Source organism: Notolepis coatsorum, assembly GCF_963971535.1.
Source record: "Notolepis coatsorum genome assembly, chromosome: 18".
Classification (NCBI taxonomy): domain Eukaryota; kingdom Metazoa; phylum Chordata; class Actinopteri; order Aulopiformes; family Paralepididae; genus Notolepis; species Notolepis coatsorum.
This window is the reverse complement of record NC_140182.1, coordinates 71,654,233-71,942,590: the sequence shown is the minus strand read 5'-3', so window position 1 is coordinate 71,942,590 and position 288,358 is coordinate 71,654,233.

Genomic DNA, 288,358 nt, shown 5'->3' with positions numbered 1-288,358 from the left:
CGAATGAGTAATGAGTAATTTGTAAGACCTTTCTTTATCCACCCTTTAAATCTTCCGTCGGTTTTGTTGGGAGGGAAGTCTGAATCGTATGCACACCATCTCAGCATTCTGAGGGGTCCCCTCACTCCACACAGCTTTATCGTGTCTTGCCAAATTCTCAGTGCAACATTAATCCAGGGGTTGTTTTTCTTTGTCATGTTGTCTATTAATTCGCTGTCTGCCACTATTGCTGCTAGTTGGACCCCTTCTGCTATTTCACATTCAATTTCCGTCCATCTTGCTAAGTACGATGGAGCACACCAGCATACTATTGGCCTCAGTTGGGCTGTGTAATAATAGTCCCGTAGGCAGGGCAGGTGTATTCCCCCCTTTTCTTTTCTTATCTGTAGTGTTTTATATCTGATTCTGGGTTTTTTCCCTTGCCATATGTATCTTGATATTAATCTATCCCACTCCAAGAATTGTTTAGTGGGTATCTCCACTGGGAGGGTCTGGAACAGGTATAACAATCTCGGAAGGATGTTCATCTTAATTGAGTCCACCCTGGAGCTTAGACTTAAGAAAGGGATAAGGCTGGCTCCATCTTAATATATCTGACTTTAGTTTTACATTCAAGGGTCCGTAGTTGAGATCAAATAACCTCGAGACATCTCTTGGCAGGTTAACTCCCAAGTAATTTAATGAGTATACTTCCCATTTCAGTTTGTATTTCCCTCTAATATGGTTGGGGGGGGTTGTAGTTAAACGTAACTATTTGAGTCTTCTGGATATTTAATTTATAGCCTGAAAGTGTCCCATATTCTTCTAGTAAGTTCATTCGTTTTGGAATTGTCTGTGTGGGTTGGGTTAGGTACACCATGACATCATCAGCAAAAACACTGAGGCTGCGGTTATATTAGGGCCATTTAATTTAGTTTCATTTCGCTTTTAAGAACGCTGCGTATTGGCAGGCAAGTTAGAGTTAAGTTAGACGTTGTTTTGTCTCGTCTACTATATACATGTAGTACAATGCCAAAGCAGTAGGTGGCGATGTAGGGCTCGAACCCAGTGTCTCCTGCATTGGTGGCGAGTGCCTTGCCCACTACACCACCTAGCCGCCCCGCTGTTGCCCATTCTAACGCAGGACCCTTGAGCAGACCCGACAGGTAAGCGATTTTAGACTTCTCACTTCGGTAGGTGTGGGGCTGTTGTCCGAATACTAATGCACATTGGAAAATAAAGGCGCGACACTTTGAGACGTCCCCGTCGTAGCGTTCTGGTGCGGGGATATGGGGCTCTCTACAGAGGCGGTACTGGTGGGTCGGGGTCCAAACCCCGTGAGGATGTCTGGGTTGGTTGGGCTGCAATGTATGCGGTAAACTGACTACATAGTTCGTCTTGCTCCGCGGAGCGGACGGTGAGTGCGTGGATAAGGGCATAGAGCTCCGTGAGTGAGTGGGTATGTTGGTTTACCAGTCCGGTTTGACCGTTGAGGATGGTCCGGGTCTTCCTCCATTCTCTGGCGTCCTGTGGTGCTGGGCTCGTTTGTGGTCACAGTGTTCTGTTACGGCAGCGGTGGCTGAGCCCAATAGCAGAACACACAGGGAGAGAGAGAATGGAGCGTTTTAGGTTTGCTTTAATTCCTTGGGTACCATGCAGACAGGACAACAATGTATATGCAGAAATGTGCGGCTTTGGGCGAGCAGGGGCGCTCGCTTGAGATTCCCAGTGACGTCCGAGCGGGCGGCATATCAGGAGACGGCGCGAGCCGGGAGTGATGGTCCTGGGCATAGGGAGAACAGAGTTTAGAGCAAGGCAGGCAAACAACGACAGAGCAGCAAGAGTGAGTACGTCCTCGTACCTAGGTTGATAGGATAACACTGCAACAAGGGACGACAGGATCCGTGGGTTGATATAGGGCCTGCTGATGAGGGAATCCCTCACAGCCGCGCTGATTGATGTCCGTCTGGCAGCGTGGGAATGCTGGGGTCGGATGCTGCCCATATAAGGGTGTGGAAGCAGGAGGGGAGAGAGGCCCTCGCCGTGATTATGACTAATTGAAAATGACATATTTTCCATTATGTATATATCATGAATTACATCTATCCAATCGTCTATTGTGGGTGTATCTGGTTTTAACCATCTTCTCGTGATAGCTTTCTTCATCATCATCATTAGGTGGCTTCTTCGTTCCGAAGGTTGCCTATCACTCTCCAACCCATTCTGTCCCCACTTCTTCTCTCCAACTCTGTGACTCCGCCTCTCACTCCACTCCAATCACAGACGTCGTCTACCCAGCCTCTTGGTCTTCCACTTCCTCTCTTTCCATCCACCTTCCCCATCACCACCTTCTTGAACATCTCCCCGCTGGATCCTCTCAGAACATGCCCGCACAACTCCATCTTTCTCTTTTTCAACCTCTCCAGCAGCTGTCCTCCTTGCATATCCGCTCTTCTCAGTACCTCCTCATTCTTGATCTTATCCTTCCATGTTATCTTCAGCATCTTCCTCGGTGTCCACATTTCAAAAGAGTCTATCATCCTCTTTGCCTCTTCATTCAGCGTCCATGCTTCTGCTCCGTATCAAAAGCATCCTGATCAATTTCTTATCATTGAAATCCCATTTATCAAAGGAAGTGTTTCCTAGGTATAAGGTGTCGAAATCAAAGGGGATGTCAGTCTCAAAAATGGCTTCTAGGTTCCTGTGAATCTCTTGCCAATATGGTGTCAGAGTCTGGCATTCCCAGAATATATGTAAATGATTAGCTTCGTTCAATCCACAGGATCTCCAGCATCCCACCCTGGACCCCTGATGTAGTTTCTGTCGTGGAGTGATAAAGAACCTTACTAGGTTCTTCCATCCGAATTCCCTCCAGTTATTGGAGCATGTTGTTTCCCATTGTTGTATACATAATCGATCCCAAACATCCGCAGAGATTTACATATTACATCCCTTCTCCCATTTCTCCTTTATATACATTGTGTTAGTTGAGTTCAATCTGGCCTGACAGAGTCCACCGTATATTCGAGAGACGATCTTTTGATGACTTTGATGATCTGCATGCTGATGTAAACACTTCCATAATTACTGATTCTGCCATTTCTATTTCTCCCCCAAAATTTGTATTAAAATAGTGTCGTACCTGAAGGTACCTAAAGAAATTGTTTTGTTCTAGTCCGTGTATTCTCTGTAGAGATTCAAAGCTCTGGAACACCCCTTTGTGGATGAATGAGTAATGAGTAATTTGTAAGACCTTTCTTTATCCACCCTTTAAATCTTCCGTCGGTTTTGTTGGGAGGGAAGTCTGAATCGTATGCACACCATCTCAGCATTCTGAGGGGTCCCCTCACTCCACACAGCTTTATCGTGTCTTGCCAAATTCTCAGTGCAACATTAATCCAGGGGTTGTTTTTCTTTGTCATGTTGTCTATTAATTCGCTGTCTGCCACTATTGCTGCTAGTTGGACCCCTTCTGCTATTTCACATTCAATTTCCGTCCATCTTGCTAAGTACGATGGAGCACACCAGCATACTGTTGGCCTCAGTTGGGCTGTGTAATAATAGTCCCGTAGGCAGGGCAGGTGTATTCCCCCCTTTTCTTTTCTTATCTGTAGTGTTTTATATCTGATTCTGGGTTTTTTCCCTTGCCATATGTATCTTTATATTAATCTATCCCACTCCAAGAATTGTTTAGTGGGTATCTCCACTGGGAGGGTCTGGAACAGGTATAACAATCTCGGTAGGATGTTCATCTTAATTGAGTCCACCCTGGAGCTTAGACTTAAGAAAGGGATAAGGCTGGCTCCATCTTAATATATCTGACTTTAGTTTTACATTCAAGGGTCCGTAGTTGAGATCAAATAACCTCGAGACATCTCTTGGCAGGTTAACTCCCAAGTAATTTAATGAGTATACTTCCCATTTCAGTTTGTATTTCCCTCTAATATGGTTGGGGGGGTTGTAGTTAAACGTAACTATTTGAGTCTTCTGGATATTTAATTTATAGCCTGAAAGTGTCCCATATTCTTCTAGTAAGTTCATTCGTTTTGGAATTGTCTGTGTGGGTTGGGTTAGGTACACCATGACATCATCAGCAAAAACACTGAGGCTGCGGTTACATTAGGGCCATTTAATTTAGTTTCATTTCGCTTTTAAGAACGCTGCGTATTGGCAGGCAAGTTAGAGTTAAGTTAGACGTTGTTTTGTCTCGTCTACTATATACATGTAGTACAATGCCAAAGCAGTAGGTGGCGATGTAGGGCTCGAACCCAGCGTCTCCTGCGTTGGTGGCGAGTGCCTTGCCCACTACACCACCTAGCCGCCCCGCTGTTGCCCATTCTAACGCAGGACCCTTGAGCAGACCCGACAGGTAAGCGATTTTAGACTTCTCACTTCGGTAGGTGTGGGGCTGTTGTCCGAATACTAATGCACATTGGAAAATAAAGGCGCGACACTTTGAGACGTCCCCATCGTAGCGTTCTGGTGCGGGGATATGGGGCTCTCTACAGAGGCGGTACTGGTGGGTCGGGGTCCAAACCCTGTGAGGATGTCTGGGTTGGTTGGGCTGCAATGTATGCGGTAAACTGACTACATAGTTCGTCTTGCTCCGCGGAGCGGACGGTGAGTGCGTGGATAAGGGCATAGAGCTCCGTGAGTGAGTGGGTATGTTGGTTTACCAGTCCGGTTTGACCGTTGAGGATGGTCCGGGTCTTCCTCCATTCTCTGGCGTCCTGTGGTGCTGGGCTCGTTTGTGGTCACAGTGTTCTGTTACGGCAGCGGTGGCTGAGCCCAATAGCAGAACACAGGGAGAGAGAGAATGGAGCGTTTTAGGTTTGCTTTAATTCCTTGGGTACCATGCAGACAGGACAACAATGTATATGCAGAAATGTGCGGCTTTGGGCAAGCAGGGGCGCTCGCTTGAGATTCCCAGTGACGTCCGAGCGGGCGGCATATCAGGAGACGGCGCGAGCCGGGAGTGATGGTCCTGGGCATAGGGAGAACAGAGTTTAGAGCAAGGCAGGCAAACAACGACAGAGCAGCAAGAGTGAGTACGTCCTCGTACCTAGGTTGATAGGATAACACTGCGACGAGGGACGACAGGATCCGTGGGTTTATATAGGGCCTGCTGATGAGGGAATCCCTCACAGCCGCGCTGATTGATGTCCGTCTGGCAGCGTGGGAATGCTGGGGTCGGATGCTGCCCATATAACGGTGTGGAAGCAGGAGGGGAGAGAGAGGCCCTCGCCGTGATTATGACTAATTGAAAATGACATCTTTTCCATTATGTATATATCATGAATTACATCTATCCAATCGTCTATTGTGGGTGTCTCTGGTTTTAACCATCTTCTCGTGATAGCTTTCTTGCTTGCTATCAAAAGCATCCTGATCAATTTCTTATCATTGAAATCCCATTTATCAAAGGAAGTGTTTCCTAGGTATAAGGTGTCGAAATCAAAGGGGATGTCAGTCTCAAAAATGGCTTCTAGGTTCCTGTGAATCTCTTGCAAATATGGTGTCAGAGTCTGGCATTCCCAGAATATATGTAAATGATTAGCTTCGTTCAATCCACAGGATCTCCAGCATCCCACCCTGGACCCCTGATGTAGTTTCTGTCGTGGAGTGATAAAGAACCTTACTAGGTTCTTCCATCCGAATTCCCTCCAGTTATTGGAGCATGTTGTTTCCCATTGTTGTATACATAATCGATCCCAAACATCCCCTGAGATTTACATATTACATTCCTTCTCCCATTTCTCCTTTATATACATTGTGTTAGTTGAGTTCAATCTGGCCTGACAGAGTCCACCGTATATTCGAGAGACGATCTTTTGATGACTTTGATGATCTGCATGCTGATGTAAACACTTCCATAATTACTGATTCTCCCATTTCTATTTCTCTCCCAAAATTTGTATTAAAATAGTGTCGTACCTGAAGGTACCTAAAGAAATTGTTTTGTTCTAGTCCGTGTATTCTCTGTAGAGATTCAAAGCTCTGGAACACCCCTTTGTGGACGAATGAGTAATGAGTAATTTGTAAGACCTTTCTTTATCCACCCTTTAAATCTTCCGTCGGTTTTGTTGGGAGGGAAGTCTGAATCGTATGCACACCATCTCAGCATTCTGAGGGGTCCCCTCACTCCACACAGCTTTATCGTGTCTTGCCAAATTCTCAGTGCAACATTAATCCAGGGGTTGTTTTTCTTTGTCATGTTGTCTATTAATTCGCTGTCTGCCACTATTGCTGCTAGTTGGACCCCTTCTGCTATTTCACATTCAATTTCCTTCCATCTTGCTAAGTACGATGGAGCACACCAGCATACTATTGGCCTCAGTTGGGCTATGTAATAATAGTCCCGTAGGCAGGGCAGGCGTATTCCCCCTTTTCTTTTCTTATCTGTAGTGTTTTATATCTGATTCTGGGTTTTTACCCTTGCCATAGGTATCTTGATATTAATCTATCCCACTCCAAGAATTGTTTAGTGGGTATCTCCACTGGGAGGGTCTGGAACAGGTATAACAATCTCGGTAGGATGTTCATCTTAATTGAGTCCACCCTGGAGCTTAGACTTAAGAAAGGGATAAGGCTGGCTCCATCTTAATATATCTGACTTTAGTTTTACATTCAAGGGTCCGTAGTTGAGATCAAATAACCTCGAGACATCTCTTGGCAGGTTAACTCCCAAGTAATTTAATGAGTATACTTCCCATTTCAGTTTGTATTTCCCTCTAATATGGTTGGGGGGGTTGTAGTTAAACATAACTATTTGAGTCTTCTGGATATTTAATTTATAGCCTGAAAGTGTCCCATATTCAAGTTCAAGTTCAAGTTCAAGTTCAAGTTTCTTTATTAGTTGACATGCGTAGATTCTTCTAGTAAGTTCATTCGTTTTGGAATTGTCTGTGTGGGTTGGGTTAGGTACACCATGACATCATCAGCAAAAACACTGAGGCTGCGGTTACATTAGGGCCATTTAATTTCGTTTCATTTCGCTTTTAAGAACGCTGCGTATTGGCAGGCAAGTTAGAGTTAAGTTAGACGTTGTTTTGTCTCGTCTACTATATACATGTAGTACAATGCCAAAGCAGTAGGTGGCGATGTAGTTCAAACATGAAGGCCATTTTCAACCAATCAGAAAGGTTGAACGAGTCACTCCACATCCTGCTCAAAATCTCAGAAAGCCACCATCTTTATACCTCACATGAGCCATTTAGCAACAGCATTTATTTTTCAGCAAGAAATAAAGTGCAATAAACAAAAACGGATACATTCACTGTGTGTTCTGCCTCATTTGTTGATGATTTGTTGTTGAAACAAAACTAACATCAACACAATTGACCACCAAGAGCGGAGTTTAGTCTCACAAAAATATCGCCGATTTTGTTAGCTTACGTGCTAACGTGATTGGGATATGCCATTATAACAGTATAGCATTGTGGCTAGCAGCGTAGTAACGTTAATGCTAGCAGAATTAATGGATGTAAACGTTATTTAACAGATTGCAGAATGGGTACAATACAATACGGCTCAATACAAACAATTGTTAAGGGAATGCAGACTGTTGTAGCTTGGACTGGGTTCCTTATAACAATAACTTGACAACACATGATCTTAGTTTAGCCGCAGCTACAGGCAATCTGAGGAGGACGCAGCAGATATCCTGTATAGGTCCAGCCAGGGGAGAATTTGGCGTCGGTGTTTACTACAGCGCAGACCCGGCGCCATGGGCGGGCATTAGGGGGCCGGGCCCGCCCACTGAGTCAGCTGTGCCCACCCTGGTAAAATCTTTTCTTTTTCTTTTTCTTTTTTTTTTGGTCAATCAAAGTCGACTACCCAAATCCTTAGTCGGGGACAGCCCTAGTGGGCACTGATGTCAACAACAACACTACTGAAGCTAGCACGGCACTCTGTGAGAATTCGTTTTCTACCCTCAAGAACGTCTTTACAGAACATCGCCTTAGTATGCTTCATCGACGCAAGGCCAATTTAATTCAGTTGGCATTTGAGAAGGACTTAACAAAAAAGGGCAGTGTTTTAAGATGATTTCACTCTGTCCCCAAATGCCGCTTGCCGCTCTACTAATGATGGTCAGTAGCCTGTGGAGGAATTTTGTTTGCTTTTTTATGCACCTTATTTATTTTTTATTTTTTTTAACTTTATTTTTTAGCGTTTATCGCTTTCCTGGTCAAGCATGACCGACAGTTGCAGGGTGAAACGGGAGAGAGAGCAGGGGGAGACATTCGGCAAATGACGGCGGGTCCGGGAATCGAACTCGGAGTCAACCAGATCCGTGACGCAGCACGGAGTCCCGCGCGAGCGCGGTAACATGGTGTGCTACTGGAGCACCCTGCACCTTATTTTTGTCAGTTCAGTTCAGTTTGTCAGTGAATTCAGAAGTGTTGAATAAATGGAGACTTTTCAAAGATATAGAATAGAATATAAATGTATTATCCTGAGGGAAATTTGACACTGCAAATCACTCAACATTAAACATTAGACAGAACAAGTCACGAATAAGAATAACAAAACAAATGGCCTAAGAATAGAATAAAATGAAATAGAATAAAAGATACAGTAAATAAATACAGTAAAAATATACTGAAGTCTACAGTAGGTGTACTATTGCACAGTGCTGTTTAAAAAGTAAGAGTCCAGGAAGATGGTAACTGTCACTCTGTGCTCAGTGATGCAGTGAGGCACAGTGATGCATTGTATAGTCTGATGGCTGTTGGAATGAAGGACTTCCTGTGCCATTCAGTGCTGCATTTAGGTAGTGTGAGCCTATAACATGCTCCTCCTGTCAGCCAAGTCTGTGTATAGTGGGTGGGAGGGGTTTTCCCTGATGGCCTGGAGCTTAGCAAGGTTCCTCCTCTCCGCCACCCTCGCTAGAGTCCAGCTCCACCCCAGCCACGCTACTGGCCTTCCTGACCATCTTATCCAGCCTGTTTGTGTCCCCTGCTCTCAGTCCGCTGCCCCAGCAGGTCTGTTATATATATATATCCGTTCAGTCTGTTTTTGTATAAGTGAATGTTCTTAAGAGAGAGAGAAATTAACTTTTTCAATTGCCTCTCTGCTGTTTAGTTCAGCACCGCGGGCAGCGCTAAGCAAGCCACAGCGCCGCTGTCCCAGCTGAAACGTATAAAAGGGAACCTGTGTTGAAAAACCATTGTGCCCCCCCGAGAATATTTTATGCCCCCCCCCACTAATTTGTTTCTGCAGCCTGGTCTGCTACTGCGGATGGGCGTTGGGCAAGAAACGGCTCCGTATCCGGCTCGCGCAAATTACATGGCACCATTGTCGGCGAGTTTCGGCGAGTTTCCAAAACGAAAACACCCTTTCAGCGTTGCCACTAGGAAAACGCGTTTTCCTGCCAAAACTGCGTTTATTTTTTACTTGGACATGCAACCGTAATCATTAGAAAATACAACGTTGCTGTTTTACCCCAGTGTAACCATGGCTTTATGTTGTACAGTGTCCCCCACCCACTCCTCCTACCCAACCCAACCACCTCCAATGAGGAATTTGACCAGAATTGATCTTGGGTGAGCATCTGCTGGCGGCTGTGGCCCGGTGGGCTCTTTCTATCTGTAGACTTGTTGTTTCGGGGATGTCGAGGCTCTCTCGTAATCGTTTTTCCACAAACACAATCATGGACAGGGAGTTCTTTTCTGCCCCCTCGTGGATTCCATATATCCGGATATTGTCTCGCCTGGCACGGCCCTCCAGGTCTGTTAGCTTGTCCTCCATTCTAGCTTGTAGCTTTAGCATCTCCGTCATGATATCTTCCATGTTCTGAATACTCTCCTCTACTTTCATATTTCGCCCCTCCGCCTCGTCCAGTCTTGTGTTTGCTTTTAATTCCTCTTTGATATCGTCAAGTTGTTTCTTGTTGTCTCTTCTAAAGTCTCAGTTCTCAGAGTATCATACCCCAGTCTGCTGCGTCATCCTCGTTGCTATCATAGCTATCCTTAGCCGGGGAGCAGCTTCGACTTTGTTTGTTTTCATTTTGCAACTTTTGCTGTGCTTTGTTTCTTTTCTCTTTTCATTTCTGCCCTCTTTATTTAGTTCTTTAACTTTTCTTTTGGGTAAAAATTTCGCCGTTGAGGGACTTTTAGTCAGTTTTTGAACGGGAGCTCCCTCCCCACACCGCCATCCTGTCTGTGTGAATGAATGAAAACTTTATACACACAATTGTTAAGGGGATGCAGACCAGAGAAAGACGTTTGTCTTGTTTACATCAGGGTCCCCCATTTTCAATTCATAGTGACATTTACATACGGTGGGGAGGAGACTGTACATTAGGAGGGGGTGGGTGGGTGGGAGAGAAATATACATACGGTGGGGAGAGAATATATACATATGGTGGGGAGGAGACTGTATTAGGAGGGGGTGGGGGTGGGGGGGTTTGGACATTTACGGTGGCCAGTTTAGAATTGCAGCCTCCCGTAGGTGCTCTTTAAGAGCGGTTTTGAATGTGGGTAGGGATTCACATTCCTTTACAGCTTTGGGTACAGTAGGGTGTTCCACATTGATGTGGCATAATTGCGAAACCTGTTTAGTCCCTTGTTTGAGCCGAATCTGGGTTTAACATGATTTGTTGAGCTCCCTCTGGTGTTGTGGTCGTGGTATTCACTGACCTCACTGATTCACTGGTGTCTAAACCGGAAGTCTATATGCATGTATTTTATACTTATTTTATGTCTGCACTTCTTTGTAAATGTTGTGCTCATTTTATGCCAATTTTGTATGCCTGTCTTTTTTGCTGCTGTGAGGCACTTTGAGCTGCAATTCCTGTATGAAAGGTGCTATACAAATACAAATGTATTATTATTATTATGATTACTATGTTGGATGAGGGAGTGGCCAAACTGATGCATCACAGAGTGGAGGGAAACTGCTGTCTTTTGTTTTATTGTGTTAGAACCTAATGTAACCATGTGTAACCATCTGTAGCCAATGATTCTGGTTAATGGTAGCTCTGCCTACCTAAACTTGAAAATGTTTCCTTGTTTCTATTGGCTAAATATATGGTGAGTTATGGTCAGTTCCAAAAAGCACCAAAGCGGCTTCTACTTCCTGTCCGTAAAAACCGATACAAATCTGGCATCAGCCTCGTCCAACAGACAAAGACAATCCTTGTTGAAAAATCCGCCTTCAGTGGAGACGTGGTCTCTGGAGGAACACCAGGAGACTGAAAGTCCATTTCTCATGAAGACCTCCAGAGCATTGTCCTGAGGGAGGGTCAGAGCAGAAGAGCAACACGCTGACCTTCCAATAACACAGACAGTGTTTCCATGCAGGTTAATATTCTTGATACTATAGACACTACTCCATTAAGGTCTTAGACAGGCTCAAGTGTTTCCATGCAGGTTAATATCCTGATTGTATGTAAATGGACTGCATTTATATAGCGCTTTTTAGCCAAATCGCTTTACAATTGATTCCTCACATTCACCCATTCACTCACACATTCACACACCGATGGCGACCATGCAAGGTGCCGACCTGCTCACCGGGAGCAGTCATGTATGCAGGGGCGTAGCTGGGGGGGGGGGGGTAGCCTAGGATGATTCCAAGGGCCCAGCACTGGGGGGGGGGGCCCAACATTTTTTTTTTTTTTTTTACTAGACATCACTCAGGTGTATTATTGATGCTCTCATTGATACTATGTTTGTTTCTGAAGTGTGTGTGTGTGTGTGTGTGTGTGTGTGTGTGTGTGTGTGTGTGTGTGTGTGTGTGTGTGTGTGTGTGTGTGTGTGTGTGTGTGTGTGTGTGTGTGTGTGTGTGTGTAGACTATTGCATTGGTCCATTCATTGAAGATGAACGCAATGCGACATCCTTTACTAGGCTTACCCACCAACAGTGCAGGTGCTGAACTGCTGATCCGAATGTATAGGTAAAAACCATATTGACAGAAGAAGACACCACTCTCCTGCAGCATGTCGAGAGGCTATGGACACTAGAGACAATGCCCTTTAAGAACGAAAAGAAAGACATTCGTTCTAAAGAAGACATTTACGCCATAAACCTCCTCGAGCAAGGGACAAAGAGAGTCACAGTCGGCGGAGTGATGAGATACGCAACTCCACTCCTGAGGCGAGAGGGAATGCCCACCTTTCACGCCACGAAAGAAGCTACGGAGCGGTATCTATTGAACACAGAGCGGCGCCTAGCCAAAGACCCCGCTCAAGAGAGTGTGTACCGCGCTGAGATTGAGAAGCTAATCACAGCGAGACACGTAATGAAGATTGACATTAAAGAGGCCGATCAGACGACCGAATCATGGTACGTGCCGCACCACAAGGTCCACCACAACGGCAAGGATTGCATTGTGTTTAACTGCAGCTACCAGATCGGATCCCAGAATCTGAATAAAGAGCTCTTGCCCGGCCCCACACTCGGCCCCTCTCTACTAGGCGTGCTACTACGCTTCCGCCAAGACAGCGGGGATATCAAAGGGATGTTCCTGCAGGTGAGACTAGTGGAGGAGGATAAGCCCCTACTGCGGTTCCTATGGAGAGAGAGGATCGGAGATGAGCACCCAGCCATCCACCAATGGGAAGTCCTCCCCTTCGGAACCACATGCAGCCCGTGCTGTGCTACATTTGCACTGCAGAAACACGTCGCAGAGGACCCAGCAGCAGATGAAGAGGTCCGACACAGTGTGAAGAACAGTTTCTACGTGGACAACTGTTTACAAAGCGTTTCGACCCAAGAAGAAGCCGAGGCTCTCCTACTCAAGCTACGCGCCTCCCTGATCAAAGGCGGCTTTGATCTCAGGCAGTGGGCCAGCAGCGACCCGCAAGTATTGCGCAGCCTCTCCCCCGCGGACAAGGCAGCCAGTAGCGAGACCTGGATGGCGACCATCCCAGGAGAAGCCCAAGAAATGACACTAGGACTAGTCTGGCGCTTCAAAACAGACTCGCTCCACTATAGACACAAACCCCTGACCACGGAGCAGGGAAGGTCGACGGCGATACCGACCACCAGACGGAGTGTGTACAGAACACTCGCCAGACAATATGACCCGTTGGGATGTATTCTACCTTACACCACCAGGGCAAAGATGATTGTACGAGCACTATGGGACAAGGACCAGGGCTGGGACGACCCAATACCCGCACACCTTGCCTCCACATGGAGAGAGTGGGAGACGGAACTCCGCTCACTCCCAGGCGTCAACATACGCCGCAGCTACTTCCCACCCACAGTGAGGCCAGAGACATGCAAGATGGATCTACACGTCTTCAGCGACGCCTCCGAAGTAGCCTATGGATCTGTGGCCTACTTGCGTGCCCAAGAGAAGGGAGGAGAGATACACACCGCTTTCATCCTGGCTCGCTCAAGAATAGCCCCACGAAAGCAACAATCTATCCCGCGTCTAGAGCTCTGCGCAGCCCTAGCAGGAGCGCATCTAGCCACGTTAATCCAACGTGAACTCACCATCCCGGTGCAAAGAACAATCTTGTGGTCAGACTCTACGACAGTACTCACATGGATCAAGTCTGATTCATGCAGATACAAGGTCTTCGTGGGAGTCAGAGTCACAGAGATTCAAGAGTTAACAGAAGCAGCAAGCTGGCGGTATGTGGACACCAAACACAACCCAGCTGACGTCATCACCCGGGGAATGTCCCTAGATGACCTCACCCGTCACAACATCTACAGTGACGGACCAGAGTTCCTCAAGCTCCCGGAAGAAGAGTGGCCTACGCCCACCCCACGGGAGGCGAGTAAAGAGGAGGCTGAAAACAAGAAACCTATGTTCTGTGGATTGAGCACAGTCGCCTCCACAGACCCCAACATAGATGATTGCCTCACCCTACAGAGTGCGCAGCTAAAGACATTCCTGTGGCACCACCCAGAGATTCAGCCCACCACTGACATTTCAGCAGCTGACTACGAAGAAGCAGAACTTCTTCTACTACAAAGAGCCCAGAGAGACTCGTTCCCCGATGAGCTAGACTGTCTACAGGGAGGAAAGCCCGTCCCATCAGACAGCAGACTGCTCCACCTGGCACCCGAGAGTGACGCCCATAATCTCATCAGAGTAGGTGGTCGTCTGCGGAGAGCCCCCGACCTACCGGATGACGTTAAGTACCCGATAGTCTTGAACAGCCGACACAAGGTCACAGAGCTGATCATAAAGAAATACGACGAGGATGTGCACCACGCAGGAGCAGAGAGAGTCTTCGCGGAGATCAGACGTCGCTATTGGATACTTCAAGGGAGAGAAGCAGTGCGACGCTTCCAGCGAACCTGTCTAGACTGCCGAAAGTGGCGCGCGCAGCCCAGCATACCCCGGATGGCTGACCTACCTCCCTGTCGCCTCCGACTCGGCGACAAGCCCTTTCACTCCACAGGCATGGACTGTTTTGGCCCATTGTATATAAAGAAAGGAAGAGGAACCGAGAAGCGGTGGGGTATTGTATTCAAATGCATGACCACCAGAGCGATACATATCGAACTCCTTCCAACCATGAGCACAGACTCATTCCTTATGGCCTTCCGAAGATTCACATCGCGGAAAGGAAAACCGTCTACATTGTTGTCTGATCACGGGACAAACTTCAAAGGCGGAGAAAGAGAGCTGAGAGAGAGCTTCCAAGCTATGGGCCCAGAACTTAAGACCCACCTCGCTCCATCCCAGATTGACTTCCAGTTTAATCCCCCGAACGCACCCCACTTCGGTGGAACCTGGGAACGAGAAGTACGTTCTATAAAGACAGCCCTGTACGCCGTGCTTGGGGTCCAGACTGTGGCGGAAGAAGTCCTAATGACAGTCCTCACAGAGATCGAGGGAGTATTGAACTCCAAGCCCCTCGGTTACGTCTCAAGTGATGTAGCAGATGTCGACCCAGTCACCCCCAACACACTCTTGATGGGGCGGCTGGACCCCGCGCTACCCCAGACAATGTACAGGCCTGAAGAAGCGAACGGCCGAAGAATGTGGAGGTACAGTCAAGTACTGGCTGACAAGTTTTGGAATAGCTTCCTACTCCACTATCTACCGTCTCTACAGACCCGCCAGAAGTGGGTAAAAGAGAGAGACAATTTGACAGAAGGAACAGTCGTCATGATTATCGACCAGTCACTACCCAGAGCTATGTGGCCGGCTGGCCGCGTAAGCAAAGTGATCACCGGTGCCGATGGCAAGGTCCGAGCAGCTGAAGTGCTCGTCCAAGGGCGGACTTACACACGACCCGTGGCGAGGCTAATAGAACTGCCAAGACTCCCAGACACTATCGATGACGACCATGACCCCACGACTTTGTGAGTTGACTGACCCTTACAGCGGACCTTGAGTGGTAGACAGTGCGGTTAATCTGTCTCTGCTTAGCTAATTAGGTGGGACTAATTAGGGGGCAGCTGTTGTGAAGGATCAGATTAAACCGAATATATATATTTGTTTATGGATATTTAATAGTATTTGTATATCGTTTGATATCCCTTGTATATTCTTTGTACATATACACTGAATATCCCTTTAGTCTACTACAGCCCATAATAGTTCATTCTCTCATTGGACAAGAACCTGGCGCCAGCAGACAGGCCCCTTGAGTCAAGTTCAATAGTGCCGACGAACATGTCCCAACTAGCCCCGGTTCCGCGTAGGAATACGGCTACCGAAATACGAATGGTACTATTTGTTCACCGTGCATATATGGCGCAAGTAAAGTAGAACTTTCTTTTAGTCCATTAGTCCTTTACCCTCCAACCTAGTAACAGACGTGAAGCCTCACCCACGACCCACGTGTGGTGCAGTATGGCCTATTTGGCCTCAGAATAGGCATTGAGACCTCGTGTAAATTCATAGCTGAATTGTCATAGTTTGGCACTGTACCGTCGAGTGGGACGTATTTCTATTAAGTTAATAATAGTCTATTATGTATGGTGCATCGTGCGGTATCGAGTTCTAAAGTGAGCAGCACCCCCATCGTTTCCTCGCGTTATCTAGAGTTAACCAGGCTGGGCAGACCACGCGTGGTGCTTTCATCCGAGGAGTTCTGGGCGAGGACGAGTGGACCTGCACATTGGATTACCTACCCGGACGACTGCTGAGCCTATACGGCATGGAATATCTATTTGCTTTGGGTGCTTTGATTTGTGGAGCGGATAACAGCCAACGCCGGTGAGTGTTGGAATTACCCCCGAGAGGAGCCCAGGTGAGACGGCGCTCAACCCAGACCGAGGCCGCCTCGCTTCTCCTTCGTTGTGGACCTACAGCCTACAGCTACCGTCTACAAGAGGGCCCAAGTGTATTCATCTGTGGATCAAGATCCTGCGGGCACTGTGTTCTGTACCTGAATTCTCCCCAGGAATCGTTGGCCAGATGGGATGCAGCTGACGGCTCTCCAAACCCCCCCCCCCCTACTGACTTACAACCAGCAGGACCCCTTTAGTATCCCGCTATAATCCTTAAGTACCATCGCTATAGTTCCCTAAAGAACCAGGTTGTATACTTGCTTCCTGCGTAACCAGAGATTGGACATTCAGTGTTGATTTGCCTACGAATACTCATTTGCCTTACAAGTGCATTCAAATCATAAATGTAATTAAGTGAATGTTGTATATACCTTTTGCTATATTAAACCTTCGACTGTTATATTTGTGTGGACCTGATTTCATATGTGGGAAAGTGTTCATCATACTTAGATATCGTGTACTGTATGGCCAGAAGTTAAAGTACATCAAGCGGTAGTGGTTTAATGGTACCATACTTATCAATACAGTCAGGGAATTGTACCCCTCAGTTACAGCAACACCTTCTGCCACACCAGAGAGTTGTGGAGACACCCCAGACAAAAGAGGCTCCTCCACCTTCGCCACAAGCACACGCTCCTCAATGAGTACAGCCCTCAAAGTATCTAAGGCAGTTGTTTTTAAATGTCTCTCACTGGCAGCAAGCTCAATATCATAGTGTACAGCAAGCTTCAGAATTTGCTCTTTGGTAAACCCCTCCAATAGCTCATCAGAAGGGTCACCAATAAAATCCTCTATGGTAGCCATCCTTACTGTACCAGTCACTACAAACTACTCACTTTACAGTTTGGTACCAAGAGTTGCCAGAGCTCAAAACCACCCTAGTATACACATAATTATTTGAAGAACCACTAAAGAACCACTAAGAACCACCAAGAACCACTGAAGAACCACCAAGAACCACTGAAGAACCACTGAAGAACCACGAAGAACCACGAAGAACCACTAAAGAACCACTGAAGAACCACTGAAGAACCACGAAGAACCGATGACGAACCACGAAGAACCACGAAGAACCACTAAAGAACCACTAAGAACCACCAAGAACCACTGAAGAACCACCAAGAACCACTGAAGAACCACTGAAGAACCACGAAGCACCACGAAGAACCACGAAGAACCGCTGACGAACCACGAAGAACCATGAAGAACCACTGAAGAACCACTGAAGAACCACTGAAGAACCACGACGAACCGCTGACGAACCACGAAGAACCACGAAGAACCACTGAAGAACCACTGAAGAACCACTGAAGAACCACGAAGAACCGCTGAAGAACCACTGAAGAACCACTGAAGCACCCCTGAAGCACCGCCTAAGCACCCCTGAAGCACCCCTTAAGCACCCCTGAAGCACACTTGAAGCACCACCGAAGCACCGCCGAAGCACCACTGAAGCACCGCTGAAGCACCACTGAAGCACCGCTGAAGCACCCCTGAAGCACCGCTGAAGCACCCCTGAAGCACCCCTGAATCACCGCTGAAGCACAGCAAATGGCAAACGGCAAATGGCAAACTATACAAGAGAATCAACGCCCTTCAGTAACACAAACCAAGTGAGGCAAAACCCCCTGTGTTACACTCAAGAAACAACAAACAAATACAAACAGGTGCCCCTTATAATCTGATATGACAACACGTAGCTTCTAACATCTACACTGCAGTCAATGAAGGACTGCTAGGCCCACCACATGTCTAAACTAAAAAAATAACTTACATCAGGCCCTAACACACTAACTATATTTTCTGGCACCCTAACCTACCTATACTGAAATCTAAAGCACTGTAGACCTAACCCTCTTCAACCACACCTGCTACCAGCCAAAGATCATATCGACCACAAACCCGTCAAGTATATGGTATGGTATTAGATGGTACTAATCCCTTCAATGACTGCCCCAGGGTTAAGTGGTACACAGGAAGCTAAAACCAGCCAGAAAACAATGAAACTACCTACTTGTGGTGTCCACTAAACTAAACACTTTAACAGCATACAAGTAGTCAAATCAAATTATAAAGTAAGGGCATACTCACCTGTTTGAAGACCGGCTCAAGCCCCCACGTTACACAACACCTGATCACTAACCAAACTACTTACAAGACCCACCATTCAAGATAACATTAAAAAAAAAATAAAAATAAAGGCAATTGCCTACTCAGGCGCTCCCATAGTCCAGCAGACTGTACACAGAGCAGACTCCGCGGAGGTCCGCGCGGCTCTTTGAGCTTTGATCTCAGCGGACAGCAGACCCACAGGTGCGAAGCTACTATTTTCTGACGCGCGGACATCCGCGCCGCTGACTTGGTGTCACACAAAACGCTGCTCTGCGTTTTGGTTGACATCGAACTGCATTTAATGTGACGCCGATCTGCATTTTACTCTGACCACTCGCTCCGTGCCAAGAGAGATGTTTGAATGGCTTTTCTAAATGAAGTGTGTAAAATTGCCAGTTTTATTTCGAAATATTGGAAACGGAGATAACATAGAATGATATCTCCGTTTCCAATATTTTGAAATAAAACTGGTGCTTTTATTTTATGCAATGCGTCATTTCAGCACCAGCGCGGTCCACCTCAAGCCTATACGGTACATTGCATCTCGCTGCCTATATACCTGTTATTCAAGTGCGTAAAACTGCCCGTTTTATTATCGAAATATTGGAAACGGAGATAACATACTCTTTATTTTGACATCGGATGACGACGACATGACAGAAGTTGAACAGCGTGGGGACAATTGTGTAAACTGGCGCGTGACATGTAGGAAATTGGTCCGCGGAGGTCCGCTCGACTATGAAGGCTCAAAGAGTCCAGTGGACCTCCGCGGAGTCTGCTCTGTGTACAGTCTGCTCGACTATGGGAGGGCCTTAGAGTCTGTGAGCAGGAAGGTGACACACGAGGAAACGCCAAACAGATCAGGGCTGTAGGGGTAATTGAAAGAGAGGTTTGTCAACTACCCCCACAGAAAAGCAGGCTATTCTTGGTCCACAATGGTGGAACAAACTTCCCACCAGTCAGGACAGCTGAAACCCGCCCAATTTTCTGCCGCCAACTAAAAACACACTTCTTCAATCAGTATCTGAAATGAATAAATAAATAAATACAATTAAAATACTAACCTTCTTCTTTTACTATTATGCACTTTGCTAACTAAGTAATCGTCCTTGCCTATATTACTACCTACTATGCTAATATGTCTTTACTACTATGCACTCAGAGTGTAACACCCATGTTTGACACTGTTTGATGAACAATTTGACTTAGCCTTAGCTGCCAGAGTTGTACCCTTCCCTTCCTGCTGACTTGTTGTACACAACTTGTACAGTAAGTCGCTTTGCATAAAAGTGTCAGCTAAATGTGAATGTGGGATCAAGCAGAATGTTCATCTTGATTTTCTTGTTCGACTTCAATGCATGTTATATTGATCTTCTTTCTGTATTTTGTTTTTGTTACTTTTTGTTGGATACGCTTTTGGAAATGTCACAAATACAATTAAAACGTGATATAAACTAAGTTTGTCCTCAGCAGTGTTGTAGTGCTATAATGTAAACTAAGTTTGTCCTGAACTCTGACTCCATTGCCTTTACCCTAGGGCAGGTGTGGTATATTCTGCATAGAAACATGTTTTAAATTCCCAGGAATCTACACTCAGGGATCCCTGTGTAAGTTTGGTAAGAAAGCAGAAAGACAGTTATTTCAGTACTACTTTAATATAGTTTTACTAATGGTTACAGATAGAGGCTCTGGTTTCAAACTGTGTCTCAAACCCCCCTGGAGAGGAGGAGGGAGACCACAGGGTGAGATCACCCTTAAATTACACACAATTCTAAAGAATCTGCATTTATATCTGGCCAAAAACCATAAGAAATATTAATAGACTTCGGTTAGAGATAAAAGAATCACGTAAATGGATAAAGTAAATGACACAGTAACTAAACGTAGCATTGATTAGAAAATACATTATCTGTCTGTCTCTCTGGCAAAGGAGAAGTTATAAGACAACACCCTATTTTGATGACTATTGGGGCCTTGAGGCCAGTAAGTAACAGTTGAACAGATGGTCTTGTTGACCAAGATAGAAACCAATGAATAGGTTGTCAGCTAAATGTAGGTTAGGGTGATTGACAACCGAGCTGCAAAATAGGAAAAGTGCTGAATAGCAGCCCCCCTTTTCAGGCTGGGGGTAGATAAGCCAACTGCTATCTACTTCAAACGAAATGGTTTCCTGTAGCTCCTGAGGGCCCTGAGACAGTGTCATGTTACTCTTACGGGGACAGAATGCTTGTAGGAGGAGCTCTGTCTGCAGAAGACAGAGCTGAAAAAAACAGAATTTGGATTAAACTAGGTTTAAATACAATAAATAGTTATAATAGATACAGAATATTATCAGAAATATTCAGCCCATAGAAAATCAATAATCTTAAGACTATAAGGATACGGATTGATCTTTTAAAAGTTAAGTTAAGCTACAAACATATTATAGAGTAAAATTAGAAGTTGGTTACAATGCTTGAGTATTTGAAAAGGTTAAAACTAAGCCAGAGACTACTTTAAACTAGATAAAACAATAAAGCATGGTTAAAGATCAATAATTAGGTTTAAATAGATGTAGAAGGCCCCAGAATTCGTAACACATAGGAATAGTGATTTGAAGTAAACTGTTGGTTGTGTCTATAATTATAGGAGACTGCCCTCCATTTACGGGCAAACTCAGTCTAACAACTCAATAGTGCCTTACAAGGAAATGCTTCTCAAATACAAGATGATGCGTTCAAAAAATGGATGCCATCTAAAGCAATTCAGCCAATCAGAGAAAGCCATGCTCCTGGGCCTACGTCACATGACGGGACAGGACGAGGGGGGTGGCTTTAGTTTTTTTTTTTTTTTTTTTTTTATTATTGCAAAACAAAATTATTAAAAGTCAGTACTCAACACACAGTGCATAATGAAATTAACAATTAAGGTGGCTAAAATGACATGCAAGTACAGAAACAGAAAACAAAAAAAAGTATATAATAATATTTTACCGTATACAGTGTATATCCAACGAAATTACCAATTATACCAATGTCTTATACAGGATATACCCCTAATACCTATTATCTAAAACCCTACACACATATGCTCCAGCTCAAACCCCCCCCTCCCGGACCCCTCCTTGGATAGTACCTCCATTATCCCTCACTCCTAACCAGACACTACCATTATAAACTAGCTTTTATTCTCTCCACCACTTCTAACCACATTGACATTTTGGATTCGTTGAGACCCAGAATTCTTGCTGTAGATATTTCTTGATAAATCACATCGAGATATGTAAGAAACCAAACCTTCCGGCAAATTTTTTCCGGTTGAAACCAGCGTGATGCGATCCGTTTTTTAGCTACTGTGATACCCGATAAAACCAATCTCTTTAGCTGTGGATTTACTGCAAACTCAAAAACATCATTCAATAGTAATACAGAGGGGTGTACTGGTATATTCCAAGATACGAGTTTTGATAATTGATGGGTCACATCTTTCCAGAATGCCTTAACTGGTGGGCAGTCCCAATACATGTGCATAAATGTCCCTTCGTCTCCATTTGTACATTGGGAGCATTTTGAGTCTTGTTTAAGACCCATTCTGTTCAGTCTTATAGGAGTCAAGTATGTCCTGTGAATATAGTTAAGATTGATTTGTTGATGGTCCGGGTTCCTTGATGTAAGACGGACATTTGCCCATGCTCCTTGCCAATCAAGTCACTTTCCAGGTCTGGTATATCCCTCCTCCAGACAGAGTCTAGTTGGAGGGTTTCATACGAGGACGTTAGTAATTGATAATAAAAACCTGATACAAAACCTCTCGATGTCTCTCTTTCATAGAAGAATTTGTGGTATCTGTGGTGTTCAACTGGTATGTCTAATGGAACACCGTGAGACCTCAAACATAGCCGTAACTGTAAGTAAAAAAGCCATGTGGACTCGGTGAGATTAAATTTTGTGCATATCTCTCTATAACTACAAAAACCCTGGTTGTTAAAAACATCCCCTAATGAGTGGAGGGGGTAACGGTAGCATTGAACTGATGAAGTTGATTCTAGGTAGTACATCCATCTTAACTATTGATATCCTTGCCTGTACTGAGTTTTTAAGTTTTGCCCACCTGTCCAGGTCGTCTTTGATTTTGTTCTGTATTTTTATGTAATTGTGCTTCACCGTTTGTCTTATGGTGGGAAATATTTCCACACCCAAGCATCTAAAATGTTTTACCATAGGTATCTCACCTGGGAGGGTTGTATCTTTTTTTGCATGGGTGTTAAGTGGAAGGAAAGCCGACTTCGGCCAATTTATTTTAAATCCCGATAAATCACCAAAGTTCTCAATCAACTTGAGTAGATGAGGCAATGTGGTGTTGGGGCTTTGCATGAACAATATTACGTCGTCCACATATAAACTAATTTTATGTTGTGTGCCCTTGATTACGATTGGTTCTATGGATTGGGATTGTCTTATATATTGTGCTAAAGGCTCTAATGATAGATCGAATAGTCCGGGACTAAGAGGGCAACCCTGTCTGGCTGAGCGTGATACCGGAAAGATTTTGGAGATGAATGTACCTGTTGTAATCATGGCCGATGGGTCTTTGTATAATACTTTAATCATACCAATGAATCCTTTTCCTAACCCCATCCTTTCTAGTACTGCCCATAGATACGACCATTCCAGCCTGTCAAAGGCTTTCATAGCATCCAGGGACAGCATCGCCTTAGGTATGGTGTCGTCCTTGTCTGCATCAAGTACGTGCAGTATTCGTCTTATGTTATCAGTGATCAGGCGACCTCTTATGAAGCCAGTTTGGTCCGGATGAACTAAAGACGTCATATGCTTTTGTAATCTGATGGCTAATACCTTAGAGTACAGTTTGACATCGGTTCCGAGGAGGCTTAAGGGTCTGTAACTACCGCACTCGGTGGGGTCTTTGTCTTTTTTGAGAAGGACTGAAATGAGTGCAATATTGTCGTGTTTATGGAAGCTCCCCTCCTTGACTGAGTATAAGATCATATTTAGTAATAAGGGTCCAATTATGTCCCAACAAGAAAGGTACATTTCTGATGGGATACCGTCTCTTCCAGGAGCCTTACCATTTTTCATTTCGGATATGGCCTTCTTGAGTTCCTCTAGTGTGATCGGTGTTTTTTTTTTTTTTTTTTTATTGATCTTTTTCCCCCTCCATTTTCCTCCGATTTTCTCCCATCCCAATGTTAGTCGTATGCCAATTCCCAGTCCCTTCCTGGTCGCTGCGCTTTACCCCCCACAGTCAGATCATTTGGGAGAGTGGAGGCTACCACGTGCTTCCTCCGACACACGTCCAGCCAATCACCGCTTCTTTTCACCTGGCAGCGCGGATTCTCATTGAGAAGGCGTAGCGTGTGGGAGGACCACACTATCCCCCTCACGTCCAATCCGCGCTTAGCAGGCGCCCCGACCGAACTGTAGGAGTCGCTGTTTACAACGACCCGGACCCACCCCGCCAGCTTCTCCCACCCTCTGATACAGCCAATTGTATCAGTGCAGACGGCCAGCCAAGCTGGTGACAACCCCGGAGCTGTGAGCTGGATTCGAACAGGCGAACCAAGCTCACAGCTCCGGGGCTGGTGACGAACGCAATGTGATCGGTGTTTCTAACTGTTTAGCGTCATCCTCCGAAAGTTTAGGGAGAATAATTTGATTAAGATATGTGTCCATTTTGTTTTGATCAAAGGTCGTTTCTGATTTATATAAGTCGGAGTAGAATTCTTTGAATGTATCGTTTATTATTTTGGGGTCTGTTTCAAGTACTTGTTGTTTTCTAATGGCAGTTATACCTGCAAATGTTGCATTAATTCTTAATTGCATGGCTAATAGGTGACTAGGTTTAGAACCTTGGGAGTACTGCTGTTGTCTTGTGCTGCGTATTTGCATTTCCGATTGTTGTCTGTATATGGCATTGATCTCTGTTTTTTTTAGTACGTTAACTTGATTTTCTAGTCTAGTTGAGTTGTTGTATTTTAAAGAATTAAATAACGTTGAGTAAAGCGTTTCCAGTTCAGACAGTTTTGTGCATTGATTCTTGCGCATTATGGAGGAAAATCTATCAGTGAAATCCTTGATCATACCCTTTACCGACATCCATATTATTCTGGGGTCTTGCACCGAGTTTGCATTCTCCCGTAGGAATACTGTGAGAGCTTCTTTGAGTTGTGTAATGAATTCCTTGTTATTAAGCAGCATCGAATTAAAACGCCATCTTGGGGCCCGGGAAGATTATACCAAATGTTGCTTTTAGGAGTAAATAACAGTGATCTGATAGTGCATTGGGTATCATTTCCACTTCATATTTATCAAATAGTCTCGGGGATGCAAAGACATAATCAATTCTGGATAATGTGTTATGTCTCGCCGATCGACAAGAGTACTTTCGGGTCGTGGGATTAAGTGAACGCCATAAATCATTTACACCTGTAATCTTTGACCAATCCTTTAATGCTTTAGATGAATTTTTTTGTTCGCTGGAAAAGGCGAGGTAAGATTTGTCCATCCTTGGATTCCAAATGGCATTAAAATCCGCACCTATTATAAATGAGTAATCGGGAATGTCTAACATTGCATTGGTTAGTGTAGTGAAGAAATCCTCTTCGTACAAATTTGGGGCGTATACCGCTACCAACGCTATTTTCCTGTTCTTATGTACAATCTTAGCTATAGTTATCCGACCTTCTACATCAGACCATACTCCCTTTAGTACAATATTCAACTTACGTTTAACGACTATGGCTACACCCAGAGTTCTCGTACCAATAGAAGAGTGACTAATATTATGATATGTGTTGTCCGCTAATTTATCTATGTCTTTCTCTAGAATGTGCGTTTCGCTTAGCAGAGCAATGTCCACATGTTCTTTTTTCATCAGTGTGAGCACGCTTTTGCGTTTGAGTTGGTTATTTATTCCCCCGGTGTTCCATATCATTAGGTTCAAACTAGCCATAATCTATACATGTTGTAGTGTAATTTTTGGTAATGCTTCTGGAGTGTGAGGCAATAATAGATATACATCCCACTAGTGAGGTCCCGTTGAGAGCCGAGCTTAAAAACATACATATATACAAATAAAAAACCCATTCCCTTCCCTCCCACCGAGAGTCGTACAGGATTGTGTTCCATGAACACAACCTTTGCGTATGACTCCCTCCCTTGCACCACCGGATATCCCAGAATGATCCAATTATCCTTAACATTCCTATGTATACCATAGGATCTAACACTCTAAATTCTACCATAAGTAGAATGTCGACTGTGGCTTGGCCACTTTCCCGTTAAATAAAAATTTAAATAAGATAAAACTAAAAATAAAGACCAAAAATAAGCTTCAATTATCATGCCCTAATCACTTACATTTTATATGAACTTGTGTAATTTATAGTAAAGTATGAATAATATGGAGGTATTGAACTGAAGAGAGAGCCTCAATAAATCAGAGGAAACGGATGAAAAAAACAAGTAAAAGGAAGAGATCATTAACTTAGATCTTAAAAGAGCTTTGCTATGCTTAAACATCTAAAGTATAAATTGGAGAAGTAGTGGAAATATTTCCAATTAATAAAAAGCAGTTTTTAAATACATATATGCAGCATTTCCCTGACCGGGGTGGGCGATGATCCGTTGTGTAGAATGTTATTTCAGCCGGCCGCTGCTATGATGGTTCTGTGGTTCTGCATCTAGATGCTGTTGATTATTTCCCCGAGGGGCTTCTGGTAGAATGTCTGACCACGTATTGCTGTTATTCCAGAATGTTCCCTATATCAAAGAATGCTTTAGATGTTCTAGATTATTCCAATATGTCGTTTTTACATTGTTCGAATGTTCCAGTATGTTCTGGAGTGTTCCAATTTTGAATCCAATATGTCCGCAATAATAGAATCCCGACGGGGAAAGCATTCAATAACTCTGAGCACGTAGGTCTCTCTGTCCCAAATCCTCGGTTCATTAAAGATTATACTATTTGGTGTCCTTGCATAACAGAGATTAAAAGGCCATTTATACACTATCCTGCGTGTTGTGCAGACAAGTATTTGGCTGCATCTTCAGGCGAGTTGAGGAAAACCCTTGCTCCTTTTTTATCGACAATGCGAAGTATTGCAGGGTATGTTAATAGGGGTCTGTATTTCTCCAGATAGAGTTGAGACATCACCGTCTTGAACTTGGCACGCAGGTCCACTACATCACGACAATAATCTTCAAAGCAGTGTATTGGTACATCCATGTATTTCAGATTGCCTTTCATCCTGCGAGTTTCACGAATAATCATTTATTTTATTCTGACTTGGCGCAGGATAACCAATATCACTCTGGGCTTAGCGTTATTGTCACTGGATCGGGTCCCCAATCTGTAGCACTGTTCCACCTCTGGTACTTTAGGAAGGATCTGTGTTCCCAAGATTTTCTGTAATTCTGTGGCAAACTCTTCAGGGTGAGCACATCTCACTGACTTGTCCAGACCGACTATACGAATATTCAGCTTGCGTTTTTGATATTCCATCTCGAATATTTTGGCTTTCTGTTCTTCATTGATTCGCTTAAGCTCCATCGTTATATCGCTGAGCTCCGTATTGATTTCTTTGTAGTTTCCATTCATCTCAGCAGTTAGGTTAACGTTGATATCCTCTACTTCTTTGTAGATTCGAACGAAACTTTTTTGGTGGGCTTCCATACCTGTTTCCAGAGCCTCGGTGCGTTTAATATTTGCGTCGGCGTCCGCTCTCAGCGCTTCTATTTTGCCTTCAATAGATTCTTTAATAGCATCTACTTTTTGGGTTATTGCCTTCTCCATTTCCTCCATTCTCCGGATGATATATTCGGTGTCCGCGGAGGTATTTGAAGGGGTTGAACTTGAAGCGGCCACTGTCAAGTCTATATTTTCTGCTGTATGCCGCACAAATCCTGCTTCCTGCGGCGGGACCTCTGCGACTGTTTTTGGTCTCGCTGTGTCTTTCCTTGTGTTTGGCATCTCGATTATTTTGGTCAATATAGTTAGTTAATAATCTCAGTAGATATATGCGTCAAGTTTTAGACGCATTAATGGTTTGTAAATATGTTTTTAACACGAAAAAATAAATAACGGGTGAGCAGCTGTGTCACATGCGACTTACTCCATTCTAACGCTAAACCGGAAGTCGGCTTTAGTTTCTTAAGCAGGGGTGCTCGCTGAAGGAGAGAGAGACAGAAGAATGATCCCTGGAGACGCTACCACCAGGACGGGTCGAGAAAAGAGATGATTGCACGAGACTCAACCAGCCACCCACGAGAAGAAGACGATTTTAGAATAGAAGTCATTTCTGAGCTGTTAAACCTGATGATTGAGCTGTGTTTTCAATAAAACACAGAGGACTTCTGTTTGTACCTGCCGCGCCATCGTGTCGTCTCAGATTCATTTCCAGCGAGCCAATCGAATGAATGAAACAACGTGTCTTCAACGCAGAGAAAAGGAAAATCCACTATACGAGCTAAGACAATCGATTAAAGATACGTTACATAGATCAGATACACGTTAAAGTAGGGCGGGCCATACTTTTTTTTTTTTGGAAAATCAATCGAGTGGGGTGTCTAAAATATGTGTTTTTTTGTGGGGAATTCAAATATGGGATTATTTTTCTAATCGGATAACTCCTACCTACATTGTTTTGGATTTCAAAATGGCCGATTTGACCATTTTTCACCCCTTGGCCATACATGGATGCCAACATGAATCTGAAGGAAATCCTAACATGCAAGGTGTCTAAATGATGTGTTTCTTAATGGGGAATTCAAATATGAGGTCATTTTTGGGATAGGATAACTCTAACCTACATCATTTTGGATTTCAAAATGGCTGATTTTACCATTTTTCACCCCTTGGCCATACATGGATGCCAACATGAATCTGAAGGAAATCCTAACATGCAAGGTGTCTAAATGATGTGTTTCCTAATGGGGAATTCAAATATGAGGTCATTTTTGGGATAGGATAAATATAACCTGCATAATTTTGGATTTCAGAATGGCTGATTTTACCATTTGAACCCATTGGTATTGTATTACAAAATTGCAAAGATAAAAAATATGGGAAATCATTTATAATGACAAAGCCATCAAATGTATTAACAATGAACTGTATATAACTGGATACAACTCCAAAGATCAATAATAATAATACTAACCATAATAAATTGTATTTGTAATGCACACAAACACCTAAGTGCTAAATCTCGATCTCCTGACTTCTTGAACTTTGCCAGGTTCCAATATCTTGATTGGACTCATTCTTGGATAGCAAGATCTCCTACTGTACTGCTTTAGCCACCAACCTACAAACACAAACTTAAAGTCTACGTCAGCCATAAATAGGTGAGCTCTTTCCAGAACTACTCAGCAGAAACCTCTGTAACCATTTTAACAAACGTCTCAATGTATTGAGAAAATCCATGGGGCTCCATCAATCCTCTATCTTCTTAAATTTGATCAGGTTGCACAAGTCCTGCTTGGATTCATTCTTGGACATCAGCCTCCTGCTGGTCTCCTGAGCCCTGATCCCTCTTTTCTTGTGAAAAGTACTTAGCAGAGGCCTCAGTCACCATTTTAACAACCCTCTCGATGCTTTGTGTGTGGCAAGGCCAGTCGAGAACCTCCATGGGGGTGTTGATTAAGTTCTTCACCTCGGAGGTGCTTAGGGAGCAGGTGAGAGGTGGCTCCGACACATTTTCTGACCAGCTGATTCAGCCACCAATGCTGGAAGCGTCACTATTGATGTGAGGTGTTCTTCTGATCCTGACACAGGAGTCTCCCAGCTGAGTGTCTGGATCCCCCTCTCCCCTGATGGCCAGGATTCTCTCCACCCCCTCAATTCTCTCTTTTTGATCCTCAGAGCACAGCAGTGTTTGGAGGATGGCTTCACTGTGGGCATACTAAGCAGATCTTCTCACAGTTGGCATCACAACATCCAGCACCTCCTTCCTCTGAGACTTGAGGCAGTCCAGCTGAAACAGGATGTGCCTAGGCCCTTCGATCCAGGAGTGCTTGACCTTCATGTTGAACCAACATGGATAATACACTCCAATGATGAATTCCACAATGCATTGTAGATTATTCAGGTTCTTTCTTTTAAGTTGATGCTTTGACACCCAGAGCCTGAGGAGTCTGTTTGCTGTGGTGAGCCAGCGGCTGTGGTTTACCGGTCCAATCTCCAGCAGAGCCAGCCTTGCAGAAAGCACTCCATCCCTGATTGCACAGACCAGCTTATAGCCATAGTGTTGATCAGTTGAGAGATCTTGAATGATCTTCTCAGCCAGCTTGATCAGCGGAGGGCCAAGAAAGATCCTGGTGAAGTTAGGATTGATCTCCAAGTCTGTAACAGAATCAAGGAGCTGTCCTATTGGCCCAGACAATTTGTTGTCTGACAGAGTAGCCCCATCAACTTCAACAATGAGACGGCGCAGTGGAAGTTCACCAGTGTGCAGGTTGCACACCAACCAGACCAGCTTTCTCCCCAGGTGCAGCTCCAGCTTCCGCATTACACCTGCCTTCACTCCAGTGTTGACATTGGTCGAGTCTCCTCCAATGGCCCACAAGGTCTTATCAGAACCTCTCTCTTTCAGCCAGGCAAACAGGACCTTAGCAATCTTCTCTGCATGGGACTCCTCTTTAGTTGCTTTCTCTGGTGTAAAGTGGAACAGATAGTTGCTGCCAGGCTCACTAGCAACACTATAGTGTTCTTCCTTGATCTTTGCAGGAAAAGATTGGTCACTGCCCTCAGCTTCCATCATCACATTGGTCCTCCTCCCTGCACTTCTCCTCAAACTCTTCCCCCAGCTCTTGCATCAACTTTTCTTGTGCTCTCTTAACCTTGTTCTTATCAATCACTTTACTTGTGTCATCTTCTAAGATGAGTCCTGCATCAATCAGAGCTGCAGTTGCTATAGCTGCAGTTGGCCTTAGACCTATGCCATACCTTACACTAGCAAGGGCGATGTTTGGAATCTCATCATAATTTTTCCATAGCTTTGCTGAAGCTGCAGGGTCAGTTTCAGGAATGAGCTCAACTTCAGGGACTGTAAGGAAGCTCTCAACATCCTTCCTGGCAACCTCGTCTGCTGCTGCAAAGCTTTCTTCTTTGCCCCTTCTCCTTTTCTCTGCCTTCTTTTCCATCCCCTGCCTTTCCAATGTTTTAAGAAGATAGAGGATTGATGGAGCCCCATGGATTTTCTCAATACATTGAGACGTTTGTTAAAATGGTTACAGAGGTAGTTGTAGTAGTTCTGGAAAGAGCTCACCTATTTATGGCTGACGTTGACTTTAAGTTTGTGTTTGTAGGTTGGTGGCTAAAGCAGTACAGTAGGAGATCTTGCCATCCAAGAATGAGTCCAATCAAGATATTGGAACCTGGCAAAGTTCAAGAAGTCAGGAGATCGAGATTTAGCACTTAGGTGTTTGTGTGCATTACAAATACAATTTATTATTGTTAGTATTATTATTATTGATCTTTGGAGTTGTATCCAGTTATAGTTCACTTGTTAATAAATTTGATGACTTTGTCATTATAAATGATTTCCCATATATTTTTTATCTTTGCAATTTTGTAATACAATACCAATGGGTTCGAATGGTAAAATCAGCCATTTTGAAATCCAAAATTATGCAGGTTATATTTATCCTATCCCAAAAATGACCTCATATTTGAATTCCCCATTAAGAAACACATCATTTAGACACCTTGCATGTTAGGATTTCCTTCAGATTCATGTTGGCATCCATGTATGGCCAAGGGGTGAAAAATGGTAAAATCGGCCATTTTGAAATCCAAAATGATGTAGGTTAGAGTTATCCTATCCCAAAAATGAACTCATGTTTGAATTCCCCATTAAGAAACATATCATTTAGACACCTTGCATGTTAGGATTTCCTTCAGATTCATGTTGGCATCCATGTATGGCCAAGGGGTGAAAAATGGTCAAATCGGCCATTTTGAAATCCAAAACAATGTAGGTAGGAGTTATCCGATTAGAAAAATAATCCCATATTTGAATTCCCCACAAAAAAACACATATTTTAGACACCCCACTCGATTGATTTTCCAAAAAAAAAAAGTATGGCCCGCCCTAACGTTAAAGGCTGTTACCCATACTGTATGGACTTTGAACTCTGTTGCCTATACTCAATTTATACCTACCTACTGCTTACAACTGCTCTACACTGTAATCACAACTACTCATCTACCTTATACTACCACTAGTCGATCATATACGGTATACATACATTTATATTTACTGCATATATGAATATACCTGCATATAACCCTTCTATACACCTGCATATACCTACTGTATAACCCTGTATGATAGCATGTACAATGTTGTATATTTATTTACTTACCGTATTGTAAAGTGTCACAGCCAACTAAGTGACACTGGTTAGTATGACATCCTGTTCTTATATATGATTATGAGGAATGTCTGTAGATTCTTCCTCCCACTTGTGAAAAAAACTGTGAGAACTGTGGACTCTGGAACCGTAACTTGTGTACACTACAATATCTTGCGTGATCTTGGAGAGTGGAGTCAATGGAATCAATACAAAAGGTTTATTGTATATATTTGCTATCATCTAGGTAAACGAGTGACACTTTGTATAATATTCTTATGTTTATTATATATGATTGGAGCTATGTATATGACCTGTATATTCTTTATACACTTTAAAACTAAACTCTGGTTGGAAGACAGTGATTGTGTGAATCTAACCTCTTCTGCTTAAGAACGAATTGCCTGGTCTGCATAAGAGGTGTCTGTAAGAGCAAGCCTGCAGTAGGGAGTTAACCATAAGAATGTGACCTTGCCAGGCAGGGCCCCTTCCCTGAGCTCTCCGGCCGGCAGACGCACAGTTAACAGGCTAACCCTTTGTTTGTTCTGAAAAGTGGAGGGACTTTCTCATACTTAAAAAACTAGGTAACTGAAGGTAACGCAAGTAAAAGAAGGAGGGGAGTCCATCCTTACTACGTATTGTACGTTGGTTTGCTAGTGAAATGACATCCCTGTCAGGGCTCCAGACTAACTTTTTTCACCACCGTCCCAGAACCGTCCCGAAATACAATTTTAACCGTCCCAAAGTGAATGTAACCGTCCCAAAAATACCAGTGCATACATTTTTTTTTAATTAAATTATATAAATTATACTTTTTTTTTATTCAGCTACTGTTTTATATATACTGTTTTTTAGTAATAACTAGAAAGTAATGGTATTTATTCAACAACAGGTGATTGATTATGATACTAATACAAATCTATACACTGAGTATGGGGCTGCAGCACTGCAGATATACCCTACTCCAACGATCCACACGGACATTACACGGTGTTGCACTCGTTACCAAGTGGCTCTGCAGATATACCCTACTCAGCTACAAGGCTCCGTTGGAGAGGATCTATTCTGTTGTGATTTTTGCACAATAAATATTCAACATTCTCTTTTGAGACTCCGCCTCAGACTCTTATCATTTGGCACTAAAAGCTAAACATTGTCACCGATATGGCTGTCCGCAACATGTCATTAATTGTGTACGCGAGGTGGTTCAGTGACGACGCTAACATGAGCTAGGTTAGCTAGCATGTAGCTGCAGATGGAAAGACTAACTTTACTGGTGAAAATGTGATTTACGTTGGAATACTCCTTTGCCAACTTGCTGTACTTTGCTTGCAGGTCTGCAGCCATTATTTCTGGATTATGAATAGTCCCAACTTTAGCCAAGGTAACGTTAAGCTAAAACTAGCTCTTCAGCTAATGCTAACACCAGCAATCGAACCCATCAGAGCTCCCCGTCACACTGCTCTGTCGGGAGGATGGCATTTAAGAAAGTATCTGCTGTTAAAATGACAAACAGCATTGACACTTTAATTCACGGTCGGTTAAACACACGTTTGTTTTATAATGCTCACAGCAGACCGCAGTGTTGTTGATAAATTACGTGGGGATTTAAGTTCCGCAAAAAAAGGTTCCGCACTGTTGCAATCGTACGGTGCACAGCGCGTACTGTACCGGAGGAGAGGTGGGTAGGAACTTGATGCTGGATGAGCGTATTGCTGCGTTGGGAAGCGGAGATAGTCATTGGATTTGGCAAATCACGCTACGTTTAGACTTCAGTGAACTTAGTCAGCACGAGACATTAACCATTTGACAGCAATATATGCGCGCACTGACAGTCGTCCAATTGACATTTCCTGTGAAAAAAAATCCTCTCCGTCCCGGATGCGTCCCAGCAAAGATTTCTGTTCGTCCCAAATCAATATTTGATCGTCCCCGGGACGACGGGACATCGTTAGTCTCGAGCCCTGATCCCTGTGACATCACTGTTTTTAGACCAATCGGAATATGATACAGGATCAATATAAAAATGACTGTTGCTCCTTCGAGAGCCAGATTTTTGAGAGATTCGATGGAGATGACTGAATTCTGATATATTGTGAGCAGAAACCTGTGTACTTATAAACATGAAACTGTGCCTTTAATGTAATCTTGTACTTTTAAAAAATAAAATACCCTTCTTTTGGAACACACCTTTTTGCTTCCATTCTTCTAACTGAAAGACGACGGGTAAGCATTGAAATGTTTTTTGCATTGTAACTTTACCCATTGCTTCCTGATTTATGATGTAAAAACTGTAGAAGTGACCCTTTAACCAGTCGGCAACCACGCGGTCCCGTAATGTTCCTGATTTATGATGGAAAAACTTTAGAAGTGTGGCTTTATCCAGACGGAGACCTAAGGAGAGAAATATATATATGTATATAGATTAAAAGTGGGTTCTGTATAATGTGATTATAAAGTAAAGCCATACAGTGATAATACGTGTAAACGGATAAGGGAAATGGACCTCGTCTGAATAAGAAAAGTCCTTCCCAGTGCAAATAAAATAAATATACTCCGCAACTCCAATCACTCGACCTAAGGCCGATGACTGGGGAGGACGGAGTGGTGCATGTGTCAGGTCTGTCGGTCGGGTTTAACCCCTGCAGTTTGTGGACGCATTGAGTCCTGGATATCACAGACATCGCAGGACGCTGCTTGATGTTGAGATGCGGACCAATGAGTTATTGGGTTATCAATCTGACCGAGGCTTTGCACGGGCATTTATCACGTATATAAATCTATCCTCATCGGTCTGTACATACCTGCATATAATCCTTTGTGCGGCACGGTGGTTAGCACTGCTGCCTCACAGCAAGAAGGGTTTGAACCAGGGGGCAGGCCTTTCTGTGTGGAGTTGGCATGTTCTCCCTGTGTTCGCATGGGTTTCCTCCAGGTACTCTGGTTTCCTCCCACACCATAAAGACATGCATGGTAGGCAGGGACTACAGATGAAAACGAGCTCATTAGCTAATTCTGGCACATTTACATTGATGTGGAAACTGAAGATGTTGATTAATGTGCACTGTTCCTGGGTAAAAAATAACTAACTTTTTACATATCTTTGTATTTTATTTTTTTATTATTTTTTAAACAAACACATAAACAAACATGACAACATACAATTAGATATACAAGCATTAATTAACTGTGCACATCCAATGAAATCACCATTTAGATAAATGTCTTATACAAGTACCTGCTATCTTTTTTTTTGTATTTAATTTTTTTATTCTTTTTTAAACAAACACATATACAAACATGACAACACACGATAAGATATACAAGCATTAGTTGTCAGTGCACATCCAATGAAATCACATTTTAGTTAATTGTCTTATATAGGATATACCCCTAATACCTGTTATCTAAAAACCTACACACATATGCTCCAGCTCGAACCCCCCCCTCCCGGACCCCTCCTTGGATAGTACCTCCATTATCCCTCGCTCCTAACCAGACACTACCATTATAAGCTAGCTTTTATTCTCTCCACCACTTCGAACCACATTGACATTTTGGATTCATTGAGACCCAGAATTCTTGCTGTAGATATTTCTTGATAAATCACATCGAGATATGTAAGAAACCAAACTTTCCGGCAAATTTTTTCCGGTTGAAACCATCGTGATGCGATCAGCTTTTTAGCTACTGTGATACCCGATAAAACCAATCTCTTTAGCTGTATAGGTACTGCACACTCAAAAGCATCATTCAGCAGTAATACAGAGGGGTGTACAGGTATATTCAGAGTTAAGAGATTTGATAATTGCTGGGTCACTTCTTTCAGAATATCTTAACTGGTGGGCAGTCCCAGTACATGTGCATAAATGTCCCCTCGTCCCCATTTGTACATAAGGAGCATTTGGAGTCTTGTTTAAGACCCATTCTGTTCAGTCTTATAGGAGTCAAGTATGTCCTATGAATATAGTTAAGATTGATTTGTTGATGGTCCGGGTTCCTTGATGCAAGTCGAACATTTGCCCAGGCTTCTTGCCAATCAAAATCTATTTCCAGGTCTGGTATATCCCTCCTCCAGACTGAGTCTAGGTGGAGGATTTCATACGAGGACGTTATTAATTGATGATAAAATCTGAAACAAAACCTCTCGATGTCTCTCTTTCATAGAAGAATTTGTGGTATCTGTGGTGTACAATTGGTATCCTTAATGGAACACCGTGAGCCTTCAAACATAACAATAACTGTGTGTAAAAGTAATATGTGGAACTGGTGAGATTAAATTTTTTGCGTATTTCCTCATAACTACAAAATCCCTGTTTGTTGAAAACATCTCCTAATGTGTGTATGCCCTGCTTTTCCCATCTAGGGAATCTTATAGGTCGTTTTCCAATCAGGAGTGCATTGTTATTGAATAAGGGAGTATGATTATGCCATTTATGTGGGTTAGAATATTTTTTTTGTGTTTCACGCCATATCCGGATCGCATGAGTAATAATGGGAATAATGGGGCCAAATTTCAGTTCGCATTGCTTAATTGATAATTTGGTGCGTATACTATGTCCTGCAGTCTATGTGGTGCTACTATATTTACTTCTAAATTTCTCCAGGATACTGATGCTTGGGGATCAAACCAGGTTGTCAGTGGTCTTAAAGTGTACGCCTTAAAATAGTGGAAAAAATCTGGAAATGCCATACCTCCGTCGGCTTTGTTTCTCTGTGCGGTGGATCTTTTTAATCGTGGTGGTTTGTTATTCCAAAAAAATGTGTATGCGGAAGAGTGTAATTTTTTCCAGTAACCATCTGGAGGGGGTAACGGTAGCATTGAGCTGATGAAGTTGATTCTAGGTAAGACATCCATCTTAACTATTGAAACCCGTGCCTGTACTGAGTTTTTAAGTTTTGACCACCTGTCAAAGTCGTATTTTATTTTATTTTGGATTTCTATGTAATTGTGCTTCACCGTTTGGCTTATGGTAGGGAATACTTCAACTCCCAAACATCTAAAGTGTTTAACCATTGGTATTTCTTCTGGAAGGCGTATATTTTTTTCCGGGGCGTTAAGTGGAAGGAAAGCCGACTTTGGCCAATTTATCTTAAATCCCAATAGGTCGCCAAAGTCATCAATCAACTTAAGAAGATGAGGCATTGCGGTGTTAGGGTTTTGCATGAACAGTATTACGTCGTTGGCATATAAACTAATTTTGTGTTGTGTGCCCTTGATTACGATTGGTTCTATGAATTGGGATTGTCTTATATATTGTGCTAAAGGTTCTAATGATAAATCGAATAGTCCGGGACTAAGAGGGCAACCCTGTCTAGAAGAGCGTGATACCGGAAAGATTTCGGAGGTGATTATACCTGTTGTAATCATGGCCGATGGGTCTTTGTATAATACTTTAATCATATCAATGAATCCTTTTCCTAACCCCATCCTTTCTAATACTGCCCAGAGATACGACCATTCCAACCTATCAAAAGCTTTCATTGCATCCAGGGACAGCATCGCCTTAGGTGTGGTGTCGTCCTTGCTGGCATCTAGTACGTGTAGTAATCGTCTTATGTTATCAGTGATCAGGCGGTTTCTTATGAAGCCAGTTTGATCCGGATGAACTAAAGACGTCATATGCTTTTGAAGTCTGATGGCTAATACCTTAGAGTACAGTTTGATATCGGTTCCGAGGAGGCTTAAGGGTCTATAACTACCGCACTCGGTGGGGTCTTTGTCTTTTTTAAGGAGGACTGTTATGAGTGCAATATTGTCGTTCTTATGGAAGTTCCCCTCCTTGACTGAGAATAAAATCATATTAAGTAATAGGGGTCCAATTATGTCCCAGCATGAGAGGTACATTTCTGGTGGGATACCGTCTCTTCCTGGAGCCCTACCACTTTGCATTTCGGATATGGCCTTCCTGAGTTCCTCTAGTGTGATAGGTGTTTCTAACTGTTTAGCGTCATCCTCTGTCAACTTTTTACATATCTGTATACACTATATATATACATTATTTATGTATCTATGATATCGATATCTATCCCCCCCCCCCAACCTTAGGCTTACTTCTTGGTGCAACCTGGAGCACACAGCAGCATTGCAGTTTGCGATGTTGTGAGCATAGTGAATTGCCCTTAAAATTGGGGCATAAACTGTAATTATAGGAGTCAATTTGGCTAACTCTATGAAAATGTGGGATGGTGTATTATTTATTTATTTTATTTATCCTTTATTTATCCAGGAATGTCCCATTGAGATACAAGATCTCTTCTTCCAGGGAGTCCTGACCAACACGGCACACAACAAGTTTCAACATAAAACAGGGCATTAAACAAAAAACATACAATTCAAATATAAATACAGAAGGCCATTTGTGCAGTGGCAAGGAGCATAATCAGATCAGCAATAGCATCAGGTAAAACAGTTATATGTTTCATAAAGGGCTAATCGTAGCATACCTTTAAAAGCATTCACAGTAGGAAGTGCCTCTAGACAAAGTTTTACTTGCAGCGTATTCCATAAAAAGGGAGCATAGTGGGAGAATGCAGCTTTACCAAGCTCTGACTGCATCAAAGGAACATTTAAAAGCATCCCATTTGCTGCTTGTCTGGTATTAAAAAAGCAAGTATAAAAGGACAGAAGTCTGGAGATATATAAGGGCAGCTTACCTAGCAATGACTTAAGGATAAAAATCAACATGTGTGATTGTCTTCTTTGGTACAGAGAGGACCATCCTAAGGACTGATACAAAGTGCAGTGGTGGGTGCGAGAGCCTGCACCCGTTACAAAACGTATGGCAGTATGGTATGCAGAATCCAGCTTTTTAAGCAGGGAGGAAGGAGCATGCATATAGATCACATCACCATAGTCTAATACAGGCAGAAAGGAACTCTGCACAATTCTCTTCCTGGCTTCAGACGGGAAACATTTCTTTAACCGGAAGAAAAAGCCCAGTTTAGGTCTAAGTTTTCTCAGTAGGTTCCCAATATGAACATCAAAGGCCATCTTTTCATCAATCCATATGCCCAGATATTTATAGGATGCTACTTTGTCAAGGCATGTCCCTTCCAGTGTCAGAATTGGAGGGACAGCTGTATTAGCTCGAGAGCGAGAGAAGGTCATTTACTTGGTCTTTTTTGCATTTAGGACCAGTCTTAGCCTTAGCAAGGAGTGTTGCAGTGTATTAAAAGCATCCTGTAGAAGCTCTATGGCCTGAGTTAAAGAGGAAGCCACTGTGTAAACAACTGTATCATCGGCGTATAAATGAAAACGTGCTGGGTTTATCCCATTTCCTAGTTCATTTATAAAGATGGAGAATAAGACAGGGGCCAAAATAGAACCTTGTGGAACACCTTTGTTTACAGTAAGAGCAGCTGAGGTATAATCTTCTACTGAAACACACTGAGTTCTTTCAGATAGATAGTTTTTAAACCAGCTCACAGCCATTTTACCAAGACCTATGCAGCCAAGCCTCTGCAGTAGCAATGCATGATCCACAGAATCAAAAGCTTTAGACAGATCAACAAACAATGCTGCACAGTGTTTTTTCTTGTCCAGTGCTTCAATTATGTCATTTGAGACTAGCATAGTCGCTGAAGTAGTACTATGGCCTGATCTGAAGCCTGACTGAGACTTGTTAAGAATATTATGGTCAGTTAGAAACTTTTTCAGTTGTTCGTTTACAAGAGATTCAAAGACTTTGGCCATTACAGACAGTCTGGAAATAGGGCGATAATTATTTAGGTCAGAGGGGTCTCCGCCCTTTAACAAGGGGAAAACCATGGCCGACTTCCATGAGCTAGGTAATTCACCAGCACAAAGACTGAGATTCAAAATAGCGGTTATGGGTTCTGCAATCAGACCTGCAGCAACTTTGAAGAAGAACGGCTCTAATCTGTCTAGTTTAGTTAGGAAGTTTATTTTCCCCCATGTCTGCTTTTTTGCAGCACCACAAACATGGGAACTCTCTAACTCCTCCCCCCCCCCTTCCCCCCCCCCCTGTCCGCCCACTACAATCACACGAGCTGTCTAACGCCTGTCCCGTCTCCCTGTCCCCCTGTGAGTTGCTGTCCTGGAGTGCTGACCGGAGTGTCGGACGTCCCGTGATGAAGGCCGGGAGGATGCGACCCTCTCTGCGCCGCCCCCTATCTCCCTGTCTCCGGCTGTCCCTGAGCAATGACCGGAGTGTTGAATGTCCCGTGATTAAGACGGGGAGGACGCGACCCTCTTTGCGCCGCCCCTGTGCCTCAAATAGATTCGCTATCAGCTCTATCTTCAATCTTTCAAAATGTTCAGTTGCTATCGCTGTCAACTATATCTTTAATCTTTCAAAATGTTCAGTTGCTATTGCATGCACTCATCTGTGTTTCACTACACACTTGAGTGCATGCTTACCAACTGTTAGTCTGTAACACTACTATCACCGACATCTAAGAAGGGAGATCCCCCCTTGAATGGCCCTTCTAAGGTTTCTCTCCTCCACACTGCCTGTGGAGCATTTTTCCCTATTGTTAGGTTTTAGTGAGTTTTTCCTTACCTTCGCGTGGGGTATGTCTGGGAGTGCTTGCATTCTTTCATTTATTTGCATTTATTTTAAATTTGTTGGACGTTATGGTGTTCTTGTTCTGTTCTTGACTTATTGTTATGTTTTCTTCTTGACTTGTTTAAAGAAGACATGTACGGCCCATGGGGACATTAACGTGTGTTGTCTGGCCTTATAAATAAATTTGATTTGATTTGATCTTGTCTGGGCCTGAAGATTTCTTTACATCTAGGCTCATTAAAGCTTTGTGAACCTGAGAGGTCAAGATGGGGGCAAAGGTGAATAGTTGATCAGGGTCAAGTGGCAGAGGACCTGGCTCTCCTTCTGCAGCGATCATTCCTGAGTTGCTAGAATCAAAGATTGAGCCAGCAGAAATAAAATGATTATTAAAGCTGTCTGCAATATCCATTTTGCCCTTGATTTCACTCTGATTTACCCTTAAGAGATCAGGTAGGCTGTTTGGAGTGATAGAACCTGAGGAGGATTTAACAAGTTTCCAAAACTTTGCAGGGTTATTCAAATTGTCATGCATTGCATTAAGATAGTAGGCACATTTAGAGTTTGTAATCAGCTTAGTGCATTTGTTTCTTAGTGTCCTATACAGATTCCAATCTGATGGAATATTCGATTTCTTTGCTTTAGCCCAGGCAGTGTCTCTCTGTCGAATGAGAGAGGACATAGAATCATTAAACCAGGGGTTGTCTTTACCTATTATGTTACATAATGGTAAGTTATAGGGCAGCTGATTGATCAGATCTTCACTAATATAAGTACAATAGTCATGCACATGCCTAAAAGTAAGCCCTGGAAGAATCAAGCTCACATCACATTGGTTTTGATTTGTTTATTGTGGGTACTACATGGCTCTACGTGGCACTACATGGCACTACAGGGTACCACAGGGCACTACAGGGTACTACATGACAATTTAATTTTGATAGCGTGACTATAAGTAATGTAGAACATATGTTAAGTACCACTAAAAACAAACCACCAGGTGTTGACGGTCTTGACGGGAAACTTCTGAAATTGGTCCCTGATTTAATTGCCCCTGCTATCTGTCATATTATAAATCAATCCTTTAGTGAATGTTTGTATCCGCAACAGTGGAAAACTGTGAAGTGGATTCCCAAGCTGTTTCGGTTCTGCTCTGCTTCAGAACCGGGTTGCTGGTACTCTGCGTTGTGATTCAATACCTTAAAGCTCTGGGAATCACTTCTGTTCAAAACTGACTGAGCAGGCAGAAGGAATTAGGAGGAAGGTAGTTTAACAGTTGTTTAATCAAAGTTTAAGAGTGTATACAAATTACAATAAGAAAATGCTATAGTTGTAATCACAAACACTATGCCGTAAGTGATACAACCAGACTAATATTACAGTATAAAGAATGATAGTTGATAAGTTGTTGCTGGTCTTTGTTGTCTTGGCTAGTGAACAAAGAGTTGATTTTCCCTCCAAGAAGTTCCTTTGTCCTTCTGCTGACCTGCCCGCCTTGAGTGTGGATGGTGGAGAGGTCTGTCCTGTTGGTTGGTTGTTTCAGAGTCCTTCTTTCCCCCCATCACCCCCATCTTATAGCCCAAGGCCCAGTGTCTCGGAGTTGATGACATCATCACATTATTTGCTCCAATCACAAGCCTGCTAAGCTTGTATTTGAAAAATAGGGGTTTGGCTTATAGGCCAAACCCTCTTCACATTTACCCAGAGAATATTTTCCCTATATTTTACTTAAACACATTACTTGACTTTGTTAATACTTTGATGAACCTCAAGATATATTGATTACATAAACACAGACATCTTTCTTTATCAAAATATCTAACAAATCTAATCCTTCTTTTAGCTTAATAGACTACAAATCAATACCATATAGAACAATCAATTCATCATATTGAACATAAATGAAAATAGCACAGACACATTAACTAATTGTAGACATTTAAGTATGACCAAACCTAATTATATTTTACCTTACTTCAATGACTTAATTCAAGATTACAAGTACAATATACCAGGAAATAGTTAGCTTGTTTGGAGATTTCAATAGTGATCTTCTCTGTGTGTGTGTGTGTCTATGTGTCTGTGTGTGGGTGTGTGTGTCTATGTGTGTGTGTGTGTGTGTGTCTGTCTGTCTGTATGTGTGTGTGTGTCTGTCTGTGTGTGTGTGTGTGTCTGAATGTGTGTGTGTGTGAGTCTATGTGTGTGTCTGTGTGTGTGTGTGTGTCTGAATGTGTGTGTGTGTGTGTGTATGTGTATTTGAAAATGTGTGTGTGAGTGTGTGTGTCTGAATGTGTGTGTGTGACAGGAAACTCCAGCGAGATAACATGTTTATGTGACCTTTTGGTCTTTGTTTGATCTTACAGAGCCCATTGTCCCAGGCCATGGCAGACAGCCCTTGGGTTGCGGTCGTAGATAGAATCATTTGACCACTCACTTCATATGTAAATCGACCTGTGTGGCCACAAGGTCTTGGTGATTATAAAGAACTGGATAGAAGAGAATAGATCAGAATACTTTTACACCACAGTTTGATTAGATCCTTGATGATTTATGTTTGGATTTTACCACAACTGCCAAAGTAATACCACTGCCAAAAAATTTGAAATTGCCATTCTCAGGATCTAATAGTCGTCCCATAAGTTTACTGCCAGTTTTGAGTAAACTGATGGAAAGAATAGTAAGTGAACAGATTAAAAGCTACTTTTCTTTTAACACATTGACCACTGATTTTCAACATGCATATCGTGAAGGACATTCAACAGCGACTGCTTTAACCCAAATGACGGATGATTGGCTGAAAGAGATAGATAAAAAGAAAATGGTTGGAGCTGTCTTGCTTGATTTTACTGCAGCATTCGACATCATAGATCACAAATTCTTACTTAAAAAACTTGAATGTTACGGTTTCTCCTCATCTGCACTATCTTGGATGCAAACTTATTTAGCAAACCGGAAACAAATAGTTTTTTTTAATGGGAGTTACTCAGAAGTTAAAACGGTAAGGTGTGGAGTACCCCAAGGAAGTTGCCTTGGGCCTTTGCTCTACACCATATTTACAAATGACATGCCTCTTGTCCTAAATAAGTCCTATATTTCTATGTATGCGGATGATTCAACGATTTACACATCAGCCTCAACAGCCAATGAATTAAATACGGTCCTAAAGGCAGAGTTGCAATCAGTGATGGAATGGATAAAGAATAACAAACTAGTTCTAAACATATCAAAGACAAGTAGCATCATTTTCGGTTCAAACCATACTCTAAGAACGAACCCAGTCTTGAAACTTTTGATAAGTTATGTGGTAATTAATCAAGTCCAGGAGACTAAACTCCTAGGGGTAACATTAGACAGTAAATTGTCATGGTCACACCATATAAACAATATAGTAGTGAAAATGGGAAGAGGGATTTCTGTTGTTAAAAGATGTGCTCATTTGTTACCACTAAATTCTATCAAACAGGTCATTCAAGCTCTGGTTTTGTCAAATCTTGACTATTGTCCTGCAGTATGGTCGAATGTAACGATGAGTAAACTGAAAAAATTACAAATGGTACAAAACAAAGCAGCACGTATAGCGCTTCGCTGTGAGTACAGAACTAATGTTGCAGCGATGCACAGTTGTTTAACTTGGTTACTTGTCAAACATAAATTACTCTGCTCACTCCTTGTATTCACTAGGAATATTTTTGTTACAAAGATCCCCTCAATTTTATATAACAATTTATCAATAAGTCTTGACAGACACAACCATTCCACCAGACATGCTTCTGCACGAGGTTTTACACTTCCAAAAGTGAGGTCGAATGCAATGAAGCGAACTGTCATGTTCCGTGGTATGCAGGAATGGAACTCTCTTCCCAGACATGTTAAGCAGGAGAATAGTAAATGCCGTTTCAAAATCGTGGTAAAACAACATTTTCAACCAAAGAAATTGACATTCCCTAATAGATAGTGTGTACGTAAATTAAAATGTATGTGTCTGATAAAGAGATAGGTATATATGGATGAAAAGGCATGTGTCTGATAGGGATATATTATTAAAATATTGTATAATTTTGTATTTTTATATTGTATTATGAAATTGATTAGGGTTTTTACTGTTGTTTTAATTGTCTGTATGACATGTAAATGTTGTGAGTGTATAAGGGTTTTTTATTGTTGTTTTAATGGTCTGTATGTCATGTAAATGTTATGAGTGTATAAGGGTTTTTATTGTTGTTTTAATTGTCTGTATGACATGTAAATGTTGTGAGTGTATACGTCTGTAACTGTATTTTATGTCTTATGGACCCCAGGAAGAATAGCCCCAGCACTGCTGTGGCTAATGGGGATCCAAATAAACTTAAACTTAAACTAAACTTAAACTACAGGGTACTACAGGGTACTACAGGGTACTACATGGCACTACAGGGTACTATAGGGTACTACATGGCACTACGGGGTACTACATGGTACTACATGGCACTACAGGGTACTACATGTCTGCTCCTTTGCAGCACCATAAACATGGGAACTCTCTAACTCTTCCCCCCCACCTCTTCCCCCCCCCCTCCCCCTTCTCTCTGAGTGCCCGTCTCCTGGCGCTGACTAAGGTGATGGATGCCTCGGGGTCTTGGCCAAGATTGTAGTGACTGCTCTACATGCACCTCCGAGGCCTTGGATCAGTTATTCACCGCCGTCTGTCCGTGGTCCTGTCAACTGATTAACAGTATTAACAGACTGTTAACAGATTAACAGTCAATGCGGTTTCATTGCTGGGTTAAGTACTTCTATTCTATTCACATAATACGCCTACTTCATATATCTACTCCATTCACATATATGCCTACCACTTGTATCTATTGCTATGTCCGCCTACTACAATCTCATGAGCTGTCTAACGCCTGTCCCGTCTTCCTGTCTCCCGATGACTTGCTGTCCTGGAGTGTTGACCGGAGTGTTGGACGTCCTGTGACGAAGGCCGGGAGGTTGCGACCCCCTCTGCGTGCCCCCCTGTCTCCGGAGGTCTCGTAGTGGTGACCGGAGTGCCGGATGTCCCGCGATGATGTCGGGGAGTTCGTGACCCTCTCTGCGCCGCCCCCTATCTCCCTGTCTCCGGCTGTCCCTGAGCAACGACCGGAGTGTTAAATGTCCCTTGACTAAGACGGGGAGGACGTGACCCTCTTTGCGCCGCCCCTGTGCCTCAAATAGATTTGCTATCAGCTCTATCTTTAATTTTTCAAAATGTACAGTTGCTATTGCATGCACTCATCTGTGTTTCACTACACACATGAGTGCATGCTTACCAACTGTCCGTCTGCAACACTACTATCACCAACATCTAAGAAGGGAGATCCCCCCTTGAATGGCCCTTCTAAGGTTTCTCTCCTCCACACTGCCTGTGGAGCTTTTTTCCCTATTGTTAGGTTTTAGTGAGTTTTTCCTTACCTTCGCGTGGGGTATGTCTGGGAGTGCTTGCATTCTTTCATTTATTTGCATTCATCTAAAAATGTTTGGACCTTATGGTGTTCTTGTTCTGTTCTTGACTTATTGTTATGTTTTCTTCTTGACTTGTTTAAAGAAGATCTGTACGGCCCATGGGGACATTAACGTCTGTTGTCGGGCCCTATAAATAAATTTGATTTGATTTGATTTGATTTACAGGCAACTGACCATACAGAATCATGGCAATATAAATGGATCTGCATGCCGCTAGTCACAAAGCAACAAAGTCTAAGTAACGCTATGTACATTAAAGTTTTCTTTTATATCTTCAGAAATAGGACTTGACCTTGCCTCCCCTCACCCCAACACTTGACCTATAGCCTCAACCCCCCACCCCAACACTTGACCTTGCCTCCTCCTACCCCAACACTTGATCTTGCCTCAATCCCTCACCCCCCCCCCCCCCCCCAACACTTGACATTGCCTCACTTTTGGAGACAGCCTTGTACAATTCAGCTCGAGTAAGAGTTTCTGGAAGACTTCGAATGTGTACCTGAGACCAAAGATAGGAAGAAAACCAATGTTAGGTGCTTAAAATGAAATGGACAACAGTGTTGGACGTCCTGTGACGAAGGCCGGGAGGTTGCGACCCCCTCTGCGTGCCCCCCTGTCTCCGGAGGTCTCGTAGTGGTGACCGGAGTGCCGGATGTCCCGCGATGATGTCGGGGAGTTCGCGACCCTCTCTGCGCCGCCCCCTATCTCCCTGTCTCCGGCTGTCCCTGAGCAACGACCGGAGTGTTAAATGTCCCTTGACTAAGACGGGGAGGATGTGACCCTCTTTGCGCCGCCCCTGTGCCTCAAATAGATTTGCTATCAGCTCTATCTTTAATTTTTCAAAATGTACAGTTGCTATTGCATGCACTCATCTGTGTTTCACTACACACATGAGTGCATGCTTACCAACTGTCCGTCTGCAACACTACTATCACCAACATCTAAGAAGGGAGATCCCCCCTTGAATGGCCCTTCTAAGGTTTCTCTCCTCCACACTGCCTGTGGAGCTTTTTTCCCTATTGTTAGGTTTTAGTGAGTTTTTCCTTACCTTCGCGTGGGGTATGTCTGGGAGTGCTTGCATTCTTTCATTTATTTGCATTCATCTAAAAATGTTTGGACCTTATGGTGTTCTTGTTCTGTTCTTGACTTATTGTTATGTTTTCTTCTTGACTTGTTTAAAGAAGATCTGTACGGCCCATGGGGACATTAACGTCTGTTGTCGGGCCCTATAAATAAATTTGATTTGATTTGATTTGATTTACAGGCAACTGACCATACAGAATCATGGCAATATAAATGGATCTGCATGCCGCTAGTCACAAAGCAACAAAGTCTAAGTAACGCTATGTACATTAAAGTTTTCTTTTATATCTTCAGAAATAGGACTTGACCTTGCCTCCCCTCACCCCAACACTTGACCTATAGCCTCAACCCCCCACCCCAACACTTGACCTTGCCTCCTCCTACCCCAACACTTGATCTTGCCTCAATCCCTCACCCCCCCCCCCCCCCCCAACACTTGACATTGCCTCACTTTTGGAGACAGCCTTGTACAATTCAGCTCGAGTAAGAGTTTCTGGAAGACTTCGAATGTGTACCTGAGACCAAAGATAGGAAGAAAACCAATGTTAGGTGCTTAAAATGAAATGGACAACAGTGTTGGACGTCCTGTGACGAAGGCCGGGAGGTTGCGACCCCCTCTGCGTGCCCCCCTGTCTCCGGAGGTCTCGTAGTGGTGACCGGAGTGCCGGATGTCCCGCGATGATGTCGGGGAGTTCGCGACCCTCTCTGCGCCGCCCCCTATCTCCCTGTCTCCGGCTGTCCCTGAGCAACGACCGGAGTGTTAAATGTCCCTTGACTAAGACGGGGAGGATGTGACCCTCTTTGCGCCGCCCCTGTGCCTCAAATAGATTTGCTATCAGCTCTATCTTTAATTTTTCAAAATGTACAGTTGCTATTGCATGCACTCATCTGTGTTTCACTACACACATGAGTGCATGCTTACCAACTGTCCGTCTGCAACACTACTATCACCAACATCTAAGAAGGGAGATCCCCCCTTGAATGGCCCTTCTAAGGTTTCTCTCCTCCACACTGCCTGTGGAGCTTTTTTCCCTATTGTTAGGTTTTAGTGAGTTTTTCCTTACCTTCGCGTGGGGTATGTCTGGGAGTGCTTGCATTCTTTCATTTATTTGCATTCATCTAAAAATGTTTGGACCTTATGGTGTTCTTGTTCTGTTCTTGACTTATTGTTATGTTTTCTTCTTGACTTGTTTAAAGAAGATCTGTACGGCCCATGGGGACATTAACGTCTGTTGTCGGGCCCTATAAATAAATTTGATTTGATTTGATTTGATTTACAGGCAACTGACCATACAGAATCATGGCAATATAAATGGATCTGCATGCCGCTAGTCACAAAGCAACAAAGTCTAAGTAACGCTATGTACATTAAAGTTTTCTTTTATATCTTCAGAAATAGGACTTGACCTTGCCTCCCCTCACCCCAACACTTGACCTATAGCCTCAACCCCCCACCCCAACACTTGACCTTGCCTCCTCCTACCCCAACACTTGATCTTGCCTCAATCCCTCACCCCCCCCCCCCCCCCCCCCCCCCAACACTTGACATTGCCTCACTTTTGGAGACAGCCTTGTACAATTCAGCTCGAGTAAGAGTTTCTGGAAGACTTCGAATGTGTACCTGAGACCAAAGATAGGAAGAAAACCAATGTTAGGTGCTTAAAATGAAATGGACAACAGTCTCACAACATTGTAAATGCCCCAACACTTGACCTTGCCCCCCCCCCCGACTTGACCTTGCCTCACCCCGCAAGGTAAAGTGTACACAAGGTGCACATTATAAACGAACTGTTCTGTGCCAATATTCAAAACCATGAAGCCTCTCCGCTCAAAGGAGTATGGCTATTTGGACAAATCTGAGATGAAACAACTACTTACAGTAACCGGATCGCTGAAACTCACATTTAACCAAAACTTGAAGGAAACACTGTTATTTTTGACAGTGACTTTTCCCTTTGACTATGCAAGGGTCACCTTTCTTAAGCCAGTAGCTTATTCTTGAGGTTGGTCACTTTTGGAGACAGCCTTGTACAATCCAGCTCCAGGAAGAGTTTCTGGAAGACTTCGAATGTGTACCTGAGATCAAAGAGAGGAAGAAAACCAAAGAAAATGGCATAAATAATCCAGGTTCACTCAAGGTACTGTAGGTTAGAAAAATGTAAAGGCCTTTAATTCTGTGTACCTTAGTTCCTTGGGATAGGCTAGATTCACTGCATATGCCAACTCAACTAGCATGGAGCAAGCCCTTGGGAAATTACCCAGAGCAGTCAGAACTTTCACGCCCTCTATGACGATAACGATGTCGTCGGGACCCTCTGATGTTTCCTTCTTGATCGTGTCTGATGTTTCCTTCTTGATCGTGTAGATTTTTGTTGTTTGTACAGCAAGGTCCTGCGACACACCATCTCCATCAGCATCCTGAAATGGCAAGAAACTTCAGACTGTACAGCCACAGGAGAAGGTCCTATAATTGAACATCTCCCAAATTCCTCCCTTCCAACCTTTGGACAAGAAAACCAATGGCCGTATTCACAAAACATCCTCAGGCTTAAAGTTGCCCCCAACCCTTTTCTCTCTTTTAACATGTGCTTCAACTTACATCATACTCTTTTAAGAGCTGATCTGTAGATTTCTCAAGGTACATCACCAAGCCCCGAATGGCAACATCTCTGGTGATGTTGATGCTCGGATTGCTTGGAGCCTGAAATGGCACAAATAATCATTATTCTTCAGTATATTGCAGTCTGGAGGATGTGAGCAACTGTGGGCCTATGGACGCCATTACCTACTTCCTTACTGTTCATTGACTAGTTCAGCTTTCAACACCATAACCCCCCATTATCCCCATACTAGTCACCAAACTCGGGGACATTCACATATTTTCAGAGTACATAATTATGAAATGATCCCCAAAACATTGTCATTACTAAACCATGCATATTTGGTAGGCGTTATTATAATAGCTATAGTTTATACAAGATGCTACAGTATGCGCTTAAAATTCCCCATCGACCATTGTAAAATATATGCATGAGTTTGTGTTTTTTGTCGCCTCACGCACACACGTGTGTTGTGTGTAATTACCTTCCATGGTCCAGTAATTATTATTAGAACTCTGAGCACCAAAACATTGCAATTTGTTATGAATCCAAACCAGTGGAGTTCTCAATAAGCTGGTCAAATAAGAGTCCATCTCAAAATAAACAGAAATTAACCAAATACAATTTGAAAACTATTTTCCAACCAGGTGCCCCACATTAACCAGCCGCCAACTGTGTATTTAAAAGGTCTGCAACTATTTCATACTCTTTGTTATAGAGATAATGACAAGCTAACAATACCTGCTGTATATTTCATATAAGCAATGATATTCCAGCAGTTTGACCACAACATCCCTGAAAATATTAGCAAACAGAAAAGTCATTGAAGAATACCTCAAGTAGGATAGCCTTCAACCTCATCCTGGACTGGAAGAGGGCCAACAGCTTGGGAGTGTAATAAGTGTATTCATCCAGCTTGGACATGAACTGTGATTCAAGGTGCACCATTGTGATTATCTGAAACTCATCTTGGAGCTGAAAGACAAAAAGGAGCATAGCATTGAAGCCTCAAATGGTACAAGTACATTTAAAAAAACTGTATAACCATGAAATAAATTAAAACACAAAATGATTCTGGAACTTGATCCGGATATGATTTAGAAGATAGTTGACAGTACAGATTTGGAATTTAAGAGCTAAATATGCAAAACCACCAGTGCAGTCCTTCACAATGGACTAGGAATATATATCTAATCAGCATGCACTTGTAACTCACATGAGATGGCTCAAATAGAGTGGGTCATCTGCAGTGTTGGGCAAGTTACTTTAAAAAAGTAACTAGTTACAGTTACTAGTTACTTCTTCCAAAAAGTTACTAAATTGCGTACTCAGTTACAAATTATAAAAGTAACTAGTTACTTCAGAAAGTAACTATTGCGTTACTTTCAAGTAAATGGTGTACATAAACAACATACACAAATCTAAACTATTTTAATGTTGCTGTGGGACAAAGTGAGACTAGCCTCCAATCAAATGCCATGTATGTAGATATTATAATTACTATGTTTATATAGTGGATCATACAAATACAAACACAATAGATGTTTTGGAACTTTTGATATGTATTGCCCCTCAACAGGCCACAACTGGGCAACATTAAATTATGCTTGTTAAGCACTATACCAAAAATAAATAACGAATATATACTGATTGATTGAACATTTTAATTAACAGATTGCAGAATGGGTACAGTACAGTACAGCTCAATACACACAATTGTTAAGGGGATGCAGACCAGAGAGACTTTCGTCTTGTTTACATCAGGGTCCCCCATTTTCAATTCATGACATTTATGACATACACAACATACAGATATAAGAATCTAATCTAATCATCTAAACAAATCGAATCATAACATTTAAGACATGCATGACATCTGAGCACCTGAAGACTGTGCTATTAAACAAGGAAGTGCAGCACTGTTGATAAGGCTGTAGCCTCCACTACTGCAGTGCCCTGCGCTGCAACACAACTAACACAAGAGTGAACAAAAAACGCTCATGGACCCGCGGTCTGTCGCTGACTGCTCGCTTCCCAGATAGCAAAAGGTGTTAATTCAATGTTGATTTATGGTCAAAATGCTTGATTTTTGGTTAAGGTCGACGACTGATGGTGGATCACCCATTAACCGATGAACCAATTGACCAATGTTGAAAACATGTCATTGAATCAATATTGTTTTGTGGTTGCATTTTAATGATTGAAATGCCAATATCTAATAAATGTTGAATCAACGTATGCTGTTCAACGTATGCTGTTAGTCATCATTAAGTTGGACCGATCCGAATGCCCCCCCCAATTTAAACAGATATGGTACGTCCCAGCCACATACTATAGCTTCCTCTATTATATGCAGCGCTCGCTCTCATTGTGAACTGGCAACAGAACAGCAACGTCGACATCCCCCGGATTTGATTCTACTGAGTGCTTTACAGTAAGTTTTGGCTATATTACTTTTATCTTAACTGTGTTCAGTGAAAAATAACGTTATTGTGAGTGTGACCGATGTACTCTTGATGGTGTTGTGCATGTTCATGCTGCAGTTTGGTAGGTAAATATATATATACGTCAACTAAGATAAATATTCATGAATATTCGTTAGTGTGTACTTAATATAACTCTGGAGAGTGTGCAAGTGGAATCGTACGGTTGTTTAAGACCAGTTATTTATTATTTCGATGTAATTATTCTAGCGCCAAACGAACAGAAATTGCGTGCTCCAATTGCGTGCGTTGGTACTGAATGACGTTGTGCGACTCAGCCAATCAAAAGCATGCTTATTGGGTGAACAGGAAGTAGTCAAGGAAGCACGCGCTAGCTGGCCTAGTAAACACGTGGATCCGTAAATGCAACGTTGCCTACCAGACAACGGGACCGCGTGTTTCTTTTTGTATTGCTCCTGGCTGTTCAAACTAATTTTACAGTTCTGCTAGCTACATGCAGTATTTAGCGAGCTGGGTTAGCCGGCTAGTTGGCTTTGAATCCCGGCTGTGGCTAGGTAGCCAGCTAGCTAAATGCCTGCGACGGTGATGTCACCAAGCAAAATGGCGGCGCCCATGTTGATAAAGCGCTTCACATAACAAATCGTTTTTTCTTAGAAACTGCTTATTTTTATAACGTGATTTTTTTCTGTGGCTTATCTAAATACTAATTTGATGCTATGACTATGTTTATATCGCTATATGCTTCATCTCCCCTTTAAGCTTAGGCACTCTTTCGAAGTTAGTTATGGTTAGAGTTTGTCTTAGAGCATGGCGATAGAACGCCAGGTAGTTTGCAGGCTGTTTGGCGTGCCACTGGTCCTGCTAATGTTGAATGAATGAATGAAAACTTTATTTAACAGATTGCAGAAGGGGTACAATACAGTATGGCTCAATACACACAATTGTTAAGGGGATGCAGACCAGAGAAAGACGTTTTTGTCTCGTTTACATCAGGGTCCCCCATTTTCAATTCATAGTGACATTTATGACATACACATGATGACATTTATGGCATAGGGAGGGACATACATGACATACAGATAGTATATAGTTAGACGTTTGGTTATATGCATGGTATTTTCTAATGAACAATATAACAATAATATAATAATGAACTCTCTTGATATTGATCAAAATGTAGAATTATGCAAGCGTTTCACCCTGCACATTGCAATGCAGCACATTAATCAGGACCCTCCCCCCTTTTTTCTTTCTTTTTCCAGAATCACGTACCAGTTTCAAGAAGCCGCACGTTGCAGAAATTGAAGCAAAGACCTGTTCTAGCCAAGTAAATACCACAATTTATGTAGCATTACATTGACTATATAGTTAGACGTTTGGTTATATGCATGGTATTTTCTAATGAACAATATAACAATAATATAATAATGGACTCTCTTGATATTGATCAAAATGTAGAATTATGCAAGTGTTTCACCCTGCACATTGCAATGCAGCACATTAATCAGGACCCTCCCCCCTTTTTTCTTTCTTTTTCCAGAATCACGTACCAGTTTCAAGAAGCCGCACGTTGCAGAAATTGAAGCAAAGACCTGTTCTAGCCAAGTAAATACCACAATTTATGTAGCATTACATTGACTATATAGTTAGACGTTTGGTTATATGCATGGTATTTTCTAATGAACAATATAACAATAATATAATAATGGACTCTCTTGATATTGATCAAAATGTAGAATTATGCAAGTGTTTCACCCTGCACATTGCAATGCAGCACATTAATCAGGACCCTCCCCCCTTTTTTCTTTCTTTTTCCAGAATCACGTACCAGTTTCAAGAAGCCGCACGTTGCAGCAATTGAAGCAAAGACCTGTTCTAGCCAAGTAAATAGCACAATTTATGTACCATTACATTGACTACAGCACCTCATCACTATGTCATCTTATTCTCGGGCTAAAAGACGTAGAGTCAACAAATTAGCGAGAGAGACAGAGCAGGCTATCCTCACTGATTATAAGTTAATTGTTGCTGCTAATTCAAGGACAAACCATCACTCTTTAGAGAACACAGATCCTGTCACAGCCTCTACTGAGTGCCTGCTAGATTTACCAAAGACAGACTTGCCACTAGATTTAACAACTAGATCAGACTTGCCACTAGATTTATCAACTTCAGACTTGCCACTAAACAGACCACTAACTATCAGTGATCAAAGTGAAAATATTGACTCACCAGGTGAGTCAAATGCACATTTTGAAAGTATAGCTGGGGATGACGAAATTGAACCTGAACATGTCTTTGACAGTGATGAGCATAATGAAGATTTCCTCATGACAAGTTTAAAATATTGGGCAACATCCTATTCAGTCTCTCTGGTTGCACTATCATCTTTGCTGTCCATTTTGAAGATGTTTCACCCCACCCTTCCTAAAGATGGAAGAACATTGCTAGGAACACAAAAACATGTGCCTACCACTAAGATTGAAGGGGGAGAATACTATCATTTTGGTTTAGTCAAAGGGGTGCTTTAACGGTTGGCATGTTTGATTTTACCGGCAACTCTGACGACTCTTAATTTAAAGTTTAATATAGATGGTTTACCTTTATTCAAAAGTTCTAAACTTCAGTTTTGGCCCATACTTGGAAGTCTCAAATGTGACTACACAAAGTCCCCATTTGTTGTTGGCATTTTTTGTGGTCTAAGCAAGCCAAATAGTGTTTTTGAGTACCTAGAGCAGTTTGTCAAAGATCTTCAGAATGTACTGTCTAATGGCATTATTTATAATGACAAGCAATTTGATGTACAGATTTCTTCTTTCATTTGTGATGCCCTGGCTAGAGCTTATATTAAGCAGACCAAGGCATTTAATGGCTATTCTGGTTGTGACAAGTGTTTTCAGGAGGGTGTATGGAGAAATAAAATGACATATCCTGAAACAAAAGTCAGACTTAGGACAGACTCCAGTTTCTCAGACATGGTTGATGAGGCACATCACAATGGGACGAGCCCTTTAACAGGTTTAGTTAAGATGGTTTCTATGTTTCCAACTGATTACATGCATCTCTGTTGTCTCGGAGTTACAAGGAAACTGCTTAATATATGGTTAAAGGGGAAGAATTTGGCAACAAGGGTCCCTTCCAAAACTGTACAAGCCATTTCAGGTAAACTGCTAACGCTACTGAGTTGCGATCCTTCATGTTGTATTGGGGTCCTGTTGTTTTGAAGGATTCCCTCCCCAGTGAGCTGTATGACAACTTCATGTTGTTTTCTGTTGGAATGTACTTGTTGCTGTCCCCTAGTATTTCTGAGGAAATGTTGGCCTTTGCGCACAAGTTGATGGTTTCTTTTGTTGAACACTTTGGGACAGTGTATGGAAGAGGTGAAATTGTGTACAATGTACACCAGCTTATTCATTTGGCTGAGGAATACAGGAAGTTTGGCACTCTAGATAATATTTCAGGATTCCCTTTTGAGAACTATCTTGGACAAATTAAGCATCTTCTACGCAAGCCACATCAGCCTCTACAACAGGTAGTGAAAAGGTTGTCTGAAATTCCACATGTTGGATCCCCATGTCCCACAGATGATCCAATTTTGCGTAATATTCACACTGATGGGCCTGTTCCCCCACAGTTTACTTCTTCACAACAGTACAGGAAGGTCTCCACTCATCGGTTTACTTTGTCCACAAAGAAAGGAGACAATAGTATTGAGGTTGGAGATAGATTTGCATTAGTAGAGTATATTCTTAAATCAGAGGAAGAGGTATATATAATTTACAGAAAGTACAGACACAAACAGCCATACTACATGTATCCCTGTGAATCATCATACATTGGTACATACAAGGTCAGTGGCTTGCAAGAAGATATAGGGATAGGTAAACTTGGCTATATCAAGCGCAAATGTCTTCTCTCTCCAGACGGAGATGGTGCCATTGCAATACCACTACTTCATTTAACAGCATAACCATACTGCCCTACAAAGCTAAAGTGCAGTAACTATATTGACACACTGACTCTAACGTCGGATTTCGGGGCATAACTTACCTCATTAATAAATACACAATTAGTACAATATTACATGTACACAGATAACATGTTTGGCTGGCCAATTGAAACGCTTAAAGGAAAACTCCAACATTTTGTGAAATTAGCTTATTTAACATCTTCCCTGGAGTTGGACAAGAAGATACATACCTTTTTCGTCTCTCTGCATGCTTTGGGCTTAGGGAACGCCTGGACCGTTAGCCTAGCTTAACTTCATCACTGGAAGTGGGGCAGACATCTAGCCTAGTTCACTACAGTCAGGAAATATACTCCAAATACAACTCCCAAACGTTCCTGTAAACATGTTGTGACCTGTGTGTTTACCACGTCTCCCAGTCACACAAGTCACACGAGTCTCCCAGTCACATGAGTCTCGTGTGACTGGGAGACTTGTGTGACTTGGAGACTCGTGTGACTTGTGTGACTTGGAGACTTGTGTGACTTGTGTGACTTGGAGACTTGTGTGACTCGTGTGACTTGGAGACTTGTGTGACTTGGAGACTTGTGTGACTTGTGTGACTTGGAGACTTGTGTGACTTGTGTGACTTGTGTGACTTGGACTTGTGTGACTTGTGTGACTTGTGTGATTTGGAGACTTGTGTGACTTGGAGACTCGTGTGACTCGTGTGACTTGGAGACTTGTGTGACTTGTGTGACTCATGTGACTTGGAGACTTGTGTGACTCGTGTGACTTGGACTTGTGTGACTTGTGTGACTTGTGTGACTTGGAGACTTGGACTTGTGTGACTTGTGTGACTTGTGTGACTTGGAGACTTGTGTGACTTGGAGACTTGTGTGACTCATGTGACTTGGAGACTTGTGTGACTGGGAGACTTGTGTGACTTGGAGACTTGTGTGACTCATGTGACTTGGAGACTTGTGTGACTCGTGTGACTCGTGTGACTTGGACTTGTGTGACTTGTGTGACTTGGAGACTTGGACTTGTGTGACTTGTGTGACTTGTGTGACTTGGAGACTTGTGTGACTTGGAGACTTGTGTGACTCATGTGACTTGGAGACTTGTGTGACTGGGAGACTTGTGTGACTTGGAGACTTGTGTGACTCATGTGACTTGGAGACTTGTGTGACTCGTGTGCCTCGTGTGACTTGGACTTGTGTGACTTGTGTGACTTGGAGACTTGTGTGACTTGTGTGACTGGGAGACTTGTGTGACTTGTGTGACTGGGAGACGTGGTAAATACACAGGTCACAACATGTTTACGGGAACGTTTGGGAGTTGTATTTTGATTGTATTTGGAGTATATTTCCTGACTGTAGTGAACTAGGTTAGATGTCTGCCCCACTTCCAGTGATGAAGTTAAGCTAGGCTAACGGTCCAGGCGTTCCCTAAGCCCAATGCATGCAGAGAGACGAAAAAGGTATGTATCTTCTTATAACTCCAGGGAAGATGTCAAATAAGCTAATTTCACAAAATGTTGGAGTTTTCCTTTAAATGCTTCAAAAATGCAATGTGTGTAGTGCACTTAGGCTTTGTAGGACGGTATGGGAATGGCTTGTAAGGAGAGATCATTATGAGTACCGTAAATTCTCATTTCAGCCCTTTGAAGATGAATGGTGAGGTGGTGCTGTGGTCAGTTGTACAGTTCCCAAATGGTGGGACAGCAGTAGTTCTAGAGAGCTGGTTTAATGCTAAAGACCAGACTGTGTTATGGCCCCCTAAACACATAAAGCTCACAAAAGCCCTTCGAGATGGACTGCAACCAGATGATAAATGGATCACCTATAAGGATGTACGTGAGCTTACTACGTGTGGTGAGTAATTCGTGCAACACATACACAAAAAGTGAGGACGCAAATTGTGACGATGCACATATGATAAGAGGTGTAACTGAGGGGTACAATTCCCTGACTGTATTACTAGATATGATACTTACTACCACTACCTTTGTACTTAATATTCGGCCACCCAGTACTCGGCATAAATATATTATGATGAACACTGTCACGTAGATGAAACGGATCCAACACAAATGTACGAATTAGAAATAGGTCTTTATTTCTACACAGCGATGGTGTGTAGAGCAAGCACTTAATCAAATCAATCACATTTATGAATGGGAATTAGTATGCACTTTTATGGCAAGAGTATTCGTCGGTATATCAATAGAGAATGTCCAATCTCTGAAGGCGCAGGTGGTACATATACGACCTGGAATAGTTAAGGAATAACAGCAATGATACTTTAATGATTATAGACTGGATACACTAGGGGGGGTTAATCCGGTCGCTTGTAAGCCGACAGGAGTAGGAAGGGGGGGGGGGGTAGAGTCCGGCTGCCTCATCCGGCCAAGGGTATCCCAGGTGAACCCACTGTAGTGCCGTTCAATGCGCCGGCGATCCTTGGACCGCAGATGAAAGCAGATGGACTCTTTGTGGGCCGGCGTCCTCCGGTCCACGGGGGAGAGACGTGAAGCGACCTCGTCTTGCAGAGCGTCTCCTCACCTTGCGTCCTCTCCAGGGGGGGGGGGGTTCCAACACACGGCAGTGTCGGGGGTCTTTATCCATGGAATAATCAACGTATACAAAGCATAATCCGTGCCTGGGAAGGCGGGCTGTCGTCGGTAGAATAATCCGGTATACAGGTCCACTCGCTCGTCGGCTCTGGGGCTCCTCGGGTGCAATCTCACATGGGGTCGATCATCCTGGGTAAGCAGCCAGTTCTCTGCCCGAAACGATGGGGTACTGACTACGGTAGTATTCTCACCGCACGAAGCACTATATATTAACAGACTATTATTAGCTTAATAGACTACGTCCAACTCGACGATATAGTGCCAAATATGACTATTCAAATATTAATATACACGATGTCTCAATACCGATGGTAGGCCGAACTTGGCCTTACTCCCACACGTGGCGTCGCGGGGAGGCTTTACGTCTATCACTCTATTGGAGGGTAAGAAACTGGACTGAAAAGGAAGTCCTACTTTAGTAGCGCAGTATATATACGCACTATGAACAAATAGTCCCATTAGTGGTGCGGTAGCCAGATTCCTACGTGGAACTAGGACTTGTTCGTACATGTTGAGCGGTACGTTTGAACTGGGTCTGGGGGGTATGGCAGCCTGGCACCAAGGTCTCGACCAATAGTAGAATGGAGACTATTATGGGATGTTCAGTAGGCTAGAATGGATATTCAATGCATATTGTACAAGGAATATACAAGGGATATCAGGGAATATTGGAGAATATACAAATACAATTAAATATATATATATAAATAAATATATATATTCGGTTTAATCTGGCCCTTCACAACAGCCACCCCCTGATTGGTCCCAGACCTAATCAGTTAAGCAGAGACAGATTAATCGCGTTGTCTATTTACACATAAGGGTTTGCTGTAGGGGTCAGTCAACTTCACAAAGTCATAGGGTTATAGGGTCATGGTCATCATCGATTGTGTCTGGGAGTCGGGGCAGTTCTATGAGCCTCGCCACGGGACGGGTGTAAGTGCGACCCTGGACAAGCACTTCAGCTGCTCGGACCTTGCCGTCGGCACCGGTGATCACTTTGCTTACGCGGCCGGCCGGCCACATAGCTCTGGGCAGTGATTGATCAATAATCATGACGACTGTTCCTTCTGTCAAATTGTCTCTCTCCTTTACCCACTTCTGGCGGGTCTGTAGAGACGGTAGGTAGTGCAGTAGGAAACTGCTCCAAAACTTGTCGGCTAATACTTGACTGTACCTCCACATTCGTCGGCCGTTCGCTTCTTCAGGCCGGTACATTGTCTGGGGTAATGCAGGATCTAGCCGCCCCATCAGGAGTGTGTTGGGGGTAACTGGGTCGATATCCGCCACATCACTGGAGACATATCTGAGGGGCTTCGAGTTAAGTACTCCCTCAATCTCCGTGAGGACTGTCATTAGGACTTCTTCCGCCACAGTCTGGGCCCCAAGTACTGCGTACAGGGCTGTCTTTATGGAGCGCACTTCTCGTTCCCAAGTGCCACCGAAGTGGGGTGCGTTTGGGGGGTTGAATTGGAAATCAACCTGTGCTGGAGCGAGGTGGGTCTTAAGTTCTGGGCCCATAGCTTGGAAGCTCTCTCTCAGCTCTCTTTCGCCGCCTTTGAAGTTTGTCCCATGATCGGACAATAGGGTAGACGGTCTTCCTTTCCGTGATGTGAATCTACGGAAGGCCATAAGGAATGAGTCTGTGCTCATGGTCGGGAGAAGCTCGATGTGTATCGCTCTGGTGGTCATGCATTTGAATACAATACCCCACCGCTTCTCGGTTCCTCTTCCTTTCTTTATGTGCAGCGGGCCAAAGCAGTCCATACCCGTTGAGTGGAATGGCTTGTCACCGATTCGGAGGCGACATGGAGGAAGGTCAGCCATCCTTGGTATGCTGGGCTGCGCGCGCCACTTGCGGCAGTCTAGACATGTTCGCTGGAAGCGTCGTACCGCCTCTCTTCCTTGTAGGATCCAGTAACGACGTCTGATTTCCGCGAAGACTCTTTCTGCTCCTGCGTGATGTACATCCTCATCGTATTTCTTTATAATCAGCTCTGTGACCTTGTGTCGGCTGTTCAATACGATCGGGTATTTAATGTCATCCGGTGGATTGGGGGCTCTGCGTAGGCGACCACCCACTCTGATGAGGGTATGAGCGTCGCTCTCGGGGGCCAGATGAATTAATCTGCTGTCGGATGGGACGGGCTTTCCTCCCTGTAGACAGGCCAATTCATCGGGGAACGAGTCTCTCTGGGCTCGCTGCAGTAGAAGCAATTCTGCTTCCTCGTAGTTAGCTGCTGACATATCAGCGGGGGACTTGCACTCCGGGTGGTACCGCAGGAATGTTCTTTGTTGTGCACTCTCTATGGACGTGCAATCGTCTATGTTAGGGTCGGTGGAGGCTACGGTGCTCAATCCACAGAACACAGACTTCTTATTTTCCACCTCCTCTGGACTTGCTTCCCTCGGGATAGGCGTGGGCCACTGTCCTTCCGGGAGTCTTAGGAATGCGGGGCCGTCACTGTAGACATTGCGACGGGTGAGGTCATCCAGGGGCATCCCCCGGGTGATGACGTCAGCTGGGTTCTGTTTTGTATCAATGTAGCGCCACTCTGTTTCTCCGGTTAACTCTTCGGTTAAGTCTTGAATCTCGGTGACTCTGACTCCCACGAAGACTTTGTACTTGCATGAGTCCGATTGGATCCAGGCGAGTACTGTCGTGGAATCTGACCACAGGATTGTTCTAGACACCGGTATGGTGAGCTCACGTTGGATGAGCGTGGCTAGGTGCGCTCCGGCTAGGGCTGCGCAGAGCTCTAGACGTGGGATAGATTGTTGCTTGCGTGGGGCTATTCTCGAGCGGGCGAGGACAAATGCTGTGTAGATCTCTCCCCCCCTTTCTTGGGCCCGCAAGTAGGCTACTGATCCGTATGCGACCTCTGAGGCGTCACTGAAGACGTGTAAGTCCATTTTACATGTCTCTGGCCTCACCGTGGGTGGGAAGTAGCTTCGGCGCATATTAACGCCTGGGAGTGAGTGGAGCTCCATCTCCCACTCTCTCCAGGTGGATGCAAGGTGTGCGGGAATGGGGTCGTCCCAGCCCTGGTCCTTGTCCCACAATGCTCGTACAATCATTTTTGCCCTGGTGGTGTACGGTAGAATACATCCTAGCGGGTCATATTGTCGGGCGAGTGTTGTGTACACACTCCGTCTGGTGGTCGGCGCCGCCGCCGGCCTTCCCTGCTCCGTAGTCAGGGGCTTGTGTCTGTAGTGAAGCGAATCTGTTTTGAATCGCCACACCAATCCCAGGGTCATCTCCTGGGCTTCTCCCGGGATTGTAGCCATCCAGGTCTCGCTGCTGGCTGCCTTGTCCTCGGAGGAGAGGCTGCGCAGTACTTGCGGATCGCTGCTGGCCCTGGTCTGAGATCAAAGCCGCCTTTGATCAATGAGGCGCGGAGCTTAATCAGGAGAGCCTCGGCTTCTTCCTGGGTTGAAAGGCTTTGTAGACAGTTGTCTACGTAGAAGCTGTTCTTTACGCTGTGTCGGACCTCTTCGTCCGCTGCTGGGTCCTCTGCTACATGTTTCTGTAGTGCAAATGTAGCACAGCAGGGGCTGCACGTCGTTCCGAAGGGGAGGACTTCCCATTGGTAGATGGCTGGGTGCTCATCTCCTGGCTTCTCTCTCCATAGGAACCGTAACAGGGGCTTGTCCTCCTCTACTAATCTCACCTGCAGGAACATTCCTTTAATGTCCCCGCTGATGGCCACCTTTTCCTGGCGGAAGCGGAGTAGAACGCCGAGTAGGGAGGGGCCGAGTGTGGGACCGGGCAGTAACTCTTTATTCAGATTTTGGGATCCGATCTGGTAGCTGCAGTTAAATACTATGCGGTCTTTACCGTTGTGATGGACCTTGTGGTGAGGCACGTACCACGATTCAGTGGTCTGGTCAGCCTCTTTTATGTCCATCTTTGTGACGTGTCCCGCTGTGATGAGCTTCTCAATCTCAGCGCGGTATACACTCTCTTGGGCGGGGTTCTTGGCTAAGCGCCGCTCCGTGTTCAGCAGGTACCGTTCTGTGGCGTCTGTCTTGGCGTGGAAAGTAGGCATTCCTTCTCGCCGCAGGAGTGGCGTGGCGTATCTCAACACGCCGTTGACCGGGACTCTCTTGGTCCCTGTCTCGAGGAGGTGAATGGCGTAAATGTCATCTTTAGAGCGAATGTCTTTCCTTCCGTTCTTAAAGGGCATTTGTTCCAAGGTCCATAGCCGCTCTACGTGTTGCAGGAGTGCGGTTTCTCCCTCCGTGACTCGGGAGTGGAGACATCTAGTGGCTGTACTTCGGTTGAGAGATTTGGCGAGCGGGCCTTGGAGAGTCCATCCCAAACGGGTCTCGACTGCTGCAGGACAGCCTCGGGGTCCGGTATGAACCCGGTCTATCGGGACAATGAGGTCTGCATGGTCGGAGCCTATCAACAGGGTCGGCATAGCATTGTCTATGAGCGGGATCGGTAACTTGCGCAGATGTGCATATTTCTCCATCAGCTTGGCGACGGGGTATGTGTACCGCGACAGTCCTATTTCTTGGCTGGTGAAAGCGTCTGTAATCTGGTACCGTCGCTCAGGCTGGCCGCTTGCTGCGATAGAGAATGAGACATTCTCGCCCTTTATCGTCTTCAAATCTCGTCTTATTGTCCGAATTGTCATTTGGGTTTCGCTTCCCCGCAGCCCTAGCTGGGCCGCAGCGGAGGCGAGCAGAAGGGTCTTCTCTGACCCGTCATCGAGGACGGCGTAAGTGTCCAGGACTTTATTCTGGTAGCTTAGTGTCACGCGCACTACTTTTAGGAGTACTCGGGCTCCACTGCTGCTGGCGGGATCGATGTACATGACGCTCGCTTTGCTGCTGGATGGTGCGGGTGAAGGGCGCCGTCTGTTACTGTCGTGAAGTATGTCCAGATGGGCTCCATCGCACTTGGTGCACCTTTTCTTTAAGCGGCATTCGGCTGCCATGTATGAGCGCGCACAGCGAAAACAGCGCTTGTTGGACTTTATCCATTGACTTGCTTCCTCCGCGTTCAGCTTGGGGAAGGAGTCACATTGCGCTAGCCAGTGTTCTTTCTCACAGTAGGGGCACACTATCTTCCACTTCTCCGTTCTGGAGGGGGTACTGTGGCTCCTGCTGCTCGGTACTGACTCCGATTGGTGCATCACAGTCACCGATCTTCTTCCATCATTTAGTCGTCTGGTTCCTTCTCTGGAGCCAGGGGTGCTCCGTCCGAATGTATCTAGCCGTAGGCTGCTGACTTCTCTCGCCAGGAAGTCTGCTAGATCGAGGAGGTTCGGTTCGGGGCCATTCGGATCTCGGTGGTCTCTCTGCCGCCTAAAACGCTCCTGTCGAGCGGGCGGCAGCTTCTCCAAGATCCTTTCCACATTTGAGTTGGCGTAAAGTTCATGCCTCCCCTTCTCTCTCTGCGCTCCCAACATCCCTACCAGGGACTGCACTCTGATGGACAGGTCGTCCAGTGCTCGATTGTCTATTGCTGGGGGTAAGCGGTCGATGTGTCGGATCTCCTGGATCACGTAATCCCATATGCGCCCATACCTCTGGTCCAATGCTACCAGCGCTGCTGTGTATGGGGTGGTGGAAGTCGCGTAGGCGAGCGCTATATTATGTGCGCGGGGTACCTTTAAGTGCTTCAGTAGGATGGCGTATTTGTGGCGTTCATCCAATACATCCACCAACATGGTCTCCAGACACATGCGGAGTTCTGTATACTGGGCCCGGTTCTCTTGGGTGAAGTCGGGTACCATAGGCGTGCCAATGTATGACGCTGACTGTGGATACATCGGCGAGCGTTGGGGGAGAGGCCTCCTAGGCGAGTCTCCTCCCGCTCCTTGGTATGGGCTGGTACCGGCAGTGTACCATGGCCCGCTTGTCCAGGTGCTGTTCCTCGGTGCGGGTCGTGCGTCGTGCTCACCCGGGTATAGAGTCGGGGGTCTGTAGCGCAGCTCCGCGGGAGTATAGCCTGGGCTGTACCGGACCTCCTGGTCCGGTAGAGTACTGTGCTGTCGTCGGGCGTGGTTCTCCTCCTCTTCCTCTTCGTCTTCAGTTAGGTCATCCAGTGCTTGTAGTCTCTGGTTTAGCCTCTCCACAGGATATGCTGCTCCTTCCCGGTTGCTAGGTCTCGCTTGGACCGGTGGGAGGAGGTGGTCTGTGGGGGGTATAGACCTCGTCTGTTGGTCAAGTTCAGGGTTGTTTACTCGGCTAGGGGATGCCGCCCTGGAGGTGTGTCTAGACGAGTTCCTGGAGCCTCTGGCGGAGGGAGAGGGTGTTGTCCGTCTGATCAGCTGTTCTATTAGTTGCGCTTGCTGTCTGTCGCGCTCTGCGTCCCGTAGAGCACCAGCAGCTGCTCGCTGGCTGTCTGCTCGGTCTCGGGCCACATTCTCTTCCCTCTGAATGCGTCTTATTTCTAGACGTATATGCTCTTCTTCGCTCCGCTGCTGGATCTGCAGTCGGTCGCGTTCAGCAGCGGCGTTCAGGCTGATGAGGAAGGCCTGCTGTAGGGTCCTCTCTGCCTCGCTGGGAGAAGGCGGTTGTATAGGGGAGCCTTCCCTCGGGGTACTCCTTGCGGAGCCTTGGAGCTCTATCTCCACGGTGCTCTCCCCGTCTTCTTCCGTGCCGAGTTCTCTCTCGGTAGCGTTGTATTCCTCCCGGGACTCATCGGGGACTACTTCTTCAGTACTGGCGGGGTGTGAAGTCATGTCTGGTTCCCACTGGTCCCCACCGTGAACTTGGTCAGTTACATTAGAACCCGTAGGGGCCTCTATGGTCGGGGTAGTCTGGGCGTTGGGGTTAGACATACTTTTACTTTCTAGTTTTACCGCGTTTACTGTTAGTAGAAGACTAGGTTGTTGACTGACAGCGTAAGCCTCTAAGTACTGAGGGAGCCGTCGTTCGCGCTGCGGGCGTTGGTTAGGAGGATCGTTTCGTGGAGTGTTCATCATAGGCCATTTCAATATTAATAACACTATATTAATATTACACTAATTACCCTCCGGCTCGAAGGACCAATTGTAACTGAGGGGTACAATTCCCTGACTGTATTACTAGATATGATACTTACTACCACTACCTTTGTACTTAATATTCGGCCACCCAGTACTCGGCATAAATATATTATGATGAACACTGTCACGTAGATGAAACGGATCCAACACAAATGTACGAATTAGAAATAGGTCTTTATTTCTACACAGCGATGGTGTGTAGAGCAAGCACTTAATCAAATCAATCACATTTATGAATGGGAATTAGTATGCACTTTTATGGCAAGAGTATTCGTCGGTATATCAATAGAGAATGTCCAATCTCTGAAGGCGCAGGTGGTACATATACGACCTGGAATAGTTAAGGAATAACAGCAATGATACTTTAATGATTATAGACTGGATACACTAGGGGGGGTTAATCCGGTCGCTTGTAAGCCGACAGGAGTAGGAAGGGGGGGGGGGTAGAGTCCGGCTGCCTCATCCGGCCAAGGGTATCCCAGGTGAACCCACTGTAGTGCCGTTCAATGCGCCGGCGATCCTTGGACCGCAGATGAAAGCAGATGGACTCTTTGTGGGCCGGCGTCCTCCGGTCCACGGGGGAGAGACGTGAAGCGACCTCGTCTTGCAGAGCGTCTCCTCACCTTGCGTCCTCTCCAGGGGGGGGGGTTCCAACACACGGCAGTGTCGGGGGTCTTTATCCATGGAATAATCAACGTATACAAAGCATAATCCGTGCCTGGGAAGGCGGGCTGTCGTCGGTAGAATAATCCGGTATACAGGTCCACTCGCTCGTCGGCTCTGGGGCTCCTCGGGTGCAATCTCACATGGGGTCGATCATCCTGGGTAAGCAGCCAGTTCTCTGCCCGAAACGATGGGGTACTGACTACGGTAGTATTCTCACCGCACGAAGCACTATATATTAACAGACTATTATTAGCTTAATAGACTACGTCCAACTCGACGATATAGTGCCAAATATGACTATTCAAATATTAATATACACGATGTCTCAATACCGATGGTAGGCCGAACTTGGCCTTACTCCCACACGTGGCGTCGCGGGGAGGCTTTACGTCTATCACTCTATTGGAGGGTAAGAAACTGGACTGAAAAGGAAGTCCTACTTTAGTAGCGCAGTATATATACGCACTATGAACAAATAGTCCCCTTAGTGGTGCGGTAGCCAGATTCCTACGCGGAACTAGGACTTGTTCGTACATGTTGAGCGGTACGTTTGAACTGGGTCTGGGGGGTATGGCAGCCTGGCACCAAGGTCTCGACCAATAGTAGAATGGAGACTATTATGGGATGTTCAGTAGGCTAGAATGGATATTCAATGCATATTGTACAAGGAATATACAAGGGATATCAGGGAATATTAGAGAATATACAAATACAATTAAATATATATATATAAATAAATATATATATTCGGTTTAATCTGGCCCTTCACAACAAGAGGTGTTATATATATTTTTTCGTTAAACACTGGACTGCAGATATGTTAATTGTCATTTTCTCTCTGCTCTTTCCAGAGACCCATGATGAGGCCAAAAAACGAGAGACCAAGTACACCTCAACTATGTGTCCAACCTCTGAAATTGAATCTGAGGACGAAGGAGATCTCCACCAGAAAAGAAGATCCAGGTACAGTGTTCACTTTGTTAAAGGGACAACTCTCCCTAGGGTGTTGTAAATAATTGCACTGCTGTTGTAGTTGCAAGTAGTGCTAAAAGGATAACACACAGTGGCCTGAGGGCCTATGTATTCAGACTTTAGCCTTGACTAATAAACGTAGTATCATAACTACATTTATTACATGTGTGTATATATATAATTTTTTTTAGGCCAAATCAGCAGTATGTGCACTCGGACTCTGATGACCACTCGAGTGGCGACGCCAAAAGAAAACGTTTTGCCAAAGCACCTGATGTGGGTTTCCCAGGTATTGATGCAATGCATTTATTTTATATAGGCACTTTGGAAATGATCACTGCTACAGTTAATAATAATAATAATAATAATAATAATAATAATAATAATAATAATAATAATAATAATAATAATAATAATAATAATAATAATAATAATAATAATAATAACAAACAGTTAAACAAATTAGTCTGACCATGTACCGACAAATTGAGCATTTTAATTTGATTGGACTTCTGCATTTCTTGCAGTTATTCTATAGTTGGCCCAAAATATATACATTGTGAATAACATGCCAACTAAAATATGTTGTAGGACAGACTCCAAAATCGAGCCGGTCTCGTAAGGCGCTAAGATCCGACAAGCCTCCAGTTGTGTGGCCACTAGGCCAAGAGCCTACAATGAATGGTATGTTGCTATGAATGTTAAAATGCCAACTAGATGACTGTTTAAACATGATTTGTAGCATCTTCAATTCTCACCCTGGCTTACCTTTTTTAGATTCTTTGGATGGTGGCATGATCTACAGCTATTTAGATTCGTTGCAGACTCCTGATCCAAATAACAGTAAGTGAACCCATATCTGTGTTCTTGTGAGGAGCTTGCTGGCAGGTTGCCGGCATCATGCATGCAACAGAATACATGTTTACAATGTGCATGCCAGCCCACTACAAAAATTCAAAGCCTTCACAACTTGCAAGCAATGTCACAATAAAAATGTGTAGTTGTACATAATGCTTTTATATTGAGCACAATTTCCACCATGTTTGAGTCGCAACTTATTTTACATTTCCCCTTTGTAGATCTGGTTACTAGCAACTACCGGCAATCGCTTACTCAACATAATGGTGAGTTATCAAGCAGTCTCATAACATAATATTCTGGCATGTTTAAAATATCTGTATTGTCTTGCATTGTCTTTGATATTTTTATTAAAGTAGTATTTGGCAGTGCACGTGAAATCAGCTGAATGGAAATCAAACATTTTCTCACATGGGGGATTACAATAGCGTCATTTGCTAATAACTTTGTGTATTTCCTACTGTGTTTCAGCCGAGATGCCAGGATTTGATATTGTACAGTACCACCAGCTCCAGCAGGCCTCACATGTCCAGCAGCTGCAAGATCGACAAAGTGCAAGTAGTGGTATGATACTGTACTCTTTCAGTAACAGTGTTTTGAGAGACGGGGATACAACTCCTTACACCCCTTCCTGACATAGAGCGACGCAAGCGAGCGAGAAAAAGTTATTAAAATGTATTCGTTTCAATCAGACTATCCTGACCTGCCGCGAGCGACAGTGAACTGAGCAGCGATGTCGTTCACCCCTCAAATATTTGCTCGCTGTGTCTCTAGTTGAGCGATTACGCGGCCGAGTCCCGCCCCTAAACACTTTTTATTGGTCGAGAATCCAGGTAACACACACTCGGACACGCGCTGCGTCATATCAGGACAGTGTCGTGTGCGATTTCGTCTCCAGTTCGCTCGCTTGCTGCCTGTCAGGAACCGGTGTTAGTTAGTTTGACTGACAAGTCATATTTTGTATTTATTTTTAAATATAATGATTTGTTTCTACAGGGATGTCGGGATGCAGCTCGGGGCAATACAACAGTCCCCCTGGTCTCTCACAACATGCACAAAATGGTATGCCATTTTAGAGGGAACTACCACCAGTTTGATCCAATGCAGTCAAACTATAGTGAAATATATAACTATGATTTTGTTTCTACAGCGATGTCAGGATACAGCTCAGGGCACTACAACACCCCATCTGGTGTTTCACAGCGTAGACAGATGGCCGGCGATGACAGGCAGCTTATGAAAGGCAAGTCTATTGGACATGGTGTAATTCCTCGTGTGATTTGCTGCTTATTTTTATTTCTCACTTAATGATTTTAACTCTTCTTCTGAAGACCTTACCATCCAGAAGATGAATTCAATGCTTGCTGAATTACTTGTCGTGGTGAAGGATCTGTCCAGAGATGTGCAGTTCATCAAGACCGAGTTGGCTGAGGGCAACATATCTGGTGGGACCAGGGGACACGGGGTGGCCACCACAACCACTATGCTCCCCTTCCAGCTGCCAATCGCCAGTGAACAAGACTTCAATGAGGCAGAATCATTACTGATGGAGCAATCAGTCCGTCAAAAGATGGTAATTTATTGAACTGCATTCATTTATCAAATGTAGATCATTTCAGTGTGGTCTTGTTCAGGGGGAAAATGTGTTTAGCACTTTCTAGTTCAAAACGTGTTAGAGCTTGTATATCTGCTATTTATGAAACGTTTTGAAATTGTTCAAATATACCGTTTACATATGGACAGGAGGGTTAATGTGGTTAAACCTAATGACTGGCATGGGCTGGAATATCAGTGCATGCATAAAGTGTGTGTATAAACAAGTTGGTTGCTCTGTGTTCATAAAATAAATGTTATGCTGTTTCTAACACAGGGCCTTCATTTTCTTCTCTCTGATTTAGATTTCTCGCCTGGCTTTGGTAGGAGGCACCAATTCAGAGAACCTGATCAGACTGATGTTGAAAACTGCTATGACCAACGCCCTGGCCAGTGGGTTCAACTGGGCTGGAAAGAAAGACAAGCGTTGTTCAGAAAGCAAGAAGCCATTCAAGCACACCACACTACAAGCCTGCATGTTTGGTGAGCTTCCTCCCCTGCAAACTACTTCATAGGTTAAGTTTAGGTAGTGAGGTGGTGATGCTGGTGATGCTGGTGATTCAGAATATAATTATGCTGTTGCAAAAACTTAAAAAAAAAGTGTTATGTTGGAATAAAGTGATGAAAGTGCAACCTATAAGAAATGGACAACGTAATTGGTGAGCTTTAGAGGTGCATGTATACACATTGTATTGCCTAGATGGTGTCAGGCTAGGCGATTGCGATTCTCTTTCCTGTCCAGTCTAACTGGATGCTGACTGTAGCTTGTTACTGTAGACCTACAGAGTGAGTAATTGAGTGATTAAAAAAAATCGCACTCGTGTGAAGTGAGGGGTGCTCTTATCATCGTACATCATCTCACCTCTCTTCCTCACTTTTTTATTTTTGTGTCTATCAGCTGCTGCTCGACAGTTTGACCCCAAGCTGACAGACCAGGACTACAGCGAAACTGTCAAGAAGTGGCTTCGTTATGCGCCAGACCGGGAGGGAGGCATCTCACGGAACCGAAGTGACCCAAACTTAAGTCAAGCGAACCAGAGTCAAACTTAGGGTACCCCAGCACACACTGTTTCCCTGGTTCATACAGTACAAGGAATTACCCTCATGGACACTGTTCTTCCATGGACGGCATCTACTTGAATGACTTGCTGCTTCAGCCTGTTCTTGGAACCGAAGTGACCCAAACTTAATTGTCAAGCGAACCAGAGTCAAACTTAGGGTACCCCAGCACACACTGTTTCCCTGGTTCATACAGTACAAGGAATTACCCTCATGGACACTGTTCTTCCATGGACGGCATCTACTTGAATGACTTGCTGCTTCAGCCTGTTCTTGGAACCGAAGTGACCCAAACTTAATTGTCAAGCGAACCAGAGTCAAACTTAGGGTACCCCAGCACACACTGTTTCCCTGGTTCATACAGTACAAGGAATTACCCTCATGGACACTGTTCTTCCATGGACGGCATCTACTTGAATGACTTGCTGCTTCAGCCTGTTCTTGGAACCGAAGTGACCCAAACTTAATTGTCAAGCGAACCAGAGTCAAACTTAGGGTACCCCAGCACACACTGTTTCCCTGGTTCATACAGTACAAGGAATTACCCTCATGGACACTGTTCTTCCATGGACGGCATCTACTTGAATGACTTGCTGCTTCAGCCTGTTCTTGCAGTGTTTATTTTTTTATTTTTTATTTTAACCTTTATTTACCCAGGGTAGGTTCGCTGAGCACGGATGCTCTTTTTCAGCTACGCCCTGCTTCACATTCACATTCACACCTGGGAGCTGCCCAGTACAACCACAGTCTGACACTGTTGGCCACTGAGCAACTCCACTGGAGCAGTTGGGGGTTTAGTGCCTTGCTCAAGGGCACTTCAGCGGTTGGTGTTAAGGGTATGGGAGAGAGTTATATGGGAGAGAGTTATAGAAACATTAGGGGTGTAACGGTACACAAAATCCACGGTTCGGTACGTACCTCGGTTTTGAAGTCACGGTTCGGTATTATTTTCGGTACAGTGGGGGGGGGGGGGGGGGGGGGGGAAATACAAAAAAATTTGCTTTTCATTTATCTATTTATTTAACTGTATTAAACAATATAAAACGAATTGGCCATAATTGACTGAGCAAACTAATGCTTACTGCTATAACCTACTAATAACACTTAAGTAAATCTGAAGATTATTATATAGCAGATGCCTTGGAGGATAAGTCGTGGACAACTGTAGATCATCTGAGCTCCACTGTGTTTAAATTCAAATCCTCTGCCATTGTTATTTAACCCTTGTGTCTGAAAACTAAAGTATTATACTCTTATTAGGGGACTAAATTGAAAAACTCCATAAAAAGATTATGTTGAAATAATTTCCCACTTTCTTTTCCATAAATATTTTATTCAACTTCAGCCCTGATCATAACCATTTTTTATATAATTTGTGTAATGAAATACTCCCACTTTTCTGAAAAGAGTTGTTAAATATGACAAAAAAAACAATATGTGGTGGTTATGATCGGGCTGAAGTTGAATAAACAATTTATGAAGAGTAAAAAAAAAATACAAGATAATTAAAAGATTATGCCACATATTATGTTGGCTACAAACATAATCACTGCAAAGTTATCAAACAAATAAGAATCTGATCAGACACAAGGGTTAAGTTGTTGTTCCCTTTCTAATTTCCTCAAAAACATCTAGTCTAGTTAATGTGATCAATATTATTTGACAATTGATGCTTTTTGTTGGACATTTCAGTCAGTGAGCTCATACTTTGAGCTCATAAATTTATAGTTAAAATGATTGAGACAACGCAATCTTGTCTTCGTTGTGCATGAATGCGTGTGCTCACCACACACAATACGTGTCACTATTCTGGCAGTGGCTATATATAGTATTGTTAATGAAAGGTCTGTTATAAGGTCTGTTATTTAATGTTTGTGTAAAAGGTTAACTGGTCACTGGAAGTATGATGAGACCCTCTTGAAAGAAAAAAAAAATTTCATATTAAAGCCATGTTGTCATTTTTGTTCACACATTTTTGGAAATATGGTCATATAAGAATTTTGAACAACAATAGTGTGTTTAACAGCAGGAAAGAAACATGTAATGTTATGATGTATACATATCAGCAGCAATATTTTAATGTAAAATGTACATTAATCAGTATTGATTCCTTAACTTTACAAGTTACAAGTAGATGTACAAGTTACAAATGTACAAGTAGATTACCATTTAGATTATGGTTGAATAAACATTGATGTCTAACATTGATTCAATATAAAATCAACTAAAATGTGCATGTAGATTACCATTTAGATGATGGTTGAATCAACATTGATATAGTATCAGTTATGGTTGACACCTAACGTTGATTCAACATGTAAGTCATAGACAACGATTTGTATAATTTCGATGTCAGGCTTCAACATAGATTCAATATTTCTGCCTAACCCTATTTCAATGTTGATTCACTCATTTTTTGCTATCTGGGTTGTGTTGTTCGTTGGATTATTTTTGGATTATTTGGGTTCGCCAAACAAACTATCAAAACGTACATGGACCCGCGGTCTGTCGTTGACTGAGTCGCTTGTGTTGTCGCTGTGTGTCAGACTCTGGATTCTTTCGAACACCCGCCCACCTCTACCTCTGATTGGCTTACCATGACATTTTACTCAACCTCAGCCAATCGCGCACTGCCCACTAACCAAGGGAAAAAAGTATTGCTTCTCGGCGCAGAGATCTGTCTGATGAAAAAACAGCTTCAATCATAGTAACGCGCCGCATTTTTTGGCAGTAACGGTGTTATTAAAGGTCAACCTCCACGTTGTATTTTTGTTCAATAAACAATGTGGACTAGGCCAACAGTGACTTTCATGAAGAATTGGGAAAAAAAGTATTGAAATTGACCCAGTTTTAGCGTTTTTATCAAAACATTTTGTCTGCCCAACACAATCACCACGCACGTGCATATTTTAATCAATGGTTCATAACGTGCGCGTGTAATGTCGTCACAACAGGTGTTGGTCACCAGGGGGCTCTGTGAGTCACAGGCAGTAGCAAGGAGGCGGAGCATTATTTCCGGCGTTGGGTGCATGATGCGCATGCGCTGTGATCACACCAGGCAGCCAACGCCGTAAATAATGCCGTTTTGAGCAGTTTATAAAAAATATTTAAAATGTTTATTAGCAACGCAGAGCTTTCAAACCATCCCGTATCTCTGTCCGAAACCCTCGTGCAACTGTGAGTACATTTGAAATGTCTCTGTGATACTTGTATAACGAACGGTTCGGCCAGAACCAGTCCTTCATGGTAAATCTAGGTTGGTTTCCTATTAAGGAGCAAGTGACTGTGGAATCACTCGGTGCATCAGTCACGAAAGGGGCTATGATGAGCTTGGCAAGCCAGAGTAAAACAGTTTTCATTCAATCAATAACAACATTAACCAGACTCTCGTTGTGTCTATTATGCTAACGCTAACGTTACCTCATTGTGTCTATTCTACAAGCTTTAACATTACCTAGCCTCTCGTGTCTATCTGCTAACGTTAGCATTAGGCTAACTAACGTTACCACTCGTCCCTAACCCCAACAACAAGCGTAACTAATCAGCAATCTTTTTGTCAGACTAAACTCTCCGCTCGGTGGCAAATTGTGTTGATGTCGGTTTTGTTTCATCAATCAATGAGGCAGAATACACAGTGACTGTATCCTTTTTTATTGCACTTGTTTCGTGCTGCAAACATACATAAGACATCCTACGCGAGACATTAAAGATGGCGGCGTTCTGTTTTCGTTCAGACTCTCCAGACAGTGACGCGTCTCTCTTCTGACCAATCAGTGGTCTGCAGTTTTTCACGTGACATTTCTGGAGCTCTCATGCTGATCACCAGCAGCCCCGCCTCCCCACACGGAGACAAACTGAGTACTTTATTTTAGTGGAAAAGCAACATTAGATTCGGCTCATTAATATGCACCTGTGTCCTGTTGTGACGTCGGCGTTTGATAAGCTTTTTTGATTCGTGCGTGCATGTTATTCGTGCGTGGACCTTTTTAACTCTTTCAGAGTGGCATTTCCGGTGTCAAATGGAAAAAAATAAATAATGAAATTATATACCAATGATGTAAACTACCCATAATTGATCAGTAGGGTTTAAGCTGGAGGTTGGCCTTTAAGATTGGAAGAGTAATCCATTAGATTACTCGTTACTGAAAAAACTAACGCCGTTAGTAACGCCGTTATTTATAACGCTGTTATTCCCATCACTGGATGTCACAGTATGATGTCATAATCAAACATTCTAGAACATTTGTGATGTCACAGTATGATGTCATAATAGAACATTCTAGAACATTGGTGGTCACAGTATTATGTCATAATCAAACATTCTAGAACATTTGTGGGCACAGTATGTCATAATAGGACATTCTAGAACATTTGTGATGTCACAGTATGATGTCATAATAGAACATTCTAGAACATTTGTGGTCACAGTATGATGTCATAATCAAACAGTCTAGAACATTTGTGGGCACAGTATGATGTCATAATAGAACATTCTAGAACATTTGTGTACAGTATATTCAACAATTCTCTCAGAAGATTCTAAAGAAGAAGAAGAAGAAGAAGAAGATCTCAGAAGACAAGTGAAGATCTCACTTGTTGTTTCCAGCTATTTGTCTGTAAGCTTGAATATATTCTGTAGATACAATTTAAAATCACCACATGGAAAAGGAAACAATGTCCTGTACAATCCTTAATGAGCTGCCTCTGGAGGGAAGGTTCTGTGATGTGGTTATTAAAGTCAACAGTACTGAGTTGAATGCCCACAAGGCCCTCCTGTGTGACTGCAGTGACTATTTCAGGTAAGTTTAGCTTGGTTCAGGTTAGCTTGGTTCAGGTTAGCTTGGTTCAGCTTAGCTTGGTTCAGGTTAGCTTGGTTAGTAAACAGATACCATACTGTACTTTTACTGTAAACAGATACTATACTGTACTTATACTGTAAACAGATACTATACTGTACGTCTACTGTAAAAAGATACTATACTGTACTTCTATTGTAAACAGATACTACCGGTATACTGTACTTCTACTGTAAACAGATACTATACTGTACTTTGTACTTCTACTGTAAACAGATACTATACTGTACTTCTACTGTAAAAAGATACTATACTGCACTTCTACTGTAAACAGATACTATACTGTACTTCTACTGTAAACAGATAATATACTGCACTTCTACTGTAAACAGATACTATACTGTACTTCTACTGTAAAAAGATACTATACTTCTACTGTGCTAAGACCCTATACTTCTACAGTGAAAATATATTACTACACAGGACAGAATGTTGCTTACTGTTTACTCATCAGATCTCTTTATACTCTGCGTCCCACAGAGCCCTCTTCACTCGCTGGAGCGACTCAGAGAAAGCAGTCTACACTATCCCTGGGGTGTCCCCGGGTATGATGCAGCTCATCATAGAGTACTCCTACACACGCTTTGTGCCGGTGACAGCAGAGAACGTGGAAGAGCTTCTGGTGGCTGCAGACCAGCTTCTCGTAACTGCCATAGTAGGAGCGTGCTCTGACTTCCTAGAAGGCCAGCTGTCTCAGGAAAACTGTGTCCGCTATTTACAAACACAAAACCCAATCAAACCATTAGTAATAGACAACCTAAACACATAACTGAATAACATAATAACATAATAATAATGATGTAGTAGTAGTAACAGTTTTAGTAACAAACAACACAACCGATTACTGTACCCCCTAATAGGCAAAATAAATATTTGAATAGATATCACTATGAAACTTTCCCAGTTTGTTATGTACATATAAACTAAGAAAAAATATATTGCAAGGTTTCTGAATTGTATGTTTATATATGCAAATGAGGCACTTCCCCATTCAATATGTGCACATGTATGGATGCAATCATGCAAAATGAAGCTAAATAAGCAACTAAATGTGTTTTTTTTAAGTTTTCTTGTCACTAGTTTGAAAGAAGACATGTAAAGGGGCAACATTATACAAAAATCTCAAAATTGCCCCAAAATCAGGAAAAGGGTATTTTAGGTGGGTGGTCTCCCCTTAAAACAACACTAGGTTCCCTAGTACAGTGGTTCTCAAACATTTGGGTCCATACTGTTCCCTAGCAACAGAAACCGTCTACAACCGATGTCTAAGTTGTACCCGCTGTCTGCTTGTCTCTTCCCAGGTTCGCATGGGCTTGATGAGGCCTGACTACTTTCTGAACAATGTCCAGAACAACCCTGTGGTGAGGAACAGCCACGACTGCAGGCCCCTCATCCTCAGCGTCCTGAACCCCCCTGGCTCCGACAGGCTCCCAAACCCCCTGATGCATCCACGCCGGCCCCAGGAGGTCCTATTGGCCATCGGAGGCGGGGGTGACATGGAGGCTTACAATATCCGAGCCAGTGGATGGATGGACGTGAGCGTTGAGGATGAGAGTCCCCGGTGGTGCCACGGCACCGCTTATCTCCACGGTCTGGTCTACTGTGTCGGCGGCTGGGACTGCATAAAGGCTCTCAACAGTGTGCGCAGGTTCAACCCTGTCACTCACAGCTGGCTGCAGGTGGCTCCCATGCACTCACGCCGCGGTTCATTCAGTGTGGTCGCATTGGGCGGCTGTATCTATGCCATGGGAGGGTACGACAGACACATGCTGAACACCGCCGAGCGCTACGAGCCTGAAACCAACCAGTGGACAGTGATCTCACCCATGCTGGAGCACAGGGGCAGCGCAGGGGCAGCAGCCCTCCAGGGCAAGGTGGGTGGAACTGAGGGACACAGGGTGGTAGATGAACACAAGGAACGTTAGATCAGAAATCATAATCATGCTCTCATCCCCCACCTCACCGCCCTTTTCAACCAGTCACTATCCCTAGGCCACGTCCCCTCCCCCTACAAACTCGCCGCTGTCACCCCTGTCCTCAAAAAACCCACTCTCGACCCATCCACCCTCTCCAACTACCGCCCCATATCCAATCTTCCTTTTTTCTCAAAAACACTGGAACGTATTGCTGCCTCCCAACTCCACTCCCATCTCCAGTCCAACACCCTATATGAACCCCTTCAGTCTGGCTTCCGTCCCGCTCACAGCACCGAAACTGCACTGGTAAAGGTCATCAACGACCTCCTCATCTCCGCTGACTCCGGTGCCCTCAACATCCTGATCCTACTCGATCTCAGTGCAGCCTTTGACACAGTGTGTCACTCCATCCTCCTCCAAAGGCTGCACCAACTGGGTGTTGAGGGCACAGCACTTGACTGGTTCTCCTCCTACCTCACTGACAGACACCAATTCATCTCCCTCTCCGGCCACACCTCCCCCCCCTCCCCAGTCACACAGGGGGTCCCCCAAGGCTCAGTCCTTGGCCCCCTGCTCTTCATCTGCTACATTCTCCCCCTTGGTCACATCATCCGCAAATACCACCTCAACTTCCACTGTTACGCTGACGACACCCAAATATACATCAGTACACAATCCCCCCACAGCCCACCCCTCAGTCACATTGAATCATGCATCACCGAACTCCAAACTTGGATGACCCACAACTTCCTCAAACTCAACAGTGACAAGACTGAACTCCTCATCATTGGCACCAAAATCACCCTCACCAGATCCGGACCCATCACACTCACCATCAACGACTCCACCATCACCCCCTCCCCCCTAGTCCGCAACCTTGGTGTCCTCCTTGACCCCACCCTCTCATTTGACCCCCACGTCCGCTCCATCGTCAAAACATCCTACTTTCACCTCCGCAACATCGCAAAAATCCGTCACTGCCTCTCCCCCCCCGCTGCTGAATCCCTCATTCACGCCTTCATCTCCTCCCGCCTGGACTACTGCAACTCCCTCCTCACTGGTATCACCTCCCGCTCCCTCCATAAACTGCAAATGGTCCAAAATTCAGCCGCCCGCCTCCTCACTAACACCCGGTCCCGCGAACACATCACTCCTGTCCTCCACTCCCTCCACTGGCTCCCCATCAAACACCGCATTAACTTTAAAACACTACTCCTCACCTTCAAAGCCCTCCACAGCCTGGCCCCCCCCTACCTGACTGATCTCCTTCTCCCCTACCGCCCAACCCGTTCCCTCCGGTCCTCCTCCACTGCCTCCCTCACTGTCCCGACATCCAAGCTCAAAAACTTCGGAGATCGGGCCTTCTCTCGCACTGCACCCCGACTCTGGAACTCCCTCCCCCAGTCCATCAGAGACTCCCCTACACTCTCCACCTTCAAAGCTCGCCTCAAAACCCACCTGTTCTCCCTTGCCTTCAACCCCCCCCACCCCTAAACCCCCCCCTCCCCTCCAACCTGATCGATATGTCTCTAGTCTTTTTTTTTTTTTTTTTTTTTTTTGTGCCATTAGGCTGTCTCCCCCGTTCCCCCCATGGTCTCATGTTCCTTTGTTTTTGTTTCTTTGTTGTTTTGTTTTGTTTCTTTGCTTTCGCCTCTTTGTTTGTACCCCTGCTCCCGACTACTGTCAGCGACTTCGGGTTATTGAGAAGCGCTATATAAATTAAATGAATTATTATTATTATTATTATAAATGTCTTTATTGCCAAGTTAGCTTGCACATACAAAAGATGTGTCTGGGTCCTTTGGTGCATCAACATTAACAGACAATTAAAGTAGAATGAAATCAAATGGAATATATAAACTAAATTAGAATATTTTTTCTTATTACAGGTTTACATCTGTGGTGGCTCGAACAGGGCGGGGCGTCTGCTCACAGCTGAGTGCTACAGCCCAGATACTAACCAGTGGACTCTGATCGCCCCCATGAGCAGCAGGCGTAGCGGAGTGGGAGTCGCTGCGTACGGAGGACAAGTCTATGCAGTAGGTGCACACAGAGACAAATGCTTTATACTAGATATTTTTATAGATATGTATCATTTGACTTTCAATGCTTCTGTGATGCCCTCATTTCCCTAAATGGATTAATGCAGTGTCTGTCTGCCTTAACCACAAAACATTCCTCTCATGTGTCCTGTCCTCAGGTGGGAGGGTGGAACCGTACTGGACACGCCCTGCGTAGCGCGGAGGCCTACAGCCCCTTGACTGACTCCTGGAGCGCCCTGCCCAACATGCTCACCCCCCGCAGCGACTTTGGCATCGCGGTGCTGGACGACCTGCTCTTCGTGGTCGGAGGCTACAGTGGCTCCACCATCCTCTCCAACATGGAGCGCTACGACCAGAGCAGCGACAAGTGGACTGTAGCCGAGGACATGAAGATCCCGTGCGGTGAACTAAGCTGCTGCATAATGCATGGCCTGCCATTTAATATGAGCCAGTACGCTGCTCCCCGTGGAGGAGGAGGAGGAGGAGGAGGAGGAGGAGGAGCAGGAGCAGGAGAGGAGGAGGAGGAGGAGAAGGAGGAGGAGGAGGATGAGGAGGAGGAGGAGGAGGAGGAGGAGGAGGAGAAGGAGGAGCAGGAGCAGGAGGAGGAGGAGCAGGAGGAGGAGGAGAGGAGGAGGAGGAGGAGCAGGAGGAGGAGCAGGAGGAGGAGGAGCAGGGGCAGGAGGAGGAGGGAGGAGGAGAGCAGGAGCAGGAGGATGAGGAGGAGGAGCAGGAGGAGGAGGGAGGAGGAGAGGAGGAGGAGCAGGAGGGGGAGGAGGAGGAGGAAGAGGAGGAGGAGGAAGAGTAGGAGGAGGAGGATTAGGAGGAGGAGGAGGAGGAGGAGGAGGAGGAGGAGGAGGAGGAAGAGGAGGAATAGGAGGAGGAGGAAGAGGAGGAGGAGGCAGCAGGGGATCCATCTAAGAACCTTAAACATTTATTAGACCAAAAGAAATCCTAAGAAATTCAGCCAAAGGTGGTGCATTTCTTTCTTCTAGTAATTCAGACAATATCGGTTTTTAGTTTGTGTAATGTAATGTAATATCTGTTTTTAATTTGTGTAATGTAATGTAATATCTGTTTTTAGTTTGTGTAATGTAATGTAATATCTGTTTTTAGTTTGTGTAATGTAATGTAATATCTGTTTTTAGTTTGTGTAATGTAATGTAATATCTGTTTTTAGTTTTATGTAATGTAATGTAATATCTGTTTTTAGTTTGTGTAATGTAATGTAATATCTGTTTTTAGTTTGTGTAATGTGATGTAATATCTGTTTTTAGTTTGTGTAATGTAATGTAATATCTGTTTTTAGTTTGTGTAATGCACATAATATGGGAACTTTTATCCATATGGTTGAGCCTGTTAGGAATTGCACCCCCAACCCAAGCAGATTGCAGATCACTCTCTCTATATGGAGGTAAAAAAGAAAATATGGTAAAAATAATTGGCATAAAAAGGGCACTTTTTTATGAGGCACAAAAGGGCAGGTGCTTGTGCACCCGTTGGGCTCTATGTGTTTGCACGTGCCTGCTGGCTGTGCCCTTGAGCAAGGCACCTCAGCTTTAACCGCTCCAGTGTTAGCTGCTCAGGGGCCAGTAGTAGAGTGCCTGACCATAGTGTCTTTATACCTGTATCACTGGACATAAATGCATATTAAATCAAATCAAATTGATTTAATTTGTAAAGCCCGAAATCACAAGTTAATGTCCCCATGGGCCGGACAAGTCTTCTTTAAACTATTCAAGAAGAAACATCCCAATAAATCAAGAACAAAAAACCCACCATGAAATCCAAAATAAATGTAAAATAAATAAATGCAACACTCCCAGACATACCCCAGCGAAGGTAAGGAAAAACCTAGCAATAGGAAAAAAGCACCACAGGCGATGTGGAGGAGAGAAACCTTAGAAGGGCCGTTCAAGGGGGGATCTCTCTTCTTGGATGTCGTTGGATGTGTTGCTATGGATGGGTGGAGAATAAAAAAGGCGAATAGTTGGTATGTATGTACATATACGTGTAATAAAACACAAATATGTGCATGCAATAGCAACTGGGGTACATAAGAAAATTTTTGAAACATTTAAATATATTACAACTCTGTACATACATGTGATTAGCATTATACTCCTCAGTAGAACAAATTTATATATCTTATACCCAGCTTAATCACTATATTAATATTACTATTGCACTTTACTGTTACATTTGCACTGGGGTTGGATGCCACCCTTATTTTCATTGTAATGTACTTATGCTGTATGATGACAATACATTTCAATGTAATCTAATCTAATTGGTACTATGACCTGAATGATGGTCCTAGAGGTCAGTGATTTAATGCTCTTTTGGTGATGGTGGCGTAAGAGAGTGCTGTCTTAACGTAAGAGAGTGCCGTCTTAACAGGTCGTGGGAAATCTCCCATATAGGCATTGGATTGGGTGGAGAGATGGTGACTGCATGCGAATGCCCTCGTATGCCCTGTGTATGGGGACATGTCACCCATATAGAAACACACCTCTTCAATCAACATCTGAGATGCAAATAAAGCCTCAATCCCCCCCCCCCCAACACTTGACATTGCCTCACTTTTGGAGACAGCCTTGTACAATTCAGCTCGAGAAAGAGTTTCTGGAAGACTTCGAATGTGTACCTGAGACCAAAGAGAGGAAGAAAACCAATATTAGGTGCTTAAAATGAAATGGACAACAGTCTCACAACATTGTAAATGCCCCAACACTTGACCTTGCCTCCCCTCACCCCCACCCCAACACACCAGTGGAGGTTTCTCTATGACAACACGTGAAACACAAATTCACTCATAATTCATAATTATTATTAATTTACATATATATTTAAATATATATATATATATTTTTTTATTATTATTTATTTTTATTAGAAATGTTTTCCTCTGTAAAAAATGCCAGTGAATTTTTTTTTTTTTTTCAAAAATGTCCAAAATTGACAGCTCTGAGCAGGCCTGCACTGCAGTAATGACTGCAGTAAATATTCATGCAGAATAACTGCACAGTTTGACCCAGGATTAAATAAATAATAAATAATAGCCAATCAAAATAGGCTATTAACGTCATCTAAGCACGGTCCGTGCATTTAAACTCTTGCTATTGAATGGGGGATTGAATGATTGACAGCCTTGACATCCAATCAGAGTATGGCTCCTACTCTGCAGCTCTGTAGCTACACGGAGGTTGAATGATTGACAGCCTTGGCATCCAATCAGAGTATGGCTCCTACTCTGCAGCTCTGTAGCTACACTGCTGTTTCTCCCCTTGCGGGATTGATTGATTGATTGATTGATTGATTGAACATTTTATTAACAGAGCAGCCACGTTCGAAACCTCTATATTAGTGTATCTAACATTTAGCACTTTAATAGCAACTTATTTTTCGCCGGCGGGACATTTACTGAGGACCAGCACAACACACCTGTGGATATTATGATTTAACAAGTCTATCTGTCCAGGAGGATGACAACATTATTGCAGGTACTGTAAGCAGGCAGCCTAGCAGTTTCTAGCTTGGATGCTAATAACTACTAACGTTATCACGCTAGCTTGGATGCAAACTAACGTAATTAAGCTGGTCATGGTTCATGGTGAGCTGTTTGTGTTATAACGAGACAGCAAATTAATGAATGAATGAAAACTATTTGGGTGAATCGCTTGGGTGACTGTCTGAGTGACTACCTGTCGGAGTCGGAGTCCCGAAAATGGAACGTGTGTCACGCATCAACAGCACAATGTTTAGTGGATTTCGACAGCATCCTCATGCAAATGAAGGATCGATTAGATCACAAAAGATTGCTGTTTGTTGCATTGCTGGATTTGCAACTGCAGAGGAGGTCATTGAACGTTTCATCAGAAAAGAGCGAAGGATGGATTTCATTTACAAGGAGCGACAGGGACACTATTTCCTCCTAAGAAGTAACGTCGTCAATGGTGAGTGAAATTCTTTTTTCTATATTTAGTAGCTGTGTGGGGCGGGTCTGTGTTGATTATGATTTAATTGGCTTTATACAACGGCATGCAAATTTCTCGATTCTGATTGGCTGAAACAGTCCATTTACACGTCTTTATTGGCAACAATCCACGGTCCTGGCTCAGGACCCGCCCACAACCGAATCACATATCACTCCGCCGGCTCACTCCGGGAGAAAACAAGATCGCGGACAACAAATGGATATGTTGATAGCGCCATAACGACTAAATATGAAGCGATTCTGTCACTGCGAATGTGTTAGTCCTTTAAATAATGTTGGATGATGTAATTGATGGGTCTTGAGTCATTCTAGAACAAAAGAAAAATCGCGATTTGATTGATTGATTAATTTGCATTTTTTTTTTCAATTTCTTTTTCCTTCTCTCTGACTGTCAGCGCTAGCTCTAGTCTCCACCCACCGCCACCCCCCCCCCCCCCCCCCCCCACACACACACACACACACACACACACACACACACACACACACACACACACTCCTGTCTGCAACGCGGGGGATAGTCAGACTGAGAGAGAGCTGGGTGCTGCGCTGTTCTAAGTGAGCATGGCCTATTGAGTTGATTGATTGATTGATTGCTAATTTTATTACTGTACGCTTGGTTTCCAACTGGTTAAGTTTAGGCCATCTACAGTAGGTTTAAAAAAATAAATTAAAAAATAGGGCGAAGAAAACGTTTTTTTCCTATAGGGCAAAGAAAACGTTTTAATTTGTTTTACCTACTTTCTATAGAAGCATCTAAGAATGAAGTTCTATGGAAAGTAGGTCTGCATTCCCTTAACAATTGTGTGTATTGAGCCGTACTGTATTGTACCCATTCTGCATCTGGTAATAACATTTTCAATCAATCATTCCAATAATACACAGTTGGATGTGTTAGTTGGTTGGATGCACTTCAAGCTGCTTCCACATGAGGCAACTTCTCTCAATCATTCCAATAATACACAGTTGGATGTGTTAGTTGGTTGGATGCACTTCCGATCTGCTTCCACATGGAGGCAAATTGTCTTTTTTGTAGTTGTGGGAACTACTTTTTCTGGCGGATGGTTTTTTCAATAAATCTTCGATTAATGTGTGTTTATTGTATAGAAATAAGGTTGGATGAATGTCGCAGTTGTATAAAAGCTTTACACCACTTGCAGTCGTGATTTGTGAACAATAAACCATGCCTAGGGGTGGTCGTTAGGCCCGAGGCATCACGCTCCTGCGCGTGATGTAATGCTTAAGTATTTTACTGCGTGCGTTGGTATGCGTTCTGCCTTTCTGTGGGTAACGAGCGATTTATTTTGGTCCGCCGTGGCCCCCTCCCTCCTCCTCCTCCTCCTCCTCCTCTTCCTCTCTCTCCTCCCTCTCTCTCCTCCCCTCCTCCTCTCCTCTCCTCTCCTCCTCTCCTCTCCTCTCCCTCTCCTCTCTCCTCTCGCTCTCCTCTCTCCTCTCTCCTCCTCCTCTCCTCTCCCTCTCCTCTCCTCTCCTCTCCTCTCCTCTCCTCTCCTCTCCTCTCCTCTCCTCTCCTCTCCTCTCCTCTCCTCTCCTCTCCTCTCCTCTCCTCTCCTCTCCCTCTCCTCTCCTCTCTTCTCCTCTCCTCTCCTCTCCTTAATCAGAGTTTCCAACTCTATAGGTCTACATGACAGGCGTTGTACTCTTAAACAGTAATGTATATTTGTAGATCTGGTATGTCATAAATGTCTGGATGTAACAGTACTGTCTATATCTCTGTATGTCATATATAGATGTAGCAGTACTGTCTATCTGTATGTCATGTTATGATTAATTGAAAATGGGGGACCCTGATGTAAACAAGACGAAAGTCTTTCTCTGGTCTGCATCCCCTTAACAATTGTGTGTATTGAGCCGTACTGTATTGTACCCATTCTGCAATCTGTTAAATAAAGTTTTCATTCATTCATTCATTCATTCATTCATTCATTCATTCATTCATTCATTCATTCATTCATTCATTCATTCATTCATTCAGTCCTTGTGTTACATAAAACCCATCTGCGGCCTCGTGCAGAGGAAGGTGGTAAATACATGTTAAGATATTCCAATGTACAGTTTTGCATACCATTGACTCAGAATGGTCTGTTTTATTGAAATCGTCACAGCAGTATAGTTTGTTTATACTTCAGAAGTATGATATTTAAACATGGTCCCCAAAATGAATGGAAGCGAATGAGGAGCCTGACACCTGGGAGGAATGGGGGTGTTGCAGCGTTGGGGGTGTTGCAGCGTTGGGGATGTTTAAAAAATATAATTTAATATATAATATAATAATTTGTGCTTCACCTAAAAATGTGGTCAACAGCCTCCACTGCAACACACATACCCTTAAGATCACCGTCCCACCTACGCCCCCACCACCCCCTCCCTCCCAGCACGCCATCCAACTGAGCCACCCGCAGACCACGTTACCCTCTTTGGCCCACTGCAATCACTTTGACAAATATTGCGGTTTCAGGCTGACTGGCAAAAGTGTGTGACATCTGCCTAGAAGTGGAATAAGTGGTCTTGTGTGGCCCTTAACACACTGCCAGGGTTTGGGGTTTATTCCTACTCCAGGCCAACCATGCTAAGGATGTACAGTATGTGCACTCGTGGTAAGATAAAGGCATTCACCAAAAGGAAATACATAAGCATTATGAATACCTGCATTGGTAACTAACCTTTTAGAACATACTGATTAAGTAATCAAACAGGAATGCCTTCATTCAAAAATTCAAACAAATCATCCTCACTTGTAAATGTTAAAAATGAAGCACAACATAACCCCACCCCCCCCCACCCCAACACTTGACCTGGCCTCCCCCCCACCCCAACACTTGACCTTGCCTCCCCTCACTCCAACACTTGACCTATAGCCTCAACCCCCCACCCAACACTTGACCTTGCCTCCTCCCACCCCAACACTTGACCTTGCCTCAATCCCTCACCCCCCCCCCCCCCCCCCCCCCAACACTTGACATTGCCTCACTCTTGGAGACAGCCTTGTACAATTCAGCTCGAGGAAGAGTTTCTGGAAGACTTCGAATGTGTACCTGAGACCAAAGAGAGGAAGAAAACCAATGTTAGGTGCTTAAAATGAAATGGACAACAGTCTCACAACATTGTAAATGCCCCAACACTTGACCTTGCCTCCCCCCCCCCCCCCCCTCCGACTTGACCTTGCCTCACCCCGCAAGGTAAAGTGTACACAAGGTGCACATTATAAACGAACTGTTCTGTGCCAATATTCAAAACCATGAAGCCTCTCCGCTCAAATGAGTATGGCTATTTGGACAAATCTGAGATGAAACAACTACTTACAGTAACCGGATCACTGAAACTCACATTTAACCAAAACTTGAAGGAAACACTGTTATTTTTGACAGTGACTTTTCCCTTTCACTCTGCAAGGGTCACCTTTCGTAAGCCAGTAGCTTATTCTTGAGGTTGGTCACTTTTGGAGACAGCCTTGTACAATCCAGCTCCAGGAAGAGTTTCTGGAAGACTTCGAATGTGTACCTGAGATCAAAGAGAGGAAAAAAACCAAAAAGAAATTGCATAAATAATCCAGGTTCACTCAAGGTAAGTTAGAAAAATGTAAAGGCCTTTAATTCTGTGTACCTTAGTTCCTTGGGATAGGCTAGATTCACTGCATATGCCAACCCAACTAGCATGGAGCAAGCCCTTGGTAAATTACCCAGAGCAGTCAGAACTTTCACACTCTCTATGACGATAACGATGTCATCGGGACCCTCTGATGTTTCCTTCTTGATCGTGTAGATTTTTGTTGTTTGTACAGCAAGGTCCTGCGACACACCATCTCCATCAGCATCCTGAAAGGGCAAGAAACTTCAGACTGTACAGCCACAGGAGAAGGTCCTATAATTGAACATCTCCCAAATTCCTTCCTTCCAACCTGACCATTGGTCAGATGAACTCAATGGTACACTGGTTGACGAAACATGGCTTGGTTTCAAAACCAAATTATCAGCAATACTAAACGACATGGCCCCCCTAAGAACCACCAGGGTAAAAAATCGCGCTGAGCCGTGGATGCACTCCGAAATACTGGCCGCTATGAAAACCAGAGACAAAAAATGCTCTGAGTTTCGTAAAAGTCAGTCAAAGCTTACTAAAAGCACGAGCAGTGAACTCCAAGCCCACGTGACTGAACTCAAACTAGAAAGAAACAGACTAAGAAACGACGTAAACTCCATGATCAAAACTGCAAAAAAGAATTTCATCAATGACAAAACTGAGGAAAACAAAAACAAACCACGTGAACTTTGGAAATTACTCAATAATCAACTAGGATGCAGTAAAAAACTTAAAACCAGATTCTCAAACATAAACATAAAAACGGACAACACGCTCATCACAGACAAGCTGGATGTAGCCAATTACTTAAACATTTTCTTCACAAACATAGCCACAACACTGGTAAACAAACTACCCTCCCACTCAGGGCTTTATGGGGTAGAACACATAGTAGCTTACTACAAAAACCTAGGGGTCCGCAAGGACGACTTCAAGCTGGAAATGGTAACAACAGATGAGGTACTCAATAAACTGAGCGCCCTCCAACCTAACAAGGCCACTGGCCATGACAACATCCCCTCCAAATTCCTCAGAGACTCAGCAGCCGCCATCACACCAATCATCACACACATAATAAACCTCTCCATAAAACAGGGACACGTCCCCAAGGACTTCAAAATTGCGAGGGTGACCCCTCTGCACAAAAAGGGCAGCAAATTAGACCCAGGCAACTACTGCCCTGTTTCTATTCTCACCTCCATCTCGAAAGTCATGGAAAAAATAGTCTACGAACAGGTCGAAAAGTACCTAGCGGAAAAAAATCTAATCTACGAATTCCAATCTGGCTTCAGAACATCCCACTCCACTGACACATGCCTTCTCTATTTGAATGACCACATCAAACAAGAGGTGGACGCAGGCAAATACTGCGGCATGGTCATGCTGGACCTACAAAAGGCCTTTGACACGGTCAATCACTCCATTCTGATTGACAAGCTAAAAGCAATTGGTTTTGATAGTCTATCAGTGAGCTGGATGCAATCCTACCTTGAGGGGAGGGAACAGATGGTGGAGGTAAACGGTACCCTATCCCCCCCCCTCACAGTGAGCTGTGGTGTTCCACAAGGAAGCATACTAGGACCGCTACTGTTCCTAATTTATGCAAATGACATGTCGTCAGCTTGTGACTGCAACTTGTTCCTGTTTGCGGACGACTCAGCCCTGCTGGTCTCTGACAAGAACAAGTTACAGGTTGAAAAAACCCTCAGCTCGGAACTAGGCAGAATCTGCATATGGCTCGCTGATAACAAACTATCATTACACATGGGCAAAACAGAGTCCATTCTCTTCGGTTCAAATAACAAACTCAGCAAGACCGACGGCTTCTCAGTTACAGTGGGTGACAATATTGTCACAAGGAAAGATGAAATTACCTACCTGGGTTCCATCCTAGAGGCTAATCTCTCCTGTGACAAAATGGCATCCAATGTAATAAAAAAAGTCAACCAACGAACTCGATTCTTGTACCGGATCTCCTCTCTGGTAAACAAGAACACCCTGAAGACTCTGGCAGGAGCACTCATTCAGGGGTACTACGACTATGCTTGCACCTCATGGTACCAAAGCACCTCAAAGGCGCTAAAAACAAAATTACAAACATCTCAAAACAAACTGGTCAGACTACTGCTTGACCTTACTCCTAGAACCCACCTCACCCCTGCCCACTTTGACAACCTAGGATGGCTTAGAGTAGACGACAGAGTACAACAACTTGCAATGGGCCTGGTCTACAAGATACACTACACGACCAAGGTACCCATGTACATGTCAAAATACTTCCCAAAGGTCAGTGAATACCACGATCACAACACCAGAGGGAGCTCCACAAATCATGTTAAACCCAGATTCGGCTCAAATAAGGGACTAAACACGTTTCGCAATTATGCCACATCAATGTGGAACGCCCTACCCAAAGCTGTAAAGGAATGTGGATCACTACCCACTTTCAAAACCTCTCTCAAGGGACACCTACGGGAGACTGCAATTCAACACTGGCCCCTGTAAATATCCTAACCCAACCCCCTCCAATGTACAGTCATTTACCTAGTATGGTTTTGTCAATAGTTCAATGTACATTTGTGTTTGTTTGTACAGTGTCTCCTCCCCCCCCCCCTCAATGTACAGTGTTACTTGTTTATACAGTGTGCCCCCCGCCCCCCCCCCCCCCCCAACCACCTCCAATGTAAATTACCCAGTATGGTTGTCAATATCCCAATGTACCCAACCCCCCCCACCCAACCTCCTCCAATGTACAGTTTCTACGTCAAATGTATATACTCCCTTTTCTTGACTCCTTCTGTATCACAAACAGTACTGTATTTGCAAATCTGGTATGTCATAAATGTATAGATGTAGCAGTACTGACTATCTGTATGTCATGTATGTCATATATGTCTATATGAATTGAAAATGGGGGACCCTGATGGAAACAAGACAAACGTCTTTCTCAGGTCTGCATCCCCTTAACAATTGTATGTATTGAGCCGTACTGTATTGTACCCATTCTGCAATCTGTTAAATAAAGTTTTCATTCATTCATTCATTCATTCATGCATTCATTCATTCACCTTTGGACAAGAAAACCAATGGCCGTATTCACAAAACATCCTCAGGCTTAAAGTTGCCCCCAACCCTTTTCTCTCTTTTAACATGTGCTTCAACTTACATCATACTCTTTTAAGAGCTGATCTGTAGATTCCCCAAGGTACATCACCAAGCCCCGAATGGCAACATCTCTGGTGATGTTGATGCTCGGATTGCTTGGAGCCTGAAATGGCACAAATAATCATTATTCTTCAGTATATTGCAGTGTGGAGGATGTGAGCAACTGCATCAACTGTGGGCCTATGGACGCCATTACCTACTTCCTTACTGTTCATTGACTAGTTCAGCTTTCAACACCATAACCCCCCATTATCCCCATACTAGTCACCAAACTCGGGGACATTCACATATTTTCAGAGTACATAATTATGAAATGATCCCCAAAACATTGTCATTACTAAACCATGCATATTTGGTAGGCGTTATTATAATAGCTATAGTTTATACAAGATTCTATGCGCTTAAAATTCCCCATCGACCATTGTAAAATATATGCATGCGTTTGTGTTTTTTGTCGCCTCACGCACACACGTGTGTTGTGTGTAATTACCTTCCATGGTCCAGTAATTATTATTAGAACTCTGAGCACCAAAACTTTGCAATTTGTTATGAATCCAAACCAGTGGAGTTCTCAATAAGCTGGTCAAATAAGAGTCCATCTCAAAATAAACAGAAATGAACCAAATACAATTTGAAAACCAGCCGCCAACTGTGTATTTAAAAGGTCTGCAACTATTTCATACTCTTTGTTGTAGAGAGAATGACAAGCTAACAATACCTGCTGTATATTTCATATAAGCAATGATATTCCAGCAGTTTGACCACAACATCCCTGAAAATATTAGAAAACAGAAAAGTCATTGAAGAACAGTGATGCCAGTAACGCGTTACTAAGTAACGCGTTATTGTAATCTGATTACTTTTCCCCGAAAATAGTAATCTAACGCGTTAATCTTTAAAAGCCAGTAATCTGATTGCAGTTACTTGTCCAAGTGGCTGTGCATTACTATTTCGTTACTATCTCATCATAAATTCATAATGCAGGCGGAATGCAGTATTTTATTTCGTTTTCGACAGTCAAAAATACGTTTTGAGCTGTTTCTCTTATTTGGGAGTGACGTGGTGTGGCAGTGAAAGGGTTAAATACAAGAATGTGTCCCGCGGCGTGACTGGTCCCTCTGTCTGCGAGTGACTCTGCTTTGGTCCAATCACATTCCCCATACACAGTCTGCGAATCAGAGGCAGAGTAGGGCGGGTCTTCACAGCACATCATGTGACATATGCGCCAATCGTGTGACAGCAGGGCTCCGTTGTCGGAGAATTCCACCCCAAAACGCTTGGCAAAATTAAAAGTGAAACCGCAAGATAACTTTTGCGGTTTCTGTTCAGAATTCCACCCCAAAACGCTCGTCTAAACGTAGCCTCAGTCACTACTTCACGGCGGAGGAAACAAAATACTGTCTACCGCTAAAAACAGCACATCCAATTGCATTGAAAGCATCTGGAATCACAACACTAGCCGACGCTTCGACTAGGTACAGGAGGGTTGATGGTGGCAGAGCAAAAGCTCTTATTTGCCAGATTTACAGTTAATTTACATGTTAAAGAGAGACTGATTGTATGTTTATAGAGAGACATTTATAAAAACAATTTAATAGTTACAGTTGATATAATTGAATAGTTCAGCCTGCATTTGTTAGATGTGATACACTGGTTTTGTAAAACCACTGGCTGGCTGCTCTAATGCTGTGAGCATCATAGACTGTTGCTTTACCATACTTGATGGTACAGAAGCTGAAGCACTAGTTTAACAATTTACGTTATGTGCAGAGAAACAAGTTAAAAACAATTTATGCACTTTCAATAAAGCGTTTAAAAAAAAACTGTTGGGGGAACGACGACGACTTCGTAACCTAGTTACTTTCAAAGTAACTAAGTTACTCTGATAATCAAGTAATCAGTAAAGTAACTTAGATTACTTTTTAAAGGAGTAATCAGTAATCAGTAATCAGATTACTTTTACAAGTAATCTGTGGCATCACTGTTGAAGAATACCTCAAGTAGGATAGCCTTCAACCTCATCCTGGACTGGAAGAGGGCCAACAGCTTGGGACTGTATTCATCCAGCTTGGACATGAACTGTGATTCAAGGTGCACCATTGTGATTCTTTGAAACTCATCCTGGAGCAGAAAGACAAAAAGGAACATAGCATTGAAGCCTCAAATGGTACAAGTACATTTAAAAAAAAAAAAAAAATGTATAACCATGAAATAAATAAAAACACAAAATGATTCTGAAACTTGATCCGGATATGATTTCGAAAATAGTTGACAGTACAGATTTTGAATTTAAGAGCTAAATATGCAAAACCACCAGTGCAGTCCTTCACAATGGACTAGGAATATATATCTAATCAGCATGCACTTGTAACTCACATGAGATGGCTCAAATAGAGTGGGTCATCTGCAGTGTTGGGAAAGTTACTTTAAAAAGGTAACTAGTTACAGTTACTAGTTACTTCTTCCAAAAAGTAACTAAATTACGTACTCAGTTACAAATTATAAAAGTAGCTAGTTACTTCAGAAAGTAACTATTGCGTTACTTTCAAGTAAATTGTTTACATAAACAACATACACAAATCTAAACTATTTTAATGTTGCTGTGGGACAAAGTGAGACTAGCCTCCAATCAAATGCCATGTATGTAGATATTATAATTACTATGTTTATATAGTGGATCATACAAATACAAACACAATAGATGTTTTGGAACTTTTGATATGTATTGCCCCTCAACAGGCCACAACTGGGCAACATTAAATTATGCTTGTTAAGCACTATACCAAAAATAAATAACGAATATATACTGATTGATTGAACATTTTAATTAACAGATTGCAGAATGGGTACAGTACAGTACAGCTCAATACACACAATTGTTAAGGGGATGCAGACCAGAGAGACTTTCGTCTTGTTTACATCAGGGTCCCCCATTTTCAATTCATGACATTTATGACATACACAACATACAGATATAAGAATCTAATCTAATCATCTAAACAAATCTAATCATGACATTTAAGACATGCATGACATCTGAGCACCTGAAGACTGTGCTATTAAACAAGGAAGTGCAGCACTGTTGATAAGGCTGTAGCCTCCACTACTGCAGTGCCCTGCGCTGCAACACAACTAACACAAGAGTGAACAAAAAACGCTGACTGCTCGCTTGTGTTGTTCGTTGGATTCTTTTTGGATTATTTGGGTTCGCCAAACAAACGATCAAAACGTACACGGACCCACGGTCTGTCGTTGACTGAGTCGCTTGTGTTGTCGCTGTGTGTCAGACTCTGGATTATTTCGAACACCCGCCCACCTCTACCTCTGATTGGCTTACCATGACATTTTACTCAACCTCAGCCAATCGCGCACTGCCCACTAACCAAGGGAAAAAAGTATTGCTTCTCGGCGCAGAGATCTGTCTGATGAAAAAAACAGCTTCAATCATAGTAACGCGCCGCATTTTCTGGCAGTAACGGTAACAGCGTTATTAAGATTGGACGAGTAATCCATTAGATTACTCGTTACTGAAAAAACGAATGCCGTTAGTAACGCCGTTATTTATAACGCTGTTATTCCCATCACTGGATGTCACAGTATGATGACATAATCAAACATTCTAGAACATTTGTGATGTCACAGTATGATGTCATAATAGCACATTCTAGAACATTTGTGGTCACAGTATGATGTCATAATCAAACATTCTAGAACATTTGTGGGCACAGTATGATGTCATAATAGAACATTCTAGAACATTTGTGATGTCACAGTATGATGTCATAATAGAACATTCTAGAACATTTGTGTACAGTATATATGCAACAATTCTCTCAGAAGCTCTCACATCTCAGAAGACAAGTGAAGATCTCACTTGTTGTTTCCGGCAATTTTTCTGTAAGCTTGAATATATTCTCTAGATACAATTTAAAATCACCACATGGAAAAGGAAACAATGTCCTGTACAATCCTTAATGAGCTGCCTCTGGAGGGAAGGTTCTGTGATGTGGTTATTAAAGTCAACAGCACTGAGTTGAATGCCCACAAGGCCCTCCTGTGTGACTGCAGTGACTATTTCAGGTAAGTTTAGCTTGGTTCAGGTTAGCTTGGTTCAGGTTAGCTTGGTTCAGTTTAGCTTGGTTCAGGTTAGCTTGGTTCAGGTTACCTTGGTTAGTAAACAGATACCATACTGTACTTTTACTGTAAACAGATACTATACTGTACTTCTACTGTAAACAGATACTATACTGTATGTCTACTGTAAAAATATACTATACTGTACTTTTACTGTAAATAGATATTATATTGTACTTCATACTTCTACTGTAAACAGATACTATACTGTACTTCTACTGTAAAAGATACTATACTGTACTTCTACTGTAAACAGATACTATACTGTACTTCTACTGTAAAAAGATACTATACTTCTACTGTGCTAAGACCCTATACTTCTACAGTGAAAATATATTACTACACAGGACAGAATGTTGCTTACCGTTTAATCATCAGATATCTCTATACTCTGCGTCCCACAGAGCCCTCTTCACTCGCTGGAGCGACTCAGAGAAAGCAGTCTACACTATCCCTGGGGTGTCCCCGGGTATGATGCAGCTCATCATAGAGTACTCCTACACACGCTTTGTGCCGGTGACAGTAGAGAACGTGGAAGAGCTTCTGGTGGCTGCAGACCAGCTTCTCGTCACTGCCATAGTAGGAGCGTGCTCTGACTTTCTAGAAGGCCAGCTGTCTCTGGAAAACTGTGTCGGCATCTGGAGGTTGGCGGACATCTACTGCTGCCCTGACCTGAGGCGCAAGGCCCATCTCTTCATCGTGTGCCACTTTGAGGAGATGTTGCACGTCTCACAGGAGTTTGTGGAGCTGTCCCTGCAGCAACTGGTGGACATCATCGAGAGGAATGATCTGAACGTGAAGAGCGAGGAGACGGTGTTCGAGGCCGTCCTCCGTTGGATTGACCACTCCCGTGAGGAGCGTAAAACACACATCCCTTTGCTGCTGCCCAAGGTAACTAATTGTATTACTGTGCATTACATTAAGGGGAGACCACCCACCTAGATAGGGAAAAAAATAATAAAGGATGAAATCATTTGCAAACATCTTAATTGTTTAGAATAGTAAAAAAAAGAAAATAAATTTATTAACGTTTTTTTTGTCGCATAATTTTTTTACCCAAAAAGGGGCGTGGTCTATTCAAAATGGCCCCTTTTTGCATGTTACCCCAAAAAGAATTTAGAAAAAATTTATGATATATAGATATTTTCTCATGGTTTTTCATGTTACTACATTAAATACCGAACTTTTTGCTAGAGGATTTTTTTATATGCCACCCGAACAGGAATTTATGACCTTTTATGACCCCTAGTCATCTAAAATGTTCTAAAAATCTGGATGAGTGATATATCAAATAATCCTCTAGCAGAAAGTTGTGGTATATGGATAGGAGGAAACGTGGCCAGTTTGGTGTGTGGAGGTACTAGAGAAATTGAGATTTTTTGTTTTATGTGTAATAGAAACTCATAAAATCTCGTTTTGAGAAAAACGCCTTTAATGTTTTGTATTGTCTGTAAATCAGGCTATGTATGACATATCAACAAACCATTTGGCACAAAGAAGCAGGATATAGATATGAATAAAGGTGGAAAGTTTGGTGTGTGTAGATGCTAGGGAAATGGTACAGGTCTACCCTTTGGGAAAATGCCTTCAAAGTTCTGTATTGTAAAATGCCATAAAAAATGTTTTAAACCGCTATTTACAAACACAACACCCAATCAAACCATTAGTAATAGACAACCTAAACACATGCCTGATAACTGAATAACATAATAACATAATAATAATGATGTAGTAGTAGTAACAGTTTTAGTAACAAACAACACAACCAATTACTGTACCCCCTAATAGGCAAAATAAATATTTGAATAGATATCACTATGAAACTTTCCCAGTTTGTTATGTACATATAAACTAAGAAAAAATATATTGCAAGTTTTCTGAATTTTATGTTTATATATGCAAATGAGGCACTTCCCCATTCAATATGTGCACATTTATGGATGCAATCATGCAAAATTTGAAAGAAGACATGTAAAGGGGTAACATTATACAAAAATCTCAAAATTGCCCCAAAATCGGGAAAAGGGTATTTTAGGTGGGTGGTCTCCCCTTAAAACAACACTAGGTTCCCTAGTACAGTGGTTCTCAAACATTTGGGTCCATACTGTTCCCTAGCAACAGAAACCGTCTACAACCGATGTCTAAGTTGTACCCGCTGTCTGCTTGTCTCTTCCCAGGTTCGCATGGGCTTGATGAGGCCTGACTACTTGCTGAACAATGTCCAGAACAACCCTGTGGTGAGGGACAGCCACGACTGCAGGCCCCTCATCCTCAGTGTCCTGAACCCCCCTGGCTCCGACAGGCTCCCAAACCCCCTGATGCGTCCACGCCGGCCCCAGGAGGTCCTATTGGCCATCGGACGCGGGGGTGACATGGAGGCTTACAATATCCGAGCCAGTGGATGGATGGACGTGAGCGTTGAGGATGAGAGTCCCCGGTCGTGCCACAGCACCGCTTATCTCCATGGTCTGGTCTACTGTGTCGGTGGCTGGGACCGCATAAAGGCTCTCAACAGTGTGCGCAGGTTCAACCCTGTCACTCACAGCTGGCTGCAGGTGGCTCCCATGCACTCACGCCGCGGTTCATTCAGTGTGGTCGCGTTCGGCGGCTGTATCTACGCCATGGGAGGGTATGACAGACACATGCTGAACACCGCCGAGCGCTACGAGCCTGAAACCAACCAGTGGACAGTGATCTCACCCATGCTGGAGCACAGGGGCAGCGCAGGGGCAGCAGCCCTCCAGGGCAAGGTGGGTGGAACTGAGGGACACAGGGTGGTAGATGAACACAAGGAACATTAGATCAGAAATCATAAATGTCTTTATTGCCAAGTTAACTTGCACATACAAAAGATGTGTCTGGGTCCTTTGGTGCATCAACATTAACAGACAATTAAAGTAGAATGAAATCAAATGGAATATATAAACTAAATTAGAATATTCTTTCTTATTACAGGTTTACATCTGTGGTGGCTCGAACAGGGCGGAGCGTGTGCGCACAGCTGAGTGCTACAGCCCAGACACTAACCAGTGGACTCTGATCGCCCCCATGAGCAGCAGGCGTAGCGGAGTGGGAGTCGCTGCGTACGGAGGACAAGTCTATGCGGTAGGTGCACACAGAGACAAATGCTTTATACTAGATATTTTTATAGATATGTATCATTTGACTTTCAATGCTTCTGTGATGCCCTCATTTCCCTAAATGGATTAATACAGTGTCTGCCTGCCTTAACCACACACTAAAACATTCCTCTCATGTGTCCTGTCCTCAGATGGGAGGGTGGAACCGTACTGGACACACCCTCCGTAGCGCGGAGGCCTACAGCCCCTTGACTGACTCCTGGAGCGCCCTGCCCAACATGCTCACCCCCCGGAGCAAATTTGGCATTGCGGTGCTGGACGACCTGCTCTTCGTGGTCGGAGGCTACAGTGACTCCACCGACCTCTCCAACGTGGAGCGCTACGACCAGAGCAGCGACAAGTGGACTGTAGGCGAGGACATGAAGATCCTGCACGGTGAACTAAGCTGCTGCATAATGCATGGCCTGCCATTTAATATGAGCCAGTACGCTGCTCCCCGTGGAGGAGGAGGAGGAGGAGGAGCAGGAGGAGGAGAGGAGGAGGAGGAGGAGGAGGAGGAGGAGGAGGAGGAGGAGGAGGAGGAGGAGGAGGAGCAGGAGCAGGAGGAGGAGGAGGAGAAGGAGTAGGAGGAGGAGGAGCAGGAGCAGGAGCAGGAGGAGGAGCAGGAGGAGGAGGGAGGAGGAGAGGAGGAGCAGGAGGAGGAGAGGAGGAGGAGCAGGAGCAGGAGGAGGAGGGAGGAGGAGAGCAGGAGCAGGAGGAGGAGGAGCAGGAGGAGGAGGATCAGGATGAGGAGGAGCAGGAGGGGGAGGAGGAGGAAGAGGAGGAAGAGTAGAGTTGTAGGACAAAAACATTTTAAAAGACAAGACAATAACAGTGTCAACAACGCTGGTCAAAAATGGATAAAACACAATAAAGCCAAGGCTTGTTTCCATTGTGGTCCATACATGGAACATAAAAAGGCACAGAAACACAAATGGACATGTACACTAGACAGGATACATCCTAAAAATGTGTATAAAAACACCTAACCTGACAACTCATACAGTTAACTAATGTTAAAAGAAAATCCGCAACCCTTAAAAGCAACTCATGATAAAAGAAATAAAAGCCAAGTTATGATAGAAGAGATAAAAAACATTTTAAGACCAATTTGAGTTGCTGCTGAGCCATGTTTTTAGGGCGGATTTAAATCCGAGAGGGGAGTTCAGGAGTTTTATGAATGTTGGCAGGGCATTCCACATTACCGTAGCCGAGTAAAAAAATGCATCTTTCCCCATGCATGTCCTGACTCTCGGCGGGACCAGGTCCGTGGGGCTCCCTCTTGTGGCGTGTTTGTGGACATCTCCTACTTTATTAAAATAATTTACTAGGTACTTGGGGACCGTTTCTTTTAGTACTTTAAAAACCAGTAGCATTTTAAGCTGGTGTACCCTTTCTTCAACCCTAAGCCATCCCAGACTGCTAAAGTGGGCTGGCGTTAGGTGAGTCCTAAAGTGAAGGTTGTGCAGGAGTCTCACTAGTTTGTTTTGGGAGGTCTGGAGCTTTGTCTTCATTTGTTTTGATATGCTGCTGTACCATGAAGTGCAAGCATAGTCAAAGTGACATTGGATGAGGGCTCCAGCTAGGGTCCTCAGAGCGTTTCTATTTATGAACGAGGAAATTCTAAATAAAAATTTGGTTTTTTGATTGACCTTAGTAATAACTTTTTGTGCCATTTTTTCGTTAGAAAGTTTGTTATTTAAAATAAAGCCCAGGTAGGTGACCTCCTCTTTATCCTCAATAATGTTTTCACCTACTCTAATTTTAAAACCCTGGGATTTCTTTAGGTTGGCGTTTGACCCAAAGAGTATGGCCTCTGTTTTTCCCAGATGTAGAGACAATTTATTGTCACTGAGCCAAGAGCAGATCTTTTTCATTTCATTGAGCAAGGCACCTCAGCTTTAACCGCTCCAGTGTTAGCTGCTCAGGGGCCAGTAGTAGAGTGCCTGACCATAGTGTCTTTATACCTGTATCACTGGACATATAAATGCATATTAAATCAAATCAAATTGATTTGTAAAGCCCGAAATCACAAGTTATATATCGTACTTGGCTTATCGCGTCCCGCTCTTAAGCCTATCGAGATATACCTCATCTCATGTACCTATTGTACTCCATCACGAATAAAAACCAGTACACCCACACCTGCCGGGTCCCGCCTCTATGGAGGCGTAGCCTATAAGACAGTAGGCATGGTCACCGATACACTCTTCCTCTGTTTTCGTTTCCATCATAGCGGATGCAGTGCACCTTATGTTAACTAGTTGTTATGAAAAGATTAGAGAAATTACGTAATGTTGAAAGCTTACCGGAGGTTTGCTTACCCCTGGCATCTTCGAGGCATGTTTCAGCGACACGTCGGGCCTGTGTTGATGTTTCCTTGTCTGACGGCAGCAGACCAAGGGGCAGCGTACAAGGTTTGGCTATCGAGCCGGCTTGTACAAAGGTAGGCCCTGTGTCATCAGGCATAAATGTTGGTATTGGTAATGCTGTGGAGTATGTTTCGGCGCCAGGGCCGGGGTGGCTTGGTGAACGTTTTCCTGGCAATCCTGGAGCACGCTGCTAACGCTAATGCTACTAATGCTACTACTGCTAATGCTAATGTTGACGCTGAAATGGGTCATTGTTCTAATGATCCCCGCCGCGGGACAATTCCGCTTTTCCCTCCTCTTGCCCGCTTCATTGATGAAGGTCAGTCGGTTGCTAATGTCGGGGGTTTCGCTGAGTCCTATTTACCTTTTTTACAGGTAAACAGGCTAACAACTGGGTGCAGGCCGGGTGTACCGTGGCTACGTAGCCAGGTAGCTTTGTTCCTGTGCCCCGGCGGGGATGAACGATGTCCCACCCGGCCGATGCTTGAGAGCGCATCGGCTCGGAGGGTGGCAGTATGGACGTGTTATGGCTCAGCTGGCTAGTTTCCTATCCACATTGGCGTCGGGTAGTAGGGCTATGGGTCCAGCCGACATTGTAAACATGTTGCATGTTTGTGGTGTTATAGAGATCTTGACTCAGTCGCAAGCTATAACTGCGGGGAGGATTAGGATGCTATCAACGTTTGTTGTTAGGCATGTTTGGTTGGAGCACTCTCCTCTTGGGGAAGAGGATAGGTTTTCTCTCCTCACGACTCCTTTTTCCACGGAAAGGTTTTTTGGTCATTCTGTGGAGGCGCAGGCGGTTGTTGATCTGGGTCCTACACCGCGTCACGCTGTGCAGCCAAAGGTGGGAGCACGGTCTCGTCAACGACTGTGGCGAGATCCTCGACAGGCGGCCATGTTTCCCCCGCCAGTGGTGCCCTGGGCGGAGAGTCAACGGGGTTCCACAAGGCCGACAGCCTTGGCGGCCGAGGGATCGGCCATTTTGGGTGAATTCGGTTTGGATAAAACAAGCCGTCGTCACTTTGCCGCGAGCAGCCCGCTCCCCGTTCAATTCTCTCTCTGTTACCCACGGAAGCGGGGCTCTGATCGTTCTCCTTTGGCTGCAGGCCGCGAACCTTCTTTGAAGCGCATGCGGCCCCATTCTTCACTTCTCATGGGAACAGGGGCTGACACCCAGTTGATGGCTGAGCCTGGGTCTGTCCGTGAGAATGTTGTGCTGTCGCGTGGCTCCTGCACCACACGTTGTGTGATGGATGAGCCTGGTGTTACAGCTGCCACTAGCTACGGTGGTCAGCAGGGGGACTCGAGGCCTCTTCTGTTGAACGCACAGCAAGGGTTACCCCGGCCTCGCCTTCGCCAGGCGGGGTATCGCGCTGATGCCTCCCACTCCCGTGAGAGCGGCAGTGGTCTGCGAAGCAGAGGCGAGTGTGATTTGGGTGGTAGCAATATCACTGCAGGGCTTCGGCGTGTAGGAGCCCATGGGGTCCTCATGCCTTGCGTGTCTAGCTGCGAAACGACTCCTCAGCATGTGCTAGAGGGGTGTTCAAGGGGGGGGTGTGTGTCAACCAGTTTGATGACAGCTTCTCCCGTATCAAACCGGCCCTTTCTGTCGGGGTCCCCCCTTGGGTGCGTCGCACAGCGGGAGGGACCAGGCCAACTATCTACTGTTCCTTGCGGCCCAGCGTCAGTTGACGGCGGGTGCGCTGTGGGATTATTTTCACATATGGCGACAAGAATGCCGTTTGGAGGGGTGGATAGAGAGAACATTGAGGGAGGGGCTTGTGTTGCAGTTCGCACAACCCCACCCTCCGTTTTCAGGTTTGGTGCCGACCCTATTGTCAGGGTCAGAAGCAGTGACAGCCCTGGCCGACGAGATCCAATCTCTGTTGGCGAAGAAGGCCGTCGTCGTGGTTCCGAGAGAGGACGCGATGTCAGGCGTCTACTCCCGTTATTTTCTGGTACCCAAGAAAACAGGGGGGGTCAGACCTATACTGGATCTGTCCGCGTTCAATCGTATGATTGTAGCGAGACCGTTCAGGATGTTGACAGTCAAACTCCTTCTGCTTGCTGTCAGAAGGGGAGACTGGTTCACCTCCATAGACCTGAAGGATGAGTATTTTCACATCCCGATTTTCCCTCCTCACAGGAAGTTCCTACGGTTCCTGTTTCAAGGCGTAGCGTACGAGTACCAGAGGATGCCGTTCGGCTATTCTCTGGCTCCCTGCACATTCACCAAGTGCGTGGCGACTGCACTGGAGCCTCTACGTCGTCGGGGGATACGGGTTCTATTCTATCTCGACGACATTCTACTCCTCAGTCGTTCGGAGGAGGTTGCCAGGTCTCATAACAGGCTGGTGGTGGAATTCCTCACCAGGCTGGGTTTTGCTGTGAATTGGAAGAAGAGTACACCTCTTCCCAGTCAACAGGTGGAGTACTTGGGCTTGACGTTGAGGTCGAGGCCCATGATTGTAACCCTCTCGGAGCAGCGCCGGGTGTCTATCATTCGCACGCTCGGTGGTTTCCGTCTGGGAGGGACGGTCACGGCGCTGCAAGTGATGCGTCTGCTCGGTATGATGGCATCTGCTCACACGGTGGTTCCTCTTGGCCTCCTCTTCATGAGGAGGATACAGAGGTGGTTTTTCTCTATTAGAATAGATCCGGTGAGGGACAAATGGAAACGGTTGACGGTTCCTTTGTCGATATGGGGAGATCTCGCCCATTGGAGGAGGCTGGGTATCCTCACCATTGGGGTCCCCATGGGCAGCAGGCGCTCACACGTCGCGGTCTTCACCGACGCCTCTCTCACGGGTTGGGGAGTGATGTGTCGGACCCACGCAGTGGGGGGCAGCTGGACGGCGGTTCATGCTGGCCCATCTGCCCCGCACATCAATGTGTTGGAATTGAAGGCGGTCCTCCTGGTCCTCAAACGGTTCGACCACCTGGTGGTAGGCGAGCACGTTTTGGTCAGGACAGACAGTGTGACGGCAGCGGCGTATATCAACAGGCAGGGTGGGACTCGTTCCATCCACCTGCACCGGGCGGCAGCCGAACTTTGGCTATGGGCATCTCGCAGGCTGCGCAGTCTGAGGGCGCTCCACATTCCTGGTGCAGAGAATATGGGCGCGGATATGATGTCTCGGGGCGGTCCTCGTCGCGACGGGTGGGAACTCCGCCCCGACATAGTCAGACAGATCTGGGATCGGTTCGGGGAGGCCTCGGTAGATCTGTTTGCGAGCCGACACTCTCACAAGTGCCCCTTGTGGTTCTCGGTCAGTCGAGCAGATCATCCCCCCTTGGGGGTGGATGCCTTCTCGACCTTTCCATGGCCGCCCGGTCTTCTGTACGCCTTTCCTCCTGTACAGCTGTTGGGTCAGCTGTTGGAGCGGATACGGAGGGAGCGCAGGACGGTGATCCTGGTCGCGTCGGACCGGGGCACGGCAGTGTGGTTCCCGGTCTTGATCCAGCTTCTGGTCGCTCCTCCTTGGGTTATTCCTTGGTCGGCGACGGCCCTCACACAGCACAACGGGTCACTGTTCCAGTACCCGATGTTGGGCCAACGCCTGTTGGTGTGGCTGGTGGGAGGGTGAGTCTGGAGAGGATGGACCCTTCTGTGGTTGATACCATCCGGAATGCACATGCTCCCTCCACTGTCACGCTTTACGCGGGCAGATGGCGTATGTTCCAAGAGTGGTGTAAGGCGGGGGGCTGGGACCCAGTCTCCTGCCCCCTGGATGCTGTCCTGAGTTATCTCCAGTCTCTCCTTGGTAGACTGTCGGCTTCGACGGTGAGGGTATATGCGGCGGCTATATCCTCCTATCATGAGGGGTTTGAGGGGATTGTCTTGTTCAGCCACCCTCTTGTGAAGCGTTTCCTGCTTGGCGCTCAACGCGTTAAGCCGGTGCAACGCTCTTTGGCTCCAACTTGGGATCTTCAATTGGTCCTCGTCGGTTGTCCTTGGCCCCGGTTGAGCCGCTCGAGCAGGCGCTGTTGGGACAGCTGTCCTTCAAGACCGCGTTCCTGCTGGCTGTCACCTCCGCTAAACGCGTGAGTGAGCTCTGTGCTCTTTCTGTACGTCCAGAGTGCCTGTCTTTTCGGGCCGATTGCGGTGCCACTCTGCGACCTAATCCTGCTTTCATGCCTAAGAATATCCGGAGTTCCTTCCGCTCCCGGGATATTGTGGTTCAGGCATTTCGTCCTCCTCCTCACACTAGTGAGTTAGATGCGGGCCTTCACCTGTCATGTCCGGTCCGTGCTTTGGGAATTTACCTCAGCCGTACTCAGGACTTCAGGGTTACCGACCAGCTTTTTGTCTGTCACGGTGGTTCCCGTGGTGTGGCTGCCTCTGCCGCTCTCCTGGGTGGGGCTTCGGTGGAGGACATCTGTGCTGCAGCTTCATGGTCCTCCCCGGGCCCCTTTGTAAGGTTTTACCTCATGGACATGACCGGGGGTTCTGTCTCCCAGGCGGTTCTGGGGTATGTGGCCTTTCCTGCTTCCCGTCCTTTGGTAGGGTAGCAGGAGTGTGTGGGTATGGGCCACAGTGTGTTAAGTCACACGTGGTTCCGCCTGTGCTGTGTGTTCAAGGGGTTCTAGTTCCTCCTTGCTCGCACTCCGGTGGAGTTGACTGCGCCTCCCCTTCGTTAGGAAGGATGGGGTGACAGGACTCCCCAAACCCCTTGATGTGGGCTTACGGGTCCTCAGGGGGTACATTGGTCGGGCCTCGCGTCCGCTCTAACCCATATCTCGATAGGCTTAAGAGCGGGACGCGATAAGCCAAGTATGATATATAACGATAGGTTATGTATATAACCTAGTTATATGAGTACCTACTGGCTGAGCGTCCCGCTCTTAAGCGGCCCTGAGTCCCCTTGAGGGGTCTTTTACTGGAAACGAGATTTTGGCGAGGAAGAGTGTATTGGTGACCATGCCTACTGTCTTATGTGGGTGTACTGGTTTTTATTCGTGATGGAGTACACTAGGTACATGAGATGAGGTATATCTCGATAGGCTTAAGAGCGGGACGCTCAGGCAGTACTCATATAACTCGTTAATCGTTAATGTCCCCATGGGCCGGACAAGTCTTCTTTAAACTATTCAAGAAGAAACATCCCAATAAATCAAGAACATAAAACCCACCATGAAATCCAAAATAAATGTAAAATAAATAAATGCAACACTCCCAGACATACCCCAGCGAAGGTAAGGAAAAACCTAGCAATAGGAAAAAAGCACCACAGGCGATGTGGAGGAGAGAAACCTTAGAAGGGCCGTTCAAGGGGGGATCTCCCTTCTTGGATGTCGGTGATAATAGTGTTGCTATGGATGGGTGGAGAATAAAAAAGGCGAATAGTTGGTATGTATGTACATATACGTGTAATAAAACACAAATATGTGCATGCAATAGCAACTGGGGTACATAAGAACATTTTTTAAACATTTAAATATATTACAACTCTGTACATACATGTGATTAGCATTATACTCAGTAGAACAAATGTATATATCTTATACCCAGCTTAATCACTATATTAATATTACACTTTACTGTTACATTTGCACTGGGGTTGGATGCCACCCTTATTTTCATTGTAATGTACTTATGCTGTATGATGACAATACATTTCAATGTAATCTAATCTAACTGGTACTATGACCTGAATGATGGTCCTAGAGGTCAGTGATTTGATGCTCTTTTGGTGATGGTGGCGTAAGAGAGTGCTGTCTTAACGTAACAGAGTGCCGTCTTAACAGGTCGTGGGAAATCTCCCATATAGGCATTGGATTGGGTGGAGAGCTGGTGACTGCATGTGAATGCCCTCGTATGCCCTGTGTATGGGGACATGTCACCCATATAGAAACACACCTCTTCAATCAATATCTGAGATGCAAATAAATAAATAACCTTAATAAATATAATATTTATATTGTAGTGGGTTCTATAGAGACATAATTCCCCATGGTATTGTTTTGATGTGTTGATGGGAACTGTCACTTTAAGGAGGTTGGTTTTGGGTTGGGCTGAGAGGAGACACCCTGTGTGGGGTTTCATTGATAAATGTTTGATTACTACGAGCTGTCAGAAGCTAGCCCGGCATAGTTCTGACAGCTGTCACTTGTGCTACTGCGAAATAAATGACACACGGCATTGTGTTGTCAACTGATAGAAATTGTGCGTTTCTCTATTCCGATGATTTCTACAATATAATATATATATAAATAACTGTATTTTACTAGTACCTTTGTAGGCTCAATTTGCCTATCTAAGCCACGATACGTCTTCAACGCGCTCACACCACATTGACTTGGGCTGTCTTGTTACTCACTGTTTGATGTTGTTGATAGTTGCATCCGATGGGTTCCAACCGGTTGAGTTTTATGGAAGGAGTTGCGTAAAGTTTCAAATAATAATGGGGCAAACAAATGAAACAAAACAGGCTCCAGACTTGTACTAAAAAGGTTTCAAAACAAACAGGCGCAGAAAAAGGGTTTCAAATAAACTCATAATGATTCTAAGCAAAGTCTTTCTTTTCAGTCTTTCATTCATTCAATCTGCGCTGTGTGTGTGTGTAGCAAGCGAGCGGTTGAAAAACTGTTTCTCGTCTGGCGTGCGTTTACACACAGCTGTGCCATAATTAATAGGAGAACCATGGTGCCATTTTACGAGGCGACCAGTGGCGGCGCTATTTAGTCAAAACTATTAAATCAAATGAAATGGCTCCTACATACCGGCCCCTATTGTTATGGGCAGGCTCTAATAACAATACAAAATCAAAAAACTGCTGGAGCCATACAAAATGTTCAAAACAAAATAAATACTTGTGAGGTGGGAAACAGGCATGGTGTATAGGCCTGTTTGAATCTTCAGTACCTAATTTGAGTTTGGCACCAGCAGGCAAATCTTGCTGATGGGCCTTTCAAGTACACTGGTTTTTGTCTGAAGACGCACACTTCTCACAAGTCATCTTGAGTCTGGCATTGTTTCCAGGACTCTAGCCAACATCCAGGATCCTCTTGGTGCATTCGTGTCAGCTATGATCACAATGTCTTCCTTTTCAAAGTTCCTGCGGATGCGGTTCCATTTTTGACGTACATTCATAAGAGGTAGGTATTCTTTTATCCATCTAGTCCAAAATAGATCTGACAGGTACTGTACTTGTCTCCAATGGCGCTTTGCATACACATGGTCTTTTGGGAGGATAGCAGGGTGCTTTGCATCTTCTGGCATGGCTGCTCTGCTTAATCTCCCACCCACTCTTATGGCTTCGTTTTCAAGTTTGGGATCAAGCTTGTAGGTTGAACTGTGTTTCTGCACGTTCAAACTTCCTTTCTGCAATGTTTTGATTTCCTCTTGAAATCCTTGTTTGAGACAGAATTTTACAACGGCTATCTCTGAAATGTCCAGTTCATCCAGAGAGAGGTTGTGTGCCTTTACAGTGTTTTTGAATTTTTTCATCTCCACTTCAATTGTCTGTCTTTGTTTGTCTGCGTCTGGTTCTTGAATTTGCATCAGATCTTTCCTTTTCTTACTCAACTGCAAAAGGTGAGTTCTCAAATACAACATCCATGCTACAGCTCTTTTCAATTTGTAGAAACTTGAGTAGTGGTGTATGAGAGTGCTAGTAGGATCTTGATCCATCATCTGAATGGTATTGACTGTAACCTTCTCTCTTTTGACTTCCGGATCGTCGGCTGGTATGGGGGTGAGATCAGCAGGTAAGTTAGGCCATGTCTCTTCTTTTTCCTGTAGGAAGTCCGGTCCCTTCTTCCAGTTTTCACACTTTAAAAATGCATCAGCTGTAAGACCTCGGGACACATGGTCTGCAGGGTTGATCTTGGTGTTCACTTGGGTTCTGAATGTATCTTCATCCACATTCCTGTTCACTTTCACTGCTAGTACTGCAGCAGTAAGTTCCATTCTGGGTGTTGTAACCCGTTTCACGGGGGCGTCTCTTGCCTTTGCCATGATTACACGCAGTCTGCGTTTCTTTGGGTGGCGTACTCCATGGTGAGTCCTTCTTTCCTCTAGACTTAACTGCTCGTTTGGTACAGCTTCAGCATGTCCCTTTTGAATGACACTTTCAAGAAAGTCAGTGTACTCTTTGTGAAACTCTGGATCCTTCTTGAATTTCCTTTTAAGTGACATGACACGCTGCTCTGCCAGATGGCGGTTGCTAGGCATTGCTAGATCATTCTTCTTGAATGGAAGGTTTACTTGGTAGTGACCATTTTTCTTCTCACTAGAGTCAGACATGATTTGCATGAATCGCTTATCTTCAATAGACATTTCTGCCTTCTCTTCATAACCCTTTTCGGGAAAATCATGATTGAATTGTTCGATCATGAGGTCATTCAAATTTACTATCGATATACGATTACCGAAAATATGGGTTGGCTGCTTATGGCTTATTGTGGGTTTGTGTAGAAGCCCACTAACCACCCATCCAAGTCTTGTCTTTACAGCATAGGGCCCATTACCCTTGCTATTAATTACTGCCCACGGTTCCATAAACGTAGCTGCATCATTACCAATCAGGAGTCCAATATCTGCATCAATATATGGCAACTTAACCTCTTTTAGGTAGTTCCATTCTTGCACATCATCCTGAGTGGGAATTTGTTGCTTGGTTACAGGAATTTCTGTTTGAGTATAGAGTGGTGGCAGTTTTAGGAAATCATCTCCTTCAAGACTTGACACTTCCAGCCCATTGATTCGGTTAATACTTATGACCCTTTCTTGTCCTAGAGTACGAAGTAGGATTCGAGTTGGTGTCGCCTTAGCATTCAGTTGCTTCCTTAAAGCTTCAGTACAGAAGGTTCCAGTGCTTCCTGGATCAAGGAATTTGACAACTTGACTTGCACAGGAACAATTGACAATTTTTGTTGGTCACCGGCCCCAGTATGGATAGGCCTTTTCATGGTGACTAATGCACTGCCCACTGACATGCTATCGGTGCTTGGACTAGTTTGACTTGTATCTTTTTTAAATTCAATGTGCAACACAGTAGGATGCTTCTTTGTACATATCTTACAAGTCACACGTTTTTTACAGTCCTTACTCATGTGACCCTGAGTCACACATCCGAAACATAAACCGTTTACTTTAAAGAACTCAACTTTGTCTTTGTGTATTTTCTTATCTAATGTCTTGCACAGGTCTGTGCTGTGGTTTTCTTTGCAAAAGAAACATGTTTTCTGTTGCACGGCTGCAGAGCTGCTTGTGCTCGACTGTGACTTTGGTTCTGAGGATTCTGTTACTGTCGCAAAACTGCTCTTATAATTGCCTTTAGTGTATGATGAAACTGCTACAGATTTCAAAATACTGTTTCGCGGAGGAGGGATTGTCCTCTTGTCTTTCGGTTTTGTGTCTTGTATTTCTCCAAAGAGGGGATCAATGGCAATGTTTGCTTGCCTTTCAATGAAATTTACAAGTTGTGGGAACTTAGCTCTTCTGTGTGTATGCTCATAGTAACCATATGCTACTGTCCTCCACCTCTCTCTGTGCTTGAATGGCAGTTTTGACAAGACAGATTTCAAGTGTGTAGGATTGTTCATGTCTTGCAGAATTTCATTATTGCTCATAGCATTGCAGCATGTTCTCAAGAAGAGTGAGTATTTGTGTAAGGCTTTACCATCTTCTGATCGGATTGCATCCCAATTCAGAATTTGTTCCTGATAGGCAGCAGCAATGAGAACCTCATTTCCAAAATGTTTGCGTAGCAGCCGTTTTGCTTTCACATAGCCTTTTTGGGAATCCATGTGAAGGCAGCTTCTCACAATTGCCTTTGGTTCTCCATCTGTAAACTGTTCAAGAAAGAGCAGTCGATCTCTGTTGTTACTTGTCTTGCTTTCTATACAATGTTCAAATGTACTAATGAAAGAGACATAACTTAATGGATCACCTTTAAAAACAGGAATCTCTCTAGAAGGCAAGAGTGAGAACCTCTGTTCTTGAATTAACATTTCTGTGATTTCATTTTGTTTTCTCAAAATGTCCATCATGGCTCCGCCTGGTTGAACATTAACCTGAGCACCATCTTGCAAGCCAAAGTTTGGGTTAGGCTGTTGGGGTTGTTGGTGAGCAACAGGCATTCGTGACCTTGTAGGCTGCTGAGCCATTTGTTTCTGTGGCTGCCATAATTGGCCACTAGGGGCATGTTGAGACCTTCGTCTCAGTGGTGGATGGGAAGCTGCTCCTTCAAATTCATCATCATCATCATCACCATCATCATCATCATCATCATCATCATCATCATCATCATCATCATCATCATCATCATCATCATCATCATTCTCTTCAGCCTCATCATCCTCTTCATAGTCATCATCTTCCTCTTCATCATCCAATCCATGATTAACCTTCTGGCTGTCCACTGGTAAGGATCGCATTGAGTCAAAATAAAGTGGATTGATGTGGATTAAGGGGTTAACATCAAGCCTGGTGTCTACATGTTTAGTTACATCCAGAACTTTTAACATGGCATCAGCAGCTGCAATTTCCACTTCCAATTCAAATGCTTCCTTTCTTGCTTTGAGCTGTGCCTCCTGAAATTCAAATGCTTGTCTTTGCTTGAGATAAGCAGAACGTGTGGCTAGATTGGCTCTTTCGGCCTCTACCTGTCTTAATGCTGCGGTGCTTGAAGTGGATTTCATGCCAACTGAATTATTGCCAAATGATTTCACACTTTGTGCTGGTGTCACTGCTGGTGTCACTTCTGGTGGCTTTTGTGCCATAGCTGCAGGGGCATTATTTATCCATTATATAACCTTATCATGAAATTCACATATGATTTTGAACTTCGGCATGTACCACTGATCTTGTTCTTCTGCCGCTTCCTCTTCTGATAACAGCTGCTGTACTGTTTTGTGAAGTGATTTGAAGTCATTTGTTTTAGAATTAAATTCATTGTATTCTTGTTTAACCAATTCAACATTTCTGTAATCAACCATAAGTGCTTGTAACACATTTCTTTTGCTTGTGAGTTGTCCAAGTTTAGCTTTTCTTCGATTACATTGTTTTGTATAATTAGCCTCAAGTGCCCGTTGCGTGGGTTTCACTTGTCTCTTTCCCTCAACCACAGGCAAGTTAACATTTGTATCAGAAGTGTGAACGGTGGTAACTTCAATCACAGCAGCTGCATCAGAACCTTCAGTCACAATCACAGCAGCTGCATCAGAATGGCCCAATTCCTCTTTATCTTGCCCAGACATCGTTAAGCAGCATCTATTTATCTATTTATAACGGTGCACAGGTTTATTTAATGACGACATATTCCTTCAAATCCACTTTAAATGCGCGTCTTTGGCGTTCATTTATCCACATGATATCGCACATTGCATTATCTTTAATAGAATCACACATCCATTAGATACTTTGATCTTTCAATTCTATTTTGAAATGCGCGTCTTTGGCGTCCATATGTCCATATGATATCGCACATTGTATTGTCTTTAATAGCATCACACATCCATTAGATACTTTGATCCTCCAATTCCATTTTGAAATGCGCGTCTTTCGCGTTCATTTATTCAATAATATTGCACAGTCCATTGTTTTCAATAGCGTGACACATCCAGTAGATCCGTTTGATACCATTTTAAATGCGCATCTTTCGCGTTCATGTATCCAATCATATTGCACAGTCCATTGTTTTCAATAGCGTGACACATCCATTAGATCCGTTTGATACCATTTTAAATGCGCATCTTTCGCGTTCATTTATCCAATTGTATTGCACATTCCATTGTTCTCAATAGCGTGACACATCCATTAGATCATTTTGATCCATCAAATTCCATTAATTGTGTCCGTATCAGAGAGTTTTTCAACTTGAATGTAGGCTCAATTTGCCTATCTAAGCCAGGATACGTCTTCAACGCGCTCACACCACATTGACTTGGGCTGTCTTGTTACTCACTGTTTGATGTTGTTGATAGTTGCATCCAATGGGTTCAAACCGGTTGAGTTGTATGGAAGGAGTTGCGTAAAGTTTCAAATAATAACGGGGCAAACAAATGAAACAAAACAGGCTCCAGACTTGTACTAAAAAGGTTTCAAAACAAACAGGCGCAGCAAAAGGGTTTCAAATAAACTCATAATGATTCTAAGCAAAGTCTTTCTTTTCAGTCTTTCATTCATTCAATCTGCGCTGTGTGTGTGTGTAGCAAGCGAGCGGTTGAAAAACTGTTTCTCGTCTGGCGTGCGTTTACACACAGCTGTGCCATAATTAATAGGAGAACCATGGTGCCATTTTACGAGGCGACCAGTGGTGGCGCTATTTAGTCAAAACTATTAAATCAAATGAAATGGCTCCTACAACCTTACTACTATGTACTATGTTACTATCCGTATACTACTACCTACCATGCTAATATGTCTATTATACTATGCACTCAGGGTGTAACACTCAAGTTCAACACTATTTGACGAACAATGCCACTGACTATAAGCTGCCAGAGATTCACATCTCCTGCTGACCAGAAAACCACACACTTTTCTGATAGTGGGGTGCCTGGACACTCAGTCATTTAAAATGTATATATGCGGGAGGAAGGCTGAGCGATCATGGAGTAGACGTGTTTCACATGAGCTCCCTTCTACCGTGCTGAATATACGTTTCTCCCCATTAGTCTTTATTTTATTTTTATTTGTTTTTTATCTGTTTGCTAGGTCGTCGTGTTTAGTATACTGTCGTCGACTTTTTTCGACTTTCTGCGATGACTGGGGTGGAAACCAGAGCCATGAGCGCCCCATCCAGCAAACCACCACCACCGGGACTGGCCGCATCGTCGTCCGGTGTCGGGGAAATAAGCGAAGCTGTGCTCTTGGTCATGACCAAGCTACACGCAGACTCTGAGGCACGCGTCGCTGAAGCACAGAAGAAAGTGTTGGCGGATTTTTGTGTCAACCTCCGTCGTGAGATATCGGAAGAAATACGGCTGGCGGTGGTCCCGCTGACAGACAAGATGGAGTCGATTCACGCTGCCTCATCGGCTAATGCTAACGAACTAGCCATGCTAACGACGGAGGTATCATTACAGTGCGAGAAGATGGCGGGTCTCGAATCCGCCCTGCTGGCTAGGCAGGCTGAAGTCAACAAACTACAGTCGGCAATGGAGGAGATGCAGTCCCGGGATAGACGCCACAACGTCAGGATTGTTGGAGTACCGGAGACCAGCGGTGAAGGCCGTCTCTCTGAGACCATGCCCGAACTGCTGCAGAAAATACTAGGGACGGACGTCCTCCCTTCGCCTCCTGTCTGTGAGTCGGCCTACAGAGCGGGCAGGTTTTCTCCCGGCGTGAACAAAGAGCCGAGGCCCATCATAGTCAAGCTGAACAGGCGTCAGCAGAGAGAACTCATCATGCGGTCGGCTCGTACCAGAAGGGGTAATCTGAGGCTTGGCGATCACAAAGTGGCCATTTTCGAAGACTTTACGCCGGAGGTTCAAGCACAGAGAGGCGAATACAAGGTGGTCCTGACTAAGCTATGGAAACTAGGCCTGAGGCCCACGTTATTCGCTCCCGCGAAATTATCTGTATTGGAGAAGGTCGATGGTCAGCGTTCATTTTGGTCGTTGGCTAAAGCGAAGGAATATCTCGCGGGGATACCCGAGACTGTTGCTTGATATCTATGTCGGGTGAGTGACTTGGCGGTCTGGGCCTATATACATTGATTAGGCCGACTATTCACAAATACTTGCTGTCATGCCCAGACATGCTAACTGCCCACTGCCCATCCAACTAGCGGGGCTTCCCAATGACTTCTGTTACTTGCTAAAGCTGACCTCATGGTCGTACTTGTGTATCGCCTCTTTGGAAGCTAACGAGCTAGCTGAACAATGTACATAATAGGCTAACGTGCTATCCGGATTCATCACTAGCTTACGCGCTAGCCTCGGGCTAGCTAAGCGGGCTTCGTCTATCGTCTGCGCTGAGACATTCGAGACCCGTTAATGGTTACGTATTTTGGTTGCTGTTGCTGTTCAAAGTGACATTGGTTTGCACAATTCAAGAGTGATCGGGTCCTTAACTAACTTCTGGTATGCTTTTATTTTTATATCCAGGTTGTTTTGAGCTTTGGGATCCAATAGTAGAAGCCAAGGTCGGTTGAATATGCATATACAATATATGATAACAGGTTTGGTCGGGTATGGCTTGCACTTTATGGCTATATGGAATAGCCATAACCCTCTTTTCCTTTTTTTCTTATTGTCGCTGTTTTTATGTCATCTGTATGCGCGATTTAAATGTGATCCGATTCTACCTTGGACTAACTGCTGATATGCCTTAATTTTGTTTTGAATTTTCCGTGATCCATTTGTGCTATAACGTTGCGACATTAATATGCAGACTCCAAGGTAGATGGTTACAGGGTTGATGTTGAGTAATTATATAATAATGGCTAATTTTTCCATTATAGCTGTCATGTTAGGGCCAAGGCTCACGTTGGCTCTCGACCGAATATACATAAAATATGTGATAACAGGCTGGCTTAGGTTTAGCTTTGCTTGCACTTTAGCCATAACCCTCTTTTTCCTTTTCCTATTGTTGTCGCTGTTTTAATGGCATTTGAATGAGCAATTTAACTGTGATTCGATCCTACCTTAGACTAACTGCTGATATGCTTTGATTTTGTTTTGAATTTTCCTTTATCCATTTATACTATAACGTTGCAACATTAATATGCAGACTACGAGGTAGATGGTCACAGGGTTGATGTTGAGTAATTATATAATAATGGCAAATTTTTCCATTATAGCTGTCATGTTAGGGCCAAGGTTCACGTTGGCTCTCGAACGAATATACATAAATATGTGATAACAGGCTGGGTCAGGTTTAACTTTGCTTGCACTTTAGCCATAACCCTCTTTTTCCTTTTCCTATTATTGTCGATTCTTACATAGGTTATGTCATTTCAGCCGTTGTGCCTGATCAGAGGGACTGCTTCAGGGGTGCACTTTAACCATAACCCCCTTTTTTCCCTTTCTTATTATTGTCATTGTTTAATTGACATTGTTCACACAATTTTGCACAATTAACCTGTGACCCGATCCTGCCTTAGACTATCGGCTGGGATGCTTTAATTTAATTTTGTTTTGAATTTTCCTGTACCCATTTGGGCTATAACATTGCGACGTTGAAGCGCAGATTCGGAAATAGATGGTTGCAGGTTGATGTGGAGTTATTATTTAATAATGGCTATTTTTACCATTATGGTTGTCTTATGTTGGGGCCAGGGCTCAGGTGGTTTTCGACCGATATCTTTATTGAATTTTATTTTATTATTATTTGTGTTTATTGGACTAGTGGGGGTTTACTCAGGGGTTTATCTAGAGGGGGGTTGGAGTGGGGAGCGTCTTATTGGATCCATGTCTCTAGTGGGAAGTGATAGGAAGATGACCATCCTCAGTGGATGGGGCATAGGGTGGGGATTGGAGAGTGGGTATAGGGGGGCTTATAATAGGACGGTGGGTTAGGGTTTAGAGTAGAAGGAGGGGGGGTTGTAGCTGGGGTGGTATTTTTATGTGTTTTATGTACTGTTGTCTTTCTTATATGTGTGTAATTGTTCCTCCTCTGAACTCCTGGGATTGACCGTCTGGGCCCGCCTGGATCAGCGCCTCTGTACTCAGCCTGGCTGCACTGGTATGTTCTCTACGCATTTAGACGAGCTCGACCATGGCTAAATTGAATATTTTAATTTGGAACGCAGGAGGGCTTAACGCCCCACACAAGCGTGCCAGTGTCCTTTGGCTATTGAAGAGGAGAAATATTGACCTTGCTCTCCTTAGTGAGACGCATTTATTGATAGGTGACGTGTCAAGCAAATCGGCAATATCACGTTATCTCCTCATCCTCAGCCGATGATAAGACGAAAGGAGTAGTCATAGTTACAAGACGTAACCTTGATATCAAAGTCTTGGATGTATGGTCGGACACGGAGGGAAGGATTACTATAGCAAAAGTTGAATTCTTGCATAGGAAGATGGCTATAATAGCATTGTATGCTCCTAACACATTTGATTCAGCGTTCTATAATACAATCACGAAGAATATGTTGGAACTTAATGGATACGCTCTCATTGTGGGTGGCGATTTTAATGCGTGCTGGGATGCGGAGATGGATAGGTCCGTGCCCTCTGAAACGAGCGACCAAAAACGGGCCTCTAAGGCCCTTAGGATGTGGGCCAAGGACACGGGGCTCACAGACCTTTGGTGCTTATCCAACCCCACCCTCAAAGATTACTCTCACCTGTCAGCCAGACACAAAAGCTTCTCTCGAATTGACTATGCATTCGCGTCCCCTAATATGTTTGATAGTTTCGATGTCTCATTGGTTCCCTTGGCTCTCTCAGACCACAAGGGGATTTTCCTTACGGCAACCTTTGGCAGGCTCTCCGCAAGAGCTCCCAGATGGCGTTTTAATTCGACCTTGCTAAAGAACGATGACTTCTGTTCTGAGTTCAGGAGTAAACTAGCTGAATTTTTGCAGATCAACGTTGGCACAGTAGAAGACCCTAGGGTCCTGTGGAACGCATTGAAAGGATTTATCAGGGGTCATGTCACACTATTTGCCTCCAATTTGCGAAAATCCCGGTCAAAAAAGCTAGAAGGACTGGAATCATTATATGCGGACCTATACGCATCCTTGCAAACTAACTATAATGAACGACTAAACACACAACGTAAGATAGTCAAAAAAGAAATAAACTCCATACTTAAACAACAGTCTGAGTTCTTGATACATAGGACAAGACAAAATTACTATTTTCACGGCTCCAGACCTAGCCATCTATTGGCAATGAAAATACGCTCAAATGATAATTTCTCGGATATCCCCTCGATTAGGACGAGCCAGGGTGCAGTCACTACTGATTCGAAAAAGATCAATGACACTTTTAAAGAGTTTTACTCACAGTTATATAGCTCAGAGGGTAATCTTGATGACTCTAAATTTGAATCGTTCATTGGCGGGCTTGAGATACCCCACATTTCTGAGGAAGAGGCCAAGGAACTGGGGAGACCGATTACTCTCGTGGAATTGAGGGAGACGATTGTTGAAATGCAGAGGGGTAAGGCACCAGGCTGGGATGGTATTCCACCCGAAGTGTATTTAGCTTTCTGGGACCAACTGGGTCCATTGATGCTCGATATGATCAATTACGCTATCGAACAAGGGGAGTTCTCAAGAGATGTCAATATGGCGTTGATTTCTTTACTTCTCAAGAAGGACAAAGATCCCAATGATTGTGGTAGCTATAGACCCTTGAGTCTTCTCGGGGCCGATTTAAAAGTGTTTGCCAAGGTGCTGGCCCGTCGCCTGCAGAGATTTATGTCTGTATTGGTACACTGCGATCAAACTGGTTTTATCCCGGGGCGTCTGGCTGCAGATAATCTTAGGAGGCTGTTGCATGTAATCGATAACAGTAAAGACAATACAACTCCATCCACAGTTCTGTCTTTGGATGCCATGAAGGCGTTTGACAGACTTGAGTGGTCATACCTGTGGAAGGTACTTGAGGTCATGGGTCTTGGGAAGAGTTTTATTCATATGATTAAAGTCCTGTATGCCTCGCCGTCTGCGATGATACTGACAGGCAAAAACTGTTCCACACTCTTTCCAGTCTCCAGATCTTCTAGACAGGGTTGTCCTCTGAGCCCAGGACTGTTCGCGCTTTCCCTCGAACCTTTGGCCCAATTTATTAGGCAATCGGAGGACATCATCCCCATAATGGTCAATAATACTCCACACAAAATTGCTCTCTATGCGGATGACCTGCTGATTTTCATGGACAACCCCTCCCGGTCGGCCACAAAATTATTGAGGATAATCGACGACTTTGGTAAATTGTCAGGCTTTAAGATTAACTGGAACAAATCAGCCTGCCTACCTCTTAATGAACTGGCCAAGGCGGTACGACTACCAGCTGATATCCCCATAGTAGAACATTTTAAATACTTGGGCATAGAGATATTCCCCACGCTGAACCAAACTACTAAGTACAACTTCACGGGTACTTATGATAAAATACGCCAGGATCTAGACAGGTGGTCGTCCCTTCCTAACTCCTTACAAGCCCGGGCTTCCATAATCAAAATGAACATCCTGCCTAGGATAAATTTTATTAGCTCAATGCTCCCCCTGCCCCCTCCAATAGACCACTGGCGCAAGGTACAATCGATGGTGTCTAAGTTTATCTGGAATAACAAACGCCCGAGAATCAAAAGGGCTACTACTCAACGTAGAAAACAAGATGGGGGCCTCGCAATCCCTGATTTTAAACTTTATTTCTGGTCCTTTTCACTGAGACCTCTGATGTGCTGGCTAGACCCTGTAGAGGCTGTATCGTGGCGCTCCTTAGAAGCGGCGGCGGTATCTCCGCTAAGATTGCAGGATGTAGTGTACTCCACTGTCTCTATTTCGAAATGCCGGCTGAGGTATGGACCGATCATAACTCACGTGATCCAAACGTGGCGTAATGTACAGAGGTCGTGTGGGGTTAAATGCCCATGGCACCTGGACTCTCCAATTTTTAATAACCAGCAATTACTTTTTTTTTTTTTTTTTTTTGATCCACTTTTTCTCCATTTTCTATATTTTCTCCCATCCCAATTTCGTATCATCCAATTCAACCCTCCCCTGTCACGAACGCTGTTTCTTGCCTCCCACAAGCCGGCTGCAGTGAGGACTAAGTCATACATAGCACAAGTCCCCTCCGGTACTTGAGGTAACAGCAGTCGCATCTTTTCACCTGCGCAGCTCGACCTCTCAGTGTCGAGGAGTAACGCGTGGGAGGCTCACGCTGCCCCCGACACTTCCTGATTCTACTGCGCAGGCGCACCAACCGACTTGTAGGAGTCGCTTGTTCACAACGTTCGATCCCCACCCTTCAGTTTTTCCCTCCCCGTAATACGGCCAATGTGTATTACTGCGGACGACCAGCCAAACTGAAAAACAATGTGGAGAGCTGGATTCGAACACGCGAATCCTAGCGTCTCCACACTGGTGGCGAGTGCCTTAGACCACTACACCACCTAGCCGCCAATAACCAGCAATTACTTGTTGGACACAAGCCGGTTAATATTCCTCAATGGCAAAGGAGGGGAGTGCATACTCTGAAGGATATTTATGATAAGAACGGCCTCCGTGCGTTTCAGGAATTAAGAGAATTTTATGATCTTCCCGGCGAGTCCTTCTTTCTTTACCTTCAACTAAGGTCAGCACTGAGGGCGCATGGCGTACCGTGGGCTCAGGCCTTGCACCCACACCCCTTCCTCAGGCTCATAGTGGACAGGACGACATCCAGAGGGTTTGTCTCCGACTTTTATACGCTCTTAATTCAATCCACGTATACAAATTTATCATTGGATACAATCTGGCGTGTGGATATCCCGGAGTTGGACCCCGAGTTTGACTGGGATGATGTTTGGGCAAATGTGGCATTATCTTCCCGCAACCCCAATCACCAGCAAATTAATTTTAATTATATTCATAGGACCTATCTTACACCTAGGAAGCTATATGCTATGGGACTGATAACCGACTCTCGGTGCACTTTGTGCTCTCAAAAGGCCACTGGCACTTATATGCATATGTATTGGGATTGCCCACCAGTGGCCCGCTTCTGGAGGTCAATAACGGACAAACTTTCAGATCTGTGTGGCTTAACTATCCCATTCACAGCTGTTACGCTACTCCTGAACGATATAACGACACTACCCGCGTCCGTACAACTGAAAAGGGTTGTCCTAGCGGGCGTCACAGCAGCGAAGAAGCTAATAGAAATGAGATGGAAGGAGCCTGAGAAGCTTACAATGATTAACTGGTCCCTAACTCTATTGGATGTGATTTATCTTGAGATATCCACGGCCCGGGTGATCGGGGTAGGGCAGGCTGGAATTGACCTGTGGTTCGCAGCAGCTGAGAAGGTAAAGACCGCAGTGTGCGGCTGAGCGGGGTTGGGGCGCTTGATCGGGGGGGTCCGGCGGTCTCTGGGGAGGGGGAGGAGGAAATGTCTTGTCTGTCTTGGTTTTTGTCTTGTCCTTCTTAACTTTGACTGGGGGGATTTTAGGGGGGGTTGGTATTTAGCTATTCTGCGCTATATGTCAATTCACATGCCATCTCCCCAAGGGACTAATATTGGCAGACTGATTGACCTGTCGACCAACTTGGAGGAAGAATTTCTTTCTTCTTACACTTTACCTTCTGCGAGTTTGGCAGTCTTGAACATGTGTAAGGGACCTAGGCTATCTACAGTAAATCTGCGGCAACACTCTCATAAACAATCTTTTAAGTCACTCCACTTTGTAAAGGTGGGGAAAGGTTGCCATGTTTTGAAGACCCTTTTTGTTATTGAAGTAGCCATCTATATTTGATAGGTTGGACGCTGTTTCTTTTTCTTTTTGTCTTTATAATTTATTATTCTGTATTATTATTGTTTGTTATTCTCCTGTGAAGTTATGTTTTTGTTACTGTGGTTATTGTGTTGTCCTGTTTCATGTAATTAATAATAAAAAAAAAATGATAAAAAAAAAAAATATGTATATATGCGAAAGTTTCGTTTTCACTTCTAATTTGAAGATAAGGATCTATAGAACAATTTTGGCTTGAGTGTCAAGGAACCAGTTGAATTTAATAAAAATTTATCCAAAATGGCCACAATCGAAATCATGAATTCTCTAAAAACGTCTTAATGTTCACACAATTGCTGTGTAATATAATTAATTTTGTATTGCTATTTTTAATTTTTTTTATAAATGTTTTTATTTTCCATTTTTCAACATAGAACAAGACATCACAATACAATAACATTAACAAGAATAATAATAGTAACAATAACAACAACGACGACAACAATAATAACAGTACAAGACAGGCAAACAAGAAAGTAAAATAATAAATGCTCTTATGTGTGTGCATTATCTATGTGTGCTATATATATGTGTGTTCTACCTACCCATGTGTGCGTGTGCCTTACCTATGTGCGTGTTTTATGTGTGAATGTTTGATATGCCTGTGTAATTTACGCTTGCATGTTGCATGTGTGTGAGTGACGTGTGTTCTATGTGTGTGCATGTGTATATGTGTGGTGTGAGCGTGTGTATGTGTACATGTATATGTAAGCACCTTTGCATCAGGTATTGCTATTTTAAGTGAATACTGTGTGAGGAATCAACTGGAGTTCAAAATATTGATGTTTTGAATATTCTGGTATGGCAAAAATCAAAGATGGCTGCAATTTCTGTATTTATTTCGAATTACGCTTCATAACTTTTATTCTATTGAACCTAGAATGGTGATGTTGGTGCCTGGTCTAGGTTTTCATGAATGGGTAATTGAATAAAAATAAAATAAACATGATTGGAGCATATCTTATATGATATTTCACACAATGAGACAATAAATATGTGGAGAACTAGAGTTAGATATGAGAACTGTGAACAACAGTTGATTGTGAAGAACAAACGATGATTGTGAAGAACGTCCTCATCACAAGAAAGGATCTGCATCTCAGCACCAATGTCAACGCCATGCCAAAGACCTGATGGAGGTGTTGCTGAGCAATGGGAATCCCTTTGAGGAGAGCAGTAAAGACCAGTGTTGGGCAAGTTACTTTTAAAAGTAACTAGTTACAGTTACTCGTTACTTCTTCCAACTAAATTACCTACTCAGTTACAAATTATAAAAGTAACTAGTTACACCAGAAAGTAACTATTGCGTTACTTTCAAGATTTTTTTTTACATAAACAACCTACACAAATCAAAACTATTTTAATGTTGCTGTGGGACAAAGTGAGACTAGCCTCCAATCAAATGCCATGTATGTAGATATTATAATTACTATGTTTATATAGTGGATCATACAAATACAAACACAATAGATGTTTTGGAATTTTTGATATGTATTGCCCCTCAACAGGCCACAACTGGGCAACATTAAATTATGCTTGTTAAGCACTATACCAAAAATAAATAACAAATATATACTGATTGATTGAACATTTTAATTAACAGATTGCAGAATGGGTACAATACAGTACGGCTCAATACACACAATTGTTAAGGGGATGCAGATCAGAGAAAGACTTTCGTCTTGTTTACATCAGGGTCCCCCATTTTCAATGCATGACATTTATGACATACACAACATACAGATATAAGAATCTAATCGAATCATCTAAACTAATCTAATCATGACATTTAAGACATGCATGACATACATATATATATATCTCTGCGCACCAGACTGTGCTAATAAACCAGGAAGTGCAGCACTGTTGATAAGGCTGTCAGCAGTAGAGCCACTACTACTTGCCCTGCGCTGCAACACAACAAGAGTGAACAAAAAACACTCATGGACCCGCGGTCTCACGCTCAGTGTGCGAACCATAGCATGATATTCGGGGGAGCCGGGAGCTCATTATTTTTCTTTCGGGGGGGGGGGGGGGGGGGGGGGGTCTCGCAGGGAGGAGTCGGACTGTCAAAGGATACTGTGACGCTTTCTGTACTCGACATACTGTAGCCTGTAGGCCTTGTGTATGTATGTATGTGACAAATAAACCTCTTGAATCTTGTCATATATTCAATCAGTTTCAGTAACTACAGAACACATTGTAATAGACTCACTTGTTGTTGTTTTGTGGTCCGGCCGTCTGGACGGTCTGTCATGCTGTCACGCTGACTGCTCGCTTATGTTGTTCCGTTGGATTCATTTTGGATTATTTGGGCTCAAAACGTACACTACACGGACCCGCGGTCTCACGCTGACTGAGTCGCTTGTGTTGTGGCTGTGTCAGACTCTGGAGGCACCCGCCCACCTCTACCTCTGATTGGCTTACCATGACATTTTACTCAACCTCAGCCAATCGTCAGCATGTTTGTGCTTGGCTCGCGCACTGCCCACTAAACAAGGAAGGACAAAAAATGCCTCTCAGCGCAGAGATCTGTCTGATGAAAGAAACAGGTACATTCATAGTAACGCGCCACATTTTGCAGTAACGGTAACAGCGTTATTAAGATTGGACTCGTTACTGAAAAAACTAACGCCGTTAGTAACGCCGTTACTTATAGCGCCGTTATTCCCATCACTGGTCATCTGGCTTTGATTTCTTCTACACTGCGTGACTGGTTGACAATTTCATTTCTTCTGTGTGCAAAGATTTTGGCCATTTCTTCTTTTATCACTTTGCCGTTGTCCCTTTTTGTTACTTCAGTGAGTAACTGAATCCTCAGTTGTTCTTGACTTTCTATATCCTCTCCTGCCGGATAAGGGGGGAGGTAGTTTACCTCCGCTTTTCGGGGCTTTTTTACATTCTTTGCAGACGACTTCTGGTCAGCAGGGCTCTTGCGTTTCAGTGCATTGCACATCACCTCAGGAACACCAAAGCCTCTGAGCTTGGTGCCATAGGCGGCGCGTGAACCGGACATTAGGGTAGGCTATATCGCGCGCAGCACGCAACATTTTTCCTTTTTTGTCAATACACAGTGCAAATTAAGTGTTCAAATGAAGGCATCCAATAATAGATTAACCATTGTCTTACCTTAATGCAGCAAAATGCGACGTTTTGTCTTTCCTAGCATCAATGATCTTTTCTGCTTTAACTTTGTCTGTGAGATCACTTTCAATGTGAAGCAGACTGGCGCATTGTTGTTTTTTTGGATGTGATGTGCCTCATTGCTGAGAAAGACTGTTCACGACTTGAATCACAAGTTGCAGTGCTGACAGCAATGAAGGGAACGTCTTTCGTAATTTAGATCTCATCATGCTTTGATGAAAACAATGTACATACAGTAGCTCTAAAAAGTTTCCACGATTTGATGAACTCTGACTCTCATCATGTCCTCTTACTAGAGCAAGCCCTTGTTTGCCAAGATAAAGCAACATACAGCATCAGGTGATCCGTGTAGTTATGCCCAGGGCCAACCCGGTGCAGCTTCTAAATTACTTTATGTTACGTGCCCCCGTGGGGAGACGCAACACTAGGCCACAGACAGGATAGGTGAGGGTGCAGTGACACAAAACACCAGAGACAGATTGTAAAATAACAATATTTATTTTACACAAATGAGGATCAGCAACACAGAGAGCAAAGAGGACCTACCAGTGAGCACCAAATAATATCAAAAGGAAACAAAAGCCCCCCCCCCCCCCCCCCCCCCCCTTTACAGGCGCAGACGCCCCAAAGTACAGGAGGTGGTGCTCACTCTAAACTGGTGTCTTTTAACAGTAGTTCTCCTACGTGATGCAGATGTAGACCCCAGGGTATCTTCCTGCCCTCAATGTCCCTGTGTGCGAAACAAAAGATTAATAACAAAGCAAAACAATCACCATAGGCTGTGTTGTGAAGGATCAGATTAAACCGAATATATATATTTATTTATGGATATATATTGAATAGTATTTGTATATCGTTTGATATCCCTTGTATATTCCTTGTACATATACACGGAATATCCCTTTAGTCTACTATAGCCCATAATAGTTCATTCTCTTATTGGACAAGGACCTGGCGCCAGGAGACAAGCCCCTTGGAGCCAAGTTCAATGGTACCGACAAGACATGTCTCGACTAGCCCCGGCTCTGCGCAGGAATACGGCTACCGAAAGGAGAGTGGCACTATTTGTTCACCGTGCATATAAATATGGCGCAAGTAAATGTAGACGACCCTTAGTCCTTTACCCTTCTACCCAACTAAGTAACAGAACGTGAAGCCTCACCCCACGATACCGCGTGCGGTGTAGTATGGCCTGTTTGGCCTTAGAATAGCATTGAGACCTCGTGCGAATTAATAGCTGAATTGTCAGAGTTTGGCACCGTATTTCTATTAAGTAATAATAGTCTATTATGTATGGTGCATCGTGCGGTTAGAGTTCTAAAGTGAGCAGCATCCCCATCGCTTCCTCGTGTTATCTAGAGTCTTAACCAGGTTGGGCAGACCACACGTGGTGCTTTCATCCGAGGAGTTCTAGGCGAGGACCGAGTGGACCTGTACATTGGATTACCTACCCGACGACTGCTGAGCCCTATGCGGCATGGAATATATATTTGCTTTGGTACTTTGATTTGTGGAGCGGATAATCGCCAACACCGGTGAGTGTTGGATTTACCCCGAGAGGAGTCAAGGTGAGACGGCGCTCAGACCAGACTGAGGTCGCCTCGCTTCTTCTTCATTGTGGACCTACAGCTACAGCTACAGCTACAGCCTACAAGAGAGCCAAGGTGTATTCATCTGTGGATCAAGATTCTACTGCACTGTCTTCTGTACTTGAAGTCTCCCTAGACATCGTTGACCAGACGGGATACTGCCGACGGCTCTCCTACCCCCCCTACCGGCTTACAACCGGGAGGACCCCTACAGTATATCCAGCTATAATCATTAAGTGTGCCATCGTTATAATTCCCTAAGAGCCAGGTTGTATACTTGCTTCCTGCGTAACCAGAGATTGGACATTCAGTGTTGATTTGCCTACGAGTACTCATTTGCCTTACAAGTGCATTCAAATCATAAATGTAATAGTAACTATTATATGTACCTTTCGCTATATATTAAATATTTGATTATTACCTTTGTGTGGACCCGATTTCATTGTGGGAAAGTGTTCATCATATTTAGATATCGTGTACTGTATGGCCAGTAATTAAAGTACATAAAGCGGTAGTGGTTTAATGATACCATACTTATCAATACAGTCAGGGAATTGTACCCCTCAGTTACAATTGGTCCTTCGAGCCGGAGGGTAATTAGTGTAATATTAATATAGTGGTATTAATATTGAAATGGCCTATGATGAACACTCCACGAAACGGTCCTCCTAAAGTAGAACGCCCGCAGCGTAGACGACAGCCACCTCAGTACTTAGAGGATTACGCTGCCAGTATACTACCTAGCCTTCTACAAACGGTAAACGCGGTAAAAGTAGAAAGTAAAATTATGTCCGACCCTATCAACCAGGATACCCCGACCACAGAGGCCCTAGTGGGTTCTAATGTAACTGACCAAGCTCACGGTGGGGACCAGGAGGGAACTGACACGACTTTACCCCCCGCCAAGACCGAAGAAGTAGTACCCCAAGAGCTCCGGGAGGAAGACAACCCTCCAGAGATGGAACTCTGCACGGAACAAGATGAGGAGAGCGCCGAGGAGATAGAGCTCCAGGACTCCCCGCAGGGGAACGCATCCCCAACGGGTACTGCCAGGAGCGGCTCACCTCAACCAGCGTCTTCCCCCAGCGAGGCGGAGAGGATGCTGGCACAGGCGTTCCTCGCCACCCTAGCAGCCTCTACGGAGCGTGATCGACTCCAAGCAGAGCGCGATCGACTCCAAGCACAGACGCTTAGCGAGCGCGAACATTCTACCATTGAAAGAGAACGCCTCCAAGCGCAGCAACGGAGCGAAGAAGAGCGCATACGTCTGGAGATGAGACGCCTTCAGACGGAAGAGAATATGGTAAGAGACCACGCCGAAGCCCAGCGCGCCGCCGCCGAAGCCCAGCGCGCCGCTGCCGGTGCCCAAAGAGAAGCAGAGCGCGACATCGCTCTCATCCAGCGCGAAGCCGAGCGCGACAGACTACAAGCCGAGCGCGACAGACTACAAGCGCAGCTAATGGAGCAGCTGATCACCAGGGCAACACCCCCTCCCTCCACAAGGGGTTCCAGGGCCTCGTCAAGACACGGGTCAAGGGCACCCTCCCCTAACCGATTAAGCGACCCTGAGCCCGACCACCAGAGAGAGCCTACACCCCCCTCCGAACTCCTTCCCCGACCGGTCCAAGTGAGACCCAGCAACAAGGAAGGAACGGCGGACACCGCGGAGAGGCTAAATAGACGACTACAGGATCTAGAAGACCTGGCAGAGGAAGAAGAGGGAGAAGAGGAGAGTCAAGCCCGACAGCAGCACATTACTCCACAGGACCAGGAGGTCCAGTACAGCCCAGGCTATACCCCCATGGCTCTGCGCTACAGACCCCCAACCCGATTCACGGGTGAGCATGACGCACGACCAGCCCTGAGGAATAGCACCTGGACCAGCGGGCCATGGTACCCTGCCGGTACCAGCCCACCGAGAGGCGTAAGAGGAGACTCGCCCAGGAGGCCTCTCTTCCAACGCTCACCGATGTGCCAGCCATCCACGGCGTCATACATTGGCACACCGACGTTTCCAGACTTCACCCATGAGAACCGAGCACAGTACACGGAGCTACGGATGTGCTTAGAGACAATGATGGTGGATGTAGCTGATGAACGCCACAAGTATGCGATCCTATTGAAGCACCTGAAAGTGCCCAGAGCGCACAACATAGCGCTGGCCTATGCCACCTCTACTACCCCATACACCGCGGCTCTAGCAGCACTAGACCAAAGATATGGACGTATATGGGATTACGTAATACAAGAGATAAGGCATATTGACCGCCTACCCCCAGCAACAGACAATCGCTCACTAGACGACCTGTCTATCAAAGTACAATCCCTGGTAGGGATGCTGGGGGCGCAACGAGAAAAGGGTATGCACGAACTATACGCAAACTCGAACGTCGAGAGGATTTTAGAGAAGCTGCCGCCCGCCCGACAGGAGCGCTTCAGGCGGCAAAGAGACCACCGTGATCCTAACGGTCCCGAGCCATCCCTCCTAGACCTAGCCGACTTCCTGGCGAGAGAAGTCAGCAGCCTACGGCTGGATACGTTCGTGCGGAGCACACCCAGCTCCAGAGAGGGACCTAGGAGAGCAAACGATGGCCGAAGATCGGTGACTGTCATGCACCAATCAGAATCAGTACCGAGCAGCAAGAACCACAGTACCCCCTCGATGAAAGAGAAGTGGAAGATGGTGTGCCCGTACTGCGAGAAGGAACACTGGTTGTCACAATGTGACCAGTTAAAGAAGATGACCGCTGAAGAAGTGAGTCACTGGATAAAGTCCAACAGGCGCTGTTACCGATGTGCGCGCAGTCACATGGCAGCCGAGTGCCGCCTCAAGAAGAGGTGTAGTCGGTGTGACGGAGCCCACCTAGATGTCCTACACGACAGTAACAGAAGAAAGCCTGCACCATCCAGCAGCACAAAGGCAAGCGTTATGTACATTGACCCCGCTAGCAGCAGCGGCGCCCAGGTGCTCTTAAAGGTGGTCCGCGTAACACTGAGTTACCAAGATAAGGTCATGGACACTTACGCCGTCCTTGACGACGGGTCAGAGAAGACCCTTCTCCTCGCGTCCGCTGCGGCCCAGCTGGGGCTGCGGGGGAGCGAGAACCAGATGACGATTCGGACAATAAGAAGAGATCTAAAGACGATAAAGGGCGAGAATGTCTCCTTCACTATCGCAGCCAGCGGGCAGCCCGAGAGACGGTATAGGATTACTAATGCTTTCACCAGCCAAGAAATAGGACTATCGCAGTACACCTACCCCATCGCCAAGCTGATGGATAAATATGTGCACCTGCGTCAACTCCCTATCCCGCTCATAGACGGTGCCACCCCGACCCTGCTGATAGGCTCCGACCATGCAGACATCATAGTCCCGATAGACCGGGTCCATACAGGACCCAGAGGTTGCCCTGCAGCAGTCGAGACCCGCCTAGGATGGACATTACAAGGCCCCCTCGCCAAGTCTCTTAACCGAACAGCAGCCACTAGCTGCCTCCACTCCAGAGCGACAGAAGGAGACACCACACTCCTGCAGCATGTCGAGAGGCTATGGACACTAGAGACAATGCCCTTTAAGAACGAAAAGAAAGACATTCGTTCTAAGGAAGATATCTACGCTATAGCCCTCCTCGAGCACGGGACAAAGAGAGTCAACGTCAACGGAGTGATGAGATACGCAACTCCACTCCTGAGGCGAGAGGGAATGCCCACCTTTCACGCCACAAAAGAGGCGACGGAGCGGTATCTATTGAACACAGAGCGGCGCCTAGCCAAAGACCCCGCTCAAGAAGCTGTGTACCGCGCTGAGATTAAAAAACTAATCACAGCGGGACACATAAAGAAAATTGACATTAAAGAGGCCGATCAGACGACCGAATCATGGTACGTGCCGCACCACAAGGTCCATCACAACGGCAAGGATCGCATTGTGTTTAACTGCAGCTACCAGATCGGATCACAAAATCTGAATAAAGAACTCTTGGCCGGCCCAACACTCGGCCCCTCCCTACTAGGCGTGCTACTACGCTTCCGCCAGGACAAGGTGGCTATCAGCGGCGACATCAAAGGGATGTTCCTGCAGGTGAGACTAGTGGAGGAGGACAAGCCCCTGCTGCGGTTCCTATGGAGAGAGAGGATCGGAGATGAGCACCCAGCCATCTATCAATGGGAAGTCCTCCCTTTCGGAACCACATGCAGCCCATGCTGTGCTACGTTTGCACTACAAAAACACGTCGCAGAGGACCCAGCAGCAGATGAAGAGGTCCAACAAAGTGTGACAAATAGTTTCTACGTGGACAACTGTTTACAAAGCGTCTCGACGCCAGAAGAAGCCGAGGCTCTCCTACTCAAGCTCCGCGCCTCCCTGATCAAAGGCGGCTTTGATCTCAGGCAGTGGGCCAGCAGCGACCCGCAAGTACTGCGCAGCCTCTCCCCCGAGGACAAGGCAGCGAGCAGCGACACCTGGATGGCGACCATCCCAGGAGAAGCCCAAGAAATGACACTAGGACTAGTCTGGCGCTTCAAAACAGACTCGCTCCATTATAGACACAAACCCCTGACCAAGGAGCAGGGAAGGTCGACGGCAATACCGACCACCAGACGGAGTGTATACAGAACACTCGCCAGACAATATGACCCGTTGGGATGTATTCTACCTTACACCACCAGGGCAAAGATGATTGTAAGAGCGCTATGGGACAAGGACCAGGGCTGGGACGATCCCATACCCGAACACCTTGCATCCACATGGAGAGAGTGGGAGACGGAACTCCGCTCACTCCCAGGTGTTAATATACGCCGCAGCTACTTCCCACCCACAGTGAGGCCAGAGACATGCAAGATCGACCTGCACGTCTTCAGCGACGCCTCCGAAGTAGCCTACGGTTCGGTGGCCTACTTGCGTGCCCAAGAGGAGGGAGGAGAAATACATACTGCTTTCATCCTGGCTCGCTCAAGAATAGCCCCACGAAAGCAACAATCTATCCCGCGTCTAGAGCTCTGCGCAGCCCTAGCAGGAGCGCAGCTCGCCACGTTAATCCAACGTGAACTCACCATCCCGGTGCAAAGAACAATCTTGTGGTCAGACTCCACGACAGTACTCACATGGATCCGGTCTGATTCGTGCAGATACAAGGTCTTCGTGGGAGTCAGAGTCACCGAGATTCAAGAGTTAACAGAAGTAGCGAGCTGGAGGTATGTGGACACCAAACACAACCCAGCTGACGTCATCACCCGGGGAATGTCCCTGGATGACCTCACCCGTCACAACCTCTACAGTGACGGACCAGAGTTTCTCAAGCTCCCCGAAGAAGAGTGGCCTACACCCACCCCACGGGAGGCGAGTAAAGAGGAGGCAGAGAACAAGAAACCTATGTTCTGTGGGTTGACACACACACTCGTCCCCACAGACCCCGATCTAGACGATTGCCTCACCCTACAGAGTGCGCAGCTAAAGACATTTCTGTGGCACCACCCAGAGGTTCAGCCCACAACTGACATTTCAGCAGCTGACTACGAAGAAGCAGAACTTCTTCTACTACAACGAGCCCAGAGAGACTCGTTCCCCGATGAGCTAACCTGTCTACAGGGAGCAAAGCCCGTCCCATCAGACAGCAGACTGCTCCACCTAGCCCCCGAGAGCGACGCCCATAATCTCATCAGAGTGGGTGGTCGTCTGCGGAGAGCCCCAGACTTACCGGATGACGTCAAGTACCCGATAGTCTTGAACAGCCGACACAAGGTCACAGAGCTGATCATAAAGAAATACGACGAGGATGTGCACCACGCAGGGGCAGAGAGAGTCTTCGCGGAGATCAGACGTCGTTATTGGATACTGCAAGGGAGAGAAGCAGTGCAGCGCTTCCAGCGAACCTGTCTAGACTGTCGTAAGTGGCGAGCCCAGCCCAGTATACCCCGGATGGCTGACCTACCTCCCTGTCGCCTCCGACTCGGCGACAAGCCTTTTCACTCCACCGGTATGGACTGTTTCGGCCCGCTGTATATAAAGAAAGGAAGAGGAACCGAGAAGCGGTGGGGTATTGTATTCAAATGCATGACCACCAGAGCGATACATATCGAACTCCTCCCAACCATGAGCACAGACTCATTCCTTATGGCCTTCCGAAGATTCACATCACGGAAAGGAAAACCGTCTACATTGTTGTCTGATCACGGGACAAACTTCAAAGGCGGAGAAAGAGAGCTGAGAGAGAGCTTCCAAGCTATGGGCCCAGAACTTAAGACCCACCTCGCTCCATCCCAGATTGACTTCCAGTTTAATCCCCCGAACGCACCTCACTTCGGTGGAACCTGGGAACGAGAAGTACGTTCCATAAAGACAGCCCTGTACGCCGTGCTTGGGGCCCAGACTGTGGCGGAAGAAGTCCTAATGACAGTCCTCACGGAGATCGAGGGAGTATTGAACTCAAAGCCCCTCGGTTACGTCTCAAGTGATGTAGCAGATGTCGACCCAGTCACCCCCAACACACTCTTGATGGGGCGGCTGGACCCCGTGCTACCCCAGACAATGTACAGGCCTGAAGAAGCGAACGGCCGAAGAATGTGGAGGTACAGTCAAGTACTGGCTGACAAGTTTTGGAACAGCTTCCTACTCCACTACCTACCGTCTCTACAGACCCGCCAGAAGTGGGTAAAAGAGAGAGACAATTTGACAGAAGGAACAGTCGTCATGATTATCGACCAGTCACTACCCCGAGCTATGTGGCCGGCTGGCCGCGTAAGCAAAGTGATCACCGGTGCCGATGGAAAGGTCCGAGCAGCTGAAGTGCTCGTCCAAGGGCGGACCTACACCCGACCCGTGGCGAGGCTAATAGAACTGCCAAGGCTCCCCGATACTATCGATGACGATCATGACCCTATGACTTTGTGAGTTGACTGACCCTCACAGCGGACATTGAGTAGTGGACAGTGCGGTTAATCTGTCTCTGCTTAGCTAATTAGGTGGGACTAATTAGGGGGCGGCTGTTGTGAAGGATCAGATTAAACCGAATATATATATTTATTTATGGATATATATTGAATAGTATTTGTATATCGTTTGATATCCCTTGTATATTCCTTGTACATATACACGGAATATCCCTTTAGTCTACTATAGCCCATAATAGTTCATTCTCTTATTGGACAAGGACCTGGCGCCAGGAGACAAGCCCCTTGGAGCCAAGTTCAATGGTACCGACGAGACATGTCTCGACTAGCCCCGGCTCTGCGCAGGAATACGGCTACCGAAAGGAGAGTGGCACTATTTGTTCACTGTGCATATAAATATGGCGCAAGTAAATGTAGACGACCCTTAGTCCTTTACCCTTCTACCCAACTAAGTAACAGAACGTGAAGCCTCACCCCACGATACCGCGTGCGGTGTAGTATGGCCTGTTTGGCCTTAGAATAGCATTGAGACCTCGTGCGAATTAATAGCTGAATTGTCAGAGTTTGGCACCGTATTTCTATTAAGTAATAATAGTCTATTATGTATGGTGCATCGTGCGGTTAGAGTTCTAAAGTGAGCAGCATCCCCATCGCTTCCTCGTGTTATCTAGAGTCTTAACCAGGTTGGGCAGACCACACGTGGTGCTTTCATCCGAGGAGTTCTAGGCGAGGACCGAGTGGACCTGTACATTGGATTACCTACCCGACGACTGCTGAGCCCTATGCGGCATGGAATATATATTTGCTTTGGTACTTTGATTTGTGGAGCGGATAATCGCCAACACCGGTGAGTGTTGGATTTACCCCGAGAGGAGTCAAGGTGAGACGGCGCTCAGACCAGACTGAGGTCGCCTCGCTTCTTCTTCATTGTGGACCTACAGCTACAGCTACAGCTACAGCCTACAAGAGAGCCAAGGTGTATTCATCTGTGGATCAAGATTCTACTGCACTGTCTTCTGTACTTGAAGTCTCCCTAGACATCGTTGACCAGACGGGATACTGCCGACGGCTCTCCTACCCCCCCTACCGGCTTACAACCGGGAGGACCCCTACAGTATATCCAGCTATAATCATTAAGTGTGCCATCGTTATAATTCCCTAAGAGCCAGGTTGTATACTTGCTTCCTGCGTAACCAGAGATTGGACATTCAGTGTTGATTTGCCTACGAGTACTCATTTGCCTTACAAGTGCATTCAAATCATAAATGTAATAGTAACTATTATATGTACCTTTCGCTATATATTAAATATTTGATTATTACCTTTGTGTGGACCCGATTTCATTGTGGGAAAGTGTTCATCATATTTAGACATCGTGTACTGTATGGCCAGTAATTAAAGTACATAAAGCGGTAGTGGTTTAATGATACCATACTTATCAATACAGTCAGGGAATTGTACCCCTCAGTTACAGGCTGGGTGACGAGGAAATAAGAGAAACAAATATACACAGGTTAGGGTTAACAGAAATGTACACAAACTATAAAGACTCCTAAACACAATGCAATGAACCAGAGCTTCAGGTACCAGCTCTACACCAAATACACAACAATATTTCCTATGCTAACAATAATGAACCAGAGCTTTCACCAGCTCTGGTACCAAAAGATACCTAAGAACTCAAACCGAGCTTTAACCAGATCTGGTACAAAAGCACCCTAAAGAGCCACTGCTCTAATTACAAACAGATACAAAGAGCTCTCCCACAAAGACACAGAATAGTTACCACAACCAATGAACCAGGGAGCCAACTAACACTGAAACACAAAGGGTATATGAAGGGAGAGTGGATGTTGATTGCAGAACGAGTCTCAGCTGCCGCTGCACCGGGGTGAGTTGCTGATTGACCAGCTGCTGCTGCAACTGGGAACCTGAGAGTGGGATATGAAGACACAAGAGGGAGACAAGACAACAACAAACAAAACATGCCTATATACACAACAGATTACATACATTACTCCCATATATATACACATAAGGACACCGTCCGTAACACTCCCCCCCATAAAGAGTCAGCCCATGGCTGGCGACAACACAACACCCAAGTACCCCATCAGTTTTCCCAAAGAACACACATCATAACACAAAACAAAACATCCACCACCGCCACCAACCAAACAGACCATCACCTTCCGCCTCTTCATACCTCTCTTGGTAGCATTTGACATGATCAGGGGTGCTGTTGACACAAAATGTCCAGGGGTACAGCAGTCCCAACACCAACATCAAAAGTATTAAGACCGTGGTCTGAGAAGGCACCTCACAAAAAGAAAACAGAGGGACGGTTCATGGTTAAAATGCACAATGGCAGACTGTTGCCCTTTTCCTCCTCACAAAGAAAAACACATAATACAATGTGAGAAAGACCACACAGCACAGCACAAAATGCAGCGTCACAATACGCTGAGCAGCAGAGAGACCCCCCTCAGAGACAGCACTAGCCTCCTGCAGCCACTTTACAAGCCTGCACACACAAGACAACAAACCCCTCACCTGAGGATTGTTGTGAAGAGTCTCTCCCATCAGCTGCTTCAACAGCCTCAAAGGACCGCCTATTGACCGAATTTTATTCACAACCGAACTGACCACCTCTCTGCTTCCAGCTATCCCTGGAGCAGGAGCAGTAAATGAACACGTGCCCAACCCAGCGTCATCACTCTGGGCAACCACCAGCTTACCACAAGTCCTGGGTAACCGTGGTGCGTCAGAGGCTAGTGTACCCCGTCGAATCGTCACCCTGTCACTCGCCACAACTACAGGTTGTGGAGCACGGGTGATCGCACACACTGGCACATCTGGGAGAAACGGAGCAAACACATCAGGGCACAAAACATTAGGGTGATCCAAAACACATGGCATAACTCTGCCACCAGCGATGTCATTACCTAACAAAAAGGTGACACCTCCCACTGGTAATGATGGGCGCACGCCCACCTTGAACACCCCCTTTGCCAACCCGCAGGTTAAATGTATCTGATGGAGGGTGTAACTGAGGGGTACAATTCCCTGACTGTATTACTAGATATGATACTTACTACCACTACCTTTGTACTTAATATTCGGCCACCCAGTACTCGGCATAAATATATTATGATGAACACTGTCACGTAGATGAAACGGATCCAACACAAATGTACGAATTAGAAATAGGTCTTTATTTCTACACAGCGATGGTGTGTAGAGCAAGCACTTAATCAAATCAATCACATTTATGAATGGGAATTAGTATGCACTTTTATGGCAAGAGTATTCGTCGGTATATCAATAGAGAATGTCCAATCTCTGAAGGCGCAGGTGGTACATATACGACCTGGAATAGTTAAGGAATAACAGCAATGATACTTTAATGATTATAGACTGGATACACTAGGGGGGGTTAATCCGGTCGATTGTAAGCCGACAGGAGTAGGAAGGGGGGGGGGTAGAGTCCGGCTGCCTCATCCGGCCAAGGGTATCCCAGGTGAACCCACTGTAGTGCCGTTCAATGCGCCGGCGATCCTTGGACCACAGATGAAAGCAGGTGGACTCTCTGTGAGCCGGCTCTCTCCGGTCCACGGGGGAGAGACGTGAAGCGACCTCGTCTTGCAGAGCGTCTCCTCACCTTGCGTCCTCTCCAGGGGGGGGGGTTCCAACACACGGCAGTGTCGGGGGTCTTTATCCATGGAATAATCAACGTATACAAAGCATAATCCGTGCCTGGGAAGGCGGGCTGTCGTCGGTAGAATAATCCGGTATACAGGTCCACTCGCTCGTCGGCTCTGGGGCTCCTCGGGTGCAATCTCACATGGGGTCGATCATCCTGGATAAACAGCCAGTTCTCTGCCCGAAACGATGGGGTACTGACTACGGTAGTATTCTCACCGCACGAAGCACTATATATTAACAGACTATTATTAGCTTAATAGACTACGTCCAACTCGACGATATAGTGCCAAATATGACTATTCAAATATTAATATACACGATGTCTCAATACCGATGGTAGGCCGAACTTGGCCTTACTCCCACACGTGGCGTCGCGGGGAGGCTTTACGTCTGTCACTCTATTGGAGGGTAAGAAACTGGACTGAAAAGGAAGTCCTACTTTAGTAGCGCAGTATATATACGCACTATGAACAAATAGTCCCATTAGTGGTGCGGTAGCCAGATTCCTACGCGGAACTAGGGCTTGTTCGTACATGTTGAGCGGTACGTTTGAACTGGGTCTGGGGGGTATGGCAGCCTGGCACCAAGGTCTCGACCAATAGTAGAATGGAGACTATTATGGGATGTTCAGTAGGCTAGAATGGATATTCAATGCATATTGTACAAGGAATATACAAGGGATATCAAGGAATATTAGAGAATATACAAATACAATTAAATATATATATATAATAAATATATATATTCGGTTTAATCTGGCCCTTCACAACAGCCACCCCCTGATTGGTCCCAGACCTAATCAGTTAAGCAGAGACAGATTAATCGCGTTGTCTATTTACACATAAGGGTTTGCTGTAGGGGTCAGTCAACTTCACAAAGTCATAGGGTTATAGGGTCATGGTCATCATCGATTGTGTCTGGGAGTCGGGGCAGTTCTATGAGCCTCGCCACGGGACGGGTGTAAGTGCGACCCTGGACAAGCACTTCAGCTGCTCGGACCTTGCCGTCGGCACCGGTGATCACTTTGCTTACGCGGCCGGCCGGCCACATAGCTCTGGGCAGTGATTGATCAATAATCATGACGACTGTTCCTTCTGTCAAATTGTCTCTCTCCTTTACCCACTTCTGGCGGGTCTGTAGAGACGGTAGGTAGTGCAGTAGGAAACTGCTCCAAAACTTGTCGGCTAATACTTGGCTGTACCTCCACATTCGTCGGCCGTTCGCTTCTTCAGGCCGGTACATTGTCTGGGGTAATGCAGGATCTAGCCGCCCCATCAGGAGTGTGTTGGGGGTAACTGGGTCGATATCCGCCACATCACTGGAGACATATCCGAGGGGCTTCGAGTTAAGTACTCCCTCAATCTCCGTGAGGACTGTCATTAGGACTTCTTCCGCCACAGTCTGGGCCCCAAGTACTGCGTACAGGGCTGTCTTTATGGAGCGCACTTCTCGTTCCCAAGTGCCACCGAAGTGGGGTGCGTTTGGGGGGTTGAATTGGAAATCAACCTGTGCTGGAGCGAGGTGGGTCTTAAGTTCTGGGCCCATAGCTTGGAAGCTCTCTCTCAGCTCTCTTTCGCCGCCTTTGAAGTTTGTCCCATGATCGGACAATAGGGTAGACGGTCTTCCTTTCCGTGATGTGAATCTACGGAAGGCCATAAGGAATGAGTCTGTGCTCATGGTCGGGAGAAGCTCGATGTGTATCGCTCTGGTGGTCATGCATTTGAATACAATACCCCACCGCTTCTCGGTTCCTCTTCCTTTCTTTATGTGCAGCGGGCCAAAGCAGTCCATACCCGTTGAGTGGAATGGCTTGTCACCGATTCGGAGGCGACATGGAGGAAGGTCAGCCATCCTTGGTATGCTGGGCTGCGCGCGCCACTTGCGGCAGTCTAGACAGGTTCGCTGGAAGCGTCGTACCGCCTCTCTTCCTTGTAGGATCCAGTAACGACGTCTGATTTCCGCAAAGACTCTTTCTGCTCCTGCGTGATGTACATCCTCATCGTATTTCTTTATAATCAGCTCTGTGACCTTGTGTCGGCTGTTCAATACGATCGGGTATTTAATGTCATCCGGTAGATTGGGGGCTCTGCGTAGGCGACCACCCACTCTGATGAGGGTATGAGCGTCGCTCTCGGGGGCCAGATGAATTAATCTGCTGTCGGATGGGACGGGGCTTTCCTCCCTGTAGACAGGCCAATTCATCGGGGAACGAGTCTCTCTGGGCTCGCTGCAGTAGAAGCAATTCTGCTTCCTCGTAGTTAGCTGCTGACATATCAGCGGGGGACTTGCACTCCGGGTGGTACCGCAGGAATGTTCTTTGTTGTGCACTCTCTATGGACGTGCAATCGTCTATGTTAGGGTCGGTGGAGGCTACGGTGCTCAATCCACAGAACACAGACTTCTTATTTTCCACCTCCTCTGGACTTGCTTCCCTCGGGATAGGCATGGGCCACTGTCCTTCCGGGAGTCTTAGGAATGCGGGGCCGTCACTGTAAACATTGCGACGGGTGAGGTCATCCAGGGGCATCCCCCGGGTGATGACGTCAGCTGGGTTCTGTTTTGTATCAACGTAGCGCCACTCTGTTTCTCCGGTTAACTCTTCGGTTAAGTCTTGAATCTCGGTGACTCTGACTCCCACGAAGACTTTGTACTTGCATGAGTCCGATTGGATCCAGGCGAGTACTGTCGTGGAATCTGACCACAGGATTGTTCTAGACACCGGTATGGTGAGCTCACGTTGGATGAGCGTGGCTAGGTGCGCTCCGGCTAGGGCTGCGCAGAGCTCTAGACGTGGGATAGATTGTTGCTTGCGTGGGGCTATTCTCGAGCGGGCGAGGACAAATGCTGTGTAGATCTCTCCCCCCTTTTCTTGGGCCCGCAAGTAGGCTACTGATCCGTATGCGACCTCTGAGGCGTCACTGAAGACGTGTAAGTCCATTTTACCTGTCTCTGGCCTCACCGTGGGTGGGAAGTAGCTTCGGCGCATATTAACGCCTGGGAGTGAGTGGAGCTCCATCTCCCACTCTCTCCAGGTGGATGCAAGATGTGCGGGAATGGGGTCGTCCCAGCCCTGGTCCTTGTCCCACAATGCTCGTACAATCATTTTTGCCCTGGTGGTGTACGGTAGAATACATCCTAGCGGGTCATATTGTCGGGCGAGTGTTGTGTACACACTCCGTCTGGTGGTCGGCGCCGCCGCCGGCCTTCCCTGCTCCGTAGTCAGGGGCTTGTGTCTGTAGTGAAGCGAATCTGTTTTGAATCGCCACACCAATCCCCGGGTCATCTCCTGGGCTTCTCCCGGGATTGTAGCCATCCAGGTCTCGCTGCTGGCTGCCTTGTCCTCGGAGGAGAGGCTGCGCAGTACTTGCGGATCGCTGCTGGCCCACTGCCTGAGATCAAAGCCGCCTTTGATCAATGAGGCGCGGAGTTTAATCAGGAGAGCCTCGGCTTCTTCCTGGGTTGAAAGGCTTTGTAGACAGTTGTCTACGTAGAAGCTGTTCTTTACGCTGTGTCGGACCTCTTCGTCCGCTGCTGGGTCCTCTGCTACATGTTTCTGTAGTGCAAATGTAGCACAGCAGGGGCTGCACGTCGTTCCGAAGGGGAGGACTTCCCATTGGTAGATGGCTGGGTGCTCATCTCCTGGCTTCTCTCTCCATAGGAACCGTAACAGGGGCTTGTCCTCCTCTACTAATCTCACCTGCAGGAACATTCCTTTAATGTCCCCGCTGATGGCCACCTTTTCCTGGCGGAAGCGGAGTAGAACGCAGAGTAGGGAGGGGCCGAGTGTGGGACCGGGCAGTAACTCTTTATTCAGATTTTGGGATCCGATCTGGTAGCTGCAGTTAAATACTATGCAGTCTTTACCGTTGTGATGGACCTTGTGGTGAGGCACGTACCACGATTCAGTGGTCTGGTCAGCCTCTTTAATGTCCATCTTTGTGACGTGTCCCGCTGTGATGAGCTTCTCAATCTCAGCGCGGTATACACTCTCTTGGGCGGGGTTCTTGGCTAAGCGCCGCTCCGTGTTCAGCAGGTACCGTTCTGTGGCGTCTGTCTTGGCGTGGAAAGTAGGCATTCCTTCTCGCCGCAGGAGTGGCGTGGCGTATCTCAACACGCCGTTGACCGGGACTCTCTTGGTCCCTGTCTCGAGGAGGTGAATGGCGTAAATGTCATCTTTAGAGCGAATGTCTTTCTTTCCGTTCTTAAAGGGCATTTGTTCCAAGGTCCATAACCGCTCTACGTGTTGCAGGAGTGCGGTTTCTCCCTCCGTGACTCGGGAGTGGAGACATCTAGTGGCTGTACTTCGGTTGAGAGATTTGGCGAGCGGGCCTTGGATAGTCCATCCCAAACGGGTCTCGACTGCTGCAGGACAGCCTCGGGGTCCGGTATGAACCCGGTCTATCGGGACAATGAGGTCTGCATGGTCGGAGCCTATCAACAGGGTCGGCATAGCATTGTCTATGAGCGGGATCGGTAACTTGCGCAGATGTGCATATTTCTCCATCAGCTTGGCGACGGGGTATGTGTACCGCGACAGTCCTATTTCTTGGCTGGTGAAAGCGTCTGTAATCTGGTACCGTCGCTCAGGCTGGCCGCTTGCTGCGATAGAGAATGAGACATTCTCGCCCTTTATCGTCTTCAAATCTCGTCTTATTGTCCGAATTGTCATTTGGGTTTCGCTTCCCCGCAGCCCTAGCTGGGCCGCAGCGGAGGCGAGCAGAAGGGTCTTCTCTGACCCGTCATCGAGGACGGCGTAAGTGTCCAGGACTTTATTCTGGTAGCTTAGTGTCACACGCACTACTTTTAGGAGTACTCGGGCTCCACTGCTGCTGGCGGGATCGATGTACATGACGCTCGCTTTGCTGCTGGATGGTGCGGGTGAAGGGCGCCGTCTGTTACTGTCGTGAAGTATGTCCAGGTGGGCTCCATCGCACTTGGTGCACCTTTTCTTTAAGCGGCATTCGGCTGCCATGTGTGAGCGCGCACAGCGAAAACAGCGCTTGTTGGACTTTATCCATGGACTTGCTTCCTCCGCGTTCAGCTTGGGGAAGGAGTCACATTGCGCTAGCCAGTGTTCTTTCTCACAGTAGGGGCACACTATCTTCCACTTCTCCGTTCTGGAGGGGGTACTGTGGCTCCTGCTGCTCGGTACTGACTCCGATTGGTGCATCACAGTCACCGATCTTCTTCCATCATTTAGTCGTCTGGTTCCTTCTCTGGAGCCAGGGGTGCTCCGTCCGAATGTATCTAGCTGTAGGCTGCTGACTTCTCTCGCCAGGAAGTCTGCTAGATCGAGGAGGTTCGGTTCGGGGCCATTCGGGTCTCGGTGGTCTCTCTGCCGCCTAAAACGCTCCTGTCGAGCGGGCGGCAGCTTCTCCAAGATCCTTTCCACATTTGAGTTGGCGTAAAGTTCATGCCTCCCCTTCTCTCTCTGCGCTCCCAACATCCCTACCAGGGACTGCACTCTGATGGACAGGTCGTCCAGTGCTCGATTGTCTATTGCTGGGGGTAAGCGGTCGATGTGTCGGATCTCCTGGATCACGTAATCCCATATGCGCCCATACCTCTGGTCCAATGCTACCAGCGCTGCTGTGTATGGGGTGGTGGAAGTCGCGTAGGCGAGCGCTATATTATGTGCGCGGGGTACCTTTAAGTGCTTCAGTAGGATGGCGTATTTGTGGCGTTCATCCAATACATCCACCAACATGGTCTCCAGACACATGCGGAGTTCTGTATACTGGGCCCGGTTCTCTTGGGTGAAGTCGGGTACCATAGGCGTGCCAATGTATGACGCTGACTGTGGATACATCGGCGAGCGTTGGGGGAGAGGCCTCCTAGGCGAGTCTCCTCCCGCTCCTTGGTATGGGCTGGTACCGGCAGTGTACCATGGCCCGCTTGTCCAGGTGCTGTTCCTCGGTGCGGGTCGTGCGTCGTGCTCACCCGTGTATAGAGTCGGGGGTCTGTAGCGCAGCTCCGCGGGAGTATAGCCTGGGCTGTACCGGACCTCCTGGTCCGGTAGAGTACTGTGCTGTCGTCGGGCGTGGTTCTCCTCCTCTTCCTCTTCGTCTTCAGTTAGGTCATCCAGTGCTTGTAGTCTCTGGTTTAGCCTCTCCACAGGATATGCTGCTCCTTCCCGGTTGCTAGGTCTCGCTTGGACCGGTGGGGGGAGGTGGTCTGTGGGGGGTATAGACCTCGTCTGTTGGTCAAGTTCAGGGTTGTTTACTCGGCTAGGGGATGCCGCCCTGGAGGTGTGTCTAGACGAGTTCCTGGAGCCTCTGGCGGAGGGAGAGGGTGTTGTCCGTCTGATCAGCTGTTCTATTAGTTGCGCTTGCTGTCTGTCGCGCTCTGCGTCCCATAGAGCACCAGCAGCTGCTCGCTGGCTGTCTGCTCGGTCTCGGGCCACATTCTCTTCCCTCTGAATGCGTCTTATTTCTAGACGTATATGCTCTTCTTCGCTCCGCTGCTGGATCTGCAGTCGGTCGCGTTCAGCAGCGGCGTTCAGGCTGATGAGGAAGGCCTGCTGTAGGGTCCTCTCTGCCTCGCTGGGAGAAGGCGGTTGTATAGGGGAGCCTTCCCTCGGGGTACTCCTTGCGGAGCCTTGGAGCTCTATCTCCACGGTGCTCTCCCCGTCTTCTTCCGTGCCGAGTTCTCTCTCGGTAGCGTTGTATTCCTCCCGGGACTCATCGGGGACTACTTCTTCAGTACTGGCGGGGTGTGAAGTCATGTCTGGTTCCCACTGGTCCCCACCGTGAACTTGGTCAGTTACATTAGAACCCGTAGGGGCCTCTATGGTCGGGGTAGTCTGGGCGTGGGGGTTAGATATACTTTTACTTTCTAGTTTACCGCATTTACTGTTAGTAGAAGACTAGGTTGTTGACTGACAGCGTAAGCCTCTAAGTACTGAGGGAGCCGTCGTTCGCGCTGCGGGCGTTGGTTAGGAGGATCGTTTCGTGGAGTGTTCATCATAGGCCATTTCAATATTAATAACACTATATTAATATTACACTAATTACCCTCCGGCTCGAAGGACCAATTGTAACTGAGGGGTACAATTCCCTGACTGTATTACTAGATATGATACTTACTACCACTACCTTTGTACTTAATATTCGGCCACCCAGTACTCGGCATAAATATATTATGATGAACACTGTCACGTAGATGAAACGGATCCAACACAAATGTACGAATTAGAAATAGGTCTTTATTTCTACACAGCGATGGTGTGTAGAGCAAGCACTTAATCAAATCAATCACATTTATGAATGGGAATTAGTATGCACTTTTATGGCAAGAGTATTCGTCGGTATATCAATAGAGAATGTCCAATCTCTGAAGGCGCAGGTGGTACATATACGACCTGGAATAGTTAAGGAATAACAGCAATGATACTTTAATGATTATAGACTGGATACACTAGGGGGGGTTAATCCGGTCGCTTGTAAGCCGACAGGAGTAGGAAGGGGGGGGGGGTAGAGTCCGGCTGCCTCATCCGGCCAAGGGTATCCCAGGTGAACCCACTGTAGTGCCGTTCAATGCGCCGGCGATCCTTGGACCACAGATGAAAGCAGGTGGACTCTCTGTGAGCCGGCTCTCTCCGGTCCACGGGGGAGAGACGTGAAGCGACCTCGTCTTGCAGAGCGTCTCCTCACCTTGCGTCCTCTCCAGGGGGGGGGGTTCCAACACACGGCAGTGTCGGGGGTCTTTATCCATGGAATAATCAACGTATACAAAGCATAATCCGTGCCTTATTCGTCGGTAGAATAATCCGGTATACAGGTCCACTCGCTCGTCGGCTCTGGGGCTCCTCGGGTGCAATCTCACATGGGGTCGATCATCCTGGATAAACAGCCAGTTCTCTGCCCGAAACGATGGGGTACTGACTACGGTAGTATTCTCACCGCACGAAGCACTATATATTAACAGACTATTATTAGCTTAATAGACTACGTCCAACTCGACGATATAGTGCCAAATATGACTATTCAAATATTAATATACATGATGTCTCAATACCGATGGTAGGCCGAACTTGGCCTTACTCCCACACGTGGCGTCGCGGGGAGGCTTTACGTCTGTCACTCTATTGGAGGGTAAGAAACTGGACTGAAAAGGAAGTCCTACTTTAGTAGCGCAGTATATATACGCACTATGAACAAATAGTCCCATTAGTGGTGCGGTAGCCAGATTCCTACGCGGAACTAGGGCTTGTTCGTACATGTTGAGCGGTACGTTTGAACTGGGTCTGGGGGGTATGGCAGCCTGGCACCAAGGTCTCGACCAATAGTAGAATGGAGACTATTATGGGATGTTCAGTAGGCTAGAATGGATATTCAATGCATATTGTACAAGGAATATACAAGGGATATCAAGGAATATTAGAGAATATACAAATACAATTAAATATATATATATAATAAATATATATATTCGGTTTAATCTGGCCCTTCACAACAGAGGGGCACCGACACAAAGCCCATGCCGATCCCCTGCACCAACACACTAGAGCCAGTCGATGACTCATCACAAAATGGTAACATGTCTGATGTGATAAATGATTGTGCTGCCCCAGTATCACGCTGTATGCGTACTGGACGCTGGTCCAACTCACTGCCACTGAGCGAGACCAACCCGTCCGACATAAACGGATCGTAACTGGGACCTGGGACGTCACACACTGTCTGGACCAAACCAACCGCTTTAGGTCATCCATCTGTCTGAGACTGCTCCTTGCGTCTCAAAACAACACAGTCACTTATCACGTGGCCCACTTGATGACAGTAAAAACACTCCCGCTCCTCCTTGTAGCAGGGAGACACTGAGCGGGGCGGACTAGTCTGTCCAACATAGCCACTGCGGAGGATCTGCGGCGGACTAACATGTGACCTAGCTGGAGTGTGAGCAGAGGGATAAAAGGTCCTACTCTCATGTCGGAGAGTACAAAAAGTTTGCCTATGGGTCAGCACAAACTCGTCAGAGAGCACTGCAGCCTGAGCCAACGTACCCACTTTTTGCTCATTCAAATATGTAGCCAAACGGTCAGACAGACTACCTTTAAACTCCTCCAGCAACAGTAACTCAGACAGTGAATTAAAATCAGACACGTCACTCGCCTTACACCACCGAAAAAATAGAGACTCCTTCTCACGAGCGAACTCCACAAAAGTACTGCCAGGTAACTTTCTGTGAGCTCGGAATTTTTGCCTATATGCCTCCGGCACTAACTCGTATGCTCGAAGTACAGCCGTCTTGATTATGTCATAAGACAAACTGTCAGTCAGAGGGAGGGCAGACAAAATGTCCTGGGCTTTTCCCGTTAGCTTACATTGCAGTAAGAGAGCCCAGACCTCTTTAGGCCACTTTAAAGATGTAGCCACCCGCTCAAAAGCATTAAAATATGCGTCTACCTCCGCCTCACAAAATTGAGGTACAAGAGAAATTAATCTACTCACGTCGTAAGCCCCCACCGCCGTGGAAGAGGGTTGAGTAGGACTCCCAATCTTAGCAGCTTCAAGCTCCAGCTGCTTCATTTTAATCTCGGCGTCCACCCGGTGGCTGTCAGCGTCTAGCCGGCGGTTTTCAGTGTCCAGCTCCATTTTCCTTATAGCCAACCTGTGACTATATTCCCTCTCTTCCTTCCTCTCCTCAAACTGCAACCGTGCTAAACCCAATTGTAGACTGGCCTCTTCAGCACTCCCACTAGGGAAAGATGCTGCATGTCCGGGCACGGGAGACGTGACACCCGAAAGGGGAGGCTTATCCTCTACCCCGTCTTTAACCGGGTCTACCACCGGAGGTACCTCGCCCTCCCGCTCCTCGTCTGAGACTGGAGGGGAAGAAACAAAAGACGCTCCCTCACCGACACCGAGCACCTTGTTCCACACCAATATGCGCACCACCTCTTCTCTCAGGTCAGCCTTTGCCAAACTCTTAGCAAGGGCGACCTGAAAATGCGAGGCGATGGCAAACAAGTCTTCCCTCCTACACAGATCCAAACGATCAACCGAGGGATCACCCAGGAACTCCTCCACCCCAAAAGACGACATCCCTACCCAGACACTAGTGCACACACACACCAAAAACACACCCAACAAACTACCACCCAAAACCAAAACTAACCAACGTGCCCACTGCACACCAACACCAACCGTCCGTTGCCCACTAACGAGCCCCCATTTATGTTACGTGCCCCCGTGGGGGAAATCATTCAGGCCAGGAAATTTTGTGCAAAATATAGCCCCAGTCAGGCCACTTTTTAAGCAGGGGGTTCCCCACCAGGAATTTTTTTGTTACAAAGACTTCATTTCCTGCATTCTGGTGCAGGAATTATTTTATTTGTACCCTTTAAATGCCAGTGTTTGTGATGGCATCACAAATTATTGTTAAAAAACAGGCTAGCATATGTATGATTAGCAACAACACAGATTTTTATGGACCCCCCCCCCCTCGCGAGCCGACTGACACCTTCGTCGTTGACACCTCGGCCAGCGGGCTGCAGCACAAGACACACAATAGCCAGCAGCCTGCGCACATATATTATATATACATTTCAAAATTCCCAGCATAATATTCTGGGTAGGCATAGCCCCCCCTGGCCTTATAGACCCGCCGCCTATGCTTGGTGCGATAATTTGCCATCTTGTATTTGATGCTTTGTTGCCAGCCATAGTAACCCGAGAAGGAGCCGGGTTCCTTGAGACAAGGATATTTCGTGACAAGCGCTTCAGCAACAGCACTTATCTGTGCACTTGATGGATAGGCTGTATATGTATATGGTTTCAGACAACTTTTCAAGTATGTCTGCTTTGACCTTTGAGGTAGTTAGAAGCATTCCATTCTTTTTGTGTCTTTTTCAAGACACATCTGAGTTTTGAATGCAAACTGTGGAATGGAGAACTGCTTTGGCCATGGCTGACTTCATTCTGTGGTACTTCGCTTAGGCAGAATAATGGTGTCGTGGGAGGTAGACGATCCAGACTCTGCATTTGCTGCAGTACAGTCTGAACAACATGCAGACTCAGAGTCACAGTCAGTTCCAGTTCCAGAGGAACTAAACAAACTTATATCTAATTCAGAAAGGTTAAGAACAATCTGGGCGCTGTGAACAAGCTTTATGGTGTCTTTGTGTTTGATTTGGTTACTTTTCTTAAGAGTAAAGTACTCGAATTCAAAGTCCAGATACTGAAGGGTGAAGTCAAGAGGAATAGAAAAGGTCTCCTTTACAATGGCTTTCAGCTCCTCCACAGTGGGGGGGATTCCCAATGGAAGGACCAACTTCTCGATCCGATCATCCATCACTACTCGAGCTTCGCCTCCATCTTTCCCAGCCTGTTAAGAATGTAAATAGACAAAAGTACAATAGCATCATACGTATTTTATAGATGAGACCAGACAGTGCATGCATGCCATCATTATGATAGTCATGCAATTGCACACAAAAAAAGAAGGGGTGCACCCACCGATAGTTCGGCAAAAATGTAATTAAATATGAATAAAAAAAATCGAACCATAAAAAGAAAAGTTAGATGTTTGTGTATGCTGTCAATCATAGTTCTTAGAAAGAACTTCGTAATCGGCCAAAATCGTAATCGGCAGATCAATTCGGCCAAGAAAAGTGCTATCGGTGCATCCCTACTAAAAAGTCATGAAAAAAGCACACATTATATTACCAGAGAAATGGGCTGAGTGTTAACATAATGTATTCCAATTACCTCAAATGCACAGCAAATGTGACGTTTCAGTGTAACAAAGCGTTTTCCTCCAACACTGTACGCAGCCAAGGGGTACACATCACCGAGTTTCTGCTGCTCCAGGAGTGTCATTTTTCCAGTGTCCACCAGTTGAAAATATCTCAGATGCTCTTCATACCATGTAGCAAGTAACTTCACAATGAAATGTACACAGTTGTCCAAAATGGCTATCTGAATAATCTCAGCGAAGTCAGGTAGTCCGCCAGTAGAGCCATAGGACAAGATCATCCCAACAGTATACCTGGTTCCATAGTAGGCGACAGCAGTGGCCAACTGCACACTAGACAGAAGTGGTGACATTTCTCTTAAAGTTTCCTGTATGTCTGAATGAAGCACATTTAAAGGCATCACCGATATTTTTGTGACACACAAGGCTGGTTTTCCCACATCTGATGTCCCATGCATGTGGTATGCCATCATCATCTGATGTCTTGTAGCAAGGCTCAACACTACATTTCGGAAGTTGTTTGTGTGCCTCACAACGTGCTTAAAAAAAGCTGTGCTTAGCTTCGAAGCGCATTGTCGACACATCAACCAGAGGCCCATATTTTTCTATCAATGCAGGATAGTGTTCCAAAAAATGGTGTTTGGGTATCAGCTTCTCTTCAGGAAAAACTTGTAAGAAACTGTCACGATGTTCAAATATTTTACAATCAAGGTAAGCAATACTTTCAACTGTGTGAACAGGGGCAAGCACCAATTCAACTATGTCTTTTAAAGTCAGAAGAACTTGCCATGCCGAATCACCCTGAGGTACCCGCGAACCAACAATGAGCGGCAGCAACCGTATTAGGGCCCAATTTTCATGTGCATTTCCACCTACAGTTTTGCGAACAATGTAGCTTTGTGGGATTGCTTGAGGACTGTTGGCTTTGTCCGAGCCCTTATAGGCAAAATCTCTGATTAAGTCATTGAGTACCGTCAAATTAAAGTACTTCTTCTTGGTGAAAATCTGAACACACAATGCTAGCTCCCTTGGGACTATGCCTTTAAAAAGATCATGTAATATATCTGGTGGGTACCCAGAGACAAAGTGAAAGTGATTCAATCTATCAGTCAATGGACATGAGTGCTTAACGCCAAAGCAATGTTTTAAACTTGGATTTTCTCTCACTGTTTGCACATGCAAATTATAGTCCTCCTTTGTCCGAGGTGGAAACACTCCAGTCCGCACTTCGTGTGTCTGGTACTCTGAAGAATTTCCAAGACAAAATCTACAAATGTATGGTCCAGTGAAACTTTCAACAAGTCCAGAAATGGAATGTGCATCAAGATTATCAGCCACAACACAGTGTACTGTCCCTTTAATATTTTTTCCGACACTGGTGAGTGTCCAGATCCTTCAAGAGTGGTTTCAAAACAACTTTGTATCCAAACTGTTTTACATCAACAGCTTTGCAAAGTAAAGCTAGGTGTATTGACGTCAATGCAGATTGCAACTTGGATGGCACATTAGCCAAAACCCAATAAACAGCTGTTATTTTGTCTTTTTTTCTCGAAGTTCCTAGTGGGTTACACACCTCAAAGTTGTCAATATAAAGGATTAGAGATATAGTCTTGTTTCTTCTCCAGCATAGAAGTCACTTTGCTTAAAAAATTTACCATCACGAATTGACTTAATAATATTATGTCCAGTACTGTTTGAATGTCTCGACAAGGTTCTCTCTGCAATATTTTTGTTCTTCAAGACTACCTGCAACCAGGGGCGGGTCTAGGGGGTGGCTACTTGGGCTCAAGCCCCGAAATGTTTTCTGAAAAGCCCAGAATCTATTTAAAAAAATATATATATTAATTTTTTCTTTTTTTTTGACAATTAATCATTGTTACATGAAAATATGTTTGCACCAGATTTAGCAGAAGCTAATTTCCATCTGTAGTCTATCCAGCTGCTAACTGTATTTGAGGGACTTAAGTCTTGGTGTTACAAAGGATCAGATTAAACCGAATATATATATTTATTGATTGATATATATTGCATAGTATTTGTATATCGTTTGATATCCCTTGTATATTCCTTGTACATATACACGGAATGTCCCTTTAGCCTAGTACAGACCATAATATTTCATTCTCCTATTGGACAGCGGTCCACAGGCGCCGGGGCCGTGCCTCCAGAGTCAGGTTCAAAGCCACCGTCAAGACATGTCTGTACATGCCCGGCCTTGCCCAGGAATACGAGACAGAAATGAGGTTGGCACTAGATTGTTTGCCGTGCATATAAATATGGCGCAGGTGAATACAGAAGTAGAGTTACCCAATAAGTTGAAGCCTCACCCACGATACTCCGTGCGGTGAAGTATGGCCTGTTTGGCCCCAAAATAGAGCATTGAGACCATGTGCGAATTAATAACTGAATTGTCAGAGTTTGGCGCTATACCGTCGAGTGCGACATATTTCTATTAAGTCAGTAATAGTCTATTTGTGTATAGTGTATCGTGCGGCTAAAGTTCTACAGTGACCAGCATCACCAACGCTTCCTCGTATCAGCTAGAGTGCTTATCCAGGCTGGGCTGCTTTCATGGCGCTTTCACCCGAGGAGACCTAGACGAGAACCGTGTGGACATGTACACTGGATTAATCTACCCGACGACTACATAGCCCTTTGCGGCTGGATTATATTTGTTTTGGTCCTGTGATTTATGGAGCGGAGAATCGCAGACGCCTACACGTGTGGGATTTACCCTGTGAGGAGCCAAGTCGAGTCTGCGCCTCAGAGAGCCTGAGGCCGGCTAGCTTTCTTCACTGTGGAGCTACAGTCTACGGAGAACAGCTGTATTTGTCTGTGGATCAAGAGACTATTGCACCGTCTCCTGTACTTGGAGTCTCCTTAGTCATCGTTGACCAGACTCTCTACTACCGACAGATCCTCTACCCCTGCTGGCTTACAACCGGGGGGACCCTTCCAGTATCTCCCGCTATATATTACTAGTGTACCATAGATATAATTCCCTAAGATTCAGGTTGTATAATTACCTCCTGCGTAACCAGAGAATGGACATTCATTATTGATTTGCCTACGCACATTCCTTTGCCTTATAAGCGCATCCAAAGTAAAATACAGAGAAGTATATTATGTACCTTTTGCTGCAATAAATACTTGATTACACCTTTGTGTGGAACCGATTCATTGTGGGAAGTGTTCATCATATTTATATATCATGTACTGTATGGCCAGTAATTAAAGTACATAAAGCGGTAGTGGTTTAATGATACCATACTTATCAATACAGTCAGGGAATTGTACCCCTCAGTTACAATTGGTCCTTCGAGCCGGAGGGTAACTAGTGTAATATTAATATAGTGGTATTAATATTGACATGGCCTATGATGAACACTCCACAAAACGGTTCTCCTAAAGTAGATCGCCCGCAGCGTAGACGGCAGACACCTCAGTACTTAGAGGATTACGTTGCCAATATACTACCTAGCTTTCTACAGACGGTAAACGCGGAAAAAGTAGATAGTAAAATTATGTCCGACCCTATCAACCAGGCTACCCCGCCAATAGAGGCCCTAGTGGGTTCTAACGTAACTGACCAAGCTCACGGTAGGGACCAGGAGGGACCCGACATGACTTTACCCCCCGCCAAGACCGAAGAAGTAGTCCCCGGAGAGCTCCAGGATAAAGACAGCTCTCCAGGGATGGAACTCTACCCGCTACAAGAAGAGGAGAGCACCCCGGAGATGGATCTCCAGGACTCGCCACAGGAGAACAGATCTCCAACGAGTACTGCCAGGAGCGGATCACCTCAACCAGCGTCTTCCCCCAGCGAGGCGGACAAGATGCTGGCACAGGCATTCCTCGCCAGCCTAGCAGCCTCAACAGAGCGCGATCGACTCCAAGCACAAACGCTTAGTGAGCGCGAACATTCTTCCATGGAAAGAGAACGCCTTCAGGCGCAGCAACGGAGCGACGAAGATCGTATACGTCTAGAGATTAGACGCCTTCAGACGGAAGAGAATATGGTAAGGGACCGGGCCGAAGCCCAGCGCGCCGCCGCCGAAGCCCAGCGCGCCGCTGCCGGTGCCCAAAGAGAAGCAGAGCGCGACCTCGCTCTCACCAAGCGCGAAGCCGAGCGCGACCGATTACAAGCGCAGATAATGGAGCAGCTGATCACCAGGGCAACACCCCCTCCCTCCGCACGGGGTTCCAGGGCCTCGTCAAGACAAGGGTCAAGGGCACCCTCCCGTACCCGATCAAGCGACCCTGAGCCCGACCGCCAGAGAGAGCCTATACCGCCCTCCGAACCCCTTCCCCGACCGGTCCAAGTGAGACCCAGCTACAAGGAAGAAACGGTCTACACCGCGGAGAGGCTAAATAGACGACTACAGGATCTAGAGGACCTGCCAGAGGAAGAAGAAGAGGGAGAGGAGGAGAGTCAAGCCCGACAGCAGCACAGTACTCCACAGGACCAGGAGGTGCAGTACAGCCCAGGCTCTACCCCCGCGGCTCTGCGCTACAGACCCCCGACTCAATTCACGGGTGAACTTGACGCACGACCAGCCCCGAGGAACAGCACCTGGATACGCGGGTCATGGTACCCAGCAGGTACCAGCCCACCAAGAGGCGTAAGAGGAGACTCGCCTAGGAGGCCTCTCTTCCAACGCTCACCGATGTGCATTGGCACACCGACGTTTCCGGACTTCACCCACGAGAACAGAGCACAGTACACGGAGCTACGAATGTGCTTAGAGACAATGATGTCCGATGTAGCTGATGAACCGTACAAGTATGCTATCCTACTGAAGCACCTCAAGGTGCCCCGAGCGCACAATATAGCGCTGGCCTATGCCACCTCTACTACCCCATACACAGCGGCTCTAGCAGCACTCGACCAAAGATATGGACGCATATGGGACTACGTAATACAAGAGATAAGGCATATTGACCGCCTACCCCCAGCCACAGACAATCGCTCACTAGATGACCTGTCTATCAAGGTACAATCCCTGGTAGGGATGCTGGGGGCGCAAAGAGAAAAGGGTATGCACGAACTGTACGCGAACTCTAATGTCGAGAGGATTTTAGAGAAGCTTCCGCCCGCCCGACAAGAGCGCTTCAGGCGGCAAAGAGACCACCGTGATCCTAACGGTCCCGAGCCATCCCTCCTAGACCTAGCCGACTTCCTGGCGAGAGAAGTCAACAGCCTACGGTTGGATACGTTCATGCGGAGCACCCCAAGCTCCAGAGAGGGACCTAGGAGAGCAAACGATGGCAGAAGATTGGTGACCGTCATGCACCAATCAGAATCAGTACCGAGCAGCAAGAACCACAGTACCCCCTCGATAAAAGAGAAGTGGAAGATGGTGTGCCCGTACTGCGAAAAGGAACACTGGTTGTCACAATGTGACACGTTCAAGAAGATGACCGCCGACGAGGTGAGTCAATGGATAAAGTCCAACCGACGCTGTTACCGATGTGCGCGCAGTCACATGGCAGCCGATTGCCGCTTAAAGAAGAGGTGTAATCGGTGTGACGGAGCCCACCTAGATGTCCTACACGACAGTAACAGAAGAAAGCCTGCACCCTCAAGCAGCACAAAGGCAAGTGTTATGTACATTGACCCCGCCAGCAGCGGGGGCGCCCGGGTGCTCTTAAAGGTGGTCCGCGTAACACTGAGTTACCAAGACAAGGTCATGGACACTTACGCCGTCCTTGACGACGGGTCAGAGAAGACCCTTCTCCTCGCGTCCGCTGCGGCCCAGCTGGGGCTGCGGGGGAGCGAAAACTAGATGACGATTCGGACAATAAGAAGAGATCTAAAGACGATAAAGGGCGAGAATGTCTCCTTCACTATCGCAGCAAGCGGGCAGCCAGAGAGACGGTATAGGATTACTAACGCTTTCACCAGCCAAGAAATAGGCCTGTCGCAGTACACCTACCCCATCGCCAAGCTGATGGATAAATATGTGCACCTGCGTCAACTACCTATACCGCTCATAGACGGTGCCACCCCGACCCTGCTGATAGGCTCCGACCATGCAGACCTCATCGTCCCGATAGACCGGGTCCACACAGGGCCCAGAGGCTGTCCTGCAGCAGTCGAGACCCGCCTAGGATGGACATTACAAGGCCCCCTCGCTAAGTCTCTTAACCGAACAGCAGCCACTAACTGCCTCCACTCCAGAGTGACAGAAGAAGACACCACCCTCCTACAGCATGTCGAGAGGCTATGGACACTAGAGACAATGCCCTTTAAGAACGAAAAGAAAGACATTCGTTCCAAGGAAGACATTTACGCTATAGCCCTCCTCGAGCAGGGGACAAAGAGAGTCAAAGTCAACAGAGTGATGAGATACGCAACTCCACTCCTGAGGCGAGAGGGTATGCCTACCTTCCACGCCCCAAAAGAAGCGACGGAGCGGTATCTATTAAACACAAAGCGGCGCCTAGCCAGAGACCCCGCTCAAGAGACGGTGTACCGCGCTGAGATTAACAAGCTAATCACAGCGGGACACAAAGAAAATTGACATTAAAGAGGCCGATCAGACGACCGAATCATGGTACGTGCCGCACCACAAAGTCCACCACAACGGCAAGGATCGTATTGTGTTCAACTGCAGCTACCAGATCGGATCACAAAATCTGAATAAAGAGCTCTTGCCCGGCCCAACACTCGGCCCCTCTCTACTAGGCGTGTTACTACGTTTCCGCCAAGACAAGGTGGCCATCAGCGGCGACATCAAAGGGATGTTCCTGCAGGTGAGACTAGTGGAGGAGGACAAGCCCCTGCTGCGGTTCCTATGGAGAGAGAGGATCGGGGATGAGCAACCAGCCATCTATCAATGGGAAGTCCTCCCATTCGGAACCACATGCAACCCATGCTGTGCTACGTTTGCACTGCAAAAACACGTCGCAGAGGACCCAGCAGCTGATGAAGAGGTCCGACAAAGTGTAGGAAATAGTTTCTACGTGGACAACTGTCTGCAAAGCGTCTCGACGCCAGAAGAAGCCGAGGCCCTTCTACTCAAGCTCCGCGCCTCCCTGATCAAAGGCGGCTTTGATCTCAGGCAGTGGGCCAGCAGCGACCCGCAAGTATTGCGCAGCCTCTCCCCCGAGGACAAGGCAGCAAGCAGCGAGACCTGGATGGCGACCATCCCAGGAGAAGCCCAAGAAATGACATTAGGACTAGTCTGGCGCTTCAAAACAGACTCGCTCCATTATAAACACACACCCCTGACCAAGGAGCAGGGAAGGTCGACTGCACTACCGACCACCAGACGGAGTGTATACAGAACACTCGCCAGACAATATGACCCGTTGGGATGTATTCTACCTTACACCACCAGGGCAAAGATGATTGTAAGAGCGTTATGGGACAAGGACCAGGGCTGGGACAACCCCATACCCGAACACCTTGCATCCACATGGAGAGAGTGGGAGACGGAACTCAGCTCACTCCCAGGTGTCAACATACGCCGCAGCTACTTCCCACCCACAGTGAGGCCGGAGACGTGCCAGATGGACCTGCACGTCTTCAGCGACGCCTCCGAAGTAGCCTACGGTTCGGTGGCCTACTTGCGTGCCCGAGAGGAGGGAGGAGAAATACATACTGCTTTCATCCTGGCTCGCTCAAGAATAGCCCCACGAAAGCAACAATCTATCCCGCGTCTAGAGCTCTGCGCAGCCCTAACAGGAGCGCAACTCGCCACGTTAATCCAACGTGAACTCACCATTCCGGTGCAAAGAACAATCTTGTGGTCAGACTCCACGACAGTACTCACATGGATCCGGTCTGATCCGTGCAGATACAAGGTCTTCGTGGGAGTCAGAGTCACAGAGATTCAAGATTTAACAGAAGTAGCAAGCTGGAGGTATGTGGACACAAAACACAACCCAGCTGACGTCATCACCCGGGGAATGTCCCTGGATGACCTCACCCGTCACAACCTATACAGTGACGGGCCAGAGTTCCTCAAGCTCCCGGAAGAAGAGTGGCCTACACCCACCCCACGGGAACCGAGTAAAGAGGAGGCCGAAAACAAGAAATCTATGTTCTGTGTATTGAACACACTCGTCTCCACAGACCCCGACATAGACGATTGCCTCACCCTAGAGAGTGCGCAGCTAAAGACATTCCTGTGGCACCACCCAGAGGTTCAGCTCACTACTGACATTACTGCAGCTGACTACGAAGAAGCAGAACTTCTTTTACTACAACGAGCCCAGAGAGACTCGTTCCCCGATGAGCTAGACTGTCTACAGGGAGCAAAGCCCGTCCCATCAGACAGCAGACTGCTCCACCTAGCCCCCGAGAGCGACGCCCATGGTCTCATCAGAGTGGGTGGTCGTCTGCGGAGAGCTCCAGACTTACCGGATGACGTCAAGTACCCGATAGTCTTAAACAGCCGACACAAGGTCACAGAGCTGATCATAAAGAAATACGACGAGGATGTGCATCACGCCGGGGCAGAGAGAGTCTTCGCGGAGATCAGACGTCGTTATTGGATACTGCAAGGGAGAGAAGCAGTGCGGCGCTTCCAGCGAACCTGTCTAGACTGTCGTAAGTGGCGAGCGCAGCCCAGTATACCCCGGATGGCTGACCTACCCCCCTGTCGCCTCCGACTCGGCGACAAGCCTTTTCACTCCACCGGTATGGACTGTTTCGGCCCGCTGTATATAAAGAAAGGAAGAGGAACCGAGAAGCGGTGGGGTATTGTATTCAAATGCATGACCACCCGAGCGATGCATATAGAACTCCTTCCAACCATGAGCACAGACTCATTCCTTATGGCCTTCCGAAGATTCACATCGCGGAAAGGCAAACCGTCTATATTATTGTCTGATCACGGGACAAACTTCAAAGGCGGAGAAAGAGAGCTGAGAGAGAGCTTCCAAGCTATGGGCCCAGAACTTAAGACCCACCTCGCTCCATCCCAGATTGACTTCCAGTTTAATCCCCCGAACGCACCTCACTTCGGTGGAACTTGGGAACGAGAAGTACGTTCAATAAAGACAGCCCTGTACGCCGTGCTTGGGGCCCAGACCGTGGCGGAAGAAGTCCTAATGACAGTCCTCACGGAGATTGAGGGAGTATTGAACTCAAAGCCCCTCGGTTACGTCTCAAGTTGTTGTGAAGGATCAGATTAAACCGAATATATATATTTATTTATGGATATATATTTAATAGTATTTGCATATCGTTTGATATCCCCTGTATATTCCTTGTACAATATGCACTGAATATCCCTTTAGTCTACTAACAGCCCATAATAGTTTCATTCTACCATTGGACGAGAACCTGGCGCCAGCAGCCATGCCCCTTGGTTCAAGTTCAATCGTGCCGACCAACATGTCGTGGCAAGCCCGGTTCCGCGTAGGAATACGTCTGGCGAAATACGAATGGTACTATTTGTTCACAGCGCATATATATATGGCGCAAGTAAAGTAGAACTTTCTTTTAGTCCATTATTCCTTTACCCTCCAACCTAGTAACAGACGCGAAGCCTCACCCACGACGCACGTGTGGTGCAGTAAGGCCTACTTGGCCTCAGAATAGGCATTGAGACATCGTGTGGATTAATAGTTGAATTGTCATAGTTTGGCACTATACCGTCGAGTTGGACGTATTTCTATTAAGCTAATAATAGTCTATTATGTATGGTGCATCGTTCGGTTAGAGTTATAAAGTGAGCAGTACCCCCATCGTTCCTGACGTTATCTGGAGTCTTAACCAGGCTGGGCAGACCACGTGTGGTGCTTGCATCCGAGGAGCTCCGGGCCAGGACGAGTGGACCTGTACATTGGATTACTTTACCCGGACGACGGCGAGCCTTCCACGGCTTGGATTATCTACATGCTTTGGGTGCTTTGATTATTCCATGGATAACGGCCAACACTGCTGAGTGTTGGAACTACCCCCCGGAGAGGAGTCCAGGTGAGACGGCGCTCTACCCCGAGTGAGGTCGCCTCACGTCTCTTCATCTGTGGACCGGCAGCTACCGTCCACCAGAGGGTCCAGCTGTATTCATCTGCGGACCGAGGTTCTGTGGGCATCGTGTTCAGGACTCTGAATTCTCCCAAGAAATCGTCGGCCAGATGGGATACCGCCAGCGGCTCTTCTAACCCCCCCCCTACTGTCTTACAACCAGCGAAACCCCCCCCCCCTTTAGTGTATCCAGCTATAATCATTTAAGTACCATCGCTATAGTTCCCTAAAGAACCAGGTTGTATATTTGCTCCCTGCGTAACCAGAGATTGGACATTCAATGTTGATTTACCTACGAATACTCATTTGCCATACAAGTGCATTTCAAATCATAAATGTCATTAAGTGAACGTTGTATATACCCTTTGCTATATAAAATATTCGATTTATACATTTGTGTGGACTTCGTTTCATCAGGTGGGAAAGTGTTCATCATATCTATATCATGTACTGGATGGCCAGAAGTTAAAGTACAAGAGGTAGTGGTTTAATAATACCATACTTATCAATACAGTCAGGGAATTGTACCCCTCAGTTACACAAGTGATGTAGCAGATGTCGACCCAGTCACCCCCAACACACTCTTGATGGGGCGGCTGGACCCCGCGCTACCACAGACAATGTACAGGCCTGAAGAAGCGAACGGCCGAAGAATGTGGAGGTACAGTCAAGTATTGGCTGACAAGTTTTGGAACAGCTTCCTACTCCACTATCTACCATCTCTACAGACCCGCCAGATATGGGTGAAAGAGAGAGACAATTTGACAGAAGGAACAGTCGTCATGATTATCGACCAGTCACTACCCCGAGCTATGTGGCCGGCTGGCCGCGTAAGCAAAGTGATCACCGGTGCCGACGGAAAGGTCCGAGCAGCCGAAGTGCTCGTCCAAGGACGGATCTACACCCGACCCGTGGCGAGGCTAATAGAACTGCCAAGGCTCCCCGATACTATCGATGACGACCATGACCCATGACTTTGTGAACTGCCCGACCCCTCACAACAGACATTGAGTAGTGGACAGTGCGGTTAATCTGTCTCTGCTTAGCTAATTAGGTGGGACTAATTAGGAGGCGGCTGTTACAAAGGATCAGATTAAACCGAATATATATATTTATTGATTGATATATATTGCATAGTATTTGTATATCATTTGATATCCCTTGTATATTCCTTGTACATATACACGGAATGTCCCTTTAGCCTAGTACAGACCATAATATTTCATTCTCCTATTGGACAGCGGTCCACAGGCGCCGGAGCCGTGCCTCCAGAGTCAGGTTCAAAGCCACCGTCAAGACATGTCTGTACATGCCCGGCCTTGCCCAGGAATACGAGACAGAAATGAGGTTGGCACTAGATTGTTCGCCGTGCATATAAATATGGCGCAGGTGAATACAGAAGTAGAGTTACCCAATAAGTTGAAGCCTCACCCACGATACTCCGTGCGGTGAAGTAAGGCCTGTTTGGCCCCAAAATAGAGCATTGAGACCGCGTGCGAATTAATAACTGAATTGTCAGAGTTTGGCGCTATACCGTCGAGTGCGACATATTTCTATTAAGTCAGTAATAGTCTATTTGTGTATAGTGTATCGTGCGGCTAAAGTTCTACAGTGACCAGCATCACCAACGCTTCCTCGTATCAGCTAGAGTGCTTATCCAGGCTGGGCTGCTTTCATGGCGCTTTCACCCGAGGAGACCTAGACGAGAACCGTGTGGACATGTACACTAAATTAATCTACCCGACGACTACATAGCCCTTTGCGGCTGGATTATATTTGTTTTGGTCCTGTGATTTATGGAGCGGAGAATCGCCGACGCCTACACGTGTGGGATTTACCCTGTGAGGAGCCAAGTCGAGTCTGCGCCTCAGAGAGCCTGAGGCCGGCTAGCTTTCTTCACTGTGGAGCTACAGTCTACGGAGAACAGCTGTATTCGTCTGTGGATCAAGAGACTATTGCACCGTCTCCTGTACTTGGAGTCTCCTTAGTCATCGTTGACCAGACTCTCTACTACCGACAGATCCTCTACCCCTGCTGGCTTACAACCGGGGGGACCCTTCCAGTATCTCCCGCTATATATTACTAGTGTACCATAGATATAATTCCCTAAGATTCAGGTTGTATAATTACCTCCTGCGTAACCAGAGAATGGACATTCATTATTGATTTGCCTACGCACATTCCTTTGCCTTATAAGCGCATCCAAAGTAAAATACAGAGAAGTATATTATGTACCTTTTGCTGCAATAAATACTTGATTACACCTTTGTGTGGAACCGATTCATTGTGGGAAGTGTTCATCATATTTATATATCATGTACTGTATGGCCAGTAATTAAAGTACATAAAGCGGTAGTGGTTTAATGATACCATACTTATCAATACAGTCAGGGAATTGTACCCCTCAGTTACACTTGGTGTTATGGTAGACTCAGACCTAAGCTTTAAATCACAATCAACAAGTTGACAAAAACATAATTCTTCCACCTTAGAAACATAGCTAAAGTACGGCCATTTATAAATCAAAAGGACGCTGAAAACCAGATCCATGCCATATCTCAAGCCGACTCGGCTACTGTAATGCACTCCTTACCGGCCTCCCGAAAAAATACGATGATAACTATTTTATTGCAATGCACTATTGCATTATTTTATTCTATTTTACTAACTATTTTATTGCACTGCACTATTTTACTTTGTATCAGTGATAATCAAACCGTAAACAAAGACGCCTATTAACACATTCCCTGCCACGCAATTTGAGCATCTTATACCACTATGGAGATGTTCACCTTCTTTGCAGAGCTATAACTTTTTTAATTGTATTGCTAAATTGACATTACTATGGCCCATTCAACATCGATTATCTATCGTTCAGGATGTAGGAACGTTTGACTTTTTCATTCATAGATTCATACGAAAATACCGTCTAGAATATAAATATGTTTTTATCGTTTTCTGCAGTAATTCCTAGAACGTGAGATATAGGCATAAACGCATATATAGATTATCAAATGCCGTTTGTTGGCGATACACGCTATATTAAAAATTTCAACTGTACATGATCCTAAATGTTATGACTGATCATGCGCGGATGAACGGGGGGGGGGGGGTCGTTTATAATTCCGTGATCGTCAAGAAATGCTTTATGTAGTATAGGTGATATATTGATCAGAGCAGTTTGCATGGATAATAATAAACAAACGCGCTGAAAATGACGTCAGCGTCCTCTTACCGTTCGACGATGAGACTGGAGGAAAAAGATCCCATTTTTTTGACGGCGATCTCCTAAATCCATTTCCGGTTTGTATCATCATAATAAACGCCCAAATCGTATCGATTATTGCATTATGGCAGCGATCGCTACACACGGACATGTGTCTACAGTCACGCAACAATATGCGAGTGCCGGACGCATTTGCCAGATGCACCGGGATCACAAGAGATCCACTTCCGGTTGCAACTCGCCGATCATCCACCAGGCGGCAGTATTGAAGCGTTGCAGAGTTGTGCATGCTCCCACTGCATCAGACCAGGCTCCGTGAGGGAATTATGAATAACATGGCGAACATTTTTTATATAATCTCAATAAAGTCGTACGCCGTGGATTGGCAGAATTTGCATGAACTTGAAACACGTCGTAAGCCGTTTCCGGCGTGGGATGTGTTAACACTTTCAGCGCCAGATGGCGCTGTTTACTGTTACTGTTGAAAGGCCAGCGTCTTTTAACATGGGGATACGTGGCTGTGTTTGCAAGCCTAAAGCTATATTATATATTATAGCTATGGATCTAATAATATAGTCGATTGTCATTGAGTTTCTTCCGGTCAAGATGCAAAAAACAGATAATTTGTCCATCCATACATTTCTGTTTTATACCGTCGTGAATATGAGTGTAGTTTCAGGGTGGTCTGGTGTCATTTCCAAAATGACAGACACCAAGCCACATCGTTTCAAATGGAGTGCAATAGCAATAGGTGTTAGGCGGCGGTATTGGACTTTTGAGATCTCAGACCCATCCCCAGTGATAACACAGGCTGCCGGCATGTCTTTATGAATGGAAATATCGAATAAAAGAAACAACGATGAAAACCCGACTATACTCTGGTTTTCGGGGGTCCTGGCGCTCAACGTTCGGCGGGTTAACCCTAGATCTTAGATCCTAATATGAAAAACGATGTGATTTAATGTTCTATGTCTTACCTTGACTTTGTCTATTTTGCTGCTATCTATTTTATGCTTTATGTCTGCACTTTATGCATTGCTCTTGATCTGCCAATGTTGTGCTCATTTTATGCATGTCTTTTTGTACTGCTGTGAAGCACTTTGAGCTGCAATTCTTGTATGAAAGGTGCTATACAAACAGTGTTTTATTATTATTATTATTATTATTATTATTATTATTATTATTATTATTATTATTATTATTATTATTATTATTATTATTATTATTATTATTATTATTATTATTATTATTATTATTATTATTATTATTATAATAAATTATTATAGTTTGCTTCATTAATTAAAGGGTGTGAATTTAAGTGTTCTCTAGTGCCTTTTGTCCGCTTTAAGGTGGTGGTATAAGTTAAAGGTTGTGGTGTCGAAGTAAAAAAAAATCCGTGCCCGCTCATGCTAAGCCCCGGATCTCCTACAATCCTAAATCCACCCCTGCCTGCAACGTCTTGAGAATAGGCACATATTGAAAGCACTTGTTCTTTTGAGAATCAAGGATATATTCAACAGGATCAACAGACTGGAAATTCTCCTTAAAATACTTTCTTCTCTTAAAAGCCGACCCAAGTGGACCACTTGCTCCTAGTGCTGTGCTAATGGGGTGGAAGTTGCACAATTGTTCTGCCAAGTCAGTTATGGTGGCCTGGTCAACAATGCATTTGTTAGACTTCAATGTTGAATCAAGTATTCTAACGACTGCAAGAGATGCGGAAGATGCAATGAACTGAAGGTCTTCAACCAAAGCATCAATGCACTTCACTGAGGCATTATAGATGCTTTCTAGCTTAAGCAGAAGTAAGCCAATTCTTTGAAAAACTATGCATGATGCACTTTCCGGATCACAATCTAAACTTATGTCCAACTCCTCACCATCACTGGCCTCTGGTAGGCCTAAATCAGAATGGTCAACAGTCTTATTATGGTGACTCGCAAACATGTCTTGCTTAAAATCACTCAAAGAATAGCCTATATGGCTTCTGTTTTTGAGTTTGAGAAATGTATTGTATATATTTGTGCAAAAGTCACAACCTTTAAATACACAAAAGGCAGTTTCGTGGCTCTTCAGATGCCTTCCAATATGCTGAAAGTAGTCCTTAACTGTAGGACAATGGTGACTGCAAACTAAACACTTAAAAGTAGTGATAATTCCTGGCCTTGAACTTTCTCCTGCTGCATGGTATCTGGATAAATGTGCGCGAAGGGCACCCTGTGTTTTGAATGTGCAAGGACAACCGTCATGTAGACATGGCTGGGGTTGTGCACTACCGAATGCGTGTTGTAGTCTGTAATGCTTCAGTAGATTCCTCCTTGTAGTAAACAATGATTTGCAGATCTTACAGTTCCATCTCATAGTCCAAGCCTAAGATAAGGAAAAAAGTAATTAATTTACATACCCAAGTAAATGGAAGATTGTGCCACTTCTACAAGAAATATTTGCATGTTCACAAAAAATAAATAGGGAAATTACACTGTTGTGGCTGATAACGTTACTGCTTAGCTAGCACGATAGCTAGTTAGCAAGAACTGGTTGGCTAATATAGGCTAGCTAGCTAGCATGCAAGCCATGTAGACAGCAGGTGCCTGGCTGTTGCCACATGGTCGCTGGCTTGGTTTATTTTCTTCATAACTCTTTATTTTGGTTCATTTTTCACATCTTTTCCAAAGTCACTTTTTCACATTTTTGCATATACAATCTTTTCTTTACAGTATGAATTCATGTTTTTTCATAGACAATTTACAAATTTTTTGGTAGCATTTTATAATAACACCCTGTTATAATAAGGTATTTGTAGATAATGGACTAATCATGAACAAACCATTTATATACATTCATAAATGATTATTAAATCATTTATAACTATATTTGTATACCATTTACAAAGTATTTATAACGCATTAGTGGATAATGAACTAATCATGAACAAACCATTTATATACATTCATAGATTATTATTAAATCATTTATAACTATATTTGTATACCATTTACAAAGTATTTATAACGCATTAGTGGATAATGAACTAATCATGAACAAAACCATTTACAACTGATTAGTACATCATTTGTAAATGTACTTGTTTAAAATTCGATCTGTTGGTCACTTTTTTCCCACATGATCAACCTTATTTGTTCATTATTAGTGCAACATTTAATAATGATATCTAATGTGTAGTAACACATTTGTAGATGCTTTGAAAAATGGATATGAAAAAACTACTATACCTCCATTTATTTGTTCATGTTCAACAAATGATTTGTTAGACATTCATAAAATATCTATAAATCATTTGCAGATGCTATTGTGTGCCCTAATCTAAAGTGAACACTATTCATCATTAACAAATGTGTAATACAGTTTGTTCATTATTTGTTGACTTTTTCATCACATGTTATAAATGTTCTAGACAGCTTTCGGATCCACCCTTCTTTGTGACATCAAACAGTGACAGAATTAGGACTATAGATAAATGCAATTGTATTAACACAAACAAAGCAAAGCAAAATACCAATACACATTGTTTATTTATTATTTATTTAAAAGAAAATGTGTATCTTTTGACACTCCTCACATCTTTTGACACTTTCTCTACTGTGTGGATTATTTTATGACTAACTAAAAGACTAAATGCTTTGTAACAGTCCTCATATTGACATGGTTTCTCTCCTGTGTAGACTCTTCTCTTATGACTATCTGTATTGTACTTTTCTGATGTCATGAAGTATTCGGCCTAGGGGACCATGACGATGTTTTCTAGCAAGCCACTCAATGATGCCAGGTGGTCTTCAAGTGACTGCTCTGTGCGGTTCCCCCTGAGTCTCCACACCTCTGAGTCTCCACACCTCTCCTTATATGTGCTCCAGGCCCCAGCCATCCTGTGTTTCGGGGAAAATGGCAAAACAAGAAAGAAGAGATTGACATTGATTCAGAAACATTTATGATGTGAGCAGAAATTGGAGGTAATTCATTTTCATTAATCATGGTTGAATATACTGCATCCATATTTTTCCAAAATGGTGACATGGTTTATGGTTATGATGACCAGCTTAACCTGTTCCACACGATGTGAAAATCCGCATAAAATATATACCTAGGTAAATGGAATATTGCTCCACTTCTACAATTTGCATATTCTTGGTATCTAGGTACATCTATGGACCTCAGGGAATGTATTCACAGTGTCAGAAATATTGTGTCTATTACTAGGCTTGCTTAAATTGTGATGAAACAAAGGAGAATATGAATTATGATTTTTCTTTGCATCTTTGACAGTGAATAACACCATGATAATAATGACCAAACTTAAAAAACTGCCACTGACCTCGTTCAGTACCCTCTTGAGATAATCTGTACAAAAAATCTAAGGAAATTAATGAAGGGAAGATGATAAAACCAAAGGTTCTGTAGATACAGTACTGAATTCTCCCATCCGGACCAATGCAATTTGAAATATTATTATAGAATATAGAATAGATGCTTATACATTACCTTATTATAGCCAATTCGCACATTTATATATATATATACATATATTATCTTTCAAATGCCCGAGTTCAATTTAGTATCACCAGGCGTGCATAAGAACAGATAATGATATCTACTGTAATCTAGTGTACTTTTTTATTTTCCCCACAGTGCAACCGTTTTGAAACTAATTTCAGATCTAATTGTTCCTACATGCTAACAATAGGGAGGAGAAACTAACTGCGTTTCAATATTTGTCAAAAACTTTACCTTTTGTGGCTTATTATCGCAAATAATAACAGTTATTGACATATTCATAATTCAACTCTGAACTTTGAACCCCCATAGAACTTGAAGGGAAATGTAATTCGGAAAAATGCCAACGCTGGTCGACAGCCGTGCATGTCCTCTACGAAATGGCCACAAAAAGACTACAATTCCCATGGGTCATACATTTTATTTTTAATTTCTTTTAATGGCGATCGAAAAACGAAAACTTAAAACTATCTTTTAACACATTTAACCTATTGCTAAACTAACGTATTGATGATAATATACATGCTAGATGCTTTTGTGACATGTTAGTGATGTTAATACTTGAAAACGTTTGATTTTAAAATGGCATTTTTTTTGCATCACTCTGAAAAATATGGATCTATGATCATAATGTCATTTAGGGGTCGGTACCGACCCTGGGGGGTGGAACAGGTTCATTTGCAATGGTTAATAGAAAGGTACAGGCTACTTGCCTTTCTTTTATGTCTGAAGTGACTCTCATCGATCACAACAAAGTGTCTTCTCCCCCCATGCACTGTCCTTTTCTTCTTCTCAACTTCTCCATCGCCTTCACGCAGGCCTGTCTCGAGGCCATGTTTAGACGGAAAGTCTCAACAGAAACCGCGGAAGTCGTCTTGCGGTCTCACTTTTAATTTTGCATTTAGACTAGTGTTTTGGGAGGGAATTATTCGTGCAGACGAGGCTGTAAAAGTCTAGTCGACTCGAGACGACGGAGCCCCGCTAACCCATACGCTACACTGCCTCAGGTAGTTGAGACAACCAAGCGTGCTGTGAAGACCCGCCCTACTCTGTCTCTGATTCGCAGACTGTGGGTGGGGGAATGTGATTGGACCAAAGCTGAGTCACTCACAGACAGTGGCTCCAGTCCAGGTGCGTATCTAGACCAAGCACTGTACTGGGTCACAGGGGGGCACCCAGGGATATGAAGCGGGCGCGCGTAGTATGCACGCGTTTTTTTTTTTGGTGATTTTGCCCGGTTTTTGGGCGAAAATGGGCAGATTTAGTAACTATTTTATTTTTAACTTTATTTCAGTTTTAGGGTTAGGGTTAGGTTAGATGCATCCATCTGTATGGAGAATGGGAGGGGTTTGTCTGATGTTAAGGCCGTGAGAACATCACCCACTGCCTTTGGAGCAAGGACCAGAGCCTCTGCCTTTGTTCTTCCTAAAGTAATTTGTTTCACAATTTTGGAATCATGTAGAATCTTTTGATTGAGCTTGTTTTTTTTTAAGAAAAAATTTGGGATGCTCGATATTGGCTTTTTTACCGATACCGATATACCGATATTGTCCATCTCTTAATTTCCGATACCGATATCAACCGATACCGATATATGAAGGGTTTCCCCCCCCAAAAAACGGAATAATTTCAGGTAATTAACATTACATATCTCTTGAATTAACACAACATTATGCATACTTTTGACAATAAATAAAATCAGAATTAGTTCTTACTTGCTTGCCTGGGTAAATAAAGGTTATAGAAATGTAAAAAAATAAATTAAATAAAAAATAAATAAATAAAAATTTGAAAACCGATACCGATATTTTCCGATATCACATTTTAATGCCGATATCGGCCGATAATATCGGACATCCCTAGAAAAAATTTATCATTTAGATGCCTTTATTTCATATTCGATGCAGACGGTAGGCTATATAGCAAATTTTTTTGGTTTTCAGTTTTCAATCCATAATAAGTTAACAGAAAAAATAAGTACACAACCACATTATTTCAACCTAATAAAACTATGTTTATTGTCATTGTTTTAAAAACACAATAATGTTTTTGTTATAAGGCTCTGAAAATGTTACTGAATGATGTATCAATGTATTTCCACCTAAATTGAAATAATAAAGGGTCTCAATTAAATATGTGTAGTGTCACATGACCAGAACACAGCTCAGTCGTCGCAAGGTTTAACTGAGGCTAACGTTAACATGATGGCACACCCTCCTCCAATCCCTCCACCGGAGCAAGGCCAGAGAGAGAGAGAGGAGAGGAGAGAGAGAGGAGAGGAGAGAGAGAGAGAGAGAGAGAGAGAGAGAGAGAGAGAGAGAGAGAGAGAGAGAGAGAGAGGAGAGAGAGAAAGAGGAGAGAGAGAGAGGAGAGGGGAGAGAGAGAGAGAGGAGAGGAGAGAGAGAGGGAGAGAGAGAGAAAGACATTCAAGTTAACATGCTGCAGCGCCATGTGTAGGAAAATAAACATCTGCCTACCTGAGATCCCTGGCACTGTTTTGCTTTACTGAGCTCCGTTATCTGGGGGCTGTGTTGGTTGGTCCCTTTAAGCTGCACACCGGAGCATCTTTTAAAGCTGTTCTCTGTTCTCTGATATTTTCGGACATTTCGTTGATGCGTCGCTCGACACTTCGAGCTGGCATGGGGATATCTTTTATCCTTGATTTGATTGTCTCTTTGTTTGGCAAGCCTTCAACATAAGTACACACAGCACGGTCCTTCTGACACACAAACCCGTAGTAGTCTGTCCACGAGGGCTAGAATGCCCGAATTTCCTTTGCTTTAACTTTCTTAGCTGTGCATCATGACAGAATGCAACCGCGGCAGCACTGTGTGATTTTACCTGTGAACTGCGCGAGGCCAGCTGACTGCTGGGATGTACCATGTATTAGCTGTCATAGGGGTGTGCAAACCAGTCAGCTTACAAAAAAGAGCCTGTTGGAGGATTTCAACAAGATAAATGCGACAACAGTGCAAAATATTTCACTATAATATTTCAAGTAAAAAAGAAAAAAATTATTATTATTATTCTTTTTGATCACTGGGGCACAGTTGATCAACACTGGGGCATGTGCCACAGTGATAGTGGTCTAAATACGCCGATGCTCCAGTCACTAGATGTGATAGCCGCTGGACTGATTCTTGTGTATTTAAAAGTACTGCCAATGTGGTGATCTCCGTGGATAGAATCAGACATGCTTGTTCGCTTTGTTTACGCTTCTAGGCTACTGGCGCATGCCTGTGACTTTTACAGCTTCGTCTGCACAAAGAATTCCCTCCCAAAACACTAGTCTAAACGCAAAATTAAAAGTGAGACCGCAAGACGACTTCCGCGGTTTGTGTTGAGACTCTCCATCTAAACATGGCCTCGAGACAGGCCTGCGTGAAGGCGATGGAGAAGTTGAGAAGAAGAAAAGGACAGTGCATGGGGGGAGAAGACACTTTGTTGTGATCGATGAGTCACTTCAGACATAAAAGAAAGGCAAGTAGCCTGTACCTTTCTATTAACCATTGCAAATTATTAAGCTGGTCATCATAACCATAAACCATGTCACCATTTTGGAAAAATATGGATGCAGTATATTCAACCATGATTAATGAAAATGAATTACCTCCAATTTCTGCTCACATCATAAATGTTTCTGAATCAATGTCAATCTCTTCTTTCTTGTTTTGCCATTTTCCCCGAAACACAGGATGGCTGGGGCCTCTGTTTCACAGAAACTTGGCTGAGTCCAGATGTCCCGAATCACGCAATAGAACCGGCAGACCACTTCTTCGTTCTCCGCAAGGACCGGACGGCAGAAGAGTCACTAAAGAAGAAAGGAGGCGGCATTGCCTTCATGATAAACAAGGAGTGGTGCGATTTAGGCAACACAAAGGAACTGTCTAACCACTGCTCCCCAGACCTGGAGTTTATCACGATAAAATGTCGACCCTTCTTCCTCCCAAGAGAGTTAACGTCCATCATCCTCATCGGAGTGTACATTCCACCACACGCGAACACTGGGGTCGCACTTTCAAAACTTCACGACGAGGTAAACAAACTCCAGGCAGCTAATGTTGACGCTGCCATTTTGGTTTTGGGTGATTTCAACAGCGCGCGTCTTAAAAAGGTGTTTCCGAATTTCTATCAGCATGTGACCTGTCCCACCAGAGGCGAGAACATATTAGACCATGTATACTCGCAATTTAAGAATGGGTACAAGTCACAGGCTCTTAGTCCATTCGGTAAAAGCGATCACGCCGCAATATTTCTTTTGCCAAAGTACAAACAAAGTCTCAAGCGAACGCCGGTGGTCTCGCGAGAGGTTAAGCGTTGGGCCGTGACGTCAGAGGAGTCACTCCAAGCTGCACTGGAATGCACAGACTGGAGTGTATTCCGTGATAACACAGCCAATATTAACGAATACACCGAAACGGTGATTGACTATGTCTGTACTCAGGTAGAAGAAACAATCCCCTCCACCAAAATTAAAATCTACCCAAATCAAAAGCCCTGGGTAGACAAATCCGTCCGTGAGGCTCTGAAAGTGCGCACATCAGCATACAACACCGGGCTGGTGACAGGCAACATGGAAGAACACAAGATGGCAAGATACAACGTCAGGAGAGCAGTAATAGAGGCAAAACGGCGTTACAGGGATAAAGTTGAACTTCAGTTTGAACAGGCTGACTCTAGAGGCATGTGGCAGGGCCTCAGAACAATGACAGACTACAAAGGCACCCCCCTCAAACTGAACAGTGACATCTCCTTAGCAAATGATCTCAATTCCTTCTATGCGAGGTTTGAGGCTGTGAATAACAACACCAGCCTACAAACCACGGCAATGGGGGGGGGGGGGTCTGCTGATGGAGACTCAGTGTTCAGGGTAACAGAGCATGAGGTGAGACGGATCTTTAAAAAAGTGAATATCAGGAAGGCAGCAGGACCGGACGGCATCCCCGGCCGCGTCCTAAAAGTCTGTGCCGACCAACTGGCCCCGGTATTCACAGACATCTTCAACCTGTCCTTGGAACAGGCTGTCATCCCCACCTGTCTGAAGAAGTCCACCATCATCCCTGTACCCAAAAAATCTACGCCCGCTTGCCTCAACGACTACCGCCCTGTAGCCCTCACCTCCATAGCCATGAAGTGCTTTGAGAAGCTAGTGAAGGGCTACATCTGTTCCTCCCTCCCCATCAACCTGGACCCTCTGCAATTTGCATATCGCCCCAACAGGTCCACGGAGGACGCCATAGCCCATGTGCTGCACACAGCAGCATCACACCTGGACAAGAGGCAGGGGAACTATGTGAGAATGCTGTTCATCGACTACAGCTCAGCATTCAATACCATAGTCCCCTCCAAACTCATAGCCAAGCTCAGGGACCTGGGCTTGAACTATGACCTCTGCCAGTGGGTCTTGGACTTCCTGACGGGCAGACCCCAGGTGGTAAGAGCCGGCAACTGCACCTCCTCATCCATCACGCTCAACATAGGGGCCCCCCAGGGCTGTGTTCTGAGCCCCCTCCTCTACTCCCTGTACACACATGACTGCGTAGCACAGCGGAACAACAACACCATCATCAAATTTGCTGATGACACAGTAGTGGTGGGCCTGATCTCTGCCAACGACGAAAGGGCCTACCTGGAAGAGGTAGAGAACCTGTCACAGTGGTGTCAGGAGAACTGCCTCTCCCTGAACGTCAGCAAAACAAAAGAGATGATTGTGGACTTCAGGAGGTCGGGGGTCAAGGACTACAGCCCCCTCAGCATCGACGGGGCACCGGTTGAGAGAGTGAACAGTTTCAAGTACCTCGGAGCCCACATATCCGAGGACTTGACATGGACCACACACATTGACAGTGTTGTGAAGAAGGCATGACAACGCCTCTACTTCCTCAGGCGCCTAAGGAAGTTCCAAGTCAGTCAGAAGATCCTTAGGAACTTCTACTCATGTACAATAGAGAGCATCCTGACCGGCAACATCACCTCCTGGTTTGGGAATAGCACTGCACAAGACCGTAGCAGACTACAAAGAGTGACACGTTCAGCCGAACGCACAATTGGAGGGGGGCTTCCCACCCTCCAGAACATTTACAACAAGCGGTGCAAGGGGAAGGCTAAGAGAATTATTAAGGACTCGAGCCACCCGAACAACTGCCTCTTTGAACTGCTGCGGTCAGGCAAGCGATACCGGAGTCTTAAGGCAAGCACAGAAAGACTCAGAAGAAGCTTCTATCCCCAGGCCATCAGGCTGCTAAACGAACAATAATCGCTAAACGAACAATAATCACTATGCAACAACCATCAAATGCACACAGCACACACACCCACACGCACACACTCACTCAAACAAACAACACACTGCAGCACCCACTCTCCACACTTTAGATCACACAAACACACTTACACTTTATATTTATTGATAAAGGATTTGCACTACAACTCGTACACCTACTGTGAATTGTACCTAAATTGCACCTCGTCCCATTTCTCCATTTCTGCCTTGCACTATATAGTATTGTATATTAGTACACTGCACAGTATTGTATATTGTATGGTAACTACGTCTATTCTGCATCGAACATTGTACATATGTCTAAACTGAACACTGTGACCTCATTTTTTTACTTCTAATTTTACTATGTTATTTTATTTCATACTTATCTTGTCTTGCACAGTCTCTGGAGCGCAACAGTAAGAAGCATTTTGTACAAAAGTATTCTGTACTTCTGTATGACAACTATTAAAGAAACTTGAAACTTGAACTGGAGAACATATAAGGAGAGGTGTGGAGACTCAGGGGGAACCGCACAGAGCAGTCACTTGAAGACCACCTGACAGTCATTGAGTGGCTTGCTAGAAAACATTGTCATGGTCCCCTAGGCCAAATACTTCATGACATCAGAAAAGTACAATACAGATAGTCAGAAGAGAAGAGTCTACACAGGAGAGAAACCATGTCAATATGAGGACTGTTACAAAGCATTTAGTTTTTTAGTTAGCCATAAAATAATCCACACAGTAGAGAAAGTGTCAAAAGATGTGAGGAGTGTCAAAAGATACAAATTTTCTTATAAATAAACAATGTGTATTGGTATTTTGCTTTGCTTTGTGCATTTATCTATAGTCCTAATTCTGTCACTGTTTGATGTCACAAAGAAGGGTGGATCCGAAAGCTGTCTAGAACATTTATAACATGTGATGAAAAAGTCAACAAATAATGAACAAACTGTATTACACATTTGTTAATGATGAATAGTGTTCACTTTAGATTAGGGCACACAATAGCATCTGCACATGATTTATAGATGTTTCATGAATGTCTAACAAATCATTTGTTAAACATGAAAAGACAAGTCTGGTTTTTGCCTCGTGTCTGTATTCATAAAAGCCAGATCGTTCATAACAGGTGAGTTGAAAGTCAACAAATAATGAACAAACTGTATTACACATTTGTTAATGATGAATAGTGTTCACTTGAGATTAGGGCACACAATAGCATCTGCACATGATTTATAGATCTTTTATGAATGTCTAACAAATCATTTGTTGAACATGAACAAATAAATGGAGGTATAGTCGTTTTTTCATATCCATTTTTCAAAGCATCTACAAATGTGTTACTACACATTAGATATCATTATTAAATGTTGCACTAATAATGAACAAATAAGGTTGATCATGTGGAAAAAAGTGACCAACAGATCGAATTTTAAACTAGTACATTTACAAATTATGTACTAATCAGTTGTAAATGGTTTTGTTCATGATTAGTTCATTATCCACTAATGCGTTATAAATACTTTGTAAATGGTATACAAATATAGTTATAAATGATTTAATAACCATTTATGAATGTATATAAATGGTTTGTTCATGATTAGTTCATTATCTACAAATACCTTATAAATGTATTATAACAGGGTGTTATTATAAAGTGCTACCAATTTTTTCAGTGGTTACGATAATTTGCATAAACATTTTAAACATTTTCCTTTTCTTTACCAAAATCCCCTTACATAAACCTTTTCTTTTCTTTACAGTATGATGTTCCGTTTTTACATAACCATTCTATACATTTTTCCGGCTCGCTTGTTTTAATCTTAACAGGTGGGGTACCGCGTCGGGCCGTCATGCCCGTGCGCTGAACACACACGCAAGTCGTGGCACTTTGCGAGCGTCTAGAGGCTAGGGTTGCATTTTTCGCCTAACATATAATATACTGTTCGAAAGATCTATTTTTTGCCGTTCTAATGCAACCTCACTCGACCAATTCCCGTGTCTCGGTTCTCGAGTTACATGACGCTATGTCAGGCCAGCGTCTTTTTACCCCCCGACACGGCGTGAAAAGAGGACATGTCTGGGCAAAAGAGGACGCTTGGTCACCCGCTAGCTAGCCAACCAAGATAGTCAAGTCAAGTCAAGAGTTTTATTTGTCACGGCATACAAGTATACAATGAAATGCGGGTGGTCTTGCCCGCAACGATGTGCAATACAGTAGTACAACATATAATAGAATCCAATAGACAACATTGTGCAATAAATAGGTAACATAGTGGGACATCACAGTATTTGTACATAGTTATTTACAGAGCATGAAGGACATGCTAGGTCCCTAGTGCAATACACTGTTACTATACTATTTTTAAAGTGACCTTTCTTTGTGGCCATAGGTGTGGGCGTGTGCAGCATGAGTGAGTGCTTTCTCATGTTTGTTCATGATGAAGTGAAGGAGAGCCGGAATTACATACTGTATACCACACAAATGTAATCTGCTAAAGCCCACGCAATAGTTCCGATTTAGACTTTATTGGACACATGAAATGGAAAAAAGCAGTCGACTCGGTTAAATGAGCGCCTCACTGCAATATTAAGTGAGTTTATAGTTTGCCTGACATCAAGATTCATGATGAATTTTATTGTTCCACAAAGAAAGGGGTTTATTTCCAGTGTGGGAAAAAACATTCAAGGGAAATTACACCGTGTTGTGGCTGATAACGTTACAGCTTAGCTAGCACGATAGCTAGTTAGCAAGAACTGGTTGGCTAATATAGGCTAGCTAGCTACACTAGCATGCGAGCCATGTAGACAGCAGGTGCCTGGCTGTTGCCACGTGGTGGCTCGCTTGTTTGAATCTTAACAGGTGGGGTACTGCGTCGGGCCCGTGCGCTGAACACACACACAAGTCACGGCACTTTGCGAGCGTCTAGAGCAGGGGTAGGCAACCCTAGGCACGCGTGCCTGCATAGGCACGCGGGGGCATTTGCATATAGGCACAGTGGGCAGCAATAAATCTTTTTTTCTTTTTTTTTTTTGCTTTGAAATATTATAGTGAAATATTTTGCACTGTCGCATTTATCTTGTTGAAATCCTCCCACAGGTTCTTTTTACTACCACATATTTAATTGAGACCCTTTATTTGTTTATTATTTCAATTTAGCTGGAAATACATTGCTACATCATTCAGTAACATTTGCAGAGCCTTATAACAAAAACATTATTACGGTCACCATTGTGACCAGTGGGATTAATCAACACATTTTATTATTTATTTTTCTATTTCATTGAACATTGCACATGTTAAAAGCCTTTTTTTTTTTACTCAAAATGTGAGTATTACCAAGTCAACTTGTGTTCTTAAAACAATGACAATAAACATAGTTTTATTAGGTTGAAATAATGTGGTTGTGTACTTATTTTTCTGTTAACTTATTATGGATTGAAAACTGAAAAACTTAATGCACAGTAATTGAACTCAATATTTTTAAGTTCTGGTAACTTATTATTATTTCTTTTTTTACAGTGTAGTCTTGCGATCAATCAAAACTTATTTACACGATATACCTCACATTCACCCTCCATTCACATCCTGGTGTTCTCCTGGTGTTCTCCATTAGGCCTGTAGGTGGAGCTATGACAGCACACGTACAGTACACACTGATGGTGTGTGATATGTCCAAAAATGTATGGGCAAATGTGAGTGAAATGGTCGCACTGTATGCAGCTGTTTGTCTGCATTGCACCCCCCCCCCCAACTCAGATTTAGGGTTGATACAACCATCATAATAATATTGTTAATAATAACAATAATGCTGTAATAATGTAAAAATTATCATTAAAAAGACCTGATTATGAGAAAAAATTATTACGGTGCATGGAATATTGTTGATGCACACTAGTTACAACTATATTTCAAACAGGCACTCCATGTCAAAAAGGTTGCTGACCCCTGGTCTAGAGGCTCGGGTTGCATTTTTTGCCCAACGTATAATACTGTTCGAAAGATCTATTTGTTGCCGTTCTAATGCAACCTCACTCTACCAATTCCATGCCTTGGTTCTCGAGTTACATGACGATATGTCAGGCGAGCGACTTTTTAGCAAGAACTGGTTGGCTAGTGTTCTGAAGGATCAGATTAAACCGAATATATATATTTATTTATATATATATATTTAATTGTATTTGTATATCCCCTGATATCCCCTGATATCCCTTGTATATTCCTTGTACAATATGCATTGAATATCCCTTCTAGTCTACTGAACATCCCATAATAGTCTCCATTCTACCATTGGACGAGACCTTGGTGCCAGGTCGCCATGCCCCTCAGACCAAGTTCAATCGTACCGCTCAACATGTATGGACAAGTCCTAGTTCCGCGTAGGAATATGTCTACCGCACCACTAATGGTACTATTTATTCATAGTGCGTATATATACTGCGCTATTAAAGTAGAGCTTTCTTTTAGTCCAGTTCCTTACCCTCCAACAGAGTGACAGACGCAAAAGCCTCCCCGCGAACCACGTGTGGGCAGTAAGGCCAATTCGGCCCAGTATCGGCATTGAGACATCGTGTATATTAATATTTGAATAGTCATATTTGGCACTATATCGTCGAGTTGGACGTATTCTATTAAGCTAATAATAGTCTATTCATATATAGTGCCTCGTGCGGTAAGAGTTCTATAGTAATCAGCACCCCCATCGTTTCGGGCATCAGCTGGACGCTTATCCAGGGTGGTTGACCCCACGTGAAGCTGCACCCGAGGAGCTCCAGGCCAAAGAGCGAGTGGACCTGTATATTGGATTATTCTACCGACGACGGCTAGCCTTCCCCGGCTTGGATTATGCTTTGAGTACTTTGATTATTCTATGGATAAAGGCCAACACTGCGGTGTGTTGGAAATACCCCCCCCGGAGAGGACGACAGGTGAGACGGCGCTCTGCACAGTGAGGTCGCCTCACGTCTCTCCATCGTGGACCGGAGGACGCCGGCCACAGAGGGTCCAACTGCATTCATCTGTGGATCGAGGATCGTTGGGCACCGTGTCGCACAACTGTGGACTCTCCCAAGATACCCTCGGCCAGACGGGATCCAGCCAGTGACTCTCTAACCCCCCCCCCCCCCTCCAGCTGTCCTACAAGCAGTCGGAACCTTCCCCTAGTGTATCCAGCTATATAATCATTCAAGTATCATCGCTATTGTTCCCTAAATATTCCAGGTTGTATATTTGCTTCCTGCGCAATCAGAGATTGGACATTCGATATTGATCTACCTACGAATACTCATTTGCCATAAAAGTGCATACTATTTCAAATCATAAATGTAATTAAGTGATCGTTGTACATACCTTTGGCTATGTATTAAAACTCAAACTTTCGATTTGGTACATTTGTGTTGGATCCGTTTATCAGGTGGGAGTGTTCAACATATTCATACCTAGTACTGGGTGGCCAGAGTCTAAAGTACAAGAGGTAGTGGTAGTAAGTATCATATCTAACCATACAGTCAGGGAATTGTACCCCTCAGTTACAATTGGTCCTTCGAGCCGGATGGTAATCAGTGTAATATTAATATAGTGTTATTAATATTAAAATGGCCTATGATGAACACTCCACGAAACGATCCTCCTAACCAACAACGCCCGCGGCGCAAACGACAGCTCCCTCAGTACCTAGAGGCTTACGCTGTCAGTCAACAACCTAGTCTTCTACCAACAGTAAACGCGGTAAAACTAGAAAGTAAAATTATGTCTAACCCTAACGACCAGGCTACCCCGACCATAGAGGCCCCTATGGGTTCTAATGTAACTGACCAAGCTCACGGTGGGGACCAGGGGGAACCAGACATGACTTTACACCCCGCCAATACCGAAGAAGTAGTCCCCGACGAGTCCCGGGAGGAAGACAACACGACCGAGAGAGAACTCGGCACGGAAGAAGATGAGGAGAGCACCGTGGAGATAGAGCTCCGAGACTCCGCACGGAGTACCCCAAGGGACGGCTCCCCTATACAACCGTCTTCTCCCAGCGAGGCAGAGAGGACACTACAGCAGGCATTCCTCGTCAGCCTGAAAGCCTCTACTGAACGCGATAGACTCCAGGGTGAACGCGATCGATTGCAGATACAGCAACGGAGCGAAGAAGAGCACATACGCCTGGAAATAAGACGCATTCAGATGGAAGAGAATATGGCAAGAGACCGGGCCGACGCCCAGCGCGCCGCCACCGGTGCCCAGAGAGAATCGGATCTCACCAAGCGCGAAGCCGAGCGCGACAGAGCACAAGCGCAACTAATAGAACAGCTGATCAGAAGGACAACACCCCCTCCCTCCACCAGAGGCTCCAGGAACTCGTCTAGACATCACTCCAGGGCGGCATCCCCTAGCCGAGTAAGCGACCCTGAACTTGACCAACAGACGAGGTCTATACCCCCCGCAGACCCCCTTCCCCAACCGGTCCAAGCGAGACCCAGCCACCGGGAAGGAGCAGCATACACTGCGGAGAGGCTAAATCAGAGACTACAAGCCCTGGATGACCTAACGGAAGACGAAGAGGAAGAGGAGGAGAACCACGCCCGACGACAGCACAGTACTCTACCGGACCAGGAGGTCCAGTACAGCCCAGGCTATACCCCCGCGGAGCTGCACTACAGACCCCCGACGCTATTCACGGGTGAGCACGACGCACGACCCGCACCGAGGAACAGCACCTGGACCAGCGGGCCATGGTACACAGCCGGTACCAGCCCACGCCAAGGAGCAGGAGGAGACTCGCCTAGGAGGCCTCTCCCCCAACGCTCGCAGATGTATCAACAATCCGCGTCATACATCGGCACACCTATGGTACCAGACTTCACCCAGGAGAACCGGGCCCAGTATACGGAGCTCCGCATGTGTCTGGAGACAATGTTGGTGGATGTCATTGATGAACGCCATAAATACGCGATACTACTGAAGCACTTAAAGGTACCCCGCGCGCACAACATAGCGCTCGCCTACGCCACTTCCACGACCCCATACACCGCAGCGCTGGTAGCGTTGGACCAGAGATATGGACGTATATGGGATTACGTGATCCAGGAGATCAGGCACATCGACCGCCTACCCCCAGCAACAGACAATCGAGCACTGGACGACCTGTCCATCAGAGTGCAGTCCCTGGTAGGGATGCTGGGAGCGCAGAGGGAAAAGGGTAGGCATGAACTATACGCCAACTCAAATGTAGAGAGGATCTTGGAGAAGCTACCGCCCGCCCGACAGGAGCGCTTTAGGCGGCAGAGAGACCACCGAGACCCTAATGGCCCCGAACCGAACCTCCTCGATCTAGCCGACTTCCTGGCGAGAGAAGTCAGCAGCTTACGGCTAGATACATTCGGACGGAGCACCCCTGGCTCCAGAGAAGGAACCAGGAGACTAAATGATGGAAGAAGATCGGTGACTGTCATGCACCAATCGGAGTCAGTGCCAAGCAGTAGGAGCCACAGTACCCCCTCAAGAAAGGAGAAGTGGAAGATAGTGTGCCCCTACTGTGAGAAAGAACACTGGCTGTCACAATGTGACTCATTCCCCAAGATGAATGCGGAGGAAGCGAGTCAATGGATAAAGTCCAACAGACGCTGTTTTCGCTGTGCGCGATCACACATGGCAGCCGAATGCCGCTTAAAGAAAAAGTGCAGTCGGTGCGATGGAGCCCATCTGGACATACTCCACGACAGTAACAGATGGCGGCCTCCACCCGCACCATCAAGCAGCAAAGCAAGCGTCATGTACATCGACCCCGCCAGCAGCAGCGGAGCCAGAGTGCTCTTAAAGGTAGTCCGTGTGACATTGAGCTACCAGAATAAAGTCATGGACACTTACGCCGTCCTTGATGACGGGTCAGAGAAGACCCTTCTGCTCGCGTCCGCTGCGGCCCAGCTAGGGCTGCGGGGGAGCGAAAACCAAATGACAATTCGGACAATAAGAAGAGATTTGAAAACGATAAAGGGCGAGAATGTCTCATTCTCTATCGCAGCAAGCGGCCAGCCCGAGCGACGGTACAGGATTACAGACGCTTTCACCAGCCAAGAAATAGGACTGTCGCGGTACACATACCCCGTAGCCAAGCTGATGGAGAAATATGTACATCTACGCAAGCTACCGATCCCACTCATAGACGGTGCTACCCCGACACTGTTGATAGGCTCCGACCATGCAGACCTCATTGTCCCGATAGACCGGGTTCATACCGGACCCAGAGGCTGTCCTGCAGCAGTCGAGACCCGCCTAGGATGGACTCTCCAAGGCCCACTCGCCAAATCTCTCAACCGAACCACAGCCACTAGCTGTCTCCACTCCCGAGTAACAGAGGGAGACACCGCACTCCTGCAGCATGTAGAGAGGCTATGGACCTTAGAACAAATGCCCTTTAAGAACGAAAAGAAAGACATTCGCTCTAAAGACGACATCTACGCCATTAACCTCCTCGAGACGGGAACAAAGAGAGTCCCAGTCAGCGGCGTGTTGAGATACGCCACTCCTGCGGCGGGAAGGGATGCCTACCTTTCACGCAAAGAAAGACGGCACAGAGTGGTACCTACTAAACACAGAGCGGCGCTTAGCCAAGGACCCCGCCCAAGAAAGTGTATACCGCGCTGAGATTGAGAAGCTCATCACAGCGGGACACGTCACAAAGATTGACATTAAAGAGGCCGACCAGACGACTGAATCGTGGTACGTGCCCCACCACAAGGTTCATCACAACGGCAAAGACCGCATCGTGTTTAACTGCAGCTACCAGATCGGATCCCAAAATCTGAATAAAGAGCTATTGCCCGGTCCTACACTCGGCCCCTCCCTACTAGGCGTACTACTCCGCTTCCGCCAGGACAAGGTGGCTATCAGCGGGGATATCAAAGGGATGTTCCTGCAGGTGAGATTAGTAGAGGAGGACAAGCCCCTGTTGCGGTTCCTATGGAGAGAGAGGCCAGGAGATGAGCACCCAGCCATCTACCAATGGGAAGTCCTCCCTTTCGGAACTACATGCAGCCCATGCTGTGCTACATTTGCACTACAGAGACATGTCGCAGAGGACCCAGCAGCGGACGAAGAGGTCCGACACAGTGTGAAGAACAGCTTCTACGTAGATAACTGTCTACAAAGCGTTTCGACCCAGGAAGAAGCCGAGGCTCTCCTACTTAAACTCCGCGCCTCTCTGATCAAAGGCGGCTTTGATCTCAGGCAGTGGGCCAGCAGCGATCCGCACGTACTGCGCAGCCTCTCCTCCGAGGACAAGGCAGCGAGCAGCGAGACCTGGATGGCCACAATCCCAGGAGAAGCCCAAGAGATGACACTAGGACTAGTGTGGCGCTTCAAAACAGATTCGCTCCACTATAGACACAAACCCCTGACCATGGAGCAGGGAAGGTCGACGGCAATACCGACCACCAGACGGAGTGTGTACAGAACACTCGCCCGACAATATGACCCGTTAGGATGTATACTACCGTACACCACCAGGGCAAAGATGATTGTACGAGCATTGTGGGACAAGGACCAGGGCTGGGACGACCCCATTCCCGCACACCTTGCATCCACCTGGAGAGAGTGGGAGATGGAACTCCACTCACTCCCAGGCGTTAATATACGCCGAAGCTACTTCCCACCCACGGTGAGGCCAGAGACATGTAAAATGGATATACACGTCTTCAGTGACGCCTCCGAGGTCGCCTACGGATCAGTAGCCTACTTGCGGGCCCAAGAAGAGGGGGGAGAGATCTACACAGCATTCATCCTCGCCCGCTCGAGAATAGCCCCACGCAAGCAACAGTCTATCCCACGTCTAGAGCTCTGCGCAGCCCTCGCAGGAGCGCATCTAGCCACGCTCATCCAACGTGAGCTCACCATTCCGGTGCATAGAACAATCCTGTGGTCAGATTCCACGACAGTACTCGCCTGGATCAAATCGGATTCATGCAAATACAAAGTCTTCGTGGGAGTCAGAGTCACTGAGATTCAAGAGTTAACCGGAGAGTTAACCGGAGAAGCAAACTGGCGCTATGTTGATACAAAACACAACCCAGCTGACGTCATCACCCGGGGAATGTCCCTAGATGACTTAACCCGTCGTAACATCTACAGTGACGGACCAGCATTCCCCAAGCTCCCGGAAGGAGATTGGCCCACGCCCACCCCGAGGGAAGCAAGTGACGAGGAGGCTGAGAATAAGAAACCTATGTTCTGTGGATTGAGCACTGTTGTCTCCGCAGACCCCAACATAGACGATTGCATTACCATAGAGAGTGCGCAGCAACGGACATTCCTGCGGCACCACCCAGAGATTCAGTCCCCCGCTGATATGTCAGCAGCTGACTACGAGGAAGCAGAACTGCTTCTACTGCAACGAGCCCAGAGAGACTCGTTCCCCGATGAACTAGACTGTCTACAGGGAGGAAAGCCCGTCCCATCAGACAGCAGATTGATTCATCTGGCCCCCGAGAGTGACACACATACCCTCATCAGAGTGGGTGGTCGCCTGCGGAGAGCCCCCAATTTACCGGATGACATTAAGTACCCGATCGTATTGAACAGCCGACACAAGGTCACAGAGCTGATTATAAAGAAATACGACGAGGATGTACACCACGCAGGAGCAGAGAGAGTCTTCGCGGAGATCAGACGTCGTTACTGGATACTTCAAGGAAGAGAGGCGGTGCGACGCTTCCAGCGAACCTGTCTAGACTGCCGAAAGTGGCGCGCGCAGCCCAGCATACCACGGATGGCTGACCTACCTCCATGTCGCCTCCGACTCGGCGACAAGCCATTCCACTCAACAGGCATGGACTGTTTTGGCCCGCTGCACATAAAGAAAGGAAGAGGCACCGAGAAGCGGTGGGGTATTGTATTCAAATGCATGACCACCAGAGCGATACATATCAAGCTCCTTCCGACCATGAGCACAGACTCATTCCTTATGGCCTTCCGAAGATTCACATCACGGAAAGGAAAACCGTCTACATTATTGTCCGATCACGGGACAAACTTCAAAGGCGGAGAAAGAGAGCTGAGGGAGAGCTTCCAAGCTATGGGCCCAGAACTTAAGACCCACCTCGCTCCAGCCCAGATTGACTTCCAATTCAACCCCCCAAACGCACCCCACTTCGGTGGAACTTGGGAACGAGAAGTACGTTCTATAAAGACAGCCCTGTACGCAGTACTTGGGGCCCAGACTGTGGCGGAAGAAGTCCTAATGACAGTCCTCACGGAGATTGAGGGAGTATTGAACTCAAAGCCCCTCGGTTACGTCTCCAGTGATGTAGCAGATGTCGACCCAGTCACCCCCAACACCCTCCTGATGGGGCGGCTAGATCCCGCGTTACCCCAGACAATGTACCGGCCTGAAGAAGCGAACGGCCGACGAATGTGGAGGTACAGCCAAGTATTAGCCGACAAGTTTTGGAGCAGTTTCCTACTGCACTACCTACCGTCTCTACAGACCCGCCAGAAGTGGGTAAAAGAGAGAGACAATTTGACGGAAGGAACAGTCGTCATGATTATTGACCAGTCACTACCCAGAGCTATGTGGCCGGCTGGCCGCGTAAGCAAAGTGATCACCGGTGCCGATGGCAAGGTCCGAGCAGCTGAAGTACTCGTCCAAGGGCGCACTTACACCCGTCCTGTGGCGAGGCTCATAGAACTGCCCCGACTCCCAGACACAATCGATGATGACCATGACCCTATGACTTTGTGAGTTGACTGACCCTTACAGCGAACCCTTGAGTGGTAGACAGTGCGGTTAATCTGTCTCTGCTTAACTAATTAGGTTGGGACCAATTAGGGGGCGGCTGTTCTGAAGGATCAGATTAAACCGAATATATATATTTATTTATATATATATATTTAATTGTATTTGTATATCCCCTGATATCCCCTGATATCCCTTGTATATTCCTTGTACAATATGCATTGAATATCCCTTCTAGTCTACTGAACATCCCATAATAGTCTCCATTCTACCATTGGACGAGACCTTGGTGCCAGGTCGCCATGCCCCTCAGACCAAGTTCAATCGTACCGCTCAACATGTATGGACAAGTCCTAGTTCCGCGTAGGAATATGTCTACCGCACCACTAATGGTACTATTTATTCATAGTGCGTATATATACTGCGCTATTAAAGTAGAGCTTTCTTTTAGTCCAGTTCCTTACCCTCCAACAGAGTGACAGACGCAAAAGCCTCCCTGCGAACCACGTGTGGGCAGTAAGGCCAATTCGGCCCAGTATCGGCATTGAGACATCGTGTATATTAATATTTGAATAGTCATATTTGGCACTATATCGTCGAGTTGGACGTATTCTATTAAGCTAATAATAGTCTATTCATATATAGTGCCTCGTGCGGTAAGAGTTCTATAGTAATCAGCACCCCCATCGTTTCGGGCATCAGCTGGACGCTTATCCAGGGTGGTTGACCCCACGTGAAGCTGCACCCGAGGAGCTCCAGGCCAAAGAGCGAGTGGACCTGTATATTGGATTATTCTACCGACGACGGCTAGCCTTCCCCGGCTTGGATTATGCTTTGAGTACTTTGATTATTCTATGGATAAAGGCCAACACTGCGGTGTGTTGGAAATACCCCCCCCGGAGAGGACGACGGGTGAGACGGCGCTCTGCACAGTGAGGTCGCCTCACGTCTCTCCATCGTGGACCGGAGGACGCCGGCCACAGAGGGTCCAACTGCATTCATCTGTGGATCGAGGATCGTTGGGCACCGTGTCGCACAACTGTGGACTCTCCCAAGATACCCTCGGCCAGACGGGATCCAGCCAGTGACTCTCTAACCCCCCCCCCCCCCCTCCAGCTGTCCTACAAGCAGTCGGAACCTTCCCCTAGTGTATCCAGCTATATAATCATTCAAGTATCATCGCTATTGTTCCCTAAATATTCCAGGTTGTATATTTGCTTCCTGCGCAATCAGAGATTGGACATTCGATATTGATCTACCTACGAATACTCATTTGCCATAAAAGTGCATACTATTTCAAATCATAAATGTAATTAAGTGATCGTTGTACATACCTTTTGCTATGTATTAAAACTCAAACTTTCGATTTGGTACATTTGTGTTGGATCCGTTTATCAGGTGGGAGTGTTCAACATATTCATACCTAGTACTGGGTGGCCAGAGTCTAAAGTACAAGAGGTAGTGGTAGTAAGTATCATATCTAACCATACAGTCAGGGAATTGTACCCCTCAGTTACAGCTAGTATATTAGCTAGCAAGCATGCGAGCCATGTAGACGCGTGGTAGCTCGCTTGCTAGCTATAGTGCATTAGCAAACCAAGATAGTGAAGGGGGCAAGGACGCGGCAATTAGGGGTGCGGCGGGGGCTGCAGCACCCCCTGCTGGCGGGGAGTGTAACTGCAACTGCAAGGTTGTTTTGGCTTTTATTCCATTGTAACCGAGGCTACTCAATGTCACAGAGCAGAGCGGCACTGCAGATTTACCCTACTCTTGGAATTCATTGCCAGATCCTCATAGGGGCGCTGTCTCGATAATGCAATGTTATTAAAGCAGCGTGTAGCCGACGCATGAACCGGTTGGGATTCTAATAGACGCGACCTGGAAGCGTCACCGCGGAACTGGAAATCCGTTGGTAAAAAAAATAGACTCAGCCTGGAATAGTTTTGGGACGCTGAATTCGCAATAAAGGAATATATCTGCGGTTTCCCTGGCGTGAACAAGCCAGCAGAACTATCCGAGACCTTTTGCATGTCGGCGATCATGTATGCAGGGAACGAATTGCAGAGGGAGGGCGCAACAGTTGGGGTAAGCTGGGCTGTGATGTTACATGTTTGTCTCGCACGCTCCGCAGAGCTGAGCGTGAGAGCGCGGTCTCTAGTTTCAAGTTTCTTTAATAGTTGTCTAGTGAACGAGAGTGTTGGTTTACCAGAGTGGTAAACCTATGACGTTATTATTATATCACTTATCTCAGCACCCCCTCATAACACGTTTCAGACCCTGTTGAACGCTCTGACTCAATAGTATCCATCTGCAGAACGTCAGCCTCAGCACTCTCAGGCCCCACGCTAAATGTGATTTGACCAAAGCAGAGTATACACACAGACAGTGGAGCTGTTTGCAGATAGCGAGCATTTTGACTTGTTGCGTGATGGCGATGTCTCGCAGACAATACAACTACAAGTATAATTATATAATATATATATTTTATAACAAAAAAAAAATTATATAAAATAAAAAAAATAATTAATCAAAAACTATCAATATCTCAGCACCCCCACTTCCCGCGGACTTCCCGCGGCCCTGGAAGGGGGAGTCAGAATTGCATGCACTCTCCTACAACAGTCGGAAATACATTTTTCTCCTGAAATGTAAAACTTAATAGGCTACTTTTAGCAGCATGTTACATGAATAAAAACATAGTGGTACTGCATTAACTTGAGAACAGGCAACAGATTAAATGTACTCGTAATTATTACTCACCTGAGGTCCGTGTGCATGTACCACCTGGCCCCTGTACCACACTCGCTGTCTTTGGATATATAATGGCATGATCCTTGCATGTGATTGGCCACATCATCCACGTGGTGTCAAAATAAAGTCCCATTAGTTGGGCGAAAGTGCCAGGTGATTAAAACCAAAGACCTCCTAATGAGTAAAATCTATCAATTTTCTGCATCTCTGACATTGCTTATAAAATATAATTAAATTCGACTCAATGTATCACAGCTAATTTTATTCAACAAAAAATGTGTAAAATGCAATTCATAAATTGTTCAAATTCGGTGAATTCAGACCAATTCGATTGCATACAGCAGTCTTTTTATTATGTATAAGTTACTAATAATTATTTAATAAATATTAATTAACCCCAATCCCAGTTTTTTTAGTGTATCTCTAAACCCGGCCACTAAAAACACACCTCTTTAAACAATATTTGAAAATAAAAATATATATATAAATAAATAAACTGAACTTCTAAATGTCTTTTTACTAGTATGTACCTTAATACTATGCCACTATAGTTATACTACTACCTATCATGCTAATATGTCTATACTACTAACTGGTATTTTTCCTGATGAAATGAAAATGGCCAAGGTGGTTCCAATTTGTTTAAGTGGTGACATACATACTATATCAAAGTATAGACCTATATCATTGCTACCTCAATTTTCAAAGATACTCGAAAAATTATTTGTAAATAGACTTGATGGCTTTATTGAAAAATATGGGTTGAGTGACCATCAATATGGTTTTAGGAGCAATAGATCAACATCCATCTAACGACCACCCCTAGGCATGGTCTAATTCTCATAACCCACTCCTGCGTGTGATGTAATGCTTTATTAGCATAGGTCCGTAGCAGTATTGTAGTCAAGTCACCAAATCTTGAGTCCGAGTAGAGTCTCGAGTCCCCAGTGTCAAGTCTGAGTCACCAAAGAAGAGCCCAAGTCGAGTCCCCATTACCCTAGTCCGAGTTTGAGTCTGAGTCCGAGTCATCGAGGTTGAGTCCACTCCACTCTGGCAGTCAAAGAGCTGACATACAAATAAAAAAAGGTCTACATTAAACATAAATGACACCGCGGTCACCATTTCAAAGGGAGTTTATTTACTTTGTGACACAATAGCCAAACAAATGCACTAGCCATCAATATCTTATGCCAAATGATTAGGGCCTATTACTACTTTTTTAATAATAACTGTATTTGTCACCCGACCCCCACGGGAAGCATCCAGGTCTAAGGCTAAGGTGTGCACATGCACGGATACTCTTCCCAAAGGGGCCAGCCGACCTACCACCATGAATTTCCCCAGGACCACAAACAGACACGGGAGAATGCGCAGAGAAACAGTAAGAAAGCTTTTATTGCATAAAAATAGATAGTTTAGACTTCCGGTATGAGAGCAGACGGGTAACACACGTGCGATAGAGCTCCTGGTCAAATGAGCGAAAAAACGGATAAAAAAGGACCCGAAAAGTGATTAAAAATGAAAATGCACACGAGAAGTAAGGAAGAGACAACGATTGTGAAGGAAAGAGAAATGGAGAACACACGAGAAGAAGAGAATTTGAAGAAACAGAGTCCCCGAAGCGAAGCCGAGAAAAGACAGGCGGAAGAAGGGGGAGGTCCCGCTGAGGCAGACACGGGAATGCCAGGATGGGCCGTGGTCATGCAGGCCGGGATACTGGAGAACATAACAGCGGCGATAAAACTGAACACGGACACGATAAGGAATGATATTGGGAAGCTACGGGAGGAATTGAGGAAGGAACAGGAGGACTTCAGAGGTGAAATGAATACAGAACTCAAAAGGGTGGAGGAGAAGATGGCGGAACAGGACAGAAACGTGACCGAGTTACAGACTAGGACGGCACAAGCGGAGGAATGGAACACAGAGATACACGAGGTATTAACATGTGCGATTCAGAAACAAGAACAGATGGAGACAAAGATGTCGGACATGGAGGGGAGGTCACGGAGAAATAACATCAGAATATGGGGATTGAAAGAATGAGTCGAAGGGGAATCGGTGACCCATTATGTAGAAAAGCTTATCAAGGAGCAATTGAAGGAGACGGGACTGGAAAAAATGGAGATTCAGAGGGCCCACAGGGCGTTGGCTCCGAGACCGAAACCGGACAGACCTCCGAGAGCGGTGATTATTAACTTTCTGAGATTTGAGATTAAGGAATTGATACTCAGAACCGCGTGGACCAAGAAGATTGAAATCGAAGGGAAAAGACTATCGTTTGATCACGATTACTCGACAGCGGTAGCAATAACACGCAGGTCCTACGCGGGACTGAAGAAAACCCTGAAAGAAAACGGAATGAGATTCCAGTCACCCATGAGCTCGCTAAGGATTCACTGGGAGGAAGGGACGGTGACATATGCGACGGCACGAGAAGCGGCGCAGGAGATGAGACGACGGGGGATGCAGATGACGGAGGACGGAGAAGGAAGGAGACAGGAGGACCAGACGCGGAGCCTGCAGCAGAGATTGGAGGGGGCACGCAGATGGACCAGAACAGGAGACCGAAACCAGGGAGAAGAGGGAGGAGAGAGGAGAAGGCCGAGGTGAAACGTGACAGAACGAGGGCGGAGACGGATGAGGAGGCCAGAGACGGAGAAGGAGGGGAGAGGAGGCGGGAGGAGGCGAACGGATGAGTACACGCACAAGAGATTGAAAAAACTATTCAAATAGAGACAAAATATAGAAACTGAAATAACATATGCATAAACACACATTCCCAGGTAGAGGCAGGATATAGAAATGAACATAACGTATACATGGACACATAATACACAAGCTGATGGAGGAAATAAATGGAAATATAACTAGGTTTGATAGGCGAGACACAGAACATACTGAAACAAATACATAGACACACGCTGCGAGTAACACAGTTGGGAGGGATTAAGGGGATAAATGGACATCACATAGAAAATAGAGGGGAGGAAAAGAAAGTAAAAAGGGGTACACAGGAGACACCGCACACGGGTATGGGAGGAAGGAGGGACATTGAAACATAAGAGTCACATTGAGAGGGACCTAGGAAAAGAGGGTCTTTGGTCAGAAGGAAGGACAGAGCGCTTTTGACCAGGAGCTCGACAGCAAAAAAAAAAACAGTAAGAAAGCTGGACAAATATGACGAGCGATTGGGGGTAAGGGTTTCAAACCCCCAAGCCGTCAGGAGGGGGCCTCTCGCTAGGAGAGCAATTACCCCTCACCCACCAGCAGGGGACAGGGGGGGACACAGGGACCCCCCGAAAGCCTTGGGAGCACTTTATGTAAAGTTTATGTTTTTTATTTATGTTAATCATTATATGTATTCGGTGAAGAGAGCGGAGGCTCCAACCGGAGGGGGGAATGAATGTGACATGGGGGGGACTGACAGACGAAAGAAGAAGAAAGATGACAATGGTTAAAGGTATAAAAATGATGTCGTTAAACGTTAATGGAATGAATAATGCGATAAAGAGGAACAAAGTGATGTTGAAATGTGAAAAAAGTGAGATGGAAGTGATTTTTCTGCAGGAGACACATTTGGTAGCACAGGATCATGAGAAACTGAAGAGATTTGGATATGAAAATGCATACTATAGTTCCTTTAAACAAAACCCGAGGAGAGGAGTAATCACGTTAATCAAAAACAGTCAAATTTGAATTGATCAAGGAAGTAAGAGACAAGGAGGGAAGGTTTGTTTTGGTGAAGGGGAAAATGGAGGGCCAAATGGTTACGTTAGTGAATGTATATGCACCCCCAGAGAGTGAGAGGGATTTATATGAGACCATTTTTGATATGATAGTGATGGAACTAGAAGGGATATTGATATGCACGGGAGATTTTAACGTAGTACTGAATCACGACCTAGACACCACGAGTACTAGAAAAGGACGAGCACCCATCAGTAGATATATGAATATTCAGATGACGGAAATGGGAATTACAGACGTTTGGAGGGGGATGCACGCCATGGATAGGGAATACACACATTACTCACACCCACACGTGACATATGCGAGAATAGACTACTTTTTGATGACGACGGGGGACAGTTACAGGGCACGGGAGAGCAGTATAGGAGTGGCGGACATATCGGATCACAGTGCCATATATCTGACAGTAGATCTAGAAGGGAGACGGAGGAACACGATTTGGAGACTAAATGTAGGAATATTAAATAACAAGGGGGTGGTGAGTGAGATCAAGGAGGAGATAGCCAGATATAAGGAAGAAAATGACAACGGGCGGTAGACCCGAACATTCTATGGGACACACTGAAGGTGGTGATAAGGGGGAAATTGATGGAAAAAACAGCAATGCTGAAGAAGGCCAGAACGGAGACATATCACAATCTGATAGGGAAGCTGAAGAAGCTAGAGGGGAGACACCAGATATCAAAAGAACAGGAAACGCTCGGAGAAATCAAAGAAGTAAAGGCCAGGATAAATAGGGAATTATTGATGGAAATAGAAAAGAAAGCGAGGTTCATGAAACAAACGTACTATGAAGGGGGACCAAAAGCGACCAGACTGTTGGCTAGGAGAATTAGGACGCAACAGAAGTTGAACACGATACACACAATAAGGGATACAAAGACTAATGAAATATTGAGGGACCCAGCTGAAATAGAGAGGACATTTAGAGAATACTATGAGAAATTATACACACAGCCAAAAGCAGCGGGAGAAGAGGAAATAGAAATATATCTGGAGAAGCTAGAGTTACCATCGATAGGGAAAGAACAGAATGAAGAATTAAATAAAATAATTACGGAACAAGAACTGGAAGAGGCAATTAGTAGAGCTAAAAACAACAAGTCTCCGGGGAGCGACGGATTCCCATCGGAATTCTACAAGACATTTAGAACTGAATTAGCACCCATGTTAGGGGCGGCGTTCAGACACACGATGGAAGAGGGTAAAATGCCCCCCTCGTGGAAGGAAGCCATAATCACCACGATACCGAAGGAAGGGAAGGATAGGGAATTATGTAGTAGTTTCAGACCTGTGTCCATACTTAACGTGGATTACAAGATGTATACATCGATAATATCAAAGAGATTTGAGACGTTTATGCCAGACATTATAGATGAAGATCAAACTGGATTTATTAAAGGGAGACAGACACAGGACAACGTGAGAAAGACATTACACATAGTAGAGGAGATACAAAAACAAGGGGGTAGCGCGGTACTGATTAGCCTAGATGCAGAAAAAGCATTCGACAGTGTGAGCTGGACATTTTTATATAAAACATTGATGAGGTTCGGACTGAACGGGAGGGCGATGAAGATGATCAAGGCGCTATATCAAGAACCGACAGCGAGGGTTAAGGTGAAGGGCAGCTTGACGGATAGAATCAGATTAGAGAGGGCTACCAGACAGGGATGTTGTCTCTCACCGACGCTCTTCGCCGTTTTCATAGAACCACTGGCACAACTGATCAGACAGACCGAGGACATTAAGGGAGTAAGGATAAAGGGAACGGAATATAAACTAGGCCTATTTGCAGACGACGTGATAGTATACATGAGGCAACCAGACAAGAGCTTCCCGGCACTGATGGATCTACTGAAGGAATATGGCCACTACTCAGGATACAAACTAAACGTGACAAAGACACAGACCTTAGCATGGAACTATACCCCAACGACGGAAATTAGAGAACAGTACGGGATAAGATGGGACATGGACAAGATTAAATACTTAGGGGTGAACATCACGAGAGGGGTGGAGAAACTGTTTGAGGCGAACTATACACAGATAAATCAGAACATCAAGAGAGACTTAGAGAGATAATAATAATAATAATAACTTTATTTGTATAGCACTTTTCATACAGAGGTTGCAGTTCAACCGGACAGTAATGCCCTTGGACTTCAATTCAAGAATAGAGGTCATTAAAATGAACATACTATCAAGGTTACTGTACCTATTCCAGTCACTACCGATACAAATACCACAGAATCAATTCAGGGAATGGGACAGACTGATATCGAGGTTCATATGGGCGGGGAGAAGACCACGGGTCAGATATAAAACACTACAACTACCAAAGGAAGAGGGAGGGATGGCAGTACCCAGCCTACAAGATTATTACTATGCAGCACAACTGAGAGCAGTGACGTGCTGGTGTAACGACAGATATGAGGCAAGATGGAAAGACATTGAAAAAGAAGGGGAGGGATACAAGGTACAAGCTCTGGTGGGAGATAGGGAACTATTTAAAGAGAAAGAGGGACTATTAGATCCAATCACCAAATGCACCTTGAACATATGGAACAGAGTAGTAAAAACACACAAATTGGAGAAGCAGTCAGGGGTCCTGAGATGGGTAGCACATGACAAGAGATTCAAACCAGGGAGGTTAGACCATGGATTCAGAAGGTGGGAGAGGGGGGGGGCAACAGCGATATGCAAAATGATAGAGAAGGGGGAAATGCAAACACTACAAAAATTAAAGGAGAAATTTGGACTAGAAAACAAGGACCACTTCAGATATCTACAGATTAGAGATTACTACAATAGAGAAATAAGGGGGGACAAGGAAGAAGAACAGAAAGGAATAATTAGGATGATAGTAAGGGCATACGAAGGAGGGAAAGGAAGGGTAATATCAGCACTGTACCGGGCTATAATGACCAGCAAGGGACACACGACCGATTATATAAGGGAGAAATGGGAGAGAGAACTAGAGATAGGAATAACAGGGAAGGAATGGGGGAACATATGCGAGGTGCAACATTCAACAACAGGATCGAGGATATGGAAAGAATTTGGATGGAAAAACATAATCAGATTCTTTATAACCCCAGAGCTGAAGGGAAAATATGCACCAACACAAAGAGCATGCTGGAGGATGTGTGGGAAGGAGGGGGCAAATCACATGCACATATTCTGGGGATGTCAGAAGCTGAAGGGGTATTGGGAGGAGATAGGGGAAGCAATGATCAGAATATTAGGATACGGGTTACCACAAACAGGACTGGTGCTTTACTTAGGAGACCTGACACACGAGGGAATACAAGGGGGGGACAAATATTTTATAAAGATAATGTTGATAGCGGCCAGAAAAGCAATAACGAGACTGTGGTACAAGGAAGACCCACCGACAATAGCACAATGGGTAGGAATAGTGGAAGAAATACAGGATATGGAGAGGATAACACACATGCTGAGGTTACAGGAAGAGAAATTTGGGGAAAGATGGGGAAAGTGGGAGGATTATAAAGGGAATGAAAACGACATCACAGAGGAAGAACCAAATGCAACACAAGAGAGCGAAGGGTAAAGGAGGAAAGAAGTTCAAGGAGGGTCTCTGAACCCATGTCACACAACTATGCTTTAGTTAGCATTTTCTATTTTTTTGGGGGTATTACAATTGCTTTATGTTTTTATACTTTATTATTTATGTCTGTTTAACGGTGTGATATTAATATTCAGGGATGATGTGGTTTGTGTATGGGTGAATTAAAAGGCAAAGTGAAAGTTAATAAACAAAAAAAAAAAAAAATAAAAAAAAATAAAGAAAGGACGAAGGATAAGGGAAGAAAGAAGCTCAAGGAGGGTCTCTGGACCAGTGGTGCAGTCGTAATATGGGAACTGGTAACACGCCACTCCACGTGCACTTTTTTATGCCTGTTTAAGGGAGGTACACAATCAGCCTTTGTATTAAGTACCTGGAAAACAACTGTAGGGGAACCAGACAACTAACCATGATACCCATGTAAATATTTATGTGCACTGTTTTTTTTTTTTTTTATTGTGATGTTAGTTTCTTTTTTTTTTGTAAGTGCTGTTTGTCTAAAACTGCTAATAAAAATTTAAGTTTAAAAAAAAAAAAAAAAATAGTTTAATACAAGGTTATATTTTGATATAAATAACTGGTCGGTTAGCCTATTTAAAAGACCCACGCCTCTTACGCCTAGGGTAGTTTAAAAGGAGGAAGTGCTCCATGCCCAGTAAACCCACCCCCAGACTGTTACTCCCACCCACGTCACCTATCCCCGCCCCTGAGACACTACACACGTGAAGGAAAAAGAGTCTACCCTGCACACGGGTCTATGACTTATCAAACGTCAACTTAGAATCACACTATACCACACAGTTCACTGCAAACATCCTGAAATAAGCATCGATATCCAGTGATGCCGGTAACGTGTTACTAAGTAACGCGTTATTGTAATCTGATTACTTTCCCCCGAAAATAGTAATCTAACGCGTTAATCTTTTAAAGCCAGTAATCTGATTGCAGTTACTTGTCCAAGTGGCTGTGCGTTACTATTTCGTTACTATCTCATCATAAATTCATAATGCAGGCGGAATGCAGTATTTTATTTCGTTTTCGACAGTCAAAAATACATTTTGAGCTGTTTTTCTTATTTGGGAGTGACGTAGTGTGGCAGTGAAAGGGTTACACAAGAATGTGTCCCGCGGCGTGACTGAATGAATGAAAACTTTATTTAACAGATTGCAGAATGGGTACAATACAGTACGGCTCAATACATACAATTGTTAAGGGGATGCAGACCTGAGAAAGACGTTTGTCTTGTTTCCATCAGGGTCCCCCATTTTCAATTCATATAGACATTTATGACATACACAACATACATGACATTTATGGCATAGGGACATATAGGTATTTAGTACTGATACATTTGTGACATAGGCGGTATTCAAATATACAGTACTGTTACCCCTAGATCCTGACAGAGTATATACATATGATGGGGAGGGGACTGTACATTAGGAGGGGGTGGGTGGGTGGGAGGGAAATATACATACGGCGGGGAGGGAATATATACATGCGGTGGGGAGGAGACTGTCTATTAGGAGGTGGTGGGGGTTTTGGGCATTTACGGTGGCCAGTTTCGAATTGCAGCCTCCCGTAGGTGCTCTTTAAGGGCGGTTTTGAATGTGGGCAGGGATTCACATTCCTTTACAGCTTTGGGTAGGGCGTTCCACATTGTTGTGGCATAATTGCGAAACGTGTTTAGTCCCTTGTTTGAGCCGAATCTGGGTTTAACATGATTTGTTGAGCTTCCTCTGGTGTAGTGGTTGTGGTATTCACTGACCTTTGGGAAGTATTTTGACATGTACATGGGCACCCCGGTCGTATAGTGTATCTTGTAGACCAGGCCCATTGCAAGTTGCTGTACTCTGTCGTCTACTCTAAGCCATCCTAGGTTGGCAAAGTGGGCAGGGGTGAGGTGGGTTCTGGGGTTCAGGTCAAGTAGTAGTCTGACCAGTTTGTTTTGTGATGTTTGTAATTTTGTTTTAAGCGCCTTTGAGGTGCTTTGGTACCATGAGGTGCACGCATAGTCATAGTACCCTTGAATGAGTGCTCCTGCCAGAGTATTCAGGGTATTCTTGTTTACCAGAGAGGAGATCCGGTACAAGAATCTAGTTCGTTGGTTGACTTTTTTTATTACATTGGATGCCATTTTGTCACAGGAAAGATTTGCCTCTAGGATGGAACCCAGGTAGGTAATTTCGTCTTTCCTTGTGACAATATTGTCACCCACTGTAACTGAGAATCCGTCGGTCTTGCTGAGTTTGTTATTTGAACCGAAGAGAATGGACTCTGTTTTGCCCATGTGTAATGATAGTTTGTTATCAGCGAGCCATATGCAGATTTTGCCTAGTTCCGTGCTGAGGGTTTTTTCAACCTGCAATTTGTTCTTGTCAGAGACCAGCAGGGCTGAGTCGTCCGCAAACAGGAACAAGTTGCAGTCACAGGCTGACGACATGTCATTTGCATAAATTAGGAAGAGTAGCGGTCCTAGTATGCTTCCTTGTGGAACACCACAGCTCACTGTGAGGGGGGGGGGATAGAGTACCGTTTACCTCTACCATCTGTTCTCTCCCCTCCAGGTAGGATTGCATCCAGCTCACTGATAGGCTATCAAAACCAATTGCTTTTAGCTTGTCCATTAGAATGGAGTGATTGACAGTGTCGAAGGCCTTTTGTAGGTCCAGCATGACCATGCCGCAGTATTTGCCAGCGTCCACCTCTTGTTTGATGTGGTCGTTCAAATAGAGGAGGCATGTGTCAGTGGAGTGGGACGTTCTGAAGCCAGATTGGAATTCGTAGATTAGGTTTTTTTCCGCCAGGTACTTTTCGACCTGTTCGTAGACTATTTTCTCCATGACTTTCGAGATGGAGGTAAGAATAGAAACAGGGCGGTAGTTGCCTGGGTCTAATTTGCTGCCCTTTTTGTGTAGAGGGGTCACTCTCGCAATTTTGAAGTCCTTGGGGACACTCTGTCTGTGAGTGACTCTGCTTTGGTACAATCACATTCCCCATCCACAGTCTGCGAATCAGAGGCAGAGTAGGGCGGGTCTTCACAGCACGTCATGTGACATATGCGCCAATCGTGTGACAGCAGGGCTCCGTTGTTACAGCCTCGTCTGCATTCGTCTGAGAATTCCACCCCAAAACGCTTGTCTAAACGCAAAATTAAAAGTGAAACCGCAAGAAGACTTTTGCGGTTTCTGTTCAGACTTCCACCCCAAAACGCTTGTCTATGCATATGCGGAGGAAACAAAATACTGTCTACCGCTAAAAACGATAGGTTATGTAGATAACCTAGTTATATTAGTATTGGCTAAACGTCCCGCTCTGAGCCTTACGAGATACTCCTATCTCCTGTGATACCTAATGTATCTCCCACGAACAAAAACACATGCACCCCACCTGTATGGGGCCCCGCCCCTTATGGTGGCCTACCGCCCATATAACCATGACCCTGGTCATGAAACACCCTTCCTCGCCAAAACCCGTCCCAGGAAAAGATCCCTCAAGAGGGAACTCAGGGCGCGCAGAGCGGGACGCTTAGCCAATACTAATATAACTAGGTTATCTACATAACCTATCGTTATATTTCGTATTGCATCGCGTCCCGCTCTGAGCCTTACGAGATAATGGGGAAGAGCGGGCGCGAGACCCGACAGATGTACCCCCTGAGGACCCGTAAGCCCACATCAAGGGGTGCGGGGAGCCCTGTCACCCCATCCTTCCTAACGAAGGGGGGGCGCAGTCAACTCCACCTGAATGCGAACAAGAGGGAGCCAGAACCCCTTGAACACACCGTACAGGCGGAACCACGTGTGACTCAACACACTGCGGCCCATACCCATACACTCCTGCTACCCGACTGTAAGGGACCAAGCAGCCAGACAAGGAGGACACAGTGGTTTTGCCAAAAAATAAGGGTTTTATTTTACCCATTTCAAAAACAGCCAAAGAATAAGGGTTTTATTTACCCATGCAAAAACATAATTTAAATATAACATAAATGGTCAAAATAATACAGCAGGACAAAACCAGACCTGAACAGAACGGAAGACCATGACAACTAAGAACTCAAAACTATATATAGGCCCTGGCCAGATACATCTAATCTAAGTGGGCTAATTGATAATTAATATTTTACTAAATAATATCTTACACTTCTAATGAATCTAACAAACAATACACACACAACACACAACACAACTACCAAACTGCACAACTAATAATCTTAATTAATAAGGAAATACATATAAGGAAACTAAATTACAATACAATAAACCCCCCCGGCATCTCCCGCAACATGGTTTGGTCCACCCCCCCCCCATCCGGCCATTTAGGACCGATCAGTCACAGCTGCTCTGTTTGCCCAGAGTGGGGATGGCTGGCTGCAGAGTTGGAGAAAACAAACAATGAACAACATGCATGCACTTAACCATGTAAGTCAAATAATAAAGAATGGATATGATATCAGTACGCAAGTCTATGTGTCGTGTGTCATTATGTGAAATAGAAATTGTGTATGTGTATCATGAATGTAAACGTGTACAAACAATACGGTTAACATGTGCGGGTGCGGTGCACAGACGTATCCGTCACATACTCCCCCTCCTCTGGAAGCCCGCTGGCACAGCGGGACAGGTAGTCAGCAGTCACATTGTCCTTGCCCGGGATGTGGAGGACACGAAATCTGTAGGGCTGCAGGTCGAGATACCAGCGAGTGATCCGGCTGTTGGAATCTCTCATCCTCTCCATCCATGTCAGCGCCTTGTGGTCAGTCTCCAGAATGAACTCGCGTCCCAGAAGATAGTACTTCAGAGAGGAAATGGCCCATTTGACTGCCAGACACTCCTTCTCGATGGTGGAGTACCTCGTCTCTCTAGGAAACAGCTTCCTACTGATGAAAACCACGGGGTGTCGGTCATCAGGCGGGCCCTGCAGAAGGACGGCCCCTACACCCCGATCTGAGGCATCAGTCTGTAGAAAGAAAGTCTTAGTGAAATCTGGGCAACACAACACAGGGTCACTCCTTAGAGCTTGCTGAAGGTCTTTAAAGGCCAAAACAGCCTCTTCTGTCCACCTCAACGGGTTAGGACAGTTCTGGCTGAGCATGTCAGTGAGGAGGGCAGCCCTGGCAGAGTAGTTGGGCACAAATCTATGGTACCAACCTGACATGCCCAAAAACGACCTCAACTGCTTCCTGGTTTGTGGCAGGGGACACTGCTGAATGGCTTGGACCTTGTGGACCTGAGGCCGGCAGACCCCGTTCCCGATGACATATCCCAGGTACTCGGTCTCGACTCTGGCGAATGCACATTTGGAGGGGTTGATGGTGAGGCCAGCCTCCTTGAGACACTGAAAGACTCTCTTCAGGTGTCCCATGTGATCTGTCCAGGTGTTGCTATAAACAACAATGTCATCCAGATAGGCTGAGGCAAACTCTGACAATCCACTGATGACCCCATCCATGAGCCGCTGGAAGGTGGCCGGCGCACCATGCAATCCAAAGGGCATCACTGTGAAGTGGAACAGGCCCCACTGTGTCCGGAAAGCAGTAAGCTCACGGGACTTGTGGGAAAGGGGAACCTGCCAATATCCTTTACATAGATCAATGGTAGTCAAATATTTGGCTTGACCCAGACGGTCAATCAGGTCATCGATACGGGGTGTTGGGTAAGAATCAAATTTTGACACTGAATTCAAATAACGAAAGTCAATACAGAACCTGATCGATGCATCCTTCTTTGGAACAAGAACAATGGGATTGCACCACTCACTTCGGGACTGCTCGATGATGCCAAGGGACAGCATGAGGTCAATCTCCTTCTTGAGGGACTCTAGCAAGCGTTCAGGAATGCGATAACTCATGCGTTTAACAGCAGCATTGTCCTTCAGCACAATCTCATGTTCTACTACCTGTGTACGGCCAGGGTTCTCCTGGACCACCGCTGGATCACATACAGCTTGTACCTGAGCCTGTCGTTCTGGCGACAGATGGTGTAGATCGAGGACAGGCGAGGTAGGCTCCGGTAAGTACTGCTCTCCAGCATCATCCTCCTCTACCCTCCGGATCAGCAGCACTGGTAGACTGTCTGGTGGCTTTGGTCGGGGGACCCACTCTCTCAGTAGGTTGACATGTAGGTTCTTGGTAGAACGGCCACGACCTGGGGTGGAGATTTGGTAAGTGGTGGAACCAAGTTTCTTGATTACCTTGAAGGGCCCTTGCCATTTTGCCAGCAGCTTGCTTTCCTCAGTAGGTAGCATGACCAGCACTTCCTGGCCTGTTTCAAAGCTCCTCTCCCCGGCAGACCGATCATACAAGGTCTTTTGCCGTCGCTGGGCCACCACCATACTCTCCTGGGCCAGAGCAGACATCCTTGTCAGCTTCTCCCGCATCTGAATCACATAAGAGACAACATCACAGGGTTCGTTTACCTCCTGGTCCCTCTGCCAGACATCCTTCAGGAGTGAAAGAGGCCCCCTTACCTCATGTCCATACATCAACTCAAAAGGTGAATAGCTGGTAGAGGCCTGTGGTACTTCTCTGTAAGCAAACATCAGATAGGGGAGCCACTGGTCCCAATCAGAACCAGAGTCACTGACAAACTTGCGGAGCATCTGTTTTAAGGTCTGATTGAAACGCTCGGTTAGACCATCGGTCTGTGGATGATATGGTGTTGTTCTTAAGCTTCTGATGCCCAACAGCTGGTATACATCCTTCAGGAGCTTGGACATGAAATTTGTGCCCTGGTCCGTAAGTATTTCCCGGGGGAACCCTACCCTGGAGAAGAACTGCACCAGACAGAATGCAACAGTCTTGGCTTTGACTGACTTGAGGGGGAACACTTCAGGATATTTTGTGGCATAATCTGTAATGACTAGCAGAAACCGGTTACCAGACTTGCTCTTTTCTAGTGGACCGACCACATCCATACCTAGTCGTTCGAATGGAGTGCCTATAACTGGTAATGGCTGGAGAGGTGCTTTGGCATAGTCCCGCTTTGCGGTCAACTGGCATTGAGGGCAGCTCCGACAGTAGGCAGCGATATCTCTACGTAGGCCAGGCCAAAAAAATTGTCTCTGTATGCGGGCAGTGGTTCTATGCTTTCCTAGGTGGCCAGCCCAGGGAATGGAATGTCCCAGATCAAGTATTACTTCCCGGGTTGCTTTTGGAACCACCATCTGCTCAGTGGACTTAGTCTGGCGATAAAGGATACCTCGCTGTAAAAAGTAGTTATCAGGGCCACTCTCAAGTCCAGCCTCAACTTTCCCTCTCCCTTTAGCCTTGGATAAACAGCCAACTAGGCTGGGGTCTGCTTGTTGCATGTCAATAATGTTGGTCGGTATTCTAAAGCCTAGGGGAAGCTCTGGGTTTGGTTCACCTTGGGGATGGACAACAGTACCTTGAAACTTCTCTCCTCTCCTTTGCTTGCGGGGTTTCCGTGGTTTACCTGGTTCTGCCCCCACCTCTACATCATAGAATGGCAGCACCGCAAGTGTCTGATCAGGTTCGGTCGTCTGCTTAGCCTGAGCTCGGGTGAGGGCAGCATTGCAGGTCTGACGGGACTGCAGCAAATCAAACAGCACCGGCAAGTCGTTTCCTAATATGACAGGAAAGGGTAGGTTATTGGAAATGCCAACAGTGAGCAGGTAAGCTTGTCCCTGTACCTTAATATACAGATCAGCAGTGGGGTATGCCTTTTCATCCCCGTGCACACAACATATGGGAACGGTTTCTGAGGTGCGCACTTGATGGAGTGGTACATACTGCTGATGAACCAGAGTTTGTGCACTACCCGTGTCAATCAACGCCCTGAGCTCCTGGCCATTGATTTCCACTGTGATCTCCCTTGTGGGCTGCTCATACTTCCACTCGGGCTCAGTCCTGTATCGTGGAGCATAGCATAACTGGGTCAGCTTGACAGGGTTTTTAGGGCACATGGGCTTGGTATGCCCCTCCTGCCCACACAGATAACAAACAGGCACTTTTGGGCTGGAGTATCTGACAGTCATTGGCGGGTTTCCCCTTTGGGGAAACTTACCCACATCGGTGGATGCTTGGCGAGTGGCCTGCGGGAATGAACCCGGTCGCCACGGCTCCTTGGCTACCTTCCATGCAGCATTGGTCCACGGTTGGTTATTCCGTCTGGCGGCCACAAAGATGTCAGCCAGACGAGCTGCTTCTGCTGCCGTGCCAGGGTCATGTTCCCGGATCCACACCTGTAGCTCAGGGGACAACATTCTCAGAAACTGTTCCAATATCATGGTTTCTCCAATGTCCTTCACAGTCTTGCCTTTAGGCTGGACCCATTTGTCATACAATTCTTTTAGCCTTACATAAAGCTCTTTAGGGGTCTCGTTGGACTGCACCTCCCATGATCGAAACCTCTGTCTGTATGTTTCTGGGTTAATATCATACTTCTGGAGAATGGCTGTTTTGACTTGGTCATAATCAAGTGAGTCATCAGCATCCATGTTTACATAGGCACTCCTGGCCTTACCAGTGAGTAGAGGAACCAGTCGAAAGGTCCAATCTGCTTTATGCCACCTACAGGCACCTGCAATGCGCTCAAAAGTTACTAGAAAATGTTCAATATCATCTGAATCAGTCAATTTTTCCAGTCTGGGTTCCTGGGGAACTCGATACTGACCAGAGAGGCTGCCCGTGTGTTGGCTGGCTCCAAACAGTAACTCTGCCTGTGAGGAGTCACGCTGTGGTTCCACGCCTGTAGGTGAGTCCTCTGGGGGTGGTAACGTGGCTGGGAAGGTACGTGCTGTGACTTCCAACTGAAGTAGAGAGAACTGGTACTGGATGTCTTTAACCCACTGCCCTTGCCTTCGGGTCTCCCTGACCTGTTGCTGGCCCATAAAGGCTCGGAGGATGTTGGATAGGTCTGTTAGGGTGGGTTCTCCACTGACACCTCCAGGTGGCTCACCGGCCCCTCCAGTTGCTCCAGGTTCTTCCCCATCGTCGTTTTCCACATTGTCTTCTGGTACAGCCGACCGCTGCCCGGGGTTCCCCCTTCCCCTTCCTCGTGGCATTTTCTTCAGGGAAGCAAGGGAGAAAAAAAATGTAAATAGTCATTCCAAAAAAAAAACACCGTCCTCGGCGTGCTGATCCCACCGCTGTCACCATTTGTAAGGGACCAAGCAGCCAGACAAGGAGGACACAGTGGTTTTGCCAAAAAATAAGGGTTTTATTTTACCCATTTCAAAAACAGCCAAAGAATAAGGGTTTTATTTACCCATGCAAAAACATAATTTAAATATAACATAAATGGTCAAAATAATACAGCAGGACAAAACCAGACCTGAACAGAACGGAAGACCATGACAACTAAGAACTCAAAACTATATATAGGCCCTGGCCAGATACATCTAATCTAAGTGGGCTAATTGATAATTAATATTTTACTAAATAATATCTTACACTTCTAATGAATCTAACAAACAATACACACACAACACACAACACAACTACCAAACTGCACAACTAATAATCTTAATTAATAAGGAAATACATATAAGGAAACTAAATTACAATACAATAAACCCCCCCGGCATCTCCCGCAACATGGTTTGGTCCACCCCCCCCATCCGGCCATTTAGGACCGATCAGTCACAGCTGCTCTGTTTGCCCAGAGTGGGGATGGCTGGCTGCAGAGTTGGAGAAAACAAACAATGAACAACATGCATGCACTTAACCATGTAAGTCAAATAATAAAGAATGGATATGATATCAGTACGCAAGTCTATGTGTCGTGTGTCATTATGTGAAATAGAAATTGTGTATGTGTATCATGAATGTAAACGTGTACAAACAATACGGTTAACATGTGCGGGTGCGGTGCACAGACGTATCCGTCACACCGACCAAAGGACGGGAAGCAGGAAAGGCCACAGACCCCAGAACCGCCTGGGAGACAGAACCCCCGGTCATGTCCATGAGGAAAAAACCTTACAAAGGAGCCCGGGGAGGACCATGAAGCTGCAGCACAGATGGCCTCCACCGAGGCCCCACCCAGGAGAGCGGCAGAGGCAGCCACCCCACGAGTGGAGTGCGCCCTGACGCCCCCAGGGGGATCCTGCCCAGCCAGCGTGTAGCAGAGGGTAACACCCTCGCACAACCAATGGGACAGGCGCTGCTCCGACAGTGCCTTACCAGCACGAGCCCCACCGTAACAGACAAAAAGCTGGTCGGTAACCCTGAAATCCTGAGTACGGCTGAGGTAAATCCCCAAGCACGGACTGGACATGACAGGTGAAGGCCCGCATCTAACTCACCAGTGTGAGGAGGAGGACGAAACGCCTGAACCACAATATCCCGGGAGTGGAAGGAACTCCGGATATTCTTAGGCACGAAAGCAGGATTAGGTCGCAGAGTGGCACCGCAATCGGTCCGAAAAGACAGGCACTCTGGATGTACCGAGAGAGCACAGAGCTCACCTACGCGTTTAGCGGAAGTGACAGCCAGAAGGAACGCGGTCCTGAAGGACAGCTGTCCCAACGGCGCCCGCTCGAGCGGCTCAAACGGGGCCAAGGACAACCGACCGAGGACCAATTGAAGATCCCAAGTCGGAGCCAAGGAGCGTTGCACCGGCTTAACGCGTCGAGCGCCAAGCAGGAAACGCTTCACAAGAGGGTGGCTGAACAAGACATCCCCTCAAACCCCTCATGATAGGAGGATATAGCTGCTGCATATACCCTCACCGTCGAAGCCGACAGTCTATCAAGGAGAGACTGGAGGTAACTAAGGACAGCAACCAGGGGGCAGGAGACTGAGTCCTGGCCCCCCGCCTTACACCACACTTGGAACATACGTCATCTGCCCGCGTAAGCGCGACAGTGGAGGGAGCATGCGCATTCCAGATGGTAACACCATCAGGATCAAGAACCTGCGCCCCTCAACGTACCCGTCCCAACAACTGACCTAACAGATGTATGGGGAAGAATCCCTGGCGGCACGGCATCGGTCCCAGACCTGCCTGGCCATGTCCAGACGCAATCCTCACCCGTCAGGATGAGGGCCGCCCCGCGACAGTACACCTGCACCCACATTCTCCCTGCCGGGGATGTGGGGAGCCCTTAGGCCGCGCAGATGGAGGACGCCCATAGCCAGCCGCCCGCCGCCTGGTGCAGACAGGGGGAGCGTACTCCTCCCTGTCTGTCGATACACGACACTGACGTCGTATCGTCCGTCCTGATCAACACCATTTGTGGACCAGAAGGACCGCTTTCAACACCAACACATTGAACGTAGCGCAGACCGGGCAGCATGGTTTGCCAGCTGCCCCCTACTGCGTTGGCCCGACGCATCACCAGCGAGGGAGGCGTCGGTGAAAACGCGGCGTGAGACAGCGCCGTAACCGTCCTAGGACGGAACCTCCCGAGCGTGTTGACAACACGCTCTGAGATGGATGCCCATAGCCCTCCAACCGTTGACTGGGAAGAGGAATACTCTACATCCAGTCTACAGCAACCCCAGGCTGGTAGAGACCTGCCTGGTACGAGACCTGACGATCCACCTTGACCGCGAAGGACCAGAACGTCATCAGGGCAGAACACTCCGTAACCCCGGATGACGCAGAGGCCCCAGTGCGGCCTCCACGCACTTGGTGAAGATGCGGGGAGCCAGAGAAAACCGAACGGCAGCCTCTGGTACTCATACGCTAACCCTGCAAAGGAAGCGTAGGTAAGCCCTAGGATGGAAGATCGGGGATGCGCATACGCATCCTACAGGTCTATGGAGGAGAACCAGACCCCCACCTGACAGTGTTCAACAGGTAGGAGACGATCCAAAAAATGCTGAACCTTCCCATGGGACAGGTCCAGCCTGGGTCTTACACCCCTCCCTCCCGACTTCTCGGGCAGAGAACACCGGGAGGAGAACGCCACGACGATGGCTTGCTTCGTCCACAGAGATTGGATCTCGTCGACCAGAGCTGTCCCTGCTGGAGACCCCGACAACAGGGTCTGTACCAAACCTGAAAACGGGTGGGGTTGTGTAAACACAAGTCCCCGCCTCACCATTCTCTCCATCTACCTCGACATATGGTACTGCCGTAGTCATATGTGACGACACTCCCAACGCACCCGCCGTCACGTGGCGCAGGTCCGCCAGGAACTGTAGATAGTTGGCCCGGTCCCCCCCGCTGTGCGAAGACAACCCTGGAATCGTGCGAGGAGCGCGTTCCATGTCGGAACACCTGACCCTGACACCACCCACGAGGCAATCGCACCCAAGGGGGAACCCCGACAGAAAAAGGGCCTGTTTGATACGGGGGGCTTCCGATCAAAAAAGCCCCCCCACTGAACACCCCTCCAGAACATGCTGAAGGAGTTGTTCTGCAGCCGGACATGCAAGGTGTAAGGCCCCCATGGGTTCCTACACACCGTAGCCCTGCAGTGATATCACTACCACCCCAAACCATGTGAGCTGCGACCACTTGCCAATATTCCAGGAGTGGGAGCACCAACATGATACCTGGCCTGGCGAAGGCGAGGCCGGGGAAGCCCGCACTGTGTGCCTCAAAAGGTTTCGAGCCCCCCTGCTGACAACACTTAAGTTGACAGACGTAACACCAGGCTCAACCAACACAGTTCAAGGTGTGGGAGCCGCTTGACAGCACAACATTCTCACGGACAGACCCAGGCTCAGCCATCAACTGGGTGTCAGCCCCTGTCTCCATGAGAAGCGAAGAATGGGGCCGCATACGCTTCAAGAAGGTTCGCGGCCCGCAGCCAAAGGAACACACCCAGAGCCCCGCTTCTGAGGGTAACAGAAAGCGGACTGAGCGGGGAGCGGGCTGCTCGCGGCAAAATGACGACGGAGTGGTTTACCAACACCGAAATCACCCAAAATGGCCGATCCCTCGGCCGCCAAGACTGTCGGCCTCGCGATACCCTGTCGATTCTCCAACCAGGGCACCACTGGCGGGGGAAACATGGCCGCCTGTCGAGGGCCCCGTCATCGCCGCTGACGAGGCCGTGCTCTCTCTTCTTCTGGCTGCGCGGTGTGAGGCGGTGTAGGGCCTAGGACAATACCGCCCGCGCTCCAGCAGAAGACCAAAATCCCCTGCGGAGAGGGGAACCCTGAGCGGTTATAGCTTGCGGCTGGGTCAAAGCTAATAACGTCAACAACCTTGCGCGATGTGTCGACGTCGGCCGGCCCTCAAGGCCCCTCCACCAGACACCATTTCTTTAATAGAAAAAACACCAATTCGAACACAGTTCTAATCGTTGCCAATTCCATACCGTGGCGGTACAAGCCTTAACAGCCCACCAGCCACTCGCCAGGCCGACCCATGGTGTCGGCCGGGCGGGGCATTGTTTCAATATATCAAAAACAAAGGACTGACGTTAACATGGAGCACCAGTGGTGATTGCAAACAGCACCCTCCACTGTGGTGTGGACCATGAAAAGGTTAAATGAATAAAAGAGCTAAACCACAAAAACTGTAGAATGAGCAAACCCATACACACAAAGTTTAAGGGGAGACGGACCAGACCCGTCTTCATTCAAAATATTCACAACAGAACACCAGCCCTAGTTTAGCCCATTTACCAAAAAAGGTAAACAAAGCCCACCCCCCGCACTACTCCCCCAGTATACCGATTGACCGTCAGTATGAATGGTTCGAGAGGAGAGAAAGCTGTAGCAAGACAGACCTTCTCATAGCAGAGTGACAAAATGAAACAATAGCCCCCTACACAGGGCCGCCCCAGGAGATGGGGGGCCTCGCGTCTAAAAACGCACAGGGCCTCACATTTCTCCCAAGCGGCCCTGCCCTTATACTACTGCAGCCTAACGCCAGGCAATGTGGAACCCAAGACAACAATTGCCTGTGCACAGACACGCAACATGTTTACCATGTCGGCTGGACCCATAGCCCCACTACCCGACGCCAACCCAGATGGGAACACCGTTCAACAAACCCCGCCGGAACACAAGGTAATACCTGGCTAGAACCTAGCCACGACCTACCCCGTTGTCAACCCATTTACCCGAAAAAGGTAAATAGAACTCAAAACCCCACAACAGCTACCGACTGACCTTCATTGATGAACCGGGCAAGAGGCGGGAGAGTGACAACATCTCACGGCGGAGACATTAAAACAGCATAGCAATTAGCAGTAGTGATAGCATGCGGCAGTAGCGATAGCATGTTAGCATAGCTTTAGATGTTTTAGCAGCACGCCCAAGACAGCTTGGAAACCGTTCCCTGCAGAGAACGTTCACCAAACCATCTTGCCCCTGGCGCCAACACACAACAAGGTTGTGTTAACAACACAAACCAGCATTACTAACACTAATACCCATGCCTGAAGACACAGGGCCTACCTGAGTACAAGCTGGCCCGACAGCCAGCCTTGTACAGCTGAACCTCGATGTGCAGTCATCAAACGAGGAACATCACAGGCCCGTCGTGTCGCCGAAAACATGCGTCGAAGATGCCAGGGGCCAGCAACCTCCGGTAAGCTTCCAACATTATTAATCTTCCTTAATCTTTTCATTCCGCTAGCTCGTATGGTGCACGCATCCAATACGCTGGGACGAAAATAGAGGAAGGGTGTTTCATGACCAGGGTCATGGTTATATGGGCGGTAGGCCACCATAAGGGGCGGGGCCCCATACAGGTGGGGTGCATGTGTTTTTGTTCGTGGGAGATACATTAGGTATCACAGGAGATAGGAGTATCTCGTAAGGCTCAGAGCGGGACGCGATGCAATACGAAATATAACAGCACATCCAATTGCATTGAAAGCATCTGGAATCACAACACTAGCCGACGCTTCGACTAGGTACAGGAGGACTCGGAGGCCAGCCAAACAGCAAAAGAGAGAGATTGTTTCTTTCCCTTTTGATTAATGTATATTTGATGGTGGCAGAGCAAAAGCTCTTATTTGCCAGATTTACAGTTAATTTACATGTTAAAGAGAGACTGATTGTATGTTTATAGAGAGACATTTATAAAAAACAATTTAATAGTTACAGTTGATATAATTGAATAGTTCAGCCTGCATTTGTTAGATGTGAATGGATACACTGGTTTTGTAAAACCACTGGCTGGCTGCTCTAATGCTGTGAGCATCATAGACTGTTGCTTTACCATACTTGATGGTACAGAAGCTGAAGCACTAGTTTAACAATTTACGTTATGTGCAGAGAAACAAGTTAAAAACAATTTATGCACTTTCAATAAAGCGTTTAAAAAAAAACTGTTGGGGGAACGACGACGACTTCGTAACCTAGTTACTTTTAAAGTAACTAAGTTACTCTGATAATCAAGTAATCAGTAAAGTAACTTGGATTACTTTTTAAAGGAGTAATCAGTAATCAGTAATCGGATTACTTTTACAAGTAATCTGTGGCATCACTGTCGATATCACACTATCCCTCGGGGAGCCACGGCAAATTATTTAGAATATAGGTAGATAAATACACACTAAGTGTTCACACGGTAAATTAAGGGGGTTTGGATAGGATAGTGGGTGTTGTTCACCGCTAGGGGTTGTGACCAGGCCCAGAATACTCCTCCCATATCCTAACCTAGGTCTGGGGCAGTGGAAACGCTGAGTTACAAACAATACAAAAAGAGGTTAATGATAACCGGGGCCCGAAGCTGAGGGCCGGAAGGACGCCACCTCCTTCCGCTCCCGTAGCCCCTCTCGGCTTCGGGCTAAAAACTGTTCGTCTGTACTGGGGTGTTTTAGGCCCTCCAAGCACCAGGCGTGCAATAATGTCCTTCCGCCTGTAATGAAAGGCACAGTCAGTAAGAGCAAGGTTCCCCCCGTTCACGGGTTCGTCACAATGCACAATGGATTAGATATCCTCCATATGATTTAGAAAAGAGAGAAAAGGTAGTTCACAGAGGATGGAGAATCCACAATACTAGGTTCCAGTCTTCGACAGTATTACTGGCTTTACTGTATGCCGTTCCGATAATCTTCAGCTCCACGCCACTAATAATATTCCTAATTCAAATGCAGTCACCGTTCGTCTATGTCTTCATTTACCACTCGGGAAAATAGTTCGTTTGTTTAGGCACGTATTCTACTGTCTTGCGTTCTTTACTCACGGCGCCCGGTGTGGCGATAATGTCCCTCCGGTCTGAAGCTCCACTCGTTTCCACTCTGGAGGAAACACCGCAGTCGCCGCTATGAACTGGTTCCACTGGAGGAAAGGTAAAAACACAAAAAGAGCTGTGTGTCCTCGCAGCCCTGCGTCCTCTGCTAGCATCCTCTCGACTCCCGTTTTCATTCTCCATTGTCCGTCATTGATTCTCCTTTCAGTAGCGCCAGCACTTCCGGGCACCGCCCCCGTCACGCCAGCCAGCCAATCACCTCGCGCTCCCTCCAACGACGCTCCCCAGCTGCGTAAGAAGAAGAGGGCACACATGTGTAGCCTGTATAATGTTTACATACGCTACCCCCCCCTGGTGGTCCTGCACTCGCCTGCTGTAGCTGTCGTCTGCACAAAATCACCATCCTCCCAAGATGGCTCTCTCCGCTCCCGTCAGGACCTCCTGTACTCCACTCCGTCTAAACAAACAACAGGGACAGCATGGTGCAGTACAGCGACGGTACTTCACATATCATTATCAGCTGATATTCACTTGCCTTTTCCATCAGCCAGGTATGCCTTTAGGTCCTCTTCCAGACCATCCCGGGACACGTCCTCCTCTTTGGCTCCCGCAGGTATATACACCCCCCATACAGATACCCCTATACCCCCACCCGCGACATATTCATCAACGTTAACAAGTCCGAGTCCTCGTCTGCACATTCCGAGTCCGAATGCAGTCAATGCTCGAGTCCAAGTCCAAGTCCGAGTCATGAGTACTGAAAATCAGTCAGAGTGCTGGACTCTAGTATTACAACACTGGTCCGTAGTATCCGTACACACATATTAGTATGTGTTCTTTAATCTTTATTAGTCATAAAGGATTTTCCATCCGTCACTTGGCGGTTTGTCTGCAGGCCTGTGTTCATGGTGCAGGAGTCATGGCTGAAAGCATGGCTTGTGCTAGTGTTCTCTTCCTGTGGTCTCAGTACCAGCGTGGATCCCTCGCCTCCTGGCTGGATAGATGACAGTTTGTTATGATCTGTCTGACAGGGTGTGCACCCCGGGGGGGCTAGGGGCTTGTGCACCCGCGCGCAAACATGCACACACGTACTGTACACACACACACACACACACATATGCACACACACACACGCACACTCACTCTCACACAATACCGGTATGTATGCACACACGCATACAAGCACACATGCATGCACACACACATGTACACACACATGTACACACACATGCACACACATGCACACACACATGCACACCATCACCCCCATCCATTCATGCATGCTACTTCTCACACACCCTTGTTCTCTCCCCATCTCCCCCTTGAATACAAGCCCTGCTCCCTCCCTGTCGTCTCCGTCTCCCTCCTGATGTGGCCTCTCTGTAAACACACACAGAGAGAGCGAGAGAGAGAGCGAGAGAGAGAGAGAGAGAGAGAGAGGGGTCATTTAATTTGCGAATTGAGATCTGGAGCGCTGATAAAGGAGCAGGACTGATGGGGCGTCGGAGTCTTTATCATCCTCACGGTCACATGGCAGAGACACAGATTTTATTGGATAAAAAAGAAAATGTAATTTTTTTACTTAATATGGGCTAAATCGTGCATCTGCATTCACAATCCAGTTCTGGGAATGGAATTTACCGGTAGCGAATGCTTGTGCTGCTAGCTACCAGTGATGCCACTAACGCGTTACTAAGTAACGCGTTACTGTAATCTGATTACTTTTCCCCGAAAATAGTAATCTAACGTGTTAATCTTTACAAGCCAGTAATCTGATTGCAGTTACTTGTCCAAGTGGCTGTGCGTTACTATTTCGTTACTATCTCATCATAATGCAGGCGGAATGCAGTATTTTCTTTCGTTTTCGACAGTAAAAAATACGTTTTGGAGCTGTTTTCCTTGTATTGGGGAGTGACGTCACAGCACGCAACCTCACATGTTGTACCATGCTGGTGGGCGGTGGCTATTATTGTTATTATCAGGCTGACCTAAACATAGCGAGCTAGCAGGGAGACGCTCACACTGGTAACGCTTTCTTGCACTGGAAGTTCAATCACTAGTCTACTTGTCTTCACGTTTGTGTCAGCTAAGCCGGGTGAAAAAAACATTCACTATGCGGAGGAAACAAAATATGCGGAGGAAACTGTGGTAATATTGAGTTGAATTTCATAAACAGCCTTGTATACTGTTTAGCAGAAGTGGTGGCAGGGATAGTTGAATAGACAAAGGTCACCCCCACTAGGTGATCAGATTAGTACTGTATGGTAAATAAGGCCCAAAGGGTCAAAGCGATCATGTCACACCCCCCCTCGTGAGACAAGCCAGGCCCCTTCATCTCAGCAAAAGATCACACGGACGTGGGCCACCGATGGGCCCCTTCTGTCTCTGTCCCATCACGTCGACACAACCCCAGGGGGGGGGGCTGCCAGCGCCCACAAGGACACCCCCCACAAGAGATCAACCCCCACAAGAAGACGCTGGATTGGACCAGCCATATGTATTATTGGCTAGAAATGATAGGATATAAGGGCCTACATAGGGTTATTCTGGAGCTCTCAGACCAAACACAACCCCAGGGGGTCTGTTGAGCTCCACCGCTTCACCACCAGAGAGACTGCTGTGCTGTTTGCATTTTATGTGAGTAAAATCATGGGAAAACACCATTTGTTGTTTAAAGTTTAGTGTAAATCCTTAATCTCTGAAACCAGATTTACTCATGTATAAATGTGTGCAGCATGGTCAATGTATGTTCAGATTATGTTACCGACTGTTTTATGTACATTATTGAGGTTGGAGATGCAAACCTGATTGTGATATTTCTGTACAACGGACAGCTCTGTTAATGTTCTCTGATCATCTTTTGTATGTAAAAGTCAACCTTTTATTCACCCTTGGCCCTGACTCAAATAAATCAGTTGAGTTGAAATACAGTTCTGGTTTGTCTGGCTTACACGTTTTATTCCTCATCTGCTAAGTCAGATGAGGAGACCAACGATTCTATCAGTATGAATCCTTCCTCCTCCTTCCAGATAATCAATCTCATTGTGTTGGACTACAATAACCTCAAGTTATTGTAGAAAGTCTGTGGGAATTTACCACAGAAATGGTGCCGTTCTTCCCATCCTTTGTGTCTCCCCCTGAAAAGGTGCGGTAGGGTCTTGTCATATGTATCATATCTGGACCTTGCTGTGTGTTGGGGACACGGGGCAAAGAGCTGGGGTGTTGCTGCGTTTGAAGTGATTAACGATGGGCTTGTTGTCTGAATGGAGGAGGGAGAGGGACAGAATGAAGGTTGGTTGTGTACGCCACTGTTTGGGGCCCACGGTGAATATGGCTTTTGCATGCAGGGTTGGGGGTTGCGGTGTCTTAGGTTAGGATGTCCGGAGGTATGACGATCGCGCTTGTTGTGCAGTGAACATGCAAACGTGGGCTTTTTGTGTTTGTATGTTCATTCAGACACAGGAGGCCGGTCTCGGCCCAGCGGGCCACGGGGGTTGGGTTGGTTAACTCGTATGGAATATACTTTATGAACTATACGGGGGAGTTGCACCAAGAAGGTTGGTGGCGCACAGACTATCTGGTCATGATGTAAAGGGAGATAGCGTCGCATGACGGCAGGTAAAAGGCTTTTCTGGCTAGGAAGCGCGGCGATCTGGTGTGTGCGACAGGGGCGCGTTCTGAGTATATAAATTCCCTAAAAATTATTCTCAGGAAGAGGGCGCGGGTAATGGTTGATTAAGATTTTTTTGTTCTGAATGGGGAGAGAGCTGTGTATAAGAAGAGCTCTGTTGTTATTTAGAACATGCAAATCAGGTATGGTAAAGATGAGTTTGGCCCCTGCATGATCGGGGAACTTGGTCTGTGCGATTACAGGATTAACACGTAATAATTAATAGAAGGTAGGGGTGCCGGCGTGTTCAAGAGGCTCAATAATAGAATGGTTTGCTGGCTGATCGCGTGATAGTCAGGACGTGTCTGCAGGGACCTATTCGGCCGAATTAAATGAAGATGTGTGTTCGTCCTTAGGCATACAATCGAATTGGGTCCGGAGATCCCTTTTTAATCTTGAGCGAAACCGGCGTGTTGATTCAATTACGTTCGCTGTGATACAAAAACAATTCGGTCGAAATGACTGATAAAGTACTTAATGGTTGTATGGGAGAGTATGGCTATGGTTAAGAAATGCATGAATGAGCTATGGCTATGGTTATGAATGATTGGCGAAACGTAGGAGCTTAGTGTTATTTTGTTATGATATTTTAATGACCAACGGACATATGTTGGAGGCGAGTCCTACTGTTGGTTGGGGCTAGCTGGCTTAGCTCTGTGGAAAAGTCCGCGGTGAAGCTGGGGACGTTACGGTGGCGTTATGAGAGGATTGATTAAACGCTGTGGCGGCGAGTACAGGTGAGAGGCGAATCTAGACGTGGACGGGGGAAATTGTGGCCGTTTTGAGGGTTATTATTGATGCAGTAACGATGGTATAATATGATATTAGGGATTCGCTGCTTGGTGACGTCATAGTCTTGTGGAGAGTATGTAACGTTCGCGGTGCTATGAAGTGAGGCGGAGTAGGTAGGAGAAAGGATTCGTGTTGAACTATATGTGCGGCGTTGGTTGGTGTAAATGTGTTAAAAATTATTTTCTGTTAGAGTGGTTGGTTATTTTAAGCTTATGTGAGTTGTTTATGCTTTGGTTGGTACTGAGCGAATTGCGTGGATGAACGGATCTTGAAAGGCACGGCTCCCGTGAGGGCCTTGAACGTCGCATTAGAGCTGGCTAAAGCTAGTTAGCTTGCATGCCGTTGGTTTGTGGCGTTTGCAGGCGGCAGATGTTACGTTTCGAGTTTTGAGGATGATGTTGGGGAAGGGGTAGATAACGTGATGGATAACGTGATGAATGTCGTGGCAGATTATGAATATCGGGGCATGTTGTGAATGTCGTGGCAAATTTTGGTTGTCGTAAACGACGTTATAACAGCCGCTTCGGTTGCAACTGCGCATGCGCGGTACAACGTGGATTGGGTCTGGTGCATTCGTGATAGTTCGCTCGGGGGACAGGAATAACGGGTAAGAGAATATTCTGCATTATGTAATATGGTTATATTTGTATATTGTGCATTGTATTTTTGTGTAAGCAGGGGAAGAGATGTAACATGTATGGTGGTTAGATTAGGGGAGATAGTCATTAAGGGTTTACTTAGGCTGCAAACAATACAGTGAGCCTATTGAGGAGAAATGGAATAATGGATACATTGCCTATGATAAATCTGGGGTTCACAAACCGGCTATACTGGGTAGATTGTAGTATTGTCTTTGATGCAAACGGGTATATTTTTATCCAGGGGGGAATGAATAGGGATTGATTAAAAATAAGTACAGCTCAATACACACAATTGTTAAGGGGATGCAGACCAAAGGAAGACTTTTGTCTTGTTTACATCAGGGTCCCCCAGTTTCACACATGTGTATGAAGAAAGGAGCGTTTAGGACTAACCACTATAAATGTTATGCTGAAATGAATGATGCCTACATGTATAATAATTAGAGTTGATGGACATTTCCAGTTTTTTTATTTGTGTAACATGTACAATGGTGAGCTTGAGTAGAATGATGTTTTGTTTTATGTAGCTTGAATTAAGATGCTTGTATAGAATGCATTGATGTTGAAATGTCAGATGTTGATACTTGTTATAGCTTTAATAACACTGAAGATTTAAATAGGATAATGTTTATATTATTTGCTAAATGTTTTATAGTGGAATTTGATACAAGCCCGGTTGTGAAGCAGGATAATTTATTGATGGAGGCTTGCTGCAAGGACAAATTTTGATATGGTTGTGTTTACAGTGATCGACATGATTGTTTTTATTGATCCTTAATAATTTTATGCGCTGGGGAGGGGGTTGGCCTTCTCCCTGGGAATGTGTGATTAATTCAAGAACCTGGGGGCGGCTTGCCTCTGGGAAGATGAGAAGTGTGATTAACCATTTAATGATTTACAGATGAAGGTTATTTCATGAAGTGAGGAGATAGGGTCTTTGTGTCAAAAGCCTTTATGCTCAGGGGAGACTGTATGCATGGAGCATGAAAGAGACAAAAGTGAGGAGGTGATATTGCCCGGGGGGTAGGAATCCGTTTGAGGCAGTAAACGGCCCAGGGGGGTCGTGTATACAACTGCTTACAAAGGCGGTTCTTATATGACAGGACGTGAGATTAGATGCAACAGGAGAGAGAGGTCAGAGGTGAAGATGCAGGAGACAGTTGTAGAGTGAGAGAACAGTTGGCAGTTATTTTTATGACAGGGGAAATGTTGAGACAGGAAGCGTGCTAATACAGAACACAGCTGATGGAGGAGTGAGCACAGTAATTGAATTAGGATAGCCAGCTCAGATGAGGTTAATTACATTGGGGGGCTACCTGTTTGATTAGAAGGATTAGCTTTGGCTCTCAGGACACTGGGTATGTTTTGGGGTCTATCGCTGAGGGGGTTCCCAGACTTCCTCTGGATGTGAGGAGTAGAAGATACAGTGAGAACTGTATGGTGAGAAAGTGTGTATTGTATTAGCCAGAGATGAGTGTAGCCTGATGAGAGAGCAGAAGAGATGAGTGCAGAAGAACTAACCTTTGTTTGTCAGAAATGTGAAATGATTAACGAGTGTGGTGAAAGGTATATGTTTATAATATGAATGAGGTGTGGATGATGTTGAATTGTGATGTTTGGTGGGGTTTTAGCTTTTTATTTCTTTTTTGGAATGTGTTGTGGCACTGTGAAAATGGAGGTTTGGTTGAGTTGGTACAGATGTTATTTTTTATTTAAATTTGATTTTTGTATGTATGTGTGAGATTGAGATGTCCTTTTGATTTCAGTGAATGATTGAGCGGGGGATGGTGGCCAGGAAGCTTACCCATTCACACACAGACACACGCACACACACACACACACGGACACACACACACAGACACACACACACGGACACACAGACACACACACACACACACACACAGACACACGCAGACACATTCACACAATTTGATCACACATGCATACACACACACAACTTAGCTTTCACTTGAGGTGAAACTAGTCTTAGAGATAACAAAATGTGTTTAGGTAAGGAGTGTATCGAACCACTTGGGTTATACCATTATCATTTGTTTTTGTCTTTATTACTTTCATTTGATTTGATTTCTGTTGAATGTTTTGCAGGGATGAGGTATTGAAGTTAAAATTTTAGATTTCTTTTCTATTTTTGATCTATGATTATGTGGCCTGAATGGGTGTGAATGGGGCCTGTAGAGGGAGAATGTGCTGGCTTAAGAGGTGTCAAAGTCACTGACATGTGTGAATGGTACGGTTGGCGGATGAGATGTTGAATGGGGGGTTTTGGAAAACCTGGTTTTTATTTTATTTTATTGATTTACTGTTTTAGGTATGAAAGGTTTAGATGTAGAGTTTTGATTTCTTTTCTTTTCTTTCTAAGTAACCATTAAGGTGGTCTGCGGTTGGAGCTGCGTAATTTCATTTGATTTGCTTTCACATCTGTTGGAATGTTTTTTTGATTATTTGCCTTTTGTTTGTTATTTCTCTGTCATGATCTGGTGAGAGGACTGTTGGAGCGTGAGATGCATTGGGACAGATCGATGGCAGTTAAGTGGTCCTATTACGTTTGCATAATGGTTTAAACATTTGGCTTCTCTTGAGGAATATTTGACATATTGTGTAAAGAAAATTTGTTTTGTGTTCTTGTTCCCTTGCAGTTCAGTCGGAGAGGGAGGATGGACCATCACAAGTGGAGGGATCATGGGGAAAATGTGTAGGAATACATTTCATTAGATTATGACACGATGGTGTGAACCCGTTCAGTCAGTTCCTGTGGGAGGTTGTTGGACTGTGGAAAGAGGTCGCTTGTAGACGCGGCCCCTCCTTCAATATAGCCCCGGATACAAAGGCCGGAGGTTGAGACAAACCTCCAGACTGACGGAGTCGTTCGTCTGTAGATCCATGGAAATACAGTCATGGGACAGAATATGACGAGGTCCAGGCCTACAAACATTGGCTTCAGCTGAGGCTGGCCGACATGGGGTGGAGGGGGGGGGGGCGAAAACGGTCGGAGACTGTGCAACCAAAGCGTTGAACAAGGGCCTCTGTGTGATTGATTGGTATGTTGGACGGGAGGTGACTGAACGGTAACAACTGGTATAGATTATGACACAACGCAAGAGTACTAAACTAAACACATACACATAGGTAGAGTAAAAAGTAAGGTGTAGGTTATGGCCGACATGGTGAACATTTTTTTTCCTTGCGTGGTGCTCCGCCCTCCCTGTCGACTGTGCGCTGAGGTGGTAGGTATTGTTATGTCCATGGGTGTTATGTCCATGGGATGTTCATAAAGGGGGGAGAGGTGAGAAGACCAACTGAGTTGATTATGCAAAATGTGATTGGGCTGACTTGGAAAAGGAATTAACAGGAGAGGAGAAGCAAAATGTATGAAAGAATGAATAATAATCTCTGTGTCCTCCCCACGAATACTGTATTGATTATACTTTAAATGTGTAATGTTTAGATTAAATTGTTTTAATTGTTTTTAGCATATTCAATGTGCCCAGAGGACGAGGCCGGATGAAAGAGTGGTAAACACTGTTTCATTTAAGGCAGAGTAGGTTAATTGGGGTTCTGGATGAATGGGTCATTTGGATTCCCCGGGAGGGGGCCATAGTCAGGGGAAATATGGGAAAGAAAAGAAGAAGACAAGAAGGCAAAAATTGATGAGATGTACCAAAGAAGAATGGAACAAATTGAGAAGAAAAATTGTGAAAAATTCAAAATTTATGATTTTTGTAATTATGTTAAATTTTATGGCTAGTATGTATAGAAAATCAAGTCAATATATCATATGTGATGATAAGAATCGTCAAAACGGGGAATGTGGTAATATTGAGTTGAATTTCATAAACAGCCTTGTATACTGTTTAGCAGAAGTGGTGGCAGGGATAGTTGAATAGACAAAGGTCACCCCCACTAGGTGATCAGATTAGTACTGTATGGTAAATAAGGCCCAAAGGGTCAAAGCGATCATGTCACACCCCCCCTCGTGAGACAAGCCAGGCCCCTTCATCTCAGCAAAAGATCACACGGACGTGGGCCACCGATGGGCCCCTTCTGTCTCTGTCCCATCACGTCGACACAACCCCAGGGGGGGGGCTGCCAGCGCCCACAAGGACACCCCCCACAAGAGATCAACCCCCACAAGAAGACGCTGGATTGGACCAGCCATATGTATTATTGGCTAGAAATGATAGGATATAAGGGCCTACATAGGGTTATTCTGGAGCTCTCAGACCAAACACAACCCCAGGGGGTCTGTTGAGCTCCACCGCTTCACCACCAGAGAGACTGCTGTGCTGTTTGCATTTTATGTGAGTAAAATCATGGGAAAACACCATTTGTTGTTTAAAGTTTAGTGTAAATCCTTAATCTCTGAAACCAGATTTACTCATGTATAAATGTGTGCAGCATGGTCAATGTATGTTCAGATTATGTTACCGACTGTTTTATGTACATTATTGAGGTTGGAGATGCAAACCTGATTGTGATATTTCTGTACAACGGACAGCTCTGTTAATGTTCTCTGATCATCTTTTGTATGTAAAAGTCAACCTTTTATTCACCCTTGGCCCTGACTCAAATAAATCAGTTGAGTTGAAATACAGTTCTGGTTTGTCTGGCTTACACGTTTTATTCCTCATCTGCTAAGTCAGATGAGGAGACCAACGATTCTATCAGTATGAATCCTTCCTCCTCCTTCCAGATAATCAATCTCATTGTGTTGGACTACAATAACCTCAAGTTATTGTAGAAAGTCTGTGGGAATTTACCACAAAACAAAATACTGTCTACCGCATCTGGAATATACAGCACAGCACGACCAAACGCCAAACGGATAGAAAAAAAACCAAAGCCGAAGCATCGACTTCTACAGGACTCGGAGGTGCACCAGCCAAACAGCAAAAGCTGGATTTCTTTACTGGATTTAAACTTTACTACCCACACTTGAAGTGCTGATGCACTCTGAAGGACACCCTGCAGGACACGACTGCAGGCCTTCCAGATGCCATAGTGCAGGTATGTTCCACCTTTGAGTTAAACATCTTTTGCATTGCACTATTCATGAACATGGAACACCATAATGCAGTATGTAGGTTGTCAGTAGCACACAATAATAAATAATAATAATAATAATAATAATAATAATAATAATAATAATAATAATAATAATAATAATAATAATAATAATAATAATAATAATAATAATAATAATAATAATAATAATAATAATAATAATAATAGCATAGGAGGAGCAGTACCGTTTAATAGACTGTTTTTTAAGAGCATGAGCTTCAGATACTGGATAGACCTTCAAACATAAAGAACATTTTCTTGAAGTATAACACTCCAACCCATCAAGTGCTCCTGTGGAACAGCTTTTTAGTCTGGGAGGGTTGGTGCTCACGCCTAGAAGGAACAGACTTTCTGACAAGAGGTTTGAGAAGATTCTGTTACTGAGATATAATCACTGGTTTACTCACCCCTCTCCCCTGTTTCACTAGGAACATTAGAACCATATCTGAATAGGGCAGGCCTCAAAGGTAGGCTACATATCAGCCTACATGTGGTGTTATTGACCATTTATCTTTTGTGAAATCTATAGATCTATAGATAGGCCTACCTGCCCTATTAGTACATTTTACTCAAACTGAGTACATTTTACTAAATTTTTTTTGTCATTCTTATGTTGTGGCAGCAGCAGGGACGACGACTTCGTAACCTAGTTACTTTCAAAGTAACTAAATTACTCTGATAATCAAGTAATCAGTAAAGTAACTAAGATTACTTTTTAAAGGAGTAATCAGTAATCAGTAATCAGATTACTTTTACAAGTAATCTGTGGCATCACTGCTAGCTACATATCTTAAAGCTCTGTGAAATGGGCAAAAAGTGTAGTCTGTGTTTTGGCTTTGCATTCACTGTTTACTGGTAGCCTTATATCAGCATTATATGTCTAACATTCCTTCTACAAGTTTTAGATGAATACAGTAAAGTAAACGTACAGTACATTTGACAACAATCTTTTATAAATCATACACTGTATGATTTTGCAGACTGGGAGGCATGCAGTATCGCACAATGAACCGTGATCTCGTTTTCCCGGAGGAGCAACAGTAGCCAGATGACAGGCTTGCAGGAGAAGCAGCAGCTCCTGTCCACCAAACTGCAGTGGTTTGCATTGGAAAAACCAGCCGGGAAAGTCCACACGTCGTTAAAATCATGGCTCGCTATCAAAATCTTAAAATTGGAAAGATGCACTGACTGTTGTGTTGCTAGCTTACACCGTCAAAGCTACGCTGTGTTACTGTACAGTTATCTAGGCTAGTCTAGGATAGATTTGATACACAGAACTGATAGGAAACTGATAGACCAAGGAAACTATATTTTAACATTCCCGCTCAGCGGTTTTGGTATGTCGTTTCCCATCTGTGTCAAACCTTGCACATAACGTTTATGAGCTTAAGCCGACATCGGGGTCAGATGAGTATTAATGAACGTGTCAGAGTTGCTCTGCAGCGCTTGTTCAGACATTATGAATGTAGATTGGGTTACAAGTAAAATTTGACTCATTATTTGACTTGTAATTTCTATGATTGTATTATTGTTAGGGTTTCGATGTACTGTAACGCCGTGCTCTGTCCCACTGCGGTGTGCCGTAGCACCGCTGCGACCATTAGAGGCTACATGCATGACTGAAGTTCACATTGGGCCTGTACCGACCGGGCTGTCACCATGCATTACTCATAAATGGATTTAGATTTCCTTGAGTGAACTTTAACAAAAGCAGTCAAGACAACAAGACAATACCGTTTGCTAAATTTAAATAATCCACTCTGTCGTAATTTGATGCTTGATGGACGGCTGACACTTCATTATTTGATGGGATATTAGAGGGGGGGGGGGGGGGGGTGAACAGATCGACCCAGAATTGCTTTCCACCCAAACAGTAGATCAGGGGGAAGGCAATCCAAGTGATGTGGCAATGACATGGTCTGGCAGCCGTGGCCGGAGCAGTGGAAAGGAAATAGAATAAAATAAATAAAATAAATAAAGGGAGAAATAAATCCGATACTTATTTGGAATATTATATCCTCCATTACAAAATCTTGTTTATCTGAGCCAGTGAAATGTTTGGATGACTGAAATGCAATGCGGCAACAAGAGAAAAAAACACTTTCCATCCAGGAAACACGCCTGGTCATGTATCGCAAGTGCAAATTGTCTTCACTGCAGCTGAAATGATTTACGTTGCATGTATCAACAAGGACATTCCAATAATTAAATAGTTTTCCAGAAGGAGACCTGTGAGTACTCGAGTGTGGTTTTGGTCTTGAGACCACATTTTGAGAGTCCTAGGTCTTGTGGGATGGGGACCTAATTTATCTTGGTTTTGGTCCTTGTACAGTAGAACCGCATTCTCCCTCGAGGGTGGTGGTCGTCGGGTTGAATTAAATGTTCAGATTATTGAAATATGCGTGAAGACACACAGGAGCTTTTCTGAAATATTATTTGTATTAAATAAAGTACATTGCAAAGTTTCCAAGTGCAATATTTGGCAGACAAATATAATATCCTCAGCCAGGTGAAGTAGATTAGATTAGATTCAAATGTATTTGTGTCATTAATCATTATACAGCACAAGTACAGTAGGCCTACAATGAAAACGAGTGCAAATGTAACAGTAAAGTGCAGTAAAAATATTAATATACAATGTACAGGTGATTAAACTGGGTATAAAATATATAAATTAGTACTACTGAGTATAGTGTAAATCACATGTTGTCATGGTTCTACCATGTCAGTACTCCTGCCTCTCTCTGTTCTCTTCCCCACTCTACCGCTCTCATTATCTTATATTAGTTACAGCTGGTGTGTCACGAGGCAGCTGATCTGCGGTCTGGAGGCAGAGTGCATCATGGTATATAAACCCGCCTCAGACGTGGAGCAGCTGTCAGATCGTAAACTCTCGTACCACGTCAGTCACGTTACTATGGTCTTGTCCTGTACTCTGTTGCTTAAGTTGTTCGCCTGGATCTCTTGTTCATTGACCTTGTCCTAATCTCTATTATCATCCTCTCTCCTAGCCTGTACAGTGAAGACCTGGAGACGCTGGCCTGCTGGTTAAGACATGGAGACACTGACCTGCTGGTGAAGACCTGGAGACACTGGCCTTGCTCACAACCTTGTTCTAATCTCTATTCTCATCCTTTCTCCTAGCCTGCATGGTGAAGACCTGGAGAGGCTGGTCTGCTGGCTAAGACCTGGAGACACTGGCCTGGTTCACAAAGTACTGCTCTGACCTATGCCTGGCTGACGACAACTGCTCCTGCTCTCACCCCATCTGTCTGACTTCCATGCCCCCGTATATATCCTGGACATTACGAGAACCTCCTCTGTGTACCGACCCATGCCTGGACTTAGACCACTCTATTAAATATACCCATATTGGGTTTTGCTCAGTTCTGCCTACCGTGTCTCCTTGCCTGCACATTGGGTTCCAACCACAACCGTGATACATGTTCTGTATGTACAGAGTTGTAGTATTAATACTGTATGTACAGTGATACAGATATAAAGACACACTTGCGTAAGAGTAGGTAAGGGTATATCTATACAGGTATAGATATATACAGAAAAATAGATGTAAAATGAAAAATAAATAAAAGAAAACATCAATATTACCTCAATATTACACTGTGTTTACCCTGTACCCTCAATATTACTTGTTTCTACACACATACAAACACATGTTATGAGTTAAAAGCTCTTAACACTTTCAGTGCCACGAGGTGGCGCCATAGTTAGCTCTTGAATGCCACCATCGGCGCCAATGTTACGCTTAATATCGCCTAATCTATGTTTTAAATTATGGCTATGTGTCTAATCTGCCCGTCGCTTATCAAAGAATCCTTTTCCAGTCAGTGCTGTCAAGGCAGATTGGTTTTTTATCGCTTCATTTCCGTTTGAGAGCATTTTGAAAAGCACCCGTTTTGAGGTAAAAAACAGTCCATTCTGGACCATTCTATGATAATAGTCTTTTACTGGAATATTCCAGAACGTTGATATTTGTCTGCCTATTTATGAATCGTTTTCAAATAAACGCTAGATGATCAATATTATACGTGCACGCACGCACATTCGAGCCGTGCATGGATAATCGCTGTGTTCATTTCCTCTTGGATTTTTACAGTGAAACCGATAGAGCCCATTTCACAAAACAGCTTATATCTTCATCAAAATGAGTCTGATTATACTAACACTGATAACATAGATTCCTTACCTGACATCAGATGGTATCCAACTGGTATATTCCAATTCCTGATCACCATTCGAAAAAATCGATAAGTGTATAGATCCAACGTGATACAGTAGTACACATGATTCCGCGGGGCTCAGAGGATCCAGAATGAACTGTGATAACCCCGGCTGCATCAGTGGACTGGTGGCTTTCAACGAGATATTAATAATTCCGAGAAAACTTGTGAGTGGCATAGAAAGTGTTAATTGGCACCGACCGGGCCCCAAGATGTTTTATGGACGATTTGCCCGCCGGCGCCCGACGCCACTTTGGCGACCTCTAGCGGCTCGGGTGTGCATATTTTTTAGTACAATATATAAATCGAGCACAATTTGTTGCCTGTCGATTGCCGTTTCAAGTGACAAAATCCGTTCAGCGGTTCTCGAGTTACATGCCGATATGTGAAGCATGCGCCAAAGTCTTTAGCAGACTTTTTATTTTTCCGAATACCACTCCCGACTCCCGAGGCTATACCTCCATCAATCATTTGGCGATCTAGAAAATTATTAGACAGGGTTGTAAGCAATGAGTGTGGCTTTCCAATGCTACCCCACGAGGGGATGAGCGAATCAGGGATCTAGGTGAAACGTCATGATCTAGGTGAAACGTCCACATCGCAGAGGATCTGACATGGACAACACACATAGACTCAGTAGTAAAAAAAGCGAAGCAGCGCCTCTACCACCTGAGACAGTTAAGGAAGTTCAGAGTATCTGGGAAGATACTCCAGTCCTTCTACTCCGGAGCTGTAGAGAGCATCTTGACTGGAAACATCACTGCCTGGTATGGAAACAGCATGGCACAGGACAAGAAGGCCCTACAGAGAGTGGTGCGCTCAGCCGAGCGTACCACGGGTATTGCACTACCACCCCTGCAGGTTCTATACAACAAGAGGTGCAAATCAAGGGCGGCTACGTGGCGTAGTGGGCAAGGCGCTCGCCACGAAATGCTGGAGACGAGGCGAGCCCAGCGCTCCACATTTGCTTTCAGTTTAGCTGGTCGTCCGTACTAATACACATTGGCCGTATTAGGGGGTGGGAAACTGATGGGTGGGGATCGGGCGTTGTGGACAGCGACTCCTACAGGTTGGTTGGTGCGCCTGCGCAGTAGAATCAGGAAGTGTCGGGGGCAGCGTGAGCCTCCCACGCGTTACTCCTCACCACTGAGAGATCGAGCTGCGCAGGTGAAAAGATGCGACTGCTGTTACCTCAAGTACCGGAGGGGGCTTGTGCTATGTATGACTTAGTCCACATTGCAGCCGGCTTGTGGGAGGCAAGAAACAGTGTCCGTGACAGGGGAGGGTTGAATTGGATGATACGAAATTGGGATGGGAGAAAATATAGAAAATGGGAGAAAAAGTGGATAAAAAAAAAGAGGTGCAAATCCAGAGCCTGCAGAATAATGAAAGACCCACACCACCCCAACAACAGCCTGTTCATGCTGCTGAGGTAAGGCAGACGCCTGCGAACACCAGCTACTGTACTAGGACAGAGAGACTTCGGCTCAGCTTCTTCCCCCAGGCCATCAGAGCCTTGAACACTGAACTCTCCGCACACATGAGCACACACACGACACACACACTGTACACGCTCACACACTAGCAGCCACTTTAACATGAGCAAGCACACACTCATGCTGCACACGCCCACACTTATGGCCACTAAGGAAAGGTCACTTTAAAAATAGTATAGTATAACCGGAGATTGTATAAATTAGCATGTACAGAAAGACCCATTGCTCATCCGTAGCTAACAGTGTATGCACTACCAAAGGACCTAGCATGTCCTCCATGCTCTGTAAATAACTTATGTACATATACCGATATGCCCTACTACGTTACTTGTTTATTGCACAATGTTACCTGTTTATTGCACAATGTTGTTCTATTGGATTCTATTATATGTTATTGCACATCGTTGCGGGCAAGACCACCCGCATTTCATTGTATACTTGTATGCCGTGACAAATAAAACTCTTGACTTGACTTGATGAGCGAAAACAGGAAGTAAAAAATGAAAAACGTGAGTAACAAGTTTTTCTACAACTCAAGTTCAGACCTATGTTACTCTATTTCATTAGCACTAAAAGTGAATTTTCTTTATTGTATCAGAAACCTCAGAATGTTATCTTTCAAAAGAAACCAGGCTCATGCATGTGCTATAAGTATAAAGTATAGTATTAAAAAAAAAAAAATCCACTTTTGGGGGCACCAGGTTGCATGTATCACTTCCACAACGGATTTAGTCGGATTTCGGTTTCCGGGTTGGCCTGATTGGCCTTGTGGCACGCCCCCCGCGGCAGCGGCAGACTCGGCATGCTTGCCGCTGCGCCCTGCTGTGGCGAGACGCTGGAGTTCACTTCCCCTTTCACATCGCGCCACGCTTATGCTGTCTAGCACAGTCTCTAACAGTAACAGTAAGAAGCATTTTGGATAAAAGTATTCTGTACTTCTGTATGACAACAATGTATGCCTTTCAAATGTTAAATGATAAATGATTAAATGATACACACTGAAATCTACGCTCTCTCATCCTGCTTTCCACAACGCGACAATATTATTAAACAGCAGCTCTGTCATTGAAGTGGGAAAAGTGAGCCGTATTGTATATTATTTAGTACATTGCATAGTATATTGTATATTGTATGGTAACTCAGTTACTTCTATTCTGCATCGAACATTGTACATATGTCTATACTGAACAGCACAGAGCTGCTGTTTAATAATATTGTCGCGTTGTGGAAAGCAGGATGAGAGAGCGTAGATTTCAGTGTGTATCATTTAATCATATAATATTTGAAAGGCATACATTGTTGTCATACAGAAGTACAGAATACTTTTATCCAAAATGCTTCTTACTGTTACTGTTAGAGACTGTGCTAGACAAGATAAGTATGAAATAAAATAGTATAGCATGTAAAATAGAAGTAAAAATAGAGGTCACGCTGTTCAGTATAGACATATGTACAATGTTCGATGCAGAATAGAAGTAACTGAGTTACCATACAATATACAATATACTATGCAATGTACTAATATACAATACGGCTCACTTTTCCCACTTCAATGACAGAGCTGCTGTTTAATAATATTGTCGCGTTGTGGAAAGCAGGATGAGAGAGCGTAGATTTCAGTGTGTATCATTTAATCATTTAACATTTGAAAGGCATACATTGTTGTCATACAGAAGTACAGAATACTTTTATCCAAAATGCTTCTTACCGTTACTGTTAGAGACTGTGCTAGGGGAAGTTAACTCCAGCGTCTCGCCACAGCAGGGCGCAGCGGCAAGCCTGCTGAGTCTGCCGCTGCCGCGGGGGCGAACCCGGAAACCGAAATCCGACTAAATCCGTGTGAAGTGATACACGCCACCAGGTTAACACTAGCACAGCCATGGAGAAAATGCCACTAATTCCTGCCAGGAACGGGTCAGATGACCCGACAGCATATGAGAAAAATAAACAGTGTAAACTATATAATTACCTCTGAATATAAAAATATGAGGTTTACCACAATGAAATGTAGACCTGTGACATTAAAAAAGAAAATTTAAAGAAAGAAAATAAATATTATAATTATTTAAAAAAAAATTGGGATGGAAGAGCCACACATTGACGGGCAAAGAGCCACATGCGGCTTGCGAGCCACGGGTTGGCCACCCCAGCGCTAGACAGTCGCAAAGTGCTGTGACTTTCGTCTGTTCCAACAGCCCATATGTGGAATAACGTTCTAATTACATTTTCCTGAAGTCATTTTGAAATTTCAGTTCTCAATTACATTGAGTGACAGAGCTGGAGCTCGACCGACTGACGAGGATACATTTATTGAAAATGCCTAGGGGTCATTTGACCCCTTGTCGGCTGTGCTAGTGTTAAAACATTTTGATGAAATAGTAAAAAGGGAGAAACCACATTATTACATTACATTATTATATTACAATACCTATTGTGAAAGTACTAGACAACCAAGGGCAGTACAGCCAAGATGATCTAGAATAATCAGAAGCACTACAGCCAAGTCTCAACATTACACTGTTTCTACCCATAGCTACTATATTACTTGTTTTACAATAAAATTTTTACATTTAGTCATTTAGCTGATGCTTTTATCCAACGCGACTTACAAGTTCTGTATGACAAGTCAGCAGGAAGGGTACAGCTCTTTCAGCTGAGAAACAATGTTCATCAAAGTGGTTGGGTGCTGTAGTGTTGAGTGCATATTAGTAGAGAGATATATTAGTATATTAGGAAGAGAGCATGCTAGTAAGAAGTTTAGTGTTTTTCGTTTTTTGGGTTCTGCACAGAGACATTTCAAAGGGAGATTAACAGTCCTTCTCACTTCCTGTAAGAGGTCACATCAGCTACACAAGGCGCAGCATTGAAGGGCTTACTGCTTAGTTTGAGGTAACAGTGTGGTTAAGGTGAGGCTATCAGAAAAGTGTGTCTCCATAGTCTTGAGCAGCCCAATCTCACATAAAACGCAAATGTTCTATCTTAACGTTAAAACTAACCATCATCATTGCATTTGCAGTGTTTGTATCAGGGTGGGTGGCTTGGTCTAGTGGTGAGCCTACTACCTCCCCACAACAAGCATAGTTAGTTCAACTCCTGGTTGCAGTTTCTTTTGGGACTTTTCCCGATACGAAAGGTAAATATATTACTTATACGATACGTAAATACATTACTTTTGACTATAACATAACATACATTACATACCTTTTTTTTCTTGCGGTTGATAAGTACTTTATTTAGATATTTTAAGTGAGACCGGGCTGAGTGAAGATATACTGTAGGCACTGCAGTTCTACACAGTTCACCCTCCTATCACTCCTACCTATCAACGTAATTAGATCCACCTGCGTAGCACACAGGGGTGTTTTAATCACTCCTGTCTGTGTCTGTCTGTCCATAATCGTGATAAATTGTGCATTCCTCACTCGATTTGTGTCAAACTCTGTGGATAGTGTGACAGTAAAACATTTCAAATCAGTCAAAGATCACCAGCCGCACCACTGGTCATAATGAGGACCAGCGTAGTCTAGAGACACACGCTAGACGGATCTCCACACTGCATGTTAGGGCCGTGCCAGCGCAGGAGAAACATCTGGCAACATCTAGTGTCTCAATGCATGCTAAGGGAGAAAATAATTAGGATTGTTTGCATTTCTCAGCAACACTGTCTCATCAGAAAACATAAATAAAGGACTAATCGACCACAGGAAAAAAGGTACATAATGTACGTTATATTATAGCCATAAGTAATATATTTACTTACTGTAACAAGGATTTAGAATCGGCAAAAGTACAAAACAAACAGTGTGATTGTGAGTCGAACCGACAATGGTTTTGCGTTCACCACTAGACTAAGACATCCACCCATCCTGATACAAACACAGCAATACTATGATGATGATTTGTTTGAACGTTTAACAGTTATGGTTAAAGGAAAACTCCAACATTTTGGGAAATTAGCTTATTTAATATCTTCCCTGGAGTTAGACAAGAAGATACATACCTTTTTCGTCTCTCTGCATGCATTAGGCTTAGGGAACGCCTGGACCGTTAGCCTAGCTTACCTTCATCACTGGAAGTGGAGCAGCAGACCTTTACCCTAGTACCCTACAGTCACGAAATACACTCCAAATACAATAAAAATACAACTCCAAAACGTTCCTGTAAACATGTTGTGACCTGTGTATTTACCACGTGGAGAAATTAAAAATAATTGTATTAGACATTTCCGTTTTCTAAGCAGATATACTCTGAATTTCTTTTGCCGAACCACTGCTGTCTGGGCGCAGTGATTCCACATCATCACTTTCTAATGTCGAGGTCAGTGTTTACATATTTGTGTCATTCAAAGGATCCAAACCGATTGACGTTATTATGGCTACCATGACTGTGGTAGTTTTTCATTTATGTTTTTAGATGGAAGGCTGTATTCCATCTGTCTAACGTTACCGAATATTGTGAGATTGCTGAATAGGACATAACTTTGCTGGACTATCCAACCTAGTATCCTCAGCTGTCCCTGCATCCCTTTTGATTCAATGCTACTTTCGCTTGCTGACTGGCGTTACATTAGCCCCTTTCATGACTGTGATGCACGACTACAGGGTTTGGGCGAGTGAATCCACACTTGTGGTATTATTATTACTCTTTTATTGTGTACTTTTATTGTGTAACGCTAGCCCCTTTCGTGACTGTGATGCATGCCAACAGAGTTTGGACGAGTCCCTGTTGGCATGCATCAATCACAGCGTTACATAATAAACAAGACTACATTAGGCTACTCGTAAATTGGCTAACCTATTTTGTTTACTCAGGAGTTCAGGTCATTATGAACAGGACAACAGGTCTATGACCAAGGAAAATAGCAGTGTCTTCATTGTTTGCCAGTTTCTATAGGCTACTATCTATGTCGTTGAATGTGTGTTGGATCAGCTGTAATGAATTGCATTCCAAATATATTGCCTTCATGTATGTACTGTATTATGAATAATAATTTATTTTTGTATCCATGCTCTTGTCATTTATCGATTAGGGTGAAGTCCAGCAGGATCCACCAGAAGTCTACATTTGACATTACACTGCATACTTGCTTGCTACTTACTTACTTACTTAGTTGCCTACTTGCTCATATGCACATACTCAAGAGTTTGTTATATGGTTTACACTGCCTATTTTCTTTTATTACTTCCCCACTGCACTATAATTTTATGACCTGTATCATGTCTTCATTCACCATATACCTGTATCTCCCCTCCCCCATGCTGCTATGATGCCTGCATTTCCCCAAGGGGATCAATAAAGGAATATCTTATCTTATTTGTTGATACTTACCATTAGTCTTGATCACACACTTTGTGGATACATACTAAGCTTGTGTAACACATCCTGGCCTATAGAGAGACCTAATCACACAAATACATGTTTGATTACAGTTTTGTTGTGTTCTTCTTACATCTCTTTGGCAGTTTAGTACAATACCTTCTAGATTATTTATATAAATGTTCAATTTGTTTTATGACCGCTGTGTAGTCATTATCTGTGATTCGATATTTCACGGTACAACTCAAATGATTAGGCACACACATGGCAGATTAGCATAAATAAATAAGATAACTCAAACTGAGAAATGCTGTCATTTATTTTACAATAAGCGGTGCGACAATACAACACAATTAATACAAGTAATCACTTCCATCGATACCTGCAAGTAAGAAGCTACTTGAGAGAAAAAGTCCAAATTAAAACTCTTGAAGATCTCTATCCCCTTCTGAAATACATGATAAAGACTCACCAAAGCCATAACCTCAAAAACACAACTGGACAAATCTACAGAATACTTCAAGAAAACAAAATTGAAGATTTAAGCTATATTAAAAATAAATGGGAGAAGGAACTGAAAACAAATATACCAGATAATGAGTGGAATCAAAGTTTTAAAGATATCTTCCATTACATAAAATCACCCTTTTAGCAGGAGTATGCTTGGATAATAAATATGAGGTACTTTAGAACACCATCGAATATATCCAAATTCACACAAAATAATCCTAGTTGCTGGAGGGAATATGGGGAGAATAATGCGGACCATACACATATATTCTTCACATGTAGAAAAATACAAATCTACTGGTCAGGGTCAGATATTTTACATATAATGGAACAGATGTTCGAGAAAGTGGGGTATCTAGAAAAACAAGATATACTGTTAGGAACACGCCCCAAAAACCTACAAAAAGAAGAATTATACCTTTTTATATTTGAGAGCTGCAGCACTTAAGCAAATAACAAGAGCTTGGAAAAAACTTGAATCTCCCAAAGTAAACAAGTGGTTAGAAACTGTAGAGGACATAGTATGGAAAAGGTAACTTACAAAATTAATAAGAATGAAAATATGCTGGACAAAAGATGGGGTTTATTTAAACTATGGAAAGGTATTAGACGACAGACAGATCAGGCGTTGAGATGAGGAGTTAAGTAACATGAAACAGTAATAGAAAACTAGAGTAGTAGTAGTAGCAGTTTGATAGCAGTTTGAACTACTACCCAATTGTTGGGGAATATTCCATAGGCCTACACCTATAATGAAAATACAAGTCATTTTTTTTATTTTATTTTTTTTTTTACTTTTATTTGTATATGTATGTGGGGACGAGTAGGGATGGATATTGGATGTATACTATGGATGGATGGATAGGTTTACCAGTCCAGGATCAGTAACATCTATACTGGTATTCACCCTTTTGTCTATGTGTTTTAGTTTTAGTTTTTGTATGGGTGATGGGTAAAAAAAAGAAAAAAAAAGAAAGTGTCAAGATTTACAATATACGTATGTACATTTGTGTGTGTATTTACGTATGTAGATGTAACCCAGGTTTCAGATTCATAACTATTTAGTCATAGGGACATAAATAGTTAATCCCATTGAATAAGAACATAAATAGTTAATGCTATTAAGAACATAAGTAGTTCTGTTTCATTATGGCTTTCGCTCAGCATCATCTGCACTGTACTTCACTTCGTGCACGATCACTGAATAAAAAATTCCACCATGTACCTTTACATCCCAACATTCGTCTGGCCACACCCCCATCCCCATTTTATTTCGTTTTCGACAGTCAAAAATACATTTTGAGCTGTTTTTCTTTTGGGAGTGACGTAGTGTGGCAGTGAAAGGGTTACACAAGAATGTGTCCCCGCGGCGTGACTGGACACTCTGTCTGTGAGTGACATCTGCTTTGGTACAATCACATTCCCCATCCACAGTCTGCGAATCAGAGGCAGAGTAGGGCGGGTCTTCACAGCACGTCATGTGACATATGCGCCAATCGTGTGACAGCAGGGCTCCGTCGTCGGAGAATTCCACCCCAAAACGCTTGGCAAAATTAAAAGTGAGTTTCTGTTCAGACTTCCATCCCAAAACGCTCGTATAGCCTCAGTCACTACTTCACGTTCATATGCGGAGGAAACAAAATACTGTCTACCGCTAAAAACAGCACATCCAATTGCATTGAAAGCATCTGGAATCACAACACTGGGGGACCCTGATGTAAACAAGACAAACGTCTTTCTCTGGTCTGCATCCCCTTAACAATTGTATGTATTGAGCTGTACTGTACCCATTCTGCAATCTGTTAATAAAGTTTTCATTCATTCATTCATTCATTCACTAGCCGACGCTTCGACTAGGTACAGGAGGACTCGGAGGCCAGCCAAACAGCAAAAGAGAGAGATTGTTTCTTTCCCTTTTGATTAATGTATATTTGATGGTGGCAGAGCAAAAGCTCTTATTTGCCAGATTTACAGTTAATTTACATGTTAAAGAGAGACTGATTGTATGTTTATAGAGAGACATTTATAAAAACAATTTAATAGTTACAGTTGATATAATTGAATAGTTCAGCCTGCATTTGTTAGATGTGAATGGATATACACTGGTTTTGTAAAACCACTGGCTGGCTGCTCTAATGCTGTGAGCATCATAGACTGTTGCTTTACCATACTTGATGGTACAGAAGCTGAAGCACTAGTTTAACAATTTACGTTATGTGCAGAGAAACAAGTTAAAAACAATTTATGCACTTTCAATAAAGCGTTTAAAAAAAACGGTTGGGGGAACGACGACGACTTCGTAACCTAGTTACTTTCAAAGTAACTAAGTTACTCTGATAATCAAGTAATCAGTAAAGTAACTTGGATTACTTTTTAAAGGAGTAATCAATAATCAGTAATCGGATTACTTTTACAAGTAATCTGTGGCATCACTGCTCCTGCCTACGTGCAAGTCACGCGGGTGGCGGGTTTGGTCGACGGTATGAAGGAGGGCGTGCCACGGCTTGATAGGCCGATGGCGGCGCTCCTTTGTCCGGAGGTGGTGTGGGAGCCATTACGGAAGCCGGTTCCCCAAGGGAAATCGGCAAGGCGGTTGGCATATTGGAGCGACCAGTCATTTATCACCGGAACACAATCTCTAGCTGCCGCGTCTAACATCGCGCAGCTGGCGAGATTCATGTCCGGGATATTGACGGGCGGCACGGAGCTGACTGATGTACAACATGACAAGCTCGCCCAGTCGGCAGGAGCCATCCTGCATCTGACTCAGCCGCAGGCTATAGCCGCTGGGAAAGTGCACGCCCTGGCACCTCTGATCCAGCGCCACCTTTGGCTGGAGCAGGCTCGTGTGCCGGAGAAGAAGAGAGTTCCACTTCTGACGGCACCCCTCTCCGATGCTGGACTATTCGGGACGGCCCTGCAATTGATGACCTCGACTTGCAGAGAGATGCAGGAGGAGCGCTCCGTGCTCCAGCCTCATTTCCCCCCTCCCGATGTCGCCGGTGGAGTCAGACGGCTGCCACGTCGTCGAGGATCCTCCGCCGTGGCCGCCGCTGCCACCACCGCCACTGCTGGACCTTCTGTGAAGAAGGCCAGGAGGAGAGAGAGCGCCTCCGCTACGACAGCCGGCCCATCTACGCCCGGAGGCGACAGTAGGGATTGTCGAGACCAGCCGCCGATCGTTTACCGTCCCTCCGGGGCTCCACGAGGTGGCAAATCCCGAGCGGCTCGTGGCAGGCATCGCTAGGACCCAGTGACCTATTCCCCCTGTGGTCCCCCCCTGTTTCCCTTCCCGGCCCCGCTATGATTTTGTTCAAAAATAAAGAGTCCCCTCAAAAAGGGGAACTGTATTTTTTGTTAACAAACTGTGTGTTTATTCACCAAACATATGATGGGGTTGCAACGTGTGAATCTTCGCTAGTATGAGTTGATAGGAGGGTTACATTCATGTTAGACCTTAAGCAAGGCCTGCAGCCTACACTCGGTTGAAAAAGGGTTTTTTCTGCCTCGACCTGAATCTCCACATAAAGGTAGAGGCTAGTTGTGTGCTCTGTTGCTTACACAGTGATATTGAGCTACAACACTATTGTGTTGGGTTTGCAGTAATGCTCGTATGAAAACGTACCACGGCTCAGCTGTTCTCTCTCTCTCTATCAATGTTTTTTCTGTGTTGCAACATGGATGCGGGTGTAGGATTCACACACACACGTGACTTGGTCTTGTTATAAACCCTGTTCACAGATTGTCTGTGGTTAGCGTGCATTGTATTAGCTTGCGCTATTCATTAGCATTGCTACTAAAGGTATCATATGGCTAGTTGTTGTTGTATGCAAGGGTTGGGCTTGTGAGGGGGTACCGGATAAACCCCTCCTTCCCTCTTCTGATTGGTCAAGGGGTTTATTTCCTCTCTTATTAGTTCAGTCAGGGCCAAGCTGTTAGGCGGCTTGGCAGGGAGGGGGGGGGGGGGGGGGTGTTTCCCAGACTCTGCACCTATCACAGGCGTTGAGTCTTGGGTTTCCCCCCGTCGTAGCACACGTCACTACGCACGTTGCTATTGGACGATGGCTTCCGTGAGTTAGACCCGTATGTAAGGTCTGTTGTCAAGTGTCGGGATAGAGCGTAGGAATTAAGGTTCCACTACGCTCGATATACGCGTAACTTGAGTCGGTTGGTCACATGACTCAATGTTACCGTGGCTTTTCAATCTATGGCTCACGTGGGAAGTCTCTCTGGGGAGTTCCGTCTATCCTCTGTGGTAGGGATGACGGGATATAAAAATGTAAACAGTTTTTATCCTCGGCTGCGTCAAGTGGGATTCATGTCAGTCTGTGTTTCTTTCTTTTTTAATAAAAGAGTGTGGAGTATATGAAGCACCACACCCTTCTTGTCGTTCTCCCAGGCGCCTTGAGGGATCAATGTGGGGTCTGGTTAGACTGTCCATTGATGTGTTTTGTGTCCCGACGCATACATAGTGCTGGCTCGGGGTGTTTCTGATAAGAATCATGCGGGTGGCTAGTACGCCTTGGTTACTTGTTATTAAAACAGTGTTTTTATAAAGCAACTGGGATGGGGTTTTTTTCCTCTTCCGAGAGCCTGTTACTGGGTCTCGACGGATTCTCGTTCATATCTGGGGGATGTTAACGGAATAGATCAGAACATAGGTAGAGGGGTCTCACGCCCTTGGGGTGGGCCACCGAGCACGATTCAAACCGGCCCGGCTGGGTGGCGCCCTCTTTTCATGTTTTAGATCAACACGCATATCTGCCCCTTCTCCTGGAGTAGGCATGTCGGCGTGGTTAGGGCACGGGACTGGTTCTGGTCACGCTGGTCCAGGTCAGTTAACCCGTTATCCGTCGGGGATGCAGATCTGCTGTTCTGGTACCCTGAGGGACTTGGGCTTTTTTCAGGGGGAAAAATGCCGGGTCGGCCCGGGTGTCACAGGGTTAGGCGTTATGGAAACCCTTTGTTGGGTACTCTTTTGTACCTGGCACTATTGTAAGGGGCTGGTTCTCCTTCCTTCGCTCCGCTCTCACACATGGCGAAGAGGGGGCTGTTGGGGTGGTCTTCTGGACCCCCTCTGGTAATCCTGTGTGCTTCCCGGGCCGGGGGGGGGTTGGGTAGGAGGAGTGGGTGGGGGACACTGTACAACTGAACAAGCAAAACTGTACATTGGAATATTGACAAGACCATACTTGGTAATTTTTACTGTACATTGGAGGGGGTTGTGTTAGGACATTTACAGGGGCCAGTTTCGAATTGCAGTCTCCCGTAGGTGTTTTTTGAGAGTGTTTTTGAAAGTGGGTAGTGATTCACATTCCTTTACAGCTTTTGGTAGGGCGTTCCACATCGATGTGGCATAATTGCGAAACGTGTTTAGTCCCTTGTTTGAGCCAAATCTGGGTTTAACATGATTTGTGGAGCTCCCTCTGGTGTTGTGATCGTGGTATTCACTGACCTTTGGGAAGTATTTTGACATGTACATGGGTACCATGGTCGTGTAGTGTATCTTGTAGACCAGGCCCATTGCAAGTTGCTGTACTCTGTCGTCTACTCTAAGCCATCCTAGGTTGTCAAAGTGGGCAGGGGTGAGGTGGGTTCTAGGAGTAAGGTCAAGCAGTAGTCTGACCAGTTTGTTTTGAGGGGGGGATTTAAAGCCTTGGAACATCCAACAAGAGCGGGGGGAGGTCAGGAGGCACCCCCGGTGGGGGACTCTCTACCTTGCTCTTCTTCTTCTGGCAGATAGTTCTAGAGAGACGTCCGTGGGGTCAGGTGGGGAAGTTGTAGGGATCTGATCTCTTCTGAGTTATCTCCTCGAGGACTGTCTTACGAAACATCACTGGCGGGGACGTCATACGACCGCCAGTCACTTATTGACCTAAACTCCGGACTCAAAGAGGAGTTTAGAGACACTTTATGATGCCAAGACTGGCCAACGGAAATCAGACGGGACAAAGAAGACAACGCGGGAGACAAAGACGGCCACAGGACAAAGAAGAAACACAGAGGGAAGAGGAGCGGGATCAGATTAAGACTAAGAAGATCTGCTTACCATCCGGCTATTCCATCTATCTTCCTGGCGAATGCACGTTCACTAGAGAGTAAGATGGATGATTTACGAGCACGGATCCGATTCCAGCGAGAGATGAAGGACTGCAATATCCTGTGTTTCACGGAGACCTGGCTGAAACCAGTGACTCCGGATCACAGCATCTCTCCCTCCAACTCCTTCACCATCTTCAGAGCGGACCGTACAGAGGCCTCCGGGAAGAGCATCGGCGGGGGTCTCTGCCTTATGACCAACAACGGCTGGACTAGCCCCGGGGAGGTGCAGATACTCTCCCGTTCATGCTCCCCCGACATGGAACACCTCTCGATCCAATGTCGCCCCTTCCATCTTCCACACGAGTTCACTGCAGTAATCATGATTGCAGTATACATTCCTCCCCAAGCGAACGTCGGCAGGGCGCTAGCGGAACTACACGACCATCTAAACACACACCAGATCAAGCATCCAGACGCGGCCATGATTGTAGCCGGGGATTTCAATCAGGCGAATTTGAAAAAAAGTCAGCGCCCCCTCAATGGGGAGCGACGACGCCTCCCTTGCGGACCAGCTCAACACCTTCTACGCGCGGTTTGGTGCAAACAGTGGCGCTGCTAGCTCAACGGCTCACTGGTGCGCCGGCTGTTGTGGAGGGGGGGGGGGCATCCGCGGGGGGGCGGGGACGCTCTCTCATTGACGGTACACAGTGTGAGAAGAGCATTTATGCAGGTGAACACCAGGAAGGCGGCTGGCCCAGATGGAATAACAGGACGCATACTTAAGTCCTGTGCTAACCAGCTAGCCCCTGTGTTCACCACCATATTTAATCGATCCCTTAAGGAGTCAGTGGTCCCTGCCTGCTTCAAGATGTCTACCATTATCCCGGTACCAAAGAAACCCTCCCCAGCAGGTCTCAATGACTACAGACCGGTGGCACTCACCTCTGTGGCCATGAAATGTTTCGAGAGGCTGGTCAAGGATCACATTTGTGCCTCCCTCCCCAGTGATATGGACCCTATGCAATTTGCATACAGGCCAAACAGGTCCACTGACGATGCGGTCTCCCAAGTACTGCACAGCACCCTTTCTCACCTGGACCGTCAGAAGGGGGGCTATGTGAGACTGTTGTTCATTGACTACAGCTCAGCGTTCAACACCATAGTCCCCACCAGACTGGTGGACAAGCTGATCGAGCTAGGTCTGAGCTCTGCTCTGAGCGCCTGGATACTGGACTTTCTGAGTGAAAGGCCCCAGGCGGTCAGGGTGGGGGGTCAGACCTCCAACACCATCACCCTGAGCATCGGGTCCCCCCAGGGCTGTGTTCTGAGCCCCCTGCTGTACTCACTATACACACATGACTGTGTGGCCAAGTTCAGCTCCAACTCCATAGTGAAGTTTGCGGACGACACAGTGGTGGTGGGGCTGATCTCGGACAACGACGAGAAGGCCTACCGGGAGGAGGTTGAGGTACTGGAACGCTGGTGCCAGGACAACAGCCTGCTCCTGAACATTGGTAAAACCAAGGAGCTGATCGTGGATTATAGGAGAGGACAGCAGGAGACACACACACCACTGAGGATTAACGGGGCTACCGTGGACAGGGTGAGCAGCTTTAAGTACCTGGGGGTCCACATCGCAGAGGATCTGACATGGACAACACACATAGACTCAGTCGTAAAAAAGGCGAAGCAACGCCTCTACCACCTGAGACAGTTAAGGAAGTTCAGAGTATCTGGGAAGATACTCCAGTCCTTCTACTCCGGAGCTGTAGAGAGCATCTTGACTGGAAACATCACTGCCTGGTATGGAAACAGCACGGCACAGGACAAGAAGGCCCTACAGAGAGTGGTGCGCTCAGCCGAGCGTACCACGGGCATTGCACTACCACCCCTGCAGGTTCTATACAACAAGAGGTGCAAATCCAGAGCCTGCAGAATAATGAAAGACCCACACCACCCCAACAACAGCCTGTTCATGCTGCTCAGGTCAGGCAGACGCCTGCGAACACCAGCTGCTAGGACAGAGAGACTTCGGCTCAGCTTCTTCCCCCAGGCCATCAGAGCCCTGAACACTGAACTCTCCACACACAAGCACACATGAGCACACGCACAACACACTCACTATACACGCTCACACACTAGCAGCCACTTTAACATGAGCAGGCACACACTCATGCTGCACACGCCCACACTTAGGGCCACCAAGAAGGGTCACTTTAAAAATAGTATAGTATAACCGGAGATTGTATAAATTATCATGTACAGAAAGATACTACCAAAGGACCCAGTATGGCCTCCATGCTCTGTAAATAACTTATGTACATATACCGATATGCCCTAACATGTTACTTGATTATTGCACAATGTTACTTGTTTATTGCACAATGTTGATTCTATTATATGTTATTTGCACATCGTTGCGGGCAAGACCACCCGCATTTCATTGTATACTTGTATGCCGTGACAAATAAATCTCTTGACTTGACTTCTTGATGTGTCGTAAACGCTGACTTTAGCTCCATCTGAATCGGTCAAATTACGAGGGTAAGGTGGAGCCAGTTCGACAGGAGACTTGATGAAACTGAGCCTAATCTCGTAGTCGTTGTGATAATGAGTCGGTCAGGGGGATTTTGACGACGAGGCGGCCTCTTTTTAGTCTGTTTGGTGATGATTACATCACAAAGGGTTAATTAAGCCAAATTCTATATGGTAAGTTGGAATTTTTGTTTGCTGAAAATCAACAAGGAAGTAGAATATGAATAAGAATTGAATTTGAAGTAGAATTTAAGAAGTGAAGTGTCATCATCATTCCTATTTTCTAAGATATTAAAATAGTTTGGAATGTGAATTTCCCTGAATTTACTACTTAAATCCACCATTTAAAATTCTGCTTCTGGGTATAATAACATTCAAATCAAATGAATTACAAACTGACTGCAACCCTGAAGTCAGTCAGCCAAAACAAATTCTTGGACCAAGGTCGAACCGAGAGCTCTGGAGTCGAAGGCTCTCTGGGAGATAAGAGTGGCGAGCGGCGTCCCACAACCCCAATCCCTAGTCCCCCCCCCCCCCCCCCTTCCTCTGCATTGGCGCTGCACTGTCGGCTGCCTCGTGTGAGGGAGACCTCCCCCACCCAGGACTTGGCTTGTGCACTCCCCCCCACCTTCCCCCCCCCCTCCCACTCCCCCTACAGCCCTGTAACAACCCCAACCCACTCCCCCCTCCTTCCGTAAATGGCGCTGCCTATGACGGCTGCCAGTCTGTTTGCGGTGGTGAATATGCATATGTTTGTCTCAAGGCTCTGTACCATTATTACTATCTAAAATGTAATAATTGTGGAATATTACTGTAATGAGCTGTATGTGTATGATCCAAGCGTCCTATGATCCTCATAGGAGCATAACAGAAAAAAGCATTCCATGTGAAGGTATTCTGTATCTTTGCATGTCAACTAATAAAGAAACTTGAAACTTGAACTTGAACTTGAAAGACACAAACATTCTAAATTCTATAAGCAAGTATGAGACATGCACTAGGGCTATAGCCTAAAGATTTAAAGTCTGTTTTGTTTTTTTATACTTTGCAATCCACTTATGTAGTCATTATAGCAATACAGATCATAGATTCAGACCTAGATTTGTACAGATAATCACGTGTATTTAGTAAAATAGGAGAAAGGCTTCAAAATGTCTAATGACATGTATGTAAACAGATTGCAAATGTTATTTGTTCATTACCCATAATGTGATGCTTTGTATAATATTAATACATGCCTGCAGGTGATGGGGTGGAGGATTCTTTGGCGTTCAGGGGAAGCTGTGATTAGCAGGCTTTGTGTTCTTGATTAATGTAGAATAGAATAGAATAGAAATACTTTTATTATCCCGTGGGAAATTTGACACTGCAAATCAATTTCAATTTCAATTCAATTTATTTAATGACCACCCAGCCAGGCTGGTGGAATTTAGTTTCAGTGCAGATTTCATAGCAGTTCCAACATAAAAACATAAAAACATAGAACATATAACATCACTTACAGCGTACATAAAAGAAAACACAATTACATAGATATAGTTCAGAGTTTGTCCATGTCCATGTCAGCAGAGGTAAGGGGGGTTGCGGGGGGGTACTACAGGGGGGGGGGGGTGCTACAGGGAGTTCAGTGTCCGTATGGCAGTGGGGAAGAAGCTGTTTTTGAACCGGGTTGTTTTGGTGGTCAGGGATCTGTAGCGCCTCCCGGAGGGCAGCAGCTGGAAGATGTGGTGTGCTGGGTGAGTGGGGTCGGAGATGATTTTCCTGGCTCAACATTTAAACATTTAGACAGGACAGGTCACAAATTAGAATAATAACACAAATCAAATCAAGTTGCCTAGGATAAGAGTAGAGTAAAATAGGATCAAATGAAATGAAATAAAATATACAGAAATAAATACAGTAAGAATATACTGAGCATACTGAGCATGGGGTAAACAATTTGGTCAATATAATTATAATTTAAATCTAACTAAATGAAATATGAAATATATATTCCAGTATTCACAGTGTCACAAGGTGCAGTATGCTTCAGGTAGTGTATTGTCCTCCTTGGGTTCCTATAAGTCCTAGATCAATGTCTGACAGCCGTCGCTGCCCCCTGTTGTGGAGCCTGGAGGCCGCTAGTCGCGGCCTCCTGCCACTATTGAGCTGCCGCTCTGTGCTCAGTGATGCAGTGAGGCACAGTGATGCATTATATAGTCTGATGGCTGTTGGAATGAAGGTCTTCCTGTGCCGTTCAGTGCTGCATTTGGGTAGTGTGAGCCTAGCACTGAACATGCTCTTCCTGTCAGCCAAGTCTGTGTATAGTGGGTGGGTGGGGTTTTCCCTGATGGCCTGGAGCTTAGCGAGGCTCCTCCTCTCCGCCACCCTCGCTAGAGAGTCCAGCTCCACCCCAACCACGCTGCTGGCCTTCCTGACCTGCTTATCCAGCCTGGTTGTGTCCACTGCTCTCAGTCCGCTGCCCCAGCAGGTCACAGCGTACAAGAAGGCGCCCGCCACCACCGACTCATAGAACATCCTCAACATCCTTGTACAGACATTGAAGGATCTCAGCCTTCTGAGGAAGTAGAGTCGGCTCTGGCCCTTCTTGTATAGTGCTTCTGCATGTTTTGACCCGTTCAGTTTGTTGTCGATGTGCACACCGAGGTATTTGTACACCTCAACCATGTCCACATCAACTCCCCTGATGGAAACGGGGGTCACAGGTGCACTCCTCCTCCTCCCCAGCTCCACAACCAGTTCCTTGGTCTTCGCCACATTTAGCTGCAGGTGGTTTTTATTACACCATGTGACAAAGTCCACTACCAGTTCCCGGTATTCCCTCTTGTCACCGTCCTTTATACATCCCACTATCGCAGAGTCATCAGAAAACTTCTGAAGGTGGCAGGACTCTGACCGATAGTGGAAGTCGTTGGTGTACTGTAGACAGTAAAAGTACAGTCTACAAAAAGTCACTTGAATTATTACACTTTAAATTGTATTTGCAACAATCTTATTTATATTAAAGGTCCCATGTCTTATAAATGGCCTTTTCCAGTGTTTATCATTGTTTTCTAGCAATGTGGGGTTGTATCAATGGGGTCTGTGTCTCTAATTCTCATTTTGGCTCATCAGTCCAGTCTCGAGTTCACGAGATCCTTCCTCACTGAACTAAGCCATTCTGATTTGACTTGCTCGCTGACGTGAATAAGGCACTGTTTGTAGTCACCGCCCACAATCAATAATTCGCTCAACAACAGAGTGAGTGGAGGGTGGCTGGGTGGCGCAGCGGACATTGTGCTTGTCACCAACGCAAGAGACACCGGGTTCGAATCCGGCTGTCGGCGTTGCCTCCGGCTTGGGCTGGCCGTCATACTAACTCAATTGCCAGAGTTAGCGGGTGGGAAGTTGAAGGGTGGTAGTCTGGTCGTTGTGAACAGCGACTCCTACATGTCGGTTGGGGCGCCTGCACAGCAAAAGTCAGGAAAATGGCGGGGGCAGTGTGAGCCTCCTACACGTTACTCCTCGCCAAATGATAGTCCGCGCTGGCAGGTGAAAAGATGTGACAGGCTGCCTCCACATGTATCGGAGGAGGCTATCCAAGGCTTCATATGCGAGCAACGATCAGGACAGGGGAGGGAGAATTGGCACGATAGGTAAATTGGGATGGGGAGAAAAATCACAGAAAAAAGGGAGGAGAAAAAAGTAGATACAAAAAAGAAAACAGAGCGAGTGGAAATACTGACACTTCCTCAAACGGGTTGACGTGCGCGCCTGTCCCTGACTCTCCCTCTCTCTCTCTCCACGGTCCACCTGCATTTTACACACAATCCCAGTCGAGCCGCTCACACAGCACACACGCACGCACAGAGCGATGTATCCTCTCTCTCTCTCCCTCTCTCTCTCCACGGTCCACCTGCATTTTATTTTACACACAATCGCAGTCGAGCCGCTCACACAGCGCACACGCGCGCACGGAGCGATGTATCCTCTCTCTCTCGTTCTCTCTCTCGCTCTCTCTCGTATACATGTATCACGCTGTGTGGGTGACTGTCACTCAAAGCGCTTATGAGCGGAGCCCAGCCCAAAACAGCTTGAAATCTGGAAGTGGAAAAATGCTGCTTTAGAGTACTTTATTAGAAATACAAAACAATGAATTATTTGAAAAAAAACTTACAGATGTGTTCCATAGACTCACAGGAATTGTGTAACATTGCCCAAATAGTGAAAGGAATAGCAAAACATGGGACCTTTAAAAAGTTTGGCATCCAACCAGAGTGCAAATGTACACTCTACAGTAAAGTGCAATAGTAATACAATGTACAGATGATTGAACTGGGTATAAAATATGTAAATGAGTATTACTGAGTGTAGTGCTAATCACATGCATGTATATTGTTTTGAACACTTTTGTTTACACTTGTTACGTACTTGTGACTTCTATTTTTTACTTATCATTTTCTTTTTATCTAGCACACTCTCAGGAGCAGAACAGGAAAAAGCATTTAATCTAAAAGTATTCTGTATTTTTGTATGACAACTAATAAAAAAACTTGAACTTTAATAGTATGGCTCATTTGGCAGGCATTGTTCATAGTCCATCACTGACTAACCAGTTCATTTCTACATACTGTAGTGTGTGCACTATTACACGCTAAACATCGCCCCTTTCCAAAATAATCCAGTCTTTTTTCATAGATCGCGAGATATGACGCGTTATATGCATTATGCCCAAATCATTCTGGTTGATCATTCTGAAACCCCAAATACTTCCAAATCAAAGATATATACCATGTACATATGTGTCTTCACAAAATCCTCAAGGGGGGGGGGTCGTTTTAACTCAAAACTCTGATCATTACCAAAAGCATGGTTGAGGTCCGGTAAAATACGACACTGTGATCATTACAAAAACATGTTTCAGGTTCGGTAAAATAGACATAGAATATACCTTACCTTAGCCAGAAGGTACTCCAAAAAGAATAATCTGTTATGGTTTGTATAGCGACCCCAATAGCACAACACAAGACAGGTATGAGAGTTAGCCAAAAACAGGGCATTATTTATTTCACAGGGAAAAAAGGGAGCACTGACCCTTTTTTTTTTAAATTATTATCTTTTATTTGCTTTTAACATTTCATTTACATACAGTTGTAAAATGCAAGTTATAAATATATAAATTACATTTCCTAACTAAACAATTACTAACCCTTCCCCGACCCTTCCTAGTACAAAAAAAATGCATGATTTACTTTAAGACCATGATTGTCTGTGCTCTACCTGAATAAAATAATAAACATGTGGCACATCCATTTAGATAAGAAAATAAATAACCATTGTTAATTGTACCCACCCTTCCACGCGTTTATAATCATAGTGAAGGAACGATCAACCAGGTGACCTGAGAGTATCCCCTTTTGTATTACCATAATAATGGGCCCCAATCAAAAGTCACCAGTGAGAGGAGCTGCGAAACCCACTGATTAAAATATGGTATCCCCCCCACCCCCCTGCTTGGTTATGGTGATATCCCAATTAAATATTTTTAACTATTTTTTAAATCAGACCTTTGCTGTCTGTTTTTATTTTCAATTGTTCTGAAAAAAGACCTAGTAGAAAGGACGTTCTGTTAATAAAGAACTTTGCTAACATACTGTAAAATGCCACTTCTCTCTCAACAGTGCTACCTCAAAAAACAGTGCACAATAACTAACTATACAGTGGCGGCTGGTCCATAGAGGGCGAAGAAGAAGAAAGAAGAGGTTTTGGATTTTAGATTTAGACCGCTAAAAATATAATAAACATTTTTAAATAAATAATAATTACTCATTTTAAGTATGTTTGTGTTTAAAATGCACAATAACGTGTAATATATCAAATATAAATCATTGTTTGTGTGTCCTGTTCATCCCCCCTCTGCCCTCTCTCTTCTCGGGCGCTAGAAATTATAGCCCCACTGACTTGGTGTCAGTGCGCAACGCAGCCAATTGAAAAATTCACAGGGCAACATAAATTAACCTAGCACCTAAATTTAATCCCATCAGCGTCTTCAAATATGATGCCTGAAGGGCGCTTTCTCTAGTGCCCGAAGTAGAGTCATTGTCGAATTGGCTATTCACTCTATTGGCTGAGTGTGGCATTCGTGTGACATCACGTCCCGAATCACGTCCACAAGGAAATCCCAAAATCCCAAAATTTATTTATATGGACACGTTTATGGAAAGTACAAGCCCGGACCACAAAGCTTCTTGAAGGGTTAAGTCAAGAGTCAAGAGTCACTTTATTGTCCCATCAGCTGGGAAATTTGTCTTGGGCTTACACCCACAGACACATACATAAAGACATGACACAACACAACTGACTCCAAACAGAGGAGATACACAATATAAAAGATACAGTAAAGTACCTGCACAGCAGGATGTCTGGCAACACCACATTAGAATAGTGAAGGATTTGGGGTGCTTTTTCAATGTATGTGATGTATAGATTGGGGGGGAGGTGACCACAGCTAAAACGGGAAGATCGAAATGTGCATGGAAGCAGGAGACGGTGGTTCAGTAGAGCAGGGTGATTGTTGTGAGGCACACTGCCAGCGAGAGAATGTTTTGAATTCCTTGTAAGAACAAACTGATAGCGAGAGCGAGGGAGAGGGGTTCATCTTAATGAAACAGTAGAAAACTGCATTTTAATGTGTGAAAGGTTATCAGCACGTCACATGACAACCAGAAGGCGGGGCCGTCGTTGCTACGACGAAGATCTATAAGTCGAACAGTGGTTCCGGGTGTAAGGCAGACTAAGAGCGGCTAAGGGCAGACTAGAATCTGACCAAGAGCGAGTAGGACTGAGATCACACAGAAGACACTCTCTCCTCTCATCACAGAGAGGAGGAGGGGGGGGGGGGGGGAAATGCCACATCATCATTAGCTTCGGCTAACGCGAGGAGGGTTAGGCTAAAGACCAGGCCTGAACACTATTGGACTGAATAACAAAAGGACGATAGACGAACACACCGAAAGATCATTAGAATAGACTCTTCAAGGACAATACAATCTGTTAACATCTGAGCTGAGGTTTCGGTTTATCAAATAAAACCACGCTTTTCCTTGTAAGGTATTTCACGTTGTCGAAGTGTCGGATTCTTACGGAGGTGGAGAATTATTATGGTTTGCGGATTGTACTAACGGGGAGAGATAAGGATCTTATCAGCCAGTATAGAGACGTCAGGACCATTAAAATGACACAACGCAGAGGAATTGGATGGAGGGCCAAAGAGACGAAGACGTGATACTGGCCAGTTTGATCAGGATCTAACAGTTGTTGCCGATGACAGCCGGATTTGCAAGAGATAAAAACAACGGGAACAGTTGGTTGCCGATGATGACAGCCGGATTTTCAAGAGATAAGAACAACAGAAAAAGACTTTTCAATGGGACGACAGTGGACAACAGTCATCGTGTGTGGGAGAATCATGATCGAAGCAAGGCCGGCCAGCCCTGGGAGAGAGCGGCGAGTCGAGCGGTCATGAGGCGGACCAGCGCTGTAGGAGAAACAGCACTTAGGAGAAAGATGTGAGTTAACTGTGCACATACGGTTGTTTTGATCTTTTAAGCCAAATAAAAACGAACAGATAGTGCATCCGTAAATAAGAAGCGACAGAGAAGCCAGCTGTAATAATATGAGCAGAGAGCCATGGTGAAAATCGAGGGTGTTATCTACAGAGAATGAAAAACAAACGGGGCAGGCTGCATGGTTTCTGGTGTTGGGAGTGTAAATGCAGGAGGAGAAAGGGGGGGGGGGGACGCTTGAACCAGACTGAAATCTGTTATGGCGGGATTGTTATGACAAGACTGTCGCCTGAGACGGCCCACCTTAAACTGGTCGCTGTGGTCTCAAGACGGCCGGAATTTGTCGTAGCGGGAGGAAAGTCGATCGGGTGTTTACCTTAAACTGTGTATTATGTCCGATAAGCAAGAGTTTAGTCCGGGAGAAGCGTCCCCTGATATGGAGGAAAACAGCAGTGTTTTTAGGCCTTGGAAGGAAGGGCAGCGGCCGTTTTGTTTGAGAGAGTAGCCATTTGCACCGAGACAAAATGGCCGTGAGCGCCACGAGGAGATAACAACAGATAAGAACCAGGAAGTGACACGTCAACTAAACCACCATAGAGGAGGAGTAGGTCACCACCTAGTGGCGGAGAGGGGGTAGTGCTGGGGAGTTTTCATTACCCATAGGGGAATATTTAGATATAGGCCTGTACTACCATCTAGTGGCGGAGTGGGGGAGTGAGGGAGTTTGATTCAATAGTCAATCTACTGCAGCACAGAGAGTGGATCTATTATAATAATAATATTGATATACAGGTTAATTAAATAGAGTTTAATCATACAATGGATTAAATAAGAATTGCACAGACAGAGGAGGTGCAGTTATTTGTATGGGTCAATTATGGAATAAAGAGGGAGTTTGAATTCCAGTGGGGCCTTCTCACACCTAATAGATAGGCAGGGTCTTCAGAAGACACGTCACCAGAAGAACTGGCGCGCGCTGGGGGTCAAACTGGGATGAAGAGTTGCGCGGAGTGGGTATCGGAAGCTGCAAGTGTCACGCCGGAAGACAACAAACAGGGAACCGCCCTGTAAGATAGATAATAGGTGTGGAGAAGGTGGTAGACTAATAGCAAAACAAGGGAAGTCGAATGTACAGACGACTGCCGGTGTTGTGTTTCTGCTTTCAGCGGAGGGAGACACCGACAGCGGTGGAGACGACCAGGAGACAGACTGGAGGAGGAGGAAGCCGCAGGGGCCAGGCACCGCAGCCTGGTACACAGATCATCCACGATGAGAGAGAGGAGATGGCGGCGGTGGAGGAGCAGATGTGGAGAGGACAGCCAGAGACACTGAGCAGTAGCAGACCAGGGGAGACATTTTTGCCTAGGGGACCGCCCTGGGAGGGGGACCAGCTCAGGAAAGGAGCCGTCACTGAAAGGGGCCCTTGCCCTAGGAGACGGGACCGGCCCAAGATAGGAGGTGTACTGTAAGAGGGAAGGGAGCGCTCTGATTTGGACGTGGGGTGTACCTAATCGGGGGGCCGAAGGGTTTAGGTGTGTTGTCTGAAAAGTTGCAATCTGTGTTTTTCTCTGTCTCTCTCTCCTCCCTGACCGTTGTTTATCCTTTCTGGTTTGGGTGTGGTGCGGGTAATGGAACAGCAGACGGCGGGGCCCTAATTGTTATTAGTCTATTTTTGGGTATAATTAATTGAAAAACCAAGGAGTCTGTTGATTCTGAAGGTTGATTAAGAATCAAAGGGGGGAATGAAGGATTTGGGGTGCTTTTTCCAATGTATGTGATGTATAGATTGGGGGGGAGGTGACCACAGCTAAAACGGGGAGATCGAAATGTGCATGGAAGCAGGAGACGGTGGTTCAGTAGAGCAGGGTGATTGTTGTGAGGCACACTGCCAGCGAGAGAATGTTTTGAATTCCTTGTAAGAACAAACTGATAGCGAGAGCGAGGGAGAGGGGTTCATCTTAATGAAACAGTAGAAAACTGCATTTTAATGTGTGAAAGGTTATCAGCACGTCGTATGACAACCAGAAGGCGGGGCCGTTGTTGCTACGACGAAGATCTATAAGTCGAACAGTGGTTCCGGGTGTAAGGCAGACCAAGAGCGGCTAAGGGCAGACTAGAATCTGACCAAGAGCGAGTAAGACTGAGATCACACAGAAGACACTCTCTCCTCTCATCACAGAGAGGAGGAGGGGGGGGGGGGGGGGAAATGCCACATCATCATTAGCTTCGGCTAACGCGAGGAGGGTTAGGCTAAAGACCAGGCCTGAACACTATTGGACTGAATAACAAAAGGACGATAGACGAACACACCGAAAGATCATTAGAATAGACTCTTCAAGGACAATACAATCTGTTAACATCTGAGCTGAGGTTTCTGTTTATCAAATAAAACCACGCTTTTCCTTGTAAGGTATTTCACGTTGTCGAAGTGTCGGATTCTTACGGAGGTGGAGAATTATTATGGTTTGCGGATTGTACTAACGGGGAGAGATAAGGATCTTATCAGCCAGTATAGAGACGTCAGGATCATTAAAATGACACAACGCAGAGGAATTGGATGGAGGGCCAAACAGACGAAGACGTGATACTGGCCAGTTTGATCAGGATCTAACAATAGTATACACAAATAATATAATATTAATATTATAGTATACACGATAATATAACAACCAAATATCCGTTATACGATAGTTGCCCTTTATCTGGCACTATTTAAAAGTTTAACTGATATCGGAATAAAGGAGTTTTTAAACCTATTTAGTCTAGAGCGTGGAACTCTAAACCTCCTCCCAGAGGGCAGTAGCTCATACTCGGCATGTAAGACATGGGAGGGGTCCGAGACGCGTGCTTACGAAACCAAGCCGCATTTCTCGGAGTCGCTCTCTGATTGGCACTGACTGACGCTCTCTGATAGGCCACTGGCGCGTTTGCCCAATCCGTGACGAGCTGTGTCTTTGCCCATTTCCACGTCAAACAGCCTGCAAACTACCTGGCGTTCTATCACCATGCTCTAAGTCTAAGACAAATATATATATTTTTTTTATTGATCTTTTTCCTCCGATTTTCTCCCATCCCAATGTTAGTTGTTATGCCAATTCCCAATCCCCTTCCTGGTCGCTGCGCACTTACCCCCCACAGTCGGTCTGGGAGAGTGGAGGCTATCACGTGCTTCCTCCGACACACGTCTAGCCAATCAACCGCTTCTTTTCACCTGGCAGCGCGGACTCTCACTGAGAGGGTGTAACGTGTGGAAGGATCACACTACCCCCCTTAGATCCTATCCACGCTGAGCAGGCGCCCCGACCAAACTGTAGGAGTCGCTGTTTACAATGACCCGGACCCACCAGCCAGCTTTCCCACCCTCTAATACAGTGTTTCTCAAAGTGGGGGGGGCGCCCCCCAGGGGGGGCGCAGAGGCATGACAGGGGGACCTTGAGATTTATTTAAAAAAAATTAAAAGAAAATTAAAAATTATTCCAGAAAATTATCACTAAAGTGCTATCTGTTGCAGCTGCACTGTTCTCCATGAAAATACCATTTCTCAAAATCTGAAAATCATTATTTAATAAAACACAGAAAAGGATCACCAAGTTACTCTGGATAAAATAAACCTTTACAGACAACATTGAGACAAAGCTTCCTGACACATCTCCATCCAAACTCTTGGAAGAACTCTTTGAAATCTCATCTGATACCACCTAGAGAGCTAGTTTCAGAGTGTGGTGCTGAGTACCAAGTATCTCATCTCATGGCCCACCAAGTATCTCATGATCCGCTCTACCTTTGAGTGACACCTTCTCTGCTCTCTCCACAGAGATGGCAACCTCCACCCTCCTCTCAGCCCTTGCAACCTCCTTCGACAAGCTCTGTCCCCTCGTTGAGAAACCTGCCCGCCGTTCCCCACCCAGTCCATGGCTGACAGATCCAGTGAGAGAACAAAGACAGGTCCTGAGAGCGGCTGAAAGGAAGTATAGAAAGTCACGCCTCACTGCTGACATCGACACATATCACAACCTCTTGTTAACATTCTCCAAAACCATTACTAATGCCAAAGCTTCTTTCTTTCACCATAGGATCGAGGCCTCTGCCAAGAATCTTCGCAAACTGCATGCTACCATGTCCTCCCTCCTCACTCCCCCCCCACCCCCCCCTCCCTCATCTTTCTCTGCCGAAGACTTTGCGATCTTCTTTGAGGAAAAAGTGGAGAACATCCGCAGCTCCTTCTCCCAACCCCCACCCATTCCAAATGCTGAATCGAGAACCTCATCTTTCTCTCCCATTACAGAAGCCGAGACCCTGACACTGGTAACGTCGAACCGTCCGACTACATGCCAGCTGGACCGGCTACCTTCCCCACTCCTCCAGTCCATAGCACCAGACATCCTCCCATTCCTAACTGCAACCATCAACTCCTCACTCAACTCGGGGGTGGTCCCCACCTCCCTAAAACAAGCCAGAGTCACGCCCCTCATAAAAAAAACCATCCCTGAACCCTACCGTCATAGGCAACTACCGTCCTGTCTCTCTTCTCTCCTTCCTTTCTAAAACACTTGAACGTGCTGTATCCAACCAACTTACTGCTTATCTCTTACAGAATGACCTCCTAGACCCTAATCAGTCAGGCTTCAGGACTGGTCACTCCACAGAGACAGCCCTCATTGCGGTCACAGAGGCACTTCACTTAGCAAAAGCGAAAGGCCTCTCCTCTGTCCTGATTCTCCTAGATCTATCTGCAGCCTTCGACACAGTCAACCACCAGATCCTCCTCGCGGCCCTCGCAGGAATGGGAGTGGCTGGCTCTGCGCTGACATGGTTGTCATCATACCTCAATGACCGCTCCTACCAAGTGTCATGGAGAGGGACCCTGTCGGCCACCCGCCCCCTGCGGACGGGGGTCCCCCAGGGCTCGGTTTTAGGACCCCTTCTCTTCTCCCTCTACACTAAATCACTGGGTAACATTATCACGTCTCATGGCTTCTCCTACCACTGTTATGCCGACGATACTCAACTCTTCCTCTCCTTCCCTCCCTCAGATATCCACGTCTCTGAGCGGATCTCGGCCTGTCTGTCCGACATCTCCGCCTGGATGACGACCAACCACCTCAAACTGAACCTAAGCAAAACAGAATTGCTCCACCTGCCGGCCAAATCCTCCCCCCTGACCGACCTTTCCATCACAGTCGAGAATGCAGCTGTGACCGCGTCCCCGACCGCCAAGAACCTTGGTGTTGTCCTCGACGACCAGTTGAACTTCTCTGCTCACATCGCAGCGACAACCAGAACCTGCCGATTCCTCCTGAGCAACGTCAGAAGGATACGCCCCTTCCTGACAAAAGAAGCCACCCAACTCCTCGTCCAATCAACAGTCATCTCCCGCCTCGACTACTGCAACGCACTGCTCGCTGGCCTCCCGACCACTGCCACTAAGCCTCTTCAACTCATTCAGAACGCAGCGGCCCGCCTGATCTCAAACCTACCGAAGTCGGCCCATGTCACCCCACTTCTTAGGGACCTGCACTGGCTCCCCATTGCTGCACGAATCCGCTTCAAGGCCCTTGACCTAGCATACCGTGCGGCAAAGGGAACTGCTCCCGCCTACCTCCGGTCAATGGTCTCTAACTACACACCCTCAAGACCCCTACGCTCTGCATCTTCTGGCCGCCTCAGACCTACTCCTATCCAAGCTCCGGGAGGGTCATCAAAGAGAAGTCGCCTATTCTCAGTCCTTGCCCCACAATGGTGGAATGAACTACCCACCCCAGTTAGGACAGCTGAAACACGTCCAATCTTTCGCCGTCGACTAAAGACTCACTTCTTCAACCATTATCTGAATTAAAAAAAAAAAAAAAAAAAAAATCTAACCCTAACTAACCATACTGTCATGCACTTGTCCTAATAAACTAACCTACACTGTAGCACTCAACACTTTGATGAACATTGTTACTCAGCTGATAGAGTTGTGCTCTTCCTGATGGCTTGTCGTACAGAACTTGTAAGTCGCTTTGGATAAAAGCGTCAGCTAAATGACTAAATGTAATGTAAATGTAATGATGCAGCAGTTAAGGTGTTGATACCATTCAGCACCACATACAGTATCTGTGTGAAGCTGGCTTTTCATCCATGACAGCTCTGAAAACAAAATATAGGGCCAATTTGAAAGGTCAAGATATTGGTGTTGTTTCAATAAATTTAAACATGGCCCATTTCATGACTATTTTGTTGGGGCGAGGGGGGGGGGGCCCAAAATATGTTGGTCCGCCAAAGGGGGGCCTGACAGAAAAAGTTTGAGAAGCACTGCTCTAATACAGCCAATTGTATTAGTGTGAACGGCCAGCCAAGCTGGTGACAACGCCGGAGCTGTGAGCTGGATTCGAACAGGCGAATCCAGCGTCTCCGGTGTTGGTGACGAACGCAATCTCCGCTACGCCACCTGACCGCGCACGCTCTAAGACAAACTCTAACCTTAACCAACTTCGAAAGAGTGCCTAAGCTTAACCGTCGAAAGAACTTGCCGTCACGCTCTAAGACAAACTCTAACCTTAACCAACTTTGAAGAGTGCCTAAGCTTAACCAGTGTAGAAACAGGCGTCGGCCAATCAGAGAGCGTCTCCGAGAAATGCGGCTTGGTTTCGTAATCACGCGTCCGAGACTATTCTATTGGCTTGCCTTAGAGTAGCCTGTTCAAAAATAGAATGCACTGTGACCTTTCACCCCTATGATCTTCCATGCAGTCTGCATCAGACGGACCAGTTTGGACTTTAATTGTACAGACAGGTTACCAAACCAAGCTGTAATACCGTATCTGATGAGACTCTAATACAGATTGGTAGAAAAGTAACATACATTTTTGATCTACACCATGCACTCTAAGGCGACGTAGAAAGTGCAGTCGTTGTTGTAGTCTGCTACTACATGGGTGTTCCAGGTTAGTGTGTTATCGACAAAAATCCCAAGATATTTATATGAAGAGACCTGTGAGATGGACTGTGTGTGGATGACCATAGGCCTGTGGTCCCAAACGCCTCTGGGGTCAAACACCATCTCCTCAGTCTTCTTAACATTTAAAACCAGATTTATTGTCGCACCAGTTTACAAACCTCTGGATTTCCGAATAATAGTCAGCTAGGTCACTGTCATTCTTAATTAGAGCTAAAATGGCAGTGTCATCAGAAAATGTTATGAAGCGGTTGTTAGGATAGATGCTTCTGCACTCGTTTGTATATAAGGTAAAAAGCACAGGTGAACTTACTATACCCTGGGGACTGGGGAGCTCCAGTTCTCAGGGTTCTAGATTCTGAAAGAGTGCCGTTAACACTGACCCGCTGTGTACGGTTAGTTAAAAAGGAATGATACCATTTTATAATGAGAGGGTGGACATTAAGCCCATTCAGCTTCTCAATTAAAAAGTGCGGCTGTATCGTATTAAAAGCTGAACTAAAATCTACAAATAAAAGTCGGACATAAGAGGTAGGATCCTCTAAGTGCTTAGATATAAAATGAACCAAGGCTGAGGCCGCATCATCAGTACCTGTATTACACCTATAAGCAAACTGAAAAGGATCCAAAGAACAGCTGACATCAGTTTTCACTAGATTGATAATTTTTTTCTCTAAACACTTCATGACCACTGAGGTCAAAGCAACTGGTCGAAAGTCATTATTTTCCTTGCAGCTAGCTTTCTTAGGAACAGGAATAATAATCTAGTCTTTCCAGGTGGACGGAACAGTGTGAGAGTCCAGAGACTTCTGGTAGATTGAGCACCAGGCCTCTGCCAGCTCCTCACTGCATGACTTCAGCATGCGGCCAGAGATGCCATCCGGTCCAGAGGCCTTCCCAGGGCAGATGTTGGAGAACAGTCTCTGAACCACACGTGGATCAATTATAATTGGTTCTTCTAATGCAGGTAGTGCCTGGAGAGCCGTTACTTGCTCCTGTAAGAAGTCGGCAGTCTCAAACCTGGCATAAAAGTTATTAAGTTCGTTGGCCTTCTCACCCTCATTTAGAACACTAAGAGACCTTTTAGCTGGGGCCATATTTGTCATAAACGTCATAGAGTCCCACCATTTTTTTTTGTTCATAGAAGAGCAATGGGATTCAAATTTCTCTTTCTGTTTCCTCCTCACCCCCCTTAATTTCTGATTCAATTCTTTCTGGATATTCCTCATGGCCACAAGATCCTTGTTTCTGAATGCAATTCTCTTCTTAACTATGCACTATTTAATTTCCTTTGAAATATAAGATTTATTGTTTGGGTACATAGTTATTGATTTCTGGGGTAACACATTATCCCTGCAGAATTTTATATAATCTGTAATAGTATCAGTGGCCTCTTCGAGGTCCAGGTCAAGTGCGACACGTGACGGCTCTTCCAACGTGATGTTCTACCGGCAGCAAAACAAGTGAGTCTATAACAATATATACTGTTCTGTAGTTACTGAAACCGATTGAATATATGGCACCGCCGGCCCCACCTAGAATAATCTTCACCAGGCGCCACTGGAGTAAAAAAATAAATAAAAATATGCAAAGCTGAGAAGGCACCGTATGGTATGGTACACAAAAATATAGAAAATAAAAACTGTACAGTACAATTATAATCTGTCCATCAGTCGGAGCTGAAATACTTGAGCAATGCAGCTCTCACACCAGCTCCTTCCTGTTGACGTTCCTGTAACACGAACAGGTGGCTGCACGTTCTCCATCACTGTCTGGAGGGCTCCATGCTCTTCGCAAAGAGGCCAGCAGAACCCAGGAAAAGGCTTCATCAGCCAAGGTTGCAGTGGGTACGCAGGCAGGGTCTACAATTACAGTGTCCTATATATATATATATATATATATATATATATATATATATATATATTCGCTGCTGTCGGGACAAAAACCATATGTGTGTGTGGGTTTTACAAAGTTTAAACAATGGGAAAGCATTAAACCGATCATCTGTCTAAACCTCCTAACTCTATTCACCCTCAAATCTGTGTTAGTTTTTTTCATCTGCTGAAAAGTTGGGTTTTTGGAGTTATGAGGTTTTGATATATATATATATATAATATATAGCAGAAGCTGGGAGTAGTGAACAAAGGGTTTCTAATGTGTTATTCCTTTTTATTCTTTTATTGTTTATAAAATGGAATATTAATGTAGGCCTACTATGTATGCATGTATTATTGGTATTGCACAGTTGAACAATTTGATTGTAAGTTGTCTGCAATCTGCAACCTAATGGCAGTGGAGGGGTAGGCGCTGGGACAATAGCTTTGGAAGTGGGGGATGAAACACAGAGCATCAAATGAGATCACTGAATGGTCTGAAAGGACTGGGTCACCAATTTCCATGTTGTCGATGGAAAAGCCTGCTGTTAAAACCAAATCTAAAATGTGACCGTATTCGTGCGTTGGGGGGGGGGGGGTCAGACTTTAATTAACTGCACTTCAAAACTCTTGATAGGATCTCACTTTAGAGCCAGACAATTAAAATGTTTTTTAAAAACAACTGCTAGACCGCCTCCTGAGTGACGAGGGGTGTTAATAAAGTCGCAGTCCGGGGGACAAAGTTGAATTGATTGATTGATTGAGAATTGTATTAACAGATTGCAGAATGGGTACAATACAGTACGGCTCAATACACAGTTACACACAATTGTTAAGGGGATGCAGACCAGAGAAAGACTTTCGTCTTGTTTACATCAGGGTCCCCCCTTTTCAATTCATAACATAAATGAGAGGAGTAGGCTGCTCACCAGTCCGTATCCACATTGTTATCCTACCTCAAACGAACAGCGACATTTTGTGACTTTGTTGCAGAAGCATGTAAACGCACATTGTGTAGGCTACGTCTGCAAAATATATATAACGTTATATATACTTTTTACATGCCATTCGCCTTATACGTAATCGTCTTCTACGTCTTCTCATCATCAACAGTCGGTTCATGCTGGACTGTTGGATAAAAACAAATATCTGAAGTAACAGGACTTCCGGTTTAGCTCGAGAATGGAGTGAGTCGCATTGGACACAGCTCCTCTCTCGTTATTTTTATTTTGCTTTTAAAAGCCTCTTTTTACACCACCAATGCGTTTAAACCTCGACGTATATATCAACTGAGATCTTCAACTAACTATATTGACTAAAGAATCAAGATGACAACAACAAGAAAAGAGAAACGGGGAACTAGAGCAACTGCAGATGATCCGACAGTGGATATGGGCTTCGTGCGTGATAGGGCAAAAGAGATCGAGGCAAAAACAGCGGAGACCTATTCCACCACCGCCGATATAGAATCTCTTGCTAAGCTAATAGTCACATCATCAAAGGCCTTATCTGATAAGGTTGACGCTATCAAAGATTCTCTCGACACCAAAATCGAAGCGTTAAGGGCAGCGGCTGATGAACATATCGAACGCACTGTTGCAGTGGAAGCTACCTTGGTTGAACACACGCAGAAATTCGATGTGGTCGATGGAGCTATAAATGACAACAAGCTAACGGTTAAGATGGATGAAAACAACGAGAAGATAACGGCTAAGATATTCGATCTCGAATACCAGTCCCGTAGATTGAATATCCGTATAGTGGGTCTGGATGAGTCAGTGAGCTGTGTACAACCCAATGTCTCGTTTGCGGCAGTGTTACTTGAGATTCTGGGATTCAGTATCCTTTCTACGCCACCTGAAGTGGATCAGTGCTACAGAATTGGATCCCGAACTAACGACAACAACAACAAACCCAGGGTGGTTATTGCTAGCCTACGTCAAATTGGAACAAGAGACAAGATTATTCGGGAGGCACGGAAGATGAAGGGGGTTCTGAAATACAACGGGAAACCAGTTTATTTCTACGAGGATTATTGCCGCGAAGTTGTGACTCTACGAGCCCGGTACAAGCCAGCGATGTCTAAACTTTATGAGAAAGGTCTCAAGCCCACACTATGGTACCCTGCAAAGCTTTCCATCCTCGATAAAGACGGACAGAGGGTTCATCTTTCCTCGCCTAAAGACGCCGAGGACTACATGCAGGACCCATTACGTGAAGGATAGTTTTCATTTCTTTCTGATCACTGCGTTATGACTTTAACACCAAACGGCGTCAAATAAATTTTGTAACCTCGATTTATAAATAGGTTAATATTTGATGCTGGATATCGTATTATTTTAATGGTTCGCTATATCTGGGCCAGCTAGATTTATGAGTTTTATGCAAGTCATTGTGTGGGCCTGATGTTTCCCCCGTGTGGGTACACTTTTCTGTTGCTGTCATATTGGAATATTCTGGAACTATAACAACGGTCTGTGACATACTGAAATGTGCTGGAACATTAATAACGTTCTGTGACATATTGAATGTTCTGGAACTCTAACAACATTATTATGATTATACACACAGCTTAGAGCACCTCCGGAGGAACAACAGTCTTCACGGCGGAACATCGCCCTCCCCTGGCTTGGGTGACGAACTGCATATATACGTATAACCTTCTTATCATTTTGCAATAGTTCCACTACGGTTCCATTTAATTTCATCCAGGTGTTAAAACTTAGCAAAGTTCTTTTAAGATTTGAGTAAATGTTCTATACTCTCTGAGGTTTCTCTAATTTAGCCTAATACCTCTCTTTTATTCTTCAGTGTGTTTTAACTTACACAAGTTCGTATAAGGTTTAAGTGAATATACTTTGATATTTGAGGCATATTTTTTATTTAATTTTAATTTTATTTTCATATCTCCTTTTTATTTAACCCTTTATCTGCCAGGGATTATTCTGATCATATACCCCTATCTGCCACTGTTGAAAGTCTATGGAGATGTTCCCCTTCTTTGCAGGGCTATAACTTTTTAAATTGTATTGCTAAATTGACATTACTATGGCCCATTCAACGTCAAGTATCTATCGTTTAGGATGTAGCAACGTTCTACTTTTTCATTCACATATTCATACTAAAATATGGTCTAAAGTATAAATATGTTTTTATCGTTTTCTGCAGCATTCTGCAGAACGTAAGGTTATGTATATAACCAAGTTCTATGAATACTGGTGACGCTCAGCGTCATCTGCACTAACCTCACTTCGTGCACAGCACTGAATAAAAATCCACAATGTACCTTTACATACCAGCATCCGTCTGGCCACACCCCTATCCACTTCACCAGTATTCATAGAACTTGGTTATATACATAACCTTACGTTCTATATCATACTGGCTCCGCTCAGCGTCATCTGCACTACAGGAGCTGAGCGGGAGCCAGAAGCTCGACAAATGTACCACGCTGAGGCCCCCCACAACCATCAGACCGGAGAGGACCGAGCCCCCCGACCCTCCCTAATGGAGGATACCCTCCCTATTGGAGGACGGGAGGGAGACGGATCCGACCATGCAAAGAGAAACTCGAGCAACTCAACGCACAGGGTGAGCAGACCGTGGCTTGACCCCACGACTACGCACACGCACAACCCGCATGCCACCAGGGAACGAACAGAAGGAACAACCCTCATTACTGCCCCCAAAATCACGGGGTCAAGAGCAAACTCAACCCCGTGGCAAGGCCGTAGCAGCAGAGCGCGAAGGAAAACCCAGACCCACTGAAGGGACTGGATCCCCCGGAAAAAGGGGGCCCGGAGAGGTCAATGACGCCAAAGCATCAAGACCTCACCAGGCGGTCACTCAGTGACACCGCCCCCCACATCGCCAGCGTATTCGGACAGGGCCCCTCCAAGAGCGGGCCCTTCCCCCCACTAGTATGCCGCCTGGCACACTGACCCTGCAACACAGGCAGTCAGCATGGCCGTAACTTGAAGCACTCAAAAGGCTATACTACAGCGGAAGCAGGCAGCAGGCGTTAGACCCGAGCCTGGAGCACTGCGGACGAGACAGGCGCCAAAGGGGACAACTGAAAACAGCACCCCGGCGGAAGGGGCGTATGCTGGCATTGTTGCGCACCATGACAAAGCCTCCACCAAAAAAAACCCACCCAAAGGGGTCGAGGCAGAGAAGGCTGACACGATTGGCAGACGTCATGAACGTGCAGGGGCACACTCAACCGGGTAACCCGGGAGTTGACTCTGCTCCAACACACCAGGGAATCAACCACCCTCTTGGTACCACATGCGGTGGTTGTTCCTATAACCCCTCAAGAAAAAACTCCAAAACACACCTGCGGGTATACACTGGCTATACCGCAGTACAAGTGTTTCAGTTTTCAAAAAGGGTTATTCCAGGCCTACGGGTCGACGAAACATTACCTCAGACCGGGCCCGGCGGCTCGGGAAGCGCACAGGGTCACCAGAGGAGGTCCAAAAGACCACCCCAACAGCCCCCTCTTCGCCATACGTGAGAGAGGAGCGAAAAGAAAGGAGAACCAGCCCCTTCATGATAGTGCCAGGTACAACATATACCCAACAAAGGGTCTCCATAACGCCCAACCCTGTGACACCCGGGCCGACCCGGCATTTTTTTCCCCTGAAAAAAGCACAAGTCCCTCAGGGTACCAGAACAGCAGATCTGCGTCCCCGGCGGACAACGGGTTAACTGACCTAGACCAGCATGACCAGAACCAGTCCCGTGCCCTAACCACGCCGACATCCCCACTCCAAGAGAGGGGGCAGGTATGCGTGTTGATCTAAAACATGAAAAGAGGGCGCCACCCAGACGGTCCCATTCGTACCACGCTCAGAGGCCCACCCCAAGGGCGTGAGACCCCTCTACCTATGTTCTGATCTATTCCGTTAACATCCCCCAGATATGAACGAGAATTCGTCGAGACAAACCTAGTAAACTGGCGCTCGGAAGAGACAAACTCCATCCCAGTTGCCCTATAAAAACGCTGTTTTAATAACGAGCAACAAAGGCGCACCAGCCTCATGCGTGATTCCTATCAGAAACACCCAGAACCAGCACTATGTACGCATCGAGACCCAAAACACATCAATGGATAGTCTAACAAGACACCAGATACCGTTCCTCCAAGCCGACTGGGGAACGACAAGAAGCCGCTTTTTTAATTTTACATTTTCCAGAAAAAGAAAAAATAATACGGACATGGGTCCCATGCGACGCGGCTGAGGGAAATACCACCCCGTCAACCACACTTCATAAGAGGGGAAGGTGAGCGACGTACCCCTATGACGGGGGGAAACCCATGACTCAACAGACCTATAAGGCGAGGAGTCAGGGAAACCCTAAACAATACCCCGTCCACCTACTCCAAAAAGGAGAGGACGGGGAACCCCCAGAGAGACTTCCCACGCGAGCTGTATAGATTGAAAAGAAATATTGCAACATTGAGCTATGTAACACTTGGGTTAGGACTCTCCGAGGAGGAGGCACTGAACCAATACACACTCAATAATCGAATTGAATCGAATACACACACAATAGAGCAGAACTCCTTTTTGAAGTTCTACTCACCTTGACAATCTGAGGAGGAGGCTCTGAAACTCTGAGGAGGCTCCCTCACTGGGAAGGAGAGTCCGAACTCACAGAAGGCACTTCTCCCTGAGGAGGAGCTTCGTGAGGAGGAGCTCTGACAACTCCCTGAAACAGATCCATAACATGGAACCTGAACAACTCACGGAAGTCTTACCAATAGAGACGCGCTCAGTGACGTACTCTATGGCGAGGGAATTTCCGCGGTGCACACGCCCAATTTTTCAGGGCGTGGGACCAGGAAACTCCCCCCCCCCCCCCCCCTACCCTGTAACGTGCCGAACAGCAACGTGACAGGAACCCTGAAGGACAGGGGGTTTTAACCCCTGACCAATCAGAAAAGGGGAGGAACGGATTACCAGTTCACCCCTTTACGACCCCTCACCCCTGATACGATATAATGACAAAGTAGAGCATGACCCAGTCATAGCATGCTACATGAAGCATCTAACAGCTTCACATAGCTCATGTGCTAACCTGCTATCTGAGTTTTACTAAGGAAAAAACACAGAACAGAGAGGGCCCCTTTAAGAGCCCCGGTCCAGACTTACACATGTGCTTCTGTGGGCCAAACCTAACCCAGTTGTAGATCACAACGACACACACAACCCTTCATCACAGCAAAAAATGGCAAAAGTACACTCTTACTAACGCCGTTTTTCATAACGAGAGAAGACACAAGTCCTCGATTATGTAATGGCCACAGACCTTGCTAAGCACACATGATAAGTGACCAAACAACCTTTTCTTTAGGAAAAAATAGTTTCTCAAGCGGAAGCACAACCCCAGCAACTTAAGCTGAGGGTTACATCGTATCCCCACAGACACAGTGACACAATATATTGTAAACAAACATGTCTGAGAGGAGGGGGGGGAAGCTCCAGGGAACCAGGGGGTCACCCCTCCTATCTTACCCTTGATACGACCAAGTTGAACAGGTACCCCTGTTAATATGTGAACATGCTGTTCATTGTCATCACAGGCTGAGAAAAGATTCATTCCTCAATCACATGTCACTAAGCATAGCTTCACAGGTTAACTAACCCTCTTAGTTGTGAGTTCACCCATGTTACAACGTTACATGAAACACATGTTCTCATCACAACTAACCAGTTCATTTTTACACATGTAAAAAACAACGCCGATTTACTATGGAGAGAGAAGCTATACCAGTGACAAGACAATTCACACACAACACGCATCGTATCCTCAATGTATTGCAGCAACACATGTTTTGGAAACATCGTTATTACAAAACATTTAGAAGGGAAGAAAAGAAGAAGTGTTTAAAGTCCGGTCAGGACTCCTACCTTCACCCTGAGCGCAGGTCGAGAGGACTGCAACACTGGTCAACGGGACACCGAGTCGAACCCAGCATCTCCTGCGTTGGTGACAAGGGTATGTCCGCCGTTCTCCATGTTGACGAAGTCCTCGCTGGCACTGGCACCCGGGTGTAGGGTCGACTAACATCCTCTGTCAAAGATGACGTTGTTGTCAGAGTGTTTAAGGCATGTTATAGTCACAGTAACGTTCCACAGTGTAGCATTAAGCTAACAGCCGCTCTCAACTGATAGCAGCAAGCTAACGTTTCCTAGCCTTAGTGAACGCAACGGGCTAGTGCCGCAGCTAACAGCTGACTGGCTAACAGGTAGGCCACAAACTAGCACGCAAGCTAAGCAGCTATCACCTGAACTGTACACAACGACATAACAAGCCACACTTCAGACAGGCCGCTGTCCAAGTCCCTCCCCATCCTAAGAGGGAAGAGAAAAAGAAATGTCAAACACAGTTTTCAACAGTGATTTACCAGACATACAGCGGAGCCGGCACAATTCCCATCCGGGCTGCAGCCGACTTGAGCATGGAACTCCCGATAACGAAGATCCATGCCCACTTTTCCTCGTGCCTTAGGGTGTACTTTCACATTCACGTGAAAGATGGGGCCTGCACGGGACAGAGAAGCATCCGCTTGTCCAGAGAATCCTGGGTTCAACCAGGTCTCGGTCGCGGCCCACTAGGTTGACCATCATGGGCGTCAGACCAAGATCCTCCGTCCGCCGCTTTAAGAAGCCGAGCAGAGGACCCCAGTCCGGGGCAGGCTTTCGTAAAATTGTCAGCTAACCCCCATAGCGTTAACAGACAAAACAGTACTCACCCAACACGGAAGCAAACCGGTTTCTCACAACAGCCGGTGCCTCCCACAGTCCAGCTGTATGACCGGAGGGTCAATACCCATCCAGCCGCAGCAAGGAGGACTGCAGTTGGGGAGTATATCAGCGGCGCGAGCCCCTAATACGAAAAAGCCGGTGGAGGTCAGAATGATCATCATCTTCCAGACACTCCAGTGACGAAGACAATATCGCCGTATTTTCTCAAAATAGTGAGAGAGAAAATAAAGATATAATGTCAACGTATCTTCCCGTCTTCTGTTTTCCTCTCAACTTTCTTCAGCTAACAACCTCGTCAAGTGGGGTATACAACAGGCACTTCCTTGTGGTGAAAGTGAAGAAGGAGGCGAGTAGGTGACCACACACCTGCTTATGAAGGTAGCGGATAGGGGTGTGGCCAGACGGATGCTGGTATGTAAAGGTACATTGTGGATTTTTATTCAGTGCTGTGCACGAAGTGAGGTTAGTGCAGATGACGCTGAGCGGAGCCAGTATGATATAGAACGTGAGTTATAGCCAAAAATGCATTATATTGATGATCAAATACAGTTTGATAGCGATCGGCGGCAGATAAAAAATGTCAAATGTACGTGCTTCTAGAAGTTACTACTCATCATCTGATGTTGACCGGATGGGGGGGGGGGTCGTTTATAATTCCGTGGCCAACGTTAGATGATTCATGTAGTGTGGGTGATATGATCATCAGAGCAGTTTGTATCGAACACGGTAATAATAAACGCTGAAACTTACCCCAGTCTCCTCGGGCCGTTGGGCGATCAGCTTGGAGTAGAACGTTTTCTATTATGGGATGTTGATCTAGATGAACCATTTCCAGGTTGTATAATACTATATACGTCCAAATAACGTTGTTTATTGAGTTAGGGCGAGCGATTGATTATCAAGTGTGTCGAGATGGAGCCCCGGGAGCTCGGACCGAATTTGGATGAGCACCACTTTCGGTTTCCGGTTTGCTGTTTGGGCGATCCACCGATCGGCCACCAGATGGCGCTCTTGAACCGTTGGAGAGTTGAGAGGAGATCAACAGGAGATCTCAAGTCTTTGCGGGTGAAATATGATTGCCATCACAGATTTTTGAAATATTGATCTCAATGACGTGTTACGGCGTCATTGGCAGATTACGCATGGCGGAGAATGACGTGTTAACTCGCCCTTGGCAATTAAAGGGTTAACGGGAGAGTGGCTAAGCCACTGTTGACATTCTACTAATGGTAGAATCGATAGTTTTAGATCCTATGGCAATTTGCATAGGAAAGTTAAGGATGAATTGCTCATTTTGGGCAGTCCGGTCGTGTACTTTAAAGGGAGGGAGGGAAATGGGGATAGGGAATTATATGTATGTGTCTTCTATTTGTTTGTTATCATGCTCAAGCACGGCTCTCAACAGGACCTCAATAGGTGGATATGTATCCATTATGAATTGTTACTCCAGACGAATTACACACAGAAATACTGCGACATGTTTAGATTATGGCTAGTTTGAACATATTGATTTGGAATACTGGGGGTCCAAACATGCAACATAAACGCAAAAGCGTGCTTACATTGATGAAAAACAAACAGGTTGATGTGGCTCTTTTAAGCGAAACGCACCTTATATTGGTTGACAATGGTAAACTGGTGGATAAAATATATCAAAACATAAGCTACTCATCCTTTGGAACAAGATCTCGTGGTGTAGCTATAGTTGTGAAACGAAAGCTGAATATTAAATTGTTGGACGTATGGTCTGATGCAGACGGACGAGTAACCATTGCTAAGATAGAATACAGTAACAGGAAAATCGCTTTGGTAGCGGCTTATGCCCCTAATCTTTACGAGGCTAACTTCTACAATACTCTCACTAGAACAATGTTGGATCTACCTGAGTATTCATTTATAACTGGTGCAGATTTTAATGCCATATGGGATCCCTTGATTGATAAATCTAATAACACCACTTCCAATGATCAGAAACAGGCCTCTAATGCATTACAGGCTTGGGCCAAGGATACAGGTGTAAATGATCTGTGGCGACTACCAAGGACGCGGGAAGTCGGTCAGACTTGGGGGTGCGGGAGTCGGAGATAAATAATAATAATAACGTCATATTAAATGCATGCGTGAAGCGCATCATTCGTGATTTTCTATTCATTTGAAAGATCAATATTTTACACTACAACAGACAAACTTGAACACCAACATGTGGACAGTTCACACACGAAATGCAGCAGTTTTTTCTCTAATCAGAAGACGATTTATTGTCGATAGACGCAAGCGGCAACAACTAGCATTTGGACTTTCGTTTCGCACACCGCACAGGATCTGTGTGTGTGTGTGTGTGTGTGTGTGTGTGTGTGTGTGTGTGTGTGTGTGTGTGTGTGTGAGTGTGAGTGTGAGTGTGTGTGTGTGTGTGTGTGTGTGTGTGTGTGTGTGTGTGTGTGTGTGTGTGTGTGTGTGTGTGTGTGTGTGTGTCAACTGTCACAACAACAATCGCTGCAGGAGCGATAATAAACACACATTACCTATTCCGAAGACGGTAAAACACCGAAGGTGGTCTTGCGTTCAGGAGTGGTGGAAATAAACTCCTTCATGACAACATGAATGTCCAGTGAGTCCAGAATATCCTGATGGATATGCTGCAGCAAGTCCAGGTTATTATTATTAAAGAAATCAGATATCGTTTTTGAGACATTTCTTTTCTGAGACACAAGTAAACACACTCTCCACTTCAGTCAGTCCTCCCTCTCTGCAATTCGTTCCCGCTTACAACATCGCCGACAGATATATTCCTTTACTGCGAATTGTCCCAAAAACTATTCCAGGCCTCTATTTATTTTACCAACGGATTTCCAGTTCCGCGTTGACGCTTCCAGGCCGCGTCTATTCGAATCCCAACTGGTTCATGAGTCGGCTACACGCTGCTTTAATAACACTGCATTATCGAGACAGCGCCCCTATGGATCTGGCAATGAATTCCAAGAATAGGGTAAATCTGCAGTGCCGCTCCGCTCTATGACATTGAGTAGCCTCGGTATTCCAATGGAATAAAGGCCAAAACAACCTTGCAGTTGCAGTTAAACTCCCCGCCAGCAGGGGGTGCTGGAGCACCCGCCGCACCCCCACTTCCCGCACCCCTGGCGACTACTCAACCCAACGGCCCGAGAGTACTCTTACTTTCTTAGCAAGACACAAGACATGTTCTAGAATAGATTATGTTTTCGCTTCCCCTAGACTATTTGATAACTTTGACGTGGAATTGGTACCCAGTGCACTATCAGATCACAGCTATTTACTCCTAAAGGGCTCTTTTAGTAGAATGACTTCCCGAGCCCCAAGATGGCGTTTTAACCCGACACTGTTGAAAAACACTGAATTCAATTTACAATTCAACATTAAACTAAATAATTTCCTACAGATTAATGCGGGTTCGGTACAAGACCCCAGAATGATATGGGGATCGGTAAAAGGTTTTATTAAGGAAAACACGTCAATCCAAATTGGTAGAACTGGAAATGCAACAATTGTTGTTGTTCTCCTCTTTACAATGCAACTACTCATGTCAATTGGAGTCTCAAATTAAAGTGCTAAAAAAAAGAGATTAACTCCATTTTAAGACAACAATCTGAATTTCAAATACGCAGTACAAGACAACATTATTACTTTCATGGCTCTAAACCGAGTCACCTACTAGCTATGAAGATACGATCCAATGCACAATTTGCTGATATACCCGCAATTAAGGACCAACTTGTTACAGACCCCAAGAAAATCAACAAGACTTTTAGTGCGTTTTACTCTAACCTATACAAGTCAGAAGTGGTATTCGATCATAATAAACTGGAGTCATTTCTTGATCAAATTAACCTACCTAAAATTTCAGAGGAAGACGCTAAACAGTTAATTGCACCTATTACACTAGAGGAACTTAGGGAGGCTATATCTGAATTGCAAAGTGGCAAGGCCCCTGGATGGGATGGTATCCCACCAGAATTGTACCTTTCATGTTGGGATGTAATTGGACCCCTATTACTTGATATGATTTTATACTCAATCAAAGAGGGGAACTTCTCCAGGAACATTAATATGGCACTTATAACTGTCCTCCTTAAAAAAGACAAAGACCCCACCGACTGTGGTAGTTATAGACCCTTAAGCCTCCTCGGAACCGATATTAAGCTGTACGCTAAGGTACTAGCCATCAGACTTCAAAAGCATATGATATCTTTAGTTCATCCTGATCAGACAGGCTTCATAAGAGGCCGCCTGATCACGGATAATATTAGACGGATACTGCATGTGATAGATGCCAGCAAGGAAGCTGTACCTCCTGTAGCTGTATTATCCTTGGATGCGATGAAAGCCTTTGATAGGTTGGAATGGTCTTACTTATGGGCAGTACTTGGAAGGATGGGGTTAGGAGATGGATTTATTAATATGATCAAAGTAATATACACAGATCCGTCGGCCATGATTATAACAGGGAAATTCACCTCCCCAAACGTCCCTGTGTCGCGCTCATCCAGACAGGGTTGCCCTCTTAGTCCCGGACTGTTTGCTCTATCTCTAGAACCTCTGGCACAGTATATAAGACAATCCCAATCCATAGAGCCGATCTCAATTAAGGGCACACAGCATCATATCAGTTTATATGCGGACGATGTAATAATGTTCATGCAAAACCCTACCACCTCACTACCTCATCTTCTCAAGGTAATAGATGATTTTGGCAATCTATCAGGATTTAAGATAAACTGGCCAAAATCGGCCTTCCTTCCACTTAATGTGACTGCAAAGACTACCTCACTCCCAGTAAATATACCAATGGTAGAACACTTTAGATGTCTTGGAGTTGAAATATTTCCCACTATCTGCCAAACGGTGAAGTATAATTATACCGGATTCCTAGATAGGATCACAAAAGACTTCAGCAGGTGGTCAAAACTAAAAAACTCAGTACAGGCCCGAGCATCAATAGTTAAGATGGATGTTTTGCCTAGAACCAACTTTTTCAGTTCAATGTTGCCGTTACTGGTTACTGGCAAAAATTACAATCCGTCGCATATACATTTATTTGGAACAATAAACCTCCACGAATAAAAAGATCCACTGCACAAAGAAATAAAGCCGACGGGGGTTTAGCATTCCCAGATTTCAGCTACTATTTTAAAGCGTTCTCTTTAAGACCACTGATCACCTGGTTTGATTCTCAAGCATCTGTATCCTGGAGACCATTAGAGAAGAACATAGTGGCACCACATAGACTGCAGGATATAGTATACACCAACTTATCAATTAAGCAATGCAACTTGAAATTTGGCCCTCTTATTACACATGTGATTCGGATATGGCGTGACACACAGAAAAAATTTACTAACCAACATAAATGGCATATTCATTCTCCCCTATTTAATAACAACTCACTCCTTATTGCACGACAACCTATCAGATTTACCAAATGGGAAAAGAAGGGCATACATACATTGGGGGATGTTTTCAATGAACAGGGTTTTTGCAGCTTTAAAGCTATATCTAACTAATTTAACCTCACCAAATCCACTTTTTATTTCTATCTACAATTAATAGCAGCTTTAAGGGCTCATGGAGTTCCATTAAGATAAGATAAGATAAGATATTCCTGTATTGATCCCCTTGGGGAAATTCAGCTCAAGGTGCCACTTGAGCACCACAGATATCACAAATTTGTTTACGGAAAGGAGACATCGAGAGGCTTCGTCTCTGATTTTTATCGACACTTACTTACATCCTCATATGAGGTCCTTCCTCTAGACTTAGTCTGGAGGAAGGATATACCAAACTTGGAAGTAGATTTTGATTGGGATGAAGTTTGGGCAAACGTTCGGCTCTCATCACGCAACCCGGATCATCAACAGATTAATCTTAATTTTATTCATAGGACTTACTTAACCCCTAGACGTTAATAAACCCCTAGACGTTTGCACCTAATGGGGCTTAAACAAGACTCTCGATGCTCCTTATGTTTAAACGGTGATATTGGTACATTTATGCATATGTGTTGGGTATGCCCTCCTGTTAAGAAATTCTGGGAAGAAATAACCACGCAATTATCATAATTTCTTTTCTGACCATACCTGTACTGCCTTCTGTATTGTTGTTGAATGATGTTTCTCAGTTAGCAGCCTCTATACAGGTAAAGAGACTAATTTTGTCCGGTCTTACGGCAGCTAAAAAGCTGATAGCATCACGCTGGATTCAACCGGATAAAATGTGCCGGAAGGTATGGGTTCTGACCTATCTCGATGTGATTTATCTAGAGATATCTACCGCAAGAATTTTAGGTGTTAAGGAAGCCAGCATAGCAATCTGGTTAGATATGGTGGAGAGAATAAAGGTTAGTATATGAATGTGTAATTCCTGGTGTTAAGCGTAATAATGGATGGTTTGTCCAAGAGGGGGTCCTGAGGGGGGGGGGGGGGGGGGGAGAGAGCGAGCAAGAGCATATGTATTGTATTGTTTTTATTATGGGTAAATCTTTTAATCTACATTTATTCTGATTTAAGTACTGGACTGTCATTATCTGTTAATATTATGTCAATCATAGTCCTGTGATTTATTGTGGATTTCTACTGTTTATGTATTGTGTGTCTAGTTTTATGTAAAAAAAGGGAAATAAAAAACATTTGTTCAAACAAAAAAAATCTGAAGTAACAGAACGAAAGCTTGCAGATGAATCAATGCGATGCGCCATTTTGCCACTGTTGTGTTTACTTCCACCTTAGTAACACCCCCCATTGATGACGGAGGATGATGGAACTTTGGTTCTGCTTAAACTGGTGTGAACGCGGGCTGGTTCGCCAGAAAGCACCAAGGTTCTGAGACTCCAGAACGGAGCCAGAGCCACAACCAGAATCGTGTTTGTCTGAAAGCGCTTGAGAGAACCAATTGGATGGAAAGCTTCAATGCTTCATCAATTTTGCCATCACTACTATGATGATGTTTAGCTTTTAATGTGATTTGATTGGTCTGAAGCCAAATTTCATCTGGCTTACCTTGGTGGGCGTTTTGATGTAATTGAGTTAAGCTTGAATCTTATTGGCTAATAATTTAAATATTTTTTGTCAAGGACCAAAGTCGAGTTGGCTTCAATAAATCAAATGCGGACTTCCGGTTCCGCTCCACAGCACATGGCTGGCTGATTTTTCGGTGCTCGGCAACCGGACCACATTATCCCTGAATACGTTTTATTTTTTAAACCATTTGATTTTCCAGAAGTTGGAATTATGTCTAAACATACGCAGGGCAAGTTGGGAACCCTGAACCAAGTGGATAGGGATCTCATCAGGTCGATATTCCGAGAGGAAACGGACGCTATCTTGGCTAAGCTAGCGGGCAGGGTGGATGCATTGCAGGAGGAGGTGGCTGAAATAAACACTCGATTAACCGTGGCAGAGGAAGATATGTCCGCGTCGTGCAGGCGGCTGAAACCAACGTTGCGGGAATATTAAACTTGGAGGACAGGCTACGTGATTGTGAGTTGAAGGCGGCAGACCTGGAGGACCGTGGGAGGAGATGCAATGTGAGAATTTATGGACTGCCTGATGAAATGGAGGATGACGACCCGATAAGGTACATTGAGGAAATGGTCCCAAAATGGTTTCCAAAGCTAGCCCGACCTGAGATCGAGAGAGCGCATGGGATTTTTAGACCCGCCACCCAGGTGAAGGGAGGACGTGCAAACCCTCGCACATTCATTTTCTGCTGCCTGAGATTCCAGACGAGACAGCAAATACTGCGAGAGGCCAGACAGAAGCCCCCGGTTGTGAATGGCTGTACATTGAGATTCGCCGCTGACTTTAGCAATTACACAGCTAAACGGCGAAGAGCATTCGCAGGTGCTATGGATCTGGCACGAGAGCAAGCTGTGGAGGTGTTTCTGCTATTCCCAGCAACACTAAAGGTAAAGACGGGTCGGGTGAAGTGTCGTGCAACCGGCTGTTCAAGTCACCATCTGAGGCGGAGGACTACATCCAAAGAAGCAGCGCGGTCGCTCCGACGGGGTCGAGCGGACAGGCCGCGTGGAGCTGGAGCAGTGAGGTGCTGGAGCGGGTACCTGAGGTGGGCTTCACGCGGGGCCTGCTAACATGCTAGCTATCCAGGCTAGCATCCCTATTGGAGCGGAGCTGATTCCACGTGTGGGTGGCTAGCATACAAGCTAACCGAGCTACCGTCCTCACTGCACGTGTGCTTTTAGCACACCGGCTTGCTAGCCAGCCCAGCATTGTGGTGGTCACTTTCGTCCGCTGCTTACTCAAACTTCAAGACGGTAATACCTGACTTCTCTATACGGTACTGTTGCAATCACAAACATGATTACGGCCTAATTGAATGTAATTCAGACGCCCTATACTCTTATCAGTTTTTTCATTATTATTTGTCTCTGGCCCTTTTTCAAGTTCAAGTTCAAGTTCTTTAATAGTTGTCATACAGAAGTACAGAATACTTTCATACAAAATGCTTCTTACTGTTACGCTCCAGAGACTGTGCTAGACAAGATAGTATCAAATAACATAATAACATAATATAGCATGAATTTAGAAGAAGAAAATGAGGTCACAGTGTTCGGTATAGACATATGTACAATGTTCTGAGTTACCATATAATATACAATACACAATACTATGCAGTGTACTAATGTACAGTACTATCTAGTGCAAAGCAGAAATGGGATGAGGTACAATTTTAGGTACAATTTACAGTAAGGTGTACGAGTTGTAGTGCAATCCTTCATCCATAAATATAAAGTGTGGGGAGTGGGTGCTACAGTGTGTTTGTTTAAAGTGGGTGTGTGCTATAAAGTGTGTGGAGTGGGTGCTACAGTGTGTTTGTTTAAAGTGAGTGTGTGCGTGTGGATGTGTGTGCTATGTGCGTTTGGTGGTTGTTGTTGTGTAGTGTTCATTCATTGTTCGTTTAGCAGCCTGATGGCCTGGGGATAGAAGCTACTTCTGAGTCTTTCTGTGCTCGCCTTGAGACTCCGGTATCGCTTGCCTGACCGCAGCAGTTCAAAGAGGCAGTTGTTCGGGTGACTGGAGTCTTTAATGATTCTCTTAGCCTTGCCCTTGCAACGCTTGTAGTAAATGTTCTGGAGGGTGGGGAGCCCCCCTCCAATTGTGCGTTCGGCTGCACGTGTCACTCTTTGTAGTCTGCTTTTATCATCCAACACTTGAGCTGTCCAGTAAACGGCGCGAGGACTGTTACGTTTGTTTATTATCTTTATTCGACTCTAACCGGGCGGGATGAAGATCACAGTCTTCACTCAAACAGACTGAATATGCTTATGATCCGTCCATTCGAGGGGATTGTTCCCCTTTGCAACAAACTATATGCGAGTGGCAGGTCGAGGCGATCCTACCGCTGAGGACAATGTTATGCATTTAACTCTCCTTTTTGTCATAACAGAATACAAGTATGTATTCCACAATGGTGTTATTTCGACATGTGTTAAGAGTACGTCACTTTAATCAAGTTCAGTTCGGACGAACTATGTTTCATGTGCCTTTTTCGTGTGAATAATGTTCTATGCACTGAATACTATATAGACATAGATTGATACTCTCTGTTGAGAGACGGGGGAGTCCCCCTAGTCCTAATTTGTTACAATATACAATTCTGGTTAGAATGGTAAAGTTACATAATGTGGTCCAGGTTGCTGTGACCCGGTCACAGTGCCAGGTGATGTTTGATCGATATCGGACAAGATTTTTGAGGGGGACACACACACACACACACACACACACAGGTTTTTTTGTTTTTTATTTCTTTTTGCTCGCTCTATTGTATGTCTGATCTCGCCCAACAGGTCCTTAGCGTGGGGTTGTGTATATATTGTGGTACTCTACTTCAGGGGAATCACGTCCAATCATACTGCAACCTGGTTGGACTATGGCTAACTTAAACATCTTGATCTGGAATTCAGGGGGGCTGAATATGCAACATAAGCGCACAAGTGTTCTTACATGTGTAGCAGTCTGAAAATATTGTATATTATTCAAGACCGCTGACTGGTGTTTTATATTCCCTTTGTACACAAAGACATCATTGATATTCCCACGAGCAATGATATGAGTTTCTCTTCCTTCTATCGACTAAAGTATGGACTATACACAGTATCGCGGGACCATGATCAACATCCTTCCCTGTGTGACTAGTAGGCGGGACCAGCAGGGGGCGGTGTCTGACAGAGAATGTTGGAGAGAGATGGAACGTGATATATGGGAGCGGAAGACGGAAAGAGAACCTCTTCGGCAGTGAACTTGACCAAGAACAGTCGCAACGGACGGGGGCTCTGGAGAGCCCTGTTGCAAGAAGTTATGCCAGAGGGCCCCGTGAGATAGCAACGGGTGATAGGAGGTACTTGCTAGTGGACACGATATCCTAGCAGTACCAGCGATAGGGTGTGAACAATTAGTGCAGAGCCAGGCACTAACAATCGGGTTATAATAGTTACCGTGTGCGGTATAGGTAACGTTTCAAGTTTCAAGTTTCTTTAATAGTTGTCATACAGAAGTACAGAATACTTTCATACAAAATGCTTCTTACTGTTACGCTCCAGAGACTGTGCTAGACAAGATAGTATCAAATAACATAGTATAGCATGTAATTTAGAAGAAGTGGTTGTTGTTGTGTAGTGTTCATTGTTCGTTTAGCAGCCTGATGGCCTGGGGATAGAAGCTTCTTCTGAGTCTTTCTGTGCTCGCCTTGAGACTCCGGTATCGCTTGCCTGACCGCAGCAGTTCAAAGAGGCAGTTGTTCGGGTGACTGGAGTCTTTAATGATTCCCGTAGGTTGCAGGCAGCCGAGTATCAAAGTCCTTAATAATGGAGTTATAGTAGCTACTGTGTGCGGTATAGAGTGCGAGCCCCGAGGCGAGCGTGGGCCAACAACCGGTCTGCTCCGGCTGACTTCAACCAGATCTGCACCCGGCTGCCTGCAATCAGTCTGCTCCGGCTGCTTTCAATCAGACCTGCACCCGGCTGCCTGCAACCTACGGGAGTTCTTCCCGTCCAGCAGGGGTCGTCATCGCTCAGCACACACTCTCAGCCGGCGCTGCCTCTCTGCCCAGCTCCGCCTGCTAACATCCTCACCGAGAGTGTTCGACGCCATCTTGCCTCCCGGACAACAGTGGCGTGGCGAGGCGGCCATTTCGGATGAGTACAAATGAGCATTGACTCTCCCGAGTTATTATACAGTACACAGTGTGGTGCAGCCTGCGGGCGAAAGTAACGTTGCTACTACCATTCCATAGGGGTACCCCAAACAATATATGCCGGCATTAAGATAGGACTTACTGGTATTTTGTGGGCCCACTCTTTTGTTTTCTTTCCTTTCCTTTGAGCGTGATAATATGTGTGTTTCCTAATATTTCCCATTCAGTGAACCCTTCTATTTCCTCCCCTATGTTCCCCCTTCATTCCCCATATTACCGACCTGGAGCAGTATAGGTAAAACCTTAGGGAAGGTGGATACTGTGTCTAGCCCAGACGTGGGCAGCATTTAGTCTGTGTACAGTGGACAGTACTTAGTCCGTGTACAGTGAGAGCACTTGGTGCCTAGGTGTAATTATATAATTACCAGACTGTAAGCATTGTGTGATGATACCCATGGTGCAATAATCACCAGACGTAGCTATGTTGTAACTAGGCCAATGCTATAATAACACTCAGACTGAACGGGAGCACGTGTGTGTGTCTTTTATTGAGCCTAATCCTAACCCTTTGATGCGGGTAATATATCCATTATTAACCCCTTCCTATTCAACCTTCCCTTTCCCACTGTAAGGTTTCTGGTGTTAATGAGGGAGGGTACTGCTTGCGGGGGGAACCAAGTTATTTATTTACCATTCGGTCATTAGGTGTGGGGGGGGTGCTAAGGGGACAATTGGGGAGAGTGAGGGCGTGTTGGGGAGTACTGCTGACTGCCCAAGAGAGAGGGAGGAAGACCAGAGTACCGGACTAGGTTTGTAAATCCTGGGCCTCATACACCCCACTGCCAGCCTCCAGTTGACACTCCTGACCCCAAAGACGGAGGTGCAGCTAGCCCGAGTTCTACTGTGTCTCGCTACCTAGTGACCGTGCACCACAGTTCCCACGAAGCAGGGATAATCCACCCTGCTACACATGGATGAAAAGACAGGAGGTCGATGTGGCTTTGCTGAGTGAAACGCATCTTTTAAAGGCTAACAGTGCTAAACTTGCAAACAAATGTTATCATAGTATATGCTCCTCCTCTTTTAGCACTAGATCCCGGGGGGTAGCCATAGTGGCTAAGCGGAAGCTGAATATTAAACTAGTAGACGTGTGGTTGGATGCTGAAGGACGAATCACTATAGCGAAAATGGAATACACTAACAGGAAAATTGCTCTTATAGCTGCATACGCCCCTAATGTGTATGACGCACAATTTTATACTGAACTCACTACAGAGATGCTGAAACTGCCTGAGTACTCATTCATAGTGGGTGCTGATTTCAATGCCATGTGGGATCCATTGATTGATAAATCCGGAGATGCTGTAACCCACGATCAAAAGTAGGCGTCCGCGGCCCTACGTGGCTGGTCTAAAGACACGGGGGTTATGGATATGTGGCGGGTACTCAACCCAACCTCACGAGACTACTCTTTCTTCTCCGCGAGACATAAAACTTTCTCCAGAATTGATTATGTCTTCTCCTCCCCTAGGCTATTCGATAGTTTTGACGTTGACTTGAAGCCCATTGCGCTGTCAGACCACAAATACATCCTACTTAAAACCCTTAGGAGTCTAACCTAAAGAGCTCCTCCTCCTGAGAATTTCCCCCTTTTTTTTTGTTACATAATATAAAATTACAGATTCATACCTTCAAAATAAGCCATCAATTGTCAAATTTGAGACGATAGTTTTCAATCAATGTCCTATCAAACATTCTGGTACAGTCATTACCAATTTGCAGCAGGAGCCTCTGAAGAGAATTCAGTGAATTCAGCTAATGATAAGGGAACTACACTCCTTCCCAGAATTCAATGTGATGTCAATGTTAATTTCAATGACTAATTCACACCATGAAACAAAGGCCCAGCAGGGAACAATTACAGCTGAATGGGGGTATAGTGTGACTGATCAATACAGGCAACACACACTTTGATTTGATGCCATGCATATACACACACTAGATAGACAGAGGTTTAGATATTTAGATAGATATATAATAGTAATATAATAGAAGAGAAAGAAAGAAAGAAAGAAAGAAAGAAAGAAAGAAAGAAAGAAAGAAAGAAAGAAAGAAAGAAAGAAAGAAAGAAAGAAAGAAAGAAAGAAAGAAAGAAAGAAAGAAAGAAAGAAAGAAAGAAAGAAAGAAAGACAGAAAGAAAGAAAGAAAGAAAGAAAGAAAGAAAGAAAGAAAGAAAGAAAGAAAGAAAGAAAGAAAGAAAGAAAGAAAGAAAGAAAGAAAGAAAGAAAGATACAGAGAGAGAGACATTTATAATAATAATAATTATTATTATTATTATTAAATAGAATCATTTTCTATAGGCTTGCCGTGGTAGTCAGTGATACTGGTGTATACACACACTAGATAGACAGAGGTTTAGACATTTAGATATATATATATATAGATATATAATAGTATAGTAATAGAGAGAGAGAGAGAGAGAGAGAGAGAGAGAGAGAGAGAGAGAAAGAAAGAAAGAGATACAGAGATATATACAGAGAGAGACATTTATAATAATTATATTATTAATTAGTTTTTTACACACACACACACACACACACACACACACACACACACACACACACACACACACTAATAACATGATCATAACCAAACCAATTTCAACATCCCGGACAGTGCAATAGAACAGGAGGGCTTCACGGTGGTGCGCGCCGACCGGAGTAAACAGAGCGGCAAGCGGAGAGGCGGAGGGCTTGTTGTCTTTGTTAACTCCAAATGGTGCCACCCGGGGCACATCACCATTAAGGAACGTATCTGTTCCCCCGACATTGAACTATTGGCACTGAGTCTGCGGCCATACTATTTACCGCGAGAAATAACACACGTCCTGGCTCTCACTGTTTACATCCCACCCAGCGCGGCGGCGGCGCAGGCGAGTGACGTCATACACTCCACCGTCGCGGCGCTTCAGACAAAACACCCGGATGCATTTATTTTTATCAATGGGGACTTCAACCATGTCAGACTGAACAAGACCCTGACAAACTTCACCCAGTATGTCACCTGCAAAACCAGGGGAGACAAAACTCTGGACCTCCTGTATGCTAACGTGAAGGAGGCTTTCAGTGCGACTTCCCTGCCCCCCCTCGGCCAGTCAGACCACAACCTTGTGAGGCTTGTATCCACATACACGCCTCTCATTAAGAGACAGCCTCCGACCACCATGTCTGTCCCACAGTGGTCTGACGACGTCGAGGAGGAGCTACAGGAGTGTTTCAGGTCGACAGACTGGGATATGTTTGAGAGGGCTTACGGTGATGACATTGATGGACTATCCCACTGCATCACAGACTACATCAGGTTCTGTGAGGAGAGCATCGTACCCACAAAGAGGGTACGCTGCTTTTCAAACAATAAACCCTGGATTAGCAAGGACATTAAACACCTGCTAAACAGGAAAAAGAGGGCCTTCATGGCAGGGGACACTGAGCAGGCCAGGGCTGTCCAAAGGGAGCTCAAAAAAGAGCTAAGGGCAGCCAAGGTCAGCTACAAGGACAGGCTGGAGGGCAGACTACAGGCCAACAACACCAGGGAGGTGTGGGCGGGGGTCAGGAAGATCACTGGTTTCAAACAGCAGGGCACAGCTGTGGAGGGCCCTCCAGAGCGTGCAAACGAGTTCAACTCGTTTTTCAACCGCTTTGACCAGAGTGGCCTCCCCACACCCCTCCCCCCACCCATCGACACCAGCACCAGATCACACCTACAAAGCAGCCCCCCCACCCCCCACCCGACCACACCCATCAGCAACGGCACCCCACCCCCAACACCAGCAGACTGCCCACCACCCCCAACCCTGACGATCACAACCAGTCAGGTCAGTAGGCAGCTCTCCAAAATTAACGTAAACAAGGCCAGAGGACCGGACAACACCAATCCCAGGGTGCTCAAGGTATGTGCAGAGCAGCTGGCAGCACCACTCCAGCATCTTTTCAACCTCTCCCTGAGGCTGGAGAGGGTGCCCCAGCTCTGGAAGACCTCCTGCATTGTCCCGGTGCCCAAGAAGGGACGTCCCAGCACCCCCAACGACTACAGGCCAGTCGCTCTGACGTCACACGTCATGAAGACGTTTGAGAGACTGGTCCTGCAACACCTCAAGCCCCTGGTGCGTGACTCCCTCGACCCCCTGCAGTTTGCATACCAGGCAAACATCGGGGTGGAGGATGCCATCATCTACATGCTCCACAGAGCGTACACGCACCTGGAGAAGCCGCGCAGCTCAGTGAGGATTATGTTCTTTGATTTCTCCAGCGCCTTCAACACCATCCAGCCGTCACTGCTAGCGGAGAAGCTCTCTGCGATGCAGCTGGAGCACGGCTTGGTGGCCTGGATCAAGGACTACCTCACTGAGAGGCCACAGTACGTCAGACTAAAGGACAGTCAGTCTGACGTACTGGTGAGCAACACCGGCGCCCCCCAGGGAACTGTGCTGTCACCCTTCCTCTTCACCCTCTACACCTCAGACTTCTGCCGCAACTCCAGCGGGTGCCACCTGCAGAAGTTCTCAGACGACTCCTCCATCGTAAGCTACATCACCGACGATGATGAGGAGGAGTACAGAGCCCTGGTGGAGAGCTTCGTGGGGTGGAGCGACAGCAACCACCTCCAACTCAACACCAGTAAGACCAAGGAGCTGGTGGTGGACTTCCGGAGGGGCAAGAAGAGGCCCCCCCCCGATTCCCATCTCCATCCGAGGGGTGGATGTGGAGATGGTGGACTCATACAAGTTCCTTGGGGTACACCTGAACAATAAACTGGACTGGTCGGACAACACAGAGGCCCTCTACAGGAAGGGACAGAGCAGGCTGTTCTTCCTGAGGAGACTCAGGTCCTTCAATGTGTGCAACAAACTGCTGCAGTCTTTTTACCAGTCTGTTGTGGCCAGCATCCTCTTCTATGCTGTGGCATGCTGGGGAGGCTACATCAACTCAAGGGACACCAACAAGCTCAACAAGCTGGTGAGGAAGGCTAGCTCCGTGGTGGGAGTCGAGCTACCTAGACTTGAGGTGATGGTAGAGAGGGGGATGATAAGGAAGCTGGATGCCATCATGGAGAACCCCTACCACCCCCTCTACGACGAGCTAGTCAAGATGAGAAGCTCGTTCAGCCACAGACTCATCCCCCCCCGACACTCAACTAACCGCCTCAGACAGTCCTTCATACCAGCGGCCATCAGGCTCCACAACAGTGGGCAGCGACTAGCAGCCTCCAGGCCCCACAACAGGGGGCAGCGACAGCGACTGCTACCAGACATTGACCTGGGACTTATAGGAACCCAAGGGGGACAAAGTAGACTACCCTGGTACTTTGATTAATGTATACTCAGTAGATAGTAAATTATAACACTACCTCATGCATACTGCACCTCATGTGACACTGTGAATAATGTGAATATTCCTCAGCTAGTCAGATAGTAAATTATATTGACCATATTGATCAAATTGTTTACACTGCCTGTGTTGTCTTTTACTACCTGTATACTGTGTTGTTTTACTACCTGTACCCCTCCCCCCCTCCCCCCCATGCTGCTATGATGCCTGAATTTCCCCAAGGGGATCAATAAAGGAATATCTTATCTTATCTTATCTAAGTACAAAATAGATTTGATCGTAATATTTATGAGAATGCATGTTTTTTCACACACAGGAGGAGTATGTCACAGTATGATATCATAATCGAACATTCTAGAACCTTAACCTTAACCATGCCTAACCTTAACCGGCGAAAGAATATACGTTAAAAAAAAAATCACGTTAAAAAAAAAAATTTGATGGGATTCGAACTCGTCAACAACGGACCGCAGGACCGCAGGACCGCTGCTCTGCCAGGTGAGCTGAAGCGCTGAATGAAAATCATGGAACAGTAACAGGCCACCTCTCTACTCTAGACTAGAGAGCTGTCATCACCGTGATGCGCGCCTTTATGAACTGCGAGATAACTCATAACTCGTACACACACGCACTCTGTCTCTGCCATACAGTAGTTATGTTGTTTTAGCGCGACGTGGGTATATACACGGGCGAGGATGAAAAGCTTAAGCATGTTAGACTACTTTTAATTCATAAATTAACGTTCGGTCGGGTCCGCGTGTATTCTCGAGAATGATAATAATATTATAATGCAGGACCTATTCAGATTATATTATCAACGACAGACAGTGAGAAACACAACCCCCCCCCCCCCTCTCGCGCTGAAGAATATGCATATTAGATCACTCAGTGATTAACACCTTGGTGTGTGCGCGCGTCCATGGATGTGACGCGAGATGTAGTTTTTATCGCAAATGGAGATTATTACAAGCATACCATCTAGCAAGAATTAAATGTATTTACAAGTCGTATTAGGTTTAGCAAGTTGGGGGACTTATACCTTACATGTCAAAGCACTAGAAATGGCAATTTTTCTATTTTTATCGATTTCTGAAAAGATGTCCTTTTTGAGTATTTAAGAGGGATTCGAATTTCTTTTGTTGTCCGCCGACAGATTCAAAGCTCCAGCGTGACTCCTAAGGGTTAAGGGTTCACTCAGCAAAATGACGTCTCGTGCCCCTAGATGGCGCTTTAACTCAACACTGCTGAAGAACGAGGAATTTAATCTACAATTTAAAGAGAAGCTCATTGAATTTGTGCAGTTTAATGCTGGCTTGGTACAGGACCCCAGAACTCTGTGGTATGCGGTCAAGGGGTTTATTAGGAGTAATACCACGCTATTTGCTTCCAATCTCCGCAAGGGGCGTCTCTCCAAGTTGGTGGAATTGGAGGAGCTGCATAAAACAATGATGTCTTCTATGCAGCGCAAATATTCTAACCGACTGGAGCTCCAAATTAAGGTAGTGAAAAAGGAGATTAACTCCATTTTAAGACAACAGTCTGAATTTCAAATGCACAGAACAAGACAACACTATTACTTTCATGGCTCTAGACCAAGTCACCTACTGGCTATGAGGATACGGGCCAGCGATCAATTTGCGGATATCCCTGCCATTAAGAACCAACAGGGGGTGGTAACCACCAACCCCAAGAAAATCAATGATACATTTCGCTCATTTTACTCCAACCTGTACGAGTCGGAAGTGGTCTTTGATCACGCCAAGCTGGAGGACTATCTTAGTCAAATTAACCTACCACAAATCTCAGAGGAGGACGCAAAGCGGTTAGCTGAACCTATCACACTAGATGAACTCAGGGAAGCAATTGCGGACATGCAGCGGGGCAAGGCTCCTGGTTGGGATGGCATTCCACCGGAACTCTATACTGCGTTTTGGGATATACTTGGTCCCTTATTACTTTCAATGATTTTACACTCGAGGAGGGCAACTTCTCCAGGGATGTCAATATGGCACTTATATCTGTTCTACTCAAGAAAGATAAGGACCCCACGGAATGTGGCAGCTATAGACCCTTAAGTCTCCTCAGAGCCGATCTCAAGCTATATGCTAAGGTGCTAGCCATCCGACTTCAAAAGTACATGACGTTTCTGGTTAATCCCGATCAGACTGGCTTTATAAGAGGCCGTCTGGTCACGGATAATATCAGACGGTTACTACACGTGATTGACGCCAGTAAGGATGTTGCAACCCCTACGGCCGTCATGTCCTTAGACGCGATGAAGGCCTTTGACAGACTGGAGTGGTCGTATTTATGGGCAGTACTAAGAAGGATGGGATTGGGCGAGGGTTTCATTCACATGATCAAAGTTCTCTACACGGGCCCGTCTGCCATGATCTTGACAGGGAAGCTTTGCTCACCACTATTCGCTGTTTCGCGCTCTTCTAGACAGGGTTGTCCTCTTAGCCCAGGACTCTTTGCTCTTTCACTCGAGCCCCTAGCGCAGTACATAAGGCAATCACGAGTTATATCCCCTGTGTCAATTAAGGGCACACATCACCATATCAGCTTATACGCAGATGACGTACTCCTATTTATGCAGAACCCAGCTGTCTCTCTGCCCCACCTTCTCCAAGTAATAGATGACTTTGGCAGCCTATCTGGATTTAAGATCAACTGGCCAAAATCAGCCTTCCTTCTACTCAACGAGGCTGCGAAGGCAACCCTCCTTCCAGCAAATATTCTCATGGTAGATCACTTTAAATGCCTTGGGGTTGAAATATTCCCGACTGTTAACCAGACTGTAAAGTATAACTACTCCAGCTTGGGTGACAGGATTGCGAAGGATTTTGACAGGTGGTCCAAATTAAAGAACTCATTACAGGCCCGCGCCTCAATAATTAAGATGAATGTCTTACCTAGAATTAATTTTATTAGCTCCATGCTTCCGTTGTCTCCTCCTGTTGGTTACTGGCAAAAACTGCACTCTGCTGCATATACATTTGTCTGGAATAACAAACGCCCACGCTTAAAGAGAACCACTGCACAGAGGAGTAAATTGGACGGGGTTTGATATTTTTTCACAGGACATCAAATATTATTTCCAAGCATACTCTCTAAGACCTCTTATCACGTGGTTTGACGCTCAAGCGGCTGTTTCCTGGCATCCATTGGAGGAGGAGATGGTGTCCCCACACAGACTTCAAGATATCATGTACACCAACATCTCAATTAAACAATGCAAATTACGATTTGGCCCTCTGATCACACATGTGATCCAGATTTGGCGGGATACCCAGAGAACTCGCACTAACCGCCATAAATGGCACACGCACTCCCCACTGTTCAATAACAATTTGCTCCTTATTGGGCAACGACCCATTAGATTCCCCAGATGGGAGGGGAAAGGTATCGATGTATTGAGGGATATTTTCAACGACTCTGGTATCCGGTCTTTTCAGGACCTATCCAACGAATTTGATCTCCCCGGTAGTTCCTTTTTCTTTTATTTACAAATGAGGGCAGCTCTAAAGGCTCACGGAGTCCCATGGGACGCTCCACTAGAACGACACCGGTTTCACAAATTCTTCTATGACAGAGAGACATCGAGAGGCTTCGTCTCTGACTTTTATCGGCACTTACTTACGGCCTCATATAAAGACCTACCCTTAGATACGATTTGGAGGAAGGATATCCCTGAGTTGGATATAGATTTTGATTGGGATGCGGTATGGGAGAATATTAGGCTATCATCACGCAACCCAGATCACCAACAGATCCATCTAAATTTTGTCCATAGGACTTATTTGACTCCCAGGCGATTGAACCTAATGGGTCTCAGGCCTGACTCTCGATGTACCTTGTGTCCAGACGGTGCCATTGGAACATAATGCATATGTACTGGGAATGCCCTCCTGTTGAGATCTTCTGGGAAAATGTCACCACTCAGTTATCAGAGATTTTCTCTCTAACCATACCGGCCTTGCCTTCTGTTGTGTTGTTAAATGATGTTTCTCTGTTGCCGACCTCTGTAAGTAAAGAGGCTCATTTTGGCTGATCTGACCGCTGCCAAAAAGCTGATTGCCTCACGCTGGATACAACCAGATGTTATGTCCGAAGGTATGGATTCTCACCTATCTTGATGTTATTTATTTGGAGATTTCCACTGCACGTGTCATAGGTGTTAATGAGGCCAGTATCGCGGTCTGGTGGGCTGTGGTGGAAAAACTAAAAGATTGCATATGACTCTGGAAATTGAGTACTGAATAAGGTATTATATTGATATCTCATGTTGGGGTCCTGGGGCGAGAGGGGGGGGGGAACGAGCGAATATTCATGTATGTTGATGGTTATGGTGGTTTTTGTATTTTTGTTTTGTTTATTATTTTTCATTCAATATTGATCCTATGTATATTTTCTGACCCCCTTCTGATCTAGGTCTAGTGATCGTGGGCTCTGGCTGGGGGGGGCCGCGGTTCGGGGTCTCTGCGGGTCGAGGCACTAAAGAGGCGTGGTGCGTTGGCTCGCGGGGGGGCCGGGCTGTGGGTCCTCCGGGACTGTGGCTTGCGGTTGCCGGACCTGGAGGTGGAGGGGGCTCGGTGAGCACTTTTTTATAGTAAAGATTTTATTTTGTTATCCTTTTTCTCTGTGACAACTTGTTTTGACTGGTTGTGTATCCAATATATATGTCTAATTTATTGTCTAGTCATTGTTGTGTTAGTTTGTGTTCTTGGATGTCTGTTGTGTATTATTGTCATTATTGTGCTGTGTTGTTTCTTGTTTGAAAAAATGAAAATAAATCTTTCACTGCTGAAATGGCTACGGTAATGCGTGAAATTGTTAGAGAAGAAATCACTTCAGCCTTGGATATTAAATTTGCTTCAGTTAATACAAGTCTGGATAAGCTAAAGACCCAGATGGAGTCCTGTATTGACAGAATGAATGACCACGACCAGGCCAGTGTTGAAGCTGATGTGAGAATCTCTGAGCTGGAGCGTCGCCAGAATACGATAATGGAAGAAAATAAATGTCTGCGACAGAAGACAGAACAGCTCGAGAATCACAGCCGAAAGTTTAATATAAGAATTTTCGGGCTCTCTGCTGGTATTGAAGCTGGCAACCCCACTGCCTATACCACCAAGCTCCTGTATGAGATGTTTGGAGATGACATTATTGGACCCGCTCCAGTCGTGTGTGTGGCGCATCGCACTGGCCCCGTGAAGAATGCTCCTCGGTGCATGATTGCGAGGCTATACAGTCTTGAGGTCAAAAGAAAGATTATTCGGCAGGCAGCAGAATCAAAATCCATAAGCTACAATGGGGCAAAGATCAGCATTTTTCCCGATGTTAATCCCGAAATCCTAAAGCAAAGATCTGAATTTAAAGAGGTGAGATCTGAGCTGCGAAGGCTTGATATCAGATGTGGATTTATCAACCCATCGTTGTCAAAACACTCATCCTAACTTTCCAAGATGTGACACACAAGTTTCCTACGGCGGAGCTCGCTCAGGGCTTTTTTGACAACCACATAAAGCCCAAGGACGTTGAAGCAGAGGACAACGAGGATAATGCTTCTCAGAGCAATGAGAGAGAAGAGGGGACGTTTTTTATAATAATTAGGTTGGTAGCACACTTGCATAATTATGCTCCATATAAAGGTTTTCTATAGTCGTTCCACACTTTCTCTCTTTTTTATTTTTTATTTAGTACTTAGTTCTACCCTTGAGCACTCCTTTGAAATGAATGATTATTATTTGATGAATTTCGTTTAGTGTTAAATATTGGTTACTTAATAATATTTATGTTGTTCTACTTTCTCCCCCTTTCTTTTGTTTACTTCCTTTGCATAGCATAGCATATATATATATATATATATATATATATATATATATATATATATATATATATATATATATATTTTTTTTTTACATTTAATCGTTTTGTCATCCGAGTTTTCCAGCAAAAAAAAACATAATTTTTTTTTATAGTATAGGTAGGGGAGTGAGTCTAACGTGTATATTACTACCTTCTTTGTTATTATTATTAGTATTATTATTATTATTAACTACTTGTTTTCTTCTTGTTTTTTTCGTTTCATTATTTGTTTTTCCATTACTAAAATTCTCCTCAAACTAAATGTACTATAGTTTATATATAACCACTTGCATTAACATAATACTTAACAGATGATATAGATAATATCACACATTCATATTCACCATATTTTGATGGTTAAATAAAATGCTACTATAGGCGATATTATCAGTACTACTTATTATTGCTGTTTCTTATTTGTTTTTACTTTCACTCAAGAACACCAATTATTTAATGGTGATACCAACAATGTAAAAGTAATTTTCATACTTTTGGCCAATACTCCTTTTATTTTTACCTGCTGCTCTTCATAGTTTTTTTTTTTTCTTCAGTTATTTTTATTTTTTTTATCTTAACCTATACATCTGCATAGTCCATCATAGGATTAATCTGGGTGGTGTAGTTCTGCAGGTCTTCTCTGTGCAGAGGGACATAGTTAAGCTATCTAAGTCTACTTATTAATTGGATAAACAACGTTTTTTTTTTAACATTATTTGTATCAATTTGACAAATGTCATAAAGATATGTTCCAACTGAATAGTTGCTCAGACACCTGTTAATCAATACTGTTTACTCCAATTGCACAGAGAACCGACCAGCACACAGCCACCCACTGGGACATGAGGAGATGAGCTTCCTTTTGCAGCTATGTCACAACCCTGTGTTAGATATACAGGGTGGGGAGGATCTACGTGGGAGGGGCACCAATCACCTTTGTTTTTTTTGTTTTTGAAGTTTTTGTACTGTTTTTTAATATTCTTACAGACTTTTTTTTTTAAGATGGGGTGGGTTATATGGGCCTTTTTTCTTCTTATGTTCGTACTTTGGGCATCTCGTCAACAAAGACCAAATTTGGGTTATCTATTAATACAGATTCATATAATTTTGAATTATTTTATTTCATATTATAAATGTCGTCTTTAGCTATTTTTTCATGGAACGTTAAAGGTCTTAACAATTCCATTAAAAGGGCTAGCTGTCTTGATACTATATCAAGAAATCGAGTTGAAATTGCCATGTTTCAAGAAACGCACTTGCTTGAAAGAGATATGCACAAATTAGAAAATCAGCGTTATAAAGTGGCTTCTTCTGCTTCAGCTTTGAATAAAACCAAAGGGGTTGCTATAATCATTGATAAAAAATGCAAAATTACCATCATAGGCAAAGGCAGTGATCAAGAAGGAAGAATAGCTTTTCTAAAATGTATTCATAATGGTTACAACCGGGATCTCATGGTCAAGCACAGAGTTAGGAGTGGTTCTTAGGTACATTAGTGCTGATTTGGTCCAGTTTATTTTATAACTTGATATTGAACTGAATTTTTCAAAGATTTTCAGGAGGCTTGAGAGAGACTGAGATACATTCTCCATATATAACAAGATGTCATCCGCATAAAGCGAAATATGATGATCAGTAGAATTTACAGAGATTGGCTTAATGTTTTCTGATTGCCGTATAGCTTGGGCTAAAGGTTCAAGGGATAAAATAAACAAGCTTGCAGAGATCGGATCCCCTTGCCTACTTCCACGAGTGATTTTGAAAGGAGGAGAACTAATATCTCCGGTTATGACACTGGCTGATGGATTAGAAAATATTAATAATTGGTCTCATGTTCCTTTGTTTTTGTTTCTTTGTTGTTTTGTTTTGTTTCTTTGCTTTCGCCTCTTTGTTTGTACCCCTGCTCCCGACTACTGTCAGCGACTTCGGGTTACTGAGAAGCGCTATATAAATTAAATGAATTATTATTATTATTATTATTATTATTTTTACCATATTTATAAAATTTTGACCTAGTCCCATATGTTTCAGTACAGCCCAAAGATAGGTCCACTCCAGACGGTCAAAGGCCTTCTCTGCATCAACAGAGAGAACAGCTGACGACACTTTAGCTTGAGAGGCGGAGTTGACAATGTGAAGGAGACGTCGCAAATTATCAGACGAAAGCCTTTTTTTAACAAAACCACTTTGATCTGGGTGAATCAGTTTAGGTAAATACTTTTCAAGACGGCAAGATAATACTTTAGAAAATAGTTTGGCATCTGTATTAATTAAAGAAATAGGGCGCCAATTAGAACACTGGTTTGGATCTTTACCTTTTTTTTAATAAAAGAGAGATTAGGGACATATTCACGTCTCTCCCTAAGGAGCCTTTAGATATGGATATATTAATCATCTCAAGTAGTAGCGGGCCTAAGACGTCCCAGAACCGCAAATAAAATTCAGG